The sequence below is a fragment of the Salvelinus namaycush genome, chromosome 37, assembly GCF_016432855.1.
Source record: "Salvelinus namaycush isolate Seneca chromosome 37, SaNama_1.0, whole genome shotgun sequence".
Lineage (NCBI taxonomy): Eukaryota > Metazoa > Chordata > Actinopteri > Salmoniformes > Salmonidae > Salvelinus > Salvelinus namaycush.
The window spans coordinates 8,780,145-9,068,502 of NC_052343.1; the positions used below are offsets into that span (position 1 = coordinate 8,780,145).

The 288,358-nt window shown below is 44.1% G+C and overlaps 2 protein-coding genes across 5 annotated transcripts; both read right to left on the reverse strand.

The window, feature by feature from the left end:
- Positions 1-5,212: 5,212 nt before the first annotated feature.
- On the reverse strand, positions 5,213-210,253 carry LOC120031345 (mannosyl-oligosaccharide 1,2-alpha-mannosidase IC-like). 4 transcript variants are annotated; one of them, XM_038977051.1, is made up of 12 exons: positions 208,915-210,253; positions 112,576-112,672; positions 83,703-83,818; positions 66,171-66,251; positions 26,273-26,367; positions 22,180-22,306; positions 21,552-21,645; positions 20,054-20,169; positions 17,912-18,131; positions 11,395-11,567; positions 8,850-8,965; positions 5,213-7,294 (listed from the first exon to the last, which is right to left on the reverse strand). In XM_038977051.1, the coding sequence occupies exons 1-12, from the start codon at positions 209,482-209,484 to the stop codon at positions 7,150-7,152; spliced, it is 1,950 nt and encodes a 649-aa protein (XP_038832979.1). In that variant the 5' UTR covers positions 209,485-210,253; the 3' UTR covers positions 5,213-7,149. The 4 variants fall into 4 exon arrangements, with proteins under 4 accessions (XP_038832979.1, XP_038832980.1, XP_038832983.1 ...); XM_038977052.1 differs by having other exon boundaries at positions 22,180-22,303; positions 208,915-210,245; XM_038977055.1 differs by lacking the exon at positions 208,915-210,253 and adding an exon at positions 203,879-204,157.
- Positions 210,254-226,681: 16,428 nt separating this feature from the next.
- Positions 226,682-267,939, reverse strand: LOC120031147 (sodium/hydrogen exchanger 1-like). The gene is made up of 12 exons (XM_038976744.1): positions 266,879-267,939; positions 243,573-244,036; positions 241,923-242,173; positions 239,072-239,289; positions 238,128-238,330; positions 235,413-235,502; positions 233,461-233,531; positions 232,362-232,538; positions 231,907-232,030; positions 231,226-231,327; positions 230,051-230,132; positions 226,682-228,861 (listed from the first exon to the last, which is right to left on the reverse strand). The coding sequence occupies exons 1-12, from the start codon at positions 267,198-267,200 to the stop codon at positions 228,542-228,544; spliced, it is 2,424 nt and encodes an 807-aa protein (XP_038832672.1). The 5' UTR covers positions 267,201-267,939; the 3' UTR covers positions 226,682-228,541.
- Positions 267,940-288,358: the final 20,419 nt, after the last annotated feature.

Sequence of the window (288,358 nt, forward strand, 5' to 3'; positions counted from 1 at the left end):
ATGACCACAAAGGAGTTGAATTTTCTAAAACAAAAGGATTTAAATGCATTAAGAACAAGCTGATTGACAAAGTCATAAAGAATTGAAGACACCACCTTTGGGCTATGAGATCTACAATATGCCTCTTGGGTCAAAATGATCCCAGTCGATAGTTTGAGAGTTACAAAGATGCTAAGATTTCTCCAGAGCTCCACTCAGGGCTCAGCATCTGTACATTGATTACTGCTGGTCCTCAGTTGAAGAGGTCCATGTAACTATTTAGAGTCTAGACATAATGCCAGCACACAATTCAAACTAACCCTGCAAATGTTCATGTAAAACCATGGGTGAGTGTTATTCTTCTCAAGTATGTGGTGCTCAATGCTGTTCGACCCTGGTTGAATCATTAGAATTGCAATAAGTGATTGCAACAACCTTTAAATCAAGCATAGCCTGCCTATTATCCTGTAAAACACAACATAATCTTAGAGCAATGAGTTTCATTTCAATCTTCACAAACAAAAACCCATCTCAGTTTAAACAATTATCCTGTAAACATATTTTGTATTCTAGAGCGTCGTCAGTCTACGCGCGTTCCAAAAAGCTTTAGCACATTCCCATCAGAACACACATAATTGAGATGTGTTAAAAGCATAAGGCAGGTTTCCCTTTAACAAAATTGTTATGGCTTGGAATGAACTAGGCAAAACTCATACCCATGTTGATTTTAGTATACTGCTGTTAAAACAAAACAATGGTATGAAGCCCATTCAAAAGCACCTGCAGAATAACAAGACAAAACTATCTCCGATATGAAAATACATAATATCTGAAGAGAGGGAGAGAGAGGTAGAGAGAGCCCTCGAACCATTGTCAGAACAACAACTGCTGAGAAAATAGGGCTCGTTCCAAAGTTTTTAATGCCTTAAATCTCTCCAAACTGCGGTCACTGTAATGTCACAGAGAGGGCGATATGCATAGTATACGGCGCTGTGAGTGACAACTGGATATTATTAATTACAATGAACTTGGTAGAAAAAATTTGCGTTAGATTAATCACGACAGACATTCTGAAATAGGTTCTCTGATTATTCAAAGCCTCAGGAGAAAAAAAATTCAACATTAATTGGCATAAGAGCCTGCTTCACTCTGGCAACTGCTGACAGACCACAAATCACCAGCTCCAAACACAGCATAAACAGTCGTTGACGTTTACTGAGGCAGAATAACTCGACATTGTTATTTCGCCCACATTGTCTTCTCTGTAATTTTAACCCTGAATCGTGTGACCTTGAATTACCATGCAATCCTGCAAACTACAGTACGAATCATACAATAGTTCACTGAATAGACTTTTGAACAGATTCTTTTACTGGATGTCTTCTTCTGTTGAACTCAGTATTCATGAGGGTTGTGTTCACTAGTAATAAAACGGAAGGAAATGTTCCCGAAACGAGGAGGTACTATCTGGAATTGTCCAATAAGAAAGGTTGATTTCTGTTTCCGTTGTAAAATATTTTGCTACACTGTGCTCTAATGAACATGAGGTCCCAGTGCTATGGATGTCTGTGTTAGCAGCTGATGATGCAGCTGTGATTGCTCCCTCTCCCTAACAAGGTGTTGGTAGCTTGGTGACCCAGGACTATTGGACCTTGAGAAGTGCTAGAGGTGCAGTTTTCTGACAGACCAATCAGCACACCGTTGTCTGGGGGAATCTGCTCAACACACACCCACATACACCCAGAGTCACAAGCGTTGGGCCAGTAACTGAAAGGTCGCTGGTTCGAATCCCTGAGCCGGCATGGTGGAAAAACCTGCTGTTCTGCCCTTGACTATGGCAGTTAACCCTCAACAACAACTGCTCCCCTGGTGCCGATGATGTGGATGTCGATTAAGGCAGCCCCCCCACACCTCTCTGATTTAGGTTAAATCCAGAAGACACACTTCAGTTGAATGCATTCAGTTGAGCAACTGATTAGCTATCCCCTTTCACACGCACACAGTTGGGGAAAACACAAATCATTGTCTCCTCTCACAAGCTGGGTGACTTGGAAGAAACCATGGAAAATTCCATTCTATTATGATAATGTTGAACAGTAATGTGAGTATGCCTGTATGCCCTGGAAAAATAGGATGTTTTCCCAACATCATACAATCTTGACATTAAGATTTGATAATCATTAGCAACGTAATCTAATCATGAAACCTTTAAACTGCTATATCTCCAACTGAGGGAAACATAAGAATAGAATTGAGCGAGGATAGAGACTAGTTGAATCTGAAAGGAAAGAGGTTCATTAGAATTTGATAATGCTTGGGGAAATGCTTAATGTTTTTGCTTCCATTGTTTGACCTTTAGTCTGTCATATTCAGGCCTGCTCTGTTTCTTCCATCTTTTTCTATTGAACAATGACCCGGAATTGTCTGCTTTTGGAGTCTGCCTTTGGAAAATTGGCCTTTCACCGCAAAGAGCTGTCAAAAACTTAAACAAACCCATCCTTTCACAAGATTAGATATGGGCAGTTTCTTATTTTTTTGCTGAAGTATTATCCTGAAAATCTTTCAATTGTTTCTCGTTTTTTTACTCTTCAAAACCCTGAGAGAAAATAACCACTTAACAAACCATGAAAGTGCGCACAGACAAGACACAGGGAGAGAGAGGGCGGGGGTAAAAGCCATTGAGCATGAAGTCAAACCTTGATCTTCATTTCATCCCTTGAAGAGGGAGGTTGAATAAGGAAACAGCCTTGAATTACAGTCTGTCTCGCTGCCTCCCTGGTCATCGGAAGAGACTGAGGGAAGTGAGCAGGCATATGCTAGTACAACACATCTCCCTCCCCTCTTCTTTACAGTGCACACAGACGATCATTTAAATCCCCTGCCATTCCCCTTTGTTGTCCACACACACACCAGGTCCACGCCAAGCGTTGTCGGGCCTTCCTCTGCAAGGCGGCCATCTTGATCGCAGTACATGCACATAGGGCCCCAGCACGGGGAGAGCTATGGAGGCCGTAAGTGAGCCGTGTGGGGCCGCCGAGACCAAGCTGTGAGAGGAAGATAACGAGACCAAGCTGTGAGAGGAAGATAACAATGGCCGCTCACTAAGCAGCGGTGACTGGCCCCCACCGTCTCCTCTGCTCTGTTTCACTGGAATTATTACAGGGGGAATTATCTGTATCAGTCCCAGGTGCATTCAAATGTACAGTAATCCCCCCCATCCGTAGCCCCCAACACCGAACAGGGCTGCTCATGGATGCACACCGTGCTCCCTTTCTCTCACCTTCTTTCTTTCTAAGACCTTAAAGCTAAGACATCTCTTAGTACGTCAGCATGTCTTTGTCGCTGTTTGACTCAAAAAACATTGTGTAAAGGGAAGAAAGTGGGAGAATTTCAGGCATTTTTTAGAAAAGACTATTGTCTGTTTGTTTTTGTCTGCTTGACTTATCTAAGCAGGGTACATTTGCTCTGTTGACAAAATATAATACAATTCTAATAACTTGATTTGGATAAGCCTTTCTGGTTACATGTGAAGGTATACTATTTGGAGCAGAATGAAATGAAATTGTCCCTCCTGTGTTCCATTGGTGTGATGACTAAACCCACATTATTCATTTTCGGTTCCTAATTGCTGGAACCTTACCTATCTTGAGACGTCCCCCCATCAATTAAATCTGTAATGAACATCCCCTGTGCCAACAATTAATCAAATTTCATCACTCGGTGAGCACCTCATCTCCTCTCATGAAAATCAATGAGGAAAAATTCCATTAAAACGCAGACTGATATACTAGCAATGAATCCAAGCAGCACAAAACCAGTGTTGGGGAAGCTACTCTGAAAATATAGTTTACCAAGTTACCAATTACTTCACACGGGAATTAAGCTACATTAAAGCTACCCTGAAGAACATGCCGTTTACTCAAAGTTACTTTGAAAGAGTTCATTACATCCAAACTATTTTGTGATAAATTATCATATGTAAATCGGAAATGTCATAGACAACAAATGGCAAGAACCGATCACTTTGGGGTTATATGTTAACAGAAGGTGTAATTTAGCCTATTAAACACAAAAACGATTTTTCACGTGAACATTTTCCAGGTCTAATGCCGAAAAAGAAAGGGAATTATTTCTTACTTCACCCATATTTGTTTTTTTGCCCAAAAAGTAGTGTGTAGTTCCAGTAGTTAGCTACACCGCTACATTGTGAAAAAGTAGTGTGTAGTTCCAGTAGTTAGCTACACCACTAAATGGTAAAAAAGTAGTGTGTAGTTCCAGTAGTTAGCTACACCACTAAATGGTGAAAAAGTAGTGTGTAGTTCCAATAGTTAGCTACACCGCTAAATGGTAAAAAGGTAGTGTGTAGTTCCAATAGTTAGCTACACCGCTACATTGTGAAAAAGTTAACTACTGAAAACACTACCTAGATTTGAAATTTGTTCAACTACCACTAAGCTACTGCAAAATGTAGTCAAATTACTAGTTGAACTGCATGTAGTTCACTACTCCCCAACACTGCGCAAAACTATGCATTTATGATATTGAATAAGTTGTTGAGTCTTTGAGACATAGATGGCATAAAGTATGCCTCGATATTATGCAAAGAACTACCTTCACAAGAGTTGTACTCAATGTACAGACTGTTTGAAGGCTTAGCTGGTGTGCCCTTCTATGTTCTGATCACTCTTTCACACTATACCTTCTGGCTTCCTTTAACCAAACACCCACTGACTTCACTCAACCAAACACCCACTCCCCTGCAGTGTTTTGTGTACCTGGGTCCAGATTCACAAACCACTTCTTACGCAAAAACGTAAAAAGATTCTTAAAAAGGTTTTGTGAATGTGGGCCCTGAACTACAATGTGAACAAGAGCTAAGAGCCATGTAAATATTTCTAATCTTGATGTCATGGAGAATGATCTTGTCTGATATTGATGTTGTTAAGGTATAGGAAACGTTGTATTGGTAGACCTGGAGCACAAAGCTACAGAAAGCAGAGCTTTGCCAATTGCAGCATTGGTGGTACAGATACGTGATGCGGTTTCATATGTGAAGTATGGCGAAGCTCTTAGGTCTTCCATATCAATAGGTGAAGTTGACAGTGTATTCAGGAAATACACTCAGTCAATGTGTTGGAAGGTGAGGTCAAACATAGATTTAACACTCCATACAGTAAAAACCATAAGCAGTAATATTAGGGACAGACAACAACAAAAATCCAGACAAAGCAAATGAAGTTGCTTTAAATGTACAAAGTTGCACAGGTCTTTTATCAGTATTTGAAAATATTCAACAATGAAAGATAAGTAATAACAATAATTCATATCAACCAGAACTATAATTAAAGTCAAAGTTTTTCCTCTTTTACAGAAACACCTGAGGGAAGCAAATGAAAAAGCAATGAAAATAATGATGTAATTAAGTCAAATAAATCACAAAAGAAACTGAAGATAAGCTAATACAGGGGACCCTTACATTCATCCAGGTCTGTACAGCAAATTCTCTCTGCATTGGACAGCAGCGATGATAGGAATAAGGATGAAATAGGAAAGCGCCGTTCACATTCCCCTCTACGGAATACATTTTAGCAAACGCTTAGCCTCAAGCCTAACTTTCCCCACTGTGGATTTGAGAGAGCCGGAGCTCTCGATGAGGGCTGTTAACTTTGGCAGGCATATTTGAGCCCAGTCATACTAAGCGACTGAGACCAGCTGTGGTGATCTTGCCTCTGGGGTGGTTGTGAGTGCTTGTGTTACAGTAGCAGGACTGACACTTGTGTTACAGTAGCAGGACTGACACTTGTGTTGGAGTCACAGAACTGACACTTGTGTCACAGTGTTACAGTAACAGGACTGACACTTGTGTTGGAGTCACAGAACTGACACTTGTGTCACAGTGTTACAGTAACAGGACTGACACTTGTGTTGGAGTCACAGAACTGACACTCGTGTCACAGTGTTACAGTAGCAGGACTGACACTTGTGTCACAGTGTTACAGTAACAGGACTGACACGTGTGTTTTAGTCACAGGACTGACACTTGTTCTACAGTGTTACAGTAACATGACTGACACTTGTGTTACGGTGTCGGTCACAGGACTGACACTCGTTCTATAGTATTACAGTCACAGGACTGACACTCATTCTATAGTGCTACAGTAACAGGACTTACACTTGTGTTACAATAACAGGACTGACAGTTGTGTTAAAGTCACAGGACTGACACAATGTGAAGTTATGCTCTGAAAGGCAGTGTCCAGGAGGATTCAACACAGACTTGGCCTGATGAAAATATGTCACCAGTATTGTACTCGAAACAAATTATAAGGACAAAGAATTTATAAAAATGGGCCCTGGACATGTAAGACACTCCCTCTCTCCAACAACATCTTCAGTTTTCAATTTGTCCCATGCCTGTTATTATTCATTTAACCTGTTTCTGCAAGGAAACTCTGAATAAACAATCCTTTTCAAGGTGGATTTTGAGTATTACATTTCACAATTGTCTATACATTTAATATTCAACACCATTCAACCCTCCCTATTAGTCTGTCATCTTACTCTTAGTCAAATCTCACCACAAAGATGATGTGTTAAGGGAATTATGAGGGGGTGAACAAAAAAACAAACAACTTTGGTCAAAGAGACAGAGAAAAAAGCCAGAAAAAAAAAGCAATGACAAGATCAAGTGAAATCATTAATTGATTGCGGTGAAAAAACGGAATCAAAGCAAAAGCTCAGTGGTTCTCTCTCTCTCTCGCTCACAATATGGCCCATAATACAGCACTCTTCCCATTACATTTGGGTCTGCAAGATACTCTTGGTTTCCTCACAGAGGAAAGAAGGAAAGAAAAAAAGGTGCTCTTTTCATGAAAATCATGTTCGTCCTGATTGTCCACAGAAAGTAACGCCGGCAGGAAGTAGTCCTGACCCGGCTCAAGATTATACAATCACAGCGTATACGACAAGATCCTTTACTGGAAAGGAATTGAGAGTCTGTGACAGGGCCCAAGGGACGTTGGCCCTGCATTTTGTTGCGGTGTTGTTACCTGTGTGTAATGTTGTCTATGTGTGGGTCTATGTGTGTGTTTTGTGTGCATGTGATGTAACAATACGTGTTACTCTGTGTCTGTATCCAGGTGAGTTGTGCAGTGGTTGTACAGTAGGTTGCTACTCCGAGGTTGTCTTGTCGTGTGTCCCTCCCTCCCCCTGTAGGCAGCTCTTGCGGACAACGGGCAAGGGGTGAGCTTCCGTGTTGAACACCCAGTCCTCCAGAGGCAGCAGGTCATCGTCAGAGAAGAGCAGGTATAGATACCTGAGAGGGACAAACAGAGTCAGTGTCTGGGGAAACGAACGGCTACAATAAAGGATTGGCTGGCTAGTTTTCTCCTAGACTACGGGTATCTAAACAAATACATCATGGCTATAATGCTATTGTATGAGCCAATAAAACATGTTTTAGTCATGGTTGGGCAGTGATAGATTTATTACTGATGTAACGACATGACATTCTTTGCTTTTGTAAAACAAGTCTCTTTTGTAATGTCTCACAACTATTGAATGAATTATTGACGAATACAATACATGATGAACAACAGCAAGGTGAAGCGTGTGCTTTATCTAAAGCTTGTCTGGAGATTTCCCCCCCCCCCAAAAAAAATCTAAATTAGAATTCATCTTATCTCTCGTGAAAAGATTTAGTATAAAACACAGCTTTCTCCATTTTCCCACCAATGTTTTCAAGGGTTCTTTCTCTAAGGGGGCCCAGACGACGCTCACACGTTCCTCACGGTCTGAAACAACATCACTATGTGGATTGTCCACATCACTTAACCAGCCCATCACAAACGGAGTCTGAGAGGGGGCTAGATGGAGTCTTTCAGCTGAATCTAAATGGGAATTCCTCAATGTCTATTCCTTTCATGATAAGGTTTGTCTGTAAATGTTGAAATGAAGATACTGTGCTTGAGTGCACTCAATATATTGTGTGAATATCTTAGACTAATGTGAGTGTTCTCATGATAGGCAGACCAGTCAACAGGGTGGAAAGTGTAAACCATAGCTAACGAGAAAACATTTCTTCATGCTTTAGAGTCTAAGCCAGGGAGTCTAAGCCAGGTGGGTGGGGGTTCTAAGCTAACGTATGGAATTGTTTTAAGATGGTCATACCAAGGATCATTTATCTATTTGATATCAAGTTTTAGGACCCTTTAAGGTATAAAAATAAAACTATTATTTGATGAAACATTGAATTTAGCCTTACTGCTATTAGCCCATTGAAATGCATTGAATAACAGCTTCATACATGGATAAACAAACAGATAGTTCCCCCAAAAATCTAAAGGAAGTTTGTTCTGAACTGTCTATCCTATATCTGAGAGATAAGGAAGATCAGGAATGATTTTCTTTTCTTGTGAGGCTTGTGGGCGTCCTAGAGCAGAACAACCAACATGTAGTCTCATCTTCCCATCGAGGGGTCAAACTACTACAGACGTTTTCGTGAGAAGACAGATTTCTCGGGATGTCTCATGGTCTGACAAACCCCGCTCTAGCTCTACCACCTTTCACCGGAGATGCGGAAGGGCGACATCGGTGGATGCAGTGGATTGAGAAGCAGCCGGTGAAAAAAGATATCTCGAGCTTAAACTAACAGATTTTGATGGGGATTCTTGTATTATGCTAATTCGATCGACTCTAGGGGGCTTTAAACTGCAATTGCCATTTACTTCTTACTACTTCTCAGAAACTGTAAATGCCACTTACACTTAGTGGAAGAAGCTCTGTACCCGTTTACAAATCAAAAAAAGCTAAGTGTTTGCTGGTATATTCTCAGTAGCGGGGGGATGTTGACTTTGCCGTGTTAGACTTACTTGAGTGTCTCGGAGAGGAAAAAGCTTTGTTGCATGTTATCGTGGCTGACTGTCTGGGCGTACACGTCTCGGATCCCAGAGAAACCAGCTTCGACTCTGCAGTGTTGCTCCAGAGCCTGGGGAGAAGAATAGAAAGAAGAGAGCAGGAGGGATGTTAATGTCAAAATGGACATGTACTATACCAGTAGTTAGCCAATGGGCACAGACAGTATCTTCCTACCTATCGACGTAATGACTGCAATTCATATCAAATCAAACTTCCAGTAGTAGGACTGCAGCTCTCAAGTACTGGAGTTGCGCAACCCTAATAAGGGAACGTAAGGTTGTTTACGGAGAGCCAGAGACAGATGCGTCAACCTCGTACCGGGGCCTCAAACACCAGCTTTTACCTCACAGCACACTTCACCTCGTACGACACCAAACACAAAGCCTACTTACATTAAGGTCTTGTCTGGGGCACCGTATACAATATTCAACGGCATCCAGTAGCACGAGTGAGAACAAGAGTTTGGGGTTGAGGTGGTGAATGGGGGCAGAGCTAATAACGTGGCTCCCAACCCCCTTAGCCGTTGCCATGGGGGTCGGGATGATAGATTTAGCATTCATGCTGTGTGATCAGACTGACACATGCATTAATTATGGGGCACAAAGGTTGACAAAACTCACACTTTGCTTCTTCTCGTGCAGATGCAACAGTAAGAACAGGGGTCTGTGTTAATTATGGTGCATTAGTCTGCTTTTGTCAAGGGGCAGTAATATGCTAATCAGCCTGGCTAGTTCTGCCCTCACACTGCCTTGACAGATGTAGCATCGAAGGACCTTGACCATGTTCAATTATATGTACTGTACATTAGTTCCTCGAGAGAATACGCATGGACAGAGACCAGTACAGATGTCAGATCTCAATTTGAACCCGTTTGTCGCAGGAGGAAAATCTGATTTAAAAAAAAAATCTATTGTTTTATTATATGTCGAAGGAAAGCAACAGGTATAATAAATGGTTGGTTTTCTCAGTGCCTATGTGGTCCAACGGTTACAGCCACTAACCCCGGCACACATATGCCAGAGTCGGCATGGCTTCGAATCCGGCACACTACCCTTTGACTCATGGATGAATGTCTTTTTTTAACGCATTAATTCCACGTGTTTACAGGATTCATTCCGCAGGGTTACAGCACAGCTGTCAAACTCATTCCACGGAAGGCCGAGTGTCTGTGGGTTTTCGCTTCTCACTTGATTGACGAATTAAGGTCACCAATTAGTAAGGAACTCTTAAATGAAAGGAAAAAATTCAAAACTGCAGACACTAGGCCCTCCATGGAATGAGTTCGACAGCCCTGGGTTACAGGGTTAAAACCGAAACAACTCGAAGGTTAACAGTTTGGGGTAGGCAACCCTATTCCTGGAGAGCCGCAGTGTATGCTGGTTTTTGATTTAACCGACCTGGAAGACCAGGTGTGTTGAATTTAGTCAATCACTGAACTGATCAATTAGCTCAGTTTGTCAGTTCAGAGATTGACTAAATTCAACACACACGGTTGGTATTGTAATCAGAACAACTTAGTCCTTTTTGAACAGAAGGGCGATGTATCTATTTGACAAACATTCCGTGCAATAGAAATAAAGTTTATAACCGTTTACCACGGCAAATCTACTATGGCAATTTACCCTACACTGTATGAATGTAAACTGTTGGTGTAGCCTATTGTTATTATTTTATTTGTTTCCTATTCATCTTATCCAAAAGTGTCTGGTATGGTCATTTCTTATCAAGGTCAGGGGTCAAATATCCCTGGAATAATATTTGAAATGTGTAACTAAATCAAGTCAATCTGGGGATTGAGTTATTTGTGCCAGAAAGACGTGGTAGGCTGACATGGTAGGCCTATATGTGAGCGCTGAAGGCAGCGACCCTAACAGCTAGACCACCTCAGGCCACGACCGAACTCAATTCTGACCTTAGGATACACTTGACACTTGTATGTCGTAACCTAGTGTAGACCAATATTTATCTTGTGTTATTAAGCTATATAAAACGACAGTTGATGTGATTGGCTGCATTTCAGATACATTTTTGTACATTTGAATGTTACAGTAATAGGACCTAGGCATAGAATTTAAGCGAGCGAGAGAGAAAATGATTTCGATAGCAAGCCCTGATCCAAATGACTCGACTGCCCCCACATGCAGAAAAGATAACTGCTGTTTTTCGGGGACTCATTTGAATTTCCTGATGCAGCAGGAAAATTCTCTGCCACAAGAGTGATCAAGTTAAGATCCGACATCTGTACGTGGGATATGTCTCTACTGAGGTTTTGAATCATATTTCAACAACACATTCCAGAATCCCGGTTTTATTGTTCTTTACACATCCTTGTTAAATGCACTTTAAGGATAAGCGCCAGATCTCCACTCAGTTTAAACTGCTAATCAAAGTGTAACAAATAAAACCAGAAGATATTTTGGAGATTAAGCACCAGAGTAATAAGTCATTCGTTTAGTGACATTGTGAAGACTGTGCAACGTTAACGTTTGTGTGACTCACCTCCACTGCCTCCCAGCCCCACTCCCGGTACTTGGGGTCATGGGTCAACCTCCACATGTACATGTAGCTCTCGATGACCTCCGGCCGCAGGATGTAGTATCTGTCACTCAGTCTGGTTGCTGTGGCTTCCGCCCCGCCGTCGAATCGGAATGCCTCGGGCCCTAATTTCGTAGCTAAAGGGAGATTAGAGAGACACAGAGTGAACAGATCACTTTAAAAAAAACCTGGGGGATGATTTATTTCAGTCAATTTATTTTTAAGTTAATAGTTTGTTCAATCAGTCTTCTGAGGTACTGAAACAAATCAAAACTAATCACATAGCTGTGGGTGAATTAGCAACGCACTATAAATACTATAGCCCTCGCACAGAATCGGGATTCCGACATTACGCTCTAAAAAGTCATTGAAAATGAGCTCTACAATAAAGACCTGTTCCCCAGTTGGTCTTGTAACCCAGATGGTCTACACATTCTGTCTCTGTTAGCCGGCTGCCACTCTGGAAGGCCATAGTGACAGCATGTGATCAGGATTCCCATCTACAGTAGCACAATGGTTGCTATTCTGGGTAGAAATGTATTTTACATTTGGAGTTCAGGTTAAGACCATTGGCATGGCAACATTTCACATTCTGAATCTCAATCAGGACGAGTGTGTATTACTACGTATGTCACATGACGCATGTTTAACATATTGTGTTTTTTCCCCCAAACCGTAGTAGGATATTTGCCAGGTGGTTTGCAAAACCCTTACCAAAAAAAACACGTCAAATTTGCATTTTCACATGTGAAATCACACACACGTTGAGCTTAAATTTCACATGTGAAACCATATTTTCACATGTATTACATTTAGAGTTCACATGTTAACGCGTGAAGAGAATAACATGTTTCACCTCACATGTGAATAGTCATTTGGAATATCGGATATGCAGTTATATTTCACATGTGGAATTGCAAGTTCACATGTGGGGTTGAAATAATGTTATTCCCCTCACATGCGAAAAGATGGTGTTACATGTTGCAGTAGCAAAGCTTCCACTGGTGGAATTAGGGTGACCACATGTAAAAAGCCCAAATGTGGGACAAGGGAACGATTTTGCAGGACTATCGCGGAACAGTGGACAGAATTTTAAAAAATCTTACAGGTTAATGGATCACGTTCAAATGGGGACATAGTTCTGCTGTATGAAGGTCACTGCCGGTTAAAGGGGCAATCCTTAGTAAGTACATCCATTTTTGTACTTACTCACTGTAGTCACAACATCCATCTGGCAGGAGAGGAATGAGAGCAGCAATGGCAGCAGTGGCATTTCACTCCTTGACATCATCACCTTTCTATTTCAGTACACACGACCGACTCTAACTTTCTCAACTCTTTTAAGGACAGAGAGCCCATCTGTCTTTTGAACTATTGACTGTTTTATGTTTCTATACATCAACCTTCATCTCCTCCCCAACAGCGAGGCACATTAGCCAATGACGGAAAACTTTCAGACATTTTCTCTCGTGTCTGAATCGATATAGGGATGTAAAGATGGTGCTGGAGGGTAGGGCTGCCGTCTTAACGGCTCTTAACCAACCATGCTATTTAAAAAAAAATGTTTTGCGTTGTTCGTAACTTGTTTTGTACATAATGTTGCTGCTACCTAAAAGTGCTTCTGGACATCAGAACTGGGATTACTAACCTCAAATTGGAGAAGGATTTCTTCTTCAATGAGTCAGACGCGAGGGATATACTACAGACACCCGACCAGGCCCAGATCCCCGTGATTCGCTGGAAAAGGAAACGTAGGTTTCGCGGAAAGAGATCAGGATGCCTTGTGAGGATCAGGCAATAAGTGCCTAATCTGCCCTTGCCTTCTGTTCTGCTAGCTAATGTTCAATCGCTGGAAAATTTATGGGACGAACTTTAAAGCGCGTATATCCTACCAATGGGACATTAAAAACTGTAATATCTTATGTTTCACCGAGTCGTGGCTGAACGACGACATTAAGAACATACAGCTGGCGGGTTATACACTCTATCGGCAGGATAGAACAGCAGCCTCTGGTAAGACACGGGGCAGGGGCCTATGCATATTTGTAAACAATAGCTGGTGCAGTCTCGAGGTTTTGCTCACCTGAGGTAGAGTATCTCATTATAAGCTGTAGACCACACTATCTACCTAGAGAGTATTCATCTGTATTTTTCGTAGCTGTCTACATACCACCACAGACCGAGGCTGGCACAAAACCACACTCAATGAGCTGTATTCCGCCATAAGCAAACAGGAAAATGCGCTCCTAGTGGCCGGGGACTTTAATACAGGGAAACTTAAATCAGCTTTACCTCATTTCTATCAGCATGTTAAATGTGTAACCAGAGGGAAAAAAATTCTAGACCACCTTTACTCCCTCACCCTCCATTTGGCAAATCTGACCATAACTCGATCCTCCTGATTCCTGCTTGCAAGCAAAAATTAAAGCAGGAAGCACCAGTGACTCGGTCTATAAAAAAAGTGGTCAGATGAAGTAGATGCTAAACTACAGGACTGTTTTGCTAGCAAAGACTGGAATATGTTCCAGGATTCTTCAGATGGCATTGAGGAGTACACCACATCAGTCATTGGCTTCATCAATAAGTGCATCGAGGACTTCGTCCCCACAGCGACTGTACGTACATACCCCAAACAGAAGCAATGGATTACAGGCAACATTCACACTGAGCTAAAGGCTAGAGCTGCCACTTTAAAAGGAGCGGGACTCTAACCCGGAAGCTTATAAGAAATCCCGCTATGCCCTCCGAAGAACCATCAAAAGGGCAAAGTGTCAATACAGTACTAAGATCGAATCATACTACACCGGCTCCAACGCTTGTCGGATGTGGCAGGGCTTGCAAACTATTACAGACTACAAAAGGGAAGCACAGTCGAGAGCTGCCCAGTGACACGAGCCTACCCTACGAGCTAAATAACTTCTATGCTCGCTTCGAGGCAAGTAACACTGAAACATGCATGAGAGCATCAGCTGTTCCGGATGACTGTGTGATCATGCTCTCCGCAGCCAATGGGAGTAAGATTTAATTGGATTTGATTTGACCTTTAAACAGGTCAACATTCACAAGGCGGCTGGGCCAGACGGATTACCAGGACGTGTACTCTGAGCATGCGCTGACCAACTGGCAAGTGTCTTCACTGACATTTTCAACCTCTCCCTGTCTGAGTCTGTAATACCAACATGTTTCAAGCAGACCACCATAGTCCCTGTGCCCAAGATCACTAAGGTAACCTGCCTAAATGACTACCGACCTGTAGCACTCACGTCTGTAGCCATGAAATGCTTTGATAGGCTGGTCATGGCTCACATCAACACCATTATCCCAGAAACCATAGACCCACTCCAATTTGCATACCAAACCAACAGATCCACAGATGATGCAATCTCTATTGTACTCCACACTGCCCTTTCCCATCAGGACAAAAGAAACACCTATGTGAGAATGATATTCATTGACTACAGCTCAGCGTTCAACACCATAGTGCCCTCAAAGCTCATCACTAAACTAAGGAACCTGGGACTAAACACTTCCCTCTGGATCCTGAACTTCCTGACGGGCCACCCTCAGGTGATAAGGGCAGGTAACAACACATCTGCCACGCTGATCCTCAACACGGGGGCCCCTCAGGGGTGCGTACTCAGTCCCCTCCTGTACTCCCTGTTCACTCATGACTGCACGGCCAGGCACCACTCCAACACCATCATTAGGTTTGATGATGACACAACAGCGGGACAGTAGGCCTGATCACCGACAACGACGAGACAGTCTATAGGGAGGAGCCCTGACCATGTCGTGCAAGGACAACAACCTCTCCCTCAACGTGATCAAGACAAAGGAGATGATTGTGGACTACAGGAAAAGGAGGACCGAGCACGCCCCCATTCTCATCGACGGGGCTGTAGTGGAGCAGGTTGAGAACTTCAAGTTCCTTGGCGTCCACATCACCATCAAACTAACATGGTCCAAGCACACCAAGACAGTCATGAAGAGGGCACGACAAAACCTATTCCTCCTCAGGAGACTGGAAAGATTTGGCATGCGTCCTCAGATCGTCAAAGGTTCTATAGCTGCACCATCGAGAGCATCCTGACTGGTTGCATCACTGCCTGGTATGGCAACTGCTTGGCCTCCGACCGCAAGGCACTACAGAGTGCGTACGGCCCAGTACATCACTGGGGCCAAGCTTCCTGCCATCCAGGACCTCTATACCAGGCGGTGTCAAAGGAAGGCCCTAAAAATTGTCAGAGACTACAGCCACCCTAGTCATAGACTGTTCTCTCTGCTACCGCACGGCAAGCGGTACCAGAGCTCCAAGTCCAGGTCCAAGAGGCTTCTAAACAGCTTCTATCCCCAAGCCATAAGACTCCTGAACAGCTAATCAAATGGCTACCCAGACTATTTGTATTGCCCCCCCCCCATGCTGCTGCTACTCTCTGTTATTATCTATGCAAAGCCACTTTAATAACTCTACCTACATGTACATAATTACAACAATTACCTCGACTAACCTGTGCCCCCGCACATTGACTCTGTACCAGTACTCCCTATATATAGCCACGCCATTGTTACTGCTGCACTTTAATTATTTGTTATTCTTATCTCTTACTTTTTGGGGGGGATTTTCTTAAAACTGAATTGTTGGTTAAGGGCTTGTAAGTAAGCATTTCACTGTTGTATTCGGTGCATGTGACAATTAAAATTTGATTTGGCTAGAAGACGGGGGCCAGCCGGCCCTGTTGTGTTGATGGCACAGATCCAGACAGCAGAGAGGAGCAGCAGAAGGAGAGACCCTTTTAACCTCCTTTCTCACTCCAAAGGCATATCCAATCCAACAGAAGCTAAGAGGCTCGGAAGTGAAATATTGAGCAGCCCTCTAATGAGAAGGGGAAAAAAATGAAAAGCAGAGGATGGCAATATAAAGGAGGAGGTGCCTTTTGGGTGGGGAGATCAAAAGTCTTCTAAGTATATCGAGAAACCTGTTATGCGATGAGTCGCATCAGCTGTATTTTCAGGATGAAACTGGTCTGCTCACCTTGTGGTGGAAACACCCAAAATTGATTCCCGAATAATATATTTCAGTTAAGTTTCAAGGCCGAAGACGAGAAATCAAGTTCAAGCGAGTTTTTTCCCCCAAAAGTGAACACAACTCATCTTTTTTTCTCTCAGTCTTTTAGATTTCCTCGAGTTCATTCTCCATCCAGACAGTGCACAGTAAATAAAGGATAGTTGAAACATTTTGGGTTGAATTGACTCTACTGGGAGTGTTCTTAACCCTCGGGAGTGATACGCTCCCTGGAGTTAGTGTTGATAACTGGAGTTGATTGGGACACAGTACTTTTACTTCCATTAAGAGTAACCATAATGTGACACAATAAATATTTAAATAAGGCTTTATACCCTTATAACTCAAAGGAAGTAAACTGAAGGAGACATTTACTCTGCTGGAGTTGATTATTATTTTCAATTATTTTTTTATACTGAAAAGAATAAAATGGCAATTAGAGTTAAATTTAAGCAACTCTTTGCGAGTTGGATATTTACTCCATTTAGTGTAATTTTAACTTACAAAATATGAACACCATGACCAGAATAGTTAACAATATAAATAGTTAGAATAATTTTAACTATATATATACCATATAAACCCCAAAATAGTGTAAAATGAACTGTGTGTGTGGAATCTCATCAAGACTGGAGGATCTTGGGCTTGTTTGATCTTTGGCCTGTGGTCTCTGTGAGACTCTCATTCTCTGGTTACTTTTTACAAATGACAGACATCTTGGTCTTTTCTCCATTCTGAATCACCACTGACTGCCTTCAAATTATTACTGCTTTCAAAAGAGGTCTGGTAGGACAGCATGAGTGCACATTGAAGTGTCGAAAGATGATAAAGAATAATTTGGAATAACTTGTGCTCCTCACACCAGAGACATGAGGTTCTGCAGCTACCTGTAGCTGCCAGCTAGGAGTGATTCTCTGGTTTATTCAGGGGGAAATTAAATGTAAATTGTCTGCAGATTGTTTTTATTTGCAATATGACTCAATCTCTCCCTGACGAAGGCCATGCAGCCGAAACGCTTCAGAGTTTTAAATCTCTGTTTCCATTGAACATGCCATACAAATAAAGGCATTTTAATTCATTATATGAAGAGTGACTTGGTCCCCCATTCTTTTTGATGACCAATTTACCTCTTTTACCAAAGAGAACCTTCTATGTACAAAAACCTACTATGATCTTTATATTTTGATATTTTTCTGGGGGTCACCAAATTCCTTCACTTAACAAGATAGTCTAACAGCATTGTAATTTCACTGACTTGATAATGTCCTGCACAATAACAGGAAACGCTATAATTGCTCTGAATACACAGAGCAACATCCAGCCATTGGATATCCAATATCCTTAAATACTCATCTCATACTGTACCTGTCCTTGGTCACACAGATGTCCTATACTCAATGCCTTCCCAGTCCTACTCACCAGATCTACTATAGCTCTCGTGGCAGGTGTGTGTAATCTCTGCAGCCAGGTCCAGGTAGTGCTGTCTCTTCTCTGGAGCTCCGTCGTCTGCTCCGATCACCACCATGCCCCCGGAGAAGCAGGCCAGGTGGCCCATCTTGTGGTCCAGGATGCCCCCCCTCCACTCCGCCATGTAGGTCAGCCCACCAGGGGACTTCTGCACCAGGTTAGCCTCGATAGCCTGGGGGACGATTGACATTTATAAATGGGTGAGACACAGATAAATCTATATTAATTGACTGCAGCATTTTTTCAACTCTGTGTTGCTCTGAATCCTGCTGGAACTGTGATGGGGAAACATGGTTAGCATTTATACTAGCCTGGTGGGGGGGGGGGGGGGGGGGGGGGGGGGGGGGGGACCAAGAAAACATACACAGACAAACCTCCACTCACATACAGTAGAATACAGCTTTCTACCTTAGAAATAGAACCCAGGCGTTTTATTCTAGTCATTCTATATGTATGATTTCAACTCTGTGTGTTCTGAATGCTTCTGTTACTCTGAAACTGAGATGGTGAAACACTGACAATAAAAAAAAAAGACCGCAATTGTTTTTCAATTTAAATCTGATCTAGGAACAAATTCTGGAGAAGCAATTGGAAGGTCTGGAATACAGTTCTATCTACAGCACAGGTGCCATGGCAGTGCTGGGATGTCAGCTGCTTCCATTTGTGTGTACCCAAGTTGTTGTAGGGCTTCTTCTATCAACAATGTTCTGTGGATGCATGTTTTGTAGACCTACTATCTATGCACATTGCCAATGTGAACAACGTGTCCATATTGGTTAGTGTGTCTACATTTATGTATGGAATTATTTATACATCCTATAACACATTCTATTCTGATTCCAGGAGAGAGGTGGAAACAAAGGAGAGATAGAGGGATGGAGAGAGAGGGGGAGTGCGAAACAGAGAGAGAGAAACAGGAGAGAGACTTGAAGTTTCTCCCACCCCTGTTGCAATGTCTCCTGCCAGAGTTTGTCTTTCTTTGGAAAGTCAGGAAACAGAGTAAGCTCTCTCTCTCTCTCTATCTGATATATATATACAATGCATAGCATAAACGTTGATGAAATGGCCAATCCACTGCCTAGATAGCTGAAACAAGTTAATCTTGCTTCTAGCGCATAAGACATTGATCCCCGACATTATCATTTTTATGGGTGGCACCAGCGGGAATCAAACCCGCGATCCTAAAACCTAGCAAGCATTTCTTACTAGCTACGCTTGAGAGCATTATACAAACACAAACAATATGGCTATGGTGTGATACCAGAAAACTATAACTATTTTAAATACCAGGCCACAGGAGAGAGATTGTCTATAATTAATGTATTTGCCTCTGGCTTGACCCTCCAATGAGCAAATAGTCTCATCAGCCTAAAAGACTAGTGTCAATGGTATTTAAGGAGAAGATATTGTGCTAATTAATGGCTGAGGGATTAGGTGTGCGTGTGTGGAGGAGGTTGTGTGTGTCGTGCCATGTTTGTGAGTGTGTATGTGTGGTGTGTGAGTGTGAGTGTGTGTTTGTGTGTGTGTGTGTGTGTGTGTGTGTGTGTGTGTGTGTGTGTGTGTGTGTGTGTGTGTGTGTGTGTGTGTGTGTGTGTGTGTGTGTGTGTGTGTGTGTGTGTGCGTGTGTGCGCGTGTGTGTGTGTGTGCCCGTGTGCGCGCGTGTGTGTGCAGGCTTGCTTGTGTCTGCTTTATGACAGAGCCGTGGGGTAATGGAGCCTTGTCCTTCACTCAGCACTCCACAGTACACAGTTTGCTATGTGCTGATGGTGATTATTACTGTATGCGTGTGTTAGTTCATGTGCATGTTTGCGTGTATGTTTGTGACTTTGTGTGCACACGCACACGTGTGTGCATGTGTCGTGTGTGTGTTTGTGCATCACAGGTTGCTGATACTTGTTATGTAATACTGTAAAAGTATACCGAATTCTAAAGCTACAGCAATAACAGACCCCAGTCCTCCTTTCCGTTGTTCCCTCCATCCATATAGCCTGCCATATTGCATATATCAATTCACAACAGTGCCTGCTGAGATAGAGCGGCCCCCTGACGACAGCAGTAGGTCCCTCTCTGTGCGCTATATGGCATTTCTCCTACCTCCAGAGCACTGTAGTACATCGTCTTAGCCTCCTCATCCGTCTTGTCTGACATCAGATATGATTTGATCAGATACTCGTAGAAGCTATCCCCCAGGCCGCCAATGGAAACGTGATCTGGGAGAGGAAAAGGAGAGACATCTGACATTATCTCCACACGGGGGGGGGTCTTTTTCACAAACATTACTCTGCAGTCTCACAGGCAGGCGACCTTGGGTTTACTAAACCCAATAACCAATGAGTCAAATAGAATCAGAGTATACGTGGGAATCTCTTGTGGGGTATGAAAGACTGACTGATTTGTAGATTCATACTCTGGAGTAGCCTTAGCACAGAAAATAGCATTGTCATTATGGCTAGCTTATCACGTACCCACACAGTTGTGGTTTTAATTGAAATAAAAATGATAATTGGTTAGTACAACTTCAGATATTATTTTTTTCCCCCTCCCACTCAATTTCATGCTAATTTAACAACTCTGGATAAGATACCGGGTTGGAGACGTTTTTGTGCGCTCACACATCCACACACACATCCATGCAGGCACGCACGCACGCACGCCCACCCTCCACACCACACACTCCTACACACTGTGAAAGGTTATCACACAGCGTTCTGTTAGCCCTTGACAACAGAACACCAGAGACTGTGGGAGAGGTCTGTGTGAATCCGTGCTTTCTGCTCTGTGCCCCATGTACCCATGCTGACAAAAACACAGGCCGGACTGAACACCCATCTCCCTCTCCTTCCTCTCCTCCTTATCTACCTGCTTCATTAACCATTCACCCACAACAACAATTATCCCCATAATCAGCCAGATTAGGACTTCCAGGCCCACATCTTCAGATGCCATCTCGGCATCTCCCATTCCTCTGCCCTTCAGATGAACCGGAAAAGATTCAATTTCCCGACGTAATTGGATTCATTATTATTTGAATAACCCAGAGCGAGGCGATATACAGCACTGCTTGAGACTGACATTGCTACTGAAAGAAAGAAAGGCAGAAAAAGGGATGGATGACAAGGAGGCTCCAAAGGATGTAAATAGGAGCGCTCCTGCAAGGTCGGAGGACTGTGTAGAAAGTCAGAAGGTCAGTTCACGGACGACTACAGGGTAATAATATGGAATTGGAAAAAGTATGGAAAAAGTCTACGATTTGCCTTTGACTGGGTTAACCAAGGACGTTCTTTACTGCTGTACTACAATTACAAAGGAGGTGCTTGTATAGTGGCAAAAGCTTTCCTGTGGATACAGTAAGTGAAGTGTGGTGATGGAAATTAAGCTAGCCTGCTAGCCAGATAGCACTTTTTAGACCAGGCTAGTGGAAAATGTGGAGTGAAATCTTGTCTTCCCAAAAATGTTTTACCTTTGGCTAGTAGAATGCCACTCAGGCTGTCTAGTAGACATTCCAGTCTACTAGTGTGGCTGGCCAGTGCCCTTATGTTCCATGATAATACTATAATAATGTGTATCTCCTTCGGTGGAGACCAGTACTCACGTTGGACCCAGTTGCCACTGACGGGACTCAAGAAGTTAGGATAGAGACCGTGAGGCTTCTCAATTTTGTTCAACAGCTTTCGGATATTCATAACCTGCAACACCACACAGTAAAAAACACATTAGCTCTGAACAAAAAATCTTTCTGTAAACTAAAAATAACTGTAGAGAGGATTTCAACTTTGGCATCACATATGCTTCTAATTTATGTAAATTACCTTGTACCCTGAAGTTGACACTTACAGACAAATTAGATAGGAAAAGTTGTCATCCAATGAAAGTTACCATTATGTTCAGTATGCCCATTAAAAACATTCACAAATATACATTAAATGAATGGAAAGTGAAGTTCCTAAGAATAGTAATGACTGCAGCAAGAAAAACACACATTGATAATGGCATAGAGCATGCATTGATAAGCATACAATGTTAACAGTTTAACATATTTTACCTAGTAAAATCTGATATTCTGTCGCAGACAGTCACAGTCATAGGGTTGCAAAATGGCAAAAACGTCCCCAAAGTTCCCAGGTTTTTGAGAAATTCCTGTTGAACGATTCTAACTGGGAAAGTTTCTGGATTTGTGCAACCCAAGTCACTCACAGTATTGTGGGTACTGTAGTCCATACCTTCTCTGTGTAGATGCCATTGTTGGAGAGCTCTGATAGGTGGACAAACTCCAGGTGCAGGGTTCCAAACTCCGCCAGGATACTGCTCCCGGCTGACGCCCAGCCCCAGCTCCAACTGGTGCCACTGCAACAGAAACCATACAGCGACAAGTGAGGACCACAGTCAACACACACTGTTATACACACTGGGAACAGAAACCATACCGTGTCAAGTGAGGACCACAGTCAACACACACTGTTATACACACTGGGAACAGAAACCATACCGTGACAAGTGAGGACCACAGTCAACACACACTGTTATACACACTGGGAACAGAAACCATACCGTGACAAGTGAGGACCACAGTCAACACACACTGTTATACACACTGGGAACAGAAACCATACCGTGACAAGTGAGGACCACACTTAGCACAGTGTTACACACTCTGGACATTACAGGTGTCACAGCACATGCCATGCCAAGTGAGGACCACAGTCAACACACACCATTACACACTGGTTCACACTCGAGACAATCATTACGTTCTGCAAAGTTTTCATTCGATTGTAATAATGGGCAAATAAACAGTACTGCAACTTGATGTGATGCTACAATTACACGTTGTCCTTACAAAATGTAGGCAGATTATACAGATAAACAATCAACACCAGTGTCAGTTATGAAAAACATTCAATTTTCACCAGCAGTTCCCTGGTTTGTCTTTGAGGCCATTTAGTGTCTTGGAGCCAAAGCGTTATACGGTTCTAGTGCACCGACACCTACAATATCTCCAAAATGTGTTTTCTTTTATATCCCAGAGCAACGGCAAATCATTTGTTTCTTTTTTGCTTTTCAGAAGGCACTGAGACGAGGAGACAGATATCCAGTCAGATATTACAATTGTTCATCACTCTCCAGAATTGTGTATTTTGGTGCTGAAGAAAGTACAGAGACTAATGTGTGTCCCAAATGGCACCCTATTGAAAATATAGTTCACTACTATTGACCAAAGCCATGTGGGCGCTGGACAAAAGTAGTACACTATATAGGGAATAGGGTGCCATTTAGGGCGCAGGATAAAGATTAAGCCGGTCTGGATCTGTTTGTCCCTCTTGGGCACCAACCCAGATGCAAGCTGATGCACCGCATCATTTGTCTGGGGATCAGAGTGGGAGGCTTTACCACCCTCTGTAGATCAATAACACCGTCTACCTCTGCAGAGTTGAGCATTAAGTTCATCTTAGAAATTAAAACAAGAGCGTCAACCAGGGTCACCAATAAACCATGGCTGTGTCCAAAATGGCACCCTAGTTCCTACATAGAGCAATAATTTTGACCAGGACCCATAGGGCTAGTAGTACACTACAGTGAGTAGAACACTATATAGAGAATGGGGTGCGGTTTAGGATGCAACCCATATCCTTTTGTCTTATTTCTCTCTGAAAGTAGTGCACTGTGAGGATGATATGCGCAGCCGTCTCAGAATAACAGCGTGTCTGTGTCTACATGACGACTTCAACGACGTGCTAATACACTCTGCCTGACCTAATCAGAGGAGGTGAGATGGAATGTCATTATATTACATTATAGTACATGACCAAATCCTACATTAATAGAAAGTGATAAAGTGATGAACGAAACTGAACGTATTAGCGGAGGATGGAAAGAAAAAAGAGAAACTATAAAGGGATGGAAGCAAAGAGAGATGTAGTCCTGATCAATATGCTTCTTATTAGTTTGGGGCTACACCATTAGCTGCTCAAGCTAAAGTAACATCAGGGCCCGTAGATTAGGAGGGAATGGCTTTAGTGACTTATTGCAAACAGGATACACGTTTTGGAATATTTGTATTCTGTACAGGCTTCCTTCTTTTCACTCTGTCATTTAGGTTAGTATTGTGCAGTAACACTGTTGTTGATCCATCCTCAGTTTACTCCTATCACAGGCATTCAACTCTGTAACTGTTTTAAAGTCACCATTGGCCTCATGGTCAAATCCCTGAGCGGTTTCCTTCCTCTCCGGCAACTGAGTTAGGAAGGACGCCTGTATCTTTGTAGTGACTGGGTGTATTGATACACCATCCGAAGTGTAATTAATAACTTTGCCATGCTCAAAGGGATATTCAATGTCTGCTTTTATTTTTCAAATCTACCAATAGGTGCCCTTCTTTGCGAGGCATTGGAAAACATCCCTGGTCTTTGTGGTTGAATTTGTGTTTGAAATTCACTGCTCAACTGAGGGACCTCACCGATAATTGTATGTGTGTGGTACAGAGATGAGGTAGTCATTAAAAAATCATGTTAAACACTATTATTGCGCCTCCCGGGTGGCGCAGTGGTCTAAGGCACTGCATCGCAGTGCTAGCTGTGCCACCAGAGATTCTGGGTTCGAGCCCAGGCTCTGTCGCAGCCGGCCACGACCGGGAGGCCCATGGGGCGGCGCACAATTGCCCCAGCGTCGTCCGGGTTAGGGAGGGTTTGGCCGGCAGGGATATCCTTGTCTCACCGCACACTAGCGACTCCTGTGACGGGCCGGGCGCAGTGCACGCTGACCAGGTCGCCAGGTGTACAGTATTTCCTCCGACACATTGGTGCGGCTGGCTTCCGGGTTGGATGCGCATTGTGTCAAGAAGCAGTGTGGGTTGGTTGGGTTGTGTTTCGGAGTACGCATGGCTCTCGACCTTCGCCTCTCCTGAGTACGTACGGGAGTTGCAGCGATGAGACAAGACTGTAACTACTACCAATTGGATACCACGAAATTGGGGAGAAAAAAGGGGTTAAAACACTATTATTGCACACAGAGTGAGTCCATGCAACATATTATGTGACATGTTAAGCAAATTTAACTCCTTAAGTTATTTAGGCTTCCACTTTGATATGATGGAGTATTGTGTGTAGGCCAGGAACAAACAATTTCAATTGAATCCTTTTTTAATTCAGGCTGTAACACAACAAAATGTGGAAAAAGCCAAGCGGTGTGAATACTTTCTGAAGGCGCTGTAAATTGGTACATTGCACACTTTAGGAAACTTGCAAAAATAATTATCAGCTTTTGCATTCAGTAACTTGCAAACAAGTGTTCCATGCTTTCTCTATGCATTATTCATTGTGCTCCTTGTATGAATTTGTTCGCATTGCTAACTACAAAGTATTTACCTTGAGGTTCTTCAATGTGTTGAGGCCTTTTGGGAGCACGTGCAGTATTCTATAAGTAGTCCCGATTTACTGTATGAAAGTCCACATGGGACATGCTACATATACAACAGAAGACTTCGAAGACTTTCAAGTCAGCCCATAGGCAGCATATTAATTGTGTTATACTGAATTCCCTTGGTGTTTGTGTTTGTGTGTTTGAGGACATTAAAGATCTAGTACATCAGTGTACTACATTATGGGGCAACATTGTTTCTCTCTGAGCTATAATGAAATCCCTTGCTGTTTGGGTGTAGGTGTGTGTGTGTGTGTGTGTGTGTGTGTGTGTGTGTGTGTGTGTGTGTGTGTGTGTGTGTGTGTGTGTGTGTGTGTGTGTGTGTGTGTGTGTGTGTGTGTGTGCATGTGTGTTCAATATGCGTTGTGTGTGTGTTTGTGTAGTTTCTGTACATGTAAGTTCCTTTACCTATGTCGCTGTAATTTATAATGGGTATCGTTCCTCCCTGCCCATCTGCACTCAGGGTCCATGTTACCCATCTAACTTGAATTAGCTCTGGAATCAGTTAATTAAATTTGCCAGCAACTGTCTGCTTAGACAGGCGGGTTAATTGGAAGCAGGTGGCAGGCAGAGGTGCCAGAGAGATGTATTTTTAGATGATAAGATAGTGAATTTCTTTACAAATTGTACAGTATCTTAACTATGTAGGGTTGGGGGGGTCTTGCATATGGGGATCCCGATAAAATCGCACAGATCAGGGTTGAACACGTTATTTAATTTGTGGCTCCAACACGAGGCCGAAAATGTCAAACATTTCAAATGCAAACAGAAGTATAAAATGGGCACCACCTTCTTATTGCAATGTAATCCAGCTAAATGTGTTGGTAAGGTCTCATACAATATGTGTTTATAATAGGATACTGTAGCTAGGGAGTCATGGGGACTGGTAACTAGGCTCACCTGCCCAGGTTGATGACTCCACGTGGGATACCCGTTGGTGTGTTGAAGGCCGGTAGCAGCTTCTCCCCAAGCACCATAACTTTCCTCTTGAACATCTACAACAACACGGAAGGAGGGAGACTTAGTAAACACTCACAATAACACACAAAGAAAGATGTACACACACCTGTGCAAAAACCAGCCGCAACCCCAGAGGTGCACACCACCCCACGTCACATCAACACAGGCATATTTTCATCTTGGCCCCTGTAAAAAAAAATGTTTTTTTGCTTCCAAGTACAGAACCTTTTCACCCAACAAAGAACCGTCAAAAAACTATTTCTTCAGATGGAAAAGGTTTCATGTAGAACCCTTTCATGTAGTGAACAGTCAAACACAGAGAGTAGAATTAAAGTGTAGCTCCAGCCCCAATACTTTCCAGATGGCTTCCCAGTCTCTCTCAACAAAGCTAATTATGTAGAACATAACAAACCCAGGGACAACGGACAGACGACGCTGCTCTGAGAAGGAGTAAAAGCAATCTTATTGATGTAACCCAAAGCAGTTCAATTAAAACTACACTCTCTTTGCTGCCTGCCTCTTGAAAGCAGGGCCAAGGGAGGGTGAAGCACTGTCTCAAAGTAAGATTAACAGGTCAGATTGATCTGCATAACCTGCGAAGACAGAGTTAGAAGGAGAGAGAAGTAGAGAGATAGAAGAGAGAGGGTTAAATAGTGAGATACTCAGAGTGCTGGTATTAGAATTGAGATGCAAGGCTGCTAACAGAGAGAACTAGAAAGAGGGAGAGGGATATTGTTCAGGGGAGACTGTGTGAATCAGGCTTTTATGGTCAAATTGCTGCAAAGAAATCACTACTAAAGGACACAAATGAGAAGAAGAGACTTGCTTGGGCCAAGAAACACGAGCAATGGACATTAAGCAGGTGGAAATCTGTCCTTTGGTTTGATGAGTCCAAACTTGAGATGTTTGGTTCCAACCGCCTTATCTTTGTGAGAAGCAGTAGAAGGTGAACGGATTATATCTGCATGTGTATTTCCCACCATGAAGCATGGAGGAGGAGGTGTGATGGTGTGGGGGCGCTTAGCTGATGACAATGTCTTTGATTTATTTAGAATTCAAGGCACACTTAACCAGCATGGCTACCACAGCATTCTGCAGCAATACACCATCCCCTCTGCTTTGCATAGTGGGACTATCAATTGTTTTTCAACAGGACAATGACCCAACACACCTCCAGGCTGTGTAAGGGCTATTTGACCAAGAAGGAGAGTGATGGAGTGCTGCATCAGATAACCTGGCCTCCACAATCACCCGACTCAACCCAATTGAGATGGTTTGGGATGAGTTGGACCGCAGAGTGAAGGAAAAGCAGCCAACAAGTGCTCATATGTGGGAACTCCTTCAATACTGTTGTAAAAGCATTCCAGGTGAAGCTGGTTGAGAGAATGCCAAGAGTGTGCAAAGCTGTCATCAAGGCAAAGGGTGGCTACTTTGAAGAATCTCAAATATAAAATATATTTAAAATATATAACACTTTTTTGGTTTTTCATAGTTTTGATGTCGTCACTATTATTCTACAATGTAGAATATAGTAAAAATAAAGAAAAACCCTTGAATGAGTAGGTGTGTCTAAACTTCTGACTGGTACTGTATATATATATATATATATATATAATATATATAATATATAATATATAATATATATATATATATAAACTAAATGCAAGGACAGACAACCCAGCTCATAAAGTTATACAACTATCTCAAAAGGCTACTAACACTTGATCCAGGAGGGGATTGATTTTCTGTGCTGTAACCAAGAAGCTTGGTCTTGCAAACTAGCTACCTATAGCTAGCAAGTTAAACCAAATGCATAGCTGGAGCCCTGAGCTGGAGAAAATGTATTTGGCACTAAGATGGTTAACTTATAGCTAGTAATAAGATATTTATCTGGCATACATTAGTAGTGAATTTCAAGTGTAACAAAACGTCAGTCTGCTCCATTTGCTCTTTATAATCAAACTGGCTAAATAAAATGTTTTACAAAAAAATCAAGATGCCCCGGTATACGGTATAGAGTACCACAGTATGAGTCTTAATACCCATAAAACCTAGCAGTCAAACAGGGAAATGGTTCCAATTGTTTTATTCCACCATTCATTTTCCCCATAGGGGATTTTAGAAACACATAAAATAAGGGTTGTGCTAATTAGCTGCTAATGTAGCAAGCATAAAGTACCACAAATACCACGGTGATCTAGACAGGCTGCCGAATCGAGGCAAAGGGAAATATCTCTGGATTAACTACCTAATGTAATCTAAATTTATTCATTAATAAATTGACAAAATATCTTTAAATTGACAATTCTGTGAACTGTCTTGTGCACGTTTTAAATTGACACAATACCTGTTAGCAAAGGTGTCAGCTAGAGATGACGTACAGAGATTTGTGGTCTTGCATGATGTCTACTTTGATGCTAATTAGCATTTTCGAATCAGAGTAAATAGAGCCGAATATATTGATAAAAGTCACCTTGTCCGAGACAGATTTACATGGTTATCAAAACGTCACCCCAGGGCGAGCCTACATGAAACACAACCCTTATTCTTAGTGTGTCTAAAATTCCCTATGGGAAAAATAAATGGTGGAAAAACGAATGGAACCACTTCCCTGTTTGACCGCTAGGTTTTACGAGTATTATGACACCTCCACTGTGGGGCTCTATACCGCCCAAGCCTAGTGTGTGTGTGTGTGTGTGTGTGTGTGTGTTTACAAAGTGTCACAGTGCTCTTTGGCAGTCTCTCCGTCTCACCGCGTGGTAACTCAGCTAAAAGAAAGAGTGAGTGAGAAGGAGAGGAGGCGGCGGGTAGAGCTGAGTGTTCATATAGGTTGTAAACCAAATGGCACCCTATATCCTATATTAGTGCACTACCTTTGACCAGGGCTCTGGGAAATAGGGTGCCAATTGGAACGCAATAATAAATGCATGTCAGAGTAACTAGCCATTAGAATTATGATCATCAATAATGTCAATATGAGTTGCCCGTGTCCTTGTCCTACAGTAAGTGAATGATACAATGTCTCTCCTGACTGCGGCACTCTATCTGCTAGCTCCCACTGCAGCTGAGAGCCAAGGAAGGCTCGTTATCGCCATCATATGAAGGATGCGCCTGGACACGGTCTGTCTGGGCATTGATTCACACTTTCTGGGTCTTTGTTTTTGTGACCAGGAGGCAGAGTGGGCTACAGACAGATGTACTGGCACATGAGTGATTTGGACACATTATGTGTGTGGATATATATGTTTACACTCACATGCATGTTCTCATGTGTAATGTGCAGATATGCACACGATCTTCATTGTCATCGGCAACATGCGCGCACGCACAAACAAATCCTTCCACCTACTTACCCACCCACATGCAAAGCTCAGGTGCTACCCGTGCCCTTGACAAATGCCCATTTACTGCCAGCTGCTACAATGTCATCTCTACAATCCAATTACCTATAGTTATCTGCATGTTACACTCCGGCACAATCCACACTAGTTCAAATGACTCAGATTCACAGGGCATTGACACCACACAGAGACATAAAAAGCCCCGTGAGGCCACAGTGGCCAGAGTAGTCATCGCTCCATCTAGCAGCTGGGGGCCCAGTCCTTTGCTGGCCCACTAGCCCTCCAGAACTCCCATAATTCCATTCCCTCTCAGCATACTGGGAGGGCCTGGGAGACCCCGGGTGGATTTACACACAGAGGAAGCTCATTAATCCATACTGTAAGATCCACGGCTAAGATGAGTGTGTGTTCGTGTGTGTGTGTGTGTGTGACGGGAGCTGCAGATTGGCCCTCTGGTCCCAGAGCTCCATCTCTTATCAAAGAGATTACTAATGACCCTCTCCCCGTTCTTCCTCAACCAAACTAGCAGTTCATGGGCATCATGTAAACACATGCCCACAGTCATTTTAAAACCTACGTGCACACACACACACACACACACACACACACACACACACACACACACACACACACACACACACACAGACACACACACACACACACACACACACACACACACACACACACACACACACACACACACACACACACACACACACACAAGAGTGCACAAACTCCAATTATATCCCACTGTTATTAAGCCTTGTTTACGCGCTTAGAAATTCCTTATATATTAATTACAGCAAGAGCCCTTTTGAGGGCAGCTGTGGTATGCTTTACCGTTGAGCACATGCAACGTTGCAGGCCCCCTTTCACATCTATCTAAATCTACCTCTCCCTTCTATAGTACAGAGCAAGACTTCAGCACAGCTTCAGCTGATCTGCATCTCACTCACACCCTCCTCTCCTTCTTCTGCCTCGGCTCATTCCCCCCCCCCCCTCTTCTCCCCTGTAACTATTCCCCAGGTTGTTGCTGTAAATGAGAACGTGTTCTCAGTCAACTTACCTGGTAAAATAAGGGTAACAAAAATTTGACAAAATCACAGAAGTGCCTATAGAGATGTGCTGCTGCTTCATATGCAGCGCACGTTATCGTCTACGCATACTTCCCAACCATCCCACGCGCATATCCCGGCGCTCATCCACAATCCTTAACCCAGCCATCGGATCAACGGACAAGGCCACGGCACGGAGGACCATTGATCCGTTGTAACAGGAGACGGCTCGCTTACTTCGCTTTCAGTTTGGAATTATGCCTTGGGTGTTGGACACGACAGTCGCAAACTGAATGGCTTTTCTCTTTTAAGCACAAGAGACGTGTAGCGGTGACGCAGTCACCTCTCCCTGAGTTAACACTGTCAGGGACCAGTGGAGACAGACTGAGGGGTAGAACTCTGTATGTATGGCACTCTCAGTTACCATTCAAACTTCTCAATTGTGAGTCAAAGAAACACTTGAAGTGTGAAAGTGAAAATGAGAGGTTGTTGCTCTTTTGGTGGAGTCAGTTTTCACTTCTGTGCTCCAGCTGTTCTGTGCTCCAGCTTTTTTTTTTACCCAGTACAGTGCCGAGATTCTTGGTTAAGTAGCATACAGGTGTAACAAGAACTGACATTGTCAATAATGTACATACAACTTACTCTACAACAGTTCTGTTTCAGTGGGATATAGACCAACTGGAGGCTATATATCAGGACAACAAGGAAAACTCTCTGCACCTACCTGATGCATGTGTTTCTCAACTCCAGTCCTCCAGTACCCCCCAACAGGATACCTTTTTGTTGTGGTCCCAGACAAACTCACCTAGTTCAACTAATTGAGGGTCTGATGATTAGTTTGACAAGTTGAATCAGGTGTGCTTATCCAGGGCTACAGCAAAAATGTGTGCTGTTGGGGGTACTCAATGAATGGAGTTGGGAAACACTGGTCTAACGATGCAGACCATTTGCGCAAAATATACACATGTATTTCCAATGTCTTGCTGGCACATCTTTTGCATGACAGGACAGAGAACAACTACAAACCCTTATCTGAGGCCTGATAATGCCAAGCTTGCCCTACGGCACTGGTCCATTATCGTTTTTTTTACGACTCAAATTTTGCACCTCCTTGTGAACACTTAAAAAAAGCTGTGCTTTTTACGACCGTGGATGAATGAATTATTCCTGTTCGCCAGCTGTGCGTGATGAAAACCGAGCGCAAAACACCCTCTCTGACCTTCACAATCCACCAATACCCCACCAGGACAAAAACATATCCTTTTTTTAACCACGTTTCCTCTCCTGTCTCATTCCTCCATCTGTGGTAGGCTTTTACTCAGGGTAGCAGCTGACTAAAAGGCTGTAAAAAGGCTGAGGAGACCGAAGCTGTCCGCTTGGATCGCTCACCCAGCCCAAACCAGCATAACCCCCATATGTTGTTTTTCTCTGGCGTGCACCGGGCTGCCGGGCCTCAGTTCCGAAAGGCCTTGACTGAGTTGACCCTTTGCTCTGTCCGCACGTCACTCACAGTGTCACTCGGTGTCACACAGTGTCCTGAAAACGGGGACCTAATCTAGGAGGTCATTGAGGTCAGAGGAGGACCTGTCGACCAGACAAAGCCTGTGAAACACAATGTTCGGAGCCTGGTTGGTTGTTCCTGTGACATCTTTATGTAAGGCGACCGTTCTCCTCTGCCAAGGTTAGAGTTGGCTATGTCATGATGTTCTCTCTGCCGTTATGCAATACCCAGAGGTTGCTCTGCAATCCTATAGGGCCGTTCAGAATCAGACACACTATTTGCGCGTGACCTCTGTGTGGTCCAATGTTTAGAAACTGCCCACGTCACCACAACGTAAAGGTGGCAGGTAGCCTAGCGTTTAAGAGGGTTGGACCAGTAACCGAAAGGTTGCTGGTTCGAATCCCCGAGCCGACTAGGGGGGAAATCTGTTGATGTGCCCTTGAGCAAAGCCCTTAACCCTAATTGCTCTGGATAAGAGATAAGATAAAACATGTTACAGTGGATGATCTGTGCTCTGCTAGTTGGAATTGCACAGCTGAGTAAGACCCTTGAGGCCAGGGTATAAGAAGTGCCAGTACATGGTGAACCACTGAATCGTAGCATGTATACCAGGGCTATTAGACATGTAGCTTGATTAGCTAGAAAGAAAATGGCCAGAGGGAAAGATACTGGCATGTGCTACCCATCTTCGAAACTCAACATTAGTCATCAAACGACATCCTGGGCAGAATTAGCACAGTGCTCTCAGCAGCCTTCTCTCATCTTACAAGGTGTGTGTGTGTGAAAGAGAGAAATGCACAAAGCACAGCACACATGGTTGAAAGCCTGCTGCTGGGTGCCTGCTGCCAGATATCTGGGTTGTAATACTACGGCGCTGCCCTGATAAGAATCTAATTTGCTCAGTAGGATTTAACTGGAACAATCGGTCGATTCTTATAAGCGGCGGTCTGTCCCGGCTGGTTTTTGCCTCTATCCCAGCGGTTTACATCATTATTAGCGTCTGATGGTTTTACCATTAATTCTTATGGACAGTCTGGGAGTCTTGTAAATACTACTAGTCTTTAGAAGAGAAGCACAGACCATGAGCTCGATCTACTAAGTGTTCGCACCAGGTGCAAAGAACACCAAAAACAAAAGCTACGAACATGTAATTATTCTTTATCTCTAGATCTTATTCTTTTTACTAGCTAGTAACTTTTTGTTCTGTCCTCATTGTTTAATTCAATTCAAGTATATTTTTTAAAATAGGTGCCGACTTTGATTCGCACTTAGTAAATCTCCGTCACGTGTCTTTGATTGATACACTACGACAAAGCCAGGGAAACGGAACACGTACTTTTATCCTTGCTTCTTTTCACCACCGTCCAAAGATAAAACAGAGACCCCTTCCGTCTCTGTCAGTTTCATGACAGGAGAGAGACACACATTTCCTGCACATCGATTCCATTCTTCATTTCAACACGGCTGACCGCAGGAGAAGCGGAGGAGTATGCAGGTTAGGGAACTGGATGGTCTCAGAGCAGGAGTGCCACTCTTTTGCCTTATTTGTCATGGTGAATAGGATTACATGGACAGGAGGGACCTGATCCTAGATCAGCACTCCTACTATAGGTCGCTTCATGAATACAGGCCCTGGAATTGCATTGGATCTTCAATGTTAGGAGGTTGAAGTTGCATGCGGTAAGAGATGAAGCTATATACATTTGAGCTAGGTACTTGAGTTGGACCCAATCCATAAATGCCCTACACTATTGATAATACGAACATATACTGGCTGGGTAATTCCAGCGGAATGCTTCTGGGAAAGATTGGATAAGTGAAGCTTGTCTCCAAATCGTGATCATATCACACTTAGCTTTGAAGTGAAGCTAGTTTCTCTAAATGGAATCCTGTATTTCCAAAGCATGTAGTCTACACCAAGGGACTGATTACGGCTTAAGGCTGTGTCATCACTGACTCGATTCCCGTGTGATACTAATACAAAATGAAAAGTGATTTAAAAAGTCCAGTTGTAAACTTCCAAGATATCGACAGTTATTTGCCTGACAGAGCAGAGGTAAAACAACATGTTCTCCACTTTAATGCGTTCTGCAGTAGCATTGATTAACACATGTGCCTTGAGCATGAGTGTCTGAACTGACACAGGTGACACAGTGACACAGATGTACTGTATGTATCTAGAGCGTCTGCTGACTAGCAGCATGAAGCCCCCCATGCGTCTCCATTCGCCGTGACGTCGTCTGAACTAGAACATGATGTGTATAATTTGAGTGGCATCGCCTGAGACCGAGAGGGAGCGTTAAATGAGGTCATCAAGTGAATAAGATATGAAGACTTCTCTGGGGGGAAAACACGGACATGGTTAAGAATTCCACACTGAACTCCATTGGAAAACAAACAAGCGGAAAGCGATCGTCTGTTCTGAAATCCTCGGAACACTTTACATTATAACTAATAGTAAATTACATTCATCTGCCCATGTTATTCTCAGTAATGTTATTCTCAGTGACGGACAGTCTCCCAACGTTATTCTCGGTAACGGAATCGTTGTGCCTGACGAACATGATTGCACGGTTCCACAAAGTTCTATGGTTCCCCCACTCTGAGCCAACATAGTGGAGGTAATTGAAATAACTTCACAGTTTGTTTGCTGGGTATAACGCGGCTGTCATGCCTTGTCTTTGTTGCGCCGCCATGATGCAATTACAGAGGTTTCGGCTCCAGCGTTATCCCGGGGAAGCCGACAGTGAGCTTTTTATGTTCCCTATAGTCGAATTACCTAGCCATGGAAGGCATACTGTGCCTATGAAAAGATGCCTGGCTAAATAACTTAAGTCTCTGAAGGGGGATTGGACGTTTCAGCTGATTGAAGCTCGCGTAGACGATCAATCATCACCTAGAATAGATATAGTATTGTAGATGTAGATTCGGCGAAGTTATAGCCTCAGCCACCAAGTGGCACTGTATACTGCCTTAAGTCTTGTGTCTTGAGAAGGGCGGTTTGAAAGTGAGTGTTAGTTACAATGCTGACTTACATTGCTTGCATTCCCCACCAATATAGACGCGTAACAGTCAAATGTGTTTGAATTCCCATGTAGGAATATATGTAAATTATAGTTTTGGTGGTTGCAGGAATAAAAAATAAATCACTTTTTTACTACACCTCAACTACACCTGAAAGGAATGTGTTATTTCTCCTGAAGTGAGCCAGCAGTCACATTGAATCAACTCCTACCATCCATGTGAAGGTTCCTGGAGAACCCAAACAGAGTGTATTACTCCTACACAGACAGGAGGTTATAGCTATTCAGTTATCACAGTTACCAGTACAACACCATCACAAGCTCTATCACCAGCCACCAACCTTTCTACGAAAGTCGAACAATATTAGGAACCCCGATGTATCCGTATCAGCTGGCACGGCGCCCTCCTTACATCAGACGAACCATCACGCACCACCGCTCGCCCAGACTTTCGATCCATCAATAATACAGCTGTGAGCTCCATCCATCCACCGGCTGGGTCGTCTAGCTCGGCCCCATCGCTGGGGTTACAGTGGCGTTGGCAGGGGAACAGGGGGTGATGGGATGTGGAGCGTCCACAGAGGTTGGAGGATGTCAGGTTCATTTCTCTTTAAGGACGTGACAGTTTCTTCACAGCCCTGGCTGGAAGGAGGGGACACTGGGTACATGTCGACTTGCTCCAGAGGCAGACAGAGATGGAAACTAACAAGTGTCCTCCTCGAGGAGATGAGACACAGAGAGGGAGACGAGGAGATGAGACACAGAGAGACGCTTAAAATCTGGAGAGTCTCGTTAAAAATAAGACTGAACTAAGGCAAAGTGCACTAGACCTGCATAAAACTTTCCAATAATACTTTTCTATTCCAAGGTTAGCAACAGCTCAATGACAAGAACAGAAAAATCTGCAAAAAACAACATGTATTAACAACAGCATTTCTTTGTATTTCTGTAATGTTCAGAGTTTGCAAATAGGCTAACAGTCATAACAGTCTCAGCCAGACAGTCTCTCTTTTAGTATTCAAACACAATACCTGTACACAAACAGTATTTCTCAAGGTTTCTGCATGATTACTTCAGCACACTGTAAACAGGGAAGAAAGAAAACCGAGACCTGTTGATCATGCTGAATGTGTGTAGCCAGGGAGAGACAAAAGAACCAGGGGATTGAGTATGCTCCGTAATGAGATTGAGTAGAGCAGAGTGGTGGTGGTGGTGGTGGGAGGGTAGAGCCTGTTCCTGGACACAAAGCAGAAGAGGAGAGGGGGAACAGAGGCAGCTTGGCCTGTCTAAGAGACCAAGAACAGGCAGATCAAATGCGGGTTCTCTCTGGACTATACACTGGCTGCTACAGAACCAGAGAAATAGGACGGAGCTGATTTACAGTAGTACTGTGTTCAAAGCACTGCCTCATCAAAGCGGCATGAGAGGATACGGTCACACTTATAACGGTGTGTGTGTGTCGGGGGGTGGGGTGGTTTGTTATAATGAGAAGATCTGACGATGCGTGATTGTCCAAGATAAATCACAGTCTTAACTATGACTTTTCTTTGTGTATATAGTATCCTCTATGAGAGTGTGTGACAGGGGGGACAATAAGGCGCTGTAACACCTGGGTATCAAGTCTGTGGCGGTCATCCACTTGATCCTAAGTGATGTATCTCTTGATTTATATATTCATGCAACTGAAGTGTTATATCGTTGCCGTTAGCGCCAGTTTTGACTGACAAATACTGTATGTAATCTACCCGCTAACTGTTGAGTGGAATCACTCACTCCCCATATACATTTGAACAGGCAACTTAACACACTGATGGGGCTGCACGCCTCAGATAACAACCATTCAATCCCCTTAAAAGGCGTTCCTTTCCACCCCAAAAATGGCAAAGTGAAAACTCTCAATAAACACCATTTTCACAGCTCTTCAAAGGGAGTTGCGATCTGTTACCTCCCGTAATGACAGACAATGAGCAGGTTTCATCTGGCTGGTGGTTTATGCTATAACTTTTTAAAAGCTCTTGAAATGGATCCATAAAGACATACACAAAACATAGCTACAGTTTTATTGTCATAGTATACCGTCATAGATGACAAGAGCTGCATTTTGCTATTGCAACAAAAGCATTTAGCTGCACCTGGTTTAACATCTGCTGATCTGTGAACGCGACAAATAAACTTTGATTTGATTTCATAGATGTAAAGAGCCGCAATGCCTTGGTCTGAGTGGGTGGGGACTCAGACAACGGCGCATCCGTCTGCTCGCATGGTGCAGCAAGCCATTAACACTTGTCTTCCCCTAGCTATGAGAGTTGTGTGGACAGGCACAGAGGGGGAGGAGAGAATGAGAACAAGAGGTGACGGAGAGTTTTTAGCACATTGAATGCATGCGCTCCTGTAAACTGCCACAGACGCGGTGGGAGAACATCTGCGCCCAGACCTGTGGACAGCTAATGGCAGGCGTGATTCCACAAAAAGACAAGAAAGGGAAGACACGGGTCATATATGATTCTATTACCCACGGTGTGGAACTGAAGTCTAAAAATACCAGACCTGATGTGAAACATTTACATGCACTGAATGCCTCATAAAAATAAACACAACGGGTTCGCTGCAGGTTGGCGACACGGGCTGCAATCTGCTCCTTTTCCCTATCAGTGCTGCATCAGCACGTTGTATTTGACCGACCTTGTGACCTTGCTGCTTCGAGGGTTACATTAAAGGTGTGTGCTCCATATCTGAATCTGATGACTACGCTATGTAAACCACTACTGGTTTTGTCTAGCCTGATGAAAAGACAACGACCTTTCTTTTCCAATAGCAGTCTGCCGTCTGCAGAGGTTATTTCTGTTTTATCTCCACATTCTATATTACTAATAGAGACACCTAAAGGGCATTTGGGTGACATCTCATTTGCACCTGCTTCAGAGTCATGGTTACATTCATAGCACATTCACAGCTCAAATAATCTCTCTTCTTCACATGAACGTACTGCGAAACAACAGACATGACTGGGCCAACCTGGATCAAATCCACATCCCTTGCAACGCTTCACAATTCAAACGATCAAACAACGGTTTCAGTTTCAGTTTCAGTTGGACGCACAAACACACCTCGAAGCATTTCCTTGAAGCAATTAGTGATAACCTCAACCTTTCTTGTCAGTCAAACTCCATTTAACTAATGGTTGTTGCCAAGGAAGTGTCAGGTTGCCAAGGACCTATAACTACTACAGCTCTCGGTTCTTTCACACTGTATGAAGTCATCACCCTCCAGACACATCATCCTCCCAGCTGGGATCCTCCTTCACTCCATTATTTCCTGTGAGTGCTCCTCAGAGACAAAGTGCCATACGTGAGAAACATGCATCCCTCCTCCGATTGGCCTTACTAGTTTCCTGGTTGCAGAGCACACACTGTTGCTATGGTTTCTGCTCAGGCCGCGCTAACTCCGTCTGTCTTCGATGTCGGCTGGGTAAAACGCAGCGATTCCCCTCCGTTCTTTTCTCAACGGGGAGGCCATCCATCCTGCCACTCTGTCACCCAGGCCGACACAGATCAACATAACTCCCAGCTCTCGAGAGACGATACACAAATCAACAATACATACCGTTTCAATAGGTGAATACCTTCTGTCAATATGCAACGTAGAGAAAGAAGATGACAAAAAAATACAATGAATTTGTTGCCTGAAGAAATAGATAGGTGTAGTAAGCATCAGTTGTTATATGAATAACAAAATAAAGTATACACACACTGAACAACTTGGATAAGGCTCATGTGCTCTACAATTTATACAGTACTGCAGGGTGACTACTGAGGCGACGCTACACTAGTGTCTTGCTTGAGAGCACAGAATTGTAACTTTGACACCTGGGGTTTGAGCTGGCCAACCTGTGGTCAGTAGCCCTTGGCCAATGCCTGGCATTAATTTGAAGTTGCACTACACTATTTAATAAATATCTGACCCCATTTTCCCCTCAGTACACGGTATATCGCCAAGGTTACTACTGGACTGGAGGCCCGAGCAGCTCCACAACCCTATCGTTTCACATGAATGCATAAAACTTGGCCAAAGTAGACAAATACAATTCCAGCTCATTCGCACTGTGTCACTTGGAGATATGTCCTATGAAGGGGAAGGGCTGGAGGGGAATTGAAAAGAGAGGGTTTACTTATTCATTCGCTTCCTCTATTTTTCTGCCTGTGTGTTTTTTTTCACTCAGAGATCTCTGTGGAGTGGCTGTGGGATTGTGGGGTTGAGTAGTGTTAGCATTAACATTAGCGTAAGGTAGCTAACATGGTATGTGGAAGAGTGGTGTTAGCATATGCTAGCTAGCTAACATGCTATTGGACTGGCACATGGTAGCTAATATAGTGTGACGCTAAGCAGCGTTAGCGTGACTAACATGCTGGTGAGCAATGTCGTCTGATACTGCCAGAACCCCACTGGAAAGGCCTGGGTCAACTGAGGGATCCCCGTACAAATGTCACTGCTCATGGATATTGCATCGAGCCTGGCCTTTTGATGCTAATTAAATGTTACTGTTTGCCTAGCGTTTAGATGAAGAGGCACACAGGAGGGGAGAAGGGGGGAGTGCAAGAGAGCAAAGGCACCCACGTCATTTAGGGAGAGGGTGGTCTCTCTGAACTCTCTCTTCCACTCTTATGTGTGAGACCAATATCCTTTTCAAACAGAACACATTTGTCAGCGTTGTCAGATGAAATATACACCATAACAGCGCTTTTCTCCGTTGGTGTGGTTGCTTAATCAGTTGGTCTCCCTCTGGCATTAGCCTGATGCTACAAAGTAGCTAACCAAAGTCAGGTGGGCAGATGCTGGCTCACAACATCAAAGCTAACGTTCCAGGCCTGCGCAGGCTAATAAAAGGAGCGTCTTTGTGATGTGTTCTAAAGAGGTGTTGTATGTCATGTCTGGGTTTAGGGCAGCGAGGGCAGCGGGGGCAGTTTGTTCTCTGAGGCATTCTCTGACCCTGACAGCTAACGCTTCAGCAGAGGCACAGTAGGACTGGACTGACAGCTGTCTGTCGCATCGGAGGCTCTCCAACCGATATGCTCCAAACTGACAGGTCAGACGAAAACATGGGCTACTCTCCAGCAGAGGAACACACTGAAACAACGTCAGGGTGTAACAGGGAGGGGTGTGTACGAACGTATTAGTGTTGTAGTTTGAAGTGTCAAGAGCACACCACGCATTGTGATCTGGCTAAACGTCCGTACAGAATGTACCAAAATGGGTAAGTTGTAGGCCTGTTCAAACAAAATCATTATACCAAGGACAGAAAAGTATAACTTGATTAACTGTCACGCATATAGTGACATACTTTACTCGCACACAAAACAAGGCTAGAACACATGTGCCTTCATGATCACACTGCCCTTTGAAGGTCCCCTACTTTACCTCCATTAACAACAAACATGCAGGTATGACCAGGCTGACAGAGTGGCATTAGCAGTTGTTCTGTCATTCACAGAAAGAAGTCCAGCTTTGTCAGGACAATTCCTGGCGCTGTTGCCTCTGCCTTCCTGAATAAGGCTGCTGTTCCCTGTCCTGCACATGGTGCAGGCTGTGGTCACCTTGCATTAGTTGCATGCCCACGGTGACAACCGCAGAGCCAAGATGCCTCCCACACTGGCAATTGATCAATCCAGCCAAAGCAATGTTTACCCAATATCTGTCAATAAATAAGTCCTGCAGGGGCCAAAGTGTCTGAAAGCATCTGTGAGGGGAGTCCGTCTGCATGTGTGTGTGCGTTTGTCTTGCGTGTGGCTATAGTTTGGCAGCTCCCTTGTGTACCCAGCCTGTGGTGACAGACGTGCCACAATGAGTCTACCTGCCCAGCGTCTGAATGTCACTTTACTATAGTTTGCACTCTCCTATATCTCTTGTCCTTCCTTGCTCTCCCCTCTCCTGTCCTTCCTTACTTCCTTACTCTCCCCTCTCCTGTACTTCCTTACTCTCTCCTCCCTTACTCTCCTCTCATATTCTCTTCTCTTCTCCCTTTCCTCTCTCTATTTCAGCACAGTTCTCTTAGTACTAGGGCAAATCTGCCATTGATCCAAGGATTCCAATTAGCACACACAGATAGAAAACGACTTAGCCGGTGCCTCAAACTAAAAAGTAAAAAAAAAGAAGAAAAAAAAAGAGAGAGAATGATTAGCCGATTGGGCTAAATGGAGTGGAATAAAAAAGCTGTCGCTTTCACAAGAACAATGTTGAGCAGCAATTAGAGTGGCCTTATTGTGTTGCAACCAGACAAGCACTGTACCTGGGTATATAACTTTCCAATTACAACTTCAATACGAACACACGCGCTTGGGAGCACGAACGCACGCCCGCGCACACACACACTCACACTCAATAAGCAACTGCCATCCCTAAATGTGTGGGTGTGCTCGAGCATGACGTCTTTACTTCTGTACATCTCATACTGAAACTAAGCGATAAACCTTGGGAATTACCAGTGTGCTTTTGACCGTTAATTACCCAGGAAGAAAGGGCAAACTACGGGGTCAAAATCAGGCCGCTGTGCAGTGACACGCCTGCAGGAGGGAGACTTGGGCCGACATGAAAGCGCTTTCTCCCCGGGGTGTCTATCACACACTGCATCCCACTCCAACGCCAGAGCACAGAAGACGGACCAGACCGCGAGGCTCCGGCGAGGAGCCAAGCCTGGCTGAGAGGGAAAGGAAGCCCCGTGGACGGTGGTGGCACGGTGCCCAATCACGCTTAGTCGCCGCCACCATGGAGTCTCAGCTAACACTCGGCTTTGATGCAGCAGTCTCTGTCCTCCAGTCCCCCACTGAGCTAACACACGGAGACAGGTTAACTCGATCAGTGCCATCACGCTCAGAACGGTGAGAAGACACGATTACCCTAAAAGGGGTTCATTAAGGCTTCATTATAGCATATGCCTTCAAAACACAAGGCTCTGATTGGCTCTGATTGATATCATTAGGGGCAGAGTGATTTTTCCAGTCAAGAGTACTTATGCTGACAGGAAAACAAAATCAATTTGGGGCGAGAAAGGGGGAGAAAGAGTGACCTGACAGAAGAATGTATCGAAACTGAAGGAAAGGGGCATCATGTCCCTTATTTTAGGTCGTGATGGGGTTCATTCTGGTACACAATTGGCCTCTCTACCTCCCAAAGCTGTTAGGTTGATGGGAGAGGGATCGGAGGAGAGTGAGGAGAATGAGCATGGCGGTTGGTGGAGAAATTGGCCGTAGAGAACTGAGGTGCATTGGATTCGCTTAGTAGAGCTGATGAGCGTGTAAGTGGACTGGGGAGGAAACAACGCTCATTCTCCACCAGAGGCCTCAAATGTAATTACAGGCTAACAAAGCATGGTCCCCGCGGATGTCCCCCAAACCTCCCCTACCTCTTTTACCATGACAGCCTGGCACCGAGCTGGTGTCAGTCCGTGTCTTGTATTTGTGCTTGCCGTATAATCAGACATTTGCACTACACACATACTATACAACACATTCTCCGGGGGTTCGGTACGAATCATTTAACTGTTCCAGGAGCATCTTCTGTTGTTGTGTTAGAGGGGGAGAGTCTGTTCCGGGACTCCCCCCTCAGTTCACCCAGAGTAGAGGAAGTGTGTTTAAATCGCTATTTCTGAATATGCTGAGTGATTAATTGGAACTATGTTGCAATAGTAACTTATATATTTAGACTGATAAAATGTTACTTTGACGATCATTGACAAACCCCTACCTGGTTGGTTTAGTCCGGAGAGGGCAGAATGAGCCACAGTATAAAACAGTCCTCGTTGGCGTGTGGCTCAGTTGGTAGAGTATGGTGCTTGCAACGGCAGGGTTGTGGGTTCGATTCCCACAGGGGACAAAACAAAATAGAAAGGTAGGAAAATGTATGCACTGGAAGTCGCTCCCAGTGAGGCCGTCTGCTAAATGAGAAAAATGGAGATGTCTTGTTCATCTTTGTTTTGTACAAAGTTCTTTGGCACATGTAAATAAACCCACTTCGAAGGTTACTGGTAGTTCTGTCTCCTGCCTCCTCTCTGAACACCTCTACCGCTAAGGTCACTTTAGAGGCAGACTGGGGTATTGGGTTGGGTAGCATGTCCTTCATATGTTTGTGTTAGCGACCTGCGCTAGCCCTGTGAGAAACTTGGAAATCATATAGCCTGCTAGCTTGCTAAATATCAGATGAGTTAATATATCAGCACTTTGTAATTGCTCAAGAATTCCCAGGAGACCCCTGTCTAAATAACTAGCTTTCAAATGTCTAAAATACAGATTATTTCAAGGATATAAAACCAACAAGACCTAACACAAACTGAAAGAGCTGTGGGTAGAATAATCATACTTTGACTTAGTTAAAGGTTCGTTTCTATTTTCTTTTAAATGTCACCGACAGGAGAGAGGAAAGGCGGCCAAAGGCAGAGGTCCCAGTGCATCATGGGTAGACGCGCTCGACAGATGTCGTCTTGTTCAACGCATTGTGGGAAAAATCCAAACAAATATGCCACAGTTCTCTTCCTTCATCTCCAATCCCTCTCTATCTCTCCCTCTCTCTCTTTCCAAGTTGCCATGGACACAGGTAGTCAGACAGTGTGCTTCAGAACAGAGAGCTTGACCACTGGGATCACTTTGGCTTAAAATGTTCACCCTGCCATTAGCATGAACTGAATCATCCATTTCTAGGATGTAAAATACAATGGGGAATAACACAGGCCATTATGGTAATTGGCAGTAAAGATATGCATTTTCTGTAATAATCATGTGGAATGTGGAGTACCATCACAATGACTATTCCCACAATTACCTTGAACACAGCAACCATATAACTAATACGCCTGTTGTAAAAGCCATTCAAATCGCTCGCAAATCCCATCGTGTAAATCAAGGATTATTTTCCAATTTCCACCATCTCAGTGATGGAGTGTTCTTCAGGCTATTCGCTAAAGTAAATGTCACTGCAAGAATGACCATGAACCTATTCACGATCTTCACAAATGACCCATCTCGCAGGTAATAAAGTCTTGCCATTTAAACACTATTTGATTGACATCTGCCAAATCCCTAGCTAGCACACGCCAGACCAAGCCCATGAGGCACTTTGTGATGAGCCTGTAAAGGCACTTTGTGTTTTCGTGTGTAATTGTGTGATTGTCTGTGGGTGAGTGTGATTGTGTGCCTGCCTATGTGTGTGAGGGGTGTGAGTGTGTGCGTCTGTGCTTCCGTCTGTCCATGTGTGTATGTGTGCATCTGTGCTATGCGTGTGCATGTGTGTTGCCTACACGGCTGTGTGTGTCCGCTAGTCAGTACTTCTGCAACTCATCCATCACCTTGGTGAGGGGGAGGGAGGGATGAGGGGTCGTGATGGCAGCGCATCGAGGCTGAGCAGGCCCAATCAGCAGAGCCCTCGGTCTCTAATGGAGTGATAGATCGGCCCGTCTGCCCCATGTTAAACAGCCCCGCTCCAGCTGGAGCCCAAAGTCACGGGCATCATGCCCACCCTGTCCGCCGGGCCACTGTCTGCATCGCAGCAAAGAGGAACCAGAGCGGGTTGAGGGAGGAGGCTAAGAGAGGAGTTGGCTGGCAGTGACAAACAGATAGATGGGACACAAATTATTGATTTCTTACTTTCCTAGAACTCTGCGTGTGGGGAATGTGGGTGCTTTTGAGCTTAAGTGAGTGAGTGAGATATGAGAGAGAGAGAGCAAGAGCGAGAGCGAGAGCGAGAGCGAGAGCGAGAGCGAGAGCGAGAGAGAGAGAGAGAGAGAGCATGCGCACACTCACACCCTCACACATTGCAGTGCCATTCATTTGTACCACATTTGTACACACTAAATATGACATCTACCACTTGGTTTCTGTCATTCTATGATAAAACAGCTTCCTGTTAGGGTGGCAGCTGGCCCAGTTTCTAGAAAACCAACTCCATCCATGCTAGCTTTCTGCAGAGTTTTACTGAACTGTACACTGGTCTCCACCCCGGAACTAGCCCGAAATTACGTGCTTTAGCCTAAGTCTCCACGCATATTAAACAAAATATCAACTTTTTGGGGCTATCATTGTGCAATAATCCTATTTGTAACAAAACTACTAAACGGACTAAACTTTCCGGGCCTCCAGGGGGATCGAAGGAAAACATCCCTTTGTGAAGTCAGCAATTACCTGTCCTTGACCAAGGATGCATCCCAAATGGCAGACTTTCCCCATAGTGCACTACTTTAGACCTACAGTACATAGGGGATAGGTTGCCAGTTGAGACGCACACCCAAGTGATTTTCTGTGGACTGAGGGAGAAGGAGAAACGGCCAGTGAATAAACCCATGCAGTACATGCAATACCGAACACTACGCAGACGATAATATAAATCAATATCAGCCTCTTGGGGACATGCACTCGACAGTGTTGGGAAGAAGCATGTGAATAGCCTAACAATAAGCTGGTATCCATTAGTGCATCACTTACTGTGGTGAAAATCACCTTGGAAATGAATGTATTTTTCCAAGAGAGTAATTTGGTTCCAACACCTCTGCCTCCAGCTGTGCCTGGCTACTTCCCGGGGTGTTAATGTGTTGGCTGCCTTGAGTTTTCACCCAGAATGACAATATTACCCCACAAACTCACATAAAAATGAGGAGGCTTCAAGGAAAAAAACAATCAATAATGGACTGTGATTTAAGCCCGTCAATCACACTGGCTGGGAGCTACATACAATATAATTTAGCAGCCCTCCTAGAGATGGTAATGTCATCAAGTAGATGAATTCACCACAGTACATCTACAAAACCCACTGACAGGTTGTGAGCCATCAATCAACAGAAATCACATTAGAAAATCTTTATTTTGTCATTTAGACCACTTTGCAAGCATGGATGATCAGAGAACTAAAATATGCATCCATATTCATGAAGAGTTAAAACGATGGGGGGGTGGAAACAACTCATCCACGTTTGTGAGTGGGAATGAGGATAATGGAGCGTCAAAGAGTCAAATGGAGCCTTTATTCGACAGCTTCAGAGCCGCGACAGAGCCGATTTCATTGGTTATTTCCTTCTACCACATTGTCCCTACTCCTGCCCCAGGTATCACGTGTGGAGAGGAAAACTAAAGAGTATGTAAGAGATGAGAAGCGAAAGAAGGAAAAGTCTTTAACTTGGGGATTAGAAGACTTCAAGCTGAACCTGGACTTTCATTAGACCGCATACTCTCGAACGCTATCTATGATCTTCAAATGCTTCCAGAGTGAGAGCGAGTGAGAGAGAGAGAAAGGGAGCGAGAGAGAGAGAGAAAGGGAGAGATGGAGAGAATGTGTATAATTTAGTATGAGCTCCTTGACCGTATGAAACATAGATCAGAGAGCGTCCACAGGTCCTAAATGTGCTCTCTCCCCTAACACCGCGAAGCCTTACTGCCCTAAGGAAGAGCGTTTGTGAACGGACTCCTTTATCTCACAGACATCTTGGTGGGATAAGCTTGGTCAGGCTTATAGCAGAACCAGCTGGGAGGCTGAACTCCAGCTGGGAGTGACGGGAGAGCAAGGGAACCCATGCATTTAGCTGGGGAAGACAAGAGCAGAGTAACAAAACCAAGCAGACAGAGAGAGAGAGAGAGACAGAGAGACAGAGACAGAGAGAGAAAGAGATAATAAGCTGAGGAGGAAAAGAACAGAAATGGCAATTTGTGGAAAGAAAAAGGGAAAGAGGAAGTGTGTCATGGTCACCGACTGCTTTAGTCCAGCGCTCCTGTCAGAGTATTTAATAATCACCATCAGCACATAGCAAACTGTGTACTGTGGAGTGCAGAGTGAAGGACAAGGCTCCATTACCCCACGGCTCTGTCGTAAAGCAGACACAAGCAAGCCTGCACGCACACACACATGCACACACACACACACCACACATACACACACGCACACACACACACATACCGCTAAGTAGGGGACACGCCAGCGTTATAATGAGACACGCGTTATAGCGTTATAAAATAGCTGGGGCTATTTTCTATTTCCAAGCTTCCCGCCTCTGCTTTGTGGTCGTTCATCCTTCCGAATCATCAACTCCGGGGGGAACACTTCCAAATCTCTCCTCGTACTGCTTGCCTGCTGCCTGCTAAAAGGCCAGCCCATTAGCTAATTGCGTTACACTAAATAAGAAAAAACAGATCAATTAGAGTCGGCCTGTGCTTGATCGCCTGTATGTGTGTGTGTGTGTGTGTGTGTGTGTGTGTGTGTGTGTGTGTGTGTGTGTGTGTGTGTGTGTGTGTGTGTGTGTGTGTGTGTGTGTGTGTGTGTGTCTGAGTTTGTCTGAGTTTGTCTGTGTGTGTTGAGGGTAGGTTGGTGTGATACACAGAAATGCAGGTGTGGAAGCCCTAGTGGGTAATCCAATAACATACCTGAGCGATTGGACCGATGCGAGATCTCCCGCGAGTTAGGAGTGAGATAATACGTGATTGCTATTCCCCAAGCTGGAAAGCTTCATGCAATATTATTCATTATTCATCTGGTAATTCATTACTGCACTCAGGCCTTCTACCTGTCTGGCAATTCATGTGTTCCTTTTATGGCGCTAAATGAATAGCGCACTCCATCTTCATTACATCCTAAATGAATGTCAGAGAACGGCTTCCGCAGCGTTTCACTATGGTAACCAGCCACTGATGACATCGAAAGATTATTCACGGACAGGGAGATCAGATAAGAAAGATATACCCCCCCTTGACTAAACACACACACACACACACACACACACACACACACACACACACACACACACACACACACACACACACACACACACACACACACACACACACACACACACACACACACACACACACACACACAGCCACCATAACTAATTCCATAACACGTTATTTGGAATTAAAGACAATGTGACCAACCTTGTCTGAATTCACAATGCCTTCTTGACAGCACGAAATGTGATGTCTGACGTGAGGATGAAAACAAGACGCGATCAAACTTACTTCCCCTTTGCCTCCATCTGTCTTCGACTGTGAAACAAAGGGCCAGACCCCTGGCAGCTCTACACCGATCTACTCTTCAAACTTTTCTCAAAATCTGCACGTACAGTATATGTAAGGGATAAACAACAAGGGGTTATGAGTGCTCTGGGAATGATGCATGATGGGGAAGGTGTGCCACGACACACAGCCGAGTTATGACAAGGCAGTTTCCCACCCAGACTGAAAACGAAGCAGACATATCGAGCGGCTGAAGCTCTACATGGGAGAAAGAGTGACTAACTTTAATTCATTCATTCAGCTGTGTTCCACAAGGCTGGCTGGCTGGCTGTCTGTGTCTGTGTGTGCCTGTGTGTGTGTGTATATATGTGTGTTTGTGCGTGTGTGTGTATATATGTGTGTGTGTGTGTGTGTGTGTGTGTGTGTGTGTGTGTGTGTGTGTGTGTGTGTGTGTGTGTGTGTGTGTGTGTGTGTGTGTGTGTGTGTGTGTGTGTGTGTGTGTGTCTGTTACCTAACATCGTAATCTCCTCAGTCACAAATCAACCACACTCTCCCCACTTCGGAGAAAGCCTTTTTCCTGCAAGACATATATCACTAGCCAAAGCAACCAGGATCAATACCGTACACTGTTTAAAGATGTGGCCTTTGACCCACAAAGACTGTTATATACTGTGGCCTATAAAAATACACTTTACAATCCTTTTTCTTAATTATGAAAACTAAGGGGCCGTACTTTGAAAGGGGTTTATTGTTGTAGTAAAACTGTACAGTGCTGTAAATTTGTTTATATTCAGAATATACATGGTAGCCTACAGAATATACATGGTAGCCTACAGAATATACAGGGTAGCCTACAGAATATACAGGGTAGCCTACAGAATATACAGGGTAGCCTACAGAATATACATGGTAGCCTACAGAATATACAGGGTAGTCTACAGAATATACAGGGTAGTCTACAGAATATACAGGGTAGCCTACAGAATATACAGGGTAGCCTACAGAATATACAGGGTAGCCTACAGAATATACAGGGTAGTCTATAGAATATACATGGTAGTCTACAGAATATACAGGGTAGCCTACAGAATATACAGGGTAGCCTACAGAATATACAGGGTAGCCTACAGAATATACAGGGTAGCCTACAGAATATACAGGGTAGCCTACAGAATATACAGGGTAGCCTACAGAATATACAGGGTAGCCTACAGAATACACAGGGTAGCCTACAGAATATACAGGGTAGCCTACAGAATATACAGGGTAGCCTACAGAATATACAGGGTAGCCTACAGAATATACATGGTAGCCTACAGAATATACAGGGTAGCCTACAGAATATACAGGGTAGCCTACAGAATATACAGGGTAGCCTACAGAATATACAGGGTAGCCTACAGAATATACAGGGTAGCCTACAGAACATACAGGGTAGACTACAGAATATACAGGGTAGCCTACAGAATATACAGGGTAGCCTACAGAATATACAGGGTAGCCTACAGAATATACAGGGTAGCCTACAGAATATACAGGGTAGCCTACAGAATATACAGGGTAGCCTACAGAACATACAGGGTAGCCTACAGAATATACAGGGTAGCCTACAGAATATACAGGGTAGCCTACAGAATATACAGGGCAGCCTACAGAATATACAGGGTAGCCTACAGAATATACAGGGTAGCCTACAGAATATACAGGGTAGCCTACAGAATATACAGGGTAGCCTACAGAATATACAGGGTAGCCTACAGAATATACAGGGTAGCCTACATAATATACAGGGTAGCCTACAGAATATACAGGGTAGCCTACAGAATATACAGGGTAGACTACAGGCTACAGAGGCTATATTTTCCATTGCGTGAGTTTTCTTCTTTCTACTCTCACTCAAACACTCAAGTTGCACTGAACATGGAAAATAGATTAACTTTCTATTCCAGCTCCCCATCATTTCTCATCACTCTCCACCCTCTTCATTAAACACCTGCATGTATTTTAATTGGAAGGACTACATGAGCAGCCTGAAGGACAGAGGCTAGGCTAACTGACAAACAGAGTGGATGATTTGTAGTTGGCCCAAAAACTACTGCTCCTCTGGAAAAAGGGGACGTGACTGGTCAGTCCAGGTGTGGACTCACTACTAGCCAGTAGCTCACTTCAGCTTGATGACCTGTGTGCTCAGCTCAAAAAGTGATAGAGATAGTGGCCGTGTCCGAATACCCATACTTGCGTCCTAAATAGTAGTCCGTTTGAGTGTGCGAAAAAAATAAATATTTTGGATTTCTGTTTTCTCATTGAAAAGTGTTTTTTTGTTCTCTTGGCCTTCGTCAGAGCTTTTAAACTCAATACAAAACCATATTTTCATTTCTGAATGTGTCTACACCGGGGACTCAGGATGTATCTGCATTTTTGATTTACATGCTAATCAGGCCTTTTGATTTGAACATAGCCTATGGCTTGTTTTAGGTTTGTAGGCTAGGCTACCTATTTAATTATTTAATTCATGGATCAAACGTTGGCAAACATTCTAATCTCGTTCCCAATGATCAGTGTTTTAGTTTATTATGTTGCTGACCAGCGGTTCTGAATTTGCGATTCACCCGACTGTCCACGTTTTTCTGTGCAATAGCTTTTTGATTTGAACATTTTTTAAGTTTTGGTGTGTATAGTAGGCTATTCGATTGAAATTATACATGCTACAGCACTTTGGTTTCACTAATAAATATGTTCAAAAGGAACCAAATCATCTGTTTCTGTCTTTAGTCCTATTTTATTTAATAGGATAGATGCTATATGGCTACGGTATAGGTGGAAAGTGATAGTCTGCCTGTAACCAGCCTGAGTAGGAATATAACTCCATTCCTAATCTTTTCAGAGTATAGAGAAATTAATCAAATTGGAAATGAGTTATTATCAGGCTGGTTAATGCAATGCAATGCAATGATACCGTGTTGTGGCCGTGGCATACTGCGGCGATGAGAACATAGTATGCAGTTTAAGTATGTAGTACGCTAGTAAGGGTATTCAGACACGGCCACTGTGTGCGTGTGTGTGCGTGTGCGTGTGCGTGTGTGTGTGTGTGTGTGTGTGTGTGTGTGTGTGTGCATGTGCGTGCTGGGACTATTAAACTAATGATGCTTTGAAAATGGGATGCCAGGCTGTTATGTGGGCTAGGCAGAGTCAGAAGAAAAGAACTAGAGGCCTGGATTCCTCAAAGCCCCGCGTCATTAAAGGCAGCCTAATGATCTGAAAGATTCCATTTTGTTTGCTGGCATCAATGCTGTGACTTGTAAAAACAAGGAACCAGGATTCAACAGACTCTCTCCTCAATAGGGGTTGGGTTGGGGTTAATTTGGGCATGGGTCAAAGCCTGGGTTGTATTCAGTAGGACACACTGTAGCAAGAAGCAGCATAACATTTTGCAACGTAAAACGAAAATGTGTTTCTTATTGGACAATGTCAGGAAGTCCCTCCCTGCTCCAGTCAGTTTTCCTCCATTTGGTGCCTAATGAATACACCCCTGCCCCTGCTAAATCCAACTGTCCTTAAACCCCGAGCAGTGCAAAAGCTTTTGAGACCACTAAGAACTGCAAAAATACTAATTGAAAGAGAGAAAAAGGTTGTCCCAAAAATAAAGAGAGTGGAGGCAAATAAATGATAGGGGTTGTGAAATATCAAAAGGGAAATGAGGAAGAGAAAAGGCCCAAGGTTCTTCTTTGTTTGAATTCTCTTTCTTCTCACATCAAATTGACCAATTACATTCTTAGCATCAATGGCAGCTCAACTTCTTTTATGCTCTTCATCAACAATATGTCAGTATTGATGATTGACAGAAGTATTCTGGAATGTAGAAGTGGAACAGAAAGAGGTTTATAGTATAAAGCTGAGCTATTAGTCTACATAAGATTTAGCACACATAAAATGCATGCTGTAATAATACATGGGAACATAAAATACATAATACATTTAGTAGTGATGCTACCACAGTACGTGTCTTGGTCCAATGCTTTCTTACTATATAATGATGTAGCTCGTAAGAAGTCCCACAAATGGGATTAAATGTTTGTACATATACACACAGTAGAAGGAAGGTCTGGAGCAGTGGAATCGAGAGTTTTCTTCTACTACTAAGCCCACAGCCCAGATGCAGAGCACAGCAGGTTACAGTGTGACTATGATGATCCACCTTGATCTGCAGGAGATTAAATGTCTTTTTAGACTTTTAAGCTGCTGAGCGAAAAAGACACACATGCACAGAATTTGTACATGTACACACACACACAAACACAAACGCACACACACGTACACACACGCACGCACACACACGCCATCCTCCACACACACGCCATCCTGTAAGAGTCTTTGTAACCCGAGAATTGTGAATTAGAGGGCTTTGTCTAAATGGATTGGGATTTACAAAGACATATTGCGAGAGGCAGAGCGGCAGGATTCATTGATTACATTGGCAAGAGTCGAAGATCTCTCTCTCTTTTTTTTGGTCAATACCGTAGTAAATATGGGTTGACACAGTAGAGTTTTATTCCCCATAGGATCTGCTAACTCTCTGAATACAACAGGTTGGGGATGTTGAGGCAGGGACAGAGTCAAGGACATTAACATGCCAGCTTAAATTCTGAGGAAAAACATGAACGCTTATAGATACTGTGTCAACGTGTGGATGGAATCAGGTCAGTGCCCATCAAATACACGACAGCTGAGATTAAATGATGATTTATGTCTGACCTCTCAGAAAGCCGCCATTGGAAACACTCCAGACATCTGACACATAAATTATAGTCTAGCAGTTGCTATGTTGCCATGGACACTACTGCTACAATCACCCACAAGTCATGGCTGAGGACTATATCTCTGTACTAGGGGGCGGCAGGTAGCCTAGTGGTTAGAGCGTTGGGCCAGTAACTGAAAGGTTGCTAAATCGAATCCCTGAGCGGACAAGGTAAAAATCTGTCTTTCTGCCCCTGAACAAGGCAGTTAACCCACTGTTCCTTGGCCGTCACTGTAAATAAGAATTTGATCTTAACTGACTTGCCTAGTTCAAAAAAGGTTAAATAATTTAAAAAAAATGTTTAAAAAAAAATAGCCATGATTGTACTATACTGTATGACAGAAACATTATCATACAGTATATAACCCTCCCAACACACTACATTATCCAAACAGTCATGTCACTGCATAATGATATACCTTTCAAGCTAACATACAGTATAAAGCTATATGTATGATTAGAGTTGCACATTTTGGGGAATATTCAGAGGTGGAAACTTTCCGTGGGAATTAACGGAAATATATTGGAATTAACGAGCGTATATGGGAATTAACGGAAATATATGAAAATTAATATTAACACTATATAAATGTAGATGTTTCTTGCATTGGATATATTTACCATATCATATGGAGACAGAAACATAAACCTTTTACCTTATAACTAGACATAATTGCAAATGATTAAATCCTTCCAACAGAAAAATAATAATAATTTCGTTACGAATTGAACTTTAATGAAATGAGTTGACTCTTCGCATGGGATGATTTCATTGAACAACAAAAGAAAGGGAATATTGAATGATCTCAATGATCCATCGCATCTCCCAAAAACATTTTCAACATATTGATAGTCTAGAAACTAAAGCTTTGGTTGTCTTCCTCTCAGGCCAATAAAAGTGAGAAGTCTTCTCCAGGCTTCCATTTCTTCTCTTACATCTGCAAGCAGAGTCTGAACATCAGACAGGATGGCATTGTCTCCCTCAATCCGTGCAATGGCTACTGCTATAGGTTTCAGGAGTTTCAGGATGCTTACCACTCTCTCCCAAAATACATCATCCAGGAGGATCCTCTTGATGGGGCTGTCCATATCGGCAGACTGTGATATGGCCATTTCTTGGAGAGACTCCTTCCCCTCCAGAAGACTGTCAAACATGATGACAACACCACCCCAGCGGGTGTTGCTAGGCAGCTTCAATGTGGTGCTCTTATTCTTCTCACTTTTATTGGTGAGGTAGATTGCTGTTATAACTTAATGACCCTTCACATACCTAACCATTTCCTTGGCTCTCTTGTAGAGTGTATCCATTGTTTTCAGTGCCATGGTGTCCTTGAGGAGCAGATTCAATGCATGAGCAGCACAGCCAATGGGTGTGATGTGAGGGTAGGACTCCTCCATTTTAGACCAAGCAGCCTTCATGTTCGCAGCATTGTCTTTCACCAGCGCAAATACCTTCTGTGGTCCAAGGTCATTAATGACTGCCTTCAGCTCATCTGCAATGTAGGGATAGGTGTGTCTGTTGTCCCGTGTCTGTACTCTTGTAGAATACTGCTTGAGGGGTGGAGATGATGTAGTTAATTGTTCCTTGCCCACAAACATTCAACCACCCATCAGAGATGATCGCAATACAGTCTGCTTTAGCTATGATTTGCTTGACCTTCACTTGAACTCTGTTGAACTCTGCATCCAGCAAATTAGTAGATAAAGCTTGTCTGGTTGGAGGGGTGTATGCTAGGTGAAAAACATTCAGAAATCTCTTCCAATACACATTGCCTGTGAGCATCAGAGGTGAACCAGTTGCATACACAGCTCGAGCAAGACATTCATCAGCATTTCTCTGACTATGTTCCTCTATTGGGTCAAAAAAACTTCTGATTCGAGGAGGACCATGAGCTGTTGCTATTGATAAGGTGTCTGATTCATCATTTTCACCTCGAATAGAAGTAGAGGGACTTTTGTCAGAGGTTGCTTGTTATGAGCACTGATGGAACTTTATGCACTTGGCCAGATGATTCTGCATCTTTGTTTCATTCCTCACATATGATGGCACAGTATTTGCAAATGTACATAGCTTTTCCTTCTACATTAGCTGCAGTGAAATGTCTCCACAATGTCTCCACAAAAAAAATGTAAAAAATCAACAAATACAATTCCATGAACAGATAAATAGTTAAGCAGTTAGATTAAACAACTCCTTTGTAAGATAAATGTTTTAAAATGAAACATGTATGGAAACAGGTGAATTAAAACTCATCCGTTAGCAGGCTCAAGCAAGCTAAACCCCACATGGTAACAAATACTAACGAGCAGAAATTGTTAGAAATGATTCAAACACACTGTGCTGTAGGCTACTATTTACTATTTAACAAAAAATCATACATGTCATATAAAATATATTCACCCCACCCAGTTTTGTAATCAAAACCTACCAGAAAGCATGTAGTCCTTGGCTCAGACAGTGTACTAGCGTGGGCTCAATAGCATCTCATTAGTGTGCAAGATCTTGAAAATCAACTGTACATGTGATGGAAGAGTGCACTGTGCATGTAGAGGGTTGCAATTCCATTGAATTGGGGATAGTTTAACCAAAATATGCCACAAGACCTAGAATTGCCTTATGTGTATCCCACAAAAAAAAGGTTCACTGTTATAAGCTGTTATAACTTTTTTGATGAATTTAAGCCAAATTCGGGCTTAACTTCCCATGGAAAATGTCAAATTCCAGAAATTTTCCGGAAAGTTTATGACCCTTTGCAGCCCTAGATATGATTGAGGTCAAAACTCTCACTCTATCCTCAGCTCACATGAGTGTGTATCCTTCGCTCCCCCCCCCAGGGATCAGTAGACAGATCCCTGTATCCACATTCTGATGGATATAAGGAGCACTCCTTGTACCACAGCGGTTGATATTCATTAAATTCCCTCCACCAACTTTCCCTGAAGAAAAATCACCTGGAGGATATCACACACGCACACACGCAAGCACGAACAGGCACACACAGGTCAGCTCCAGGAAGGTGATATATGTTCTACGGAGTGGATGGGTGAGAGAGAGCAGAGAGAAGACAAATAGCAGTGGGAGTAAGACAGATACAGTGGAGAGGGTAAAACCCGAGGGAGGGAAAACGAGAAAGAGCATTATTGAGAACGAGAGGGAGAGCGAAACAGCAGTCTGTGAGGGGAGAAACCGAATTCAACACGGAGGAATTCTCAGCTCTGTGGTGATGGTGTGTGTCTTCGGCATGGTGCAGCATTGTGTGTTCAGCGTGGAAGCAAAAGTAGGTCACCCAAATAAAAAATATTCTAAATAAGGCTTTAGCTACTGACGAATTGCATCCCCCACACTTTCTGAAATTGTGGGAATTCATTGACACTCACAGGACTGGAGGCTGGGGGACCTATTCTCCTGTGACACCACTGACGTGGAGCCCCGACTAGCACAGGCAGAAACTGACACTAGGTCAGTGAACCAGGAGAGGTGGAGAAGACTCTTAAGCAGCACCTGTCTACTTCAGGGGTATTTGAATGCTCTTTCCCCTCTGTCCTCTCACTCTCTCCTTTTCTACATCTCTCTCTCTGTCTCCCTCTCGCTCTCTCTTTCCATCTCTTTCTCTCTCTATAACATCTCTCTCTCCCACACACTCTATCTCTCCTGAACAAATTAATGTACTTCCCTCCCCACTTCCTCTCATAGCTGCCACTGCCTCTCCTTCTGCCTGCCTGTCTGTCTGTCCTCCACTCTGCCCACTGCAATTTTCACACAAGTTTGACTGAACCCAAAATGGTTCTACCTCGAACCAAAAGGGTTCTACCTGGAACAAAAAAAGGGTTATTCAAAGGTTTCTCCTATGGCGACAGCCGAATAATCTTTTAAGGTTGTAGATTGCACCTTTTTTCTAAGAGTGTACAGCAGTATACTAACAGAACAACCTGAGTGAAACAAGACCTTGAAGAATACAGCATATACCATAAAACAACCATTCAGCATTGCAGTTAGAGCACTGACCAGAGAGAGCCCTTTATGCAAGGTACTTAACCTGGGGGCAGTGGTCTAACTGTAAGCCAAGGACCCCCATAGGTCTCTATCTGCCCCAGCAACAGACCCAATCATACCACCAGCATTATTAATGGGCAGGTAAGCAATTCTCACAAGGAGTCATCATTGTTCTCCAACATCAATTTACCATCACGTGCGGCCGAATGTCCTCCAGTGAAACCGGTTCTGCTGTCCCATAATATGTACACACCTGGGTTTCCGTTAGGAAAATGTGTCAGCGGAGATTTGACCGGCAGCATTTTAATGTACTGGACATTTAAGAAATGTACTGGACCCATATGCATTGGTTGAATAACCTGATTAGGATGTCCACCCACGGTTCTCAGAATGACGGAAATGAAATGTAGATCACGGTAATTCATCTTAACAGAACACGCAACTGGGACGCAACGACGTGCACTATTCTTACCGAATTCCTACGAGCAATTTGAAGACGTTAGAATAAATAGGTGGAACACCAAAATGATATAGCCTAATTAGCATACTCCTGTCTATACAGAAATCAATAAGATCATTCAAAATAGGCTACTACACCAGAAAGCATGATTCGGCCACAGAGGATCATTAGCTTCTGCGGATTGTTTTTAAATCGCATAGCCAACAGTTGTAAGGGCCTGGAATTTGGGAAGAGCGTGCGGCAAACACCAAATAGATGATTGTTGAGTTGAGACTGTCAGTTAAAGGCAGAGAACACAGCCAGGCATATCTCAATATTAAAAAAATACAATTGTGGAAAAAGTTTTAGTTTAAGCCCACTAGCGGAGAACATTGGCCATATCCCCCGGTGAGCGTGCATATTGACTGTCTATATCATTAGGACAGTGACACTTTTTGGGGGGGGGAGACAATTTTCTCCTCCAGGTTAGATGGACGTCATATTGTATTTGTGTCTCCGCTGTTTGTAGGCCTAACTTATGGATATTTTTATTGATCTTTTTGTCAGTGTGAGGAGAGTTGGCTACCGTGTAATTTGTGTCGTATTCAAAAGATTCTACAAATGTCTCCAGTCATAAAAAGTGGAGGAGAATTGAATGAAATGTGTTTATAAAAGGCCAACATTTTCCTGTGCAAAGAAAGGGGAAGAAATGTAGGCGATCTGACATAGACTCGGCCTACTCTGAGCCACTACACGCTGCATTGAGTAGTCTTTTTTGAGAACAGTGATAGAGTTATATTATTAAAAAGCAATAAGGCTCATGCAACAGATCAGAACGTTTAGCATGAGATGTTGATAAACAATTATTTCTTCAAATTATAAGTGCAGCAATGCCGCTGTGCGCGAATGTTCCTTCCATAATGCAATTAGCAGGAAAACGCCATTGTGAGCGGTTTCGTGTGACAGAGATGAAAATATCCGTTAGAAAAAGAGGGAAGATCTAAACATGCAACAACTAGCATGGGATGCTAATATGATTAGGCTACTGCATTTGGCTACTGGACAATGAAAGAAAGTTGATTTGAAAACCAATAGAACACGAGAGACAACGACTACTGGTTTCAATGGTATATGGAAGTCTTGCCTGCACGTTTAGTTGGATTTTGGCAAGGCTACTTTGAAGCAAGGTAAGATATGCCTCATAATATATAGTAAAATGTTCACGTTTCAAACAATGAAGTATATGTTTTGAAAACGCATATTGCTTCCAGCTCATTGCAGAGTGGTGTGTGACGTGCTGAAGCCTGCCTAGTTGCCTATGCACTTAAATGGCGAATGGGAGGCGCGCTTCACTTACCAGTTGATAAATAAAAATAGTAGCTCATTTTAATCGTGGCCATTGTTTGTTATTTTGTTATTTTTTTACACGCCTTTAATTGCCTTTAGAATTGTTGTGCAATGATTGTGGTAATTAAAACACGTGTTTCACTCCAGTAGCAACAAACAGCTGTTTGAGCTGCATCAGCATCTCTCGTGCTACAGTACATCGACTTATTTCAATCAATGAATATGCTAAATACGCCAGCGCGAATTTTACTTATCGGCTTTTCATTTTGGCTATTACCAGCTAACGGAAAGCCTGGTACACACACACACACAGACACACACCTGTATTACCCCCTGTTAACTGTCTAAAGTGATTTACGTTCCCTGCTAACTCGAGAATGGTTCCAGGAAAAGGTGGCTTCTCAATTTGCCTCTCTTATCATGTGTGGAGGGAAAAACAGGAGAAGAGGGGTGGCGGTTGGAGACGGAGACGATAAATCTCGCTCCAGCAGACCCGTTGTCGTGGGCCGGGCAGTGTGGAATGGGATGACACACCGTAACCCAGTAGCACTACACAACCTCAAACGAAGAATAAGAGGGAGAACACACTTCTGTAATTCACTCAACTGTATGATGTGGTAACTGCCAAAATAAAGGAAACATTTGAGTTCACCTGTTGATGATAGGGGGCGCTATTTACACTTTGGGGGAAAATCGTTCACAATTTAAACGGCCTCATACTCAATTCTTGCTCGTACAATATGCATATTATTATTACTATTGGATAGAAAACACTCTCTAGTTTCTAAAACCGTTTGAATTATTTCTCTGAGTGAAACAGAACTCCTTCTGCAGCACTTTTCCTGTCAGGGAGTGAGATTTCAGAAATCCAGGTCCCTGTTCTGAGATCAGTTTATAAGTCCCCATGCAAGCTATGAGGGTACATGCACTGCATACGCCTTCCTCTAGATGTCAGTAAGCGGTGAGACTTTGAATGGAGTCGATTGCGCAATCTGGGACCTTATATTAGACCGTGGAACAGGAAGTACCGTTCTTTTCAACAGTGCGCTTGACGCATGAAGACATCAGAATGGCGTCCTGCAAACGCTTTCGTTTTAGTATTTCTATATCTCCGGTCATGTTTTTATTCATTATAGGTGTTAAAGACATCATAAGGTAGTTAATTTAAACCGACTTATAGCAGTTTATAGCAGTTTATTGCGATTTTCTGGGATTTCAATGCCATGCGCTTCCATTTGTTGGGCACCTCTCCAGTGGGTGGCTAACGTTTAGCGGCTAATTCGACTGGACAAGAGGACATCTTTCAGCCAAAAGACGATTGTTTTGAAGAAAGGACACCTTGACCAAGATTCTGATTGAAGCTCAGCTAATAGTAAGCAGTCTTTATGCTTTTAATTAATTGTTCTGTTGTTAAAAGTAAAATGCATGAGACGCCATTTCTTGCAGTATAGCATTGCGTTATCGCAGCCTGTATTGCGCAGTAACGATAATTTTAAAAATGTAATTCAGCGATTGCATTAAGAACTAATTTGTCTTTCAATTGCTGTCCAACCTGTATTTTTTAGTCAAGTTTTGGAATAGTTACTGATTAGATTAGGCGCCTCTTCAAAGATTTCTCCTGCCATTTTCCTGGCAGCTTTGCTACTTTTCTCATTGTATAACACGATTTGTGCCGCTAAATATGCACATTTTCGAACAAACTCTATATGCATTGTGTAATATGATGTTATAGGACTGTCATCTGAAGAATTCTGAGAAGGTTAGTGAAAAAATTAATGTCTTTTGGTGGTTTATACGTAATGGCTATGTTTGGCTTGAATCAATGCTATTGTGAGCTATTGTGATGTTTGCTATTGTGCTAAGCTAATATAACCCTATATTGTGTTTTCGCTGTAAAACACTTAGAACATCTGAAATATTGTCTGGATTCACAAGATCTGTGTCTTTCAATTGCTGTACGCTGTGTATTTTTAAGAAATGTTTTATGATGAGTAACTAGGTAATACACGTTGGTCTCTATAATTGCTCTGGCTGCTTCGGTGCTATTTTTGACGGTAGCTCTGATGGTAGCTGCAATGTAAAACTGATTTATACCTCAAATATGCACATTTTTCGAACAAAACATAGATTTATTGTGTAACATGTTATAAGACTGTCATCTGATGAAGTTGTTTCTTGGTTAGTTTGGTTGGTTCTTGGTTAGTTAGGTTGGCTTTGTGCATGCTACCTGTGCTGTGAAAAATGTCTGTCCTTCTTTGTATTTGGTGGTGAGCTAACATAAATATACGTGCTGTTTTCGCTGTAAAACATTTTAAAAATCGGACATGTTGACTGGATTCACAAGATGTGTATCTTTCATTTGCTGTATTGTACTTGTTAATGTGTGAAAGTTAAATATTTCTAAAAAATATTTTTTGAATTTCGCGCTCTGCCTTTTCAGTGGAATGTGGGAGGAGTTCCGCTAGCGGAACGCCTGGGCTAGACAGGTTAATGAGGGATACAAAGTAAATTGAACGCAGGTGCTTACACACAGGTGTGGTTCCTGAGTTAATACGTGTCATCATGTATAAAAATGCTGGGCAGGCCATTATTTTGCCCATTATTTTGGCTACCATGGCTATTGATGACAATGTCCCCCTCCACAGGCACGAGTGGCCACTGAATGGTTTGATGAGCATGAAAACGATGTAAACCATTTGCCATGGACGTCTCAGTCATCAGATCTCAACACAATTGAATACTTATGAGAGATTGAAGCGGCGCCTGAGAGACAGTGCTTTGCACCACCATCAACAAAACACCAAATTATAGAATTTCTTGTGGAAGAACGGTGTCGCATCCCTCCAATAAAGTTCCGGACACCTGTACAAGCTACGCCGAGGTGCACTGAGAAGCTGTTCTGGCTCATGGTGGACCAAAACCCTATATGTTGGTGTTTCCTTTATATTGGCAGCAGTTGTGGTAAGTGCAGTTTATGATGAGGGTGGACAATTATTATTATTATTATTATTATATTTTTTATGAGCATGGCCTTATTTATATTACGCCAGGTAACCTGGTGGTTAGAGCGTTGGACTAGTAACCGAAAGGTTGCAAGACCGAATCCCCGAGCTGACAAGGTAAAAATCTGTAGTTCTGCCCCTGGACAAGGCAGTTAACCCACTGTTCCTAGGCTGTTATTGAAAATAAGAATTTGTTCTTAACTGACTTGCCTAGTTAAATAGGTAAAAGAAAAGAAAAAAAGAAAACATGACAGCATATTAGATGACAGTCATTCATATTCCATTCACCCAGTTCAACGTAACAGCGATAGGTTTAGGATATTACATGATACTCGGATTTTCCCTATACCCATCATGACGTTGCTACAACCTGGCATATGAACGAAAGTTTACAACGTAGGTACACAAAAGGCAGAGAGAAAACTTTGAAGTGACAGACAGTGACAAATGGACAGACAGTGACACATTCAATACCAACTTGCTCCCTCTTGCCTGCATCTAGCTGATATAGGGTGTGATCATTAGTCCAACAATTGCAAACGAGAGTTTCTATTGGGAAAATGCAGATATGTTTATCCCCGTTTTGTTACGTTTAAGATTTTTTTTCAACAGAATCGGCGGAATGAATACACCCCTGATCACACGTAAACACAGTTCACTTTCATAAAAGCCAGGTTGTATTCCGTCTCGCATCTATGGGCTCTCCAAATCTCATATTTTCCCTTTGTCACTTGTGGACATCAATGCAAAACACATCAGCTGTATGTGACCAGGCAAAAAAAACTTTCCAAACCAAACCATATCATAACTGCTACATGCAGCCTACATCGTTGTCACCATATTAGCTAAAGTAATGTCATAGTCAACATAGCTAATATAACTAATGTGTTAATAAACCCACCACAATCATGCAGTAATGTTACAGTGTATAGTCAGTAAGCAGTTACACCAGCGGGCCCCGGTGGCAATAAATTAATAAAACCAAAAGCTTACCTTGACTTGGAAGAGTTCCAGTGTTGTGTTGGATAATCATAGCCATCTAGCTAACATATCATCCTTCTGTTTGAGCTGGGTGTTTGAGTAGGCTAAACTAGCTAGCTGCATTTGCTAGCTAAGTAAGTGAAACTGAAAAAAATTGATGACTCTCTCTCGCTTCTCCTTCATTTTGGAAGAAATTAATTTGTTGAAAACTGTTCAACTATTGTCTTTCTCTCTTTTTGAGTCAACTACTCACCACATTTTATGCACTGCAGTGCTAGCTAGCTGTGTCCTATGCTTTCAGTACTAGATTCATTCTCTGATCCTTTGATTGGGTGGACAACATGTATATTCCTGCTGCAAGAGCTCTGATAGGTTGGAGGACGTCCTCTGTAAGTTATCATAATTACTGTGTAAGTCTATGGCAGAGGGTGAGGACCATGAGCCTCCTATGATTTGTATTGAAGTTAATGTACCGAGAGGAGGATGGACACTAGCATCCTCCGGTTACACCATTGTGCTATCCTAGGCTACTGTAGACCTTAATTTCAAAATAGTATGTTTTAATCAATTATTTGGTGATGTGATTATATTTAGCATAGTTATCTAAAAAGGATAACTTTTTAATTGTACATTTTTTTTATCTGAAAATCACTGAGGATGGTCCTCCCCTTCCTCCTCAGAGGAGCCTCCACTGATTGTCAGTTACCTTGTACAGTATGTTCTAATATGTACTTACAGCACAGAGAAATGGCATGGAAAACAAACACAAATGCCAGTGTGAACCCCAATGCAGCTTCAGGAGTGACAGACTATGAGAAGGGATGTAAGGGTGCTGGATGTATGGGCTGTCTATAGCAATTTTACTCATCTGATCGCATTTGCATTTCACAAGGTGAATTTAAAGTGCATTTCACAATGTCTAATCAGATTCTATCCTCCTCATCTCCAAACATGAGAGAGAAATGAGGGAAGATATGAGGAAAGCTTCCTAGGCAAACAATTTGTTTACCAACTTCTGATTAATATGAACATTTCTACTGTATGCTCTTTGAAAGAGCAATTTACTATAAGAAGTATAACCATTAATAATTGCAATGGGTATAAACAATGATAACGGTTGTGTGTGAATGAATTGAAGCTCAAGCAACAGGCATCCACACCAAAAATCTAAACTGAGCTTAGTGCTATGTGGGCAATGTGACAATATTGATTTTACACACTGTTCTTTTCCACATCCACTACTGGTTAAACGTTTCAGAACACCTACTCATTCAAGGGTTTATTTTTATTTTTACTATTTTCTACGTTGTAGAATAATAGTGAAGACATCAAAACTATGAAATAGCACATATGGAATCATGTAGCAACCAAAAAATCGGTAAAGAAATCTAAATATATTTGAGATTTTTCAAATAGCCACCCTTTGCCTTGATGACAGCTTCGCACACTCTTGGCATTCTCTCAACCAGCATCACCTGACATGTTTTTCCAACAGTCTTGAAGGAGTTTCCACATGTGCTGAGCACTTGTTGGCTGCTTTTCCTGTACTCTGCGGTCCGACTCATCCCAAACTTTCTCAATTTGGTTGAGATCGGGGGATTGTGGAGGCCAGGTCATCTGATGCAGCACTCCATCACTCTCCTTCTTGGTCAAATAGCCCTTACACAGCCTGGAGGTGCGTTGGGTCATTATCCAGTTGAAAAACAAATGATAGTCCCATTAAGCCCAAACCAAATGGGATGGCGTCTCGCTGCAGAATGCTGTGGTAGACATGCTGGTTAAGTGTGCCATGAATTCTAAATAAATCACAGACAATGTCACCAGCAAAGCACACCCACACCATAACACCTCCTCCTCCATGCTTTACGTTGGGAAATACACCGCGTCTCACAAAGACATGGCAGTTGGAACCAACAATCTCCAATTTGGACTCCAGACCAAAGGACAAATTTCCAGCGGTCTAATGTCCATTGCTCGTGTTTCTTGGGCCAAGCAAGTCTCTTTTTCTTATTAGATTCCTTTAGTAGTGGTTTCTTTGCAGCAATTCGACCATGAAGGCCTGATTCACACAGTCTTCTCTGAACATTTGATGTTGAGAAGTGTCTGTTACTTGAACTCTGTGAAGCATTTATTTGGACTGCAATTTCTGAGGTGCCGTTAACTCTAATGAACTTATCTTCTGCAGCAGAGGTAACTCTGGTTCTTCCTTTCCTGTGGCTGTCCTCATGAGAGCCAGTTTCATCATAGCCCTTGATGGTTTTTGCGACTGCACTTGAAGAAATCTTCAAAGTTCTTGAAATGTTCCATATTGACTGACCTTCATGTCTTAAAGTAATGATGGACTGTCGTTTCTCTTTGCTTATTTGAGCTGTTCTTGCCATAATATGGACTTGGTCTTCTACCAAATAGGGCTATCTTCTGTATACCCCCCTACCTTGTCACAACACAACTGATTGGCTCAAACGCATTAAGAAAGAAAGAAATTCCACAAACAAACGTTTAACAAGGTACACCTATTAATTGAAATGCATTCCAGGTAACTACCTCATGAAGCTGGTTGAGAGAATGCCAAGAGTGTTTAAAGCTGTCATCAAGGCAAAGGGTGGCTATTTGAAGAATCTCAAATATAAAATATATTTTGATTTGTTTAACACTTTTTTGGTTACTACATGATTCCATATGTGTTATTTCATAGTGTTGATGACTTCACCATTATTCTACAATGTAGAAAATAGTAAAAAAATAAAGAAAAACGCTTGAATGAGTAGGTGTTCTAAAACTTTTGACCGGTAGTGTATATTCATATTTCACGAACATTCCGCTGTAGAGAAATGTTGTGCTTTCTCTCCCTGACTCACTCAGCCTCCAAATCAATGTCCATTAAGCCGACTCAAGCGCTCATATGTCATTGGACTTGTTTTCCATTAATTTGGCGTCAGCATGGATTGTCCCCACTTCATCTGAACAGCCTAGAGCATCATGTCATGTACCATGCTTGGGCAGATGTTATTTTATATAGCATGCTTGACCTCCACTCTGTTCATAGTACATTGGTAATAGATTGGTAATGCAGAGGGTCACATGTGGGTCAGTGTAGATGTGTGCCTGCGCTGTATGTCTGTGACAGTAATGTGGTCATGCCGGGAAAAGGGCATGTGGGAGTTATGTGAGATGAGAAATGTTTTACACACTGACTATGTGATGAGATATCCTGTTTCTGTGTGTGTGTGCGTGTGCGTGTGCGTGTGTGTGTGTGTTTTATGACTTTGCAACACTATTCCACACAACTCCTTCATCATTCAAACTGCAGGGCCAAATCTCAATAAAGGAAGAGACCGGTTCTTCCTGAATCGAGGGGTATAATAGACATTAATGAATCTTACCTCCTCTCCCGTCAGGTAGTACGCAGAGAGCAGCCCACCGACGTAACGGATATTCACCTCGAAGAGAGAAGCCTCGCCGTTCTGTAAGAGAGAGATCACACTGCATCAGAGGTGGAATGCTCCATTCAGGACACAGCCCAATCTCATAAATGATTAGTCAAAATAAGTCATATTTCTATCAACAGTCGCATGGCAACACCAACCAATCAGTCGTGTGATGATATAGAGGTTAAAAACATCATAAATAATGAATAATTAATAAACCTACATTTTTAATTGATCAATAATAATGAATGAGAAGTTGATGTTTGCGCTCCTGAGCCATAGAAGTACGTCAGAAATCCATATGTGAAGATCTCTTCACAGTGATAAAAGTGATACACATGAATGGCCAACGTGTTGCCCATTGAAACAGTGGAGTTATGCATACTGTTAAACAGTAGCAGTTAGCTAGAGAGTAGGCTTGTTCCATCTTAGAACTAGTATTGCTTCCCACCCACGGCCCTATAAGATTCCATTTATATACGTTAAATAAAGACTCTAGAAGGGAACATTTCAATAAAGCCAGGGAAGAGAGTCAAAGGCTTGCGATAATGTTAGCTGCACTTTTACTCAATCTTATGTCTAATGTTTAGAACCACGGCAGACTATCGATTCTCCTCTGGCAGCCTTAGAAAATATACACCGTCTAGTTCACTGATGACTTTCCACTCCTAACTCTTTTTCGAGTTCTCTCATCACGTTTGCGGCCTTTCCAATTCTCTTTGTTGTGAGTTCCAGGATTTGAAAGTGGCAAAACGGTGCTAGGCTTTACTTTTCCATCTCCCGTTATGTCTGCTTTGACACATCTATCAGGATGGTGCAACTGGGTTAAGATGAAGCTGTTAGAATACACCATCTCAGAGTGCAATTAGTGCTCTGTCAAATCTATTAATATACCTCCTGGAGCGATTTGCTGTTCGCCAACGTCAGACAGAGTTTATCAGTGCACTGCTCCATATGTTACGGGAATGAAGTTAAGAGGTGTTAAGGACTAACACGTGTCAGTGAATGAGATGGCGGTATGTCACCATAATTACAGACACTCACTCTCACCCAAGGTTGAGGTGACGATGGTGCTTATTGACTTGGAGACCTCTCAAGAAGGAAATTGCTATCTCAAGAAGCCACGATAAGGAAACTGTAATTGGGTGGTGCTGGAGAGGGTAATTACATCCAATCTAGAACCAGAGTAAAGATGTGGAGCGACTTTCTCTGGCATCATCCCAACTCTCGTTTTCCACCATACATTTGTACACACTGAGAAACTCACAAAGTAAAGTCATGTACTTTTAAAAAAGTTTTCAAGAGATGAGTGCTACAGTTTGACATTCTTCACAGCTGTTAAATTCCAGCCTTGCACTATGTCATTATTAGGTAATGACTGCCGGGTTAATGTGCGACTGAGAAGTTGGCCACGTCTCTTTCAAGACAGTTTAACCACTGACATTCTGTAAGACAAACTGCCAATCCTCTGCCATGGTGACCCAGCGGAGACGTCTTGCCAACCCGTAGATGAGTGGCCGTTCTATAATGGACCTAAGATGGTGGTGATTAGGGACAGACTTTTAGTTTGTCACCAGTGATGTTGGCACTTTGGCAAGGACAGCCATAAGGTACAACGAGGGGACCGTAATGGTGACTACGGGTTCAACTGATCTGACTCATGCTACCAAACACAAGCCTTGTAAATCACTCTTCAAACGTCTCATAACAGTTCATTTAGTATGAGTGGTTTATTCCAGAGGCTTCGATGCTGATTGGGTCCATTGATAACGAATTTATATTATATAAGCGTTTCAAAAACATTTCATTAAAATACATTGTTATGCTTAATTTGCTGTTTGTTCTGTCAGATGTTTTCCAGTCATTTATTTCCGAATATAACATTGTTAATTTGCATCACAGGGAAATATTAGGTCTTGCATTTATGTCCAAGACCACACACTTTGAGTCTCCACTGCAAACAAAGCAGATCGCCTTGGGAAAGCTCAACGCTAAATCCACTGTAACCACTTCAGCTGGGGGAAAAAATGTGATTAAATCTCAGCATCACACCCATACAGTATTGTCACGGGTGAAACAATAAACAACTAATACATCCAAAGTCTCCCCAGAAGGCTTTTCACGAATAAATAAAAAGCAATGTGTGCACATTTAATTGCTCCACTTTTCCAGTGCTATGCAGAGTGGAAAATAAAATCAGGTGAAGGAAGGAATAAAGGCCTGTTGTTTTTCTTTCTCGCCTCCCTCTGCTCAGCAGTGCGTCTAATTAGAAGACAACACAGGGCTGTCAGAGTTAACACGCCAGCTCTAACTGCCCCAGAAGAACACCTTTCTGCTTATGATCCTCTCTCTGTTGTAAGAGCACCACCACCTCCAGTACTATTCATACTGTATAGAAGGAGTTGCACTATTCAAATAAATGATTAGTCTGGGATAGGGCTGTATCATTACATTTTGTCAGCCGGTCATTGTCATGCAAAAGCCTACCGGTTTCACCGTAATTGAGCGTTAATTAACATAAACACCTTCAGCATCGCCAGTCTAATAGTTTAACTTTAGTCCGTCCCCTCGCCCCGACCCGGGCGCGAACCAGGGACCCTCTGCACACATCAACAACGGTCGCCCACGAAGCATCGTTACCCATCGCTTTGCATCGTTACCCATCGCTTTGCTCCACAAAGGCCGCGGCCCTTGCAGAGCAAGGGGAACCACTACTTCAAGGTCTCAAAGCGAGTGATGTAACCGATTGAAACACTATTAGCTCGCACCACCGCTAACTAGCTAGCCATTTCACATCCGTTACACTCACCCCCCTTTCGACCTCCTCCTTTTCCGCAGCAACCAGTGATCCGGGTCAACAGCATCAATGTTACAGTTTAACTTTACGGCGTCCCCTCGCCCGGGCGCGAACCAGGGACCCTCTGCACACATCAACAACAGTCACCCACGAAGCATCGTTACCCATCGCTCCACAAAGGCCGCAGCCCTTGCAGAGCAAGGGGAACCACTACTTCAAGGTTTCAGAGCAAGTGACGTCACCAACTGAAAGGCTGCTAGCGCGCACCACCGCTACCTAGTTAACCATTTCACATCGGTTACATTCACCCCCCTTTCGACCTCCTCCTTTTCCGCAGCAACCAGTGATCCGGGTCAACAGCATCATTGTAACAGTTTTAACTTTACGTCCATCCCCTCGCCCCGACCCGGGCGCGAACCAGGGACCTTCTGCACACATCAACAACAGTCACCCATGAAGCATCATTACCCATCGCTCCACAAAAGCCGTGGCCCTTGCAGAGCAAGGGGAACCACTACTTCAAGGTCTCAAAGCGAGTGACTTAACCGATTGAAACGCTATTAGCGCGCACCACCGCTAACTAGCTAGCCATTTCACATCCGTTACACCAGGCCCCCCCACACACAAGCCGCATACAAGCCTCCTTTATAATATCTACATTTTAAAAAGTCTAATAAATCAATTGAAGATACACCCTCACAATAAATCCATTATTTATTTTAGTCAGGTCTAAAGAAACATTATGATATGAAGAAAATGTATTTCAGAAGAACAGAATATTAATTGGTCTACTGTACGTTATTATGTGCCATGCCATAGGCTGTAGACTTGTTCATTTAGTAGACAAGATATGCTTATAAGTCCAGGGCCATTATTTTATATTATATGATTAGGTTGCATGATTTCATAGTAAGAAGAATATAATTGAACTTAGCTGAATGAAACAGAAATGATATTTTCCCCATTCCGGAGCGAGAGCGCGCATATGAAGTGGCTACTTGTATGTTGAGCATAAAAGTGATTATTTGAAACAGGACCTACAGTATACGCTAGATTTAGAGTTATTTGTCAACTTTGCTTGTGAATGATACAAACCTTAAAATGCCTTAGAAATCAAAAGATATATGGGAAGCATGATGCGACTATAGGCTATTGACGATTTGAGAAACTTCCTTGCCTCAGGCTGCACACACTGTTTTCTCATGAAGTGATCATATTTTCACCCATCGGACTATTCTCAATTTAACATTGTCTTTGCTAATATGTATAATTAGTTTCGATGTAGAATGACCCATTATCAAACAGGCAGGAACAGGAGCAAGAAAAAAAATGCATGTCATCCGTATTCACTCGAATAGCGAATGGAGGCCACTTTCCTGCCGTTCGTTTCACTCACGTTGGGTAGGCTACTCTGGTTACTTCTCGGCGTGACAGGTGATATTCAGCACAAACTCTGTATGCCATGAGCTCCCCAACCTTGTTGCTGCAGCTACCCAGTGCTTAATTTGAGAAACCAAGTGAAACCGGTTCGGGAACATTGATAGTAACATGCTTCACGATGAAACATATTTCATGAAACTGTTGACAACCACTCTCTGCACCTGGAGAAAGGAATGAAGGAGAGAGGAGATGGAAACGCACAGTGGTGAGATATTCTGTAGTTAACGGTAATGTGTCAGCCTATTAATATAAAAAATGCCCTATTACGTGGCTATTCAAAATCAAATACACATGTGTAGGCTAACTCTGGATTTGCTTAATCTAGGTTAGACCAATTATATACTAAAGATATCGTTTTTTTTTACGTTTATCTTCCAAGCGTAATATGGGGTAGGCTAAATATTGTATAACCGCAAAATAATTATTTTTAAATTAATTTTTTGTTTGGGTTTGGGCTCATAATAGGCCTATGTGTATGCATAATCTATAATATGCATAATTGTGTTTTGAATGAATCATCACCTTAGAAAGCGCTGTCCACTTCGTGGTGTTAGGCTTTGAAACAACATCCACAACGACCATGTTTTCCACTCAGTTTCAACCTGCTGTTGGACTTCTTTCTTCACATTGATCATCACAGTGAGGGGAGTTTTAAAAGCACGATACTGTTTTGATGATGTGATTTTCGATTGCATTTACGGTTAGAGGGACAATAGAGCCCTGAATACCAGGCCATTAGGACCTGATGGTCGTTAGCGACTTGGGTACTACCAAAGCATGTCCAGTGTGCATAAAAGGAGATTACCATGCCTTTGCGGACACATAGGATTTTACTGTGGTCATGACTGCCGGTGTGGCAGTAAAACGCTCACTGCAACAGCCCTAGTCTTGGGAATGGTCTTATATGGTCATGTACAGGTCTGACTCTTTGTCCCTCACTGCACAGGGCAATTTGAGTATTTCATAAAGCAGCTGACCAATAATGAAGCTACACAACAGAACATGTAATCCAATGTGGATTTAGGGGCTGTGTGTGTGTGATGTAAATACTACCAGATTGGCATCCAAAAATGGTGCTATATATATGCCACAGCTGTGCCAACGTGCCTGAAAGGAGGTTATGAAAAAAGTTAGTCTAGTGAATTAAATTATCTATGGGAGAAAAAAAAAAATACATTGCTGTTGTGCCTTGTTGCTGTTCTGCTTCAGTGTACAGTGTACAATGTTGTTGTCATTGTTTGATTCTTGCTTTTCGGTTGGTGAGCATTCAACAAAGCATGGCACTGGTTTTGATCACTCTCTCTGCCAAGATTAGACTGGGACATAAGCCTGATTGGCACTTCCCGCTGTGCTTTCGGTGTGCAAGAGGGGCAAATGAGACTGTTATTGAGGCCTGCAATGGACTGCTCAGGCACAAATATAACATTAATGGTATGATTTAATCCTAATCCGGGGCTATCAGAGCCATTGGGTACACATCACACTGCACGTCCAGACTCAAAGATTCAAATAGATTCAGAGTTTCGTGGGAAGCTGAACAGACAAGCCAGTATATAAAAATAGGAGTAGATCACGCCTAAATCAAAGTTGGTGTTAAACCAACAGAGCTGTGATTTAACTCAACTTCACTAATTAGCACGGATTGATTATGAAAGGGACCAATTAGGTGGTGTCACTCAGGTACTCGTTCGTCCACAACCTGGGAGCTGTAACTCTGCTAATACCGTTGCTGTGAACAGAAGTTCCTCAGAACTCCTTCCTTTCCTGTCACCAACAGGATGTAAATCCAGGGCTGTTTTTGAAAATGTACAGTAATTATGGGCTTGATTAGCATCAAGTCCATAATTAGGCTGTCCTAGACACCGGAGCTTTAATGACTGCTAACCTCTGGAGCATGCTAAACAGCACGACCTGGGGAAGGAGAGCTCGCGCTCATTTCTCACTACTAAAAGGGACACTTACAGTAAGTAATGTTGGGCCTTTACATGTTGTGACAGTGGTGACATCGTCATACATTCAAAGATCGGTGCTCTCATAATGCAGTTTTTCCTAGCCAGCGTGCTTCTACACCTGCATTGCTTGCTGTTTGGGGTTTTAGGCTGGGTTTCTGTGCAGCACTTGACATCAGCTGATGTAAGAAGGGCTTTATCAATACATTTGATTAGCAGATTACATTGCTGATTAGCTGATTAGTTAGTTGACATTGAGATAGATTTTGGTTTAAAGACAGAGTCTGAGCAAAGCATGAGGTAACTTCATTTAATTTAAGCACATTTGCACATTTACTGTGTTATCATAAACAATGTTATATAACGGCTGCTAAGAGAGGCTTCTCCAACGGAGTTAATGGAGATCAAAATAGAGTATGTGGTCCATTATTATTAGTAGACCATGTTCCTAATAGTGCATTATTCTAATAGGCATCAGTGGAGGGCAGCTTTTTGAACTGGAGCTGAGACACAACAAAAACACAACATATCAAAAAGGTCTTGGGTTGTTATGGGTGGGAGGACACTTTTAACTTTTCTTTAGTCATCAAAACAACACGGGTCAAGAGTTCACGACCTTCCTGTTTAGTCTAGATGTGTTTTATCTTTTATGTAAATACTGCCAGCCATTTTTACTGCCAGCCATAAGACTGTTAGCGGTAGGAGTAGATGTGATAGACCAGGTACTTTGATTTCAATGCAACACAATCACTCTGCCACCAGAGTCCCATTCTCTCCATGATGCATTTTTAAGAGGGGGCAATATAGAAGGCGCCACCACAAATCACTAAAGTCTTATAGGCCAATATATTCTCGAAATACACAGGCGAAATGGTTGGCTGCATACTTTATGAAAGTTCAGATTTCTGAACTCATCAGGGAAGGTACAGAAAACAATCTATCCCATAGTGATAGGCAATTCCATATCTTATCCAAAATGCATCCATCCATCCATCCATCTCTCTCTCCCTAACACATACACCCCCTTGACACTGTATTGTACCACATCTTCACTGAATACATTATGGCAAAATAAGAGACTGACTAATAATAAATGAATGTCACTAGGGTGATAACTTTGAATTACAGCCCCTCGTCCTCCTCTATCACTCACAATCCCTCCATCTCTCCCATTGTCTGGGGAGTAGAAGGCATTGAAGAGGGGGGAGTTATTGAGGAAAAGAAGGTTTGGTGAATGCACCTCAAAGCTGTTCTCTTTGAGTGTACACACAAAGGCACTCAGACACAAATACACACACCAACAAGAACACGACAGCAGACTTGTGTCTCCTGGAGTTCACAGGCAAGGAGAACGCTCTCATAATGCAGGTCTCTCATTGATTTATTTTTTATTTAACTCATGGAACACTCCTCCACTCTCTCTCTGTCTCTCATTCCATCTCTCCCTCCTTGTTCAGTCCATTTTTCCTCCACGTCCTGGTTCCTGTGTGTGTGCCTGTGTGTGTGCCAATGGTACATCAGATCAATGTTTTCATCCAGATCTCAAAATGGATTCCCGAGTACTGTCACTATACTGGCTGAAAGGCCCAAATACCATTATGTCTTATCATTCCTCTAATCTGATGTTCATCTGAAAATCATATAAACACACCTGTGCAGAGCATACAAGGAAAACATTGTTTGCCATCCATCACAATTAATCTCTGATCATCAACCTAATGGCATTGAGCCAGTGCCAACCTCTGCCGACCTACGTCAAGACCTAAGGCTAGAGACGGAATTGAAACGTCACTGGTGTTGCAGTAAATAACAGTATATAGTATCTGTAATAAACCACCCACACATTGTTCTCCTCCAGCAGAGATAGGATGTCAGCAGGATGCCTTGACTTCATGGCTGGGGCATGGCATCTTCAGTCAAGCAGCCCCTCATATGATACATGCCCTCTGGTTTCAGCAGCCCTAATGACTGGAGCCCTGTGGAGCCACGTTTACTGTGGACATGAGGCCAGATCAGGTCAGCCAACAGGCCTACTGAGGTAAACAACAAGAGCCTGATCCAGATCTGGCTGCAAGGTCTACTAAGTTTGCACAGTGAGCTTCCAGAAATCAGATAGCAAACGCCAACCTACTTAAACCAACTGATAAACAAGGAAGGGAAAACAAGTTTGTACCCAAGGGTGGTCTTCCAGTTTAGAACAGCCGGGAGTCGCAGATGAACGAACACAACCTACTTGTCTTTGGAGCAACAACTCATGTTCTGGCAGAGTAAGGGTAGGGTACAGTAGGCGGTTGCTCGGGGAGATGACAAAGAGACAAGAAACATTTTGATCTGTTACCCAGCATTGTTAAGAATAAAAAGCTCAAAAATGTTTATCAAAGCATACCATGATCACATCTTTCTTTATAAGCAACACATTATTAAATCTGCATATGAGCTGTTTATCATATCTAGGCACTTACTGATTGCCAGAAACGCATTATGCAAATGTGCACTGGTAAACTGAGTCATCTCATACTGAAGCAATTCTAATTGAAGTAGCATGTCATTTCTCACAATTAAAGCATTGTTTTTTTTGTGAATAGGGGTTCAATAAGGGCACGACAATATATCAATCAGTATGTGATCAATCAGGCCAATCTCTGGGGGGTTGATAAAGTGAATCCCTGCTTTCTCGGCTGACGGTCACTCTATTGTCAGATTAAAGTTCCAGGCCAATTATACAACTTTACAGCACAGTTTTGGCCTGAGGTACCAATATTCCTCTGAGGGCGAATAGAACAGCAAAGCTCTTCGTCCATCATCTGCATTTGCTAACAAAAGTCAAAATATTTGTGAACTACATTTGAAGAAATGAATGTCTGCTTTTCTGGTCAGATAATCAACGTGTTCTTTTGATCTTTTCTGCAGGACTGGATTTTATTAACCCTCTCTTAACCGTAAACTGACCTCTGGGGACATTACGGATCTATCGTAGGATATAGAGCAAGTAAGAATGCTGCACTGTGGGTGGGTTTCAATTCATAATAGATATCCTCTTTCCATCTTAATAGAGACACATGTACAGTACCAGTCAAAAGTTTGGACACACCTACTCATTCAAGGGTTTCTTTATTTTTTTAAACTATTTTCTACATTGTAGAATGATAGTGAAGACATCCAAACTATGAAATAACACATATGGAATCATGTAGTAACCAAAAAAGTGTTAAACAAATCAAAATATATTTTATATTTGAGATTCTTTAAAGTAGCCAACCTTTGCCTTGATGACAGCTTTGCACACTCTTGGCGTTCTCTCAACCAGCTTCATAAAGTAGTCACCTAGAATGCATTTCGAATAACAGGTGTGCAGTGTTAAAAGTTAATTTGTGGAATTTCTTTCCTTCTTAATGAATGCCTTTGAGCCAATCAGTTGTGGTGTGACAAGGTAGGGGTGGTATACAGAAGATAGCCCTATTTGGTAAAAGACCAAGTCCATATTATGGCAAGAACAGCTCAAATAAGCAAAGAGAAATGACAGTGCATTATTACTTTAAGACATGAAGGTCAGTCAATACGGAAAATTTCAAGAACTTTAAAGGTTTCTTTAAGTACAGTCGCAAAAACTACCAAGCGTTATGATGAAACTGGCTCTCATGAGGACCGCCACAGGAATGGAATACCCAGAGTGTCACGTTCTGACCATAGTTCTTTTGTATTTTCTTTGTTTTAGTGTGGTCAGGGCGTGAGTTGGGTGGGTTATCTATGTTTTGTGTTTCTATGTTGGGTTTGTCGTTTGGCCTGATATGGTTCTCAATCAGAGGCAGGTGTTTGTCATTGTCTCTGATTGGGAACCATATTTAGGTAGCCTGTTTTGCCTTTTGGTTTGTGGGTGTTTGTCTTCAGTCTTTGTGTGTCTGCACCAGATAGAACTGTTTCGGTTTTCACGTTTGTTGTTTTTGTATTTGTAGTGTTCAGTTTTGGATTTATTAAAATAAGATGAACACTAACCACGCTGCGCTTTGGTCCTCTCCTTCTTCCACCGAAGAAAACCGTTACACAGAGTTACCTCTGCTGCAGAGGATAAGTTCATTAGAGTTACCAGCCTCAGAAATTGCAGCCCAAATAAATTCTTCACAGAGTTCAAAAAACAGGCACATCTCAACATCAACTGTTCAGAGGAGACTGTGTGAATCAGGCCTTCATGGTCAAATTGCTGCAAAGAAACCATTACTAAAGGACACCAATAACAAGAAAATACTTTCTTGGGCCAAGAAACACGAGCAATGGACATTAGACCGCTGGAAATCTGTCCTTTGTTCTGATGAGTCCAAATTTTAGATTTTTGGTTCCAACAGAATAGGTGAGTGGATGATCTCCACATGTGTACTGTAGTTCCCACTGTGAAGCATGGAGGAGGAGTTGTGATGGCGTGGGGATGCTTTGCTGGTGACACTGTGAGTGATCTATTTAGAATTGAAGGCACACTTAACCAGCATTGCTATCACAGCATTCTGCAGTGATACGACATCCAGCGCTTAGTGGGACTATCATTTGTTTTTCTACAGGACAATGACCCAACACACCTCCAGGCTGTGTAAGGGCTATTTGACCAAGAAAGAGAGTGATGGAGTACTGCATCAGATGACCTGGCCTCCACAATCACCCGACCTCAACCAAATTGAGATGGTTTGAGATGAGTTGGACCACAGAGTGAAGGAATAGCAGCCAACAAGTGCTCAGCATTTGTGGGAAATCCTTCAAGACTGTTGGAAACGCATCACAGGTGAAGCTGGTTGAGAGAATGCAAAGAGTGTGCAAAGCTGTCATCAATGCAAAGGGTGGCTATTTTGATTTGTTTAACACTTTTTTGATTACTACATGATTCCATGTGTTATTTTATAGTTTTGATGTTTTCACTATTATTCTACAATGTAGAAAATAGTAAAAATAAAGAAGAACCCTTGAATGAGTAGGTGTGTCCAAAATTACACTGGTACTGTAGAAGAACCATTAGCAAAAACACAGTAACACATCTAACCTGGTGTGTTTGGGGCAACCAACCAAGCAGGATGGGTCCCTGAAGTGCTTTGCCTGGTCCATTTACACATTCATCTCTTGGCCAAATCAGGGAACACATTAAGTGTTCTCTCACATCACACGTCACTCGCTTGACCTTTCAGTGTGACAACAGCCTGCGGGAACATTGCAAGGCTCCCCTCTCTTGCCTCTCAGTTTTTCCCCTGTGCTTCTGGCCTGTTTACAGACACTTTGCTTTGATATGCAAGCATCTGCGCTCCCTCCAGGCAGGGAAAAGCGACACACTACACAAGAGATAAACAAAGCTACTTCCCCTCAGCCCTCTCCAAAACGACACCCATGAGAGACTCTCTAACACTGAAGTCTCAATTCAGACATCTTGCTGGAATTGCAGGGCCTGGATGTGCTAATTATCCAGTCAGATGATTGTCTTTGTTAAGAGCACTGGTGTTTTCTAGTGCAACTTGAATTACCGTGCTAATAATGGTTAGGTTGTAGGTGGTTGGGAACCTTTCCTATTTTAGGTAGACTTTGAGGGAGAGACTCATCTGTCATTGGCCTAGAAATATTAGTGTAGATTATAGGCCTATTCCATTGACGTACGAAGGAATACGCATACTGAAATGTCACAAAGAGGATAAGGATATAGCTTGTTTGTGATCACTTGCACAGTTACCCAGTTTGCCCTGAGAATATCTAAGAGAGTGAAAAACCGATGTGCTGAAGCCACAAGAGCCAGCTGCTCTGTCTGGATAGATCACAGTGGCCTGTTCTCTTTGAAACACAATCACAAACCTCACTGCGACTTTTCCTCTGAGAGACGAAATCCGAGAGATGTTAGAATGACTACGATGGAGAAACGGCGAGCTGAGAAAGGCAATAGAGAAGAATTGAAGGCGAGAGCCTCGAAGGAGGGGTAATAGGGGATGGATCTGTCAATAGGGGATAAAAGCCAACCGGTAAGAGTTCATTAATCACTTTCTATTAGCCACCCTGATGAGAGACTGAGACTTGAGACCTGCAAGAGGAAAATACAATTTATCCCAACTTTTTACCCACAGCATTCGCTAGACTAACCAGGGGACTCGAAACCCGAAGAAAACGACCCCTTGAAAACTAATATGGGGCTATAAGAGAAGGATCGAAATCCCTATCGCGGGCAGCCAGGGACCACCAAACCCCAAAACACTAATCAACACTGACATCTCCAACTATTAATTTCATGTTCGAAAAGGATAAACAGCCTGTGGAATTTTGCAAAGTTAACATTAGATGGAGGCATTCCGAAGTTGCTCTCCTCTTTATAATTGGTTGAGTCACTGGAGGAAAGTGTATGATCAGAGTATTCCGTCTCCATAGGAACTCGTCAGGATTTGCAGCAGGATTTTGGGGAGTTTGTTTTAGTTTCGGCAGCAGAGGAGAGAGACATTCTACTGACTTAATTAATTCACTCAGCAGCACAAAGACAAATTACACTTGACTTTGAGTCTGCCCTCATACATCTCTATTTCCCACAGCGTTAAGTGTAGCCTTGTATTCTTCACTCGACTTTGTGGAGAAAATCAACAAGGCTTCTGGGTCACTCACAAAGCTCTTTAGTGGAAAAAGCTCTGTCACTCACAAAGCTCTTTAGTGGATCAATCTGAAAACCGAGGAACCATCTACACTGAACAAAAATACAAAAGCAACATGCAGCAATTTCAAAGATTTTACTGAGTTACAGTTCATATGAGGAAATCAGTCAATTGAAATAAATTCAGTAGGCTCTAATCTATGGATTTCACATGACTGGGAATACAGATATGCATCTGTTGGTCACAGATACCTTAAAAAAAAGGTAGGGACATGTATCAGAAAACCAGTCAGTATCTGGAGTGACCACCAATTTGCCTCATGTAGCACAACACAATAGAGTTGATCAGGCTGTTGATTGTGACCTGTGGAATGTTGTCCCACTCCTCTTCTACGGCTGTGCGAAGTTGCTGGATATTAGTGGGACTTGTGCAAGAATTGAAAAAATATATTCAATAATACAAATAATAATAATTAAAACATATTGAAAGGTAAGCGCCACACTGAAACTTTTATTTTGAATGGATACCGTCGCATCGCTTATTGCTGCTGACTTTACACAACGTTACGGCTACACACAGGCGTGCGTACACTGCACTTCTTATTGCTGCTGACTTTACACATGCAGAGCGTCCGCAGAGGTGAAATTTCGCGCTGCACACACTCACTGACCACTACAATAACGTTCTCGCCCCCCCACATACACACACACTGATCCAATGAAATTACAGATATCTTGACACACACACTAATCCAATAACATTTTTATTCTGCAACACGGTTTTATTTTAAATGTGAGACGACCAATCAGATAATACCGATCATCCTCTGACAGCTAGCTTGATTGACAGCTAACTACGCAGTTGTGTTCTGCAGGCGTTGCACATGTGGATAGTTAGCTGTCATTTAACTCACGTAGGCTAGCTGTCAGAGTAAAATCATGAACAAGTTTTTAAAACGTGCAGCTCCCTCTTCATCTACTGCTGCTTCCAATGTCAACAACAAGTCAGACAACCCGGTCCCTGTCGAGAGGAGAAAATTCGACCCCTACTTGGTCAAATATGGTTTTACATATAAGACAGTGTTGATAATTGGATATGGAGAAGGGCGAGCCGGTCAAGGATCGATTCAGACAAGGTGATAAATTGTATGACAAGCGACAGTTTAATTACGAGTAAAGATATCTGGTACAAGCGTATACGGTCTCGTTCCTTCGGCTCATAGAGAACCTCCAGAAAAAGCCCAGATAACAGAATGCATAGACATTTTATACAACACAGAAAGTAGGTTGAGTCTGGAAGTTCTGGTCCTTTGGTTGGTTCTGGACAGGTTGTTGTCTTCTCAGATTGGTCCTGATGAGCTGGGCGTCATCCTTCTGAGTCTTATAGCAAAAGTTCTTTGTTATCAAATGTTCAGCTAAAACAGGAGATTTTGTGTGTGCGTAGTCAGCCCTCTGTCCTTGAGTATGTGTGTGTGTCTCATTATCTCGTGAAATGCGGACCCAAGCACTCTTTTGATCAAGGCCTTTCCTTATCAGTGTTTATAAAAGGTCTGTGCCAGCCATCTGTCTTTGGGTGTGTGAGAAACCCTGCTTAGAAAGAAGTTAGTTATAACAATGTAATAGCAATATGCTTGTGTTATTTTAAATGGTATTTATTACAACAGTGAGTGTGGACCGCAGTGCGTCCTATGCAACGAGCTGTTAGCTAATGAGAGCATGAAACCCCTCCAAAATCAAAGGGATCTGGATACCAAGCACCCAAGACACAAAGATAAGACAGCTGACTTAAAAACAGTAAAATGTCAATATCTGGAGGCCTCACAAGATTCATTGAAGAAAAGGCACTTCGCATCATACCTTGTGGCCCAGCGCATTGCTAAGTGCAAAAAGCCCACACCAGCGCAGAGGATCTCATACTCCCTGCTTCGATTGATATGAAATCTTGGGAGAGTCAGCCGCCAACAAACTTAAAACTATACCCCTATCTAATGACACCATGAAGAGAATCCAGGACATGTCTGAGGACATAACGTGCCAGACATCAGAGCGCATCAGTGAAAATGGCCATTACGCACAGCAGCTTGATGAATCCACAGATGTGGCTAACCATAATTCTAATGGGATGGGATAATAACTTTGAGGAGCAGTTCCTTTTTACTGCGGATTTGCCCACCACCACCACTTAACAGCATCTTGTCAAGCTGCAGGGACATTTTTGCGACTATTTCCCGGAGGAGAACAGGAGACAAGACGACGGGACGGAACCCCTTTCGAGTGGAGATGGGAAGCGTCACGTTGCCAAGCAACAAAGAGGATCAGCTGGTGGAGCTGTCATTTGATCACGGACTGAGCATGCGCTTCCCGGAAATGACACTGCCACAGTTCTGGTGCAGCATAGTGGGAGAATATCCTGCTCTCGCCTGTCATGCAATCAGAATCATGCTGCCGTTCAGCACTACCTATCTGTGTGAAAGTGGCTTCTCTGCTATGGCCGTGCTGAAAACTAAAAGCAGAAACAAACTGGACAGCCAGCATGACCTCCGAGTTGCCCTGTCAACCATCACCCCAGACTTCAATAAACTTATCAAACTGAAGAAACACCCCCAGCTTTCCACTGATAGGCCACACACACACACAACACAACACAACACAACACACACACACACACAAAATAAATAAGTCAATATGTTAATTATTGTTGTTAATTAATTCTGACATTCATTTGACATTGTATTGAACTGGTTAAAAACGTACACCTTAACAAACTTTAAGGTTGTGAAGCTATTCACATGGTAATTGCTGATTAAGAATTCCTAAGGATGTGTTTTTTGTGTTACTGTTCGTTTAACATTATTAGACTGGCTTTGATGTCATGTTCTGAGTGATAATGTATTACACCCTACTCCTGAACTGGTCTCCTAATTAAAATGGCTCATTCTCTTCCATTGGTACATGTTTTATCAGTTAATATGGCTGTAATGACTTTCTTTAATACCACAACTGAGACGGAGCCTATTTTGCAAGTGAAGCCTGCCCAAGAAGGAAGCTGCAATACAACATTACTCAATTGTCATTGTCAAATTTGGGTCCCCAGCCAAAACCTCAATCCCTATATGTCAATTAGATCCCTGAACCAGTTCCCAAAGTATGGTGACTTTGACCTAAAGTGGCCTGGCGTCCATCACAGGACAGATATCCGTCCACTCAGACGAGGAGACTCTCTGGGACAACTGATCAGAGGAGTTGGAGAAGTGAATGGTGACAGATTGACCTCGCTAGCCCAGTGACAAAGTGCGGCCGGGAGTGTAAATCCTCCCTGGGTGTCTTTATGATGCTGACGAGGTTGCTGTTTGTGATGGGCTGCCATTACTGAGTGTCTCTTGCCCTGGCTCTCTCTGCCAAGACCAGGAGCTACTCATCTTCATACTGCCCAACTGCTGCGAGGGAGAGACTGAAAAACTGGGTGTGTGAGTGAGAGGGAGAGGGAGGGAGAAGAAAGAAAAACAGAGGAAGATACGGCTTGCTTTGTGTGTCTAAAATGGTATCAATGTTCTTTACAAAAATTGTACACATGATAATGCATGTGTACCGTCTTTTTGCATGTCAACATCTATCCAAGCCTAGCCCATCTAAGTTCACAGCAACTATTAAGAGCACATCAAACACGTCACTCAGGAGGTTTGAGTAGATTTCAGTATAATTCCCGAAGAGGGACAAAGCCGAAGTGCTATAGGGAATAGCCAGATCAATGAATAATAGAAAACAATAGAAAACAATAGAAAATGCTGACCTCGGACAATGTATCACCTTAACACATTAAAGACATCTCTTAGCCAGTAGATGTCAGAGAGACGATATTTGATTAGTGACTAAAACAAATAGCCTTTGGACAAAATTAACTCTCATCAATGGGGGACTTACACAAAGTGTGGGAACAGAGTGGAACGGAGGGCCTATAACTAGTCCGTAAGCAACAGGGCACACGAAGCCTGGCGGTGCTCACCTTGCTGGCTGGCACCATCACTCTCACTCACTCAGTTTCCACATAATGTCCAAACTGGCAGACCTCTCTGTTCCCGACCCCGAGAAGAAGTCTATTATCATGGAATTACACAATGGGGAGGCCATGACCTCCTCTCTCTCTCGCTCCTCTCTCTCTCCATGCTTCCACATACATTTCCTCTTAGTCTGTCCCTCTTTTATTCATCCAATCCCACAGCACACAGAGTTCTGGGAGAGTTCAAATCATCCCATGGCACAGTAACAAATCGTGGTTAGAATGGATCAGTTGTTCAGGGTTGGCCACACAAGACATCCTTTATTCCATCTGGAATGCCCTATATAGCTCTGGCAAACTGTCCCACCCCCTGGACAGGACTTTGTGTCCGTCAGTGGACAACCGGCTTAAAATCAAGCTGGCACACTAAGACTACTGGTGATAACTTTATTAAGTGTATGTCAACCTAACAAGGGCCAAGTCAGACAGCCTACTTCTAGTGTTGGGGTAGTTGATTGGTACTCCAACATAAATGGCAGAGTAACTATCCAATAAAATTGAGGGATTGAAAACTTGGTCAATCAGGGGACACCAGATGGCCTAAAATCAACCGCAGCACTAAGACCACTACTAAGAGTGTTTGTGGTAGACGATTGGTCCTCCAACATGAATGGCAGAGATAATATCAAATGAGTGAGTTTGATCTTACCGAGTTCAGGTCCAGGCTGGTCTCCACCCACTCCTTTGCGTCATTGTATTCGTCCATTAATCCCATTATATACAGCGTGTCCAGAGAATCCACGATGGAGGCTCCCCTCAAACCACCTGCAAAACACACAGGACACAGAACAGTCAGAACCATGGGGTATAGGGACTTGCAGTGCCAGACATCACACTGCATTCTCGTTCTGGGTGAATTTAGAATGACTAGAGTTGAGGCTCAGAGACATAAAGCAGACAGAAGTACCAAGACTGCACAGGTAAAGTTAAACAAAGCCCTGAAATGCCAAACTACAGTGGCACAAACTACAGCTATCACGTCTGCATTTTTAATCTCAAATTCTGGTATGACATTGTGTAGGCTGGATGAAAAGCGTTTACCTCCAAGATGAACAGTAACAGTCTAGCCTGCTGCATTCCTAATTGTATTCAGTACAGGAACTGTGATCCCTATGCTCCAATGGCTGGTTTTAGATGCACTTCATTTGAGGTTATTAAATTCCCTTCACAACCTTAATAAGAAATGTTCAGAGGCTTTTATTCAATCCCACAAGATTGGATGGTCTTTTTCTTCTCATATGAAGAAATATGCGGTTCGTGGCTGGCTGAAATGGAAAGAGCTGTGAACAGAGGAATATGTGTCCTTATTGTGTTATTGAGCAAAATAGTTGCAGGAGAGACACACCAACTGAAAGCCTGAGAATGGAGTAATAACAACTAGTAGAAACTAGGCCAACATATACCACAGGACTGGCCATTACATGCACTGTAGGGCTTAAAAACAGAACTATAGGTATAGTAACCGATTCTGCTGAAAAATATGATGTGCACCTTCATGTTCACCCCTAAACAAAGCTCAACACAGAGACTGTGTCTATCTGACGCAACAACACAGCAACACAGCAACCTGGCACATGAAAGTGGTGCGATTCTTATAAGCAGTTATTGTGTAGCTCGGCAGATATGCAAATGAAAAATCGTATCTTGAGGCGACAAAATATTCATGAAGCAGAGGCAACAGAACACTGGAGGCGAGAAGGGGAGCGATTCTAGCTGATAGTTTCTCTAACCCGAGTCATTTGAATTTGGCCAGACTGTGCAACGCAGTGGGCGGCTAAGACGGCAATGGTTTGGCTTGTCTGATGTGGTTTGGGTGGCGGAGACAGACGTCAAACTCTCTTATCGTCACGCTAGCCTCCTCCCTGCAACCCCCAACTCAGCTTTCCTCTGCCCTCGATTACAATGGCTTGCTAAAGTATTCACCCCCCTTGGAATTTTTCCTATTTTGTTGCCTTACAACCTGGAATTAAAATGTATTTTTTGGGAGGTTGTATCATTTGATTTACACATCATGCCTACCACTTTGTAGATGCAAAATACAAACAAGAAATAAGACCAAAAAAAACAGAAAACTTGAGCATGCATAACTATTCACCCCCCCAAAGTCAATACTTTGTACAGCCATCTTTGGCAGCAATTACAGCTGCAAGTCTCTTGGGGTATGTCTCTATAAGCTTGGCACATCTAGCAACTAGGATCTTTGCCCATCCTTCAAAGCAAAACTTATCCAGTACCATCAAGTTGCATGGGTTCCGCTGGTGTACAGCAATCTTTAAATCATGCCACAGATTCTCAATTGGATTGAGGTCTGGGCTTTGACTAGGCCATTCAAAGACATTTAAATGTTTCCCCTTAAACCACTCCAGTGTTGCTTTAGCAGTATGCTTAGGGTCATTTCCTGGTGGAAGATTAACCTCCGTCCCAGTCTCAAATCTCTGGAAGACTGAAACAGGTTTCCCTCAAGAATTTCCCTGTATTTAGCGCCATCCTTCATTCCTTCAATTCTGACCAGTTTCCCAGTCCCTGCCGATGAAAAACATCCCCACAGCATGATGGTGCCACCACCATGCTTCACTCTGGGGATGGTGTTCTCGGGGTGATGAGAGGTGTTGGGTTTGCGCCAGACATAGTGTTTTCCTTGATGGCCAAAAAGCTCAATTTTGGTCTCATCTGACCAGAGTACCTTCTTCCATATGTTTGGGGAGTCTCCCAAATGCCTTTTGGCGAACACCAAACGTGTTTGCTAATTTCTTTCTTTAAGCAATGGCTTTTTCTGTCCACTCTTCTGTAAAGCCCAGCTCTGTGGAGTGTACGGCTTAAAGTGGTCCTATGGACAGATACTCCAATCTCCACTGTGGAACTTTGCAGCTCCTTCAGGGTTATCTTTGGTCTCTTTGTTGCCTCTCTGATTAATGCCCTCCTTGCCTGGTCCATGAGTTCTGGTGGGCGGCCCTCTCTTGGCAGGTTTGTTGTGGTGCCATATTCTTTCCATTTTTTAATAATGGATTTAATGGTGCTCCGAGGGATGTTCAAAGTTTCTGTTTTTATTTTTATAACCCAACCCTGATCTGTACTTCTCCACAACTTTGTCCCTGACCTGTTCGGAGAGCTCCTTGGTCTTCATGGCGCTGCTTGCTTTGTGGTGCCCCTTGCTTAGTGGTGTTGTAGACTCTGGGGCCTTTCAGAACAGGTGTATATATACTGAGATCATGTGACAGATCATGTGACACTTAGATTGCACACAGGTGGACTTTATTTAACTAATTATGTGACTTCTGAAGGTAATTGGTAGCACCAGATCTTATTTAGGGACTTCATAGCAAATGGGGTGAAAACATACTCACGCGCCGCTTTTCTGTTTTTTTTTTCCATTTCACTTCACCATTTTGGACTATTTTGTGTATGTCCATTACATGAAATCCAAATAAAAATCTATTTAAATTACAGGTTGTAATGCAACAAAATAGGAAAATGGCCAAGGGGGATGAATACTTCTGCAAGGCACTGTATATCTGCCTCAGATTTATTTCTAATCTAAATAATCATAGCATACATGTAATATTAGCCTACAGTATGTGCTTTTCAGATTACCCAGAAAGCCTCTCACATTGTTGACCTTTCACTCTACCACATTGCCAACTGAGGTCAGCTGATAAGGTCAGTGGAGAGGGCGGAGGGTGCAGGGATGAGGGTTCGTAGGTGACATGGCTGAGTGATTAGCGTCATATGCCCATGGCCTCGCCGGCTGATACAGTACAGTCAAGTTACACACTACCAGCCAGCCCTATGTCATATACAGTTGAAGTCGGAAGTTTACATACACTTAGGTTGGAGTCATTAAAACTAGTTTTTCAACCACTTCACAAATGTCTTGTTAACAAACTATAGTTTTGGCAAGTCGGTTAGGACATCTACTTCGTGCATGACACAAGTAATTTTTCCAACAATTGTTTACAGACAGATTATTTTACTTATAATTCTCTGTATCACAATTCAAGTGGGTCAGAAGTTTGCATAAACTAAGTTGACTGTGCCTTTAAACAGCTTGGAAAATTCCAGAAAATTATGTAATGGCTTTAGAAGATTCTGATGAGGCTAATTGACATAATTTGAGTCAATTGGAGGTGTACCTGTGGATGTATTTCAGTATGTATTTCAATGCCTACCTTCAAACTCAGTGCCTCTTTGCCTGACATCATGGGAAAATCAAAAGAAATCAGCCATGACCTCAGAAAAAAATTGTGGACCTGCACAAGTCTGGTTCATCCTTGGAAGCAATTTCCAAATGCCTGAAGGTACCACGTTCATCTGTACAAAGAATAGTACGCAAATATAAACACCATGGGACCACGCAGCCGTCATACTGCTCAGGAAGGAGATGCGTTCTGTCTCCTAGAGATGATGACTTTGGTGCAAAAAGTGCAAATCAATCCCAGAACAACAGCAAAGGACCTTGTGAAGATCCTAGAGGAAACGGGTACAAAAGTATCTATATCCACAGTAAAAACAAGTACTATATCGACATAGTACATATCGACAACCTGAAAGGCCGCTCAGCAAGGAAGAAGCCACTGCCAGACTACGGTTTGCAACTGCACATGAGGACAAAGATCATACTCTTTGGAGAAATGGCCTGTTTGTCCAAATGGAACTGTTTGGCCATAATGACCATTGTTATGTTTAGAGGAAAAAGGGGGATGCTTGCAAGCCGAGGGGGTGCTTTGCTGCAGAAGGGACTGGTGCACTTCACAAAATAGATGGCATCATGAGGCAGGAAAATTATGTGGCTATATTGAAGCAACATCTCAAGACATCAGTCAGGAAGTTAAAGCTTGGTCGCAAATGGGTCTTCCAAATGGACAATAACACCAAGCATACTTCCAAAGTTGTGGCAAAATGGCCTCAGGACAACAAAGTCAAGGTATTGGAGTGGCCATCACAAAGCCCTGACCTCAATCCTGTAGAAAATTTGTGGGCAGAACTGAAAAAGCGTGTGCGAGCAAGGAGGCCTACAAACCTGACTCAGTTACGCTAGCTCTGTCAGAAGGAATGGGCCAAAATTCACCCAACTTACTGTGGGAAGCTTGTGGAAGGCTACCCGAAACGTTTGACCCAAGTTAAACAATTTAAAGGCAATGCTACCAAATACTAATTGATTGTATGTAAACTTCTGACTCACTGAGAATGTGATGAAAGAAAAGAAAGCTGAAATAAATTATTCTCTCTACTATTATTCTGACATTTCACATTCTTAAAATAAAGTGGTGATCCTAACTGACCTAAAACAGGGAATTTTTACTAGGATTAAATGTCAGGAATTGTGAAAAACTGAGTTTAAATGTATTTGGCAATGTAAACTTCCGACTTCAACTGTATTAGGGCTGTTGGTCCCACTTTATTTGGATAGTCCAGATTTTCCATCTGTAGATGGTCTTCGGATGGTCATACTATCAACAAACTATACGTTGCTAAGCAATTACTTTCTAAGGTTACGGTTAAGGTTAGGGCTAGGGTTAAGTTTAGGGTTGGAGCTAGGGTCAGGGTTAGTAGATAGATAGTGTTACCAGGCTATTTACTCGATTTTATCCCTTGGAGGACTGCAGTGCTTTTCTCAGTCATAATTCTTCACACGGCCACTTTGCTCCAAACCTTTAATTCTGATGAGTGGTTGCAGGGCTCAGTGACAGGGATCTCAGTGTGTTGTCTCTCCCCTGCCACGGCCAGTCGCCTCCTATCTAATACATGCAGCCACCCACCAACCACGCAGCTAGTCACCTCCCATCAGCCACACACCCCTACCCACCAACCACGCAGCTAGTCAACTCCCATCTACCACCACCCCTACCCACCAACCACGCAGCTAGTCAACTTCCATCTACCACCACCCCTACCCACCAACCACGCAGCTAGTCAACTCCCATCTACCACCACCCCTACCCACCAACCACGCAGCTAGTCAACTCCCATCTACCACCACCCCTACCCACCAACCACGCAGCTAGTCACCCCCTATCAGCCACACACCCCTACCCACCAACCACGCAGCTAGTCACCCCCTATCAGCCACACACCCCTACCCACCAACCATGCAGCTAGTCACCTCCCATCTACCACACACCCCTACCCACCAACCACGCAGCTAGTCACCCCCTATCAGCCACACACCCCTACCCACAACCACGTAGCTAGTCACCCCCTATCAGCCACACACCCCTACCCACCAACCACGCAGCTAGTCACCCCCTATCAGCCACACACCCCTACCCACCAACCACGTAGCTAGTCACCCCCTATCAGCCACACACCCCTACCCACCAACCACGCAGCTAGTCACCTCCCATCAGCCACACACCCCTACCCACCAATCACGCAGCTAGTCACCTCCCATCAGCCACACACCCCTACCCACCAACCACGCAGCTAGTCACCTCCCATCAGCCACACACCCCTACCCACCAACCACGCAGCTAGTCACCTCCTCCCATCTAACACACATCTCAGCCCACCTCAGCTGGGTTTACCCTGACAGGGATTCATCTTACATTGACACTGAGAGGGCACTGCTACCGTCCAGCTATACCTAGGCCGATTCAGAGTTGAGATGAGCATGCATAACTTGGGCACTGCTACCCTCCAGCTAGAGACACTGCCCAGTCACTGCCCAGTCATGGGAAATCCATAGATTAGGGCCTAATGAATTTATTTAAATTGACTGATTTCCTTATATACTGTAACTCTTATATTTTTGTTCAGTAGTTTCACATACGCTATGGAGGTAATGTACATCACTGACATCTTGCCGACACTGTGAAAACTCTGTGAAACAAAGTGAACTTTTTCCTGTCTCGAGCAGATCTCGTTGCTAAGTCCATTGCCAGCAAACGAAGACTCTCAAAAGCATATTCTCCATTTCCGTTTGTGAAGGACTCTCACTATGCTTAGTGAGCACTTGACTGTACTGTTGCAATTTGATGACAAATCATGTTTCAGAGCACACAGAGAAAAAAAAGCGAAAGCTAATACCCCTCATTACCAATCCCGGCGGAGGCGAACGTCAGGGAGCAGTGGAGTGTGGAAAATTCCTATTGAAAACAGCAGCAACAAAGCACAGATGATTGATGGACTCAGATGAGAGAGGTAACAGATACATCCATCACACATTACTCTCAGGGTTTCATGGCGTGGCCCAAACATAGACCTTAATTATTTCAGAGGCCCTTCACCTGGAAGGGTCCTACCCCAAGGTGCCTTGGTGGGGGTATGAGCACTTGGTGCAGGTAGGGTTACTGGGGTATTTATCAATCCATTTTACACATGGGAGTGGCTTTGTTCATCACATTCAGGTAGTACCGACCATTAACCATCAAAGCTTAAGTGAGGTATCTATAATCTAACCTTGTTATAGTCAAGCACAAAAACAACACCATCCATCCATCTATAGATTCTCGGTGTTGTGTTTGCCACACGTGAGTGCTTGGAGACACAAACGAGACAGTAGAAATGATTTTGTAATAACAGTTGTTCGCCAAACTGAAACGTAATCACATATCATGTGTTTAAATTCATACCAATTAATTATAAGATAACCATTTGAAATGCTGTAATAAACTGATCCTGTTATGAACTGGTTTGCTATGCTCCCACATTCCAAATTGATACGAAAACAAAAGAGTAAACATTGCAATTGCTATGCAACTGTAATTACTTTAACATTCATTTAAGCAAATATTATTTGGATCTAATTCCTTCCCCCTAGCAACTCAGGAGCTCATCACAGTAGAGTCATTCATATCATTGATTTTGTGTGTGTGTGTGTGTGTGTGTGTGTGTGTGTGTGTGTGTGTGTGTGTGTGTGTGTGTGTGTGTGTGTGTGTGTGTGTGTGTGTGTGTGTGTGTGTGTGTGCGTGCGTGCGTGCGTGCGTGCGTGCGTGCGTGCGTGCGTGCGTGCGTGCGTGCGTGCGTGCGTGAGAGAGAAAGTGTGTGTATTTGTGTGTGTGTATGCGTGTTTTCCATAATGTGTGTATGTACAAGCATGTGCGTGTGTGTTCATCGGCATGTATTCTAGGTTGGAAATGAGTGGGAGAGATTGTATGTGTGTTACTGTGTATTGTGTGTACAGAGTGCATAGGAACCTATTGGTGAAACATTGGCTGGTGGATGTTCAATTATCAAAGCTGTCACTGGCAAGGCAACAGGGTCAGGTTGGTTATACTAGAGAGCCTATATACACATGGTCAATCAATCAACTCACTCACTCACGTCCACGTCCACAGACACACACACAACCACACACGGACACACACAGGCCTGCACGCACACAGAAACACACTCACGCACATGCAAGCACATGCCCGTACACACACCCAACACACATACAGCACACATGGCAACAAATTCTCGTGTTAACCATTGAGACAAGCAGCATGCCATTGAGACAAGCAGCATGCCATTGAGACAAGCAGCAAGCAGCATGCTGGAACAACATTCCCTCTGAGCAACCTCTTACCCTATAGGGCTAATCAATAAATAAACTGTTCTGTTCATACAGAAACAAATGGATGATTTGATCACCTCTTTGCATTGACAACGATGAAATTGCATTCAATAGGCTATAACTTCATTAACCCTCTCATGGACAACGTTGAAGGCATTGTTGGAGAACCCATACGTACTGTATATACTGTATGGAACATTGGCCACCATTCAGTGAGGACCTTCAGTAGTTACCATTGACGACAGAAGAAGAACCAGAGACCAAAAAAAATGGATCTACACTGCTAATTTGTTCTGCAGTCTCGTTCAATTAAGCTCTCAAACGTACACCATAGACCGTGAGAGAAATAGCCCGGTAACATATCAAGGTGACTTTAATAGATAGAGACTCTGGTAATATCACATTAATTACACCAGTCTTTTATTACTGAGTGTGGCTGTCACCAGGGTAACGCTGGCCTCGTTGACGTCAGCGCACGTGTCCTCGTAGCTTACCGTTCAGGTCCCAGTGAGTGGTATCTGGGGTTCAGATTTAGCCGTGACATGTCAGTGTTCAGGAATCTAATTTGTTGAATGTACTTAAGAGGTGTCTGTGTAGCATGGAACTGCACTGAGGGTGAAGGGGTTGGTGAAGTTGAGAAGAGAAGGATGAGAGCATATTGGGGAAAAGCCAGGGAGGGTAAAATGTGTTGTGAACGTGTTCCAAGAAAGAGAGAGGGAGGGGGGGGGTCTTAACAGCAAAGAGAAAGGTGAGGAGGAGGGATGTAAGAAATACCAAGGCTATCAATCAGAGTGGAGTTTTCAGCAGTATTTTATTACATTTTTATTTCGCCTTTATTTAACTATCGGTATGGAATATCAATATCACGGTTTAGCCTCAGACAAACACCTGACGGTAGTGTCAATTACATTCAAATAGAGACGAGTTGCCAAAATTCATTTGACCTATTCGAGCTGACGATAGTTAAACCACGAATATACTTTTTCCTCTCGGGATTGAGGTCACGGGGTAATTGTTGCAATGTTATATCCTTAGTTGGTCTTTCAAGATTTTCTGTCAAAAATGTTTTCTTTCCTTTCATGTCATGTGGTGTCTGTCGCAAGTGTGACATTCTTCTGGATCGTCAGACCTTTGTGTTCTTGGTGGTTTGCCAGCTCACCCTGGATATTTTTAACACAACAATTATTTTTTGTCTACAGTTCCCAGTCAGAGTAGCCGTCTGGAGCCCAGTGAGTTTGGCCCTCTCAGGAGAAACATCCTCCTCCAACTACTGCTGAAACCACCTGATGTGGCCAAACCAACCACAGGCTGTAAGGGAAATGTCTGGCTCACCACGCTTTGTTTCAGTCTACTAGGAATAAGTCAGAGAGATTGGTGACAATGTAAAAACAAAAGTGCTACTTTTGACAAAACACACTATTACTTGAAATGGATATTGGTACTTTCGAAATAGTTTCCTACCCACTTCAATCTCACGGAACCTCCCCAAGAGAGCATTCAAACCCACACAAACCTAGATCACTTGGACACACTGAATCCAATGAACTCTCAAACCTCCCTAATGGTAAACATCATACATTCTCTGGTCCCTGTAAGTAAACTGGGAGATGATCAGCAGTATATAGGCAAGAGCAATAGAGCCTCTGTTTGAATCAAACATAACAACTACATGATTGCCATGGAGACATAGCTGTTGTTATAGGAGCTGTTTACTGATGCACATGATCGAATCCTCAGCCTGAGGGGAGCTGTGTGTCTGTGCATGTGTGCGTGTGTGTTTGTGTCTATGTGGTTGTTTGTGTGTGTGTGTGTCTGACAGTGATGTAGCACCGATGTCCAGTCGAGTCCCAACCGGTTGTAGCAGAGGGCTGGGAGAGGATGAGGCAGGGAGAGAGTGGGAGACAGTGTGTGTAAAGTCTGCCTCTCGGTGTAGGGCCACACAGAGCAGACACACACCGGCTGGTGACCTGCTCTAACGTCCAGCTGCATGCTGATTCAAACCATTTATCAGCATAGAAAAATGTCAGAAGTCGGAATGTACTTCGGAAAGCTTCAAGGCAATAATGCCTGTTGACAATCTACAAAAATGAATTACCTCTCATAATACAGAGTAAACCTCTGGTCTGACAAGGTCCATTACACTATATCACCCCTAAACAAACGTACTGACTGCAGTGTCTGCCTGTGTGGCTGTTGTTACAGTGGGTATCTATTCGTCATCATCTGAGCACCAGAGTGGCCACCAAGGAAGCAGAACCCAGACCACAACACAGAGAACCAATAATGTGATTCCCTCTCTCTTCATTTCGTCTTTATAATGTTCCTGGGGGGGGGGATGAACAACTAGACAAATCCTAATGACATAAAGTAGACTATCCCTGTAACGGATTGGCCTCGTCTATTTGGTGTTATGTTTTTCAGACACCGCAGCCAAAATACAAGACCCAGCCAATGAGCTTAACAGGCCTAGTTCCTCAAGTTGTCAGTCTTCCTCAAGTTGTCAATTAGATGATGTCAGTTAATTTGCCACTATGGGACCGCGAGACAAGCACAGAGTATCTCAGCCCCACCCAGTCCTGTCAGATGTTACAATATCTCCAACGAGATTACAGACGGCATACTGTGCTATCGAACCCCTCTGTCCATCCATCCACCCCCTCCCACTCTCACCACGATGGATTGACACACAGCCACTGTGAGGTAGAAGATTATATCTGATGCTATATTAACTGAAAACCCACCACATCTGATTGGAGGTGACAAATGTGCCATGATTGGTCAATTATTTCAGACCAGGATGGGCCTATGGTGCGAACAATTCAACGACATTGATACCAATAGTAAATAGCTATAGCAGAAAGAGCCTACAACACAAATTGGAGGCACTCAGAGTCTGCAGCTCAGTAAACTGGGGTGGCAGCGTAGCCTAGTGGTTAGAGCGTTGGACTAGTAACTGAAAGGTTGCAAGTTCAAATCCCTGAGCTGACAAATCTGTCGTTCTGCCCCTGAACCCACTGTTCCTAGGCTGTCATTGAAAATAAGAATTTGTTCTTAACTGACTTGTCTTGTTAAAAAAATAAAAAATAATTGCCAGGTCTTCCTGTTTCCAGATGGAGATGCAGAGTGACGTTAGCATTGGTTCTCGCGCCCGCAGGCTGCGGCTCCAGCAGTTAGTAGCTGAAGTAGAAGTCTCCCCCGGTCTCCCCATCTCTCCTGGAGATTAAACAGAGCAGCCTTGCCTGTCAGCTGTGCTATACACAGACAGGCACGCCGCACACTGATGCACACCGACAGACACACACACAGCCACCTGAGTAATGTTTGCCTGGGCCAATTAAAATGGGTTAGAATAACCTGGCCAACCTGCTGATGGAGAGGACCCGTCCGCTAGAGAAATGAAAGCAGCATCGTTAGTGCACACAAGTGTAGGCGAGGAGGTTACCCAGAGGGAGGAAGTGTGTGTGTGTGTGTGTGTGTGTGTGTGTTGATCCATCCTACTTTATAAACAAACTGCCCCAAAGTATAGACTGTATATAGACTGGCTGTGGATTTGGAAATCCCATTAAATAATCATCTAGTGTGATTGTATGTTGTCATATGGGATATTACAAACGGTGGGAAATCATTTACATCTGTAGAATATTAAGTTATAGAGCATTTTCCAACAAACCAAACATTTTGTAAAGAGAGAAAAGTATTTACACACTGTGTGCATAGCAATGAATTAACAATCCACCAATAATTGGTTCATTTAAAAACTCAGCAGGTGCACTCACCTATAATTTCATGCAGTCACCTGTAATTTCACAGCAAATTGCAAAGGTCAAAAAGCTGTCATCTCTTTCTAACATTTGTTGAAATTCAAATCCTTAACTCATCCAACAACCTTTAAACACCAGAACAAAACTTTGTCCCTCCACCTTTCCAAACTCTCCTTTACTCACTCTGAGAACTCAATTAATTTCTTAAACTCCAACATTGCTCTCTCTGTCTCTGTTCTCTCTTCTCTCTGTTTGTAGTTTCAGGGATGCCATGGGCTCTTGGCACAGTTATCCTGTTCCCCCCTCTCTCTGAAGTGTGGCCCAGACTGTAACAGTGGTTTGAAAAGTTTCTCTGACCCCTCCGGCAGGATACACCAACACAAAGCATTCATTTCACACCTTTTATTTATTCATTCCCCCTTTCCTCTCCACACAGGGGGACGGAGAGACAAACCACTATGCAGTATCCACTCTCTAATCATGCTCTGTCTGGGGCACCGAGTCACACCTTTACCGCCCAATTACCAATGGATCCCTTGGATACCTGAGCAGGTCGACCAATGAATAACCTGTATGCACAGACACACTAGTGGTGGAGTGTGAAGAAGAATGATTATAATTGGTTCAAGGAGAGAGAATGTGTGCTGGGCCTATTAGTCAGTGCGAGCCCTTATCTGTTGAAACTGTGTGGTGGTCACCACAGTAACAAAAAACACTTCTGCTGTGTTAATGGGTAGGGAGGGATCGAAAATGCTGTGAATGCTAGCTGTGAATGGGAACTGTGAGCTGCATTGTCAGTGTTGTTTCAATGGGCAAAAACCTATATGGTATATCAGGGGATTTAACAGAACATAAATTAATTAAGGAGACATACATACATACAAAGTTTTCCAGTCAAAACTCCACATAGAAAGTAGGTCTACACTGAGAACAAGGAGAGATACTATATACAGTATACCATGGTTGTGGATATAAATGGATTATATAGTAGACTAAGTAGAGGCAAGAACAGACTGATTGGTGGATGTATGATGGGGAAAACGCAAACACTTTGTGAGTATTCCATTGCACTCTGCATGGCTACGGGGACACGCAGTGGCCTAGAGTGAGCCAAGGATGGGATATAAATAGAACAAAAAGAGAAAGAACCAAAAAGCTGCTCCTTAATGCGACCGTGAGCTTAGAGGCTTGAGGGAGTGACGGCTGGTGATTAAAGTGCCAAGCTGATTACCTACACCCCACGGCCCATGTCACGGACCATGTCATCGACTCAAATAGCCATGAGGACGTCATCATCTGGGTCACTGTGTCTTCGACGCGACACGTACAGCACGTCGGGCGACTTGGACAAGACTGACCGGTTTACATAAACTCTGGGTCGGGAGCCAGTAGACGGGATGAGTCGTTTAAGGGAATAACAGACATAAGAATGAGATATAAAGTTGTAGGTCCAGGTAAGTCAACCCCTGATCTTTGACCCTAACTATTTCTCTCTACGATAGAGTACAGTACAATCCCTTTTAATCCCCCTGCTTTGTTGTACATGTTGCTACCAGTTTTCCATTATATTGACTGTGTAATCCCTATGGCGAGGGGCTTGTTGATACGCTCATGTTCAGTACAGTGGGGTTTTATTTGTTTGTTTTAATCAAAGGATGGGGAAAGGGGTAGTCTGTGGTGGTGAGGTTTAATAGAAATGAATCCTTCCCCCTCCGTCCTATCAACTACTGTATGTCCTCACAGTGGAGCTAGAAGATATATTTGCATGGCTCAGAGCAGTGTAGTTGTCACAGTAGAGACTGGCAACAAAGCGAGACCATGACGAGCATCGTCAGCTGAAGACGAGCTTCCACTGGATCGCTGTCAATCCTTGAAGTGATGACGCAACATACTCCCTGCAATCTCAATGAGCTAGCGCACCCTCTCTAGCACCAGGGTCAGCGCACTCTCAAATGTTGTTTTTTGCCATCATTGTAAGCCTGCCACACACACACTATACGATACATTTATTAAACATAAGAATGAGTGTGAGTTTTTGTCACAACCCGGCTTGTGGGAAGTGACAAAGAGCTCTTACAGGACCAGGGCACAAATAATAATATAATAATAATCAATAATTTTGCTCTTTATTTAGCCATCTTACATATAAAACCTTATTTGTTCATCAAAAATGGTGAATAACTCACCACAGGTTATTGAGAAGGGTGTGCTTGAAAGGATGCACATAACTCTGCAATGTTGGGTTGTATTGGAGAGCGTTTCAGTCTTTTTCCACACACAGTCTGTGCCTGTATTTAGTTTTCATGCTAGTGGGGGCCAAGAATCCACTCTCACATAGGTACGTGGTTGCAAAGGGCATCAGTGTCTTAACAGCGCAATTTGCCAAGGCAGGATACTCTGAGCGCAGCCCAATCCAGAAATCTGGCATAAATTCAATTTTCACAGAACCGCTTGTTTCAATTTCGATGAGGCTCTCTTGTTCAGATATCGGTAAGTGGACTGGAGGCAGGGCATGAAAGGGATAACGCCTTCCAGTTATTTGTGTCATGCGTTTCGGGAAAGTACCTGCGTAATTGCGCACCCAACTCACTCAGGTGCTTCTCTATGTCACTATTTGACATTGCCCGTAAGCTTGAGTTCATTTGCACACAACAAATCATACAATGATGGAAAGACCTGTGTGTTGTCCTTGTTAATGCAGACAGAGAAGAGCTCCAACTTCTCAATCATAGCCTCAACATGTGAAAATGATGGTCAGTAAAGAGAACTTTAAGCTCGTCTCTCAAATTTTTATTTTCTGGCAATATATGGTTGATGCCCATATCATGGTTGATGCCCATATCATTGAATAGTGCAGAAAATACACGATAGTTCAGGGGCCTTGCTTTAACAAAGTTAACCATTTTCACCGTAGTGTCGAAAACGTCTTTCAAGCTGTCAGGCATTCCCTTGGCAGCAAGAGCCTCTCGGTGGATGCTGCAATGTACCCAAGTGGCGTCGGGGGCAACTGCTTGCATGCACATTACCACTCCACTATGTCTCCCTGTCATGACATTTGTGCCATCAGTACAGATACCAACACATCTTGACCACCAATGTCCATTTGATGTCACAAAGCTGTACAGTACTTTAAAAAACATCCTCTCCTGTTGTCCTGGTTTCCAGAAGAGGATGTCTTCCTTAATTGACCCCCCATAAACGAACCGGACATATACCAGGAGCTGTGCCAGGCCCGCCACATCTGTTGACTCATCCAGCTGTAACGCATAAAATTAATTGGCTTGTATGCGAAGCAGTAATTGTTTCAAAACATCTCCTGCCATGTCACTGATGCGTTGTGAAATAGTGTTGTTTGATGAAGGCATCGTCTGTATAGTTTTTTTGGCCTTTTCCCCCAGAATTGTCTCAGCCATATCCGCAACAGCAGGAATAATTAAGTCCTCCACACTAGTATGGGGCTTGCCTGTCCTAGCCACTCGGTAGCTCACCATATAAGACGCTTCTAGCCCCTTGTTATTAATGGTATCTGTTGCTTTTATACATGTCTTACTACTCGAAAGTTGTCTTAATTCTCGCTCAAAAAACTCCTGTGGCTTATTTTTCAAATTGGCATGTTTTGTTTTTAAATGTCTGTGCTAGAGTGAAGGTTTCATTAAGTTGTGTGAGAGTACTTTTGCACATATAACACACTGTGGCTGAGGAAAGGCACTACTCCCAATATAAGTGAACCCCAAATCAATGTAGTTCTCATCATATTTGCACCTCTTTGACGGTCCAACGTCCCGGTCTGTTGTTCGGTGCTTTCCCATGTAAGGGGGCAGTAGCTCTTCGGCTGCATCAGATTCACAACTGTTAGTGTTCATGCTAGCTGGGCTAACGACAAATGTAGAATTACTGATGCTAACATTGGATGTGCTCATGGAAGCAGAACAACTTGTGTCGTCGACAGGTGCAGGTGTAGTACTGCTGGTAGCAGCAGTACTACCAGTGAAGCTGGTATGTCTCTATATGGCCTTACTTTTTCTAACCATTTATCTATTTTCGAGCAAACAGAATGATCAGCAGCTACGTTTGGCTACATACGGATGGTTAGTGCAATTCGCGCGAGAGAGTAACCGTTAATGTGATTGGATGTTAATTATTTGACTAGGCTACCTGTATTTAACATTGTGTTGTTATTTCGCTGAACACTAGATGGTTTAATAACATTTTTGGCAGTGAAACGAGGCTGATCAGCCAAGAAAAAAAACTCACCCAAATGTATAGCCCCATTGGAAAAGATAAATGGACTGTTTGAAAATGCAAAGAAATGTTTATTTTTTATAAATAATTATTATATATGTATTTTTAAATGTGAATCAAATTTTTATTTGGCGTACCCTTGACGGCATTGCACATACCCCAGTTTGGGAATACCTGAGCTGGCGCAATCTGCTAACACACTTGGCTGATTTACATCTCTACTGTGAAGCAGTTCATGTTGGGATTTTTTTTTTACTTGGTTCGCTCGCTATTTCTACTGGCTCTCGGCTAGCTCACTTGGTACCCCTTTCTGCTAGCTCTAGGCTGCCTCACTGGCTGGCTCTTTCTGCTAGCTCTAGGCTGGCTCCCTGGCTGGCTCTTTCTGCTAGCTCTAGGCTGCCTCACTGGCTGGCTCTTTCTGCTAGCTCTAGGCTGGCTCACTGGATGGCTCTTTCTGCTAGCTCTAGGCTGGCTCACTGGCTGGCTCTTTCTGCTAGCTCTAGGCTGGCACACTGGATGGATCTTTCTGCTAGCTCTAGGCTGGCTCACTGGATGGCTCTTTCTGCTAGCTCTAGGCTGCCTCATCTGCTGGCTCTTTCTACTTGCTCTAGACTGGCTCACTGGTTGGCTCTTTCTGTAATCGGTACCTATTCCTACCAGCTCTCGGCTAGCTCACTAGGTACTTTTCGGCTAGCTCACTCAGCTAGCTACTTTTTCTAGCACACCCCACTAGCTAGTTTCCTCCGCTCCCTCTGATGTCCATGCAGGTCTGTGGACCCCAGCTGAGTCTCCAGAAAGGATCCCTGTGAAGCTGTACTAGAGGCTGGAGCAGTGCATAGGAACCTGTAAGGGCCTGTAGGCTCCAGGCTGTTGTATTTGCTCCAGTGCCAGCAGCAGCAGAGCAGTGCAGCCAGGTCTGCCATCATCCAGCGCAAGGAGAAACCTGTTCTGACAGGCGGTCTTCTCCCACAGCGCACAGTCAGAGACTAGCTGTGGAGCTAATCTCTCCTTACTGTACATACTATCACTGTACACTACTGTACCTCTTACATACTGTTATCACCTACAGTACAGTAGAGACAATGCTTACCTGTTGCACCCCTGCACCTAATATAGGAAGCAGTAAAAATATCAATGTATAAGACTTGGGTAATGTTTTGATAAACATCCTGATCTACTATATATGTGTCATTTTTACAAAACGTGGAACGCCCCGTCTGTATTATCTCACACATGGAGAAACAGTAAGCTTTTAAAACATACATGTTTCCTGACACAGATTTTCCTCCTAGAAAGTGTGCAAGATTTGCTAATGAGACGAGAGAAGCAGGTGGTGTAACGGATGTGAAATGGCTAGCTAGTTAGCGGGTACGCGCTACTAGCATTTCAATCAGTTACGTCGCTTGCTCTGAGACTTAAGTAGGGTTTCCCCTTGCTCTGCAAGGGCCGCGGCTTTTGTGGAGCGATGGGTAACGACGCTTCGTGGGTGTCAGTTGTTGATGTGTGCAGAGGGTCCCTGGTTCGCGCCCGTGTCGGGGCGAGGGGACGGTTTAAAGTTATACTGTTACAGTGGCAACTCCCATTCAATAGATGGTCCCTTGACAATAACACATTAAATAATAAGAAGCTGTACTCCAAACTGTGAAATCTGAATTCATGCATTAATTGCTGTATATACGGTGCATTCGGGAAGTTTTCAGACCCCTTGACTTTTTCCACATTTTGGTACGTTACAGCCTTATTCTAAAATGGATTAAAAAAAGGACAAAATTCTCATCAATCTACACACAATACACCATAATGACAAAGCGAAAACAGGTATTTAGAAATGTTCTTCCTGGAGCTTGGTGGTTCCAAACGTCTTCCATTTAAGAATGATGGAGGCCACTGTGTTCTTGGGGACCTTCAATGCTGTAGGCCTTATTTGTTACCCTTCCCCAGATCTGTGCCTTGACACAATCCTGTCTCTGAGCTTTACGGACAATTTTCTCTGACATACACTGTCAACTATGGAACCTTATATAGACAGGTGTGTCTTGTCCTAATATTTATATATTTCTCGTCCTAATATTTACAGATTTCTTTATTCTTGTCCTAATATTTAAATGTATATATTTCTTTATTCCATTCTTTGACTTTTAGATTTGTGTATTGTTGTGAATTGTTAGACACTACTGCGCTGTTGGAGCTGGGAACGCAAGACTTTCGCTACGCCCATAAGAACATCTGCTAAATATGTGTATGTGACCAATACAATTTGATTTGATTTTGGTTAAAAAATAAACGTAATCCATTTTAGAATAAGGCTATAAAGTAACAAAATGTGGAAAAAGTCAAGGGGTCTGAATACTTTCCAAACGCACCATATATAATAAAAACACTTTGTCCATGACAGCCAATAGAAGCTCATCATAACACAACCCTTCTTACATGTGTCTCTTGGGGAAAATCTTCTCCATATGCTAGAATAGACATCTCAAACTAAGTCTTCCTATTCCCTGAGACCTAGCAAAGAAAAGATTGAAAACATTGTGTAGAATGTCTGCCTCTAAGAAGACAACTACTGTACGTTCCATTAGAAAATGCAGTAGGTAGAATAATGAGAGCTATACACATCTACTGCATCTCATAACTGGTGTTTGTTTAATCCTCTACAGGATCGGTGTCCCGCCCGCGAGATGGTTGAGCTAACATAGGCTAATGTGATTAGCATGAGGTTGTAAGTAACAAGAACATTTCCCAGGACATAGACATATCCTATATGTGCAGAAAGCTTCAATTCTGCACTGTCCAATTTACAGTAGCTATTACAGGGAAATAATTCCATGCTATTGTTAGCGGAGAGTGCACATTTATGAACTTGAAAATGTATTAATAAACCAATTAGGCACATTTGGGCAGTCTTGATACAACATTTTGAACAGAAATGCAATGGTTCATTGGATCAGTCTAAAACTTTGCACATACACTGCTGCCATCTATTGGCCACAATCTAGATTCCTAAGTCATATATTGGCCCTTCTCTTGCATTTCTTTATATTATCTTTTACCAGATCTAATGTGTTATATTCTCCTACATTAATTTCACATTTCCACAAACTTCAAAGTGTTTCCTTTCAAATGGTATCAAGAATATGCATATCCTTGCTTTAGGTCCTGAGCTACAGGCAGTTAGATTTGGGTCATTTTGTCATTTTAGGCGAAAGTTGAAAAAAAGGGTCCGATCCTTAATAGGTTTTAACGGTGGGAAAAGCATCACCTTTTAATGATTCTGTATGTGTGAAAGATACAGTATGCCCATCCCCCAGCACACACAAGACAGTGCATGAAAAAGATGCTTCACAGTCTATAATTATGATGATTTGTGTCTTGCTGGAGAGAACGATGGAAACCTTATTGGTTAAACATCAGATCCGTGAGATTGAAAGGAGGGTTGGGACTGGGTGAAGGGTCTCCAGGGTGAGAGAAGTGACAGGGGAAGGGGGTTGGGAAAGTGACTTGTCACCTGGGGCTTTGTCGCTATGGCGATATACCGTAGATTATATCTTCCACACTGTATGTCACCCATAACAGTGCCTGTGGGATGAGGGTAAGTAAGCGGGATGAACGGGTGGGGTTGTATGTATTATTTGACTGTCAGAGTAGAGGCGTCATTCACCTAGCCCTTCATTTAACCTTGACGAAAAGGTTCTCCCACCTCATTTACCACTCCCTACTGTCACCTTCACCGAATGCACACTCCCCTTGAGACCAGATGCACTCTGGGACATAATTGCAGAGTGGGAAAGAACGGTGTGCTCTCTGTACACGTGGGAGAGCGGTGGATAGAATGGCAATAGCGTTCGGGTGCTTCCCAGTTCAACGCCTTTAATAAAAAAATTCTCCGGATAACAGAAAAGGGAGAACCGCGACTGAAGGGGCTTCAAGGTCGACTTGGCGCCAGTGTGTCTGTACTCCTGTATGGTTTTATTCACTGTGACAGTATCTATACAGACTGGCACTCTCTAAAAGATGCCTTCAGAATCTTAGGCCTCTCTATGTCTCATAGTTTTTTCTCCTACTCACATCATAATAATTCACCATGACTAGCTAAATTCTTATCCATCAGATGGAAGGGATCGATCGGCTTCCATTGAGCTTCCACATGGCCTTCTCCGTGCTCCATGCTGCTTTTACGACGATTGAAGTGCTTGTGGGTTTTTTCAATAAACGCCTCTGGTTTAAATGGTACCTGGGTGTGCTGTGCGCAAAAGGTCAAGGGGTATTTGGTATTTATTAGGATCCCCATTAGCCACTGCAAAAGCATCAGCTACTCTTCTTGGGGTCCACGTAGGGGCCGAGGGGTAGGCCCATGTCTCATTCTGGGAAGGCTGGTGCTCTTTAATTACATCTCATGAGGGGAGAGAAAATAAGAAAAGAGGAGAAGGGGAGGGGAGGCAGAGGTGTAGAGACTACCGAGGGGGGATGAAACGAGGGAAATAAAAATATATTTTGAGAAAGGACACAACAGCGATAAGATAAAGGGCAAGAGGAAATTGCAAAGCATCCTGCAGAAGGGAGCGAGGAGAGAGTGGGGCGTTCCGTCTCTTTGTGTTGGGGAGAGAGATTTTCCAAAACACTGCCTGTGGACAATCCCATTACTAGCCATAAGACATCCATTGTTTAAGGATAGAACAACTATTGGAGGACAATATTGTGCTCCACAGGGAAAATAGATGCTGTGACTGCTAATGTTATGTCCTTTTCTCCAGTACTGTCATGACCATTATGTCCTCCTCAGCATCTGGCTGCGATGGGTTTGCTCTGTATGATACAGTGTGTGCTTAAGTTAGTGACCCACATATTCTAAAGCTGTGGTAATGACATCGCTCACAGTGGATGAACATCCCTTTAAGCCCCTATTAAGGCTTGGGGGTGGTTCGCCTCGCATTAGAGAGCGTGATACTGTCACTATTTGTTTTAATGAGATACAGGAGTGACTTGCATCATTTTCTGATCGATCCACAACAATGAAGCTCAGGGTTGGAAGGGGACAAAATAGGCAGAGGCTAAAGATAAGAAGATAAATGAGAGTCATGGTGCAGAAAACAAAAAAGTACATCATCAAAACTCATCGAGTGGACACCTATTGGTATGAAAGACGTCGTCAAGTTACTGTACACATTAGGGCTATGTGTGACGATCTTGAAAACTGGGACTTAATCTTGGTTAGCGTTTCCATCACCGTTTTTTGTCTCAGTAAGCAAGAGACACAAGGGAAGGATTTACTCATGGGTTTATGTGGCAGTGTTGGCCTGAAGCAACGGTCTGTTTATGAGCAGTTTACAGAGAGCTTTCAGCCGACCGTTCCTGGAGCTTGCCGCCTAATCCTATTCCTTACAGCAGCCGGAGATCTCGAAGGCTGTTTGAAAGTCAGCCCATGTTTTCTTTCTTCCATTTATTCTTCTCTCTTTGGTGATGATGAGGGGGGGGGGGAGAGGTGAAGGCCAAGGTTTCCAAGGACACATAATGGGCAGACGGGGTTGACATGAAACATATTCTCTCCTCTTTAGCTGCTCCTCTTTAGCTGTTGCTTCCCAGTCAAGGACAAAGGCAAGGAAACAGCTCTGGAGTCGAAGAGCCCAAAGCCTTGATTGTAGTTCACAATGGAGTGGTACTGAATTGTTACCTTTCTTTTGAAATTGGAGGGTTTGTAGCCTTGTTTGTTTGCCGCAGCCGTAGAGGTTGAACAAAATGAACAATCAACTTGTCCTCTGGAATTTGGTTTGAGTGATTTGGACGCTGAATGATAAGGTATTAGGAGTCTGGGGGAGCTAGAGGGAGAACAGTAACGACAACAACAAGATTAGGCTATAAACGACTTCCGTCTTTAAAAATCCAAACGCCTTCTGTCTTAGGCAATCACTGCCTGGGTGAATTCAAGTGAACGCTAAAGGCTGTGTTCAATAAGCTTCAAGGAGTGAACTCGTTCTTACACCTTAACGTGATAATAGGTACATGGAGCTAAAAGTAAACTATTATAAAGAAGAAAAACTCCAGCACACCGGGAATCTTGATGCTTCCCCCAAAAATATGGATCTGTTTGTCTTCTTTTTAACTGTATTCAATAAACTAGAAGGAAAAATAATAATACTGCCTGACCCAGAGTTTCCCAAACTCAGGGTCCCCTTTGCTAGTGTTTGTTTGCACTGTTCTATGCTATGTTTCCTCCGGTGCTAATCTTTGCTTTGCTATATCATTAGACGTACAGTATGTGTGTGGGATTGAGAGTTGATCCAGTACATCACTTTCACCTCCTGTTCTTCCTTTTACATCCTACTCTAGCTCAAGTTCTAGCTCTGTTCAAAGACAGGGAACACCTGCTGTTTGATGCTTGCTTCGAATCAGCCTCACAGATAATACGCACGTTTGAAGAAGAATGTCACAAGATTCTTTTTTAGTTTAAACACTCTCTATTATAAAACTAGGGCACCAGCGAGAGCTCCCGAGCCAAACTCTCAAAATTATTCAATGTGCTTAAGTGTTTTCTCTGGCAATTCTCTAAATATTAACAAGTGTCCCTGCATGACTTTATGTTACCCTCTCAGAAAGTTTCTCTCCATATCTATACATATACAAGTCTTTTTCCTAGCCGCAAGCCTTGGATGTATTGATACACCTGAAGACTTCCAATCAACCCTTACTCCAGGAGATCTACTTCTTCTCTTAGAAGGTAGTGACAGTTGCTGCACATGTCCTTGCCGACTCTCCTGTCCATCAGTTATCCCCCTGTAATGATGCGTGTTGGCTGAGGCACAACTCTCAAGCACCGATTCAGACTGCAGAAATCTTCTGTCTGCCAGCCAGGGAAGTCTTAACTACCTGTCCAGTTAAATGAGCACTTCAAGCTGACCTATGATAATCACTGAACTCTGTGTGTGTGTGTGTGTGTGTGTGTGTGTGTGTGTGTGTGTGTGTGTGTGTGTGTGTGTGTGTGTGTGTGTGTGTGTGTGTGAGTGAGTGAGTGAGTGAGTGAGTGAGTGAGTGAGTGAGTGAGTGTGAGTGAGTGAGTGAGTGAGTGAGTGAGTGAGTGAGTGAGTGAGTGAGTGAGTGAGTGAGTGAGTGAGTGAGTGAGTGAGTGAGTGAGTGAGTGAGTGAGTGAGTGAGTGAGAGCTCTCTGGAGTGTCCGTGTGCAAGCTCATACACAACAAGACCCAATACTGTGTTCTGAACTTCCAAGTGACCCTCAATCTATTCAGTCTGTCTTTCCAAGCCACTAGAACAAAAGCACAATTTCACATGCTGGTAATATATTATTAGAATGTAACTTCTCCTAAGAAATGTCAAACTACATAGGTGGGTGATTGTGGCTGCGATGAATACATTACACACACACGTTTTGTAACGCTGCTCTGGTTCCTCCTCCTCCTCGGACGAGGAGAGGAGAGAGGGATCGGAAGACCAATTTGCAGCGAGGTATGTAGACATAATGAACTTTATTTACAAGACGAAACTAAACACACGAAGAACACTTGATAATATTACAAAACAACAAAACGACGTAGACAGACCTGAACGAGAGAACTTACATAAAACATGAAGAACGCACGAACAGGAACAGACTACATATACTAACGACAACGAAACAGTCCCGTGTGGTGCGAACATACACTGACACGGAAGACAACCACCCACGACAAACAATGTGAAACAACCTCCCTATGTATGTCTCTCAATCAGAGGAAAACGAAAACACCTGCCTCTGATTGAGAGCCATACAAGGTCAATTAAACCTGACACTTAACATAGAACAAACACAGAGAATGCCCACCCAGCTCACGTCCTGACCAACAAAACAAAGGATTAACACAATAACTAGGGTCAGAACGTGACACGTTTGTTTTATTACCCTTGTGGGGACAAACAATTGATTCCCATTCACAATCTTATTTTCGCAATCCCCTAACCCTTAATAACATATTACTGCATTGGGCTAAATCAGGGTCACACATTGTGTTTCTTGGTAGTCTTAAACAAATTTACTTTGAAACAAAAGTATACACCTCACACACGTGGTTATGGGCTTAAAAAAAGAAGACACCTGTACCATGTCAGATGTACTGTAGAGTTCAAATGTATTACATTTGAAGTTTGCATCCCGATATTACACTTTATATATATCACAGAGGACTAAAATATAACAAAACAGTTTAACATAGAAACACCGTATTTTCTGCATATTTATTTATTTATTTATTATTAATTATGAAATTATGAAAAATATTAATAACATTCCACCAATTAGGCGACTAGAGTGCACTTTGGTCATTCGACTGCAGGAACGGGCTACCCTAACCCTAATTGTAACCCTAACCCTAATTGTAACCCTAACCCTAATTGTAACCCTAATTGTAACCCTAACCCTAATTGTAACCCTAACCCTAATTGTAACCCTAATTGTAACCCTAACCCTAATTGTAACCCTACACCCTAATTGTAACCCTAACCCTAATTGTAACCCTAACCCTAATTGTAACCCTAACCCTAATTGTAACCCTAACCCTAATTGTAACCCTAACCCCTAAACCTAAAACAGCCTTTTTCCTTGTGGCGACCAGCAAAATGCCCGCACTTGTCTGAATGCTCCATCTTTGTGAGGACTTCTGGTCTCCACAAGGACAGTAAAACCAAAAAAAACACACACAAGCTAATCTGCCCGTGTGACACATTATGTCTCTCCTTTACCAGTCAAAGGCATTACATGAAGAGCAACATTTCTCATACCACATTAAAGATTAAACCAACCTTCCATACTATCATAGGGATTTCAATTCCATAACACATCCAGTTTCAATGTGTCATGTTTCAGTATGTTAACATCAGTCCTCGATTGTACTCGGCATATCAACAGCACTCATTTCATTTCTCGAAGCATCCGGCCATGACACATTTAGAAGACTTGTTGTCCAATTAGCCTTGTCTGTGTAAATAGAAAGCTGAGTAAATAGATGTCTGTCAAATATAACAATACTAACAAAGAACCATCTGAGGCTCAGAGACCAAATGAAACGTGACTTGAAAGTGATACCCAATTAAGATGGCCGGCTGTTGATCTAGAATAAGATCTGATAGCATTTTGTGTTTTACTATGCTAAGCACAATTTGTCGTTTAACCTCTAAAAGTCTAAGCCGTTGGGGGGGTGGGGGGGGGGTTGCACTTAGCTAACATAAGAAAATGTTTTTAGATGGCCATACCACGGATAACACCATCGTATTGGTGAGGGTCTTATCTTTCCATAGAGTGGTCATATTAGTTTTGTAGGCCACACCGTTCGGCCACTACAGACGTTTTCGTGAGAAGACCTGGTCTAACAAATAGAGCTGTAGCTCTTCCACTTTCCACCGCAGGTGCGGAAGGACAACATAGGCAGATGTGGTGATGTAGCTGCAGCCCATGCAAAACAGATACACTATACATACAAAAGACTGTGGACAGCCCTTCAAATGTGTGGTTTTGTATATTTCAGCCACACCCATTGCTGACAGGAGTATAACATATTTTGTCGGGAGCTTCATGAAATGGGTTTCCATGGCCGCACACAAGCCTAAGATCACCATGCACAATGCCAAGCGTCGGCTGGAGGGGTGTAAAGCTTGCCGCCATTGGACTTTGGAGCAGTGGAAACGCGTTCTCTGGACCGATGAATCCTGCTTCACCATCTGGCAGCCCAACAGACAAATCTGAGTTTGGCAGGTGCCAGGAGAACGCTACCTGCGTCAATGCATAGTGCCAACTGTGAAGTTTGGTGGAGAAGGAATAATGGTTTGGGGCTGTTATTCATGGTCGGGCTAGGCCCGTTAGTTCCAGTGAAGGGAAATCTTAACGCTACAGCATACAATGACATTCTAGACGATTCTGTGCTACTTTGTGGCAACAGTTTGGGGAAGGCCCTTTCCTGTTTCAGCATGACAATGCCCCTGTACACAAATATAGATCCATACAGAAATAGTTTGTCGAGATAGGTGTGGAAGAACTTGACTGGCCTGCACAGAGCCCTATCCTCAACCCCATCGAACACCTTTGAGATTAATTGGAACGCCGGCTGCGAGCCAGGTCTAATCACCCAACACCAGTGCCCTACACCACTAATGCTCTTGTGGCTGAATGGAAGCAAGTCCCCGCAACAATGTTCCAACATCTAGTGGCAAGCCTTACCAGAAGAGCCAATAGGCTCTCAAGGATTAATCAGCAGGTCTAAGTAAACAGTGCTTTAAGCTCGTCCACCTACGACAACTGCTTCAGCATTCAACAATGTGATATATCACATTCATGATTCAACTTTACTTTTTTTATACATCAGAGCAACCTATGATACAACTAGGAGTTAGAGATTATGCTGCCACTTATCCTTCCCTATATTTCAAAATGAGCATTGGAACAACATAAAATTGTACCTACAAGTGTATAATGATCATAATAAATGTGAGTGGTATGAATTGTTCTCACCTTGTTCCTGTCATAGGCCACTTTGTGTAAAGTGTTACCTACTTATAATTCTGAAAGTTATAGCAAATATGTGTGGGTCTTGGAAAGAATGTTAATGTGGAATTATAATGATTAAATGCTTTTAAAAAGTTTCAAATTAGGTGTAGTTGGTCAGAACAAATCAATGTTCTGTAAACTCCCACGTGAAGTTCACTCCCACACATAAACACAAGAGCCTTCAGCACTTACTCTAGAGTTCTACTGTGCCATTACTCGTGAAAAAATGTGAGAATGAACTTGCATTTCATATTTTTAAGTAAATGCCTCAGTAGTCTCTCTGTGTAGTTGTCCAGCAGCACTACAACCTTTCCGTGGGCAAAGAGGGGAAAGCGTGACGTCTTAAACCATGACTCACAAAGAGAGAAGGAAAAGAGAGAAAGAAATAGGAGGATGCAGAGAAAGAGGATGGCGAGAGAAGAGAGGCAGCGGCAGATGTCTTCTAAATCTCGTTCAGGGGCTTTGACTGAGTCTGGAGTGAGAGAGAGCAGAAGGGATGTTCCAGTGACTTTCAGCATATTTATAACATGCTTGCGACAAGTAGGCTAACCGAGGATCCAATCTCACCCCATCTCTGTTTACTCATGGGATTAAATTAAAGAACACAGCATCCAATTTCACACCTGGCTTCCTTCAACATAGCACTCCTCCAGCACAGTGTGACAGTCACCCACAGCACAACCTCTCGGCTCTCTTCCCTTCCCACATGTTCCTCAGTATTAGCAAACGGAGCGTGGAGAGAGAAAACCATGTCAGATTTCCAACGGAATGGAAGTTCATTTGCTTAGTGGGATTAGCGATATTGGGTTGAAGTAGTAAGCCGATCTCTTTTCCCAGAGATTTGAAAGAATAGAGACAATTTTGAGAGACGAATTGACTGATTACTGATTTCCACAGCTATCTTCTCTGCGAATATCTGGCTGATCCATATAGGGGGATAGTTATTTCACAGAGGCTAATTACGTTACTCAGATAAAGGGAGCAATTAAAAGATAAACACCAGTAGGAGTTTGGTGACCTCTAACCTCTAATAGCAGCTGTCTGTGTTATTTCTACATTTCACTGCATAATGGTACCTTAGTGGTACTGTGTAATTAGGTAGAGCAAAAATGTCAATACTATTTAGAAGATGTACGATCTTCCCATGTGTTACAGTAGGTTTACACAGCTGCTGTAAAATCATATGTACAGATGTTTCTTTAAAGGATCTTTCAGGCAGCTACCATAAGGGTTCCTTACCAGAATGATCATAATGCTAACCCATACACAGATGGATACTTACAGACGGAAGATCTTAAGTTGAGCCAGTTTGCTACTGGAGGAAAATAATCGTGCAGCAAAAAGAAATGGGAATGATTATGTGGATTATGATTAATGAACATTTTGGCAGGGGTTGATACATTTCTCGTAAGGGAAAATCAAGTCTAAACTTTCTAAACGGAAATGTCAAACTTTAGAAGCCTTTCTAAAACCTCCAATACACTACACGTTTTAAATGTCCTGCATTGCAGGAAAGTTCTCCAGACTGATCAAATTAAAATCTGACATCTGTAGGGCTATGAAATTACAACCAGACATCATGCAGAGGTTGGATAAGGTCTCTTTTGTGGGTCTTAATTCCAACACATGGGGAAGAGAGAAGGCTGAGTTATCACCCTACTTGCATAATGCATGACATTTACATGAATACTACAGTACAATTCACATTTACATGTATTTTCTATTCGGGAAGAGACATTATCGTATTACTACTACATGATGATAGACAGAGAAGAGATGCCATCAAACCTCTGAGAGAAAGGTGAGCATTGTCTCACATAATGGCCTCAATACTCCACAATCCCAGTAGACAGGATGTGGAGGAAGTCAGGCGTGTCAGACGGACAAAGGCCCACCAATCCAATCCTCATTAAAAGATGATCCCACTTTTATTTAAGAGCTTTATCACCGGATATCCTGTGGCTCAGATGTGTGTGTGTGTTTGTGCGTATGCGTGTCATTAGGGACTTGAGGAATCTTCTGGTACCATGTCCGATTAATGCCCACACAATGACAACGTGGTGTAGAGGCTGCCGGGGCAGGTCACAGTCCGATGGACCCGGAAAGAACCATTCTGACAGGTGGGTTCATATACACCGACAGGTGGGAAATGCACATAACATGCACTGCTTGTCAGGAAGCCTATAGCAAGACTTTCCCAACTCAAGTACAACCATATGCAACACAACAAAGATGTTTAAATAATGGTAGCCAGGGGATCCTCAACTTGCATGCCTCTAAAATGTTCACGAGCGAACGATACCTTCCACAATGAGAGCATTCTCTTCTATGAGCGATTAGCATGAATGAAAACTCTTTGACCTAGAGGTCGACTAAGACCCACAGACAATTGTGTGTACATGACTGTTTTTGACAAAGACTGTAAGTCCTTCGCGAGCAGCTCCCCAGTAACCTGTGGGGGCCTATGGGGCCTTTTAGCCTGGGGCCACAAAACACCACTCACCAAACATGTTCCCAATGTGGCCATTCCTGGTCAGGGGCCGTAGCTCGTTCTTGCCCCAGGCGAAGCTCTTGTAGTTGTCCCAGGCAAACTTCATCATCTGAAACACAAAAACAGGTGACGGGGTTAAGAACACAGGTCAGTCACTAAACTGATGGCAAACCACCTGATTCACAACAACAGCCTTAATTAAACTGGAATGGTGGCCTGCAGCAATGTCAATGATGGATTATTATTTTGCTGTGGATTTAAGACAGGCATGCAATTATCACACATAAACCACACAGGTAAACAATGCATTTAACAATACCCCCAACTAACCCTGTTAAATCAAATTAAAAACAAGGTGGATCGCCATTCTCCTTCCAAAAACCTTCCAAGATCTCCTCAATTAAAAATAATCATGTTTTTTCCCACTGACTGATATGGTCAAAGTGATTTAATTGTGTTAAGCCAACAACAAAAGTAACCAAGTTTTCTGCATTTTAGGCAGTGTAAAATGAAGGGGTTTAGGGTAGAATGGTATCTACAGAACAAAAAATGTGGAGTTGTTTATTTATTTAACTAGGCAAGCCCGTTAAGAACAAATTCTTATTTACAATGACGGCCTACCCAGGCCGAACCCGGACGACGCTGGGCCAATTGTGCGCCACCCTACGGGACTCCCAATCACAGCCGGATGTGATTCAGCCTGGATTCGAACCAGGGACTAAAATGCTGCCTCTTGCACTGAGATGCAGTGACTTAGACCGCTGCGCCACTCAGGAGCACAATTGAATGATGATGGCTGGAAGAGCCCATGCATCAAATAAATGCATAACTTCATGACTAGGCAGACACTGACAGCAGCCGAGGCAGTGTCTCAGGCGATGTTCTTGTTTGTTTTCTCTTCTCGAGGAGGCGATGAACTTAAGAGAGTTGATTCGTTAATATGTACATTTTGTTTCGATGTTGAGTAAAGGCTATGCAAGTTCGCGCTCTGTGTGGCTGAGCTTGTAACTTTGCAGGACATTCTGGAAACTATGTTGCAGACCTCCAGTACAATCACCTGGACGTCTGTCATAGGTTTTTTTTCTGCAGTGAAACATATTGTACTATCAATGAGGATAAGAATATTAGTAGCGTATGATCTTGTGAATATGAATCAATCATAAAAACACAAAAGGAACACTTGAGCCCACTGCTATAAATGTAAATATTGAAACAAAAGCAGAATTCCTACTTCCTGTAAATCTCCCACCGAGGAAATTAGCTAACCACCACACCACCCCAGCATGTCAGAATTTGATTTGGTTGACTGACACACCAGGAATAGTCTTTTTTCAGAGGCGGAGTGGTAATATGATGTGATTTATATCGTGAACACTGAATGAGTCTGTGGTAGTCTCCAGAGGTTAATTGAGAACAGGCTAGCAGCATCCATCTAAGCCCAAGACACACATGCAACATATACTGAACCAAAATATAAACCGCAACATGTAAAGCCTTGGTGCCATGTTTCATGAGCTGAAATAAAAGATCTCAGAAATGTTTCATGTGCACAAAAAGCTTATTTCTCTCAAATTCGGTGCGCAAATTAGTCTATGAGAGAGTGTTCTCACGTATAACAGCTAAAGCCTCCGTAACAGAGAGGGAAGACATTCTTCAGATCTAAAAGCACTAGCAACTGGTGACAAAAGGGGTCAAGGTTCAAGAAAGGCTGAGAGCCGAGCTGGTGCTACCTGGGCTGGTGAGTTCGAGCAGTAATGGAGTCAGCTCGGCTAACATCAGTGCAGGTCGGGCAGAAACAACAACATCCTGCTTGGTGGCCTAATGCAGGTTTACACACACACGTACACAAACGCTTGCTCACCCATCCACACACACAGGGATGCGACAGTCACCACAGGTGCACACTCAGTGTCATTGTTGAGCCTTTGCAGAGTAGTCGTCCAAGCCAATTTGAGCGGGCATCGTTTCAAAAGAAGCTTTCTCGCCTAGAGATATGCCAATATTAACGCCAATAATTTATGCAGGACCGCATCCAGTGAAAGTAAAGAACTAGCTTGAGACATGATTTGGGGATTAGCATCAAGGATATTGATGGTGCAAATTTGTTTGCTCGGCAATAACTCTTCAGGCAGGGCCAGAAAGACTAGCATAGGTGTTGGGTCCAAGAGAGGACACTAAAGTTTACAAAACCAGACAAAATACTTTTCCTTCGAGCAAAGGATTCAGGTTTCAGTTGAAATACACGTTTTCTAAACGCTAGTTTTGCTCTACTCCCCAGGGATAGAAAGTTGAATGGAAAAAATGACCTTGACATAAATGCTGGGGTTTTGTAAACGTTTGAACTCTGTGTTCACCTTATCTGGACTGGGGAAGCTCTGCAGTTAAAGCACAAATTAACTGAGTGTGTAGAGATCGCAGAATGCAATCTGTACAGAATGAGAAACGGCAGCAAGAAATATCCCAGAATAATACAAACTTGCCAGATGCTGTGTTTTCTGATATAATTTCCATTTTAATATTCAGGTCCAGTGGCATAGTAATCTACGCAGAAATTGTCTAATATACAGAATAATAGATAACGTGTTCACTCAGATAATTCCTCAAAAGTAGTAGGGTGCTGAATCCTCGTATAAAATATATTTCTAGTTAACGCAGCAAGATTAGAGAGCGTTCTGCTTGTTTACTGGAACGTACAGGCATCACTCAAAGCCTCCTACCTAACTCCTACTCCGCACTATTCCCCCAGTGGCTCTAGCAGCCAGCTGGATGTGATGTTCCACACAGACTGTAGATACAACATAGAGATAATTACTGATGGTTCCACACCAGCGGGGAGGAGGAGGACACCGGCCTGTATAATTATATCCCCTGACATTGTTGTGATCAGTAGGGCGGCGTGAGATGACCAGGGTCAGAGACCGCCAGGATCACAGCAGCAGCGCACACACACACACACACACGCACGCACACGCACACGCACACGCACACACAATCAGAGACCACACCAATCGATAGCACCCACTACAGCCCTAGTACGCTTCCACCCAGGCAACCTTTCTAGAAGAGCAAATGGATGGGGGCAAACTGTTGCCAGGGGTAAATACGCTAGACATATGGCGCCTGTCGTAACTGCTCTTTGGCTCATTAATTGGCTGGTTGTTGGGCGAAGCAGTTCAATAGCAGCCAGTGATTAAAATGAATCACACATTTATCAGGATGCATTTGCCAATTCCATTCCCTGAGGTCGGAAGTCAATGCTTTCCAACCTGACTCTCGAGGATTTTCGCACGACAACACTCCGACATGAAAAACAAGATGGCTTAGAGCGCTTCAGTGAATATGCTACCACCAAACAGATTTATCAAAATCTCCTGGGAAAGATGCAGTATCACCGGTTTTGATGATGAGCAAAGAAAATCATTACAGAGACATTTGTTTTCCTTACATTAATGAGAAAACTCACTGTCTGATCATTTGACGAAAGGCGCTGAAAGACTTTAGGTTTTCTAATCAAAATCAGCTGTACATAAGCAGCTAGCTGTAGATAAGCAGCAAACGCCACATATACACCATGGACATGCCAAGCCTGGTATGGGGTCCATTTTAGGACACCATCAGCCTCAAAGGGGGGTTGACGATTGACACAAAAAGGGTGAGGCTTGAGGCTGAGGGTGGCCTAAAATGGATACCATACTCTAGGTCACAACTACCCTCTCCTCTGTAAAGGGTTAAAAGCGCAGAATATTGGCCAGCAGGAAATACAACAAGCCCCTAGTGTGTAAACCACTACCCCTGGACCAGATGAAAATAAAGGGCAGCCATTAATAACTGGCTGCTGGTTCTCTTCAGCCTATCAGCTCAGCACGGTTTCTCAGCTGGGGACACACTGGCCTGTCTTTACTCAGCTCTGGACAGACAGCATGGCATGCTGGGAAGAAAAAGGGCTTCTGTAATGGAGCAGGGCACATGAAGAGAAGGTGACAACAGGACCTTTAACCCTATAGTTTTTCCTGAACTAAGGCTGGGCAACGGATAGAACTGGCACTGAATGTCCTTAAGGCAAAAAGATATGGTGTCCATATTAGGACAGCCTCAGTCCCAAAGACTATATACACCTTCTCTTCAGTTTGTTCCAGTACGCACCAATCAACAGTTTGCTGTGCTGTTGCGGCTGCAGAGACACCATTTCGAGAGCTTGTGACTACAAGGTTCCATCTGCAAAAGGAAGATTCTGAGATAATTGGCTTTAAAGTTCCGAACCCTCATTAGTTTGAATGGTGTATTGTTTTAGACTTAACAACATGAATTGGGGGTATTTAGAGTATTATATAGGTAGAGAACATTGGCCAGAACAAGGTTACGTCAGTAACTCAATTGTAGATAGAAACGTATAGTCCCAAGCTCTCGATTTGCCACCTTTTTAATAATCACCTATTTGCACAAACAAAAACTGTGAAGGTATGGACACCCACACATTATTGGTAAAAGTGGAGCATATGTGTTTGTGCACTCTCCAAGGTGATTCATACCTTATCCTTATTATGAATTATTAATCATCACGGCACAAAATAATGCGAGCAGAAAAACAAGCTTGAACGTTTGTATTGAGAGAGCCTGTAATGTCATGCACTATATGGAGTGGATTGGGAACCTGGTGGTCATTAATATAGACCAGGTCTGTTGTGTTAGAATGGACACGCAACAGCAGCTCTGAACATAGCCTGTGTACCCCTGTAGCAAGGTTTTAACACACAGCTTAGCAGCAAACTTTTTTTACTGGATCCAATATAGAATGTTGCTATATAAAGTCATCCATATATTATCCGATTTTGGATAATGTATCCAAATGTATTCATTCCTAATGCTTTACTCAAAATACTCACATCAACTGAGCAAAAAAAGAAACGTCCTCTCATTGTCAACCGCGTTCATTTTCAGATAAACTTAACATGTGTAAATATTTGTATGAACATAACAAGATTCAACAACTGAGACATAAACTGAACAAGTTCCACAGACATGTGACTAACAGAAATGGAATAATGTGTCCCTGAACAAAGGGGAGGGTCGAAATCAAAAGTAACAGTCAGTATCTGGTGTGGCCACCAGCTGTATTAAGTACTGCAGTGCATCTCCTCATGGACTGCACCAGATTTGCCAGTTCTTGCTGTGAGATGTTACCCCACTCTTCCACCAAGGCACCTGCAAGTTCCCTGACATTTCTGGGGGGAATGGTCCTAGCACTCGTCCTCCGATCCAACAGGTACCAGACGTGCTCAATGGGATTGAGATCCGGGCTCTTTGCTGGCCATGGCAGAACACTGATATTCCTGTCTTGCAGGAAATCACGCACAGAACGAGCAGTATGGCATTGTCATGCTGGAGGGTCATGTCAGGATGAGCCTGCAGGAAGGGTACCACATGAGGGAGGAGGATGTCTTCCCTGTAACGCACAGTGTTGAGATTGCATGCAATGACAACAAGCTCAGTCCGATGATGCTGTGACACACCGCCCCAGACCATGACGGACCTGCTACCTCCAAATCGATCCCGCTCCAGAGTACAAGCCCCGGTGTAACGCTTATTCCTTCGACGATAAACGCGAATCCAACAATCACCCCTGGTGAGACATAACCACAACTCGTCAGTGAAGAGCACTTTTTGCCAGTCCTGTCTGGTCCAGCAACGGTGGGTTTGTGCCCATATGCGACGTTGTTGCCGGTGATGTCTGGTGAGGACCTGCCTTACAACAGGCCTACAAGCCCTCAGTCCAGCCTCTCTCAGCCTATTGCGGACAGTCTGAGCACTGATAGAGGGATTGTGCGTTCCTGGGGTAACTCGGGCAGTTGTTGTTGCCATCCTGTACCTGTCCCCGCAGGTGTGATGTTCGGATGTACCAATCCTGTGCAGGTGTTAGTGTCCTAAGTTTTCATAACTGTGACCTTAATTGCCTACCGTCTGTAAGCTGTTAGCGTCTAAACGACCGGTCCACAGGTGCATGTTCATTAATTGTTTATGGGTCATTGAACAAGCATGGGAAACAGTGTTTAAAACCTTTACAATGAAGATCTGTGAAGTTATTTGGATTTTTACGAATGATCTTTTAAAGATAGGGTCCTGAAAAAGGGACATTTATTTTTGTTGCCGAGGTTACATCCCATTACATACAAAGAGATTAGGACAACTGTATCAAGCAAATTTGGGCTAAAGAGAGCTTTTATTTTTGATTGGAGAAGCAGTGCATCAGATTGGAAATGTATCAACTGCATTGAATGTAATTCTTAGAAACCCAAATGGTGCTTCCAGCGTGGATTGGATCACTGAGCTGGTGCGTAACAAACACGTTATCGAACACATGGCATCGCAAGCTGTGCAGGGACCAACATGTGTGCAGTCTGCCACCCAAAAGAGGTAGAGAGAGAAAGCCCGGGCTTAGACTGGCAAGCCACAACGCTTTGTAGCCTTTTCCGGATGCCTAACTATGGCAGATCTCCCGCTTAGCCAGCACAGTGAGGGCCCTCGTCACAATGATATTTAATCGATACCTCCCCTGGTTATGTGAGACCCTTCAAAGTGCCTGCTCTTAAATTATAAATCCCTCCGCATCGCAAAGACTGAATGAGGGAGAACATTTGACAGGCATTCAGTACCCAACTACAGAGAGTTAGCATGTATGGAACGATGGAGATGGAGGGTGGGCTAAATCAATTAGCAGGATAGCTAAGTAAAACTACTTCTTTGGCAGAGGGTAAGATTGTAGGAAAGGAAGGACAACATACAGTATGGTAGATCCGTCAGTATTTCGTCGGGGTGAAAGCTGTAAGGTGAGAGAAAGAAGATGGAAGGCGGGAGTGAGGGACGACGCATAGACTGATTAAAGAGGGAAATACTGAACTAACAGCCATCCAGGAGTCAGTGAGGGAAGAGGAGCCTTTTTTAGAGAGCAGAAGGTACTGTACACTCGTGTAAACACCCTTGCTATTGCTGACAGAAAGACAGGAATCGGGAATATTATTCATATAGCATAGGAAACTGACAGAAAGCTTTCCAGATCACACTTTTGAAGGTTATCAACCCTTTAATGGCACTGCATTCCATAAAAATCATGTTCCTGGAAATCCAAGGTATATGCATGCTGATTGCCGAATAAGGACACAGTGACACCATTTTTCACATCCCTGATAACAGAGAATAGAGAGTGAACAAGACATTTTTCATATGGAAGAGAATAAGGGTACTGTGGGTTAACCACTTCCACCGTGCTGGCTAAAATAGCTCCCACCTCACCTCCACGCAGTTACAATTGTCTATTGCTTCAAGAGGGGTTTTGCCTTCACTATTAAGCCCAATATCTGAGGTGAAAATTATAGTGAAGCGTAATGCCAACCTGCACTGCCAACCTGCACTGCTCTCCTGTCTACCCCATACCTTCCTCAAACCATTCTGCCCAGCAACAGGGTAGACTTGTTTGATATGGAAAGCAATGGTCTGTGAATGGCCAAGGTCTGAGAGCTTGAGCCTGTGCAGTCCATGTACAAGTACATACGGTCCAGAATGCTCAGTCGGTTGGAGCATGTTGCTGGAGGAGACACCAAGGTTGTCAGTTATAAATTTCCACCTCACATATGTCATAATAACACCTGCTATGTGATAAGTCATTTTAGATACATGTACGTTCGATGAACACATCATAGTACATGAGAAGTAACAAGTGGGTTCTCAGGGGACGAATAAAGGAATGAATAAGTGCTAGCCTGTTCTACACTGATACACACACGACAGCGTCAGTCAGGCAATCATCTTAATCTTAACGTCTTAATCCTCCATCTCCTACGAAGCTGTCAATCAAACCATCTTCCGCTCTCCCTCCCGGGAAGAATGGTACAGTTCTCATCCCATCTCATTTGGACACCCACTGCTCCCAGCGGGAATGCTGCATTATTCCAAAAAAAAAAGAGATGAGAAAAATCCCCAGACGTATCAATCCCCACTCTGACATGTTTCCATCTTCTATGTCGGGCTTCTAGCCATACATCCTCGTTTGGAGGAAAAATGCGAGAATGGGGGAAAAATAGATAAACAAAAGAGTGTGGAATATGGAGATTCATTGTGTTTCTTCACACACACACACACACACACACACACACACAAACAGCAACCCATCACAACTCAGTGTGCAAGGCAGCCATTTAGAAGTCACTTGCTTAAATCACACTCAAGTGCTGAACAGACAGTATTCAAATCCCGACAAGGCCGTGCACAATGAGAGGGACTCTGATCTCTGAAGACTCCAATGCCAAGCTACCCTGACTTCAGCAGTATCAGTCTCTCTCTGTCTGTCTGTGTATCTTTCTTTCTTTTTATCCGGTTGATACTGGTTCTACCATGGTTTTATCTCTCTCTCTCTATCTCTCATACACTATTTGTCCCTCTCTCTCTTTGGTTCTCTCTCACCAATAACTTACTTTGAAGGAGTAAGAGCTGGAAAATCTATTCCTCCAAACCCCTACAACACATTGTGAGTGACAAGGAAACTGCATTCAAGATGATGTATATAAACATTACACTTCTACTAAGAGAGGGATTGTATTTTAACTGAACGAGGTGTAAGCCAGGGGCCTCCTCTGGCTCCCAGCACAGATGGCGTGTTAACCTCTATCTCCACGGGGCCCTCGGGAGCCTAACTGTCCCACTGGGTCTAAAGAGTACCATTAAGAATTATAGAGCTGGCCCTACAGTGTAGAAGACTGAGCACACGTACACATACTGAACACACACAGGGCAATACGCCCTCCAGTGGATTAGACAGACAGACAGAGATACAGAGACACAGAAACAGAGAGACAGAGAGACAGAGAGAGAAAACTATACGTCACCAAAAATGTATTAAAACTTATATAGACTTACACAGTTATTATGACACCTTCCTGAGGACGTCCTCCAACCTATCAGAGCTCTTGCAGCATGAACTGACATGTTGTCCACCCAATCAAAGGATCAGATAATTAATATAGTACTGAGAGCATAAGCTACAGCTAGCTAGCACTGTAGTGCTAGCAAATGCAGCTAGCGAGTTTACCCTACTCAAACACCCTGCTCAAACAGAGGGATGCAATGTTAGCTAGCTGGCTATGACTAGCCAACACAACACTGGAACTTTTCCAAGTCAAGGTAAGCGTTTGGTTTTATTAATTTATTGCCACCGGGGCCTGCCGGTGTAACTCCTTACTGACTGTACACTGTAACGTCACTGCATGATTGTAGTGGGTTTATTAACACATTAGTTATATTAGCTATGTTGACTATGACATTACTTTAGCTCATATGGGGACAAAGATGTAGGCTGTGTTTAGCGGTTATGACATGGTTTGGATTAGAAAGGTTTTTTCGTCTGGTCACATACAGCTGATGTGTTGTGCATTGAAGTCCACAAACGAAGGGAAAAGGTGAGCGGGGGAGAGTGCATAGAGGAGAGAAGGAATACAACGTGGCTGCTATAAAAGTGAACTGCGTTTACGCGTGATCAGGGTTGTATTAATTACGCCGATTCTGTTGAAAAAAAAATCTTAAACAGAAGCAAACGAAACAGGGATGAAAAAAATACCTAAATTTGTCCATAGAAACTCTTGTTTTTCTGTCACCTACATATAGTGAGAGCAGAAGGGACACAGTACACTGCGGTTTCTTGCCGCTAGCAATGTGTGTGTGTGTGTGTGTGTGTGTGTGTGTGTGTGTGTGTGTGTGTGTGTGTGTGTGTGTGTGTGTGTGTGTGTGTGTGTGTGTGTGTGTGTGTGTGTGTGTGTGTGTGTGTGTGTGTGTGTGTGCGCATTGTTTATGTGTCTTACCACACTATTACTGACAAATGCAAGCACACACATACAGTATATACAAATACACACACACACACACACACACACACACACACACACACACACACACACACACACACACACACACACACACACACACACACACACACACACACACACACACACACACACACACACACATTGCTAGCGGCAAGAAACCGCACACCTCAATAAACACTGAAGCAGAATAACTCTGAAAAACCTTTTGTTCAAATACAATACTAGGTATGCAGTTATAATACTAGCCTAAATACAGTAGGGGTGTGTACGTAGGTGTTTATGCAAATCCCTTCCCTCCCATGTGTCTGTGTGTGTGTCTCTATGGCTGCGTTTACACAGGCTAATTGATCTTTTGACTAATAAGATCAGCTCTGAAAAAGATCTGATGTGAAACGATCTGATGTGATTGGTCAAAGGCCAATTAGTGGAAAAAAGATCAGAATTGGGATGCCTGTGTGAATGCAGCCAATGTGCATTTGTGCAAGTTTTTTCAGAGCCAGCAACAATACTTCAACTTTAAACAGTCCCCAACCAAATAGTATTATACCGTTCAATGTTGACCACAAAACCTCAGAAAAAATATATAATTTCACACCACATACAGTAAGAAGGTGGCTCCATAAATATTCATATAGCCTCCAAGACCTCGTTGCTGTCCGCCTTCCCTCCAGACACGCTGTGTAATGCAATTGTTATGTTTGTGCCACGAGCGGGGAAGTGTCTCTTTAATCTGAGAAGGGCAGGGAGGATCATTGGTAATAAATCACCCCTCCACCCTGGCGTGGCAGCTCCAGACAGGAGGCCTTAACGAGGTGCTGTGTCATCACCTGGAGGGGGAGGAAGAGGGGGAGGAAAAGGGGGAGGAAGAGGGGGAGCCGATGGGGACCTCTGGCAGAGAATGCACCGCATCAGCTCCACCCCTCTTCACACCGTACCTCTCCCCTCCTTCTCCCCACACCAACTACCACTGGCTCCTACATCAGTGAGGAGCCATTTCCTCCCATTTCCTTCGAGTAGCCTACCTTAGCAGGACCCTGAAGGCCAGTGGAGGGGTCTAACTCAGCCACCCAACTCAGCACAATCCTGTGGACGGTTATCATGAGCCGAAAATAAAGGAGGCACCACGACAAGGGACAGCAGCATATACTGGGAGCTGTACAGCAGCTAGTTCACATAGAAATAATGGCTGTCTGCTAGCTCCACTTGGCTTGACTACTGAACAACTGAACACAGCCCTAATGGCAATTAGAGGGAGCGATTTGTTTGAGTCATACAGGTATATATTCAATGGAATAAAAACAGTGGGACGGAAGGTTTGTTTGGGTAAATTTATTGAAATTCTAATGGTTCAGATGGCTCTGCATCTGACAAAAGGGATGCTGGGAAATGCACAGCGTGCTTGGAAATAATTTACCTTGTCAAATGGTGTCAATAGAGAACATGTATTCAATACAGAATGTTGAACACCCTGTCTCCTTCGGCCGTAATGCTATGTTTACAGTAATTGTTTACTTGGAACATAATAGATGTTTTTTGCCATGGAAACATTTTGCCATCTCTTACAAGCACAACTAATTAAAAGTACATGGTCCTTGGTTTTCACCGTCCAATTCCGTCTAACTAGAGTACTTACTTTGAAATATTATTATTCACCTTATTAATGAAAAACAGGGTGGAACATTTCTGCAAATATTTAAAAAAAAAAATGAAATCACTTTGAAACACCATTAAATCAGTCCCTCCACTGAGTATTCTGTCTCTCTCTCTCTCTCTCTCTCTCTCTCTCTCTCTCTCTCTCTCTCTCTCTCTCTCTCTCTCTCTCTCTGTCTCTGACTGTCTCTCTCTCTCTCTCTCTCACTCTCTCAAACACACACATACAAGCATAAACACTACCTATCGTAGAGAATCTATTAGTTTATATCAAATTACTGCATCTTGTATTCCTATCCATGTAAAGGATAAAACAGCCTAATGAGCAATTTGAGGATTCAAGATCGACTATGAGGTGACTCTCCTCTGTGTACCTGTGTGTGTGTGTGTGTGTGTGTGTGCGTGCGTGCGTGCGTGCGTGCGTGCGTGCGTGCGTGCGTGCGTGCGTGCGTGTTCGCCAGACTCTGTGTGCGTGCATGTGTTTGCTCCTGCCTGCCTGCGTCTGCTCGTCTCTCCAGCAGAGAACTTTACCCACTTTGCTTCCAATCGGATCATTAGGAGAGTGTGCATGGCCTGTGCCTAGAGGCCTCCAGAGTCTACAGACGTGAAGATTCACGCCGGGAGAGTAAAATAGCCACAAACAGCCTATTTAAATGGCTGGTTTGGGGTCCTGGGCCCTAGTGATGGTGCTGACCCGAGTTTCGGTCTGCTTAAATGCCCCCATTAGACCTCATAGGGGAGCAATGAGGAGAGAAAGAGAGAGGCACAATGGAGCTCCGCTATATACAACAGCCATGCTTATGAACAATAGTCGCTCAGTAATACGTCCTTGTATTAAAGACAATGACTAGGCGTAATGATATTTAGTCCAATTGGTAATTGAGGCGTTTGTTATATCTTCCCTTTGATGTGATTGGCGTATATTTGCCCTCTGGCATGCTTTAGTTATCTCTGTGGAGTTCTGTGTGGGCCGTGCCCGCCACTTTCTGCCCGCAGGAGCACGCCTCGCAGTGCCAGTCAGAGTGGGCAAAGAGCAGGCACAGGGTAGGCTGGGGAGATGGCAGGACAGGGGCCTAGGATCCCTGGCCTGTTTGTTCATCAGTGTACCCTTAACATGGTCAACTTGCCCAATGGGCACCAGGCTGGTGGACAGAGTGGGCAGACCACCAGCCACTAATGGGCATGGGGATGGAGAGAAGGGGGCAAGGCTAGGGAGGGAGGTCCAGAGCCCTGAAGGCACAGCAAAGCTGCAAGAGGGCTTGGTGGTCATGGACAGCGATAAGGGACACAGAGAGCAGCAGTATGTGTACGGGTGAGTGGGGACCCCTAAGGAAGGGGCTGTTGACCAGTGAGGCTAAATTCTATATGTGAGGGTAGAATTTCTGTACATTCCCTGAAATGACTGTATTTGCATAAACAAATGCTTCTGGAATCTCAAAATCCACATACGGATTTATAGGATTTAATATGCAGAGGCATCAACACAACATATTTCCTTTCGATTCTGTCTAAGCCGAGGGAGTAGGACAGTGCGGTAGTAGTCGGTAAGGTAAGACACTTCAGAATACAGTATATCATGGTTCAAGTGAGTCATTTATTTCTCCCACAACTTCAGTGGAGTTACATACTGGGGACTGTAAGGTTGCAGGTTGACAAATGCACAAAGCTAAAGTGAACTAGTCCGACTTTCGCTTCTCTTTTCCTTTTCTCCGGATCACCGGGCTGGCCCAATCGATAAGTGCTGTAAGAGAAGTTGATGAACTTTGAAGCGGTGGATGTCGGGTGGAAGTCAAGTGCTAGCTCTCTGAAGTTCTCGGGGGGAAACAAGCACTGTTCACAAAAAGGCCACCGCCACCCTCTCTTCTCCCCTCCCCTCCCCGCCCCTCACCTCAACCATCTTCCTGACTACAGCTCTGAGACCTCCCTCCCTTACGGCAACGTAATTATAAAGCATACATCAAGGGGACGAGGTCCAAAATGGTGTGCTCGTGAAAATAAATACAAACCAATACCAAACTTGTATTATTTGAGCGAGGGAAGAGGAGGAGGGGATGGAAAAAGTGGTGATAGAAGGACACGCACGGGGGAGCGGAAAGTAATTTGTGAGCAAGAAATTGCCAATTTGAGTGTGCTGCCTGGGGATATGGTTCCTCTTTACGTTCCCATGGCATGTGTTCTGTGGATAATGACAGTGAGAGGCCACGCTTATTAGAGCTCAATCCACCAACAACCCATAACTTCAAAAGGAGTGTTTTTCATGGGGATCCACAGGTGTTTCTGTCCGCTTACGCTAAACATTTGCAGAAAATGCTGGAATGCAGAGGTCTTGTTTTAAGAGAGAGAGAGAAGTGCAAGGAGAGCAGTTTTATGTCTGGGAGGGTGGAGGTTGAGGAAACGGGACGCTGTTAATTGCCTTCCCAAATCAAGGTAATGCAAGGTGAACTGATTCTAAAATTAGGAAGTCATCAAAATGGAACGTCTGTCTGTCTGCCAGTATGCCTGCCTGTCTGTCAGTATGCCTGCCTGTCTGTCTCTCCTTCTCTCGGTCTGTTTGCCTGAGCAACTAGCTTTCCACCCTCCCTTACCTGTCTGAATATCACATAGCACATCACTACCCCAAACTGCCTCAACAGTTCCACACCATCCATTCCACTTACCAAATGACAGAATTAATCCTTTCATCATGTTGACCAGCTGTCACAGTCTGACAGAAAGTCAAGTGACTGAGATCGTCAAGGGTATGACAAAACACCGCTTTTCCATTTTAGAGCAACCCACACAGGTCCTTCTATCAAAATCCAGTCAAATCGGCTGACAGATCTGAATTGGTTCAGCAATCTGTCAATCACCAGACCAGCCCATGGTGAGGTGAAAGTGTGTCCATCAGGACTTCTACCAGACACAGTTGGCATCAGTCGGTGGGCTGTTTATACCCTGCTCTGTGCCAGTCTAGCTCCTCAACCAACACGGTATGTGTCCACCATTACTGACATCCCTAAATCAATATGAATATGGACAGCCTTGGTACCAGGCTTTGGTGTGCTTTCCCCAGACATTTAGACTATAATCAATGTGCTCTGAAAGGCATATTTGCCTAATGGTTTATTACTCTATTAACAGTGCCATCCTCTGAACAGGCTCTCATATTCTACCAGTCGGGTATAGAGCCCTTTGGGGCTGCTAGCTTCAAAACACCTCCCTCCCTCACACAGTACATCAAACCCTAAGACAGCCCCTTTGAACTCTGTGGTGTTACCAGCCAAACCACTGCTATCCCCCGAGAGAGAGAGAGACAGAGAGAGAGAGAGACAGAGAGACAGAGACCCTGGAGTGTCCGTGTGCAAGCTCATACACAACAAGACCCAATACTGTGTTCTGAACTTCCAAGTGACCCTCAATCTATTGAGTCTGTCTTTCCAAGCCACTAGAGCAAAAACACAATTTCACATGCTGGTAATATATTATTAGATATATATATTATTAGAATGTAACTTCTCCTAAGAAATGTCAAACTACATAGGTGAGTGCGCACGTGTGTGGGTGCGTCTGCGTGCGTGACTTATCCTGGGAAATGACAGAAAGTCGTGAGCACTGCCATCACCTCTCAGTTCTACCTTATTATTACTGATGGCCCTTGATGGCATTTCCAAGGGAAACAGTGTCCTAGCTTCATCTCACGTAAGAAAAGCTAGCTCGGTAAAAACACAATTTATTTTCCTGATTTCCTTGGTCAAATTTGTCTTGAAAACATTACATTTGCATATCAGAAAGGTTCCTACAATAAATAATTATAAGGAACGGAGGGAATATATTCAGTCTACTGTATATAAACATAGTTTTTTCTCAGCGTGCACTGCGCTCGGCCCACCACAGGAGTTGCTAGTGCGCAATGGGACAAGGACATCCCTGTCGGCCAAACCCTCCCCTAACCCAGACGACGCTGGGCCAATTGTGCGCCGCCCCTTGGCGGCGGGCTGTGACAGAGCCTGGACTCGAACCCAGAATCTCTAGTGGCCCAGCTAGCACTGTGAAGCAGTACCTTAGACCACTGTGCCACTCGGGAGGCCTGGGCTGCTAATCTAAGCCTCAATCCAGGAGGAGCTTTAATAATAGATGATGTCTTTGCTCAGTCAAGGTCTCTATCAAGGAAACGCAGAGCCAGGTTAGTCATATTAATCATCTGTGCTAAAAATATCTTTATGTGAATATGTAGCCACACACTACAACAGTCACTACAATATACAATCACATTCTGCACGTATTCCTATGACATCTACAAATAGCAAAATGCCAAAAATAAAATGGACTCATGATGCATACCGTGGTTTTTAATGTACGACCCAAAAAATGATTTTGAATGTTTGCTGTGGAGATATTGATTGTTGAATTCTACAGGAGTTCGAAACACGAAGAGAGGAAAATAGCTTTCTCGGCCTGTTCTGACATTTATTAAAATCTAGAGACTGATGGATACTGTTCACTCTCCATTCCACAGACCTAAATGGAGGAAATCCATGTGGTTCAATATTCCAGGGACTCTTAAACCCCAAGCTGAAAGACATGTTATTGGCTGATGAAACTGACCATATGCTGGCATATTGATTCAGTTCTAGGGATTTTGTTTTTGTTCCACGGTTAAGGAGCGCTAGCTGATTTAGCTCTGCTGCTACATTTACGAATGTGTGTGTGTGTGTGTGTGTGTGTGTGTCTGTGTGTGTGTGTGTGTGTGTGTGTGTGTGTGTGTGTGTGTGTGTGTGTGTGTGTGTGTGTGTGTGTGTGTGTGTGTGTGTGTGTGTGTGTGTGTCTGTGTGTCTGTGTCTGTGTGTCTGTGTGTGTGTCTGTGTGTGTGTCTGTGTGTGTGTCTGTGGGTCTGTGTCTGTGTCTGTGTGTCTGTGTGTCTGTGTGTCTGTGTGTGTGTGTGTGTGTGTGTGTGTGTGTGTGTGTGTGTCTGTGTCTGTGTGTGTGTCTGTGTGTCTGTGTGTGTGTGTGTGTGTGTCTGTGTGTCTGTGTGTGTGTGTCTGTGGGTCTGTGTCTGTGTCTGTGTGTCTGTGTGTCTGTGTGTCTGTGTGTCTGTGTGTGTGTGTCTGTGTCTGTGTCCTGTGCTGATAGCATTGCTCTGCGCGGTGGCTGCAGGTCATTTCTGGAGAGCAGTTCAATCACATACTCTTTATAAAAAAGATAGTAAACAACAATTAACCAAGGTGACCTGGCTGCTACATCATAACCACAGTGTTGATTTGCAGCTTTAGAAACTACGCCGCACACACACGCACACACACACACACAAAATGTGGCTTTCGTGGCCGATACATACAGTCGATCTGTAGAAATATAGATCTGACATCAACGTTTAGACCCTAAACAGATAGTTGTCATCGGTTGGTTCACCGCTGGGGTTTCGTCGCACCACTGGTTGGTGTTCCTGTAAGTTTGTCTAGCGAGCCAACTGGGGCAATTGGTTATGGAGAAGATGGCAGAGACAGACGCCACTCTAATGACCTGTTTAATATCTCTATGACCTGAAGGCTCCTCCTCCGCACGGTCGCCTTGGGAAGAATGCCACCTCCCACTCACTCTGCGGTTGTTGCCATGGCATTAGATTGGAGGTTGGACAAACACTATTACAACCTTGGATAAACAGTCAAAAGAACCTCAGCAGGTGTGTGAGGATAATCTTTGTCAATCTGAAAAGGAAAAGTGGCGGCTCTATCCTTCCAACACATTTAATTCCATAGCGACAGTCTCTGACTCCCACACACTGGAAGGCAACAGGGAAGCAGTGAGCCACCAAACATAACAGAGTAGTCAGGGCCGCCAGGCTGAACCGCCGCACACTAAATGCGGCGAGAAAGTAGTTATCTGACGATAAATAGTTCCTTGGGAAGCCTATGGGCTGTTTTTGGATATGTCCACTTCTGGACTCCTAAATTGTGATGTGATGGGGGAGTTGGAGAGAGCGGCAGAGTTACAGTTTGTATAAATCCTCTCAGAGTATGTCCATTACGGCCAATCTGGAGAGACACAGAAAATAAAATAAAAGTGGGGAATAACATGCACGATCCACCATGGCAGTTTTGTAACATCACAATATTTTAGTCCCTCATGCCCGTCTCTCAACTTGAATAGACTGTTCTCTCTCCTCCCCTTTTCGCTCCTCTCCAACCCTGTCCTTACCTCTCTGCTCTCCTCTCCCCTCCTGTCCTCTCCTCTCAACTTGATGTATTTTTTTAGCAGACAGACTGTTACAGACCGGTTACAGTGCATTTAGCCAAAGAGAGGTATTAAGGCCCTGGCCAGCCCATAACTCTCCATCTGTTGTCTATGGGCTCTACAGGTGGCCAATGGTTCTGGCACAGGGTGAACCAAGCTCAGACCAGGGCCCGTATTCACAAAGAGTCTCAGAGTAGGAGGGCTGATCTAGGATCAGTTTTGCCTTGTTGATCATAATGACTAATATTATATAGACAGGAAGGACATGGTCTTAGATAAGAACTCCTACTTCTACTCTTATTAAGAGAGTTTTTACAGTGACGAGAGTTGAAGGAGATTCGCGAGAGGTATAAAAATATAAATAATGAGATTAGACCTTTTACTGTAACGAGACAATTCTGTTTACACTGCCCTGCTTGGAGGGGGGCAACTGTTTCACACGCACTTGCCCGACAGTTGCCCCCCTCCAAGCAGGGCCGTGTAAACAGAATTGTCTTGTTGAGGCCAACGCGCCTACAGTAAAAATCGTAATAGCATAGCAATACTTTTAAACAGCTGAAATGTGTAGGCATTTTACTTATCTTAAAGACTTGTTTAACTGAGTTTTTATCTGAAATAGCAGTAAAATCTACGCCGTAGCTAAGGTAATCTCAGAACAAAAGTGAGCAGGAATGTAAGCATCAACTGCCCAGTGAATTAACAACAATTTGCTTTTTTTTTCATGTAATGAAAGCCCGATGGTCAGCGGGAACACGCCTGCTCCCGCTCTCCCTCTGCCTATCATTACGCACACCTGTCACCATCGTTACGCGCACCTACGCTTCATTGGACCCACCTGGACTCCATCACTATGTTGACTGCCCCTCCTTGATCTGTCTGTTTCTTTGGTTAGATCCCTGCGTCAGCATCAACGTCGTTGTGTGTTCCTGTCCAGACGCCGTCCTGTGCTGTTACATGGCCGTTGGTCATTAAATGTTCACTCCCTGTACCTGCTTCTCGTCCCCAGCGTTGTTCCTTACATCAATGATAATAAGCTCCTATTATTGTACCATATCCAAACCAGAGGGGGGATGGGATGCCCCTGTTTTGTTATTAATCTACCTGGCAACAGTTGGTGTTTTTGCTTCTGCCTGTGTTCTTTATTTGACTTCGCAAGCGGAAAGGGGGAATCCGCAGGTATTCCCAGGCAACATACTGTATTTTATCACAGAGAGTAAACAGGCTTGGCAAACAGGCTTGGCCCTGATAAATATGTTCTGTCTCCTTGTGTTACCCTGGATGACTCTGGATGTCGCTCATCTCTAGGAAATAGCAGCGTTTGTGTTAGTGACGACAAACGGATATCTGACTGCTGTAGATGCAGGATCTCCGTGGTGGTAAAAAGATATGGATGTTTGCGTGGTACCCGAGTTCAAAGGTGATGACATTAGGGAAGCTTACATGCCTCCTAACCATTCACCCATTTCCATTACTCCAGGTCATTTCTCCCATTACGGTATGTTACCTCCTGTCAAATCGCCCAATGTTGATCTATGAGAATTATGGCTGTAGCCAATAACATCAATCAGATTGATCCTGAGGGACAGGACTGACTGACAGGACGTTGATTGGAAGTGAAACAACAGGAGACAGAAGCTCTGCTTTGTGGCCTGAAAGTCACTATGGGATTTTTCTCTCTAATTTCTTTCTTTTTCCTCTTTCTCTGTTTCTGTCTGTTTCTGTTCATCTAAGTGCAGGGCAATATTGCATCAAGGCGCATCAGTATTCACATCAGGCCCTCATTGGCTGGGCTCGTGGATTGAGTTCGCATTGATTTGATCCGGTGAAAACCACATTGACAAGCGTAGAAAAGACAGAGCAGGTCCTCTTCAGTCGCCTCGCCCTCACGCCTTCAGCCAAAGACATCCCCTTATCCCTCTCTCTGCTGGCAAACTGAAGAGGGAAGATGATTTCGATTCATAATTCATTTTTCCCATTAGCATCACCCCTGTTCTGTGCACACAAGCGTTTTCGAGCGAGGAGATAGAGAGAGAAAGAGAGAGGAAAATAGGGAGAGGAGAGAGATCTCTCTCTCGCTCTAGTGTCCGCTAGCTTTTCATTTGGATCTTCCATGAATCCAGACCTCTCAATGTTAATCACGGTCCACATGTTTTCATCAACCTGTGACTCTGACACTAAAATGATTTTCTTTGATTCCTGGGCAGGATAAAGAGAAAATGTGTGTGTGTGTGTGTGTGTGTGTGTGATTGGATTAGATTGGAGGTTGGACAAACACTATTACAACCTTGGATAAACAGTCAAAAGAACCTCAGCAGGTGTGTGAGGATAATCTTTGTCAATCTGAAAAGGAAAAGTGGCGGCTCTATCCTTCCAACACATTTAATTCCATAGCGACAGTCTCTGACTCCCACACACTGGAAGGCAACAGGGAAGCAGTGAGCCACCAAACATAACAGAGTAGTCAGGGCCGCCAGGCTGAACCGCCGCACACTAAATGCGGCGAGAAAGTAGTTATCTGACGATAAATAGTTCCTTGGGAAGCCTATGGGCTGTTTTTGGATATGTCCACTTCTGGACTCCTAAATTGTGATGTGATGGGGGAGTTGGAGAGAGCGGCAGAGTTACAGTTTGTATAAATCCTCTCAGAGTATGTCCATTACGGCCAATCTGGAGAGACACAGAAAATAAAATAAAAGTGGGGAATAACATGCACGATCCACCATGGCAGTTTTGTAACATCACAATATTTTAGTCCCTCATGCCCGTCTCTCAACTTGAATAGACTGTTCTCTCTCCTCCCCTTTTCGCTCCTCTCCAACCCTGTCCTTACCTCTCTGCTCTCCTCTCCCCTCCTGTCCTCTCCTCTCAACTTGATGTATTTTTTTAGCAGACAGACTGTTACAGACCGGTTACAGTGCATTTAGCCAAAGAGAGGTATTAAGGCCCTGGCCAGCCCATAACTCTCCATCTGTTGTCTATGGGCTCTACAGGTGGCCAATGGTTCTGGCACAGGGTGAACCAAGCTCAGACCAGGGCCCGTATTCACAAAGAGTCTCAGAGTAGGAGGGCTGATCTAGGATCAGTTTTGCCTTGTTGATCATAATGACTAATATTATATAGACAGGAAGGACATGGTCTTAGATAAGAACTCCTACTTCTACTCTTATTAAGAGAGTTTTTACAGTGACGAGAGTTGAAGGAGATTCGCGAGAGGTATAAAAATATAAATAATGAGATTAGACCTTTTACTGTAACGAGACAATTCTGTTTACACTGCCCTGCTTGGAGGGGGGCAACTGTTTCACACGCACTTGCCCGACAGTTGCCCCCCTCCAAGCAGGGCCGTGTAAACAGAATTGTCTTGTTGAGGCCAACGCGCCTACAGTAAAAATCGTAATAGCATAGCAATACTTTTAAACAGCTGAATCTACCTGGCAACAGTTGGTGTTTTTGCTTCTGCCTGTGTTCTTTATTTGACTTCGCAAGCGGAAAGGGGGAATCCGCAGGTATTCCCAGGCAACATACTGTATTTTATCACAGAGAGTAAACAGGCTTGGCAAACAGGCTTGGCCCTGATAAATATGTTCTGTCTCCTTGTGTTACCCTGGATGACTCTGGATGTCGCTCATCTCTAGGAAATAGCAGCGTTTGTGTTAGTGACGACAAACGGATATCTGACTGCTGTAGATGCAGGATCTCCGTGGTGGTAAAAAGATATGGATGTTTGCGTGGTACCCGAGTTCAAAGGTGATGACATTAGGGAAGCTTACATGCCTCCTAACCATTCACCCATTTCCATTACTCCAGGTCATTTCTCCCATTACGGTATGTTACCTCCTGTCAAATCGCCCAATGTTGATCTATGAGAATTATGGCTGTAGCCAATAACATCAATCAGATTGATCCTGAGGGACAGGACTGACTGACAGGACGTTGATTGGAAGTGAAACAACAGGAGACAGAAGCTCTGCTTTGTGGCCTGAAAGTCACTATGGGATTTTTCTCTCTAATTTCTTTCTTTTTCCTCTTTCTCTGTTTCTGTCTGTTTCTGTTCATCTAAGTGCAGGGCAATATTGCATCAAGGCGCATCAGTATTCACATCAGGCCCTCATTGGCTGGGCTCGTGGATTGAGTTCGCATTGATTTGATCCGGTGAAAACCACATTGACAAGCGTAGAAAAGACAGAGCAGGTCCTCTTCAGTCGCCTCGCCCTCACGCCTTCAGCCAAAGACATCCCCTTATCCCTCTCTCTGCTGGCAAACTGAAGAGGGAAGATGATTTCGATTCATAATTCATTTTTCCCATTAGCATCACCCCTGTTCTGTGCACACAAGCGTTTTCGAGCGAGGAGATAGAGAGAGAAAGAGAGAGGAAAATAGGGAGAGGAGAGAGATCTCTCTCTCGCTCTAGTGTCCGCTAGCTTTTCATTTGGATCTTCCATGAATCCAGACCTCTCAATGTTAATCACGGTCCACATGTTTTCATCAACCTGTGACTCTGACACTAAAATGATTTTCTTTGATTCCTGGGCAGGATAAAGAGAAAATGTGTGTGTGTGTGTGTGTGTGTGTGTGTGTGTGTGTGTGTGTGTGTGTGTGTGTGTGTGTGTGTGTGTGTGTGTGTGTGTGTGTGTGTGTGTGTGTGTGTGTGTGTGTGTGTGACAATTGGAAAGAGCACACTGAAGGACGCTGTCGGGATGACCCACACAAATCATTTCTATCAGGCACGTCAGAGTAGGCTTCGACGCCAAGGCCCTCTTCAGGAGGCAGGCAGAGGGGTCCTTGGAAATGAAGAACAAAGACTAGCCTGGCGTCATCAGCCTTTTCATTTCACCTCAAGACACATATAAAGAAAGTGCTTCAAAAATGTTCCAAGAACGGTGGGAAAGAGAGAAAGTCACAGGAGAAAAAGAAAAAAAATCCTTCACAGAAAAGAATGGATGGGAGGAGGGTAAGATGAGTAGAGCTCATGTAAGTGAAAGGCATAAAGAAAGAGAGAGAAGAGAATATAGATGGCTAGATCATTTTTTTTACTGTAACAAATGGGTTGGTAATGAGTTAGAGAAAGTCAGGATGAAACATCTCAATCTAATAGATATTAGTTGATTTGAAGCAGCCAGTGCGCCGGAATCTTCTAGAACAACCCATGTCTCACACATGCTGACTTATACCAGCACATCGACAGAGAGAGAAACACACACACACACACACACACACACACACACACACACACACACACACACACACACACACACACACACACACACACACACACACACACACACACACACACACACACACACACTTAAATCAGACACCAACACCCACACACACACAGACACAGCCACACTAGCAGACACACATACACACAGATGCACACAGACACCAACTGAAATCACATCACCACATGAATGCACTGCGCCATTTAACGACTACAGCCCCAATTTCCCTACAGTTGTGGATATGACGGTCGCCTCAGCACCAGTGGGAATCAAACCCAATTGAGTTACAGCCACATTTAATGCTGGATAGTCAGGAGGGAAAAAGAGAAAATAAGAGGAAAGAAGGGGAGAGGAGAGACTGTACAGGGGGAAAAGAGAGCAGGATAGGAGAGAGGAGAGAGGTATCGTCCCTGGTAAAGTTGTCTGGTAAACATCGCCATGGAGGAATCGATAAATTCCAAATAAAAGATGGCCTGCCTGAGCAGATGGGTATAACAGGGTCCGTAAATAATAAAAAAGATGGCTCCCAAGATGGCGGAATATGATTTAACTCCTCTTTAATGGGAGGGAGATAAAGATGTCTGAGGAATTATATGGCGGGACGTTGGGACTGCTTTTTTGGCAAGGGGGTGTGGCGGGAGGGGAGGTGCAGGGCTAACTGTCACATGCTGAGGCACTATGGGTAATTTAGGAGCGGGTGAGTGATGCTGTGACACTGACTCTGCCTAAGGCACTTTAAGTCACAGAGAACTGTCGCAAAAGCCAATGAGAGAAATATTGTATAGAGGCAAGTCCCTTCACTAACCATGGAGTAGGGCTGTGGATCTATAGGGCTGTGGATATGTAGGGCTGTGGGTCTATAGTGCTGTGGGTCTGTAGGGCTGTTGATCTGTAGGGCTGTGGCTCTGTAGGGCTGTGGATTTATAGGGCTGTGGATTTATAGGGCTGTGGCTCTGTAGGGCTGTGGATCTGTAGGGCTGTGGATCTGTAGGGCTGTGGATCTGTAGGGATGTGGATCTGTAGGGCTGTGGGTCTGTAGGGCTGTGGGTCTGTAGGGCTGTGGATTTATAGGGCTGTGGATTTATAGGGCTGTGGGTCTATAGGGCTGTGGCTCTGTAGGGCTGTGGCTCTGTAGGGCTGTGGATCAATAGGGCTGTGGATTTATAGGGCTCTGGATCTGTAGGGCTGCGGCTCTGTAGGGCTGTGGCCCTGTAGGGCTGTGTATTTATAGGGCTGTGGATTTATAGGGCTGTGGTTCTATAGGGCTGTGGATCTGTAGGGCAGTGGATCTGTAGACCCCATATTCCTGGGAGGTGGGGATACACGGCACAAAGGAATACAAAAATACAAGGCAAAAATAGATGGCTAGCACCACACAGAATGACTGCAGGGCGAACACACATATGCACCTTACACACAAACATCTTCATCATGGGTATTTGCTATGACTTCTATAGCCAAGGCAAGAGGTGGTTCCGAATGCACACAAGGGGCCACACAAACACACACAGAGCCCTGCGCTTGAATACAAACCGTATTTCCAGTCTCTGCAGACCCATATATGAGTTAGAGCAGATGCCCAGTCAGTCACCACAATTCATCTTTACTGAGTTAGAGGTGGTCAGGGGCCCTGGGCTCTAGACTGCCTGCCCCCTGACCCTGGTCCTCCTTGGCCCTCCAGTATGACTTACAGTGCTTTAAATGACTGTCTGGGGAGGAGGAAGAGTGAAGGAGTGTAGACATCATTGCAGCATTCCAAAAGGCTCCCTATTCCCTATATATATCAGTGCCCTACTTTTGACCAGGACCCTATCAGGCCCTGTCAAAAGTAGTGCATTATAATGGGAATAGGGTTCCATTTGAGACACAGACCATCAGCCATTAAACAGATCCCTATCACAGGAGGGTCAGCAAGGCACTTTACATAGCCAGAGGGGGGACATGACGTGATAAGCAAGGGAAACACGAGTGATTTTACTGATCGTAAAAAAACAACAATAAACGGAAGGGAGGGTTAGTTGTGCTTGATCAGGTGGAAGGGTGTTTGTGTGTGTTGGGGGGGGGGGGGGGGGGGCTGTGTGCATGCATGTGGGGTGGGGGGGACTGTACTGTGTATGTACAGACCCCACACATGTATGACTGTTTACGTTCATGTGAGCGTGCATACACACCTCCCTCTGATAACAGTGTGAGTCACCACAGTCCATATAACGACTGACTGCTCTCACCCATGAAGGTAACCCTACCTTCTCCTCCTCCCCTCCTGTTCCACCTCTACCTCTCCTCCACCTCTCCTCTGTCCCCAACGCCTCGTTGACTCCCTATGAATAATACAGGAGCTCCAGGACCAAGTGCCCACCGCCGGCTCCCCTGGAAACCCAGCCCAGCGCCTCACCTCCTCGGCCTGGGTCGGCCCAGCCGAAGGAGGCCAAATCAATAAGCACTATGGTTGTCTAGGCAATGTGCCCACGCATGCCTGATTCTGCCCGTTACACGCCTAGCACTTTGTGAAGGACACATGCCCCCGGTGGGCAACACAGATCTAACATGCCAAGGTATTAGGTTCATACACACACACATACACGTGCAGGCAGACACACAATTTGCAGGACACGTGCCCACAGTGACACGGATCTAACACACAACTAGCACGCAGACACAGACTTCTCCTCTGTTTCTTCTGGTCACTAGCTGTCACTCATATCTATCACACCATGGAGGCCAGAGGGGAAATAAAGGCTATCGTGAAAATTATAGACCACTCAAAGGATTCAAAAACGTCTTGAGATTCTTGACTTGACTAGGTCCTGCTAGCATTGTAGGCTCCTATCCAGGCCACTTGCTTTATAAAAAGAATGCGTCCCAAATGGCAACCTATTCCATATAGTGCACTACTTTTGACAGGGCTCTGGTCAACCGTAGTACACTACATAGGGTGCCATTTGGGATCCAGTCAAAGCTAATAGATCCTATTGCTTTTGCAGCGTCCATGTCTTTGTAATATACACCAGCTCCATCTATCATGTGACTCAGGCCCTACGTGACAGTGCTCTATGAATAAACAGGCAGTAATGGATGTAAATGTGAATTGACTTTCTGTGGGTTTAGCGACCGTGGTGCAGTGTATATCGCAGCCTACGTCACAGACACAATCTGGTCTCTCTCAAGCCAGAGTGGCTTCATGTAATCCAATGTCAGTGGGTATCTCTGTGTGTGTGTGTGTGTGTGTGTGTGTGTGTGTGTGTGTGTGTGTGTGTGTGTGTGTGTGTGTGTGTGTGTGTGTGTGTGTGTGTGTGTGTGTGTGTGTTTGGGGGTTGGTTCTTCTATCCTTGTAGGGACCTAAAATCCACAAAAGTCCCTACAAGTATAGTAAAACAAGGTAAATGCTCCCTTGCAGGGACATATCCCACGTCCCCATAAGGACATTTTAAGCTTAGTGGTTAGGTTTAGGGTTACAATTAGGGCTAGGGTTATGTGTTAGTGGTTAGGTTTAGGGTTATGAGTTGGGTTTAGGGTTACAGGTTTGGGTTACGGGTTAAGGTTAGCGTTATGGTAATCGTAAGGGAAAATAGGATTCTGAATGGAAATACATTTTAGGTCCCCATGAGGATAGAAGAACATAACATGTGTGTTTGTGTGTGTGTGCACGTGTGTTTCTGGCTGTTATGAAATGAGGAGCATCGCTTTTCCTTTGTGAATTATTTTTTGTATTCATCCGTTATTAAAGATATTTTCATCTTCACAGTGCTCTGGGGTAAAGTTCCCCCTAGTAAAGATCTAGGAACAGCATCCCCTGCCCCAATCCTAACCTTACCCATTAGTGGGGGAAATTAAAAACTGACCCAAGATCAGTGTCTAGGCCCTGTTGCTAGGTACAACTTCACCCTAATCCGTTGAGTGGTGCAATACTGATTCCAAATCTGTGTTTGATAGGCTTTGTCCTCCTATGATGATCACAATCAAGATCAAAATGATTGTGAGGGTCATTGATCTCTTCCTGTGCTGACTGTACTACACACGGTGAATATGAAGATCATAGAGCTATCAGAGAGACAGAATAGAGGAGGCTGGGTGACACATCATGCACACAGAGGCACAAAGGCACACACACACAAAAGTAAGATAATATTATGCATACAGTGTCATACACAAGCACACAAACTCTCTATCGCTCTCTCTCCCCCTCTCTCTCCCACTTTCTCTTTCGATCTCACACATTTTCTCACACATCACCACACCCTCCCCCAGCTGTTGACGCTGTTCCTTTCTCCATGCTAAGCTCTGGCAACCTGTGTGACATCCCTCCCAAACTCTCCCCAGCAGCAACAGAACACTGTTCACACAGAACAGAGACATGCGGTAGTCAGGCTGGAAAATCCGAGCAGCCAATCTCGCAGCTGGCAACTCATTTGTTTGCACATATACGGTTACTGTATGGGTCATTGTCCTGCTGGAAGGTGAACCTCTGTCCCAGTCTTAAATCTCTGGAAGACTGAAACAGGTTTCCCTCGAGAATTTCCCTGTATTTAGCGGTATCCATCATTTCCTTCAATTCTGACCAGTTTCCCAGTCCCTGCCGACGAAAAACATCCCCACAGCATGATGCTGCCACCACCATGGGATGGTATTCTCGGGGTGATGAGGGGTGTTGGGTTTGTGCCAGACATAGCGTTTTCCTTGATGCCAATTTTAGCCTCATCTGACCAGAGTACCTTCTTCCATATGTTTGGGGAGTCTCCCACATGCCTTTTGGCGAACACCAAACGTGTTTGCTTATTTTTTTTCTTTAAGCAATGGCTTTTTTCTGGCCACTCTTCCGTAAAGCCCAGCTCTGTGGAATGTACAGCTTAAAGTGGTCCTATGGACAGATACTCCAATCTCCGCTGTGGAGCTTCGCAGCTCCTTCAGGGTTATCTTTGGTCTCTTTGCTGCCTCTCTGATTAATGCCCTCTTTGCCTGGTCCATGAGTTTTGGTGGGCGGCCCTCTCTTGGCAGGTTTGTTGTGGTGCCATATTCTTTCCATTTTTTAATAATGGATTTAATGGTGCTCTGTGGGATATTCAAAGTTTCAGATATTTTTTTATAACCCAACCCTGATCTGTACTTCTCCACAACTTTGTCCCTGACCTGTTTGGAGAGCTCCTTGGTCTTCATGGTGCTGCTTGCTTGGTGGTGCCCCTTGCTTAGTGGTGTTGCAGACTCTGGGGCCTTTCAGAACAGGTGTATATGTACTGAGATCATGTGACAGATCGTGTGACACTTAGATTGCACACAGGTGGACTTTATTTAACTAATTATGTGACTTCTGAAGGTAATTAGTTGCACCAGATCTTATTTAAGGGACTTCATAGCAAAGGGGGTGAAAACATACGCATGCGCCACTTTTCAGTTTTAATTTAAATTTTAAATTTTTTGAAACAAGTACTTTTTTTAATTCACTTCACCAATTTAGACTATTTTGTGTATGTCCATTACATGAAATCCAAATAAAAATCCATTTAAATTACAGGTTGTAATTCAACAAAATAGGAAATACGCCAAGGGGGTGAATACTTTTGCAAGGCACCATGCATGTACATAAACCATGCAACAGTAGGAGACGAATGGACAGACACACACACACACACACACACACACACACACACACACACACACACACACACACACACACACACACACACACACACACACACACACACACACACACACACACACACACACAGCTCCTCTGGCTGCTAAGAAAGTCACGAGAGCCCTAAGGAGAAGATGTCAGCTCTGTGACAGAAGCACTGGCAGTGTGAAAAACATGATCTCCTAGTGAACATCATAGGAGCATGAAGAGGGTTAGGTGTGATACACATGTCCTGCCAAAGAGGTTTGCTGTGACTGATGACGTGCCAATCAGCAATAACAAACAGACACCTGCACAGACAGACAGACAGACAGACAGACAGACAGACAGACAGACAGACAGACAGACAGACAGACAGACAGACAGACAGACAGACAGACAGACAGACAGACAGACAGACAGACAGACAGACAGACAGACAGACAGACAGACAGACAGACAGACAGACAGACAGACAGACAGACAGACAGACAGACATTGCATAAAAAGGGGCGGCAGGTAGCCTAGTGGTTGGGCCAGTAACTGAAAGGTTGCTGGATCGAATCCCCGATCTGACAAGGTAAAAATCTGTCGTTCAGCCCTGAACAAGGCAGTCAACCCAGTGTTCCCCGGTAGGCCATCATTGTAAGTAAGAATATGTTATTAACTGACTTGGTTAAATAAAGGTACAATAAATAAAAAAGATATGTAAATAAACAACACAGACTCACACACATGCTGTGCTCTCAAAGACCCACACTGTCAACCAGACTCTCACAAACAGGCCAAAGCTGTTTGTTTCTCCTAGCTACCTTAAGTAGAAGGCTTCTCAATAATGACTCACACGTTCATGTGAGGTTATCTGTTATGATTAGGGCAGGGATGGTGTATGGGGGAAGAGAGAGAGACCACTGCCTCTATAGTGGCAGGTGTGTGCCTCAGCCAGTCAGCCACCACACATTCCTGCCCCAGCAGACACACTCTGCTGGCCCGTTCCCTGTCACTCCCATAGGGGAATGGGATATATGATCTGGAAGGATGGCCTATTCCACCCAGGTAATTACTGGGCTCAGGAACAGCACTGACAGATGACGGACCAGTCATTCAATCATCACATCGATTCTTCCCCCCCAGCTCATACAAACTTGTCACTCCCCTTCTTTTCGATCATCCCCCATGACACACATAGGAGCATACACACACACAGGAACCCACACATACACACTCTCACACACCTTCATACACGCACCCACCACACACACACACTCATGAACATACACAGTCACACAGTCACACCATTAATGCACACACAGATCTCTCCCATTACCGAGTGCCACTCCTTGGTTCTTAACCCCTGCGACCTCCAGACACCTCAGTCTTCAGCATGATTTCCCCCTCTGTCAGTCAACCGTAAAGCAACAGGGAAGGAGGAACACCAAGGACAACAAGCCATTTCCTGCTCTCCTCAAGCAGAGATACAGAACACCTCTCTCTCCCTCTCTTGTGTTTTGTGGTATATACCTCCCTCCCTCCCTCCCTCCCTCCCTTCCTCCTGTTATCATTCCCATGTGCACTCCTCTGGGGTATTGTAGTCTACGCCCTCCCTGATAACCGAGGCTGGCTGGGAGAGACCGATTACACCGCTGGTTCATTAAACCCTGTTCACCCCCATCTTCTCCCCACTCTCCGAACCGCACACAGTCGACAAGAGCAGGTGCAAAGTTTCACACCCCCAGGTACAGTACAAACTCCCATGGAAGATGAAAAGCGTTTGGGGAGGAGAGGAGAGGATCAAAGGTAGAGGCGTGCGGATCAGAGCCGCAGATGCCAATAGCTAAGGCCCATTGGAGAAAGAGAATGATAAGGTCTTATCTGAGGAAGAGAGAGGGAGAAGGGGAGAAGAGAAGAGAGAGGGAGAAGAGGAGAGAAGGCAGAGAGAAAGAGATGATCCTGTTAAATAGTCCCATTGTTGTTGTAGATGATATTGGGACTCATTAACGAGATTCTTTGAAATTATTCCACATTGGGAGGAAGATAATGAGAGCAATTAAAAAGGGTATTTTAAAGAGGTCGGGATTATGAGTGTGTGTGTGTGCATTGTGGGTACTTTGTGTATGTGTGCATGTATGTGTCTGTGGGTAGGAAAGTATATTTCCCTGATGGAAAACCAGTGTATTCGGGAGCCAGAATTTGGAGTAATCAATTTGAATAATCACTATTATCAATATATTTGAGTCTTTTCAGCACTGTTACCTAACTGAATAAATATTTTCCTTCATGTTTGAGTCTAACAGAAGCCAATGTGATGAACACATGCATAAAAACTATGTAGGAGTGTGAAATACGGCATATTTAGCTCTTGTTCTATTGATTAGTGTCTTTGACAGAACAGGTATAACTAGGTAATGATGAGGAAACTGTCCTCAGCATGTCCCACACCAGATGGTGCTGACAGCTTCACAACTGGGTAACACTGCAGACCCAAACACATTCACTCTCACATGCACGCACGTGCACACACACACACACACAGGAATGCTCACACACACACACACTGTAGCTTTCCATCCCCAGAAGAGTGACAGTTTGCTGATATAATTGGGTGATTTGGGTAAAAGTTTGAACAGATTCAATTAAAGACATCTACATGCGCTGCATGACTTTCAGACTAAATGCATCTAAAGCCACACACACAGAGACAAAAAATAGTGAGAACAGCACCAATTGGGACCTATGGCTGGTTGTGTTTACTGAGAAGTCAGCCAGCAGCCTGTCTGACACTACTACACCAGAAAATCCTTCTGCTCTCTCTCATCTCTCTCTCTCTCGCTCTCTCTCATCTCTCTCTCGCTCTCTCACTCTCTCGCTCTCTCACTCTCTCGCTCTCTCTCATCTCTCTCATCTCTCTGTCACTCTCTCGCTCTCTCTCGCAGTGCATGCTGGGAGTTTTTTGGGAGTTTTGAGTGTTTGGTCCTAACTTTTTTTCTTGATTCTGTTCTTGGTCTTTTCTTTCAAATATTTTCTATGGTGGAGGGTTAATGCACTATTTGTTTTAGCGGTATCCACAGGTTTTTCAAAGAAAGAGTGAAAGAGGACAGAGTTCATTTCCTGGGGTTTGGAAGGTGTGGCGTGCGCGATGGCTTCTGAGCCGAGCGCGGAGGAGACGCTGTCGATACGGCATGGATTCAGGTGTGTTCCTGAGAATGGAGTTAAAGTGGAGGAGGTTGTGCTCGCAGGCGGTGAACAGGTAGGAGCTGAATTTATACATTCCGCTTCAAGAAAGCTGTGGTTGTGTTCATGAAAAGAGCAAATTTGGTTGGTAGGCCAATTGCTAGTGGAATATTTGTAAGGGGTGTGTTGGTGTCAATTTTGCCTCTTTCTACCCCTTCGACAAGGTCAGGAAAGAGCTGAGTTGTTTTGGTAAGTTTGCTAGCGGTTTTCGTGTACTGTCAGCAGGTTTTCAGGCAGATTCCGTTAAGAATGTTGTTTCATTCCGGAGGCAAGTGTTTATGTTTCTGAATAACAATGAGCAACAGCTAAATGTGCATTTTAAAGTGAGGCATGGGGAGAAGCTCTACGCAGGATTTGCCAGCACAGATAGTCTACAGTGTTTTGAGTGTGGGGATTTAAGAGCTTTGCGTGCCCACAAAGGCCGTAGACAAGGTGAGGGCACAAGCGCCAGTGGGGGAAATCAAGGTCAATGTGCAGGGGGCAATGAGATGACAGCAGAGGCTTGGCCTAGTCATGCCAGGGATGGTGGTGTAGATGAGGCTGGGCCTAGTCATGCCAGGGATGGTGGTGTAGATTAGGCTGGGTCTAGTCAGGCTAGAGATGGTGGTGTAGATGAGGCTGGGCCTAGTCATGCTATGGATGGTGGTGTAGATGAGGCTGGGTCTAGTCATGTTATAGATGGTGGTGTAGATGAGGCTGGGTCTAGTCATGCTATGGATGGTGGTGTAGATGAGGCTGGGTCTAGTCAGGCTAGAGATGGTGGTGTAGATGAGGCTGGGCCTAGTCATGCTATGGATGGTGGTGAGGATGAGGCTGGGTCTAGTCATGCTATGGAGGGTGGTGAGGATGAGGCTGGGCCTAGTCATGCTATGGAGGGTGGTGTAGATGAGGCTGGGCCTAGTCATGCTATGGATGGTGGTGTAGATGAGGCTGGGTCTAGTCAGGGTCTAGTCAGGCTAGAGATGGCGGTGTAGATGAGGCTGGGCCTAGTCATGCTATGGAGGGTGGTGAGGATGAGGATGAGGCTGGGTCTAGTCATGCTATGGAGGGTGGTGAGGATGAGGCTGGGCCTAGTCATGCTATGGAGGGTGGTGAGGATGAGGCTGGGCCTAGTCATGCTATGGAGGGTGGTGAGGATGAGGCTGGGCCTAGTCATGCTATGGAGGGTGGTGAGGATGAGGCTGGGCCTAGTCATGCTATGGAGGGTGGTGTAGATGAGGCTGGGTCTAGTCATGCTATGGAGGGTGGTGTAGATGAAGGCTGGGTCTAGTCTGGTTATGCTAGTGGATGAGGAGAGTATAGTGGGGAAGTGTAAGAGACTGGGGGGGGGGGGGGGGGGGTGTCAAGCGGAAAAGGAAAAAGGGGGAGAAGAAAGGAGGTGGGAGGGATAGGCTGGGGTGATCAAAGGCACCATGGAACCTTTGCCTGGTGCTGGGGGGGAGGCCCTGACCAGAGAAGACAGGCAGGTGGGCAGGATGGGAGATGGAGATGAGGAGGAAAGTGAGTCTGAGGAAGAGGATGATGAGAAGTTTTTTTTTTAGACTCCTCTTCAATGGGTCCGGAGCTGACAGCCAGTCAAGCAGAGGGGTCAAAGTACACGTTGAGGGAACTGACAAGTTTCCTGAATGAAACCAAGGGGAAAAAAGTTAATCTTGAGGCATTTTTTTCTGATCTGAGAAAGTTTGTAAGATCAGTGCAACATGCTATGAAAAAGGAAGGGCATGGTGTCCTTTCACCCAAGAAACGGTTTAGGTTGAGGAAGTGGGTCACAACATTGCGTAAGGGTCGACCTTCAGACACTGTTTAGATGTATCGTTTCTTTCTGGCACTGGGGCTTTTTGAGCTTTGCTATTGGTCTCTTTCTTTGCTGGCTTTTCTCCCACTTCTTATGGAGACTCTTCAGGTAGGATCGCTTAATATAAATGGAGCCAGAGATGCGGGAAAGAGGAGTGTGTTGGGTGAATATGTAAAACAACAAAGTACAGGTGTTGTTTCTGCAGGAGACGCATAGTGATGTGGTGAATGAAGTCGACTGCCGTCGGGCGGCTCTGACTCTCCTGCCCAGGAATACATGGTGGGGGTGGATCATTAATGCAGGGGAGAATGCGGGGAAGAGAGGAGGGGAGGAATAAAACAATAACAACACTAACAGTGCTGGGGGGGAGAGAGAGAGAGAGAGAGAGAGAGAGAGAGAGAGAGAGAGAGAGAGAGAGAGAGAGAGAGAGAGAGAGAGAGAGAGAGAGAGAGAGAGAGAGACGACCAGGGGATTTAAACATCAGCAGTTGCGAATGAGGGCAGTGTGACATCTACTCATATCCCACACACCCTCCCCCTCTACACACACACACCGTGTACACTCTCACACACATACATACAGTACACACACACACCAGATGGGCTTTTAGGGATTAAGGCGACGCTTCTCCATCTTCTCTGAGCCGCACACAGACTAGCAGAGTCCACCAGAGCAGCTCTCCAGGCTAAAATGAGCATGTGAAAGCTGGAGAAGAGCTTTTTTTTTAGGCCGGTGACTCCAAAAAAACAATGCCTCGATAATGCCCCATAATTCCCCGCTTGGGTTTACAGCCGCCGTGTGTCAAGTGTCAAGGTTTTACTCCGGCACAACATGTAGTCTGGATTTGTGCCTGCAAAAACTGAGGGAGGCAGTAAGCATACTGTAGCTCCCTGTAAACCCCTGGGATTATGAAGAAAGAATTATCTGTATGGGTTGAGTTGTTCAGCTGTTGCTTCCTACTGTACAGCTGATATTCAAAAGAGGTATCTTTGTGTTGGGTTTTGGCAGGATTGAGAGAATGAATGAGTGAGGGAATGACATGTGTACACCTGTCTACTACTCTCACTGAGAGGCCACAATCCTTTCATAGTACACATGACTGCTCTGTATGGGGCCTTGTTGTGGTGCAGAGTTTGGCGAAATGGTTTAAACCAATTCTCCCCAAACCCTGGAGGCAACAGCCTTATCAGAACCCATGAACTGCACTGAAACACACATGTGGATGGTTAATGTGTTGTACTGAAACATACTGATAAAACACACTGATGTGGCTGGTTAATGTGTTGATGTATCTTTCATGAACACAACATTGATTAGTCAGCAACAGAGTCAGGGCCTTGTCATTACCTAGCGGTCATGTGACCGATAGTGGTGTGGAATCATATCAAAGTGGATTAATCAGAAAGCACAAGCTTGATTAGGTCAGGCGATTGGAAATAAAACTCTTACGCACTCATGTGTGTTTAAAGTACGATCCTGTGCCTTGCTTAGCGCACTGGTTCCATGCAGACCTGGGTTCAAATACTATTTGAAATTCTTTCAAATACTTTAGCTTGGCTTGATTGAGCTTGCCTGATGCAATGGAACCAATAGAATAGTGTCAAAACTGCAAACCACCCCCTCTGACAGGCTAAAGCAAATGCAAATAGTATTTGAACACGGGTCTGGTTCCATTTGATACCAGGGTTTGTGTTTATGGTAATGTCCAGAGCCTTAAAAGGACACCAGGCAAATACGGGAGAGACAACCCACAGTGTTGTAGTGTCAACACTGACCTGCACAGCACATTGTCAATACCAAAGCCTGAGCTTATTCAGTTTCACACATGGGTTTTCTGTATGTGCCTGCACTAGAGCAGAAACACACACACACACACACACACACACACACACACACACACACACACACACACACACACACACACACACACACACACACACACACACACACACACACACACACACACACACACACACACACACACACACACACACACACACAAATATACATTAACATACAGAGAACCTACACACACAAATAGACATGAACGTACAGAGAACCTACACACACACACACAAACACATAACCCACGCCACACCTCTCACCCACACAAACACACAGAACCCTGCCACATGACACACACATACAGACACCCCCCCTACCCACCTACCTACACACACACATCCAACATATGCAGACTAAACTCTCTGCCATAGCCTCTCCTTTGGCCTGTCTGTTGATGTTTGTTTGCACTCCTCCATTCTACCCCATTGCCTCTCCTCATTTAGTGGAAAAAGTCAGAGCTCTGTAGGGGGGGGGGGGGGGGGGGGGTCTTTTAGTGCCGCATCACAGGGCCCAATCAGTGCCAGGCTGGGCCACAGGACCCCCTTAACCGAAACACACACACAGCCTCATTTGACTGGAGGAAAAGGCAGAAAGATAGGGTTGACACATGAGAGAGAGAGAAAGAGTCAAAGAGACCCACAGACAGACAGACACACATGGCGAAAGATCTAGGAAAGATAGAAGTGTCTGACTGAGATCACCAGGTACTGTGGGCCTAGCTACCCTCTGCGGTTTGGTGGATCATAACCAACTAGTTACGTCATAGAGATTCTCCCACCACTCAGATTGAAATTCGACGGACATAATAGGACCAAAAGGCACTGATCGGAATGTTTAAAAGCAACGGAACAACTGAACACAGATTAAGGACATGCTTGGGCTTGTACTCATTAGTAGAATCTATACCATTTCTCTGGCAGGCTCCTTAATGCATCGAAAGGAGAAGGAACCCACTATGGGCTATCACAATTCTTCAACCCACTTCCCTGTGAAAACGTATTTCAATCAGAAAGCCCTATTTGCTATTCAGAGAGGACTCTTAAATGCAAATGATTAAGATGACGAGAGAGAGAGCGGGGGAGTGGGTACAATAAGCCAGCTCTCCCCGAGAATTGGCTTAATCTCATTTGGCTCACTTTCGTGGCAGAGTGTACACCCACAGACGCACACACATTTGAACGCACACACACACCAAAGCACTAAAACCAGCCCAAACACACAGCACAACAGTAGATGATTTACCTAAATGACGTCTAGGTTGTACATACAGGACCGCTGCACCACTAGAGCCCTCCATACCTCAGCTACAAAGAGCTATTGACGCAAGACCAACATTAGCTAATGCATTGATGATGAAAACGTTCTCCTGATAAAGACTCCATACTTGAGAAAAAAAAGATCTATTTTCATGTCGAGTGTTGAGTCTTCTCATGTTACGATAGTGCTAATCCATTTGATGACGTCTGACGATGGCTTTTTGATAGAGGCTCGTGATGAAAGGCATTTGTAACAGAAAGGAGGATGTGATTCAGGGGCGGGTTTAGCGGTTGTCAAGACGGGCGCGTGAAGGTGGTGGTGAAAGCCTGTCCAAACACGACGACAAAGTGTTTCGCTTTTGAAGAGTGGGAACTAGTAGAGGGAAAGACAGATAAGGGTGCTGCCAGTCAAGCTCTGGTGAATTACATTTAAAATGTTCCATGCCTCAAGGCTACTAAAGTTATATCTGAAATAATAGCTATTTCTTCTCGTGTGTACTTTCGCTATGGTGTTTGAATAACACTGGTTGGAGTGGATTTGTGTGTTTGATAATCCCGTATCAAACACAGACACTACTTGGACTGGATGTAGTAGTGGACGCCGGTAAAAGACTCTATAAACCTCACATTCTGGAGCGCCCAGTCAGTCACACTAACAGTCCACCATGTATAGAGAGGACAGGAGTGAACAATTCCCTCTGTCTTTCTTTCTGCTGAAACACCTCTCCCAGCAGTCAGAGCATGTTCCTCCAGACAGCCATGCCACAAGGTGACATCATGCTTTGCAATAACATGTAATAGTCCTCTGTTCTCTGAGATTGGATGGTTACTTTAAAACCAGTCAGCCAATAAGAAAAGCCTGTCCCGCATCATTTCCCCCGTGCCTCCCCTCTCTGAAACCAAGGTGACACAACCTTTGCACTTTCAGCAAATAGGACTTTCAGCAAATAGGAGAAGAAGATGGTCCCAACAAACCCAATACAGTCTGGGAGGGCACAGAGGAGACTGCTTCACGCTCTTTCTCCTACAAGATAGTGTGTGTGTGTGTGTGTGTGTGTGTGTGTGTGTGTGTGTGTGTGTGTGTGTGTGTGTGTGCGTGCGTGCGTGCGTGCGTGCGTGCGTGCGTGCGTGCGTGCGTGCGTGCGTGCGTGCGTGCGTGCGTGCGTGCGTGCGTGCGTGCGTGCGTGCGTGCGTGTACTGTCTCTCAGCTGTGGACTACAGGGAGCAGCATGCTTTATTAGGTTCAGAAGCGGGAGAGGCGTCACGCTCATCCACAGGCCTTTCATGTTCGCCAGTGACACTGCCACAGGACCTGCCCTCCAGGCTTGCAGCCTCGTCCTCACAGAGCCCACTGTGCACTCCCAGCCAGAGCCGCAATCCCATCACACTAGACTACATGTACTCGATGGTAGAAGACAAACTGTACTGTACTCTATAGAGTAGCATAACTCAAGAGCTACTGCACTGTCGTCCTATGTCTGCTATTCAAAAGCGCTGTAGCATGAGGCCTGGTCCCAGATCAGTTTGTGCTGTACAGTCAACTAGTGATGTCGTTGTCATTACAGGATACTCAATTGTATTCTATACAGTAGCTTGACACAAGCACTACTGTACTCCTACGTCTGCTATAAGTGCTGTAGCACTAGCCTGGTCCCAGATCTGTTTGTGCTGTATAGCCAACTCCTATGGTCATTTTCACTATAGCACAAACTGATCTGGGATCAGGCTACACAACCCCTGCCCCTCTCTGCCTACATAAATAAGGCTGTGTTAAATCTGGGCTAAATCATCAGTTACTGACCACTTTTAACGAAGGCCTAACTGATCCAATAAACCCATTAAGGGTTTAGATGAAATGGGAAAACAAAGGCCCAAAGCCCAACGCACCAGGGACTGAGCTCCTTACCCTGCCTTCATCAATAACCTGGCTGAAGAGAGTCAAGGGACACCATGGGATTCAGATAAATGCATAGTTAGGGCCCATGCCTCTCAGTAGGAGTCCTGATCTAGGATGGGTTTTGCATTTTAGATTTAGATTTTATAATGAATGGACAGCGGGGAGGCCTGATCCCATTCTAAGACTGGTTGTGAATACAGGCCCAGGCTATTACAGGAGCCTATTACAACAGACTTCCACCAGCACTGAAGCAGTTTAAAGAACCACATAGGAAAGGGCTTTGTGCAGCTAAAACGACAAGTTGACAAAAAACAAAACTAACTATTTTTAGCCCAGACAGACAGACAGACAGTTTAAGGCAATCAAACATTGTGGTCAGAAGGAAACGGTCTATTTCTCGAAGGGATGTCCATCTAAGAACCATACAACTCAGATGAAGTCTCTCTCTGTCCGCGCTGGAAACAAATCTGTTTTGCAGCCAGTAGACTGAGACGTTACAACACGTTGTTGAAAACAATGGCGTCATCCTCATTTCATTTCATATGAGCGTGTTTGTTGGGCTTAGCTCCACGACAAGCTGAAACAGTCCAAATCAGATGCCATTAAGGATTTGTACATTGTTGCCACTGAGCTAAAAAGCCAAGGCATTGCCTAATAGAATGTACCGGCATGATATGTGTGTCACCATCTGTATAAGAGAGACGGGGTTAGGGTGTGACCTTTTCCCCCTCTATCCTCCATCCCAACCCTCTCGGGAGGGATAAACCATGGGCAGAGGGACAGTCAAGACAGGAATTGGAGAGAACATTATCGATACGCCGGTCAAACCATCTACATCCACAGCCCAGCCATCCATGCCAGGCCCGTCATCGGAGCCATTAAGCCAATACGGTCTCCATCAGCCAAATGGACAACCAGCTACTACCAGGGTCAAGATGGTTTATTGAGGAAGATGGTGGGGGTGGGTCATAGAAATAGAATGACTAGAATAGACAAAGCCGCTCAGACCACAGCCATTTGTCAGTACCGTACACTCATGGGCACACTCAAAATATTATATTTCTATGGGGTGGAAGAGGGAGGGTAGTCAATCTTTGGATTGAAGATCTCTGATATGAATGAATGAGAATTCCCAAGCAGCTGTGTATTATTCGGATGCCTATGATAATGTGCCTCAGAGACAAGGCTTACTTTGAGGAGGGGATGATAGTGAAGGATGGAACTCAAAGTTATAAAAACAGAGAGAGGCACACCAATGGGTGATAGGGTGAAGGCTTTCTGGTGATACTGCTTCTGAGTGACACTGTCATATACCTGTATATTCCAACTAGCTCTCACAGTCTCACGTCAGAATCAGACGTTCATCCATGTTTCTCAAATGTCACATTTCGAAAGTTGTTCCAAATGTCAAATTCAAAGTGTTTAAGGTTAACTTTAGCCATTAACTCCACATTTTTAAGGTTAGGGTTCGGTTGAGGCATTAACTCCGAATACCTTAAGGTTAGGCATTAACTCTGAATGGTTAAGGTAAGGGTTAAGGTTTGGGAGGGGCTTAAATTTGTTTTTCAAAAACAACTTTCTATCGCTGGATTCAAACACGTAACATTCTGAACCAGAGGCAGATGCTTACGCTCATCCGCCATCCCGGTCCACAATGCCCTGGCAAAAACTAAACCCATTTGAAGGTAACAGCTCTGACTGTTGTCCTGACGTCCTCAGACATGGATGGACGTCGCACACTGACTTGTAGCATGGCTGACCTGCCTGGTATATTCATAGATAAAATCTAGCAATAAATGAAGTATGCTTCATGCAGTCAGCGCCATGATATGGGGGGAACTACAATGAACGAAGCTCCCTCAGATAATGCTCCCTCTTAAGAAAGTACAATCTGGGATCTTGGACATTACATTTTCACAGCCCCACCCATCAGCTGCATACTTTACTTACTTTACTATCCATCAGCTGCATACTTTACTTACTTTACTATCCATCAGCTGCATACTTTACTTACTTTACTATCCATCAGCTGCATACTTTACTTACTTTACTATCCATCAGCTGCATACTTTACTTACTTTACTATCCATCAGATGCATACTTTACTTCCTTTACTACCCATCAGCTACATACTTTACTTACTTTACTATCCATCAGCTGCATACTTTACTTACTTTACTATCCATCAGATGCATACTTTACTTCCTTTACTACCCATCAGATGCATACTTTACTTACTTTAATATCCATCAGCTGTATACTTTACTTACTTTACTATCCATCAGCTACATACTTTACTATCCATCAGCTGCATACTTTACTTACTTTACTACCCATCAGCTGCATACTTTACTTACTTTACTACCCATCAGCTGTATACTTTACTTACTTTACTATCCATCAGCTGTATACTTTACTTACTTTACTACCCATCAGCTGCATATTTTACTTACTTTACTATCCATCAGCTGTATACTTTACTTACTTTACTATCCATCAGCTGCATACTTTACTTACTTTACTATCCATCAGCTGCATACTTTACTTACTTTACTATCCATCAGCTGTATACTTTACTTACTTTACTATCCATCAGCTGCATACTTTACTTACTTTACTATCCATCAGCTGCATACTTTACTTACTTTACTACCCATCAGCTGCAAACTTTACATACTTTACTACCCATCAGCTGCATACTTTACATACTTTACTACCCATCAGCTACATACTTTACTTACTTTACTATCCATCAGCTGCATACTTTACTTACTTTACTATCCATCAGCTGCATACTTTACTTACTTTACTACCCATCAGATGCATACTTTACTTACTTTAATATCCATCAGCTGCATACTTTACTATCCATCAGCTGCATACTTTACTTACTTTACTACCCATCAGCTGCATACTTTACTTACTTTACTACCCATCAGCTGTATACTTTACTTACTTTACTATCCATCAGCTGTATACTTTACTTACTTTACTATCCATCAGCTGCATACTTTACTTACTTTACTATCCATCAGCTGCATACTTTACTTACTTTACTATCCATCAGCTGCATACTTTACTTACTTTACTATCCATCAGCTGCATACTTTACTTACTTTACTATCCATCAGCTGTATACTTTACTTACTTTACTATCCATCAGCTGTATACCAAAACAAATGGCGGGGCTACCGATTTGCTGCGAGACGAATCCCAGATGGAAGCTTTAACGTGACAGTCAGGAGACTATCACTAACTCAGCCTGTGAGAGTCATGTGGGATTAGCTCACACCTCAGTCTGCACTCCATATCACAGTCAATATGTTCAACACCCACCAACACACACGCAGGCGCACGCACACGCACACACACACACACACACACACACACACACACACACACACACACACACACACACACACACACACACACACAGCTCCTCTGGCTGCTAAGAAAGTCACGAGAGCCCTAAGGAGAAGATGTCAGCTCTGTGACAGAAGCACTGGCAGTGTGAAAAACATGATCTCCTAGTGAACATCATAGGAGCATGAAGAGGGTTAGGTGTGATACACATGTCCTGCCAAAGAGGTTTGCTGTGACTGATGACGTGCCAATCAGCAATAACAAACAGACACCTGCACTACACAGACAGACAGACAGACAGACAGACAGACAGACAGACAGACAGACAGACAGACAGACAGACAGACAGACAGACAGACAGACAGACAGACAGACAGACAGACAGACAGACAGACAGACAGACAGACAGACAGACAGACAGACAGACAGACAGACAGACAGACTCAAAAGCCTTCAAATGGATCCAATAACCCTACCAGCCATTCTACAGACCAGACAGTACAAACTAACAGTATTGTAATGTAATGACCAATAGAAAAAACAAGAAGAGAAGTTATCATTGAGACTGTAATGTAATCTAGTCTCTAATCAGCCGCACAGCAGACTCCATCCATGCTGCGACGTCTGGTCCTCTTCCTGTAGGCAGACTCCATTACCCACAAGCCCCGCCATCAGGCCCTGCAGATGTCAGGTGACCCCTCACGCAACCCAATTATGCAGTTAAGACTGCGGGCTGAATGAGATCTCTGTTCCTTCCTGTCCCTGAGCTAGTGGATGATGAGGAGTATAGTACAGCACACACACACACACACACACACACACACACACACACACACACACACACACACACACACACACACACACACACACACACACACACACACACACACACACACACACACACACACACACACACACACACACACACACACACACACACACAGAGCGGTACAGCCCCAGGACTTGACTCAGGCAGTCAGAAACTATCTGACTCACGCATGGGAATCACATTACCAGCCTCGGCTCGCTGGTCTCCGATTCCACAGCAAACGGGATGACTCAAGAAGTCCTGACTTCTATCCCTGAGGGATGGGGAGGATGGGGGGGGGGGGCAAAGGCCCACACATACGCATATAAACACACACACACAAACAAACAAATAAAAGCACATATATAAATGCATGCACACACATACACAGGCACACACATACACAGGCACACACACACACACACACACACACACACACACACACACACACACACACACACACACACACACACACACACACACACACACACACACACACACACACACACACACACACACACACACAGTACATTACACACACACAGTCTCTGTGGTCTGTTGCCTGCTCTCTCTCATCCTGCTCTCTTTCATTCAACGCACCGTGGTTAGACAGAGAGGGCAAGATGTCGTAGGTTATGGGTACAAGGCTCTCCTGTATCCCTGGAGGGAGAGCATTAACTGGGGTGTGGTTACCACTACTGACAGAGCCATTTCTCTTCCCCCTACTGCACTAATATCAGTCCTTCACCATTTGTTTAGTGTCTGAGCCTTTGGCCCCCAGGCTACCGGAGCCCTCACTTACTAGTGACCCTCGTCCACAAAGACAAACTTGCTGGAATGGAAGAAGGAATGGAAGGAGAACCATGTATCCTCGTTATGAAGTGTTTATCTCATCCATGCAGTGTACTGTATTTCACCGCAGTTGAAATGTGGTGTGGTAATGTAATGGGGAGTTACGACAGCCCTTTTCAGTTGTGATTGACTTTTGACCTAAGTTATGGCCCTGGGTTAAGAGGCTAGCAGGACTAACAGGCTAATGATGCCTTTTTGGTGTGATGATTAATGGATCTCTAAAAGTGGACAGAGGCAGGACCCACAATGACACAGCACACAGGAAGGAAAAACGATGAGAGTTGTCTAGCAACTGCCTGACACTAAAAACATTGATTACTTCAAGAAAAGGGCACGGTATGAGCGTTAGCGCTATTCTAGCTTTCCCCATCTGAAGCCAAAAGGCTGCAAAGTAATTGGAACCAGTGAAAGGAGGACACGGGCCATTTACACAGCATCATCTACCGTGCAGTTAGCATTTGCGTGTTTGCTTTTACAGAGAGACTTCGATGAACACTCTTTACCAAAGCCGGTGGGAGGTTTGCTTCAACCCACTGGACCACTAGGTCATCTTCGAGACTAGTTGGATAAGAGCGGGAGAGAGGGGGAGGAGGGATGGTGGGTGGCTAATGTTTGTCAGCTGCAGCCAGTCTTAATTGATGACCTGCCGTTCTGTGTGATTGGAGACATGAGGCGGGTGCAAAATGCTGATTAACACTGTTTGGTCGGCCCAGCGTAGTCAGTGCAGTCTGTTTCCTCGATACCACTCCCAGAGTTCCTGTTTGTTTGTTTTAGCGAGATGGTGGGAAGTTTATCTTCTATAGGCTCCACTTTGTCATGCTCTGTCTCTGTCTCTCTCTCTCTATCATATTTCATCCCTCAGACATCTGAGTGACAGCCTTACCAACAAACAGTCCGTTGAGATGATTCAGGCCGGGGAACAGTGAGGTTGAGCGCCCTGCTTGGTGCCCACATCCATCTACCTGGAAGGACGTTAGCCAAATGCTAAACAGCTGATAACACAGATGAGCTAGCAGCTGGGAAACATATTCCAGCGATAAATTGAGTCAAATAAAAGACAAATTTGCAAGGATTTTTCCATATCAATGCAAATGGGCCTTCCTCGAGGGCAAATTAAATATTCAAGAAACGAACAGAAACATCGTTCAAAATAAATGTAGGCTTTTCATGCAAAGGCCCTTGTTCAATTTTATAGAATAGAATCACATCTGGGATTTTGGAACACATTGGCAAGGTTAAGGTTCTAGCCAATGAAACGAAAGCACACTGGCTTAATCATTAAAAAGAATGACAGTTATTTTAAAAACAGAGAATATCCAACAATACAACCTATTGAATCAAATACAGTATAACAGAGTTAGGTGTGGCAGGTAATATGCACCTGTAATGGATGAAATGCATCACCCAAGTTCAAATTTTTATTACACTCACATAGCAGTCAATACAAACTGAAATCCATGAGCAATAAAAAAATAGAATGAATTAATCATTAATTAGAGAACAGGAATTTGGTATGGGTGCGAGTTAGTTTTGGCTGCGGGTGTTCCTGCCCGTCACCATGTTTCGGTCACGCACGACTCAATGTAGACCAACACAAAGATTTGACAAAGTCTGTATATTACCGCAAACACACACACAAACCGGTGACTTGTGTCTCCTCTCTACCAAACAGCATTTAATGGGCTATTGACATTCCCCTTGCTCTGGCTTTCACTCCTGTCATTCACAATCAACTCCAGATCAGGGAGTGAAGGATACGCTGCGTTTAAAAGCCATAAAGAGGGAGAGAGCGAGAGGAGGAGGGAGGACGTGAAAGATAAGAGGTTTTTGCTAAATACAAATTCCAGATTTTTGCGGTCACGGCGACTTGAAAATTTAAGCCATCTTTTCATTTTTCACAGTGAACAGTGATAATGCATCTTCATCTGAAGGAGAGGGAGAGGGAGAGGGAGAGGGAGAGGGAGAGGGAGAGGGAGAGAGGGAGAGGGGGAGAGGGGGAGGGGGAGGGGGAGAGGGAGAGGGAGAGGGAGAGAGAGAGAGAGGAAGAGGGGGAGAGGGAGAGGGAGAGGGAGAGGGAGAGGGAGAGGGAGAGAGAACTCCAAGAAGTGTCTCAACAACTTAGGAAACTCCAGGAATTATTCCAGCTCTCCTAACCGTCAGACAAACCTCCCATCTGAGATTGGAAATCCATTTTTTTTAAGCAGCAGAGCTGATGGGAACAGAGCAGGAGAAAATGAAGCACTGGGGATTTTAGAGAGTAAAAGCTTCCAGATCAGTGCCCTGCACACACACAAACACACACACACACGCACCAACACGCATACACACATGCACGCTTTACATCTGGGACAAATTATGCAACCCACCAACCAACCTCATCTGCCTGTATAACTAATCAGTGTGACAAGCCGAGCCTCCAACCGAGACGTCTGAATACCGAAATCCCCAAACCCGCCACCGTCCCCTCAGAACACACACACACACACACACACTCAACGTCACACACTCTCCCCTCAGGACAACGACTGACGATCTACACACACACAGACACACAAAAACCTCTGTGGAAACCTTCGTAGTTCCATAGCTTAAAGAGGCAGGTTTGAACTAATACTATTGTTGATGGTTTGTCTGTGACGCTCAGAGATTTCTGACACTGTCCGTTTGTGAAAAGCCTGAATGGGGCAAAGCAGCAGTCCATTAACCAGGCTATTGTGCCGTAAGAGTTTGTCAAGAAATCCTGCATAAGACTGATGGTGTGAGCTAAATGCCCCTCAGTTCACCCCAGAGTTGCTCCATTCACCATGGTGTTGACTCAGTGCTCTGTAATGGGGCTGCTCCGTTTCTGACATGCTCAGTCATGCCAAAGTTAGCTCTGTCATTGAAGCTACACAAACAGGCCTGCGGGGGGAGCATGGAGGACAAGGCAGCAGCAGCGGTAGCCAAGCCCAGAACAGTGCTCCTCAGTGGGGCTCTTATCTCACTTTATCATGGGGCTGCCCTTGGGAGCTGGGGCTGAGCACAAACCCCATGATGCATGAGTATTTCTGGCCCAGCCAACACGGCAACCTTCACAACAACCCCGGTGTCGGGAAATCTTGATGTACGACTGCATCCACGAGAGAGAGTGTTTGTGTGTGCGTGCGTACGTGCGTGTAGTGAAATTGAAAGTGGCACGAGAGTGCAATCGAAACAAGCAAGAGGTCAATAGTTGACCCATTACATTCAAATCAAATCCAATTGTATTTATCACATGCTTCGTAAACAACGGGTGTGGACTAACAGTGAAATACCCTTCCCAACAATACAGAGAGAAAAAAAGAGAAATAATTTAAAAAATAACACGAAGAAGAAATTAGTAACGATAACTTGGCTATATACAGTTGAAGTCGGAAGTTTACATACACCTTAGCCAAATACATTTAAACTCAGTTTTTCACAATTCCTGACATTTAATTCTAGTAAAAATGTCCTGTCTTAGGTCAGTTAGTTAGTTAGGATCACCACTTTATTTTAAGAACGTGAAATGTCAGAATAATAGTAGAGAGAATGATTTAGATCAGCTTTTATTTCTTTCATCACATTCCCAGTGGGCCAGAAGTTTACATACACTCAATTAGTATTTCGTAGCATTTAAATTGTTTAACTTGGGTCAAACGTTTCGGGTAGCCTTCCACAAGCTTCCCACAATAAGTTGGGTGAATTTTGGCCCATTCCTCCTGACAAGAGCTGGTGTAACTGAGTCAGGTTTGTAGGCCTCTTGTAGACCGCTTTTTCACTTTTTTCTATAGGATTGAGGCCAGGGCTTTGTGATGGCCACTCCAATACCTTGACTTTGTTGTCCTTAAGCCATTTTGCCACAACTTTGGAAGTATGCTTGGGGTCGTTGTCCATTTGGAAGACCCATTTGCGACCAAGTTTTAACTTCCTGACTGATGTCTTGAGATGTTTCTTCAATATAACCACACAATTTTACTGCCTCATGATGCCATCTATTTTGTGAAGTGCACCAGTCCCTCCTGCAGCAAAGCCCCCCCACAACATGATGCTGCTTCACGGTTGGGATAGTGTTCTTCGGCTTGCAAGCCTTCCACTTTTTCCTCCAAACATAACGATGGTCATTACGGCCAAACGGATGCCGCCTGTAATCCATGGATTCCGGTTGGGATATGTACGATACTGTGGGGACGAAGTCGTCGATGCACTTATTAATGAACCCGGTGACTGGTAAACTCCTCAATTTTATTGGTTGAATCCCGGTACATAGTCCAGTCTCTGCTAGCGAAATAATTCTGTAGCTTAACATCAGCTTCATCAGACCACTTCCGTATTGAGTGAGTCACAAGTACTTCCTGTTTGAGTTTTTGCTTGTAAGAAGGAATCAGATAGAGTTATGATCAGATTTGCCAAATGGAGGAGGGCAAGGGAGAGCTTTGTGCGTGTTTCTGTGTGTGGAATAAAGGGGATCTGGAGGTTTTTTCACCTCTAGTTGCACAGGTGACATGCTGGTACAAATGAAGTACAACCGTTTCCCTGCATTACAATCACCTGCCACTAAGAGCGCTGCTTCTGGATGAGCGTTTTCTTGTTTGCTTACGGCCCTATACAGCTCTCGATGAGTGAGGTGTTAGTGCCAGTAGCGGTTTGTGGTGGTAAATAGACAGCTACGAAAATATTTGGTGAAAATGGATGAAAACTGTCTTGGTAAATAGTATGGTCTGCAGTTTATCACGAGTAGATCTTTAATATTGCAGATTGTAGGTTATATCAGTTCAATTGTTTGCATCATTTTCTAATACTTCTTATATACATTTATCCCCTACCCTACCATCCCTACCCTAATTGGAGTAAACTCATTGACAACAATACTTCTGCTGCTACTGACAGCTATTTCACTCACATCTACGGTACCTGTAGTTAAATAATTATACATATATTCCTTATTTCCTTCAAGTGCTGGATTTTCACCCACAGCGGCCAATCCACCATTCATTCTGATCTTAACTCAACCCCTTCGATGTCCACAGATTAATCCATCTTTCTCAGTATAATGGTATTTTGCTATTTACTTCTGCAATAGATCCTTCCATTTTACTATGATGTCTTATGAGGGTTCTGAACATTTTTACTGATATTTCTGTAAAAAGAAATACTTTACCCAAGTATAATGACATTTCCCACACCAGCCTTAACATTACTCGAAGCTGCCGTTCGGTCTTGACGTTGATTAGAAAAACCAGCTAGATATACAGTATATTATCTATGTCCTTGTTCAGCCAAGACACAGAGAAACATAGGATATTACAGTTCTTCAGGTCCCATTGATGGTCTCGAACGGAGCTTGTCCAGTTTGTTCTCTAGTGATTGTACGTTCGCCAATAGAACGGAGGGTAGAAGCGGTCTATTTAGTCGTCGGCGTAGTCTCATCAGGGAGTCCGCTTGTTTGCCTCTCTTGCTCTTCCGAGTCCCGGGCATCAGGGCCTGGTGCGGGGTGAGCAGTACATCGTTAAAGTAGACATTGTCATTCAAATCGAAGCTGTCCAGAAACTGTTGTCGGTCATAGGAAATAATGGCGTAAATATTATGTACAAAGAAAGTTGAGATCAGTGTAAAAATAAACACACAAAATAGCAGCATTGGTCAAGAGCCCGTAAGACAGAAGATACCCATCTCTGCGGAACATTCAGCTCCACAGGATGGAAGAACTTGCATGTAGAGTGACTGGCGTGACATAAATGATGTCAACAACAGTCCAGAGCTGCTGTTCTCTTGTCAGCTGCACAGTGATTACCGTACAGGTAATGAGAGAGAGGCCGTCCTCATTTGTCATGCTTTGTGGTGGGGGGCGTCCATGCAAAACCGATAGAGCCATCTCACTGTCTGAAGATACAATGCTAGAGGGGCTCCTGGGTCCACAGAGAAAGGGAGAGAGTGTGTGTAGGGGGGGGGGGGGGGGGGGGTTACTGGTATAGTTGTTCATATTTCTACAATTAAGCAAAAATACAATATGTTGTGATATGCAATTGGCCACTCATCTGGCTTACTCTGCCAGTGTTAGTGAGTTCAATGTAAAACTGACTTTACATGATACACATCACATCCATTCATTTCACTAGATTTCATTGTCATGGCAATTCTAAATCATTAAAGCACAACATCAACCAAAGTTGATATATATTGTTTGAATTTAGAATGTGATGGTTTCATTGTGATGGTGATTCTATTGATAAGAATAAAATACCATTTGAATATGATGACGTCACAATCTAAAAGAGCAACTTTAGTGGAATTTAGAGTGTTATAACATTTGGATGTTTGGCACCAATGTTGATTTGTAATTCAGTTTTGGTGGCAAAAACCCCAAGGCTAGACTAGACTTGCTTCTGCTATCCAAGACTATACATTTTTGAAAAAGGAGCTTCAATACCCAGCGATTTCACCAGTCCGGACCATTGATGTCACAGGGACATCCGTATTTTTTTGCAAGTCTATCAAATATCATCATCAATGGTAAGAATCAGATTGAAGATTCTCACCTAAACGTGGTGCTTACTTTTGTTTATTTGTCAACATTCCATGTTTAGAACATACTGTAGGTATGTATAGAACTGGTTCTATTTTTCAGCAATCAAAATAAATCGTATTTTAAATATCAATATCAAAATTGCGTTGTGTCTTTTGTGTGTGTGTATATGTGTATATGTGCCTGTTCGTGTTTGCGTTCGTGTGTGTGTACACTGCCATGAAAGTTAACCAAATAAGATTGTCAATTTTAGGGGAGAGCTGGTTCATTCCCAGCTAGGACATTTGGTTCCTTGGATGTTGTGCGAACTTACGTTTTTGGTTTACTATTGGTTCTGGGAACGAAGCCTGACAAGTAAAACTGAACGTTTTTTAAACGTTCGGAGAACGGAAGAGAAAATTTAGCCTGTTCTGGGAACGTTAATCATTTATATTTAGGTTGCAGGGAGGTTCTGACAACCTTTTACTATGATTCCCTGAAAGCTTTCCTGGGAGGTTTCCAAAGAACAGAAATGATAGGTTATGAGTCATTCTATTGATAACAATACACTAACATTTTAATATTATGATATCACAATTGAAAATAGCAACTTTAGTAGAATATAGAGTATTATAATACCCAGCAATTTCGCCAGTCCGGACCACGGATGGCACAGGGACATCTGTATTTTCATGCAAGCTATCAAATATCATCATCAATGGTAAGAATCAGATAGAGGATTCTTACCAAAATTGTATTCCTTGCTTACTTTTGTGTATTTCTCAACATTCCACGTTTAGAATGTACTGTATTTAGGTATGCATAGGTTCCAACTGGTTCCATGTGTGAAATTAGGCCTCGGTAACTGAATCGCATGACTGGATGTATTTCACACATATTGAAACACAGACATTCAGAGATTAAACCAGGGGTGGAATTTTCTCTAGGGGCCGGACACCCCGACATTCTGTAATTTAGTTTTTGTTTGAGTTTTATAATTTCACTGTGATACAAGAATCAGCGCCTGTGTCACGTTCCTGACCTGTTTTCTGTTAATTTTGTATGTGTTTAGTTGGTCAGGGCGTGAGTTGGGGTGGGCATTCTATGTTTTGTGTTTCTATGTTTAGGTTAGTGGTAATTAGCCTTATATGGTTCTCAATCAGGGACAGGTGTTTGACGTTTCCTCTGATTGAGAACCATATAAAGGTAGGCTGTTCACACTGTTTGTTTGTGGGTGTTTGTCTCCTGTGTCCGTATATGTTACCACACGGGACTGTATCGTTTGTTTGTAGTCTGTTCCTGTTCGTGAGTTCTTCGTGTATTTATGTAAGTTCCATGTTCAGGTCTGTCTACGTCGTTTTGTTATTTTGTAGTTTGTTGAAGTGTTTTCGGTTTTCGTCTTTACTTTAATAAACTTCGTTATGTCAAATTATCACGCTGCGCTTTGGTCCAATCCCTACTCCTCCTCTTCTTCCGAAGAGGAGGAGGACAGCCGTTACAGAATCACCCACCAACCATGGATCAAGCAGCGTGAGAGGAACCAGCAACAGCGGCCAAAGAACCAGGACTCGTGGACTTGGGAGGAAATATTGGACGGAAAGGGACCCTGGGCTCAACCAGGAGAATATCGCCGCCCCAAAGCTGAGCTGGAGGCAGCGAAAGCAGAGAGGCGGCGTTTCGAGGAGCTAGCTCGGAAGCAGGAGAAGGATCTGGGCTACACTACGTGGGAGGAGATCGACAGGTGGGCGATCAACCCAGGGCGAGTGCCGGAGCCCGCCTGGGATTCTCTGGCGCAGTGCGAGGAGGGATACCGGCGAATGGAGGCAGCACGACGATGCGGTAGGAAGCCTGTGAGTAAACCCCAAAAATTTCTTGGGGGGGGGCTAAGAGGGAGAGTGGCGAAGTCAGGTAGGAGACATGCGCCTACTCCCTGTACTTACCGTGGAGAGCGAGAGTACGGGCAGACACCGTGTTACGCAGTAGAGCACATGGTGTCTCCTGTACGTGTGCATAGCCCGGTGCGGGTTATTCCACCTCCCCGCACTGGCAGGGCTAGATTGAGTATTGAGCCGGATGTCATGAAGCCGGCCCTACATATCTAGCCACCAGTACGTCTCCTCGGGCCGGCTTACATGGCACCAGCCTTACGCATGGTGTCCCCGGTTCGCCTACATAGCCCGGTGCGGGTTATTCCACCTCCCCGCACTGGTCGGGCGACGGGGAGCATACAACCAGGTAAGGTTGGGCAGGCTCAGTGCTCAAGGGAGCCAGTACGCCTGCACGGTCCGGTATTTCCGGCGCCACCTCCTGGCTCCAGTCCAGTACCACCAGTGCCTACACCACGCACCAGGCTTCCAGTGCGTCTCCAGAGCCCTGTTCCTCCTCCACGCACTAGCCCTATGGTGCGTGTCTCCAGCCCAGTACCACCAGTGCCTACACCACGCACCAAGCCTCCTGTGTGTCTCCAGAGCCCTGTACGCACTGTTCCTTCTCCCCGTACTCGCCCTGATGTGCGTGCCCTCAGCCCGGTAACACCAGTTCCGGTACCACGCACCAGGCCTATAGTACGCCTTGAGAGTCCAGTGTGCCCTGTTGTTGTTCCCCGCACTAGCCTGATGGTGCGTGTCCTTAGCCCGGTACCTCCAGTTCCGGTACCACGCACCAGGCCTACAGTGCGTCTCAGCCGGCCAGAGTCTGCCGTCTGCCAAGCGGCGCCTGAACTGCCCGTCTGCCAAGCGGCGCCTGAACTGCCCGTCTGCCCAACGGCGCCTGAACTGCCCGTCTGCCCAACGGCGCCTGAACTGCCCGTCTGCCCAACGGCGCCTGAACTGCCCGTCTGCCCAACGCCGTCTGAACTGTCCGTCTGCCAAGCGCCGCATGAACTGCCCGTCGGTACTGAGCCTTCAAAGCCGCCCGTCTGCCATGAGCCTGCAAAGCCGCCCGTCTGCCATGAGCCTGCAAAGCCGCCCGTCTGCCATGAGCCTTCAGAGCCTTCCGCCAGACAGGAGCCGCTAGAGCCTTCCGCCAGACAGGAGCCGCTAGAGCCTTCCGCCAGACAGGAGCAGCCAAAGCCTTCCGCCAGACAGGATCAGCCAGAGCCTTCTGCCAGACAGGATCAGCCAGAGCCTTTCCGCCAGACAGGATCAGCCAGAGCCTTCTGCCAGACAGGATCAGCCAGAGCCGTCAGCGAGCCATGACCAGCCAGAGCCGTCAGCGAGCCATGACCAGCCAGAGCCGTCAGCGAGCCATGACCAGCCAGAGCCGTCAGCGAGCCATGACCAGCCAGAGCCGTCATCCAGCCATGACCAGCCAGAGCCGTCATCCAGCCATGACCAGCCAGAGCCGTCATCCAGCCATGACCAGCCAGAGCCGTCATCCAGCCATGACCAGCCAGAGCCGTCATCCAGCCAGAGCCGTCATCCAGCCATGACCAGCCAGAGCCGTCATCCAGCCATGACCAGCCAGAGCCGTCATCCAGCCATGACCAGCCAGAGCCGTCATCCAGCCATGACCAGCCAGAGCCGTCATCCAGCCAGGACCAGCCAGAGCCGTCATCCAGCCAGGACCAGCCAGAGCCGTCATCCAGCCAGGACCAGCCAGAGCCGTCATCCAGCCAGGACCAGCCAGAGCCGTCATCCAGCCAGGATCCGCCAGAGCCGTCATCCAGCCAGGATCCGCCAGAGCCGTCATCCAGCCAGGATCCGCCAGAGCCAGCCAGCCAGGATCCGCCATCCAGTCCGGAGCTGCCCCTCAGTCCGGAGCTGCCCCTCAGTCCGGAGCTGCCGTCCCTCAGTCCGGTGATGCCCCTTAGTCCGGTGATGCCCCTTAGTCCGGTGATGCCCCTTAGTCCGGTGATGCCCCTTAGTCCGGTGATGCCCCTTAGTCCGGTGATGCCCCTTAGTCCGGTGATGCCCCTTATCCCGGTGATGCCCCTTATCCCGGTGCTGCCCCTTAATTTAGGTGGGTTTATTTGGAGGGTGGTCATTGAGAGGGGGATACGAAAGCGGGGATTGACTATGGTGGGATGGGGACCACGCCCAGAGCCTGAGCCGCCACCGTGGACAGATGCCCACCCAGACCCTCCCCTAGACTTTTGGTGGTGCGTCCGGAGTTCGCACCTTGAGGGGGGGGTTCTGTCACGTTCCTGACCTGTTTTCTGTTAATTTTGTATGTGTTTAGTTGGTCAGGGCGTGAGTTGGGGTGGGCATTCTATGTTTTGTGTTTCTATGTTTAGGTTAGTGGTAATTAGCCTTATATGGTTCTCAATCAGGGACAGGTGTTTGACGTTTCCTCTGATTGAGAACCATATAAAGGTAGGCTGTTCACACTGTTTGTTTGTGGGTGTTTGTCTCCTGTGTCCGTATATGTTACCACACGGGACTGTATCGTTTGTTTGTAGTCTGTTCCTGTTCGTGAGTTCTTCGTGTATTTATGTAAGTTCCATGTTCAAGTCTGTCTACGTCGTTTTGTTATTTTGTAGTTTGTTGAAGTGTTTTCGGTTTTCGTCTTTACTTTAATAAACTTCGTTATGTCAAATTATCACGCTGCGCTTTGGTCCAATCCCTACTCCTCCTCTTCTTCCGAAGAGGAGGAGGACAGCCGTTACAGAATCACCCACCAACCATGGATCAAGCAGCGTGAGAGGAACCAGCAACAGCGGCCAAAGAACCAGGACTCGTGGACTTGGGAGGAAATATTGGACGGAAAGGGACCCTGGGCTCAACCAGGAGAATATCGCCGCCCCAAAGCTGAGCTGGAGGCAGCGAAAGCAGAGAGGCGGCGTTTCGAGGAGCTAGCTCGGAAGCAGGAGAAGGATCTGGGCTACACTACGTGGGAGGAGATCGACAGGTGGGCGATCAACCCAGGGCGAGTGCCGGAGCCCGCCTGGGATTCTCTGGCGCAGTGCGAGGAGGGATACCGGCGAATGGAGGCAGCACGACGATGCGGTAGGAAGCCTGTGAGTAAACCCCAAAAATTTCTTGGGGGGGGGCTAAGAGGGAGAGTGGCGAAGTCAGGTAGGAGACATGCGCCTACTCCCTGTACTTACCGTGGAGAGCGAGAGTACGGGCAGACACCGTGTTACGCAGTAGAGCGCATGGTGTCTCCTGTACGTGTGCATAGCCCGGTGCGGGTTATTCCACCTCCCCGCACTGGCAGGGCTAGATTGAGTATTGAGCCGGATGTCATGAAGCCGGCCCTACATATCTAGCCACCAGTACGTCTCCTCGGGCCGGCTTACATGGCACCAGCCTTACGCATGGTGTCCCCGGTTCGCCTACATAGCCCGGTGCGGGTTATTCCACCTCCCCGCACTGGTCGGGCGACGGGGAGCATACAACCAGGTAAGGTTGGGCAGGCTCAGTGCTCAAGGGAGCCAGTACGCCTGCACGGTCCGGTATTTCCGGCGCCACCTCCTGGCTCCAGTCCAGTACCACCAGTGCCTACACCACGCACCAGGCTTCCAGTGCGTCTCCAGAGCCCTGTTCCTCCTCCACGCACTAGCCCTATGGTGCGTGTCTCCAGCCCAGTACCACCAGTGCCTACACCACGCACCAAGCCTCCTGTGTGTCTCCAGAGCCCTGTACGCACTGTTCCTTCTCCCCGTACTCGCCCTGATGTGCGTGCCCTCAGCCCGGTAACACCAGTTCCGGTACCACGCACCAGGCCTATAGTACGCCTTGAGAGTCCAGTGTGCCCTGTTGTTGTTCCCCGCACTAGCCTGATGGTGCGTGTCCTTAGCCCGGTACCTCCAGTTCCGGTACCACGCACCAGGCCTACAGTGCGTCTCAGCCGGCCAGAGTCTGCCGTCTGCCAAGCGGCGCCTGAACTGCCCGTCTGCCAAGCGGCGCCTGAACTGCCCGTCTGCCCAACGGCGCCTGAACTGCCCGTCTGCCCAACGGCGCCTGAACTGCCCGTCTGCCCAACGGCGCCTGAACTGCCCGTCTGCCCAACGCCGTCTGAACTGTCCGTCTGCCAAGCGCCGCATGAACTGCCCGTCGGTACTGAGCCTTCAAAGCCGCCCGTCTGCCATGAGCCTGCAAAGCCGCCCGTCTGCCATGAGCCTGCAAAGCCGCCCGTCTGCCATGAGCCTTCAGAGCCTTCCGCCAGACAGGAGCCGCTAGAGCCTTCCGCCAGACAGGAGCCGCTAGAGCCTTCCGCCAGACAGGAGCAGCCAAAGCCTTCCGCCAGACAGGATCAGCCAGAGCCTTCTGCCAGACAGGATCAGCCAGAGCCTTTCCGCCAGACAGGATCAGCCAGAGCCTTCTGCCAGACAGGATCAGCCAGAGCCGTCAGCGAGCCATGACCAGCCAGAGCCGTCAGCGAGCCATGACCAGCCAGAGCCGTCAGCGAGCCATGACCAGCCAGAGCCGTCAGCGAGCCATGACCAGCCAGAGCCGTCATCCAGCCATGACCAGCCAGAGCCGTCATCCAGCCATGACCAGCCAGAGCCGTCATCCAGCCATGACCAGCCAGAGCCGTCATCCAGCCATGACCAGCCAGAGCCGTCATCCAGCCATGACCAGCCAGAGCCGTCATCCAGCCAGAGCCGTCATCCAGCCATGACCAGCCAGAGCCGTCATCCAGCCATGACCAGCCAGAGCCGTCATCCAGCCATGACCAGCCAGAGCCGTCATCCAGCCATGACCAGCCAGAGCCGTCATCCAGCCAGGACCAGCCAGAGCCGTCATCCAGCCAGGACCAGCCAGAGCCGTCATCCAGCCAGGACCAGCCAGAGCCGTCATCCAGCCAGGACCAGCCAGAGCCGTCATCCAGCCAGGATCCGCCAGAGCCGTCATCCAGCCAGGATCCGCCAGAGCCGTCATCCAGCCAGGATCCGCCAGAGCCAGCCAGCCAGGATCCGCCATCCAGTCCGGAGCTGCCCCTCAGTCCGGAGCTGCCCCTCAGTCCGGAGCTGCCGTCCCTCAGTCCGGTGATGCCCCTTAGTCCGGTGATGCCCCTTAGTCCGGTGATGCCCCTTAGTCCGGTGATGCCCCTTAGTCCGGTGATGCCCCTTAGTCCGGTGATGCCCCTTAGTCCGGTGATGCCCCTTAGTCCGGTGATGCCCCTTATCCCGGTGATGCCCCTTATCCCGGTGCTGCCCCTTAATTTAGGTGGGTTTATTTGGAGGGTGGTCATTGAGAGGGGGATACGAAAGCGGGGATTGACTATGGTGGGATGGGGACCACGCCCAGAGCCTGAGCCGCCACCGTGGACAGATGCCCACCCAGACCCTCCCCTAGACTTTTGGTGGTGCGTCCGGAGTTCGCACCTTGAGGGGGGGGTTCTGTCACGTTCCTGACCTGTTTTCTGTTAATTTTGTATGTGTTTAGTTGGTCAGGGCGTGAGTTGGGGTGGGCATTCTATGTTTTGTGTTTCTATGTTTAGGTTAGTGGTAATTAGCCTTATATGGTTCTCAATCAGGGACAGGTGTTTGACGTTTCCTCTGATTGAGAACCATATAAAGGTAGGCTGTTCACACTGTTTGTTTGTGGGTGTTTGTCTCCTGTGTCCGTATATGTTACCACACGGGACTGTATCGTTTGTTTGTAGTCTGTTCCTGTTCGTGAGTTCTTCGTGTATTTATGTAAGTTCCATGTTCAGGTCTGTCTACGTCGTTTTGTTATTTTGTAGTTTGTTGAAGTGTTTTCGGTTTTCGTCTTTACTTTAATAAACTTCGTTATGTCAAATTATCACGCTGCGCTTTGGTCCAATCCCTACTCCTCCTCTTCTTCCGAAGAGGAGGAGGACAGCCGTTACAGAATCACCCACCAACCATGGATCAAGCAGCGTGAGAGGAACCAGCAACAGCGGCCAAAGAACCAGGACTCGTGGACTTGGGAGGAAATATTGGACGGAAAGGGACCCTGGGCTCAACCAGGAGAATATCGCCGCCCCAAAGCTGAGCTGGAGGCAGCGAAAGCAGAGAGGCGGCGTTTCGAGGAGCTAGCTCGGAAGCAGGAGAAGGATCTGGGCTACACTACGTGGGAGGAGATCGACAGGTGGGCGATCAACCCAGGGCGAGTGCCGGAGCCCGCCTGGGATTCTCTGGCGCAGTGCGAGGAGGGATACCGGCGAATGGAGGCAGCACGACGATGCGGTAGGAAGCCTGTGAGTAAACCCCAAAAATTTCTTGGGGGGGGGCTAAGAGGGAGAGTGGCGAAGTCAGGTAGGAGACATGCGCCTACTCCCTGTACTTACCGTGGAGAGCGAGAGTACGGGCAGACACCGTGTTACGCAGTAGAGCGCATGGTGTCTCCTGTACGTGTGCATAGCCCGGTGCGGGTTATTCCACCTCCCCGCACTGGCAGGGCTAGATTGAGTATTGAGCCGGATGTCATGAAGCCGGCCCTACATATCTAGCCACCAGTACGTCTCCTCGGGCCGGCTTACATGGCACCAGCCTTACGCATGGTGTCCCCGGTTCGCCTACATAGCCCGGTGCGGGTTATTCCACCTCCCCGCACTGGTCGGGCGACGGGGAGCATACAACCAGGTAAGGTTGGGCAGGCTCAGTGCTCAAGGGAGCCAGTACGCCTGCACGGTCCGGTATTTCCGGCGCCACCTCCTGGCTCCAGTCCAGTACCACCAGTGCCTACACCACGCACCAGGCTTCCAGTGCGTCTCCAGAGCCCTGTTCCTCCTCCACGCACTAGCCCTATGGTGCGTGTCTCCAGCCCAGTACCACCAGTGCCTACACCACGCACCAAGCCTCCTGTGTGTCTCCAGAGCCCTGTACGCACTGTTCCTTCTCCCCGTACTCGCCCTGATGTGCGTGCCCTCAGCCCGGTAACACCAGTTCCGGTACCACGCACCAGGCCTATAGTACGCCTTGAGAGTCCAGTGTGCCCTGTTGTTGTTCCCCGCACTAGCCTGATGGTGCGTGTCCTTAGCCCGGTACCTCCAGTTCCGGTACCACGCACCAGGCCTACAGTGCGTCTCAGCCGGCCAGAGTCTGCCGTCTGCCAAGCGGCGCCTGAACTGCCCGTCTGCCAAGCGGCGCCTGAACTGCCCGTCTGCCCAACGGCGCCTGAACTGCCCGTCTGCCCAACGGCGCCTGAACTGCCCATCTGCCCAACGGCGCCTGAACTGCCCGTCTGCCCAACGCCGTCTGAACTGTCCGTCTGCCAAGCGCCGCATGAACTGCCCGTCGGTACTGAGCCTTCAAAGCCGCCCGTCTGCCATGAGCCTGCAAAGCCGCCCGTCTGCCATGAGCCTGCAAAGCCGCCCGTCTGCCATGAGCCTTCAGAGCCTTCCGCCAGACAGGAGCCGCTAGAGCCTTCCGCCAGACAGGAGCCGCTAGAGCCTTCCGCCAGACAGGAGCAGCCAAAGCCTTCCGCCAGACAGGATCAGCCAGAGCCTTCTGCCAGACAGGATCAGCCAGAGCCTTTCCGCCAGACAGGATCAGCCAGAGCCTTCTGCCAGACAGGATCAGCCAGAGCCGTCAGCGAGCCATGACCAGCCAGAGCCGTCAGCGAGCCATGACCAGCCAGAGCCGTCAGCGAGCCATGACCAGCCAGAGCCGTCAGCGAGCCATGACCAGCCAGAGCCGTCATCCAGCCATGACCAGCCAGAGCCGTCATCCAGCCATGACCAGCCAGAGCCGTCATCCAGCCATGACCAGCCAGAGCCGTCATCCAGCCATGACCAGCCAGAGCCGTCATCCAGCCAGAGCCGTCATCCAGCCATGACCAGCCAGAGCCGTCATCCAGCCATGACCAGCCAGAGCCGTCATCCAGCCATGACCAGCCAGAGCCGTCATCCAGCCATGACCAGCCAGAGCCGTCATCCAGCCATGACCAGCCAGAGCCGTCATCCAGCCATGACCAGCCAGAGCCGTCATCCAGCCAGGACCAGCCAGAGCCGTCATCCAGCCAGGACCAGCCAGAGCCGTCATCCAGCCAGGACCAGCCAGAGCCGTCATCCAGCCAGGATCCGCCAGAGCCGTCATCCAGCCAGGATCCGCCAGAGCCGTCATCCAGCCAGGATCCGCCAGAGCCAGCCAGCCAGGATCCGCCATCCAGTCCGGAGCTGCCCCTCAGTCCGGAGCTGCCCCTCAGTCCGGAGCTGCCGTCCCTCAGTCCGGTGATGCCCCTTAGTCCGGTGATGCCCCTTAGTCCGGTGATGCCCCTTAGTCCGGTGATGCCCCTTAGTCCGGTGATGCCCCTTAGTCCGGTGATGCCCCTTAGTCCGGTGATGCCCCTTAGTCCGGTGATGCCCCTTATCCCGGTGATGCCCCTTATCCCGGTGCTGCCCCTTAATTTAGGTGGGTTTATTTGGAGGGTGGTCATTGAGAGGGGGATACGAAAGCGGGGATTGACTATGGTGGGATGGGGACCACGCCCAGAGCCTGAGCCGCCACCGTGGACAGATGCCCACCCAGACCCTCCCCTAGACTTTTGGTGGTGCGTCCGGAGTTCGCACCTTGAGGGGGGGGTTCTGTCACGTTCCTGACCTGTTTTCTGTTAATTTTGTATGTGTTTAGTTGGTCAGGGCGTGAGTTGGGGTGGGCATTCTATGTTTTGTGTTTCTATGTTTAGGTTAGTGGTAATTAGCCTTATATGGTTCTCAATCAGGGACAGGTGTTTGACGTTTCCTCTGATTGAGAACCATATAAAGGTAGGCTGTTCACACTGTTTGTTTGTGGGTGTTTGTCTCCTGTGTCCGTATATGTTACCACACGGGACTGTATCGTTTGTTTGTAGTCTGTTCCTGTTCGTGAGTTCTTCGTGTATTTATGTAAGTTCCATGTTCAGGTCTGTCTACGTCGTTTTGTTATTTTGTAGTTTGTTGAAGTGTTTTCGGTTTTCGTCTTTACTTTAATAAACTTCGTTATGTCAAATTATCACGCTGCGCTTTGGTCCAATCCCTACTCCTCCTCTTCTTCCGAAGAGGAGGAGGACAGCCGTTACAGCCTGGCGTGCTTTAGGATCATGCGGACGCCTCAGCAGGCTGTTTAGCGGTTTTAGAGGGCTGGATTGAGAACCACGCGAAAGGACGGCCGGGTTGTGTCCCTCCCACTTCTAAAACCAAAGTTCCGCACCTGGATTACACATCTGGTTTAGTAGTCCAGAGATCGCTCTATTTGTAAAATAAAGACAGAGATGCACCTCAAATACTCTCACACAGACATACACATGCACACCCGCAAGGAAAACATCTGCTTCATAATATGGGCCCGGAGTCGGAGTGGGTGAGACGTACAGAGAAACTAAAAGAAACAGAGTGATACAGATTGAAATGGTGGGGATGGGTTTCAATGAACGATGGGTTTCGTGACTCTTTAACCTTTCATGTTCCATGTTGATCCTCTGTATCTTTATGTTATTTGAAGAGGAGATAGATAATATCCCTAAGATCGAATCTTTCCCTGAGTACTGATCACGGGTGATGTTTAGCTTTTTCTTCTCTGAAATGATTAGGGTTAGAATGGAGGGTTAGAAAAACTGGTCCTAGACCTAGGCCCACTATAGGCAACTTCTATCTCGAAGCCATTTAAGATAAGGTGAGAAGTATGAAGGAGTGTTACTTGGGTCACATACAGAGTGTTTTGGGCAGCTATTTTCTCTTATCATCCTCTTTGTGGAATACGAGACCTGTCCGAATTAAATATGTTCCCATAATAAGATGTCAGTCAACCATCCACCTCCTAAACTAAGGGAACTAACAGACACTTTCTGGGGACCGTCTCTGACAATGACAAGGCCCTCCTTCATTCTGCACGACACCAAGTTGTAATGGCAAGCTAAGCACTGGTGTAACAAAGGTTACTTGAGGTCAAGAAGTTTAGCCAAGGAAGAGTTTGGAGAGATGCAGGTGTCAAGGTCTAGTGACGAGTGTGAATTAGTGATCCCCACAGAGTATAGTAGCTTTGGTCATTATTAGTTGAATAACATTATCTCATAGGAACAGAAATAGACGTGAATGTATTAGATTGCTTCTTATCCTCGGTAACAGAAGCAAAAGTTGATATAGTATTTTCTGATTGGCTCCGATAACTCCAAAAACGGCACAACACTGTGGTTACTTCCTCATTCTCCGCTGCTGGATAGTCCAATGTGATATCAGGAGTTAACAAGAAAGGGGAAGCTGCAGTTGGACTGAGCGCTAGGGAAAAAACGTTCCGCTTTGCTAAGAGGAGATAAAACAGACATCTAAACTATTACTTAAAAAATGCCTGATGCTTCAGAAAACCCACCAAAATGTGATATTTATATTAGCCTAAAGCAAAGAATAGGGAGGGAGCCGCAAGTATATTCTAACACCCTTGTAACACCAATGTTTAGGCGACGGGTGTCAAACGTGCCTGTGTCCATTTGCAGTCCAACAATTGATTCCATATGGCACCCAACACTAGCCTCTTTGATCGTTCTAAAATATGTTTCTTAGTTGCTGTCGACTTTATTGCCAACGTCCCTCTTGACATTTCCAGAGATAACCCCTCAGGCAAGATGATTGCTTTAGACCATGGCCAACGTCATCTAATCTCAAAGAGACTAGTCTGGTACCGGCTTACTGGATATCCTCATGACCTGATGTCTCAGTCAGCGTGTCAAAAATCACATCGCAACTTCATTGAACTCTGAACAGTACTACAGACTCCATTGGGTTTACTGTAAACTCGAAGTCAATGTTCCACTGGTCCCCACAAGGACATTGAGGCTCTATGAGGCTCCATTGAGGCTCCATTTCACTCCAGTTACCAAGGACACAGAGAGAGAGGGAGAGGCAATCAGAGAAAATTGCCTTCTCTTTGTTGAAGATTCAGGGAAGTGCTTTCTATGGTAATGGAATCAAGGTTAGAAGAAACGGTCGCTACAGACGACGGTCTCCTTGAAATTGGAGACGAACGACAAGCGACATCAACACCGCCCACCAATCAGAGAGGCCGATCAATCTCATCGGGGTTGGGAACGAGATGGTCTGATAGTGACGCGTGAGAGCGAACTCAGATACTCAGACACTGTGATGAATCCACGGCATACAGTTGACCTCTTTCAGATGTGTACTCACACACAAGGGTTCTTCATAACCCAGGCGAGACCGGCAATCGTAAGTGTCCTTTAAAATAATCTCCATCAATCCCTAGATTAGACAAAGAGAGATGTGACTGGAAGTCATGATGAGTGGATGATTCAGACAGACAGGACATGGGAAACAGTGCTACATGACAGCCTGTGCCATGGAGAGATAATTGGTGGGTGTACATAATGGCAAACAACATGCCTTATCATCGGCCACACAACATCCTGTTTTTCAATAGGCTGTATCTAGAGTGGGCCCCATGTCAACAAATCAAATCCAAATCCAAATCAAATCAAACTTTATTTGCCCCCTGCACCGAATAAAACAAGTGTAGACTCTCTACAGCAGAGTCTCACAACTCAATCGCTGGTTGAAAACTGTTTTCTGCCCCTCACAAAAGATAGAATTTGTAGATAATTGGCCCTCTTTCTGGGATTCACCCACAAACAGGACCAAGCCTGGCCAGTTGAGGAATTACGTACTCCATCCTAGCTGGAGGGGTGCTCTCATCTTATCTACCAACATAGACAGGGCTCTAACTCCTCTAGCTCCACAATGAAATAGGGTGCAGGCCAGGCAGCAGGCTGTTAGCCAGCCTGCCAGCTTAGTGGAGTCTGCCACTAGCACAGTCAGTGTAGTCAGCTCAGCTATCCCCATTGAGACCGTGTCTGTGCCTCGACCTAGGTTGGGCAAAACTAAACATGGCGGTGTTCGCCTTAGCAATCTCACTAGAATAAATACCTCCTCCATTCCTGCCATTATTGAAAGAGATCATGATACCTCACATCTCAAAATAGGGCTACTTAATGTTAGATCCCTCACTTCAAAGGCAGTTATAGTCAATGAACTAATCACTGATCATAATCTTGATGTGATTGGCCTGACTGAAACATGGCCTCTTTAGGCTAGGGGGCAGAATTTTGATGTTTGGATGAAAAACGTGCCCAAAGTAAACTGCCTATTTCTCAGGCCCATAAGCTAGAATATGCATATAATTGGCGGATTAGGATAGAAAACACTCTAAAGTTTCCAAAACTGTCAAAATATTGTCTGTGAGTATAACAGAACTGATATGGCAGGCGAAAACCTGAGGAAAATCCATCCAGGAAGTGCTGTTTTTCTGAAACGACTCTTTTCCATTGCAAGCCTATCCTCCATTTAAAGGGATATCAACCATATTCCTTTCCCTATGGCTTCCACAAGGTGTGAACAGTCTTTAGACATAGTTTTAGGCTTTTATTCTGAAAAATTAGCAAGAATGATCACATCGAGTCAGTGGACAGCCAGATGTCCTCAGATTTGTGCATCCGCACGCGCCGGGAGCGAGACCTTTTCTTTCTCTCTTCTATTGAAAAGGCTACCGTCCGGTTGAAATATTATCGATTAATTATTGTAAAACCAACCTGAGGATTGATTAGAAAAAACGTTTGACATGTTTTTACGAACTTTACGGATACTATTTGGAATTTTCATCGGATGGGGCCACAGTGTCTCCTGACCCCTCCTGTCTCAGCCTCCAGTATTTATGCTGCAGTAGTTTATGTGTCGGGGGGCTAGGGTCAGTCTGTTATATCTGGAGTACTTCTCCTGTCTTATCCGGTGTCCTGTGTGAATATAAGTATGCTCTCTCTAATTCTTTCTCTCTTTCTTTCTTTCTCTCTCTCGGAGGACCTGAGCCCTAGGACCATGCCTCAGGACTACCTGGCATGATGACTCCTTGCTGTCCCCAGTCCACCTGGCCGTGCTGCTGCTCCAGTTTCAACTGTTCTGCCTGCGGCTATGGAACCCTGACCTGTTCACCGGACGTGCTACCTGTCCCAGACCTGCTGTTTTCAACTCTCTAGAGACAGCAGGAGCGGTAGAGATACTCTTAATGATCGGCTATGAAAAGCCAACTGACATTTACTCCTGAGGTGCTGACTTGTTGCACCCTCGACAACTACTGTGATTATTATTATTTGACCATGCTGGTCATTTATGAACATTTGAACATCTTGGCCATGTTCTGTTATAATCTCCACCCGGCACAGCCAGAAGAGGACTGGCCACCCCTCATAGCCTGGTTCCTATCTAGGTTTCTTCCTAGGTTTTGGTCTTTCTATGGAGTTTTTCCTAGCCACTGTGCTTCTACACCTGCATTGCTTGCTGTTTGGGGTTTTAGGCTGGGTTTCTGTACAGCACTTTGAGATATCAGCTGATGTAAGAAGGGCTATATAAATAAATTTGATTTGATTTGATGTAGACTTTACCGTGAATTGCTTACTTACAAATCCTTAACCAACAGTGCCGTTCAAGAAGAAGAAAATATTTACCAAGTAGGCTAAAATAAAAAGTGATAATAAAAAGTAACAAAATAAGAATAACAATAACGAGGCTATATACAGGGGGCACCTGTACCGAGTCAGTGTGCGTGGGGTATAGGCTAGTTGAGGTAATCTGTACATGTAGGTGGGGGCGAAGTGACTATGCATAGCTAACAAACAAACAGCGAGTAGCAGCAGTGTACAAGGGGGGGGGGGTCAATGTAAATTGTGCGGTGGCGATTTTTATGAATAGTTCAGCAGTCTAATGTCTTGGGGGTAGAAGCTGTTGAGGAGCCTTTTGGTCCTAGACTTGGTGCTCCGGTACCGCTTGCCGTGTGGTAGCAGAGAAAACAGTCTATAACTTGGGTGACTGGAGTCTCTGACAATTTTATGGGTTTTCCTCTGACACCACCTATTATATAGGTCCTGGATGGCAGGAAGCTTGGTCCCAGTGATATATTGGGCTGTTCACACTACCCTCTGTAGTGCCTTACGGTCAGATGCCGAGCAGTTGCCATACCAGGTGGTGATGCAACCGGTCAGGATGCTCTCGATGGTGCAGCTGTAGAACCTTTTGAGGATCTGGGGACCCATGCCAAATCTTTTCAGTCTCCTGAGGGGGAAAAGGTTTTGTTGTGCCCTCTTCACAACTGTCTTGGTATGTTTGGACCATCGTTGGTGATGTGGACACCGAGGAACTTAAAACTCTCGACCCGCTCCACTACAGCCCCGTCGATGTTAATGGGGGCCTGTTCAGCCCGCCTTTTCCTGTAGTCCACGATCACCTCCTTTGTCTTGCTCACATTGAGGGAGAGGTTGTTGTCCTGGCACCACACTGCCAGTTCTCTGACCTCCTCCCTATAGGCCGTCTCATTGTTGTAGGTGATCAGGCCTACCACTGTTGTGTCGTCAGCAAACTTAATGATGATGTTGGAGTTGTGTTTGGCAACGCAGTTGTGGGAACAGGGAATAGAGGAGGGGACTAAGTACACACCCCTGAGGAGCCCCAGTGTTAAGGATCAGCATGGCAGACGTATTGTTGCCTACTCTTACCACCTGGGGGCGGCCCGTCAGGAAGTCCAGGATCCAGTTGCAGAGGGAAGTGTTTAGTCACAGAGTCCTTAGCTTAGTGATGAGCTTCGTGGGCACTATTTTGTTAAATGCTGAGCTGTAGTCGATGAACAGCATTTTCACATACAGTTGAAGTCGGAAGTTTACATACACTTAGATTGGAGTCATTAAAACTCGTTTTTCAACCACTCCACAAATGTCTTGTTAACAAACTATAGTTTTGGCAAGTCGGTTAGGACATCTACTTTGTGCATGAAACAAGTCATTTTTCCAACAATTGTTTACAGACAGATTATTTCACTTATATTTACTGTTTCACAATTCCAGTGGGTCAGAAGTTTACATACAATAACTTGACTGTGCCTTTAAACAGCTTGGAAAATTCCAGAAAATTATGTCATGGCTTTAGAAGCTTCTGATAGGCTAATTGAGATCATTTGAGTCAATTGGAGGTGTACCTGTGGATGTATTTCAAGGCCTACCTTCAAACTCAGTGCCTCTCTGCTTGACATCATGGGAAAATAAAATAAAAATCAGCCAAGACCAAAAAATTGTAGACCTCCACAAGTCTGGTTCATCCTTGGGAGCAATTTCCAAACACCTGAAGGTACCACATTCATCTGTACAAACAATAGTACGCAAGTATAAACACCATGGGACCACGCAGCCATCATACCGCTCAGGAAGGAGACACATTCTGTTTCCTAGAGATTAACGTACTTCGCTGCGAAAAGTGCAAATCAATCCCAGAACAACAGCAAAGGACCTTGTGAACATGCTGGAGGAAACAGGTACAAAAGTATCTATATCCACAGTAAAACGAGTCCTAATTGACATAACCTGAAAGGCCACTCAGAAAGGAAGAATCCACTGCCCCTAAAACCGCCATAAAAAAGCCAGACTACGGTTTGCAACTGCACATAGGGACAAAGATCTTACTTTTTGGAGAAATGTCCTCTGGTCATTTAACAAAAATTAAACAAAAATAGAACTCATGTTGTGGGGGTGCTTTGCTGCAGGAGGGACTGGTACACTTCACAAAATAGATGGCATCATGAGGGAGGAAAAGTATGTGGATATTTTGAAAAAACATCTCAAGACATCAGTCAGGAAGTTAAAGCTTGGTCGCAAATGGGTCTTCCAAATGGACAATGACCCCAAGCATACTTCCAAAGTTGTGGCAAAATGGCTTAAGGACAACAAAGTCAAGGTATTTGAGTGGCCATTACAAAGTCCTGAGCTCAATCCTACAGAAAATGTGTGGGGTGAACTGAAAAAGTGTGTGCGAACAAGGAGGCCTACAAACCTGACTCAGTTACACCAGCTCTGCCAGGAGGAATGGGCCAAAATTCACCCAACTTATTGTGGGAAGCTTGTGGAAGGCTACCCGAAACGTTTGACCCAAGTTAAACAATTTAAAGGCAATGCTACCAAATACTAATTGAGTATGTAAACTTCTGACCCACTGGGAATATGATGAAAGAAATAAAAGCTGAAATAAATCATTCTCTCTACCATTATTCTGACATTTCATATTCTTAAAATAAAGTGACCTAAGACAGGCAATTTTTACTGTAATTAAATGTCAGGAATTGTGAAAACTGAGTTTAAAAGTATTTGGCTAAGGTGTATGTAAACTTCCGACTTCAACTGTAGGTGTTCTTTTTGTCCAGGTGAGAAAGGGCGGTGTGGAGTGCGATTGAGATTGCGTCATCTGTGGATCTGTTGGGCAGTACGCGAATTGGAGTGGGTCTAGGGTGTCCGGGAGGATGCTGTTGATGTGAGCCATGACCAGCCTTTCAAAGCACTTCATGGCTACCGACGTGTGTGCCACGGGGTGGTAATCATTTAGGCAGGTTACCTTCGCTTCCTTGGGTACAGGGAATATGGTGGTCTGCTTGAAACACGTAGGTATTACAGACTCGGTCAGGGAGAGGTTGAAAATGTCAGTGAAGACATTTGACAGTTGGTCCGCGCATGCTTTGAGTACACGTCCTGGTAATCCGTCTGGACCAGCCTCTTTGTGAATGTTGACCTGTTTAAAGGTTTTGTTCACATCGGGTACAGAGAGCGTTGTCACACAGTCATCCAGAACAGCTGGTGCACTCGTGCATGCGTCAGTGTTACTTGCCTCGAAGCGAGCATAAAAGGCATTTAGCTCGTCTGGTAGGCTCGCGTCACTGGGCAGCTCGCGTCTGGGTTTCCCTTTGTAGTCCGTAATAGTTTTCAAGCCCTGCCACATCCGACGAGCGTCAGAGCCGGTGTAGTAGAATTCAATCTTAATCCTATATTGACACTTTGCTTGTTTGATGGTTCGTCTGAGCGCATAGCGGGATTTCTTATAAGCGTCCAGATTCGTCTCCCGCTCCTTGAAAGCGGCAGCTCTAGCCTTTAGCTTGATGCGGATGTTGCCTGTAATCGATGGCTTCTGGTTGGGATATGTACTGTGGGGACGACGTCATCGATGCACTTATTGATGAAGCAGATGACTGATGTGGTGTATTCCTCAATGCCATTGGATGAATCCCGGGAACATATTCCAGTCTGTGCTAGCAAAACAGTCCTGTAGTGTAGCATCTGCGTTATCTGACCATCAACAGACTATACTCTGATACCTTTCTATGAGGCACAGATATAGCACACCATAGCAAAAGGTTTTGCAAATGACAACAGAAGTAAGCCTTTGTTATTGGACGAGTCCAGGTAGTCCCTCCCTGTTTCAGTCCGTTTGGTGCCTAATGAATACTACCCTGGAGACTGGTAGAGGGAGGGGCTGTTTAACTGACACTCAGCAGGGTAGGGAACAAGGAAGCAGTAATGTCACCCAGGCATGTCTGTCACAGTGAGACCATGGGGACAGCTCTAAGCCCTCCCTGCCTGTCACTAGCCTGTCCCCAGCCCCTCAGTGGTGGTGATGGTGCCCTCCATCCCCCCGCCCCCCCCGCCCCCTCTGCCCAATACAATGGTCCTCATCCACAGTGTGCATCTGTGACCCCCAACAATAACAAAGAGTGACACTGTTCGCTCCAATGAAAAGACTCTGTCCATGTCTGTCTGTAAGTGTGTAACCCCCTCCCTTCTCCATCCCAGAATCCTTTGCTCTAATAACTAGGTTGTCATTCACCCTATTGGGTGTCAGCTCTGCTTTGAGACTTTGAGGCCTCCCCTATTGCTATTTTGCTTTTTTTGAGGGGTACGCTATCATTCCCCCAAGCTGCCCAAAAACAATGGCTCTCTTTGTTTTTCTTTGGGGTTCTTCATCTATGGGGCGCTGGGCAGGGAGGGGGGGGGGGGGGGGGGGGGGGGGGTTAGGATTCTGTCTCAGACTTGGACAAAACAAAAGGCAGACTTATTCATTCATACCCCATACCACCCAGTAATGTCTTTATAGCGAAGCACAAAGAATGCGATAGTGCTTTGCAGAAGACAGACTCAGGCTCGCGGTGCTATTACCTTCTCTTCTCTCTCAGAACACAGATCACTAGAGTCTCATGTTTACTCTTTTCTCCCAAATATTATTTCAACCGCCCCCACCTCCTTCATCATCCCCTCCTCTCCCTCGCTCTGTTTATCTCTCTAGGTGGGAGACATTGTCTTATACCATTGCAACGATTCCCATACTACAGTATCTCTCTCTCTGCTATGTGGATGCCTCTTTCTGAGATAGATATAGACTGTCAACTTTATTATGCATTTACACATGTAGTTAATGCATAATTTGCGCTACGGGTGGAAAGGGGAATGACAGAGAGCGCATACACACACACACATGCATGCACGCCGCATACACACACACACAAACCCATCCATCATACTAACGAGATACATTTGTATACAGGTACAAAGTCCTAACCTACACCGGGTGCACTGCACCCACTGACACACCTTAACCAAAGGATATACACACGCACACTCTTATGCGCTCACACAAAGACACTCTAACAAATGACTCAAGTGATTCCATTTGACAGACACACACAATTACATTTGCAACGAGATATGATCCTCTAAGAAAAACAAGGCCCCAGAAAAAGGCCACAAGACGGACAGCCTGCATTATAAGAGATGAAACAAGAAATCAGCGCTAATCATCAGACATCCTAATTACACTTGAAGTGCGTCCCAAATGGCACCCTATTCCCTACCTGGTGCACTGGTTTCAACTAGAACCCTATGGGACCTGGTCAACCGTAGCAAAATATGTAGAGAATAGGGTGCCATTTGGGACAGACCCTTGGAAATGTAGCATTACTGAGTACCTAGCCTGGCTAAGACTAAGACCCATCCAGCCACAGAGACAAAGCGAATCAGCATTCGTTCCCTGCTCTTCCTACACAAGGCTTCTTCGCCTCGCCGGCGTCCTCGTCTAGCGGAGCGTGATATCCCCGTGCGCCTCAACAAGCAAATAGGCCACCAGCCTACTGTGGTAATTGGGGAAAGAGATGGGTCAGATTGTGGGGAGGACACCCGGCCCGAGTGGCACCACAATGTAATCAGATGGAGTCTCCATATTGTCCTATGTCTCCATTGTAGATGCATAGACAGTCGTTAGACTCGTCACTCATGTCTACTTTCCACATGCCTGGTGTTTCTCTTCACTATAGCTTAAGGGGTGAGCTTACATACCTGAGCCACATTAAAGACTCCGTATTCCCCTACGGGTGTCAGTCAAGCTTTCTGGGTTTCTGGTGGAAATAGCATAACTGACATCTGGCAGCCAGACCACTTAACGTGAGTGTTATGACGATTGCTGAACAATCCCATCACCAGTCGGAGTACATGGGTAGAATTAGTAGCAAAAATGCTGTAGCCCTCTATGCATAGTCCAGGACATGGCACGCATTAGTTCCATTCAAAATATATCATCACAGTTACGGTTTTGTGGTCTGAAAGGTCATTCAAAACCGCACCGATGTTCGTAATTTGCATTGTAGATGCGCTCGGGCAAACTTGGATCTTCAGGAGTTACAACGAGCGATGTGATGGGGTGGGAAATTAGAGACACCTAATATTTCTTACAACCGTTACTATCTAAGAACTAATTCACAGCTGTAGTAATTCATGAGCTGCACATAAATCTCCTGCTGAACTCAAGTGTCCTCGGAGGATTCCAATATCCCCACAGAAACAGGAGCGGGTCTATATCCCGGCGTAGTAATCCATCGTGGGGCGCTACCTCATTAAAATAAATCTCGAGAATGAGAAACACAGCATGCTCGCTCACTCCACTCTCACTCCTGCATGCCTTGATTAATCCATTAGGAATTTGTCATTGTTGCTCTCTGTGGCATTTCCAGCTCGCGACCAGTCAGCCACAGCGTACCAGAATGTCTTTCCAAGACCAGACAATCCAACTGAATTAGGGCTGAACCCATTTAGTTGACTGGTCGATTGTTTGGTTGATAGGCTGTTGGTCGACCGAGATTTCTTTAGTCATTATAATAATAATAAGTAATGTAATTATCACTAGTAGGCTTAGTATAGGAGCCTGGTATAACTACCATCGAGCTGTAGGCCTAAGAGCACATCCTGTTTAGTCTTATTACCGAGTGGCGCAGCAGTCTAAGGCACTGCATCTTAGTGCTAGAGGTGCCACTACAGACCCTGGTTCAATACCGGCCGTGATCAGGAGTCCCACAGGGCGGCACACAATTGGCCCAGCGCCATCCGGGTTAGGGGAGGGTTTGGCCGGGGTAGACCGTCATTGTAAAATGAGAATTTGTTCTTAACTGACTTGCCTAGTTAAATAAAGTTTAAATAAAATAAATACCGGAACTTACTTAGGCCTGTATTTCAATACACAGGCTACTGTATCAATCTATCATTCATTCGTTCATGTCATCACACAGCATACAAGTCATTCATGATTTGAAATGCAATCAAGCATTTGAGTTTTTAAATAAAATAACATAGAGGCCCCTGAATAATCAGCTTAAACAATAAATAAACCGTTCCATTTCGGAAATTGCCTTCACGAATGAATGAAAATGTTTTTAGTCATTGCTGTAAAAAAGGCTTTACAAAAACAAAAAACAAAAAAAACATTACAACAGACTCACTGGTACGCCTATAATTTATTTAGCGTTGTTTACATTGTTCCAAATGGTAAGAAAAATGATATTGTCATCAAACAGCACCTGTTTGGCGCACATAATATGTACGCAGCACTTGCTCCTTCTTTTTCTTGATCTCCAGTCAAATTTATTCCACACATCTGATTTTCCCTTTACCTCCTGAGCAACCAGTTTCTATTTTTTTTGTCACATCCTCTGCATCTATTTTACTGTCACATGTGTTACGGTGTTCCGAGTTTGTTATAACTAATTTATTCATGTGATTATGATATGCTATAGGTCAGGCCCAATTAGTCACGTGCAGGCAATGCATACGTGTGTCATGTAAGGAGAGCAAGGGTTAAGGGAATAGGGAATGTTTTTCCGAAATAAATGAGGGATTTAGGTAACAGAACTTTTCAGTCAGAAATGGCTGTAATTGTGTTCCAGATTCAGCAACACGGCCAGCGCCATAACCACTGTTGATGTTGATGCTGCAGCAGGGAGGAGAGAGAGAGACAACGGGTGCTAGTCACACAGTCGCTCGCTGTCATTTGGTTTACACAGCGCAGCAAGTCTGAGCCTGGCCCGGCACAATCAAACCAATTGCTGTGGGACTCCCTCTAGTCATTTATGTGTCTTAACTATTTCATCAAACAGTGCTCTTAAAGCATCAGACAAGCGCAGTGCATATAGTTGAATTGATTAAAACACATAGGATGTGTCTATACATGGAAAAATACATGTTTTAACATTTCGACCAATCAATTGGTTGAAAGAACAGACGACTCTCGGTCGACCAAGATTGTTTTGGGGTCGGGGACAGCCCTAAATGTAATAGATGTGCCTGCTAGCCCTGTTAGCGTCCCGCCCTGAAGCTAAGATAACTGAGTTTGTGCTTCATCCTCAATACAGTCCTAATCTAGCTGTACCTCCTTCCCTAAGACTATAGGCTAGTCCTATCCCCCCTCTAAAACTAGGCTAGCCTGTTAGCTTACCACCCTGAAGCTAGGCTAACTCTGAATACAGTTGTAACCTTTACTCCACACACAGAGATGCGTACAAAGCTTTAGGATAACTCTATCCTCCTGACTCCTGCTTACAAGCAAAAACTCAAACAGGAAGTACAAGTGACACGCTCGATATGGAAGTGGTCCGATGAAGCAGATCATAAGCTACAGGAATGTTTCACTAGCACAGACTGGAATATATTTCGTGATTCATCCGATAGCATTAAGGAGTTTACCACATCAGTCACCGGCATCATTAATAAGTGCATCGACGATGTCGTCCCCATAGTGACCATACGTACATTTCCCAACCAGAAGCGATGGATTACAGGCAACATTCGCATTGAACTAAAAACTGGAGCTGCCGCTTTCAAGGAGCGGGACACTAATCTGGACGCTTATAAGAAATCCCGCTAAACCTTCCGACGAACCACCAAGCAGGCAAAGCGTCAATACAGGATGAAGTTCTAATCCTAATACACCATCTCTGACACTCGTCAGATGTGGCAGGGCTTGCAAACTATCACGGATTACAAAGGGAAACCCAGCCGCGGGCTCCCCAGTGACATGAGCCTACCAGACGACCTAAATTCCTTCTATGCTCGCTTCGACGCAAACAACACTATGCATGAGAGCACCAGCTGTTCTGGACGACTGTGTGATCACGCTCTCCATAGCCGACGCGAGTAAGACCTTTAAAGAGGTTAACATTCAGAAGGATTACCAGGATGTGTACTCAAGAGCATGCCCTGACCAGCTGGCAAGTGTCTTCACTGACATGTTCAAACTCTCTCTGACCCAGTCTGTAATACCTACATGTTTCAAGCAGACCACCATAGTCCCTGCCTAAATCTCCGTAGCACTCCCATCTGTAGCCATGAAATTCTTTGAAAAGCTGGTCATGGCTCACATCAACACCATCATCCCAGAAACCCTCGGCCCACTCCAATTCGTATACCGCCCCAAAAGATCCACAAATGATGCAATCTCTATTTTACTCCACTCTGCCCTTTCTCACTTGGACAAAAGGAACACCTACGTGAGAATGCTGTTCATTGACTACAGCTCAGCATTCAACATCATAGATATCCGAAGATGGTGGCCAGCAGAGATAGGTGGGATGGGATGAGGGAAACTGAGGGTTGGAATATGGAACTGGAGATGAGTGGGAGTGAAGTTGCTGAGTGAGGGGTAAAATGATGGTTTGCCTGAGGCTGATGCCACGCAAGTGCTCACACGTACACAAGCACACGTAGAGAGTGCCACACATACTGGCCTTGCTGTTTTTTTAATTGTCCTTGATGTCTTTTGTTTTACATGGTTGTTTTGTTGTTGTTTTCCTTTGTTCTTGTCTGTTTTTCATAGTTGTTTGGTTGGATTGGATGGGGTTGGTGGCTTGGATGGGGTGGAGACAGGGGGGGGGGGGGGGGGGGGGGGGAGGTTTTCAGGGGGGACTGTAGGGGGTCTTGGATGGTTGGGGGCGGCAGGTAGCCTGGCAGTTGGAAGCATTGTGACAGTGGCCGAGATGTTGCTGGTTCGGGTCACTGAGTCGACTGGGTGGGAGATCTGTCGATGCACCCTTGAGCGGGATACTTGACCCTGATTGCTCCCGTGGGTCATTCTGGATGGGAGCTATCATGGTCCAAACACAAACCATCACAGTCATGAAGTCCTCAGGAGGCTGAAAAGATTTGGCATGGGCCCTCAGATCCTCAAAAATGTCTACAGCTGAACCATTGAGAGCATCTTGACTGGCTGCATCACCGCTTGGTATGGCAAATGATTGGCAACCGACCGTAAGGTGCTACAGAGGGTAGTGCATACTAGAGGTAGACCGATTAATCGGAATGGCCGATAACAATCGGTAATCAAGATTTTTGGACACCGATTATGGCCGATTACATTGCACTCCACGAGGAGACTGCGTGGCAGGCTGACTACCTATTATGCGAGTGCAGCAAGGAGCCAAGGTAAGGTGCTAGCTAGCATTAAACTTATCTCATAAAAAACAATCAATCTTATCATAATCACTAGTTAACTACACATGGTTGATGATATTACTAGTTTATCTAGCTTGTCCTGTGTTGCATATAATCGATTAGTTAATATTGCCTGCTAACATGATTTTCTTTTAACTAGGGCAATTGTGTCACTTCTCTTGTGTTCTGTGCAACAGAGTCAGGGTATATGCAGCAGTTTGGGCTGCCTGGCTCGTTGCGAACTGTGTGAAGACCATTTCTTCCTAACAAAGACCGTAATTAATTTGCCAGAATTTTACATAATTATGACATAACATTGAAGGTTTGCAATGTAACAGCAATATTTAGACTTAGGGATGCCACAGAACGGTTCCGTACTTCACTGAATAAACGTTTTGTTTTCGAAATGATAGTTTCCGGATTTGACCATATTAATGACCTAAGGCTCGTATTTCTGTGTGTTATTATAATATAATTAAGTCTATGATTTGATAGAGTAGTGTGATTGAGCGGTGGTAGGCAGCAGCAGGCTCGTAAGCATTCATTCAAACAGCACTTTCCTGCATTTGCCAGCAGCTCTTCGCTGTGCTTCAAGCATTGCGCTGTTTATGACTTCAAGCCTATCAAATCCCGAGATTAGGCTGGCAATACTAAAGTACATATTAGAACATCCAATACTCAAAGGTATATGAAATACAAATCGTATAGAGAGAAATAATCCTATAATTCCTATAATAACTACAACCTAAAACTTCTTACCTGGGAATATTGAAGACTCATGTTAAAAGGACCCCCAGCTTTCATATGTTCTGAGCAAGGAACTTAAACGTTAGCTTTTTTACATGGCACATATTGCACTTTTACTTTCTTCTCCAACACTATGTTTTTGCATTATTGAAACCAAATTCAACATGTTTCATTATTTATTTGAGACTAAATACATTTTATTGATGTATTATATTAAGTTAAAATAAGTGTTCATTCAATATTGTTGTAATTGTCATTATTACAAATATATATATAAAAAAAAATAAAAAACGGCCGATTAGTCGGTATCGGCTTTTTTTGGTCCTCCAATAATCGGTATCGGCATTGAAAAATCATAATCGGTCGACCTCTAGTGCATACGGTCCAGTACATCACTGGGGCCGAGTTCCCTGCCATCCAGGACTTCTATAGCAGGCGGTGTCAAAGTAAAGCCCTAAAAATTCTCAAAGACTCCAGCCACCCAAGACATAGACTGTTCTCTCTGCTACCTCACGGCAAGCAAACAGCTTCTACCCCCCAAGCCATAAGACTGCTAAACAGTTCATCAAATGGCTACTGGACTATCTGCATTGGCACCCTTTTTTTTTACACTGAGTCTCTTGCACTGGCTCCATACTGGAATCTACACACTCACATATACTACACTGACACTCCAACACACACATACACACACATACGCTCACACACACATACTACATACGCTCACACACACACACACACACACACACACACACACACACACACACACACACACACACACACACACACACACACACACACACACACACACACACACACACACACACACACACACACACACACACACACACTTTCACAGTCTTCACATACGCTACTGCTACTCTGTCAATTATCCATCCTAATTGCCTTGTCACTTTTACCCCTACCTGCATGTACATAGTTACATATTATTACCTCAATTACTGTACCTAAACTACCTCGTACCCCTGCACATTGACTCGGTACCTGTCGCTGTTTATAGCCTCGCTGTTGTTATTTTATTGTGTTACCAGTTACATTTTTTATTTTGTACATTTTTCTTACTTTTTAACTCTGTATTGTTGGTTAAGGGCTCGTAAGTAAACATTTCACGGTAAAGTCTACATCTGTTGTACTCGGCGCATTATTTAATTTAGTCGAGCTGACTGTATCTCCTTCCCTCAGGCTTACATATATAGCCATGTTCTCTAAAGCTAGGCTAGCCCTGTTAGTGTCCCACCTTCAACCTAGGTTAACTCTTTTTCAGAGCCTCATTCTCAAACGAGCAAAGCTATAGGCTTCCCTACTGTAGCTATCGCCTTCCCTCGGCCTATAGGCTAGTCTTGTTGTTAGAGTCCTGCTCTCTAAAGCTAGGCTAGCCCTGTTAGCATCCCTCCTTAGTTCCAGTGGGAAGCTGAGCTCAAGGCAGGGATCAGAGGGATTAGCTCAGCCCCGAGACAGCTGTCCCACACACGTCCCGCTTCCCTGGGTGAATCCTTGCCATGCGTGACCCCCCGCCGCCTGCCTGCAGGCCATATCTGCTCCCATGCCTGCCTCCGGGGAACCATGACATGAGCAACATTATCTTTCTGAGGGTTTTACTTCTGCCACAGCATTGGTGGCACAGTCAGCTAGAATGACACTCAGAGGGTCTAATGTTTACAGCGATGTAGGAGGAGAATAAGGTGTGAAATGCTACCAATAGGTAACCCAAAATCTCAAGATGTTCCTCTGTTGTAGGCTATTCCTGTTTTGTTGTTTCGGCACATCCACGACCTTGCACACATAAGTAGACCTACATGTTACAACAACACCAAATACTAACATTCCCCACCACACGCAACACACAAACATTCTGTCCAGCCTGCAGGCAAAGAAAATGCTATTTGGCGGCCCAGTGCAGGTCAGAGGCAGGGGACTGGGCTGGGGGCATGTCTGCATGTGGTTGGACACCACAGGGGCTGTTCGTCATGTTTAAAAGGTACTGAGGGAGCTAGGTAAGCAGGGTAATATGTCTACCCCCCCACCCCCACCACCTCCAGAGTAAATAACCAGAGTGTCAGCAGCTGACCCGCACCAAAATTGCCTTATTGATCCCAGGGCGCTTTTGCTGCTTGTTGTTTGTGCATCCTCAGGTCTTGCTAGAGCTACACATTTGAACACTCCGAGGTCCAATATAAAGGAGAGTAAATGTGAGGCAAAACAGAGGTGTGCTATAGTGATGAAGAGTTTAAAAAAAACATTGGGGGTGGAAAGGTTAGACGTCAGACAGACCTGCTTTATCATTTGGTGGGGATGTTCAGGAAACAGCTTTTTCCTGCAATATTCAACTGAAGTGGTGTACATTTTGGGGGAAATTAAGGCTACAGAGCAAAGAAGGAAAGCAGAGTACAAATTCCTCTATTGGACAAAGACTAAAACAAATATACACACACAAACACACATACCCGCAGACACACACATACACATGAACACACACACATGTGTGTACACACACACACAATGTGTGTGCTGTATTGAGCTGTAATCTAAAGGGGGATACCGGGGGGAGACTGTGTCTCAGACACAAGAGGCAGAGCGAGGCAGAGAGAATAAGGCCTGTCAGCCTCCCAGCATGCTCAGCCCCAGAGAATGACTCCTACTACCTCTGAAGGGGGGCGGCATCAAACAGACACACACCTCCTGCTGGTTGCATTTGTTTGCCCCCCTCTTTCCCCCCGCCCCATGTGCTTCACTTAAAAATGCTTCACTTGATCTGGCATTCAGAATACCAAGACTCTTGTTTACACTCTATCTGACAGCTCTGCTGTAAGAGGGAAGGAAAAAAGGTTGGCTGCTCTGAAATACACCCTTTCAATAAACCCCCAAACGTTCCCCTTTTAGCTCTAAATGTTTCGGGGAAAGTCAGAACGGTGTACATTTCATGCCTTTCAACTCGCGGCAGCTAGTGAGCAAAGGTGCTCATTGGAATGTCGGGGATAATGGACCTGGAGTTTTGTGTGTTTCGCAGCTCTCCGAGAGTACAGAGCAAGAGTGTTGATTGTAACTACAGCACCATGGAGGAGGTTGGAAGAAAGGAGAGGAGGAGGAGAGGGGAAGGGAGCTTCGTACTGGAGGATTGTGGAAAATGCGAGGGAGGAAGTGAGGGGACAGCATGGTGAGAGAGCAGCAGCAGGGAAAGAGCAGTGACTTACACCTCGCCCCTGGCAAAGGAAACAAGAATGCGAGCTGAGCAGGGCCACGAGTCATACATCTCTATTGTTTTCCTTCCCAGCTTCGAGAGGCGTCCCAATAAAAGAGCCTGGTTGCCTCGGTCGAAGGGGTGGGAGTCAAGAGAGGAGCTGAGAGCGCATTTTCCAAGGGCCAAGAGGGGCCAATCGGGAGCCCTCCCCAGGAGGCGTCAATAACAAGGCAGTCGGGTCAGGCCACAGGTTGCCAGGATGTTATGGCTCTGGTTCCTGTGGCTCTGGTTCTCGCTTATATGTTTGCGTGGCTGGGCGCCATATGAACTTTCACCCTGATGTGCCTGAGCCGGGGCCTGCAGATGGATGACAGTGAGAAACCACAGGGCTGAGGCCTGCTAATGATAACCTCTTTGCTCTATAGAAACACAGCTGAGCCAGCTTCCTGTTTCCTATTTGAGGCACAGGAAATAGAGAGTGACACCACATCAAAACAGACAACCCTGAAAAACAAGGGTTGGCTCTTTTTGGGTCTTTTGAAAAACCCTCCTTTCAGCAATTTGCTGAAGAGTAGTTAATACTCTTATCTGTCACACAGGGCTAGTTTGAGTCGTCATAGCCTCGCCCAGCTCATTGATGTCTCTATAGCTTATGGAAATTAGCTAGCGACACCTATTGAAAATTACAGTAGGAGATGAGATCTGAGAGAGGACACAGCGGGATGTAAATCCGCTCTCGCCACACTACTAATTACACATCTTCCACAGCAGTGCCTGGAGGTGAGGCGAAAGGAGCGAAATACTGGGAAAACTGCTTCCCCTTAATCAGGAGCCATGCACTGCTTAATGTATTCCAAAAGCTTTGGGATGAGGTGTGTGGAGTGGTGTGTGTGTGTGTGTGTGTGTGTGTGTGTGTGTGTGTGTGTGTGTGTGTGTGTGTGTGTGTGTGTGTGTGTGTGTGTGTGTGTGTGTGTGTGTGTGTGTGTGTGTGTGTGTGTGTGTGTGTGTGTGTGTGTGTGTGTAGTAGCCCTATATAAAATGTGCATGTGTGTGCTTGCTTGCCTATGAGTACTTTTATATGTATGCACCAGGTAGTATATGTATATAAACTGAGTGTGGTGCACAATAAATCACCCTGTAACCACATGAGAGTTGAGCACCCCTCACCCCGTTAAAGACGATTCAAAAGGCTGCCTGTTCTGGCTGTTTAGAGCATTTACTGTAGAAGAACCCCCCCCCCCCCCCCCCCCCCGTTTATGCTAATGCAGTCAGTAGAGGGGATGGCGCATTAAGGACCGTGTTCAAATGTTAAGTGGAATAAAAAGGGCTGATTCTGCTGCATCCACTAACCCGGAGGGGGAGTCAGGGGAAGGGTGTGAGGGAGGGAAGTGTGAGAGAGAAGGGGTGAGGGAGAGAGGGGGTTGAAAGTTAGGGGACAGACTGACACGGCCAGGGTTTAAGGCACTCTAGGGACACTGGGAACTCAATAACGGTGGGAAACGGGGAACGGTTTCATCGTAACACAGTCATGTTCATAGACGTAATGGTACCAGCTGGAACTTAGAGACAGCACACGTTGGCACAGCCAGGAAAAATATGCGTCCGATGATCTCTTGTTCGAACCCTTCGGAGTTACCGCCGTGCCATTGGCTGCTGGGCGCTGGTGCGTGACCCTTATAGGACGTGCTCGACCCCCTCCAAAGTAACAGGGCTTTACGACAGCCGGTCCCGCCGACTGGACCCTCCTGCCTCTCTACTAATGAAGACGTTCTCTCCAATTCAAACAATCTCCGTAGGGAACTACTACTACTGTTTCAATAACCATTCATCAAAGCCAAAGGCAAAGTCCACAGAATACTATTGTGTCAGGACAGGGCACATTCCTCAAGCGCAAAGTCCCTTCAAAAATATCAGGGCCTCAAATGCACTGAACATGCACGCATTGAACTTTACAAGACCTTCCAGGGACAAAAAAGTGAGTTAAACAAACAGTCGATCTACACGCAGATGGTAAATACAGAGAGGTTAGGCCCTGAGGCATACACCAAGCTAGGCTATCCCGTCATCTCCTGTAAATGTGAAACATCAAAACAGCCTGCTACAGCCATCATTATGCCATGAGAATAATCATAGCCCGTGTCATCATCAGCAGCAGCAGCAGGAATTGACTTGGTAGAAAGACCAGTTATGAGAGAGGGCACTGCACTGATTATCACAACGATTATAGTGAGTCCCTCTAGGTGTGTGCGTGTGGGTTTGCTTGCGTGTGTTTCATCGGGTAGTGCTGTGAGAAGGCAGAAGTGCAAGAAGAGAGAATCTCATCCCTCTCTCATTCCTTCAAAGGCAAAGTAGTGACCCTGTCAGTGCTCTGGGGAAACTGGTACATCCACTACACTGAACAGCAAGCTGTCCCAGCGGCAGTGGTGTAAAGTACTTAAGGAAAAATACTTTAAAGTACTACTTAAGTCGTTTTTTGGGGTATCTATACTTTACAATTTATATGTTTGACTACTTTTACTTTTACTTCACTACATTCCTTAAGAAAATGTTGGACTTTTTACTCCATACAGCTTCCTTGACACCCAAAAGTACTTGTTACTTTTTGAATGCTTAGCAGGACAGGAAAACAGTCCAATTCATGCACTTATCAACCGAACATCCCTGTTCATCCCTACTGCCTCTGATCTGGCGGACTCACTAAACACACCTGCTTCGTTTGTAAATGATGTCTGAATGACGGAGTGTGCCAGTAGCTTTTCGTAAATAAAAATAAATATTAAAAATGGTGCCATCTGGTTTGCTTAATATAAGGAATTTGTAAGTATTATACTTTTACTTTTGATACTTAAGTTTTAAACCAAAATACTTTTACTCAAGTCGAATTTTACTGGGTGACTTTTACTTGAGTCATTTTCTATTAAGGTATCTTTACTTTAACTCAAGTATGGTAGTTGGGCACTTTTCCCACCACTTCCCAGGAGGTAGGGAGAGAGGAAGGGGAAATGACAATTTAGCAGTAAAGGGACAAAAGGAGAGATGTACAAGGATGGGAGAGATGCATAAGGATGGGAGAGATGCACAAGGATGGGAGAGATGCACAAGGATGGAGGGGTGGAGGAGGAGAGGAAGACGTGGCCTAAAGCCAGACCTCTCCGCTTTACTCACACTCACTATGAATTATTCATGAGTTCACAGAGCAAATGAAGTCAGAGGAGCCGCTGGCACAGGGAGGGGAAGATGAATCTCTTAACCTCCAGAGAGAATGAGACCCCGTCTGACTGTACACACAGTACTGTACATTCTGGGTGAACATACTGTGTAGACATTTGACGCACGCACGCACGCACGCACGCACGCACGCACGCACGCACGCACGCACGCACGCACACACACACACACACACACACACACACACACACACACCGTATGAAGTGTGCATTCTCAGTATACATCCTCTTATTCTATGGTAATAGACGCTATAGCCAAGTACAAGCTACCAAAACATTGTTGGATGACGTTTTTCAAAGTTGCTGCAAGTTATTCCCTACAGAAGTTTCTGAGAAGAGGTTCACTTAGTTGGACAGCTCTGTAAAATTGGCCAATTACAAACGGTGCACATTCTGTCAGGTAGAAGCAGAGAGGCTGATGGGATTGAGCCAGCTGATGAGATAACCTAGGGGATAATGACACTCCTTAAAGACACCATTTCACACAGACATGACAGAGCCATCCTTCACCATGGCAACAACTACACTGATAATCTTGTCATCGTGACATCTTCGTGGCACCCTATGCTTAACGATGGCAATGGGTTTGTCTTGGTTGAGGGTTTTATGCTCCGTTAGTGTTTGCATTTTCCCTCCAAAAAAGAAATAAGGCCTTCAGTCACAACCCCTGCAGTGTGTGATGACCGTGCTATTTCTGGTTTAGACGTTTACTCGGAAACCCAACGGTGCTCAGGTTATTAGAGAGACAGAGTTGCAAAATAATGCAGCACCACACACAAACACACACATACACTCCCCCCACCTGCAGGCCTCTGTAAATACCATGCGTTGCGCAAATATGTTTCCCCATCCCAGGCTCCCTTAAGATGGAACTCTTTTTGGAAATGGACCAGCGCAACGAGACAATGCATTACAGTAAATGCACGGCTGCGGCCAAGAATGTGACATGATAACATTGTTAACCATAATTATTGAAACCTAGCCATGCAATACGCCGCTAGCCGGGACAATAAATAGTACTAATCTCGACAGCGAAGAAAATAGAAAGCTTTCAATTTAAATGGACTCAATTTATTTTCTCTCCGTATCACACTTCCACAACAAATCCCCCCCGTCGCCAACTTTCTGTACCAATCCATACTTTTTTTACTCAAATACTTCAAATGCTAATAGACAAACGCTCCCACACAGAGACTCAAGCACAAACAGGAGCCCACACACTGAGAGAGGAGGGAAGAAGAGAAAGAGGGAGATAAAACTCATTAAAATGACCATTGATCTTACTCTGGTCTGGCTCAGTCTCTGGTGTGTCTTTGGAACTTTTAAATAATACTCTCAGTTTAGTTTAGTTTGGAACACCAGCCTGGCCTCAGAGCCATACGCAATATACTTGACGTATTTCTTAGCACCTCCAAGACGTATGATACCTAATTATGGTATAATTACTTGAGACAGGAACTATAGTACGGAGGTTGGTCAGAGAGGATTGGTGGGCGTAATCCAAGACAGTCTAGCAATCCAAAGGTTGTATGTTTGAGTCCCGTCGGGGACAACTGTAGCATTTTAGCTAAAACGTATTCTAAACTTAACCCAATTCACCTAACCTGCTACGTAAATTCAACTAACCTTCATCAACTAACCTTCAAGTTCTCCCCATAATTCTCTTTTATTGGTACGGCGCAACAAGCAACCTGGTCTCAGATAAAGACGTGCAATACTATCATTTCTCCAAGAAGCATGATAAGTTATGTCAGCCTAATATTTATTCTAATGTTCGACCACTATCCCATTCAGAATGTAACCTAACGTAACGTAGCATATCATACTAAATGGAGTGCCACAGGTTTACCTACAGAATCATATGAACTGCCCTGAGACCGCGTTGGGAACACAGAGTAGAGCACAGAAACAGAAACACCAATAGCAAATCAAAAAAGTGGAGGGAAAGTTATAGGCGGCGGGCAGCTCTGTGTACCCATTGGGAGCTGGCGTCACACACTAACATACACATATACACACACGCACACAAACACAATCTCTTAGGAGCGAGAAACTTAGGGCTGAGCCCTTGCTGTTATTAACTGACAGTATGTTGGAAGGGTGCGTTAGTTATGGTATGGAGAGGCCATAGGGTTAGAAGAAATACACGCTGTAGTTCCCATTCTACTGACACAAAGAACGTTCCTGCCACACACATTCAAACTCCATCTGTCACGATACTGTTCATTTCTAACACCTGGATATGTTCAGAGTGACCAGAATGTCCATTTCCTAATCTAACTCTGACTCTAATCGAACACGGATTATTTTAGCATCATTCTCCTTTGTCCTTTTCCCTGTCTTCCGTTCCTTTGAAAAGATCTCCTCGTCTGATTTAATTACATCTGCAAGAGGGAGAGTCTGACAGTGAGATTCTGGGGTCTAATGGAATATGAAAGACATAATTTACAGCTTGTGTCTTATGTGAGAGCAGCATGCCATTTCAACTGTATCAGAGAATATTAAGACTATGAAGATTTACTGCACAAACGGGCAATACTTTTTATGTATCTGGAAAGCAGCTGTTTCAGTATTGTCCGTAAGTCTAGCTCAGTCATGCCAGACTTTCCTATACACAGTGCAATCTTCCTCAACCACTTACAGTCAGAAAGGTCGAGGGCAGTGTGGATGTCAGAATCACCACTAAGTGACCTGGCGTGACAATGGTTGAAAATACCAATGCTTTGGATCTAGTACCTGGAATCTCATTGCTTCAACAGCCAGCCGACCCCCTGCGAAGGAAGCATTCCTCAGACTCCCCCAGGGTAAACAGCCTTTAACGGCTCCAGACTGGGCCACTGCTGACCCCAACTGAGACGGACAGAATCACTGTGATTGAAGCCAATGCCTTCTGATATATTCCCAGCCTCCAAGAGTCCCAGACTCGATCCAGAGAGAGAGGGAGAGTGTGCATGTGGAAATTCTCTCCTTCGTCTCTCTCTTTACTCACTCCCTGTTCTTCTCTTCCTCTTCCCCCTCTCTCAAGTGCCAGCTCTCTACTCTCTCTCCCTCTCTTCATCATTATCTCTCCCTCTTTCTCGCTCTCTCTCTCTCTCTCTCTACTCCCTCCCTCCCTGGCACTTTAAGCTTGATTGTGCTGTGCTCGGCTCGTTGGCTAATGGTCACCACCGAATTAATTGCGACCATCCATCTCGTTTAACTGGGGGAAAACAAGGTCAAAGTTCCTGCCACAGTATCACTCCACCCCCCCCCCCCCCCCCCCCCCTCACTTTTTCTCTTTATTTTCTGCCAAAAAACAAGCAGACTCTATAGTATTACAGTACAATGTGTGCTTCTCACTTGCCTGTAGCCTACACTTCAAATTGTTCCATCTGTCAAAGCTAGACGGGCCCAAGGACCATATAAGACTTGAATGTAAGACAGTCCGCAGGCGATTGGTTTTCATACTTAGCATATTCTCTGAGCCGGCAGACCCTCGAGGCTCTGCAGGCTTGTAAACTATGGATTGGCATCAAGCCTAATACCTCAGACCAGCAGTTTGCGAAACATTTTGGCACTGTGACCCACTTAAAGCCTTTCAGATGTTCCTCAGCTCTAACAAAATGAACCAAACTATGTCTACAGCCACAACCCAGTCTTTAGATGTGACGCAAGACAAACTGGCAAACCATTGAACCGCCAACGTGTCACGACCAACTATTTGGAAATCTGCATTAAACTACTTAGAGGCAATGTTAGCCATAATAGTATGCAGGCCGAGATACTGACCTACAGACATGACACCAAATCAATACTCAGTCAAATGACAGGTGGTGAAAGTGGATCCGGGTTGTAGTTACAGATGGAGAAAAGCTTTGACTGTGAAGTCCGTTATAGATAGATCATTGAAAGTCAAATCTGCACCGTCATCATGAGACTAGCAGTGAATCAGCTGTGTGGGCCTGGGCCTGAGTCAGTACAGAACCAGTTATGACGACCACCTACTGTACTTCCTGGTACACAACATACGTTTAACTCGAATGGGGATTCCTATTCTAGTCATTCTATTTCTATGGATGAGCCATCCTGCAGTCTGATCTGGAGTCAGATCTTCAGGGAGAGCTTTGCTGTAGGTCAGCAGAGTTCCACTCAAACAGCGGGCCAGAAGAGCTCCCGAAGATAGACGCAGTTTTCATAATGGGGAGAGAAGCAACTCTAACTAGATCATTTGCACGGCTCAATCAGGTGTTTGGTCTGGTTCTGAATACGAGAGCTCAAAAGTTGGGATGGGTTTTGCAAGAGAGAAAGGGGTAGGGCCATGAGTTGTAACTGTTTCACACACGACCACAATATGTACATACACACCCTTTCCTGTCTTCAAGACTGTTCCTTCACAATCACCCATATTAGCAAACGTATTTCATTTAAAACGTCACATTCCTCTAGTACAGTCTTGTCAGTGACATACACTGCAAGGCAAAGGCCTTTCAGCAGGGCTCTTCTTTTAACACAGCAGCAGAAACAGGCAACGGGTGATGAAACCACAAGGACACAACAGCCACCATCAAACCGTGCATAATCATTTACATCATGACGTGTCATGCTGAAGTACGGAAGGGGATTGAGCAACACGGATTGGAGCGGTACGACAGAGAGTGTGTGGAATTGTTTTGTCGAGAGTGGTTCTTTGCTAAACTGGACACTATGGCGTAATAATTTCCATGCAATCAGTTTAATAATCTCCTCATTGCTCCACAACAAGCGGTCTTCCAACCACATACTTTGCCTCTTCTGCCGAAACTGCATAAACACTTGAGGCCTTGTGGTTTGGGGTTCTTTCCGAAAACCGTTAACCAACTCCAGCACTGAACATACAAGCTACACACAGAGTCCTACTACGCCCCTGTAGTCGTTCTCTGTTACTCACAGATATCACTGCTCTGCTCAGCTGACTCCACTGAGCCTCCAAGGCATCAGAAGACTTTGTTTTTTCATGAGAAGTGATTCACTGCTGCATTTCTCACCCAGTTTGTTCACGGCAGAACAGTCGTGAACAAACTCTCCTCTCTCCAGTCAAGATAAACAAGCCAGAAGACACCGCCATTGCCAAGGGGGGTTGTAGTTGTAGGAGTATCATTTTTAACCTTTATTTAACGAGGCAAGTCAGTTAAGAACAAATTCTTATTTACAATGACGGCCTACACCAGCCAAACCCGGATGACTCTGGGCCAATTGTGCACTGTGCTATGGGACACCCAATCACGGCCGGTTGTGATACAGCCTGGATTTGAACCAGGGTGTCTGTAGTGACGCCTCTAGCACTGACACGGATTTGAACCAGGGTGTCTGTAGTGACGCCTCTAGCACTGACACGGAGTGCCTTAGACCGCTGCGCCACTCGGGAGCACAAACCTGGACAGATGCAAACCTCACTGTGAATAACCCCAGCTAATAAAATGTTAGTTTCTCATACTCCTTCCCTTCCATTGATGTTAGAGAACCGAGGTTCAGCCCCTTGTCACATACACTTAGAGTGTAATTAATGATCCACAATCTGGCTCGAACACACACACACGCATAAACAATTGTTAGTCGCTTATCGAGGGTGTTTATTTCTTGTTTGTTTTCTTTTTCGACGGACACAGCAGGCAGAGAATTGGAAATTGCCTTTCCAGAGCCAATCATGCAAACTCAATGGAAGAAAGGAGAATCTGTGCTACGGTCCCTAATGAGTAGAGTAACATTACCTCTGTTTGATTAAGAGCTTAATTGTGATTATAATTAACAAATATAACCTCATCTGGCCACAACGGCCTTCTAAGTGGCCAGTAAATTAAAGGGCTAATTTCCAACAAATGTTGACAGAGGTGAAAATCGCTCCGGAAACGCTCGGGTGGACTGGCGTTATCCATTTCCTTGTTCCTCGTTAACGGAACTGTGTCACACAATGTAGAATTGGAGATCGAGACAGAAGACAGTGTAGCTTTAAGAAGCTAGTATTGTCCCCACAGCACTGCATACTGCATTTAGAGGCCCTATAACCTGATTCCCTCAAAGACCCGGTTTCTCAGAGAATAGGCTTATTCAATAGGAATACAGCTTCCACTCTGACGTGAAAGCATCTTTGTGTGTCCTTGGGCAAGATGCTTGAGCTGTATGGATTAATGATTTTTGGGGAATATGAGTTACTACGGTAACAACGTATGGTACAGATGGCAGACCCGTTGCAAATATCAGAGAACAGAAGTTTAGCCTTGTCCATTGTAGTAGCAGAACTGTCGCTGCGCCACTGGGCTCCCGAGTGGCACAGCGGTGTAAGGCACTGCATCTCAGTGCAAGAGGCACCACTACAGTCCCTGGTTCAAATCTAGGCTGTATCATGTCTGGCCGTGATTGGGAGTCCCATAGGGCGGTGTACAATTGGCCCAGCGTCGTCCGGGTTTGGCTGGTGTAGGCCGTCATTGTAAATACGAATTTGTTCTTAACCGACTTGCTTAGTTAAATAAAGGTTAAATATAAAAACTGTAGAGAGCTGCCAAGGCTGTGCCTGTAAATATATCTGGGGCAGCACAGAGCTAAAGACCCAAAGAGAGAGACATGGTAAGAGGACAAGCAGGAAGTGGGAGAGAGTTATGGGGACCGGCGACCCTGGCCCTCTCTAGTGTCTCCTCTTTGACCTGCACTGTTCAGAGACGTGCCAGATTTACACACATCTTGTTTCTGACCAATTAGACAGGAATAAAAGCTGGGGGTGGGGCCGCAGGTTAAAACTGGACCACTTTACACTCATTCTCTCTCTCTCTTCATTTCTCTTTCTGGCATTTACAGGGAAAGGGAGGAGAAGATGAAGACAAAAAGAAAGCAGTCTCATTTGGCACCTAGTAGAGATGTCAAACAGGGCCTGGGTATTGTTCACACACACTCATGCATGCACGTGGGCACCTGTGTGAGAACTGACCGGTCAGAAAGCATGTGCAGTGTGGCATGACAGTTGAACTGTACGAGCACACACAGAGGCAGAATCCCATGTATTGTATGACTCCGTCTGTCTCCATCTTTCCTCTCACACAGTAACCTGTCCTTGACAACACAGAGGGAAACGTCAATTTTCTCTCTCTCCCTTTTGCTCTGTCTCGTTGCTTTGTCTCACTTCCTCCCCATCTCTCTCTCTCTCTCGTCTATGGTAATAATGTCAGCGATAGCAGCAACAGGGTGCAGCTAATGACACAGAGGGGAGGGAGATGTGCTCTTTAGTCTTTTCTGCGTTAGTGGACAACATGGACGAGTCTCTGCCTGAAAAGGGAAGAGAGCTAAGCCATAGGCCTGGGAGAGACAGATATGAGAGAGGGAGAGAGATTACAATGTTGTTTTATGGGAATAAGGAATAGTCTAATAAGTCAAATAGAGGTCTAAATGGCTAAAAACGCAAAAAACATAATTTACCCCGACTTCAACGCAATTTAAAATCCCAAATCCGTGTACCCCTCTGTGCTCCTGTGGCCCCAAAAACAAGGCCAACACTGTGAGCGAACTGTAAGACCAGGTTGCTTCCACTGGAAAGTGACACAACACACAGTCTACGGTAAACAAGTAGGGGTGCATGTGAAAAGTACAACAAACAAACTGTTTCTGTGTAATTTGGCGACACATCTGTGGAAAGTCAAATGGTCAAGTCAGCCACGTCAGCAAATCCCTTTTTTCTACCACTACATGTGACTTCAGGCCTTTTCATTCCAAAGTGAGCTAAATGACTCTCTCTTACACATACGCGCACACACACACGCACACCACAACACACACACTCAAAGCTCACAAACCTCTCCCTGAATTGAGAGAAAATAAGTTGCGTAATGAATACGTCCTCCTTCACTGGTGTTTATGAAGTAGTGGGCTACTCTCTCCCTTAAACAGTGAGGCACCAATGACAGCCTCAAAGTGCCTTCCCTGGAAGAGAGGCCAGGCAGAAACCTGTGACTAGGGTCTGGTTTCAATTGCAGACTCTTTTGGCAACTTCGATACGGGGGAAAAAATTGTTCCGAGTTGGGTCCTCTTCAAACAAACAACTCTCCCAACAAATCACAAGACAGACATGCCAGAACGTCGCGATTCCAAATCAAACTTTGCCGTCAAAGCCTTTGCAGTGGTTTTAGTGAAGGTAGTTGATGCAAGCTAGCCCCTTGCGAAATGCACTCATTAAAAAGAACCTCAATGATCTCCATCTTGCTACTATGTAGTATTATACTCAAGCAGATAAAGTAGTGACCTGGGCAGTGACGTAGTTCCTCTATGTCAACAGAGTCCATCGTTGAAACCAGACCCTAGTCACTGTTCCCTAGGGTCTGCTTTACCAGACTAAAGCATACAAGATGTGCTGTAACGTAATATTTTACTTCCAGAGAGGAAGCTTCCCTCCTGGCTCCCAACACACACACACACACACACACACACACACACACACACACACACACACACACACACACACACACACACACACACACACACACACACACACACACACACACACACACACACACACACACACACACACACACACACACACAAAGGCAAGGTAATCTAGGCCTTGTGATTTAAGAGGGAAACACACTCACATACCTCTTGAAAAGCACGCCTCTACAGAGACATTCCCTGGAGCTAGTGCCCTCTGTACAGAGGGGGGTGGGGGGACTGCCTTGATTGCAAGAAGGATGCAAGCGAACAGCTCCTCTCCAGTGCTATCCTTCCTTTCCCCTCTCCTGTTCTCTCGCCTCACTCGTTTTCTCCGGGCTCTTTCCTGTGGGGACGCGCATTCACCTGACATTGTTCGACTTACATCTCATCAAACCCCCATGCCTGTACTCTGCTTCAGGCACAGAAAGGTTGCTTTGTCTGTGCATAGGCCTACACAAACAGAGTAGGTATTGCATTGACATGTCTGTAATATCACACTCAGCTGCTATCGACTTGCGCAATATTCCAATACCCAAAGGGCTCAGCTGCAAACTCCTCCACATGCGCGGGCCAGAGAAAACAACGGGCTCACATAACAAACACCAGCGTCTGACATTTGCACTTCTTCCACGGAGCCAGCGACGAAACACAAACGTTTCCCGCTCCTCCACCCCCCACAGAGACCCGCAGGGAGGGAGGGAAAAACGCAACCTTCCTTTCCAACCTTCCTTGAAGTCATCTCAAATCTGATTGGTTGGATTGGTGAAAGCAACATAGGATGGTAACATTGCTTAGGCTATACCTATCCAATCAATTATAGACCTGTGCTTACCTCAGGGAAAGAAGAAAGGAAACCAAGAAGGAAACAAGGAAGGTAACAACAAAGGATGGATTTCTAAAGTATTCCAACAGGGGCATGGCCCCGCTCGGTAAGCGGTAATTTCCCAGCCCAGGGTGAAGTCCCCTCGTGCACCTGGCCCTTAGCTGGAGACAGGAACAGGAGGTTGAGGGACCCAGCTGGTTGGAGGACAGCAGCAGAACACAGTGTCTATTTTTAACAGGAGCTTCTAACTCAGCCGGTCGCCCATTTCCTTTTCACAACTCATGGGGGTTTTCAGAAGATAGACAGTCAACATATTTTCAGAAGTTGGCTGGCGGTGTTTCTTTGGGGGGAAGTGGGGGGGTGGGTGACTGATGTTGGAAGTGAGTGACAACAAAACCATATGTTTTATGGTGTACAATTTTCCTGTGGTTCACCATGATGTTCCACTGGTTTCTCTGGTAGAGAACAAACTGTTGTGGGAATATTTCAAGAATGCCCTCAAAAGTACTCACTCAGAGTTTTCGTTCTGAAAAGGAGAACTGATTTGGCCTTAAATGATCTGCCATCTCCGGAAAGTCTGTTCTAAGCAGATGAAGCTTATATGCTGGACTGGTGTTTGGATTTTCAGTTTGTTACGACAGTTGTGGCAACCCTTCAGAACGCAATTACCGAACATCTTATTCAAATGACAACCAACATGGTCAAAACACATGCAAGCGGAGAGACACACCCACATGCACGAGTATGGGCACGCACGCACGCACGCACACGCACACGCACACACACACACACACACACACACACACACACACACACACACACACACACACACACACACACACACACACACACACACACACAGAGCCCTGGGGGAACTGTAGCCTTATCGCCACATTGGGAGGCTCTCTCTGCCACAGAAAGCCTGCAATGTGTCTGTCCCTTCGCTGCAGTACTCTGAACAGCAAGCAGTGAAGCTGATCCCCGTCACCGTGTTACAGTGTCCCCATACAAATATCCCTTACCGAGGCAAACCACACACACATATACACACATACACTGTGTCCTCACGTTGCAGTCGTACGTTCAGCATACGCACATTCCCTGCCTGTATTTGCCTGTGCCGACACATCCAGCTCTAGAAAAATACACAGAGAGCAGAGAGTAAATCTTTGGGAGGGAGATTTTTTTAAAGGAGCTGCTTGATGTTTGGTGTGTGTGTTGTGCAGACATTATGTGTCTGTGTGTGTGTGTGTGTGTGTGTGTGTGTGTGTGTGTGTGTGTGTGTGTGTGTGTGTGTGTGTGTGTGTGTGTGTGTGTGTGTGTGTGTGTGTGTGTGTGTGTGTTGTGCAGACATTACGATAAGACATATAAAGAGGCTTCTGTCTGTGTGTGTGTGTGTGTGTGTGTGTGTGTGTGTGTGTGTGTGTGTGTGTGTGTGTGTGTGTGTGTGTGTGTGTGTGTGTGTGTGTGTGTGTGTGTGTGTGTGTGTGTGTGTGTGTGTGTGTGTGTGTGTGTGTGTCAGCCCCGCGAATGGGAGAAAAAGACGGGTGTTCCTCGATTCATGTCACACGTTCTGTTTGCTCTGACGATTGTGTTTGTTCTGATGTACCGCTGTAGCAGCCCCCGCCACCGTAGCTACACTGTGCGTCTCCACACCGACTAATAACCCTGTCTGAAGGTAAAGTAAGGAAGATATTAACAATTTAAAAGAGAAGAGAGGTCAACTTCCCGTCGATTCAGCAATGACTAGAACAGACTTGGTGTAATCTGCCAATAGCTCCCTCCCTGATATCAGCTCTTCAAGAGCCAATGAGGCAGCAGTAAACCATGCAGGAACCCAATGAGGCAGCACCAAAACCATACAGGAACCCAATGAGGCAGAATATCAGATAGTTAGAAGAATACAGAGGGAGGAATTTCCAAATGGAGGCCATTTCCACCTGATGAGGACTAGCAAAGGAGGGTAGACTTGCTGGGCTGTCCAAACAGAAACATGCACGCAAGCACACACACACCTGAACAATTGGCTTTGTTTAGAGGCATCATGTCCGTTTTGGCCAGGAAAGAGCCCTCGAACATTTACCTGCCATTGTCTCCTGTGCCGTCCTGTGCCACCTTGTCTTGGCGGTTGGCAGACACAGGGGGGGTGCCACTTATCGCCTCGGCAGTTTGTTGAGAAACTGAAGCCCATTCACATTTGGAACGACATGAGCTCAGCGGGGACATCGGAGCCATTGCTTTGGGCTGATCATTAGATCGCAAGGCAACCCTCTCGCTGCCTTCGCAAGTTATTTTCCCCTCGAATATCAAGTGTTTGCAGCCCTGCTGTTGCAATGTCCGGCACAGCACAGTCAGACAGCAACACAATATAGCTGGTGGGGATAATTTGCTACAGCTCATTCTTCATCATACCGGAATAAGAAGGGTTTGGATGCATGTTGTTTTTTGTGTTTATTCTTAAATCTCCATGACTATGAAGTCAGAGAAACCACAGGCACAGGCTGCGTCTGGAATGGCACCCTATTCCCTACACAGCGCACTACGGGGCCAATAGGTTTCTGGTCAAAAGTAGTGCACTGTGTAGGGAATAGGGTGCCATTTTGGGACACACCCGTGGGATTGGCATTGGGAATGTGAAGCACCAATAGAGACGATGGTTCTGGAACTCTGCCAAATGGGCTGAAACTGTGGAATCTCACGTAACAATTGGGAACAGCAAGAGCAGATACCACTCCAGGGTACCCCAATAGGCGGCCCGCTGTCAGACATAAAATAACGTAAAATCACCAGAAGCTCAAAGTGATTTTGATTTAGGACATCTGTTCCCAAGTATTCCCACGCAGAAATAGAGAGGCGTATGTGATCGTATCCCAACGTAATCAAGGTTTTGTCAAACACTATATCTGTTTGGGATTCTTGTGGTCAATTTGCAGTGTACAAATTATTTATAACTATGTTCCGGCCCAGCGACCACCAGCTCAAGGAAAAATTGGCCCACGGCTGAATGTAATTGGGGATACCTGCACTATGCTATACTGTAGATAGCCAGCCACTAGAGCCAGTCAGATAGTTGTTAACCTCTATGCTTTTCTAAAACACAGTTTTTTTTGGGGGGGGGGTTGATTCATTCAGTGCTTCTTTCAAGGTTACACACTAGACTAGAGTGGACTTTCCCGCTGATTCAATACTAGGACAAAATGTTAGTGACAATGGTGTGGGACTGTTGATTATCACTTAACAACATGACCACCAGATAGAAGGGAGGCATGTGAGGACATTGAGAGGGTGACAACAGAGTAAGTGGAAATGACAGCATGCCACATCCCTGTCACATGCAATGTCCCAAAGCCATCCATGCATACTGGACACTGCCTGTTTGTCCCAACACTATCCCCTGCCTCCTCTGCTCTCTCCCCTGCTCTCTCCCCTGCCTCCTCTGCTCTCTCCCCTGTCTCCTCTGCTCTCTCCCCTGTCTCCTCTGCTCTCTCCCCTGTCTCCTCTGCTCTCTCCCCTGTCTCCTCTGCTCTCTCCCCTGTCTCCTCTGCTCTCTCCCCTGTCTCCTCTGCTCTCTCCCCTGTCTCCTCTGCTCTCTCCCCTGCCTCCTCTGCTCTCTCCCCTGCCTCCTCTGCTCTCTCCCCTGCCTCCTCTGCTCTCTCCCCTGTCTCCTCTGCTCTCTCCCCTGTCTCCTCTGCCCTGAGTCGGTGAGGATGTGTGATACAGTATAGACATATGCTCTCACTCTCAGTCATTACTGAACTTCACAGAGCTGAACAGCAGGCTGCTGCCATACCCCTGGAGGTAGTCCTGTAGCAGTCTGCCCAGAACAAGTTGGTTAGGCAAACATAATAGTAGTTGGTGTGTGTGTGTGTGTGTGTGTGTGTGTGTGTGTGTGTGTGTGTGTGTGTGTGTGTGTGTGTGTGTGTGTGTGTGTGTGTGTGTGTGTGTGTGTGTGTGTGTGTGTGTGTGTGTGTGTGTGTGATAGCCCATAAAATCACCTTCATTACCCTCAACGCCTCATATCTATAACCATTGTTATCCACTAACAATGACACATTCCATTTTGCATAGTCACTAACAATCTGTGTGACTGTAAGATGTCTAGCCTAAAACCTCATCAGAGATCACAGAGAGCATGTTCGGACCATCTTTTCCATATTATTGGGAAGTGAACCCTCCTTCTGGCCAGTGGCCACATTAAAAAAACAATTCTCATAGGCAGCTTGATGCATAATTACTGCACATGTTGATTACTTGTATTACATTGCAGTGGCATTTCATATTGTGACAATTGGTCTGCAATGATTTGACAGCTTAGGACAGGGATCCCCCAGCTGTTGTGTAGATAACTGTATTACACTGTGACTGCTTATCATCTTACCTCCTTGACTTTCTCTCGACGCTGAAGGGTCTGAGGGTCGCTCGGCTTGCCATGTTCGATCCCCAAGGGCGGCTTTAGCAGACATTTTTTAAACTTGTTGTAATCGAAAGAAGTATCCGTGTTGGCACCCTGGTTAGAAGACGAGGTCACTTTCTCATCCTTAGAAGCCGACTCCGTTTTAGACCTCGACAGCATCATGTCCTCCAACGCTTCCCCGCCAGCGACTTTCTTATCCGTTTTAGCCTCATTGGTGACAGAGGGCTTGCGGCTCAAGGCTTTGAGTTTTGTGCTTGTCTCCCCTTTGGCCGAGGTGATGCCCCGGAGATGTTCTGGGTCCTTTGCTCCCTTCTTAAGATGCTCCCTTACATCATTCTCAGACCCTACCGTTACTGGTTGGCTCTCCGTCTTTGAGAGAAAAATACGTTTCAAACGGACAGAGTCAGGTAAGAAGAATAAGGCTCCGAAACACAGAGTTACCAAGCCCGAGAGAAAAAGTAGAAAGACGAATTTCTGGGATAGGCGAAGACCCATGCCCGATGCTGACACACCGGGCAACTTTCGGAAAACCATTGAAATTGTTTTTCTTTATGATTGCCTTAACTTATTCAGCAGTAGGCTATAGGCTACAATGGTTGTACAACACTCCACTCTCACACTATCTCTGCTGGGAAGTTTCCCTATGTGTCTGGTTTCATGTGTAAAAGTTGATATGAGGGGCTGAAAAACACACCCCTGTGACAAACTGATCGCCACAACTCTCCTTATCGTGCAATCGATTGGACCTGCATAGGTAAAGTTTACCTTTCAATTTTAGCAATCACGTTTGGCAATGTGATCAATAATGTGTGCCTTACATTAGCAGGTATTGGTCATGACAGTCATAGCATAGGCATTTTAAGTTTTCTATTTTTTTTTTTCAATATCTCACATTCACAAAGAAAAAGACAGGTTTATAATAAATGCCACTTGTGTTTGCGTAATCCGCACTAAATCGATGAATGTAAAATAACGGAATATGAGGAAATCTACGCTAAAATGACACAAGATGTTTCGTTACTTTACGTAGCCTATTGATCTTAAAATGCACCCATCACAAAGCCAAAGTAAAGTTGATCTTATCTTCATTATTCCAAGGCGTGCCAATCATTGAAAAATACATCACCGGATGGTAAAAGCAAGAGTAGAGCGTCTTTGTCGGCAGGTTCGTTCATAGCGGTCCCCGTTGCAGGTCACAGAATGATGTGTATAACCGAAGAAACCCAAGCATCTGGTTTTGTATCCTGTAAGGTAGGCGGATGCTGCTGCTGTATGAACACGTATATTTATTCATGCCGCCACCGTCCGTTAGAAATCGGCACGTTCTTCAGTCTCTCATCATATCTGAATACGCAGCACACAACCCACACAGCGAAGGTGAACGAATACGGTGTCACATACGCGCACGAATGTATTTTAGCTTCCAAAAATCCGTAGAAGGGAGACTAAAAGACAACCATCCAAGAGAAATAGTGCCGCTTGCAGTTCAATCCCATCAACACATCGTGTCTTCCACCCGCCGTCTAGGGTTTGTCTTCTCGTGCGCACCCTTTTTGTACAGTGTTCGCCCGCTTGCTCGCCATCAGCGCAGAGCGGGAGAAAGAATACATAAAATATAGGCTAGAGTGAAACGAATACTGTTGCTAAACCGAGTGGGTTGTTCGGGCTCTCTTGATGGAGACACGGTAAAGGCATACGAACCCACAGTCGAAGGGAGGACCAGCAGCAGGGGGTTTATCGGGCTCTCTGGGCGGTCAATTATGAACCAAAAGGGCTGTGGTCCTATTCCCAAAAATGCAGTATTGGATAATCTAATTTTAGCCTACCGTTTGGGTGGGGCATATATATCAATACGATTATAGATATTAACCTATTTTTTGCCATTTAGGTGTTTTTTATTTTATTTTTATTTAGGGACATAATCATCCATGGCACCGGTCACCACTCCATGCATTAATAACTCAAAGTAGCCAAAATAGTCTTTATGATGAATAGACTGCCAAAATGATGTTTAAGTCCATAGATATTATAAGACAACATCTAATATGAAAGGTAGTAACATTGACCAGATTCAACATAGGATGTGTAATGAAGAATTGTGCTTCTGTTGCATAGAAACAGTATGCTAATCACATGCCAAAAGTTTGGAAAGTTCTACCTCTGCATATAAGAAGAGAGGGGAGGGCAGATGATAAATTGCAGACATTTTGTCTCTGGACAACAGCATAAGATAAATGGTCCCAATTAACATGGTGGTAGCTTTAACTAAAGAGCTATGCACAGCACTCTCAAACCAACTGGAAGATGGGGAGGGTGTGGTGAGCACCATCAGAGAGTTTACAGGACACCTATAATGCATGGAGAACAAAAATACATATTATAGTCTCTCTCTCTCTCTCTCTCTCTGGGCCTAATAATGCTTGGTTTGGGGAATCTTGGGTACATCTGCTTAAGTGGCATTGGGCTCAGGATAATGTGCAAATGTGTGTTGAGCAGTTGTTTATGTAATTCTCACACTCTATTTGACCCCAGAGTCTGACTGTCAACACATCCCACTGTAGATGTAATTCAATCAGACTAGCTGCTTGTAATTTACAGCGAGGAAAGCAAAAGAGGAGAATGAACTGTTAAATCACCCCATGTATTTCTTTGCAACCTGGTCTCAGAGCATTTCTTATAATTCTATAGGCAAATCCGAGACACTCCATTTAGTATGATATATTACATTTTGTATGGTATATATTACATTTTGTATGGTATATATTAATTTGTGAATCTCATCATCCATTCCTTAAGATATGTTACAAATTACAATTTGTATGATATTGTAATGAAACAGCAGGGAGCAGGTCTCGAACCCTCGACCTTCTAGCCCGAGGTCCGGCGCGCTATCGACTGTGCCGCAAAAGCATGCTCATGCAGCAGAGTCGATTTCCGCGCTTATAAACCCAGGGTCGTTACACTATGTTACAAATTTCAATTCATACAATATTTTACAAATTGCAATTCGTACATGTTACGAAGTGGGTTGTGGTACAATATGGTACAACATAACGTATGATATGTTAGAAATTCCAATTTGTTGTTGCTCATGTTAGCTAGGTGGCTAACGCTAATGATAGCTAGCTCTAAGTGTTAGGGTTAGGAGTTAAGTTAAAGGGTTAGGGTTAGGGGAAGGGTTAGCTAACACGCGAAATAGTTGCAAAGTTGCTAATGAACCAAAATGCTAAAGTTGTCCGTGATGAGATTCGAACACACAACCTTTGGGTTGCCAGACGTTCATAAGGTGTCATAACCAGCCATAAATTAACACAATATGTCACAACAGGTGTAAATATAATGGTCATGACAGTGTTATGACCATATTATGACAGGTTATGACAAGTTATGTCCGCTGTTATGACAATATGACATGGTTATTACCGTGTCATAAAATGTTATGACACTGGGAGTCAAGTCTAATGTTACTAATCAATGTGTCTCAATGGTACGAGTTGCAGTTGAGTTGGCACGGAGATCTGTAGGTCAGCGACAGGCTAGTTTATCATGAGGATAAACGAGATACATAACACACTCCCAGCTCTCTCATTGCAAGCAGATGTATCATTCAGTGTATCCTTGAAAGTACATCTCTTTGTGCTTTGCTTTCTCTCGTTGTTGAAACAGTACAGTTCTGAGTGGATGGGTTCGCTGCATGCATATCATGTCATACATAGTGAATTGTGGGGATCCACAAAACAGCCTTGACACATATGGGAAACAGTGTTATTGGCTGAATAAGGAACACATTGGATCACTAGTGCGTAGAAAATCCCTACTGGACATCCATTCCTCACTTTAGAGGGGAGTCATAATGTCCTCTATAATCATTACCCACTGGGCACACAATGGTTGAATCAACGTCGTGTCCACGTCTTTTCAATGAAATGACGTTGAGCCAACATGGAATAGACGTTGAATTGACGTCTGTGCCCAGTGGGTAAACAATTATATAAACTTCATCAGGAAAGAAACCTCTTTATGATATAGAAAGAATTGAGTCTTCTGCTTGTTAGCCATCCTTTTCCTGTTCCTCTACATTTAGATCTATGATTTGGCATGCGGACATCACTTTGTAATTGAGGCTTATTTAATGATCCATCAATACGTCTATCCTCCAGAGTCGGGCTGTTCTTCTGTTTGACTAGAAGACGTACGCCTTGTTCTCGTATTCAAACATTCATCATTTCTTTACCAATGATGCAAGGTTTTAGTCATTGTTCAAAGCGAGGCACAAATGAAAAAGTCCATCTCGGTGTCGTGTTCATTCTAATACATCAAACAGTTTTGTTGTGGAGACGTATTGGCCTGTGCCAGCGTTGTCTGGATTAATAATATCACAGCCGCTGCTATTTCTTTTTTTAAGCACCCGGGCAAAATGAACCCTGACACTGGAACTAATGGATATAGAGCAGGTCTGAGGTTTGCAGCTCAACTACGCCAATCAATCCTGTGGGGAGAAAAGAGGCCATTTTGACTTACTTGTTGCACAGGGGACAGACAGAGATAGTAGTGCTGACTGCACAGTCTTAACGTGTGAGAGAAGCCAGCAAGGGCTGCACGTCAGGACAACTATAGAGGGTGAACTAAAGGAGACGGTCGGTGTAGGACAAACTGACCTCCTCATGCAGATGTTGTGAGAGAGTCGGAAAGTCCTTAATATCTCCAACATTGTGCGATTCATAACATGACTGTGGCTGCGCAGACATCTATCCGTTATGTGTTCAGATCTTCCAAGGACAGGTCTTAAGTTAGGGGGTTTGTAGGCCTACTGTACAGTATATGTTGATAATTCTTGACCATGTGCAAATCCCAACACGCTGATATAAAATGATCTGTGAGTCAGGATTTTCCTAAGTGGACCACGAATTGCAAATCGATGTTAGTCTACAGGCCTATTCATCCAGGTTACTACACGCTGGACTATTAGATAACTGAGAAGCTGGGAACTCAGCTGAAGTCCAGTGCATGTTTAGCTTGCTCAAATGAATTTCAAAACATTATTTTGAGGAGAATGGTTTACTGTTTTTAGTACCTAAACAACCATTAGCCAGCCATACATTACAGCAGGTATATGGACCATGGAAATTAGAAATGCACAAATGCAATTGCAAACCACTAATGCTATTGCCAACAGACCATTAAGCAAACGGAATGAACCTTATTACTACTTAACTGCAGTGGTTATATATCCTTGTGTGCTAGCCAGTCAGTTCTCAGTCAAACAAGCCCGTGGAATACAATGGAATATCATTTTAAAAGGTCTGCTCTGTGGTACTAGGATAGGGCACAGCACCATCTTCTGGCTGCTCTTGCCTATGTATTTTGGAAATGTGGTCTCTTGCTGCCATGGCATTGAGCCTGCCTGGATGAATGCTATCTCATTGGACATCACTTTGTTGGCCTGGCTTCCTCTAGACTCACTGACCTTGCAACCTCACTGCACATCAATGTGTATTATTCAGAGAATGTGCTTGCTCTGCCCCCGACTGCCCTACAAAAAAGTTTATTTGTTTTTATATCCAAAAGTACAATAAAATTGAACTGGTTCCAAAGTAGCAGCCAGAGGGGTATTCCAGGAATGACAAATAAAACCCTCAAAATTATTTTTACTCCATCCCTTCGGCCATGTTTGGAAATGATGGGAAATAAAAATGACTTCAACAGCCTACGGTTTTATTCCACATGAAGGACACCTACTCCCAACATTAAAAGGTGATCAAGAGGAAATAAACAGAAGTATTCATGCAAATAGTGCACATTTATCTTGTCCCACTATATTAGAGAGCATTGTGGGTCCTCACGGCAAGCCGTTTGACAGGCAAATGAGTCACAGCGATTTAACTGCGGCATTATGAATAAACAGATTGATGGAGCCTAAATGTGTCGCTGCTTTCGGTCTAGGCCCCTTATGCATATTTTGGTCATTCCGCGAAATGAGTGCCTTTTGCGTCCCTTTGATATTTTAAGTAGAAATTGTGCACCAATATTTAATTTTAAAAGCCTGTTATATGGTCTATATGTTTAAAATAGACCACAAGGATAATTCAATACATCTGATTTTCAATATGAATAATGACTTGCTAAAGTTTAAAAAAATGTCCCTCCATGCACCCTCTGTGAATTCTAGGAACATTTGAACCCACTTATTCCCAAAATGTCTCCAAGTTTTCACCATAATTGTAGAGCCCTGGTTATTTCGTTGCTTTCACAAAGTAATTTCTGGAGATTATTATTCCTTTGTGATTAGTGATTCATTTACAGCTGTCCCTCATTTTAAAGTCAACCCTGTTATGTGAACTGAACTCCCGTTTTAATATGGTGAAACTATTCCTTTTAAAATATATATTCTTTTAAAGAAACATTGAACATCTAATAGTCAGATCATAGTGTAAAAGCAGGTGAGCTGGATCTACTCTTTTTGGCTATTTCCTGTTGGAAAACTGAGCGGGACGAGCAGAACACGTCAACCCTGTCACCCATAGACATGCAAGAAATGGCTTAACAATTTAAACTTTCGGCTTGCATTCAATTGCCCCTCCCTGTTGCACACAACACATCAAATCACATTTTATTTGTCACATGCGCAGAATACAACAGGTGTAAACCTTATCGTCAAATGCTTACTTACAAGCCCTTAACCAACAATGCAGTTCAAGAAATAGAATTAAGAAAATATTTACTAAATAAACTAAAGTAAAAAAGAAAAGAAAAGAAAAAGGCCAAAAAGATCATCAAGGACAACAACCACCTGAGCCACTGCCTGTTCACCCCGCTATCATCCAGAAGGCGAGGTCAGTACAGGTGCATCAAAGCTGGGGCCGAAACTGAAAAACAGCTTCTATCTCAAGGTCATCAGACTGTTAAAAATCCATCACTAACACATTAGAGGTTGCTGCCCTATATATGTAACAGCCTGGGTGTAGCTGGTGCAGAGGAGTCAGGCGCAGGTCAGCAGAGATGAGTAATAACAGTAACTTTACTCAAAATTACCAAATACATGTAGTAATACCAAGCCCACACAAAAGGACCAAAATACATAAAACAAACACGCACAAAAACCATGGGGAAAACAGAGGGTTAAATAATGAACATGTAATTGGGGAATTGAAACCAGGTGCGTAAAACAAAGACAAAACAAATGTAAAATGAAAAATGGATCGGCAATGGCTAGAAGGCCAGTGACGTCGACCACCGAATGCCGCCCAACAAGGAGAGGGACCGACTTCGGAGGAAGTCGTGACAATATACATAGACTTGAAATCACTGGCTACTTTAATAATAGAACACTAGTCACTTTAATGTTTACATATTTTGCATTAGCCATCTCATATGTATATACTGTATTCTATTCTATCTTACTCTGTGCCGCGCTGACATTGCTTGTCCAAATATTTATATATTCTTAATTCCATTCCTTTACTTAGATGTGTGTGTATTGAGTGTATTGTTGTGAAATTGTTAGGTATTACTTGTTAGATATTACTGCAGTTGGAGCTAGAAACTCAAGTAGTTCGCAATAACCGCAATAACATCTGCTAAATATGTGACCAATGAAATTTGATTTGATTTTGATTCCCTCTGTCATAAGGGAATTTTGGGCTGATTTAAGATGGAATCGTCAACCCTGTTATTGGAGTTTATTTATTTTGGAGTTTATTTATTTTATTTTTACAGGGACAGTGCACATTAATCAATGTTTCAGTAAAAGTGACGGTTTTAGCCAGCCGGCTAATTTTCAACCGCAGTCCCTGGGCAGGTTATTAAAAACAATTACAATATAGACAATCATTGAGCACACGCAGAGCAACATAGGACAAGCAAGACATAGCATAGGACAAGCAAGACGTAGCATACAGACAGAGCAACATAGAACAAAAAGCAGCAAGACAAAATTCATAAAAGCAACAAAGTGTTTCCACACCTCACAAGCTACAGACAACAGACAACATGGAAAGCGGCAATACACAGCTAGGGATTATGTTCACAAATCTGATTGACCTTTAGCCATGTCTTCATGCATTTTGTGAAAGTGTGATATGTGGTGCAGTTATGTGTGTCTGATGGCAGTGTATTCCAGACATGGGAAGCTCTCACAGAGAAAGCGGATTTACTAAAGGTGCTTTTCCTTAAGGGAACTATACCGTCACCTCTCATGGCAGACCTTGTGGATCTGCTGCCATATGTTTGGGTTTTCTGTTTAACAAAAATACTGAGTGGATTTTATTCGGCACTTACTATAGTCCTTTTTTATTTAACCTCTTGAGATGGGAAAAAAATAATTATGAAGTTGAACATGAGCTCTTTATCACAGAATGTTAAATATGAAATACAAATCTTTTTTTTTCTTTCTTCAAGTTACACTTCTCAAAAAAGCACAGAATCGGTGGAATGACCCATCTCACACTCCAAATGTGAATTGGCAGCGCTATGCCAGGATGCCAGTTAAATTTTAGCAAGGCAGCCAACACAATCTGGGTTTAATTCTGAGTGTCAAAAACAAATATAGGGCACATCAAATTAGACTAAGTCAAACATCCACAGTTTGTTTAAAATGTTTCCAAAACTCAAAAAGTTCACAAAAGTCACTATGAGTGACTGGGCTACATCCCATCATATTCACCCCTCTCTCTTTTTGACCGCTCCCTCTACATTCTCAAATATGCAGGGTTAAAAACAACAGAACTTGGTTTATAGCCACAATCTCTATTGTGTAATTCCGTAAGAAATACACTCATTGACATTGCATCCCAGAAACACAAAAGCAAGTGCAGGCAACGCCATAGGTTGAACGTTCTCCATCATGATAGGTAGGCCCAGATAGTTCCTCCCAGCATGTTGAGCTGCCGTCTGTCCTGAGCTGTGTAGCGGCAGGCCTGTCTGTGTGGCAGGCATGTCTGGTTGATAGGCTGAAGTGGACAAGCAGCCAGTTGTTAATGGCTGTCCGTTATTTTAATCTGGTCCAGGGGTAGTGGTTTACACACTAGGGGCTGGTTGTATTTCTTGCTGGTCAATATTCTGCTCTTTTAAACCTTTACAGCGGAGAGGCCTGTTGTGACCCAGGGGTTGATGTGTCGATGTTATAGTTGCTGTATTGGACGCTTCAGGAAGAGTTATCTTCAGCTAGTTTGATGTGGAGTAGCTAATGTCTCTGAGAGCCTTTCAACAGAAGATCCGACGGTTGCGAGGTCTCATTAACGGAAGAAAACAAAATGCCTGGAATGATTTTCTTTGCTCATCATGTTGTATTTGGTAAGATCAAAAGGAAGGCTGTTGTGTTTTTCCCTGGAGATTTCAATAGACTCATATGTTGCTATAACTTGTAAATAGTCACTAAAATACTCACTGTCAATTGTTGTTTGTTTTTCATCCTGGCAGTTGTCGTGCCTTGATCCTCGAGAGCCAGATTAGCAGCTTTGACTTCTGACTTCGTGGGATGGAACTTCCAAGTTGCATCATGATCGATCCCTGATTTGTTTTAACCGCTGGTAATTACTATGATATTGACCAATTTTTTCCCCACGAACAGCCAATTAGATACAAAGAACATCCAATGGCATCCTGTTTAATTATATCTTATTTACCCCATCCTGTTTTATTTAGATCTTATTTACCCCATCCTGTTTTATTTAGATCTTATTTACCCCATCCTGTTTTATTTCGATCTTATTTACCTCATCCTGTTTATTTAGATCTTATTTACCTCATCCTGTTTATTTAGATCTTATTTACCCCATCCTGTTTTATTTAGATCTTATTTACCCCATCCTGTTTTATTTAGATCTTATTTACCCCATCCTGTTTTATTTAGATCTTATTTACCTCATCCTGTTTATTTAGATCTTATTTACCCCATCCTGTTTTATTTAGATCTTATTTACCCCATCCTGTTTTATTTAGATCTTATTTACCCCCATCCTGTTTTATTTAGATCTTATTTACCCCCATCCTGTTTATTTAGATGTTATTTACCTCAGTGAGCATCCCCCCCCATCTATTTCCACCCAAAGGTTGCCTCGGGGGTGACGTGCTAGGGCTGTTGTGGCTGTACACGTATGGTGCCGTCTGTGCGTTGGTGATGACTGAAGGGGTATTACTCCTGTGATCCTTGAACTCTCATGGTTTCTAATGATCATCACTAACTTCTTAAGGACCAGACCTGGTAAAGCATGTGTCTGTTGCCCCCTCTCTTTGTCATGGTCCTTCGAGACGGATATGAAAAACTAGCCCAGAACAACGACCGACTAACATGAGTCTCAGTCCATTTTCCCATTAGCAGATTATCCAACTCTTCTGTTTCAATGGAATCCATTTCTATTTCAATTAAGAACATTGAGTTTTCCAAAGGGATGGTGACCCTTCTGGCAAGAAATCTATTTAGCAGGGGCAGTTGGGGGATTCTGAATCCCATTGTTTAGATGTGTGGCTTGTGTGTGACAATTGCATGTTTGTAAATGTAATCCACAGCAAATCAATAAACCATCATTGACATTGGTGTCTACCCCAGTCCAATTTAATTACGGTTATTGTTGGAACCAGAGGGGCATTAAAGCAGGATCAATTAGTTAGTCAGCTAACTTTGATAAACAACCAGGAATAACAGTTGATTTTCTGGTTAATTTAAAAAGCTAAACATAGATATTTGTTTTTAGTTGATGAATAAATTAGACCATACCCATTTCAGCTTATGATTCTGAAAACAAAGAAGTTATTATTTCAGAATATTCAGGCAAATTAGATGGCCAACTGCTTTGTTGCAGGGCGTCAGTTTAGTGCCCTGTTCCTTTGCTTCTGGTCTTCATTTCGGATGCACAACTGACCAAGGCGATCATTTTGTCTGAGTGATGGTTATCGACCAGGGGCTAACAGCCCCCCACAGGTTTCTCTCAGCCTTCTCTAATGTTTAGTCCTCATGCGTTGGAATAAGATAACTGCGGAAATAATCCTCTCATAGTGGAGAAGAGACATTTTCCACCCACACTCCTTTAGTAGACCTCTAGAGGCTGTTTGGTTCGCTCAATTCAATTCCAAAACACTCTTGATAGGAACATTCAAGCAATGGCTTTTTAATGGCTAAAACAACAATTAGCCATACTTTACAGCAGGTATGTGGACCATAGAAATTAGAATAGAATGCAATAAACAGACCATTACCCCGATGGAATTGGAACACTGTAAACCTTTTTCCATATCAACTGCAGTGATTAAATGTGCGTGTTTGCTAGGTAGTTATAAAATATCAATGGGATACAATCTAAAATGGTAAACGCCTGCTCTGTGATACTTGGATAGTGCTCACCCATCAGCAAGACCCAAGTCCATTTTTGGTTGCACAGCACCATCTTCTGGCTGTTCCTGCCTATGTCTCTCAGGCTGGACAGATAAACCCTGCCTTTAAAACTATTTTCCCTGGCTCTTCTGAATGTAAAAATAATCAAATATGACAAACAGTCACATGTATTATTCCAGCTAATCCAACATTAAAATGTGATCAAGAGAAAATAAACAGGGTGTATTCATGGTAATAGAGCACATTTATCTTGTCCCACCATATTCGGGAGAGTATTGTGGGTCCTCCCGCAAGGCGTTTGGCAAGCAAAAGAGGACTAAATAGGACTAAATAGACAGGATAAATCGACAGTGTCAAATGTGTTGCTAGTATTGCATATTTAGCAGTCTCGATGACTGCGAATTCGCTGCAACGCCAGAGAATGTAGGCTAATTTAAATCTTGTCAGAGGCAGCCAATTCATTCTAGGAGGGTCAAAAACAAATGGAGCACATCCAATTAGAGTAGGCCAAGCATCCACAGTGCTGTATTGTGTTCCAAAAGTAAGAAATGACTCACAAAATTGTCAAAACCCTTGAGAGAAAATGCATCAAAGTGCTGTGTTTACTTTGTCTAAAGTTATTGTACAGGTTTGCTGTAATATGATGGTACATCACTCCCCCTTCTGCAAAGATTAAGAATGACATGTTAATAATGTACTGGGAAAGTATACAGAAGTGAAGTGGGAAGAAAAAGTATGTGAACCCTTTGGAATTACCTGGATTTCTGCATAAATTGGTCATAAAATTTTATCTCTTCGTCTGTCACAACAATAGACAAACAGTGTGCTTAAACTAATAACACACAATTTGTATTTTTCTTGTCTATATTGAATACATCATTTAAACATTCACAGTGTAGGTTGGAAAAAGTATGTGAACCCCTAGGCTAATGACTTTTCCAAAAGCTAATTGGAGTCAGCTAATCTGGAGTACAATCAATGAGACGAGATTGGAGATGTTGGTTAGAGCTGCCTTGCCTTATAAAAAAACTCACAAAATTTGAGTTTGCAATTCACAAGAAGCATTGCGTAATGTGAACCATGCCTCAAACAAAAGAGATATCAGAAGACCTAAGATTAAGAATTGTTGACTTCCATAAAGCTGGAAAGGGTTACAAAAGTATCTCTAAAAGCCTTGATGTTCATCAGTCCATGGTAAGACAAATTGTCTACAAATGGAGAAAGTTCAGCACTGTTGCTACTCTCCCTATTATTTAAAAATAAGGAAAAAACATTGAATGAGTAGGTGTGTCCAAACTTTTGACTGGTACTGTAGTTGTAGAGTACGTTGGCCGGGACTCAATGCAAGGCGCGTCATGGCGCTGCACACTACAACAACTTTAGTCCGCAATTTACGCTTGAGAGGAAATGGGCCGCGTTTACCATAAATGTGATCTCCGCAAATGTTATGGAAAGGACTTTAAAAAGTCATTGTTGGCTGTATATTGCTGCACGCTTTAACACCTCTTGCATTGAAGCCCAGCCTTTTTCTTTATAGCTGACCTTTGAAGCAAATTAGGCCTACTTTTACTGGAGAATCAGTAGTAATTGTGTTGCAGAAAGAAACATTGTATCAGAGAAACATTTATTTTGATAAATTACAACTTTAATTTGGTATATTGTTTCATTTCAACATTACTGCATTAGTTTGTTTTCGTAATCCAAGGTTTGGAATGCTTAAGCTAGGCTAACCAACAATACAGTGCACAGTTGTCACTAGTGTCATTTTTCATACAGTTTGATGTTTTACAGTAACATTATATATTTATATAACATATTGACTTATAGATTTGAATTCACTTGTATAGAAAATAAAATATTTGTATTATTGCGAAGTACACATTGCAAATCACTGGAGATCAATTAGCCGACATTAACACAGAAAAAAAGAGATCTAGGTAAAAAAAAAAAAAAAAACAGATGAGTGGCTGGTGGGCAATACAATCGCCATGCTGTGGACGCATCTGTAGCAGAGCAAGGGAATTCATGAAGAAAAGCATTCATCCTAGTCGGATTTAAGTCAAACTTAGACTGCTTCCCTGCTTCTCTGTCTTGCATGTGGCATAGACGGATCCAAATTCGCACCTGACCTTACCGTAAACTAGTATACCACACATACATCCCCTGTGTTACACTAGCCATGCAAAGCCTGTGTGACCAAAATACCCGTACTTATTGCTCTTGCTTTAACGTGAGTGTTTTGAGTTAAAGGTATCGGTTAAAGTGCTTTTATCAATATGGTGTGGCAAATTGTTACAGACTCAGAGGTAAGGAAAGGAAGTCTACATACATTGTTCATCACTTATAAATGTACCAGGCTGCAGTATGTTTAATCAAGATGTTATATCCACATGTCCACTTCAGGAGTGAGATCACTCTGAGAATTTTTTTTTTTTTTTTGACAATCAAATCCCTTTGGACATATGCAAATGATGACTGTGGAATAATTATTCAAATCCAACCACCTGTCGACTCTCAGCAGGAGAAAAGAAAACAAGAAAGCTCTTTTACACTACGGCCAGTAACGGGTCAGGCCATAATAAACATGACCCTCTGACAGATTGTCAACCATCATAGTCCTATCAAGGTTGATTTTATACCCATGATCTAGTGCTCCAACCTATCAATGTAAGGAGAACAATCATTTTGTAACGACACTCGTTTGGATGAAAGAAGCGTTTGGTCTCTAAATGTCAGTCTGGTTCGGTTCCAGTAAGGCAGCCAACCATAAGATGGAGTGACTTTAAAAAGCACATAGACCCATGTCAAGCACATGAAGCAATATAAAGCACATGGAGCCAATGTAAAAAGTGTATGAAACCAAATAAAGCATGTGAACCGAATATAAAGTACTCGAAGCAATATAAAGCATATGAACCCAAATGAAGCACATTAACACATCGTAGAACACATGAAGAAATACAATGCAAAGGAACCCAAATAAAGCATGTGAACCGAATGGTAAAATCACATGTAGCAGCAATTATACAAATGCAAATAAACACATGTAAAGCACGCATAACGCAGACAGAACCACAAGCATGGCCAAACTTAGTCCTGGGTAACAAATACCCTCCTCCTTGCGATTCCATGAACCCACTTCCAAACGAGGCCAGAGAATTTATACAGACATAGCTTCAACAATCCATTAAATGCGAAAAATTATTCAGCGTGGAGCTGAGAAAGGAAACAAAAACCATTTGCATTTGAACAATTAAGGAAATGAGTGAAGCAAGACATTGAAGCCACTTCACCTTCCTTCCCTACAGGAAGTATTGAACAAAAGGCTGCTGCAACGTGACAGACATAGCATTGTCATACACAAATTAATATTAAAGTCCCTAGACAGGTTGTATGGCTTGAGATTTAGTTGTCTGCAAGGAACGAAAACACAACGATGCCGAGAGTGTTACAAACACACTGCATGATTTTCAGACACCAACCAGGGCTTGCTTCGATACAAAAACGATTTGGATGGAAAAATCTGTGTTTAAACCATTGGTGCACAATATGGTTGGTGAGAAACACCCTGAATTTGATTTTAAGATAGCCTACATGTACCGGGCAACTACACTGAACAAAAATATAAACACATGTAAAGTGTTGGTTTAACGTCTTATGAGCTGAAATAAAAGATCCCAGAAATGTTATATACGCACAAAACATGTTATTTTGCCAAAGATTTTGTGCACAAATTAGTTTACATCCCTGTTAGTGAGCACTTCTCCTTTGCCAAGATAATCCATCCACCTGACAGGTGTGGCATATCAAGAAGGTGATTAAACAGCATGATCATTACACAAGTGCACCTTGTGCTGGGGACAATAAAAGGCCACTCTAAAATGTGTTGTGTGACAAAACTGCACAATGCCACAGATGTCTCAAGTTGAGGGAGTGTGCAATTGTCATGCTGACTTGCAGGAATGTCCACCAGAGCTTTTGCCAGTGAATTGAATGTTCATTTCTCTACCATAACCCACCTCCAATGTCGTTTTAGAGAATTTCTCACAGTACGTCCAACCAGCCTCACAACCACACATCATATGTAGGGTGTTGTGTGGGCGAGTGGTTTGCTGACGTCAATGTTGTGAACAGTGTCCCATGGTGTTGGTGGGGTTATGATATGGGCAGGCATAAGCTACGGACAACGAACACAATTGCATTTTATCAATGGCAATTTGAATGCTCAAAAATACGGTGACAAATTCCTGAGGCCCATCGTGAGGACCATTTTTTTAATTTTTTTTAAAGTTATCTGTGACCAACAGATGCATATCTGTATTCCCAGTCATTTGAAATCCATAGATTAGGGCCTAATGAATTGATTTCAATTGACTGATTTCCTCACGTGAACTGTAACTCTGTAAAATCTTTGAAATTGTTGCAAGTGGCATTTATATTTTTGTTCAGTATAAATTTAAAGATCGGTCTTCTGAACACTAACGATAACAGTAGTTCCTCCTTTCCAGCAGGAAACCATTGACGGTCTTTAAGTGGTGGCCAAATAAAAGTGCGATGGGAAAGCTTCGAAGTAAACTGCTCTTCCACTAGCACTAAGGCAAATTTTTAGAAACAGTTTCCAGGGCTAGTTTCCAAGCTAAAGTTGACTTTCTATGGCTGCCCTTACATAACCTGTTTCGAAAACCTTGTAAATGTCATGTTCATACTATACTAGATTTCTGGTGTCGTTTAAATAACAATACAATGGAGAGAAAAATCTGCCAGGGAAGTATCAAATGTCAATCATTCCGTAAAGCTTCATTTTAAACCCCTCTCTGATCAATAAGACCTTGTCCTCGTCTACTCTCACAGCCGAAGCAGCCTGTCCTTTACAACAAGCTCTGACATTTCAACACATCATTCAATTTGGTTTCAGTGAAGAAAGTGAAACGCTTGATATATTTTACTTTCCTGGACTCAACCTACAAGTACCCGCCACTGCAATGCCCATGTGAGGGAATGGGGACATGAAAGGAGAACACCACCCACACACACACACGATGTAGTACTTTATGTGCGCGAGTGGCCACGGTTTCTTAGAAGCACGCCATTACGTCGTCACACCGTCCTCATGTTCCCCTCTCTACTGTAACCTCAGTAACCACCGTGCACCTCTTCCTCACCTCCCGCTCTCCCTCCCTCTCCCTCTCCTCCCCTAAGCTGTAACGAGACCCCTCTCTCTCCTCCCTTCTCTCCTCAGCTGTAACGAGACTCTCTCTCTTTCTGGGCGTAAAGTGACAGCACACGGAGGTCGGAGAGGAAGGTGACAATCAGCAAACTAGGCCACGGTCTTGGACATCTTAGGCTTCTCTAGTTGAGACAGACTCCAGCTAAAGTTGTCACTCATGCTACAAATCTAAGATGGTTATACAGTAGGTGGGTTGAGGGGCAACAGTAATCACATTGACCATATAGCTAACGGTCTTTTGAAATCAAAATCAAATCAATTACTCAATTGTTCCTATTGATCGTATGGCTTTGTGTAGAAAAGAGAAGCAATGTACTGTATACATAATACAAGCATATACTGTACATGTCAAGGTTTTCATTGTCTTACACAAACCCTAGATTAGCTTTACACTGTTGTGCGAGCAGAATAGGTGTTGGCTCTTGCATTCGGATGTGAATTTGCTTACAACTAGCTAGCGCACTGCCCGTGATGGTTATAGACCTCAATGTTAGCAGAGGAGCGATGACCTCTTCGTTTGCGTCGACATTACAGCATGGCATTTGCTTTAAAGGGCATCGTTCAATTAAAATGGTTATAATCAATATAATCGCTATGCACATTTTACACCAATATACTGCATTGAATAGCTAGTTTTGCCCATGTCCTCATGCCTGTATCTCCAGGCCATCATGATAAATAACATGGAAACCTCACCGGCCATATGGTGCTCACTCGTATGACGAAGGGTCTGCGTAGCCAAGTGCTAAAATACAACTTTGTTCTATTAGAGTTGCGCTGCAAGTCCCCTCCTTATTGGATATCAGGAAGATACAAACCCACACGAAAGCTTGAGACACAAAACGAGGAGAGATTCACTAAAGATAACAAACTAGGTTTCCCTTTTTAAATCGATGGATTAAACGTCGGAGTAGAGAAACACACCGGGTCAGAAATTATACAAAGAACCAGCTAATAAAAGGACAATATGCATGTCAGGTACAATTACAACCCAATGTCCATCTCCTAGGACAAACTACTTAGCAAGAGCTAGCTGGCTAAATGTTCCATGTGTGTTTCGACTTGCCCCAAATGAACATAGTTGGTTTTGATATTTTAACCCGCGTGTCATGATCACGTCTGGTGTGGATCGACAAACATACGCGCGATGGTGGACGCATGCACAGACGGTGTAGTCAGAGTGTAAGAATTAGTTTTTAATTGACTCACCTGGATAAATAAAAGGTTAAATGAATTATATATTCTTGGCCATTGAGGTGGTTAGACGATAAAGATCCATAGTCCCCTCACACCTCATATCCTTTACAGTGATGCCTAAAACCCAAAATGTCACTAGATTTTCAAAAGGGGAGTGCTAAAAACCAATGGGGAACGTTAAACTGGCAACAAGGTCTTTTAAAAATGTCAAAACAGTTGATGTAAATAAGGTGCAAGAGAGTAAAGAACAGATCAAACCCATAAGATGTAAGATGAATTGTAAGATGCGACTACCGGCAAGAGAATATGGAGAAAACACCACAAAATGGTTCTGAAATGGCCCATACTAGAGCATTTTCTTAAAGGGAACATATCATCCTGAGACCCACCAATTCATTTTTGTACACTCTCTTTGACATGCCACTGTATTAAGTCCCGTTGTACCTGAGAGGACATTCTGGGTTTTTCAGTGATATCACATGAGTGGGGGTGTGACCTAGATAACTTTCTCTTCCTGGATTTTCAAAATGGCTGCCAACACAATTAGCATATGTTGTGGTAAGAAGATAAGTGTGTGTATTGGTGTAATAACATTTTTGTGAGTTTGATAATCAAATTTCTTCTAGTAAATAACTTAGAAATAATTTGGTGAGTTATCAGAGCAGTGTAATCCTTTTTTCACATTTATAAATGTCCTTTGTAGAGGACATCAGGATGTGACAACTATGTTTACCTACTGTGATATAAATTTTTAATATTTACTATCAACCGTTTCTTTATGTCCACTACAGCGCAAAACAAATTTGTCTTTGTAAATTATTTTAACTCAAAACACAAAATGAAGACATTCCAAAATCTTTTTTGGCTGGGTGTCAGGAGGATAACAGTATTTGGTGTGATTTTAGGGATTGGCTTATATAGGGGAGTTAAGTCCATTCAAGATCAACACATCTCTTGGTGTTGCATCACAATCCTTCTTTTATGTAAATAGAGCTTATACTGCACAGCATACACGTCTCAGCGACGCTGCCGATGTTGTACGTTCGATTCAAATAGAGAGGCGATGCTTGAAGCGGCGATGCCAGGGTTTGCATCTCAACATTTCCAAGTCTGCGCTTGGCACATTCCTTAGTTTTAGGGTCTCCATAGGCGAGACCTTGAAGAAAGAGGTCCATCGAGTTTAGCACAGTGAAAACATTACATCCAGCGTGGAGTACATCCTGTGTACAGCACCAAGTAAAACCCTGACCAGCTGAATGACAAACGATGACAAAAGACAACCACATAAACAACAGTCTCATATTAACCCTGAAATTCAAAAGAAGCAGTTAAGTGGTTAATTGTGTGATAAAAATGCACCTAGTGAAAAGGGGTTTACTCTAAGTGTCTGACTTTTCTTAAAAGTAGAAGAACGATCGTAAAGGTTATGAAAACAAATGTGGAACTTTGTCACCAGTCCAAACCTTTGGTAACGCATAATTATGTTCCCCCGTCTCTCGGGCTAATTCCCACCAAACCCAAGATCACCCAAGGCGGCGACTGCCTTCCTATCACTTAAAAAATGAAAAAAGAGCAATGACAACTATTGAAAAAAGATGGCTATAGATGGCTATAGTCTCCTTTTCTCTTTTGGTTCATAAAACAAGTTATGTCCTAAGTCCTTTCTTAACAGTTTTGGCTTCATTGGTTCCTCAACCAATGGGATAGCAAACTCAAATGAGGTGGTGGTGGAGTGAGAGGAGGTGGACCTTTCCCCTGTAGTGCCCCGCTCAGGGGGAGGAGCTGCTGCAACCACACCGCTCCCTATTCCTCACAATGGGAGGAGCTAGTTGTTTTTTTTAGGGAAGGAATGGTTCATCCTCCTCATCCTCATTACTAGGGCCCGGGTCACTCAGACACCTCATCAGCCCTGGGTTCTTGTTGCCCCCCTCTTCCTCTCCCTTCTCCTCTTTCCCGGCCGAGGACGGCTTCATCATCAGGCCTTGGTCCTCATCCCGGTCGGCCCCCTCCCTCTGACCCAGGTCCTGGTCCGTGGCACCCCGCTTGGAGAACTCGTTCAGCATGTTGACAGAGTCCGGGGACTGGGGGGAGGCTAGGTCCACCTGGATGGTGGGGACGCCGTCTGAAGAGGCCTTGATGTTGTAGAAGGCGTTGGGGTCTGCGCGGGGCAGGCAAGGAAAGGGTTAGCGTACTGTACATTACTCCAAAACAGGGGAGGCCAACCAAAGGGCACGTTGAGTAGGCAAACGCTGTGTAACGTCGCAGATAGAAATGTCATGAATAGAGCTTACCTGATTCCTATTCTACACGTCAGGTGTATGTTTGTTCCATATATCTGTATTTCTGAACATTCCACAGTGTCATGGCATGGCTTGTTTAGTAAAAGCAGGTGTGCTAGTGCTGAGCTGGCCTAGAACAGCAGCTCCCACACTGTGCCTCTCTACGACTAGGATTGGCCAACCCTGACTAGAGCAAATACTTAAACTGTTTCCCGAACAAAAATAGATATACAATACATATTCAAAGTCACAAGAACACTCACATTACTCTTTTTTTATTTTTATATATACACAATCAAACACTAACAATTACACCACAGCTGTGGTGCTGGATCATTCCGTAACCTGATCATGTCAACCACATGAAAAATGCACGCTAGAATCATGCATATTGCATTTACAAATGGAAGCAAGCAACAGTTACATGTGTATACAGTAAGTTTGTAGCCGAGGCTATTGGCCGCCACAGCCCATCACCTTCTACACTCACTAGAACTGTACTACATAACTGGAATGACTTTGGCCCCTCCCTTCTCAGCTTTGAAATCACTGTCTAAAATAAAACCAAGCTGCTTTACATGCCAACTTACACATGTAAACATATTTCCAGTAGAAATACAATAAAAGGTGGAGCAGCCTACTGTATAACAGAGTAATGTAATTACATTCTGTAGATAGAATCACTGGCAGCCATTTAAACGTTATAAACTGTAGCAATCTGGCCAAACTAAGTATACTACATCCATTCCTGTATGGGCCAAATGCATTCCTTTCGACTCCAAAAATATATTTAAGTGATAAAGTGCAAAGGTGCCCAAAAGGTCTGCGATGGAACAAGTCTGTTTCCATCATCTTTCCTGTTGCTTCAAAAGCAACCTTACAGCAAGTGTTGATTCACACTACCGAGCCAAGCCAGCCTGGTTACACAACCACCATAGTTCCTGGAACCATGCTGGAAAGGACCATTTGAAAAGAAATATCAGCGCCAGAGCAGTAATGGGATGGGTTGGCACGATAGTGTAAAAAAAGGGAGCGTCAGGGTGTGATGTGGGTGTAGGATGGACTCACCTGAGGCCAGTCTGGCTCTGCACATGGTGGGGGAGTCGGGAGGTGCGGCAGGGACTGTGAGGTAGTTACTCATCTCTGTCATCTGTTCACAGGCACACACAAGCAACCCTTTCAATATACAAGGGTTGTGGGTTCGATTCCCGCATCAGACACACGTAGTGAATACTGTATATGAATTGTCGGCGACTGCCAGTCACTTTAGATTAAAGCATAGTGCCATACAGCCATATTATTTACGATACAATAGGATACTTTATTGTCCATTTTAATGGAAATTCTTTTAGTGAGGTCAGCAATACAGAAATCAATGCATTACAGCAATACTTCCAAACACTAGATAGGCCAATATCATAAAGCCCAACCAAAACACATCTTGAATACAAAAGTGCGATTAAAGTTTGACAGGTCAGTAAATTGTGTTTACTGGTCTGTTGGGATCAGCATTTTCCTCCACTCTACAGTGTCCTTTCAAAAAGTTCTATTCAGTTAAAATGTTACTTCATTTCCAAATAAACAATTCTGCTAGGATCTGCAGAGTCCTCAGTCTACAGTGTCCTTTTAAATCAAACAGTTCTATTTAATCAAGATGTTGCTTCCATTTTCATTACATAATTAAAGACTGATTAAATGCAAGTTGGCCTTCGGGCCACAAAGCTGCATAAATTAATCAGGAACTGATTGTGTCAGGCAAATTAATTGAGTGGAAGGGGGGCAATTTATGGAACACTTTGACTAAATCCATAATAGTTAGGCTAAATTAATGCGATTGTTTAAAAAAAAGTTTACAACTGTGAGTAATGAGAGAACTTTGTGTCTGGTTGTCTGTTGAAGTTCTCTCTGTCTGGGGGAGTCTTAGCATGGCTTCCAAAACTTATTTTGCTACATTTCATTGTTTCATCCAGTAGAATAAATGTTTTGACCAAATCCAAAGAGCAGAGTTTGGCCCACGTGGGCTTCCATCCTTAATCCACCCTCTTTCAGAGAATAGGCTGTTTGGACCGGTTACTTTTGGGAGGATCCCATGTATCCGTCTATTTATGTATCTTTTGCCCTTGAGGGGATAAATATAGTTCTATTGAACTGAATTAGTGGAATTCCAGACTAAGTGAGCACAACAATGGTGAACGCAGCATTCAATCTGGTTTAACCAGGCTAGGAGAGTCTGCTAGTCTTACCTTCTTCTCTAGCTCGATCATCCTCTGCTTCTTCAGGAGGAAGTCATTCCATCCATCCTCGAAAGGATCGGCCATGAGAGTGTGTCGGTTGTAGGAGCGCAGCTGGAGGGAGAGACGACACACACAACACACACTATGGGACAGGAATAAGATAGAGCTAGGATCACACAATAATAATAATAATAATAATAATACACTTTTCAGGCACCAGAGTGGATCTGTTGTAGGAGCGCAGCTGGGAGGAAGGAGAGACAAAACACATTCATTCAACTCACACCACGGGACAGGGAGGTCTAAGCTAGGACCACACAGCAACAATGCACACTTGTATTCATGATGATGCAGGCTTATGACTACTTTAGTACTATAATCTTAAGAGATTTAACGTTTGACAATACTAATGAGGAAATGGCAAACAAAGCAATGTGATGTATGTAAAATGTATGCAAGCATGACTGAGACGCTATGGATAAAAATCGTCTGCTAAATGGCATATATTATATTATGTAAAATTGTCTTCTCTCTTTACAAACAGAGTGAGCATCTGAATTCCTACATAGCTGAGAGCAAACCCCAAATCGCAAAAAAACAAAACAGATCTGGGATCAGCTTTGCAGTTGCCCTCCTAATGTTACCCCTCAGATTAGCAGAGGGGAAATCTGATCCTATATCAGCGCTCACCCTCTGGCGGGTCTTCTGCAGGTTACTCCTGAGGATCTTCCTGATCTCCTCCTCACGGCCCTTGGTGAACTGAGGCAGGGCCCGCTCTGCTACAGCGGGCGGCAGCTTCTTGGGCTGGATGTTCCTGGGAGAGAGGACGGAGAAAATCAAGAGACATGTCGACTGCGGCTCTACGGATAACTATGCTTGTTTCTGGCCATTACCAAGCTCTAACTCACTTAGAAATTACTTCCTGTAACACCCACGAGAAAGATTTCAGGCACTTTCTCCCATACCAGTTATTTACAGGAAATAATTGCTAGTTCAGCCTCTTGACTTTCAAACCTCTCTGGCGCTCGACACACACACACAGGCTTGCGCGGATGTAGGCTAACGCAACAATGTGGAAATGGCTATCAAGTGTGGAGCTGGTGAGCTAAAAGGAGCTGGAGAGGGAGAGAGGGTGGAGCACTCACTGCATGGAGACCTGCGAGGGCATGGCGGAGGGCAGCTTGACGCCCCCGCCGCTCTCCACCAGCTCGATAGCCTGCTTGAACTCCATCTTGTGGTAGAAGGCGATGAGCTGCGGCTCCTTGTAGCGCTCGCCCGCTATCAGGCACTTCTTTATGTACTTCTTGTTGAAGCGGTTTAGCCTGCGGGGAGAGAGGGAGAGATCGAGAGAGACAAGAAAACAAGTCAACCTTGGAGCACTTTTATCCCATTGCCTCCATGTCTTGCCCCTCTATATTACACAGCCATTACCAGCCTCATTAAAACCTTACAAAGGTGAATTGATGAAAAGCTCTTGAATATGAGTAGAGCACACACACACACACACACACACACACACACAACATTGGAGACAGTGTTGTCACTGGCAGGAACACACAGTGTGAAAACAGACCATTGTAGGATGAGCCCAGTGTTTTCATCATAATGCTCTAAACCGAGGAGGGACTCTACACCAGAGATCGATCCAGTTAGACATTGTGTTATCTCAAAGCTCTAAAGTCTGTTTGGAAACTGGATCTGAAGGTGAAATATGACAACTGTCGGGTGATAAAAAAAATCGGCTTACAGAGATGTCTGAACAAATCTTACACGTGGTTCTCTTGAGAGAGTAACTGCCACATAAAATGCCCAAGGCTGTTCAAACGTAATACTGTTGTGGGTAAATACTGCACAGGGAAGGAAAACGCACAAAACGACTGAGGTTCACTCGGTTAGGTATGGCGATGCTTTATAATCCCCATCACATTATTGGGTTCAGGACGGTTTCATTGAAGGACAACCATCTGTTCTGAAAGATAATCCACTTAAGGTGCTAGCTGCTACCAGGCCTGGTGGATCGCAGCTTCACCGCCACGTTACGGAGATAGCCTTGGGATCTTTGTTCAAGTCAAACAGAAGGGAAATAGACTACAAACTGAGATGACTGAACTGTGTAATAGAAAGTTGTCACGTTAAGGATCTTCAACCTAAGAATAAGAGGTCATCAAATGTTTTTAATACAGTGAAAAAAATATATACAGCGCTTGTCACCGTGACCCTTTAAGTCCATCCTTTGCTACGTACTTGTCTTTCCAGTGGTGATGGCCGTAGTGTCCACAGATGTCCTCAATGCCAGTCAGCAGATGGTCCAGGAACTAGGGGGGAGAAAACAACGTTTACGTCCAAATCTTGTTTCTACGCTAACCAACAAGCTTAACAGACAGTTGAAAAGCTTTGAAAATGGGAAGTGAAAAGTGTAACCAAGCCTAATCTGTTACTACTTTTTGTGTTTCTATTACAGGTAAATAGTCCAGAAAAGTATATTTTCCACATCACACAGGCCACCATTTTGTCATTTTGGATTATCCCTTAAGTAGCCTTTTCCCCACGGAGATTCTCCCACTTGCAACAGGAATTAGCCACAATCTGGCCAATAGAGAGCGCATTAGGCCTAGATGATGTCCATCACATTCACAGATTGAAGCAGAGACGTTCAGTCGGTGGTCATTTTTGTTCCTGTATTTTGATTATGGCCACTGCTGTGACAGTTCTGCACAGGGACAGTTTGACATGCAGAGTTGCTATGGGAACACGCAGTTTGGCCGTGCCACTGAATTTACTTCAATTCGCATCGAAATCGACATGCATAGCAATATGCATGCGAAGGGACTTTCCCGACAGTCGTTTCTGCATCAGTTCTACCTCTGGTAGAAGAAAACTTCACAATTTCTCACAATAGATGAATGAAAGCCTCAGGCGAGGTGACACACAGTACGTCAGGGTCAGCCCCAGGTGCCAACTAGGCAAGAGATAGACTTTCTAGAGCAAAACAACTGCAACCACAAATATCCATTCAACAAACAACCTACTGACCAATTTGTGAGACCACAAACACAATGGTTCTGACATTAAAACCCTGAGGGACTCCACCTGGCTCTTAAGACACCCTCATCCACTTCCGGTGTACTCCAGGAGTCCTAGAACCGCTCTGTTCATTTTCATCACTGCCATTTACACTGGAGAAGAAGCTATAAGCTGGTAACCGGGGCATCTAGCCTAGAGCGCCGGTGACTCATCGCTCCTCTGTGCACCAGAGAACCAACAGAGCCCCGTAGAGACACACTGTGTGTGTGTGTGTGTGTGTGTGTGTGTGTGTGTGTGTGTGTGTGTGTGTGTGTGTTTATGTGTAAAGTACGTGCCGTGCCGTTATTCTGTGGCTATTATTAGCAACAGGAGCTACCGAGTGACGGTGTGCCGTGCTGCTCAGTGGCCACTCGAGGGCAGAGAGCGAATGATCAGTAGCATCAGAGGAAGCCAGGCCTACGCAGGGGGATTTCACTTGCCAATCTGGCAACCATGGTGGATGAGTCAGTGGAGACAGTGGAGAATGAGAGGATGGTCCATTGGGAGCCATGGAGCAATGCAGGAAGTTTAATTAGTCTGAGTTAAGAGGAAACAGGGGAATGCTGTGTTCCATTATTAAAACCACCCAGCAAGGCAAAATACATTAGAAGAAGTTCATTCCATTAATGGCAGATAGGGGGGGGAAGTGCAGAGCAATATTTGGCACGCAACATATAATGACAGTACTGTAGTCTGGACAGATACTTCATTTCAAAGTTAAATGGACATCCCTCGGATTGAAATAACCAAATCGTTCATTTAACCACAGCCATTAATGCAATAGCCCATTTTACAGGACAAGCTGGTTAGACAATTAAGGTGAACAAGACCAGCCTTGCAGTGTAGCTTCAGTGAGTTTCTTGCTCTTGTACTGAAAATGTCATAACCTGACCAGGGCCTGTGGGCCTGTATTTATAAAGTGTCTCAGAGTAGCAGTGCAGATCTAGGATCAGTTTAGCCATGTAGATCCTAAAATATCAGCACTCTTACTAAGAGACGCTTTATGAATACGGGCCCAGAGCTCGTATATCCCAGGAGGAAATGAACTTGTCTGATGGGTGGTCCGGCTACAGAGGAGCGGTTAGAGAAGGACAGGCCAGGATGGGAGGCTGTTGACGGGGGTTAAAGGTCACCTGGGTGTGGATCTCCTCATTGATGGAGCGCTTGGCCTCCTGCTTCTTCTTCACGGCCAACAGGTCCACCAGGGGTTTGATAGTCATGCCCTGAGAGGGTGAGGAGGAGAAGAGAGAGGGAGAGAGAGAGAGAGAAGGGAGAGGTTACTACGGTAACATTTGTGATCCTGACGAACAAATGATAAATGTCCATCTTTAAAATCTACGAGACACCAGCGACCCAACAGAAGCCTGTAATGTCCATTTCAACACCTTCCACTCGTGTGCATGGTGTTTACTCTGTTCCTTTCAAAGTCACTGCACAGAGAAGCACTGGCTGAGGGGAGACTTTCATGTCATTTATTTCCAGAGCTACTGTATTCTGCATCCATTTTGTGTATTTAGACAGTCAAGCAACATTTGCATGTAAATGAAGTTATGCGCAGGGGGTTGGTGGATTGTGCACAAGGCCGTTCCATCTACGACTGAGGCGTGCTGGGAAAAGGATTTATCAGTGCTGGTTAATATACCATTTGGCATACTGGTTCTATCAATCTCTTTGATCCTATTCCACTGTGTGTGTGTGTGTGTGTTGGCTTTAGCGTATCATTCTCTCTCATAAGGAGATTAAGTCTATCTGGTTAACTATTATACCCTAAGTGGATGACAACAGACTCTGGCCCTTAAAAAATACCCCTGCCAGCACGCACGCACCCAATCCATCCCAGACTGCCAGCACGCACGCACCCAATCCATCCCAGACTGCCAGCACGCACGCACACACCCAATCCATCCCAGACTGCCAGCACGCACGCACACACCCAATCCATCCCAGACTGCCAGCACGCACGCACACACCCAATCCATCCCAGACTGCCAGCACGCACGCACACACCCAATCCATCCCAGACTGCCAGCACGCACGCACACACCCAATCCATCCCTGACTGCCAGCACGCACACACACACCCAATCCATCCCAGACTGCCAGCACGCACACACACACCCAATCCATCCCAGACTGCCAGCACGCACACACCCAATCCATCCCAGACTGCCAGCACGCACGCACACACCCAATCCATCCCAGACTGCCAGCACGCACGCACACACCCAATCCATCCCAGACTGCCAGCACGCACGCACACACCCAATCCATCCCAGACTGCCAGCACGCACGCACACACCCAATCCATCCCAGACTGCCAGCACTGAGTGAAACATTTACTGAAGACATTTGTTTCACAAAAGGCTTATAGAAGGCTTTATTTTAGTAGCTGCCACTTTGGGGATACTCTTCCAGATGACGAGTGTCCTAGAACTTCAGCATGCATCAACAGCTTCACTGTAAGATGAGTTTGCTCAGCAGGACTGGGGAATATCTGACGCACGGAGCTTCAAATGGATCGCGAGCGTGTGTGTGTGCTTCAAAGTAGTAGCTGCAGTGACCTTTTGTCACACTAGCATACAGTAGCAATGGGTGCAAACAAACCATGAAAATCATTGAACACTTTAGGCCTTAAAATATACTAGGGACAAGAGAGCAACTGCACAATGTAGCAGCAAAGCAACCCATTTTGACCCAAAAGCACTCTAATATAGTCAACTTCCTATTAGGGCTGGGCGATATATATCGTGCGACGGTAGAAAAATGTCTGTCGTTTAATATTATGCTCTGTCGTTTTTTTCGTTGTGTCGGAAATCACACTCTTCACGGCAATATTTTTCGTCAATTGGACGTCGCTTTGCGTGTGGAAGGAAATTTGCAACACAAACAAACATGGAGGAGAGTGAACGTGACGCAGAGCACGGAGACACGGAGCTCGTACCTAAATGAGGGGCTACTTCGGTCGCATGGACATGGTTTGGGTATGAAAAGTCTGACACGGACCAGAAAACCGTCCTCTGCATAATATGCCACATGCCGGTACCGACAACAGGCTCAAACACCACTAACCTCTTATACCACGTACGTAAGAATCATGTGAAACAGTACGGAGAGAATCTACCGATGAGACCCAAAAAAGTACAGTCAAGTGCTCAAACAAACCCCCGACTCAGACGTTGCAAGAGGCTTTTGCCCGCGGCTCACCATATGGAAAAGAATCACGACGATGGAAGGAGATAACAGCTGCCGTTACTTACATCTGCAAAGACAATGGCCCCAATTTACACGGTCGAGAAACGGGGGTTTCGTGAGTTGGTGCTAACACTCGACCCAAATACCTTTTATTTGTTGAGTATAATTCTAAATGTAATAAGTAATAGGCCTTTACATGTGGTCATTTTATATAAACTATTTATTCATCGAAATGTATCGTCATATGTATCGTTATCGGGATTTGAAATGACCTATATCAGGATATGAGATTTTGGCCATATCGCCCAGCCCTACTTCCTATATTTAGTGTTCACTCAGTGACACATTTTATCTGATAGTCTTTTTAACTTGCCATAATTTAAAGAGTGCCTTCGATTTCATTATAAATCTGAAGACATAAGCAGAATTAGAGGGTTGCTAGCCAGGTACCAGCTCTTTTTGTGCCGTCTTGCCAACTCCTATGGTCATTGGCGTGGCAACCATGGCTGGCATGACAACTGTGGTCGTGACAACTGTGGTCACTGGCGTGACAACTGTGGTTATTGGCGTGACAACTGTGGTCATTGGCGTGACGAGGTGCTTAGACAGCACAAATCAGATCTGGGACCAGGTTAAAGGACTGGCCCAGTACCCACCTGTACAAACACGGTGAAGAAGATTTCGGTGATGATGGCAGTGAGGAACATGGTCTTCGTGGGGAAGAGGTCCTTGTCTAGCAGGTAGCCCAGGGAGAAGGCGATGGCCCCTCGCAGGCCACCGTAGGCCACAATGAACTGGTCCTTGGTGGTCAGCTTGACGATGCGGAACTTGTTGATGATGAAGGTAAGGCCCACCACGCCTGGGGGAGAGAGAGAGGAAGAGAGAGGGAGGGGGAGAGAGAGGGAGAGCAGAAGCGAGTCAACCTTCAAGGCCTTTTATCTGACTGAGTCCATGTTTGCTCCCTCCTTACACACAGCCAATACCAGCCTCATTTGAACCTAAGAAAGTTGATCAAAAGCTTCTGAGAAAGAGGAGTAGAGGCCACACACTACATTGGAAACATTGGAACACACATTGTGAAACTAGCAGATTATAAGAACCAGAAACTATAGGATGTTTGGTGAGAATAGAGAATGGTCAATGGGGTTAGTGCAATGTCAAGTCACCAGGTTTCAAACTAGCAAGTAAAGTCAGATGGAGGTCTGCTTTGGGTCTATCTATAACTGCAGAAATGACATAATACTTGCAGAAATATTTACGCTTCCTTTTTTTAGGGACGTGTATCTGACGGGTTTTGAAATCTGGGGTTCCTCGATGTGAGGACCATGCGGAAAAAACAAAGGGCACTTCCTCTAATAGTTGTCTCATTACCTAACTGAAATGTAGTGACTGGTATTTCAGTCTGGCTCCAAGAATAACTAGCCCTTGTCAAATTGAGGATGTTAAAAATCTGTATCGCATCCTCTACTGAAACAACTTGATCAAATTATAACAAACTATGAGAAAGTTGGGCCTGTCACGTCATTTCTCTCACTATCTTTCGGAATCTGATGTAGAGACTTTTACAGTACCGTGGAGAAGGTATCCGTGTCCGACTCACCAATGACACGTGACACCAGACAGAGGATGACGGTGACGGAGACAAAGGTCCAGTTCCAGGAGTGCGGCCCGGCCACCGTGGCCACGCCCAGGAAGATGAAGATGAGGGTCTCGCTCACGCTGCTCCACATCTTCAGGAAGTACTTGACGGTGGTGTGGGACTTGTGGGATATGTTGGCCTCCACGTAGGGTCGCATCACAGCGCCGCACGCAATCAGCCTGGGGAGGGGAGAGAGAGACAGAGAGACAGAGAGGATGATTATAAATGAGTTCTCTGAGAAAGAAACCTTTTCTTGTCTAAACAACTTCCAGTCATTTAATCTCTATTCTGAATTGTAGCATCTTAGAATGAAAACTCCAGACACATAAGTACGTTTTAGTATTTCATTGTATTTCAAACTATTCATTTACTGGCTGCACCTGGCGTAAGCTACCCGAGGTTCCCTGAGCAAGGAAATATGGCAGTTATTTATAGGGCTGAGGATATCAGAAAGCAAACTCTATATAGTAACATACGCATTTTGCTACACCTGCTATAAGACGTGCTAAAGTGTCTACGTGACCAATACATTTTGATTGGATTTGATATTGATGCAATATAGTGATTGTGTTACAGTTAGACGTCGCAAAATAATTTTTGGACGATATTATATCAATATTTGACTCTAAGTATCGATTTTTGCTACTGTAGGTAGCGTTAGATGGCGCTAGTCAGTTGTACTTGCACCAAATAGTGAGCCAACATGTTTTTTGAACTTTTATGTCCCTGACTGTTCGAAACTAGTTCTCATGCCCTCACTTGTCTCTCTGCAGCAGACATATAGTGAGCAATATGTTTGGGAACATCCAATTGCCGTACCGAAATGCAATACATATAGAATCGTGAGAATCGCAAGACATATCCTATCAATACGTGATTGTGTTTCTATCTCCTGCCTTTGTATTGGCTCAGATTATATAGGCTATATCGTCGTACTCCTATCGCACAGCACTGTAGCCTACACATACTGTCAAATAGGCTACCGGTCCATTTACTTTCGAACATTCCTTGCTATTGAATTAGCAGTTGGTAAATGGTAGTATACTATTTGTTGTGTAGCAGGAATAAACCAGATGTCAGAAAAGGAGAGACATGTCCTGCCATAGGATTATGACTTAGGCCTATATAACAAATGTAAAATAAATAAGTTAAGACTACACGATGCTATGTGATCGCCTTAGCAACAGCAAATGAATCTGCTTTATCATTAGGCCTACGTTTTACTGATTTCTACTAGCCTACCAGTATAATAATTCCTGTGCATCAAACACTTCCATTTCCTCCAAACAAAAAAACAACATTTGCTTGCAATACAATTAATCAACCACGAGAAGTTGTGCATAAGCATGGTCTGAGCTGTACGTGGAGAAACGCACACTTTCCCGTCAACCTTTCTGGGAAAACTCTGCGCACACTTTTGATAAATGAGGCCCCATGTTACTACATGAATCCAACTACCTACATTGTAAATATAGGCTACATTACATTCAAGTTAATGCTAATGACAAAGTTAAAGTCTCGTACTTCATTGACATGGCATAGAAAGTAGTCACATCAATTAAACTGGTTTAAAAAAAACAATAAAGTATATATATTTTGAAAGTATTTACATGCTAAGAGAACAAGTATTTCACGTACAATAGAACCATTGCAACAAGGATACCGTTTGTTTTGGAAACTGTGGTGTAAGAGCTTATGAAACAAGGGCTCCATTTCCTCAGCTTGTTCTACGAGTGAACCAATGACTCACTGTGATTGGACATATGGAACCCGAGTAAAGATGTCTACATCCACTCCCCTGTATAGCATTGCAACCACTTCTCTATTCCTAGTGTCTAGCGTGAGGCAACCCTCCTCAGTGACTTTAAGGGCAGCTAGCTACCTCATTCCCTTACATAACACACTGCAGCTGTCCATCATTCCGCTCAATTTCACTCCGGGGCGAGATCTCATATACAAGCACTGGACAAAAAGCACCACATACTAATCCAAATCCTATTTACGATGGAAGGCACAGACAGAGTGCCAACAGGCCTGGGAACAGACTTTCCTACCGTTCTACCATTGCACCTGTAAAACCCACCGATAGGAAACTCAATTCATCAGCAGCACCTATGTTTATGATCCATATTCCATAACTCACCACCTTTTAGAAAAAAGCAGGAGACGAAAGCGGAAGAGAGGAGAGGAAGGGAGGTGAGAATGATATGCATCACAGGAGGTGTTAGGGCCAGAGGGGGCTGTAAATTGAGCGTTGTATCCCTGCTCTGGGCTTCACATCCGTTGGCCTGTCACGACATGTAAGTGAGTTACTGCCGTTTTGATAGAACTCGTATGGACGTCCTTGGCCGGGACAGACCCGGTGACATTTTATTTATTTGACCATTTAGTCAGGAATATTGCTAAGAAGATAAGAATCTAATTCAGTGTACACTTATGAGTGAGATCTTTTCCCAAGGAAACGTAGAAGATAATGCAGGAATTAAACATGGTCATACTTTTCCTTTAGCTAAACACAGAATCAATGGTGTTGCTGGACCAGCCGGACAGGTTCGAAAGGTCACGTATCACAGCCACTCTGTCAATGCATTATAAACACTAAACCTCCACTTAGCCTCAGCCTAACCATAAATCTCACGGAAACCTTTTTTTATTATCAACAATATCTATGATTCATGACAGACAGAAACTCAAAAAACCTTGGCCACTAGAAAGATTGTGTGTATGTGTGAGTGTGTGTCTGTCTGTGAGCGTATGCCTGTCTGTGAGCGTGTGTCTGTGAACGTGTGTGTACCCCACACCCCCTACTTACGCCATAATTCCAGACAGGTGGAACATCTCAGCCGAGAGGTAGGCCATGTAGCTGTAAACGAACACGAAGAGGGGCTCGATGACGCGGGTGTGCGAGGTGAACCGGGAGGTGAAGGCCGCCAGGATACCGTAGATGGCGCCCACGGCGATGCCGCCCAGCGACACAATCAGGAAGCAGATGACCCCGAGGACCACGTCCATTGGCGTTACCTCGCCTGCCCCAGAGTACTCCTCAAACAGGTGGTATAAGACCTAGAGTGGAAGGGATGGCGAGAGAGAGAGAGAGAGACCTTCGAGACATGGCTCAAGTGTACAGAGAATAACAGAGCCCACGCCCGAGTGCTCCTCAAACAGGTGGTATAAGACCTAGAGTGGAAGGGATGGCGAGAGAGAGAGAGAGAGACCTTCGAGACATGGCTCAAGTGTACAGAGAATAACAGAGCCCACGCCCGAGTGCTCCTCAAACAGGTGGTATAAGACCTAGAGAGAATGGAGGGGGGTTTGAAAATAATCGAAAATAAACAACTGGTTTGGATTCTGTTGGTAAAAGCATGGTGCTAGCACGCCAGGGTCATGGGTTTGATACCACTGGGGCCCCAATAAAATGCATACACTCCCTATACTGTGGATAAAAGTGTCTGCTGAGTGGCATATAAACCAGTGATATTATATGGTCTAACGTGTCGGTATAGTCACTACAGAAAAAATACATGTTCTCAATCTCTCGTGGACAGACGCACTTAACATAAATGGTATCATAGCAACAGACTGTGGGATGCGACAACTAACAAGGAACTTTATTCAGGGGGCCCTGATTTTTCTTCACTGATCATTTGGACAAATCACAATTTCACAGGTGCTTGCATATTTTTTTTGGGGGGGGGGGGGGGGGGGGGGGGGGGGGGGGCATATGGCACAGACTTTTCCAACACATCTGCCCTCAGAACTTAATCAAGTATATGATGCAAAAAGGTGAGGTTTTTGTTCTGGGTTTCCGAGATGAATGTTTTTACAACATGTTGTCCTGGTATTGCATATAAACTGAACATAGCAGAACAATTCTGCACACTTGCGCCCGTCTGCCCCACAATATTAAAATGGTTCGGCTGAACTACCGTTAATTTAAGTCTCATGACTCCAAGGCTATTTTAAGTGAACTGGTCCTCTCAAAACAGCCAGTGTGTGAGGACAGTGTAATCAGTAAATATAGCAACAGGAACCACTGTGCCTCACAATATATTCAGAATATACGCCACACTTAGCACACGACTTTAACCAAAGCAACTTACAGAACATTAGTGTATTTTTAGTAGGCCTATGCAATGCCTGCTTCATGCAAGGACGCAAACAGTAAAAGAAAAAAACTCCAAATGTTTTTTCTACTTTATATTTTCAATGACCAACCCATAAGAGAGAGATGGTCCATCTCACAACTGTTTCAGCAGAGGAAAGAGAAGGAAGTCATGAGAGAAAATAATTGAAAATAGATTTGGCCTCCTTCTGAAAATATAGTTTGGTTATATTATATTGTACTGCATGGCATTATCTATTTTGGGGGGAAACCCTGACTAATTCATTAATTGATTGTCTAGAATTGCATTGTACTGTATTGCTCTGCATAACACTGCATACCACCCCATCCACCACTCACCACAGTGACGGCATCATTGAGCAGCGACTCTCCGAACACCAGAATGTGCAGCAGCTCGTTGATGTGGATCTCCTCAAACACAGCCAGCACGGCCACCGGGTCCACGGCCGAGATGATGCTCCCGAACAGCAGGCAGGGCAGCAGCTCCACCTGGCTCAGGTACGTGCCCTCGATCTGGCACACGGCGTAGAGGAGACCCCCTACGAAAAAGGCGTTCCACAGGGTGCCGACCACGGCGAACATCAGGATGGTGCCGATGTTCTCCATGAAGGGCCGGATGGGCAGGAAGTAGCCCGCATCCAGGATGATCGGGGGGAGGAGGCACAGGAAGAAGAGCTTGGAGTCCAGCACGGGGGGTACCTCCTCGCCCACCAGCTTGATGAGTCCGCCGACCAGGAGGCCCACCACAATGAGCAGACAGGACTCGGGCACGATGCTGGACAGCCGGGGGATCAGGTGGAACCCTGAGGGAGGGAGAAGGTGATTAGATGCATTGTTCTCGTTCATTGTTCTCAAGGTTTACACTTTCTAGGCGGGATCTGGAATGTACCAGTCACCTGAAACTTCAAACTCATTGAAGATAAGGACCATAAAAACAATCACCAGTGACTCACTGAACCTGTTGAGTTGCAAGCCCCACCAAACGCATATTCAGAATAGACTTAAGTGGAACAGAATCACATTATTTGTTCTCTTTTTCAGAGCTAATTTAACATGCCAGTGCTTGCCTGCACAAGTGCCATTTCAAAAGACTAGAACATATCTAGGCCTCGTAGATGAGCAAATTCCTCATAATATGAATCACGTGACTCCTTTCAGAGAGAAACCACACACAGACCATTCTCATAGTGATCATATGACATTGTCACTGAGGAAAACTTGACTGAAAAAGGTTAACTTCAACAAGACGTTAACTAGGCTTAGTATGGGGCCTCCCAAGTGGCGCAGTGGCCTAAGGCTGTGCCACTAGAGATTCTGGGTTCGAGTCCAGGCTCTGTCGCAGCCGGCCTGCGACCGGGAGACCCATGGGGCGGCGCACAATTGGCCCAGCGTTGTCCGGGTTAGGGGAGGGTTTGGCCGGCAGGGATGTCCTTGTCCCATCGTGCACGCTGACACGGTCGCCAGGTGTACGGTGGACGCACACCTCTCCTGAGTCCGTACGGGAGTTGTAGCAATGAGACAAGACTAACTACCAATTGAATACCACGAAAAAAGGGGTAATATTTTTAAAGTTATTTTTAACTAGTAACAGTATAACAGAAAAAGATGGTCATTTTTTCTGATAGTTTATTTCCTAATCCAATTTTATTTTTTCAAGTAAGCTATTACAATTAGCTGCCATGGCAACACAGTTTGATTGTCTCAACATTGACTAATGCAGGCTCAGACAGGCTAGCCTAGTCCCATGGCCCAGTTTTTCAAAACGCTTAATCTGGATCAGAACGATCCGGATTCTGTAATCCTATTTTCTTGCTATCCAGGATCAGATTGATCTGGCTGTTTTTGAAATAGTTTGAGACAATAAATCGGATAGGATCTTTCTGATCCGGATACCACAGAATCAGGATTTTCAGTGCTTTGAACAGGCCTATACCTTGCCATCTACTAGACAGGTTGTGGTCCTACCTCTAAACCAGGGGTGTCAAACTCATTCCACGGAGGGCCTAGTGTCTGCAGGTTTTTGGTTTTTCCTTTCAATAAAGCCCTAGACAACCAGGTGTGGGGAGTTCCTAACTAATTAGTGATGTTAATTCATCAATCAAGTACAAGGGAGGAGCGAAAACCTGCAGACACTCGGCCCCCCGTGGAATGAGTTTGACACCTGTGCTCTAAACTGTCATAAGGAAACAGATGAGTAAACCACATTAATAATAAAAGGGATCTTGATTAAAAAGAAGAGCCTGAATATCACTTATAAAGTAAGTAGATGCATTTATTTGACACTTCTCAATAACAAAATGACCACTTAGGCCACATATGTCAGAGTCAAGGCCCGCGGGCCACATCCGGCCCGCGAGAAGGTTTTTTACGGCCCCTGGGATGATCTTGATTTATTATTAGAACCGGCCCGCAGACCGCAGCAAGCCGGCAGCCCGCAGATCTTTTACACGCACCAATACTACATTTCCCACAATGCAACGGTGACGCACCGAGCAGTAGGCTGCTTCATTTCAATATTTATTGGCACAGCAGTCGTCAGCATCACAGTAAAATTAACTTTCAGATACCCATCAAAAATGGCAAAACGGAAGGTGGACACTGAGAACCGGGGGTTTCAAACAAGGTGGGAGTCGGAGTATATGTTCACGGAGGTAGCTGGAAAACCTGTGTGTCTTCTGTGTGGAGAAAGTGTGGCGGTACTGAAAGAGTATAATCTGAGACGACATTATGAAACGAAACACGCGGACAAAAACAAGAATATGGACATGGAACAAAGGCTACAAAAGGCTAGATTTTTGCACTTTATTTTATTGTATTTCAATCCAATTATATTTTAAAAATATTTCAGTTGAGTGGATGATAGAAAATTGCTATTATTGTTTTTTTCTTTGAAGTAAATTTAGCCCACTTTTGCTAAAATAGAAAATATAGGCTACTGATGGTGCCTTGAATACCGGTTTCTTTCATTTAATGTTCATGTTATGGGGATTTTTATATAAAGGAAATTTGTCTTTTGTGTCTGTTGAAAATTAAAGATTACTGACAGAGCCATAAGAAAATATTGCTTTATTTATCTGATCATATTGGAATATATTTGTTAGGTTTTCAGTAGGTTCAATTAGGTTCACTAGACTATATGCGTCATTTAAAAATTTTTCAATGAACATTCGAACAGTCCGGCCCTCGGCTTGTAGCTAAATTTTTTATTTGGCCCTCCGTCCATTTGACTTTGACACCCCTGACTTAGGCCAACCCAAACTGTGGTCAATTTAACACAATGAAACTTTGGTTTTCAGATATAAGAATGTTTTTTTAAACATCCTTACTTTAGTTACATTGAAATGTCTTGGTTGTAGTGCATTTCACCTTTCTAGACCCAAAGTGAATCCACCTTTCCAGTGGGATCAAGATAATTCCAGATTTTCGGCATCAAAACAATCCTAATCACTATCTTTGAGTGCAAAAACGACATTCAAACCTGATTCAAGGTCAGATTGGACTACCAAATCCTTATCCCTATACAGAGGATCAGAACCACTTGTTTTTATAGTTTTGAAAAACCCAATTCTAACATTTAATCCTATCTGATTGCAGAAATCAGATCAGATAACTTTTGAAAAACTGGGCCTGGGAAACTGCTAAACGAATGCCTTTTCAAGCCTTAAGTGGAAACTACCTGACAAATGTTTTCAAGGGGGGGAAATAGTTAAAATGTCTCGTTCTGACAGGCTAGCCCATCAATGGAGGGCATCTGAATCTGTGACCCATCAAATCCCATTACTCCTAAAGCCTTTCTGTAGTCTGACACGAAACCCTGACACAGAATCAACACAGTGTATATTTACATTGCTGCCGCATGAGGGTAGGGGTGGCACTTTGGCAGCACCATCTGGGCTGGCTAGCACAGGGTAGGGGACATAGAGGACATAGAGGAGATGAGGCAGGCAGGCAAGTAAGTAAACTGCCCTTCAACGCTCACACCTCACGCGCTGAGCATAGCTAATTAGCATGTCATCATTCGCAGACTGTACTGTTAGTCACGTAACGGTCCGTGTTCTTTATCATCGTCAGAGGTTTTCAAGGATAAGGGGTCAGGAGAGGAATGTGTAAACAGCAGGAGTCTAGCGCTTATGGTGGAAAACAGTAAGAGCCTGCAAATTATAAAAACAACAAACTTTGTCTTAACTTCTTATGACTGAGATTCCGTTAACGGGATCGATATGACAACAGCCAGTGAAAGTGCAGGGCCCCAAATTCAAAACAACAGAAATCTCATAATTAAAATTCCTCAGACATACAAGTATTTTACACCATTTTAAAAATAAACTTGTTGTTAATCCCACCACAGTGTCCGATTTCAAAAAGACTTTACGACGAAAGCACACCAAACGATTATGTTAGGTCTGCACCTAGTCACAGAAAAACCCAGACATTTTTCCAGCCAAAGAGAGGAGTCACAAAAACCATAAATAGAAGTAAAATGAATCACTAACCTTTGATGATCATCAGATGACACTTATAGGACTTCATGTTACACAATACATGTATGTTTTGTTCGATAAAGTTCATATTTATATCCAAAAATCTTAGTTTTACATTGGAGCGTTATGTTCAGTAATGTTTTGCCTCAAAAACATCCAGTGATTTTGCAGACAGCCACATCAATTTACAGAAATACTCATAATAAACATTAATAAAAGATACAAGTATTAAACATGGAACTTTAGATAAACTTCTCCTTAATGCAACCGCTGTGTCAGATTTTTTTTTTTTTTTTTTTTTTTACTTTACAGAAAAAGCACACCATGCTATAATCTAAGTACAGCGCTCAGAGCCCAAATAAGCCATAAAGATATCCGCCATGTTTTGGAGTCAACAGAAGTCAGAAATAGGATTATAAATATTCACTTACCTTTGATGATCTTCATCAGAATGCACTCCCAGGAATCCCAGTTCCACAATAAATGTTTGTTTTGTTCGATATAGTACCTCATTTATGTCCAAATACCTTCATTTTGTTCGCGCGTTCAGTCCAGTAATCCACATTCATGACGCGCAGGTCAGACGAAAAGTCAAACAATTCCATTACAGTTCGTAGAAACATGTCAACCGATGTATAGAATCAATCTTTAGGATGTTTTTAACATAAATCTTCAATAATGTTTCAACCGGAGAATTCCTTTGTCTTCAGAAATGCAATGGAAAGCAGGTCGCTCTCACGTGAGCGTGCATGTTCAGCTCGTGCCAGACACCTGACTCAAAGAGCTCTCCTTCCCTCATTCTCACAGTAGAAGCATCAAACAAGGTTCTAAAGACTGTTGACATCTAGTGGAAGCCGTAGGAAGTGCAAAATGACCAATATCCCACTGTATATTGGATAGGCAAACCTACAAACCTCAGATTTCCCAGATGATGCCTTCTTGAACATACAAAAAAAAAACTGCAATCTCCCGGGTATACAGGGCATCTGATGTTTTTCATCAACTCAGTCAGCTGGAAGGCAACACTTTCAGTGTTGGACACACTCTTTCACGGGCTAAACAAAGCCATTTATAGAGTCCAGAACACTTCCACGCACTGCTGCTGTTTTAAAGCACTACCGCTCTAGCGCAGAGGAAGGTCCAGTGAGAAACGGCCCAAAGAGGCCTAATCTTCCCAGAAAGAGATGTGTGGTGCTAGGGGCACTTTTCTCCTTTCAACCGGCCTCGTCAGGAAACTGGCACCGTTCCACAATTCACAGGAAGCATCTTCTCCATGTGGGAAAACAAAAGAGTTAAGATAACTGACTAATTGGAGGGCACTTACAAAAGGCTCAGGCCACCTGGCTCAGCCTTTTCTGTGGAGATATGAGCATCACTCTTGCGAAGAGGGGTTTGTGAGCTTGATGTGTAGCCTACCGTGTTCACTCAGACTTGTGTTCATGCACAATATGCAGAGAAGATAATTAACCCCTAAGTGATTTGATAGAGTGCGGGCTGTTTTAATTAAACAGACAGAAGCTTACATCTCAGCCCCAACCAACGACATTACAGAGTTAGGCTTAAGTAAGTGGTGACTGAATATAAGCTTGAGAAACGACTTGTGCCAAACTACTTCTGGAGGAGCTGTCGGAATGCCTAAGTCAACTGACTATTATTATTTCCTCACAGCAGATAACTGCGATGCAAGAGTTTACGAAATCCTTGTCAAAATCCATTAAAAGCACACCCTTCAACATGTGAGCAACCATGACCAGTGGAAAATGCTGGTACTAGTACACAAGACAGTGTGGTATTCAAACTTTTTCAGCCAGGATCCCATTTTGTCACGGCAGAATTTCTGGGGACCCCATTTTTTTTTTACCCAAGAATTTCCCATGACTAAAAGATACATTTCGATTTTCACATCAACAAATAACCTTGCATTCATTGCACTGTCATTCATTTTCAATACAATCAATAATTTTTATATTAATCTTTCTCAAACTTTTGTATATTGCCCCATACAATAATTTGTACTCAACATCTTTTGTTCCCAATATTTTTTTTAAATGAAAGATAAATAAATAGTTGACCTCATTGCAGTTCCCCCGTCGCGACCCCGACATAAGAGCTTGTTGGATGTGTTGCCGGCTGAAAGAAAACAGTGGGACACAGCGTTTCCTCTGGACATTTCCTAAAAAGCAATAACGAGAATTGGAATCTGTGTCCTTCCAGAATTGACTAAAATTGAAGTGGAATTGACCCCAACCCTGATGCATATCCTGCAAAACATAGTTTCGGTCCCTAAGGGACGTGTGCCTTCTATTTCCTTTGAGTAGTGAATCTGATCCAGAGGGACCTAGGGTTCCCAGACTTCTGAATCACAACCCATAAATAACCTGGCTGCAGCAAGTTGTCAAATCCCAGAGCGTCGACAGGGAACAGGACACCAAAGTTGTATGCGTGTCAGTGACTGCACGTGTTTGGAAAGGTTTGAGCTGTCAGCACGAGGTCTGATGCATCTCCTCAATGCATTTTCTGCTATCTAAAGTTGTCACTATATCATGACATTTCTCAATGCAATGTTTTTTTCAGTCTATGGTGTCAGTCAAAAGACTGTTTGAGAATACAAGTCTGTTCTTTGACAGCAAGGTTTCCCACTTAAGGTCACACATCTTGCTTTCGGGTAGTTGTGATCTAATTAGTGTTTTAAACAAATTGTTCAAATATAGGCAGAGTTGGAGAGTAATTGATTACATGTAATGGATTACTGTAATCCGTTACCAGCTAAAAAATATTGTACTCAGATTAGAGATACTTTTGAAAAACAACATTATTACTTCTCGGATTACTTCTAAATTCAGACCGGATGTTTGTGAAAGAAATCCTTGACACCTTTCTGTTTTCTCAATGACATTCCAATCAGCATTGAAAAATGGCGCAAGTTTAAGTTTGTTCCGCCTGAGCGAGCCTGACTAAAAGTCAGACCACTATGATGACACACCAAATGCATTTGATGGATCACTGGAAAAGAACAGAAATAGGCTTTTGTAGGCTACAGTCCAAGCTATGTCTTCCAATGTTGCGACTGCTGTCGGCATCCAAAGCTTGTCCAACTTCAATAAACGCTTGGAGGTAAAGACGACAGCAGTGATATCTACACGATGTGACTCACATTGCCGCTCTCTCATTTAGCTATTTGCGCCTTACGGATTGTGGTTGATGCGGATGGCTGTTCACAAATGTGTGTGTATTTTAACTTAATGGTTGAAGAAGTTTAAGCTGCCTATCAAACCATTGTTCTTGCAACAGCTGCATAGTGCAGATCCCAGCCTATGAAGTTCATCCCTTTTAAACACCTCAGGAGCATTGTGCTCCATACTGTCAAAAACAAGTTTCATTTAAGAAGACCACGAGTGGGGATTTCAATGCGCATTCTAATGCCTGCTGATATATAAAAAAGAAAAGACCATAGGCTTAACACTCAAACTCGCCTACTTTGAATAGACTTAAAATGGGAAATCTGTAGTTGCTACATCCATATTTGGACTTACAAATTAGAGAGAGAGAAAGAGATATAAGCCTCATGAGCCTAGTTCAACTGTCACACCCAATGAGAACCTCAAATATACGCTTGTTTTTCTCCAATGTTTGCAAACATTGTAGATGTAAACAAACACTGTACAGCCTCAAAACATGGTTAAAACAATCATTTGGATGGTCATCCATAGCTCTGTCTATTCATCTGAGAGTGGTTACATTTCTAAGCCCATTCCTCAGCTTTTTACTAAAATAGAGGCGGGGTGCCTACTTTGTTATTGTTTCAACTGTGGATTCACCCTTTAAACAGCTTCAAATGATCGCAATATCAGTGTCACCAACAAAAGGTAAATAATAGGCCTATAGCAAATGCAGCATATGATATTCATTTTTCACATGCAAATAGCACTTTTCAGTAGTGCTCAAAGCACGCCATTCCATAACAACTTGAATCAATGAGCCCAATCAGTCCTCCAAAACAACAATATCATAAACAAAAGAGTAGGCTAATAAGTCCTTCGTTTTTGGGTTATGCTCATGTAAAACAATTTGGCTAATCTATTCTTCCATAATTTCAAATCATGTTCTTGAAGATCAAGGGGTATTACATTATTTTTAAATGACTGGAAATCTGACAGACTGGTTTTTAATAGAAAGATATAACCTAATCATATTATATGTAGTAGAAAGCAATGGACTAGTAGAAGCCTACATAACTAACCCATAAAGTAAAATGCAACATTCATTTATGGCCAGCTATATAAAATCTTACATTGATTTATCCTGAAATAGATGTCGTTCAATTGGTAATACTCATTTTTGTCTTCTTCTAATGCCTCTTAAGGGGAAACTAATCTGAAAGTAACCTGATTACAATTATGGACAGGTAACTAAGGTAGCAGATTACATTTATAAAAAGTAACCTACCCAACCCTGAATATAGGCATACAGTATATACATTACTAAAAGAGCAGCAGGTTCATGTTGCCAGGCTATTCCAACCTCTTGCAATGACATCGCAAAGAATTTATCTCAAGGAAAAATGCCAAAGTCTTGAGAGACATTAATTACAGATACTTTCATGGAAATAAAAGCTCAAACACACCGGTAGGATTGTCAAATGTTTACTTGGGTGTCGGCCATCAGTCTCTTTGTGTTCACACAGCAAAGACCTTGGAAGTAGTCAGCCACTCAGCCTTGCTAAAATAGACCAAACCAGAAGGTGGCCGTAGCGTTGTTTGGTAATGTATACAGTTGAAGTCAGAAGTTTACATACACCTTAGCCAAATACATTTAAACTCAATTGTTCACAATTCCTGACATTTAATCCTAGTAAAAATTCCCTGTCTTGGGTCAGTTAGGATCACCACTTTATTTTAAGAATGTGAAATGTCAGAATAATAGGAGAGAGAATTATTTATTTCAGCTTTTATTTCTTTCATCACATTCCCAGTGGGTCAGAAGTTTCCATACACTCAATTAGTATTTGGTAGCATTGCCTTTAAAAATTGTTTAACTTGGGTCAAACATTTCGGGTAGTCTTCCACAAGCTTCACACAATAAGTTGGGTGAATTTTGGCCCATTCCTCCTGATAGAGCTGGTGTAACTGAGTCAGGTTTGTAGGCCTTCTTGCTCGCACACACTTTTTGAGGTCTACCCACAAATTTTCCATAGGCTGGAGGTCAGGGCTTTGTGATGGCCACTCCAATACCTTGACTTTGTTGTCCTTAAGCCATTTTGCCACAACTTTGGAAGTATGCTTGGGGTCATTGTCCATTTAGAAGACCCATTTGCGACCAAGCTTTAACTTCCTGACTGTCTTGAGATGTTGCTTCAATATATCCACATAATTTCCCTTCTTCATGATGCCATCTATTTTGTGAAGTGCACCAGTCCCTCCTGCAGCAAAGCACCCCCACAACATGATGCTGTTACCCCCATGCTTCATGGTTGGGATGGTGTTCTTCAGCTTGCAAGCGTCCCCCTTTTTCCTCCAAACATAACAATGGCCAAACAGATCTATTTTTATTTCATCAGACCAAAGGACATTTCTCCAAAAAGTACTATCTTTGTCACCATGTGCAGTTGTAACCCATAGTCTGGCTTTTCTATGGCGGTTTTGGAGCAGTGGCTTCTTCCTTGCTGAGCGGCCTTTCAGGTCATGTTGATATAGGACTCGTCTTCCTGTGGATATAGATACTTTTGTACCTGTTTCTTCTAGCATCTTCACAAGGTCCTTTGCTGTTGTTCTGGGATTGATTTGCACTTTTAGCACCAAAGTACGTTTATCTCTAGGAGACAGAACACGTCTCCTTCCTGAGCGGTATGACGGCTGCGTGGTCCCATGGTGTTTATACTTCCGTGCTTTCGTTTGTGCAGATGAACGAGGTACCTACAGGCATTTGGAAATTGCTCCTAAGGATGAACCAGACTTGTGAAGGTCTACAATTATTTATCTGAGGTCTTGGCTGATTTCTTTTGATTTTCCCATGATGTCAAGCAAAGAGGCACTGAGTTTGAAGGTAGGCCTTGAAATACATCCACAGGTATGTCAATCCACAATTGTCAATTAGCCTATCAGAAGCTTCTAAAGCTATGACATAATTTTCGGGAATTTTCCAAGCTGTTTAAAGGCACAGTCAACTTAGTGTATGTAAATTTCTGACCCATTGGAATTGTGATACAGTGAATTGTAAGTGAACTAATCTGTCTAAACTATTGTTGGAAAAATTACTTGTGTCATGCACAAAGTAGATGTCCTAACCGACTTGCCAAAACTATAGTTTGTTAACAAGAAAATTGTTGAGTGGTTGAAAAACGAGTTTTAATGACTCCAACCTAAGTGTATGTTAACTTCCGACTTCAACTGTACGTGCGTATTGCTTATGGTCTAGATGCCAAGCCATCTGCGCTAATGTTCCTATTTAGTAGAAACCCCTTGTTGGTACTAGCCAGATGGCCACAGCTAGATAACTACCTAGCAAGACAATGAAGAAACAATTTAATTCACTCTCCATAATCCCATACTGCCAGTGCCAGCCCAAAGCCAAATGTTTAGCTAGCTAGCTAACGTTAGCATATTCGCTGGCTAGCACAACATAGCAGCTGTTTCATGGAAACTAGCTATTCCATTGTGATTTAAGTATAATGTCAAAACTAGCTAGAGGTTAGCTAGCTTGGAGGAAGCATTTACTGTTGTGTGCATTGCGTCTGTGCACTTAGCTATCTAGCTAGCTACCAACCCATAGCCTACATTGCATATGAAGAGTGACTGGCTCATCTGTGGATGAATGGAGAAAATGCCCTCTTTTAAAAATACATTTGTTGGCTCCCCCATGTGAAGGTCTGTGCTCTCTGACTGGCTCAAAGTCAAGTTCTTGGCCACTGACGAATGTTGCGGTAGGTTTGTCTCTACCGGGTCAGAACGCAGCAGGTTCAACTTGTTCTAGCAAGAGAAGGAACGGCCTCCCACTGTGATAAGTACCTATCGGAAATCTATCGGCAGTGAGATTCTCTGTGCGTTTCATGCTTAAGACGTAGCCTGCAGGAAAAGGGCAGACCGGTCATAGTTGGATGGACTAAAGTGATTACGACTGCAACCGCTAAACCGCCAGATATCAAACTGTCAATTCAGGACTGGAATGCTAAATTACCCATTATCCCTCATGTGTGACTGTGGGGGACAAGGGTTTGTGTGAAGACTGGCTGACGAGGAAGGGAATGACTCATCGCCCCTGGACAAGGAGCTCTTTCACCTCGAATGGTCTGTGTTAGTCCTCCTAGCTAGGTCACACCCAAAGGATTAAGACAATACAAACACAAGAGGGCAGGTAGCAAGCAGAGCTGAAAAACAAAGGTATACTGTATTACATATTGTTGAGCTTCTTTCATAAAATGGTTAGGCCTAAACACTGGAGGCACTTTTGATGTGCCTGAAGCTCCTAGCCAGATGGATGGCAGCTCACACGTTCTCTAGCGTGGGGGGGGGCAACACACAGCCCACGTGGTATGAGAAAAAAAAATGTATTTAACATTTTTGATTACCGAAATGAAAGCTAGACAATAAGGGAGGATCGGACATTCCAAAAACGATAGAGGACAATTTACAAATTGAGCGGAAAAAAACATTTTCAGTGTGGCTCTCTGGACCTTGAAGAGCGAATGCAGTCCATGTGGAAAAACGTGTTTGACCACTCCTCTGCTCTAGCAGCTCACTCCAGTCATGGCCTCCAGTAGTATTCACCCTCTTCAGTGGCAAGTACATATCACATCTGGAGATAAGGTGGTACATGGGGGAAGACCGATTGCTGGTATCCCACCGCCGACACCTATGACACAGGCTCGCCATATGTATGGATGTTATGGATAAGTGCACTTCAGTGAGCAGCATGGTACTAATAAGCCATGGTGGAGTCAATGGAATGTCCCTTCTAAACCTTATTTCCTTTCTGGTGTTTATCACATTTGGTCTCTATCATTACTGTGCCTCAAACTGACACCATGTTGGATATATTTTATTTAATTTAAATAGGTCAGGGCTGCAATGACAGATTTTTTGACCCCGCTCCTCTGGAAACTTCTTTCTCAAAGCTACGGATCTGGATCTGTGTTATTTTACTCACACAGATTTCTCTACGTAGCTGCTACTCACACTCCACCTCCCTTCATGTTTCTCCCTTTACTCACCCTGTTTTGAACCGTGATGATGTAGGCCGTCTCTGTCCATATTTCTGAACTGAAATAAAAACCTGCGGCGATATTAATTCAGTCCATATTTGATCAAAGTACCAAGAATAACGTCTGACTACTTTATTAAAATAAGACATTTCCAAGCCATCGTGCCAAAACATCATCCTGTCAGGGTCAGTGACCAAATCCACAATGCTACCCCGATGCACAGGCTGAAATAAACAGACGAAAAGAGGCAGAGAGAAAGAAGTGTCTGGAGTGCTCTTTGTGAAAGTGGGTATTATTATTATTATATTTTTTTTAAACAACCTTGTCATTAAACAAAGATCTCATCCTGGAGTAATTGGCAATGGTGGTATTTCGAAGCCAGACATTCTTGATTAGAGGTCGACAGATTAAATCGGCATGGCCGATTAATTAGGGGCGATTTCAAGTTTTCATAACAATCGGTAATCTGCCTTTTAGGACGTTGATTATGGCCGATTACATTGCAATCCACGAGGTGACTGCGTGGCAGGCTGACCACCTGTTACAAGAGTGCAGCATCAAAATGACCTTGTGGCTGCAAGGAGCCAAGGTAAGTTGCTAACTAGCATTAAACTTATCTTATAAAAAAACTATCAATCTTCACATAATCACTAGTTAACTACACATGGTTGATGATATTACTAGGTTAACTAGCTTGTCCTGCATTGCATATAATCAATGTGGTGTCTGTTAATTTTTCTTTAACTGGCAACAGCCTACTTCAAATTCACCAAACGGGTGATGATTTAACAAAAGCGCATTCGCGAAAAAAGCACAATCGTTGCACAAATGTACCTAACCATAAACATCAATGCCTTTCTTAAAATCAATACACAGAAGTATATATTTTTTTACCTGCATATTTAGTTAAAAGAAATTCATGTTAGCAGGCAAAATTAACTAGGAAAATTGTGTCACTTCTCTTGCATTCAATGCAAGCAGAGTCAGGGTATATGCAACAGTTTAGGCTGCCTGACTCATTGCGAACTCTGAAAACCGTAATTAATTTGCCATAATTTTACATAATTATGACATAACATTGAAGGTTGTGCAATGTAACAGCAATATTTAGACTTAGGTTTGCCACCTGTTCGATAAAGAACAAACGTTTTGTTTCGAAATGATAGTTTCCGGATTTGGCCATATTAATGACCAAAGGCTCGTATTTCTGTGTTTATTATATTAAAATGAAGTATGATTTGATATAGCAGTCTGACTGAGCGGTGGTAGGCAGCAGCAGGCTCGTAAGCATTCATTCAAACAACACTTTACTGCGTTTGCCAGCAGCTCTTAGCAATGCTTGAAGCACAGCGCTGTTATTGACTTCAAGCCTATCAACTCAAGAGATTAGGCTGGCAACACTAAAGTCCCTATAAGAACATCCAATAATCAAAAGGTATATGAAATACAAATGGTATAGAGAGAAATAGTCGATGCATCATAATTCCTATAATAAATAACAACAACCTAAAACTTCTTAACTGGGAATATTGAACCACAACTTTCATATGTTCTCATGTTCTGAGCAAGGAACTTAAACTTTAGCTTTTTTACATGGCACATATTGCACTTTTACTTTCTTCTCCAACACTGTGTTTTTGCATTATTTAAACCAAATTGAACACGTTTCATTATTTATTTGTTATTATTATTTATATTAAGTTAAAATAAAAGTGTTCATTGTTCATTCAGTATTGTTGTAATTGTCATTATTACAAATTATATATCAAAAATATAAAAAAAATTGGCCGATTAATCTTTTTTGGGTCGTCAAAAAAAAAAATCATAATCGGTCGACCTCTGAAAATTCAGATGGACAATTCATTATTATTTTTCTTGCCAATGAGGTGCATGCCTTTTAGACTGATGTAAAATCAAGATCTTCTGTGGCAGAAGTCTATTGAGACAGTCTTTAGTGTTGTCACAATACAGAAATTTGACTTCGATACTCAATGCCATCACGATTCCAAAATTATACCACGGCAAAAAAAGAAGCCGTATTAGCCATTCACAGAATGACTCTTAATCAAGAAAGATAAAATGTAGCTACTGCTCTGTACAATTGTCGGGCATCTTTTGAGTTAAATATCAATAAATTTGACAGCCATGTATGCATTAATGCAAGTATTCTCTGCCGTCAGGGGTACACCAAATAAAAATGTGATTCGCATTTTTTTTAAAGATATGTTTTTTAAAACAATAAAATAAAATGTTTCACATTTTCAAACAGTCCATTTAGTAAGGCTCGCATCCATAGATACACATACCAGCTCTACTGGTAGTACTGCTACTACCAGCAGTACTACACCTGCACCTGTCGATGACACAAGTTGTTCTGCTTCCACGAGCACATCCAATGCTAGCATCAGTAATTCTACATTTGTTGTTAGCCCAGCTAGCATGGACACTGACAGTTGTGAATCTGATGCAGCCGAAGAGCTACTGCCCCTTACATGGGAAAGCACCGAACAGACCGGGACGTTGGACCATCGAAGTGGCGCAAATATGATGAGAACTACATTTATTTGGGGTTCACTTATACTGGGAGTAGTGCCTTTCCTCAGTCACAGTGTGTTATATGTGCAAAAGTACTCTCACACAGCTCGATGAAACCTTCACTCTTACACAGACATTTAGAAACAAAACATGCCAATTTGAAAAATAAGCCTAACATTACCGTTATCTTCTTGCATTGTAAAGTGCTGTATAGAGGTTGTTTTGCGAACAGTAATTAACATTTTCAACATTTCATGTTGCATTATTCAAGTGTCTTAACTTGTGCAGCATGAGTTGGGAGTGAACATGTTGCAGGCTAGACTCAGTGGTTCCTCAGGACAGGCTGGCTAGCAATTTCTGTATACCGTGCAACACTGGTGGGATCTTATGCAACACACATCTTACTGGAAGTCAATTCTGAAGGAACTGGTTCAGAAATAGTTTGTGTCCTTTACACTTCTTATACTCATTCCACATATTTCTGCACCAGAGGTTTGTTTTCATAATGATTTTTGGCAGGACTCCGATACTCTGCAATGTCAACCATCAGTGAGAAAAATAATTGTTGCCCTGTCGACACATTCCAACTTCGACTGTCACATACATCCACCCGATGCTGCAACCAATTGATGAGATCTGTCCGAGAAGATTCAAATCATATAGAATTCTAATCAAAGCTCAACGGCAAACTAATTGATGTTTACAGATCTCCATCGATGTTTAAGATACCGGAGCATTAGCCTATTGCCCTCTGAAGATTGTCACTGAGGCATGGCTAAACTGTGAAGATACATTTTAAATGTTGACATGTGAAGCCATCAGCGTGTCCCCCACAAGGGTTCCATTGTATTCATGGTAAGGAGTGGCTATATGGCCTAATCCATCAGATTAAGGTGGATCACTTTCGTCCCCTATGCTATCGGTGACAGATTACAGTGAGCCGCAGGGATGAGAAGAATGCAAAAGATAATGTCAAGCCCAAGTCTGAGACAAAGACTAAAGCGTAGGCTATCCAACACTATTCACTGCAATAATTGTAGGTCTGTATCCCCAAGACAACAATGATGAACCCTATTCAATTAGGATATTTGTTCATATGGACAATCAACCTGTGAATACCCTGGTAACACATAGACTAGTCAAGTTTTTTATCTATGTCGATGGGATGTAAAAAGTTAAAGAACCATATAAGCAAATAATGGGAAAAGCTTTAAAGTCGTAACACTTTGGCAGGATAGGGGAGTAGTGTTTTAGTTAATGATATAGGCCTACTTGTTATCTCTCTCAGACTTCCACACAGTCATTAAATATTAGGTCTGAAGGCCACTGTTTCAAATAAGGCAACGGTTGCATCTTCTGAATCCACTGTCACATTACTCAGCTATGGGCTAAAGACCAACTAAACGTTTCAGTGCTGGGCTTGCAGAGCCGAATGTGCAATCTTTTATACTTCGTACACTGGAGTCGTGTCCGGTAATTAAGCTTTTAAATACTCGCGCCAGAAGAAGTGCTTAGATAAACGGATTACGTAGGCCAGGTTTCTCATTACAGCCTACTCATTTGGAAGGCATAAATTTCCTCATGTTTACGCAGAAAACCAACCGAGATCAAACTCAGATAAAATGACAAACCTGGTATTTGAGCCCACTGGAGCCATTTATCCTATTAGCTCTACTTTCAGACCACTCCTTGTTCCTGACAACTCTAGGTGATTGTAACAAGGTGACTGGGTTTGATGTTGTAAAATTAGGCCTAATCTAATTATGGTTTCCATAGGCAGGCCACGGTGCCAGTAGTAATAGATTATACTGCTTTGTGACGTACAACATCTCCGTATTGTTACAGTATGCCCAGCAGTTGTGCCGACCGCCTTTCAGGTTTATCATCCATCTCAGTTGTATGTTTACTGTAGATAACGGCCTCTTAAACCTTCTGAAAGAGCGCCTTGATCTTTCAGTGAACCATTTGTGGTAGAAACAATTTAACGAGAGATGCAGGCTCCAAGTGTAAACTCTTGAAAAGAAACAAATTGGGCTGGACTTACAGGGCTGCCCGCTGGCCCGGGGACGTTTTGGAAATCATCCATGCCAGTCAATCTACGTCAATAGGCCAGTGAAAAATAGATATAGTGCTAGGTCAAGGGGTCTGAATAATTTCCGAATGCACTGTATTTATGAATGTACGTACACACACACGTCAAAAGTTTGGACACACCTCGTCATTGAAGGTTTTTTTTTCTTTAGTTTTTACTATTTTCTACATTGTAGAATAATAGTGAAGACATCAAAACTATGAAATCATGTACAGTAGTAACCAAAAGTTTTGAGATTCTTTCAAGTAGCCACCCTTTGCCTTGATGACAGATTTGCACACTCCTGGCACTCTCAGCCAGCTTCATGAGGTAGTCACCTGTAATGCATTTCTATTTACAGGTGTGCTTTGTTAAAAATGTATTTGTGGAATTTCCTTCTTAGTGTGTTTGAGCCAATAAGATGTGTTGTGACATGGTAGGGGTGATATACAGAAGATAGCCCTATTTGGTAAAATATCAAGTCCATATTATGGCAAGAACAGCTCAAATAAGCAAAGAGAAACGACAGTCCATTAATACTTTAAGACATTAAGGTCAGTCAAACTCTGGTTTTTGTTTTTATAACTGAACGTTTCTTCAAGTGAAATCGTAAAAACCATTAAGCGCTATGATGAAACTGGCTCTCATGAGGACCACCACAGGAATGGAAAACCCAGAGTTACCTCTACTGCAGAGGATAAGTTCTTTAGAGTTACCAGACTCAGATTGCAGCCCAAATCAATGCTTGAATTCAAGTAACAGACACATCATCAACTGTTCAGAGACTGTGTCAAATCAGGCCTTCATGGTGGAATTGCTGCAAAGAAACCACTACTAAAGTACACCAATAATAATAAGAAGAGACTTGCTTGGGCCAAGAAACACTAGCAATGGACCTTAGACCGATGGAAATCTGTCCTTCTGTCTGATTTTTGGTTCCAACAGGCGTGTCTTTGTGAGATGCAGAGCAGGTGAACGGATGATCTCAGCATGTGTGGTTCCCACCATGAAGCATGGAGTAGGTGTGATGGTGCTTCGCTGGTGACACTGTCTGTGATTTATTTAGAATTCAAAAAAGGCACACTTAACCAGCATGGCTACCACAACATTCTGCAGCGATACACCATTTCATCTGGTTTGCACTTAGTGGGACAATCATTTGTTTTTTTACAGGACAATGACCCAACATTCCTCCAGGCTGTGTAATGGCTATTTGACCAAGGCGAGTGATGGAGTGATGCATCAGATGACCTGGCCTCCACAATCACCTGACCTCAACCCAATTGAGCCGATTTGGGATGAGTTGGACCGCAGAGTGAAGGAAAAGCAGGCAACAAGTGCTCAGCATACATGGGAACTCCTTCAAGACTGTTGGGAAAGCATTCCTCATGAAGCTGGTTGAGAGAATGCCAAGAGTCTGCAAAGCTGTCAAGGCAAAAGGTGGCTACTTTGAAGAATCTAAAATATATTTTGATTTGTTTCACAATTTTTTGGTGACATGATTCCGTGTGTCATTTCATAGTCTTGATGTCTTCACTATTACTCTAACTAAGCTGTTAGTTTGTTATGTAGATTATTTATCACAAACACACCACACAAATAGCCTAGCTTGAGCAGAATAGCATCTGTCGGGCAGAAACAACGTGCAGCTCTCAAACAACTGGTGATCACATGGAGTAGCCAACCGTGCCTTCAGAAAGTATTCCTTTTCCCACAATTTGTTGTGTTATAGTCAAAATTTTAAATGGATTCAATTAAGATGTCACTTTCCTAAACACAATACCCCATGATGTCAAAGTGGAATAATGTACAAACTAATTAAAAATGAAAAGCCTAAATGTCTTCAGTTAATAAGTATTCAACCCCTTTGTTATGGCGAGCCTAAATAAGTTCAGGAGTAAAAATGTACTTAACAAGTCACATAATAGGTTGCATGGACTTACTCTGTGTGCAACAATAGTCTTTAACATGATTCCTGAATGACTATGTCATCTCTGTAGCCCACATGTACAGTTGTCTGTAAGGTCCCTCAGTTGAGCACTGAATTTCAAACAAATTCAACCACAAAGACCAGGGAGGTTTTCCAATGCCTTGCAAAGAAGGGCATCAATTTGTAGATGGTAAAAAAATATATTAAAAAAATAAAAGTAAAACTGCAAGAAATGTAGTAAAGAAATTAACTTCATGTTCTGAATACAAAGCATTATGGGAAAATCCAAGACAACATCACTGTTCATATTTTCGCAGCCGGCCGCGACAGGGAGACCCATGGGGCGGTGCACAATTGGCCCAGCGTCATCCGGGTTAGGGGAGGGTTTGGCCGGCAGGGATGTTCTTGACCCATCGCTCACTAGCGACTCCTATGGCGGGCCAGGCGCCATGCACGCTGACACAGTCACCAGGTGTACGGTGTTTCCTCCGACACATTGGTGCGGCTGGCTTCCAGGTTAAGCGGGCATTGTGTCAAGAAGAAGCTTGGCTGGGTTGTGTTTTGGAGGAGGCACGGTGTCGACCTTCACCTCTCCCGAGTCCGTACAAGAGTTGCAGCGATGGGACAAGACTGATACCACGAAATTGGGGAGAAAAAGGGGTAAAATAATAAAAAATATATATATATGAAACGGCTTAAATCCATCAACATGAAAATGGCTGTCTAGCAATGATAAACAACCAACTAGACAAGAGTTTGAAGAACTTAAAAAATAATATTGTACAATCCAGGTGTGCAAACCTCTTAGAGACTTACCTGGAAAGACTGAAAGCTGCCAAAGCTGATTCTAACACGTATTGACTCAGGGGTGTGAATACTTATGAAAAGGAGATATATTCCATTTTCAATAACTTTGCAGATTTCAAAAAACATGTTTTCACTTATGTGGTATTGTGTGCAGATGGGTGTCCAATCCATTTTGAATTCAGGCTGTAACACAACAAAATGTGGAATAAGTCAAGGGGTGTGAATATTTTCTAAAGGCATAGATTAGACAAATTTTTTGAAAGACCTTGAAAGTGGTCTCCCGGTGTACTTTAAGCATTGTTGTGGACTTACATCCAATAATAGCTTTGGGAAACTCTCACTCTATGTACGTGCCCTCAATGTGAGCTTAGTATGGCCTGTGTATCAATAATGAATACAGCCCGAAACAGCCCTCTGCTACTCGTGCTGCGGTTGTTCCTCTGTTTGACAGTCGGTGCAGAGCCACAGTAGAAGCTGAACAATGTATAATAGGACAATACAAAACAACTCTGTGCCATGACTTGCATTAGATGGGGAAAGGATAGATATTTTTGGCTTGTATATTGGGTCATTCAAGGTGAGCATGGTTGCCACCAATCAATTGAATATTTGACTAGGGCCAATTCTTTTTCCAAATTAATTGTCTATCAACAACAGTGTCCTTGGCTTTATTTATTGCAGTACAATTGTCTATGCAAATGCATTTACACAGTAGCATCAGCATGTCATTGTGTGACGTGAATGGATATGTTGAGTCAAAAGGTGCATTGAAGGGCCAACTACGCAATCTTATGCATTGTGAGTGTTGTAAGAGTGAGCCGAGTGGAAAAGAACTTAGCACAGATGCTCTCCATCTATTTTTCTTCCATTTCCATTCAAAGCACCTCTGTTCCAGGTGGCAGTTGGTTTACCCCAGACAAATATTGACCACAGATTAGACCAACGGCCCAGAAGGTGGGTGAGTAGGACTCGGGCTCTCAGGAGAACAGAACAGGACACTGCCGCATGCCATTTTAGTTTGATCTGCCATGTTTGCATTACAAATGGAAGTGTGACAAACTTGAGTCGCCAGGCATATATCAGAGGTTAGTTATTGTACCTACCTGGTCACCTGTTGCCTAAACATACTGTCGGAGTAGACCTAACCGAGCTGCAAAGCCATGTAGGCCTACCAATGTATAGTCTTCTAGTCTTCAGCCTAACTCTTCAGATATAGGCCTTATCATATCAACCCTACAGCCTATCCTATCTTTATTAGTGTTGTATAGTACTACCGCCATGACCCTTCGGAGACGCAGGGTTCTACCTAGCATATAAATCGTCTACTAGTTGACCTGAACGCCAAACTACATGTGCTTTGATGCATTACGCATTCAAATGTGGAACAGGGTCATTTACAGCAGTGTGTTAAATAGCTTGTTAACACACAATCCCTCTGTTAATGGTTAGACATTAACCGGTGCTAACCGGTGCTCCCGCACATTGACTCTGTACCAGTACCCCCTGTATATAGACTCGCTATTGTTATTTTACTGCTGCTCTTAATTATTACTTTAATTTATTTTCTTCTTTTTTTTTTTGTATTTTTTCTTAAAATGGCATTGTTGGTTAAGGGCTTGTAAGTAAGTATTTCACTATAAAAGGTCTACGCCGGTTGTATTCGGCGCATGTGACAAACTAAATTTGATTTGACAGACTTTACGAGAAACAAAAGATCTACAGTACAGATTGTTGAGGTAAAACCATAGGCTAGTCCTGAATGTGGGCCACAACTCATGTGAACAATGTTTGTATTGAGGACTTCAATGTTAAGTGTAGCTAGGCCAATACATTGTTATCAGTAAATATGGTCTGTACTCTTTAGACCTATATCAGTGTTGGCACACTTGCTAGAACATTTAATAATCTGAGGATCTCTCTATCACCACACTCTCTGCAACAATAAATCATATTTATCCCAAAGCTATATTGACACATAGGAAGAACTATTGCTTAGGGGAATAAGGGACATTGATTGTAGGTCCTTATCAAATGAAGGAAGTTTAGTCTTGGAGAAAAAGACCAGAGCAAGCAAAGCCAGTCTGACAGGGCAGCAAAAGAACATTTAAATAGACAATTGATGCAGCTTTAGGCTTAAAAAAAGAGAATGAGATCTCTGAGCAGGACACAGGCAGGAACCTGGGGCTGAGCATTGCAGCTGCCACAGCAGATTAAACACAGGGGTTTCAGCATAATCAGAAGCTGAAGGTCACCACTGCTGTTCCCGTTTGTTTCGCTCACGCTCACTCAATCTTTCACATCTGCCTCTCTCCTCCTTTCCCTGCTATCCTGCATTCTCCTTTCTACCTATTTCCCTGTCTTTCTTTCGCTCACCTCTACAATTTCCTCCCTGTTCCTCTCCATCTAGACTGTCACCTTGCCTCATCCTCTCTCCCTCCCTCCAAACCACTGCACCCAGCTGGGCGCTCTCCCCATCTTCCCCCAGGACAGTGCGCTTCCCCCCCTGGGTAAGTGGGACAGTCCCTCTCTGGCCTGGCCACAGGCTGGCACTCACCCAGACTCAATATTATGTTGCGGAGAAAATGGCAGGCTGCTGGCTCTTAGCAAATGGCAGCAGGGGACACAGCAGGGAACACTGCAGGGGCATGAGAGCACACCGCATACAGGAAGAGGAGAAACAGAGAGAGGGAGTGAGTGGGAGATGAGGGCGCGAGAGAGAGGAGAGAGAAGGGGAGGAGTGTCATGATGAGAATGAGGGAGTGGAGATGGGACGACCACTGCATGAAGAGCAATAAACAAGTAAAGGAGGTGAGAAGTAGCAGTGCGAGATGAAATGATTGCAGTAAGGAGAAAGACAGGGAGCGGCGAGGGGACCACAACCAGTGACAAGGAAAAGGGAAGAGGATAGAAGTTAGGCTACACATGAGTGTGTTTCCCATTGCCAAACATCCTGTGTCAACAAAACAGCTTTCAACAGGAACAGTGGGCAAAGATGTCCCCTTGATGAGAACTTGCAATGATTTCAGTCTAGCCTATGCCTAAAAGTGCAACAAAAATGTGCTTAGTCACGCATCACATTGTGTCAAGGAGCACTGACTGCGCCTTCCCACTTCAAAACCTGACCTAAGCGTATGGTCATCATTCCCAGGAAGATCACTTACTATGCAGAATACAGGAAAACAAGTCCAACCAATACAAGAGTCACCTAAGACTAACAATGAGTATATCCTAGCTTGTTGAGTCAGTTTATCTGTGACATCTTTATACAGAGTACAATGGAATGTCACATTATGGACTACCACTCCATAATCACCTATTGACTTCAATATGTAGTATTTTCCCATCTCACATGGCATAATTCCCTGCTAGGGAACAAACCACATATTTTTCAAACGTTAACATTTGATTGGGGTTCAAAAGGTATATACTCAGAGTATCAGGAAAGACATCATTCCTCTTGATAATGCTGAAATTAAATGGCAATCAATGGCATTCTTCAAACACCTAGATTGCCTGCTCACCTCAATGAACTGGTAAGAGAAACATGGGTGCTTTACTTTTTCTCTGTATAGGCTATGAGAATAAAACTCAAACCAAATGAACCAGCCTGACAGTGCAACTCACCTAATTTCATTAATGAGGCCAGCAACACCCACAACGAGATCTCGAAAGGCACCTGTATGTGATGGTAATCTAGAGACAGGACTGGAAAGGCCTTTTTTGTGTACGTGTAGTTAGTATTGCCGCGACTGCCTTCTATCCCTCTGTGGTCGTCCCGGTGGTCGTGTCCTCCAGTGTTGTCCTGAGCGCCGATGTCCGGTGAGCTGGCAGCTCCAAGCGTCAGTACGGTGCCCTCCAGTAAGATCAATATCACCAGAAGTAGGAGTCCCCGCTCCAGAAAACTTCTGGAGCCACTGGGTGAGTGTAAGGCTACGCGAACAGACATGTTGAAATTCGTTTTTATAACTTAAAGAATTTAGGGGGGAAAGTGAGCTGGAAATCGTGTAGTTAGCGTGTCATGAACACACTTTCCTCACTAGCAACTGGTTTTCTAAAGGACCGACAAAATATCCATGTTCGACAATTGGCTGGCTAGCTAGCCAACTTTAGTTAGCTATTTGAGATGGATGCAGCAGTTCCAGGTACTGTCGCAAGCTGGCTAACAACATTCGTGAAAGCAGGAAACGTAGAAGGTGCCTGAGCTAGCTATCCTTCCAGGCACCGAGAGCTCAAGACACGGCTACAGTGTTAGTTAGCAAGTTACATACCCACTCCTAAATACCACAACTTTGAATTGAAAACTTGGTCCGAAATCTTGTTTCAGATACTGACAGCGTAGGTTAATCTCTTCGGTGAAAGATGTCATTGCTCACCGCCGACCGGTAAAAAGATGCTGCTCATACAATTCCTGTTCCACAAGAAGATAAATATCATCGATAATGTCTGCGGTTACAGCTGACCGAAGTCCAATGTTGACCTTGAATGAAACGTGTAGAACTGTCACGTTGCAATTGTGGGGGATCATAGATATTTGAACTGCATTCCATGCTTTCGCATCCGTGTATGCGCCGTACCCTGTCCCGACAAGACCTTACTTGAACTCAGTCAGTATGAGGATCTGTGGCTCCATCACACCTTTTCTAGCTCCAACAGTGACTTCTAATGTTATCCCTCCGCAAATGTACTCCTTGTAATGTGATGTTAGCGAGATAAATACAACCTTCAAAACGCACAGCCTTTCGCGGAGGGAGGAGAATGGGGAGGGAGCCCTTTTTATTTTCGACCACAGTGACATCTATTGGAGAGGATGTCTTAGATATCTTATATCTTATATTCACGTATGGAAAAACCATACATTTCCTGTTCAATAGTCTGACTAGGCCCAGTGGGTAGTTGCGCCCATCACATTCTGTCACAGGAGGCTTCGAGGGCGTGAACTGCTATGGCTGATCTACCTGGATTGCTGGGCAGAACAAAGCCATGGCTATCCTAGTATCTGGCATCTGTTGGAGCTGATTACACCATAAACTCCATGTTATTTAAGTCTTCAGTGTAGGCTAACTCAAATTGTACCTCTAGGATGAGAATATCTTGTTGTAAATACATTGTTTGAAAAGATTTTTTATGATTTTCAATTCCATATCAACATTTTGTTATGGAAATGGTGTGTGTTTTTGTGTGAGTCCAGCCAAAAACATTTCACCATCCCTTCAATATCAAATGGGTGTTATATGGAGATGGGTGTGTTTTCTTGCGAGTACACCCAAAACATTTTGTCATCCATTTCGTAATTACAGTAGGGCGATGCCTTGGGTGGTGACAACATGTCACGAATAGCATACTGTACACAACCTATTTTTGTTTGTTTACTTTGACCTTTAGGGTAGTCTGTCATTGTGTTTAGTGTCTCCCTGTAGCGCTTTAACCCCCACAGCTTGCCAAATACAGTTGTACCATACCACTGAAGGTGTCTGGCTTGTAATTACTGTGGTGGGAAATGGTATGGTCATTGAGAGCTGTTTGCACCTAAAAAAATGAACTGCTCACAACAATTAGTGTAATAACACATATGAGGATGTGTAGATCGGATGCTGCTGCTGATGATCATTTTGGGTGTCATAAAGTATTTAAAGGAGGTGACGGTAGTTGAAAAAGTGCTTTTTATAGGAAGCATTTTGAAGCACACACTGATCATTGGGAACATTCTTATTCATTTACAGTATTGTATAGTGTACTGTAAAAGTTGTAATTATTCAAAGGGGATTAAGTAGTGTAGCCTCTGTCTGACCTGCCAGCACCTGTATGCAGTCACAAAGATAATAGCTGCATTAATAAGTTATGATGAATACCAATCAAATGCCTGTGTTGCTTGGTTCCCCATCCACATTGGCATGGGGAACCAAGTGTCCCTGCATGCACCCTTGCACTCTGTTCCTGCAATGCCATAAAATATTGAAGTGCAGCACGATAGTGAGACACACACACACACAGAGGTTTGATGTGCCTATTTTTTTTAAATACTTCTTCAAGTAATGTAAAGTTTATTTTTAAATCTATTTTCTTTCAATTGTTTATCCTTAAATGTCAATTATCTAGACACAGCATGCTCTTGAATACAGTGTGTCATGTTTTGGCTTATAAATGTATTAAAATGGGAATATATTTGAAAATGTAACTTTCAAATGGTAGCACAAAGATGGTTGGAGGTCCACACATCAGAGAGTGTTGTTGACTTGAATGTGAATAACATGCATTTCCATTTAAGTCAAAATTCGAAGGTGGGTGGACCGGCGGCCATCTTTGAGGTAGTAATTGGCAGTTAAAAATTGTATTTAAATGTCAATGGTGTACCAGCTAAATGACATTGGTCCGAAGGGATATTTCCATTCTATTAATTGTATTTCTATGATTGAAATGACACCCACCCTGTATTCAAGAGTAAGCTGTGTCTCAACCGATGGCGGGCACAACACAAACACCTCAGATTATGTAAAATAGGGTATAAAATACAACATATGTGAGAGAAAAAAATCTGAGTTGATGTGTTTTTAGATCATTTACGTTAAATGTAAAGAAAGAAATTATAAAATAGTTTGACAATCCTGTTTGTAAGCTTGATATTAAACTCCAGTGATGAAGACATTGATGTCTCATGGTAGGGTGGGGTATGTAAAATGGGTCAACTTTGAAAAAGGTAATTGAAATCAAATGGAACGACCTTTATGCAAGGCGCTTCAGTCATGGCATGATGCTCTCATTTGCATAGTTTGGAAAGTTCATTAAGGTTTGCTCTCATTTCAATCATGGATAGCGAAGCCAACATTTTGGCAAGTTTGGTCTATATCTGTACACATAAATGTGTACATTTATTCTCTCCTCTCTATTGTGGCTAAGGTCATGGTTTCCAGTGTTTGCTTCAAGGACTCAAATTGCTACAACATGACTCCAAACTAGATCAAACACTTTGAGGAAATAAAAAGAGACATGTCGTTTTGGTCCGTGGATATGAACCAAATTACCCAGGACGCTTAAGTTAAACACATGTTTGGTTTGTCTTGTGTATTCTTTCAGCTTGGTTAGTGCAGATATGTACATTGTGTGTTTCAAAAGGCACATTAACCCAAAGGCCTCAGGGCTCAATTCTGAAATCTAATGTGCATTGGAACCAAGACAACCCCAAGACAAATATGATTGTTTGATGTCTTTTTGGATGACATTTTGTACCTTTTGAGCCTTGTTTTACAACCCTAACTCAATAAACTACATTTTGTCACAAACATCACATGATTATTTTAGAAACCAAATGACTCCAAAATTGCAAAGAACTTCACTAAAAGAAAGCATTCAGGTTACCGAAACCAAAGACAGTATAGCATGAAGCCTGTTTGGGGTCACATGATAGCTTTAAAGTGTTTATTTTTTGCCTGTCTCTTCATGGAGTTAACAGGTCACCATGTCTTCTCCTCCAGCCACATCATGTGGAACAAAACAAGCCGATTACACCCAGGCAGCATTTCAACCTGCAGATGGCAACTGGGTGTGATTTCTAACATGTTCCAATGGAAGAAAAACAGGTGGGACAGACCGTGTGATTCAGACCCGTAGACATAGATAGACATCATTGTATCTGACCCATTATGGCGTCTGTGAGAGGATGGGCAGCGCCATTGAGGCCATCTCCATTTTGAAGTAGTCAATTTTCTTCTACTACTACTTCTATGAGTTAGCAAACAAACTGAAAGGGTGCATACTGCCACCTGGAGTGTGTTGTTTGAACAGGTATAAATCCCAGGTTGGCGATTAACTTCTCACAAGTATAATTCATTGGCTGATTCCTCCTGGTGACCTAGATGGAATTGTGTGATCCTTCCTTAACCTATAGGAAAACCCACGCAGTTGACTACTTCAAAATGGTGAAATTCCTCAATGGCGCTGCCGCAGATTGATATAAAGTATAGAAGTCAACTTTGTTCTAAGGGAAGAAAGAATCTGATTGGTTTAGGGGACAGAACAATTTGTTTGGTTTCTATATAGTGGTCAGAGCCTGGTAATATCAGAACGTATGATGGGACATAAACCTTCCAACTTTAATGACTGATTTCTCTGAATGGAAAAAAAACCCACCAAATTCACTGGGAATACATTACATAGGATGAGGAAACAATACTCCAAGCGCAGCTCCATACTACTTGTCAGACAGAGAACTGATACTATATACTCGTTGGGGTGAAATTGGCGTGGGGTGTGGGGGGCTTATTCAACTAAATATTTTAAGTGACGAGCTGACTTACTGGTATATTTGAGACCTAGCTAGCTATGAGGCAACATTAGTATAGCTATCTGCTAGCGAATCAGCTCTGTTTAGCTTAGCATTTTACATTGCTTCCCCCGGGACAGTATAACTGTCCATCCCATTTTCTTTTTCATATAGCTTATTCAACTTAACATTTCAATAAAGCAAACGTTAGCTGACTTACTTGTATATTTGACACCTAGCTAGCTAGCTAGTGTCATGACGTGGCCCTTTCTGGGTATAGATCATGTCTTCCCACTCTCAGGTCGTAAATTCCTGGAGGAGACTATCTCCCCCTGGCCATGCAGAAAGAGAGACACAGAGAGAACAAAGGATTTCACGTGGCGAACTCCTAAATCCCCAAAATGAGGTTATGAAACAAAATGTCGACTTGTGAGAAGGTGGGAATGGTCCTTGGACACTAAAGGGACGGGTATGACAAGGGTGTTTCATTTGGTGACCTCAGAGAGGACAGGAAACACACATAATTGTGTACATTGCGTAATTTCTCAATTATGGAGTTTGCATCTAATTCTTGTATAAAGTGAATGGGTAAAGATGAAACTATTTGTGAAATGATGTAATGTGATGTTAAACCCTTAATGTGAGAGAATTGTATTCCCTTTTAAAGTTTAACTAAGTCATTGGCCCGCCCCCATGAGCTCAGACATGATCAGGCATCATTTTCTATTGTTATGAATGAAACCCTCTCCTGAGGATATCCTTTTCAGACCACGAATACCTCGGTGGAAACTGAGGTGGCACAGGTTTGAGTTTAGACTAAGCAAACCCACAGCCTGAGCTGTGGTTGCGAATAGTTATTGAATTCCTAACCATACTACGTGGAGCATTGGCTACACGGCTGGAAATGGTTACACTCTGAGACTATCGATCCCTACAGAATAAGAGCAAATCTTAGATACTAATTACTAGTCTGCGGCTAGAAATTATGTAAACCTGGGATGCGATTACCGACAACCGCCGAAACAACAAATTTATGAGAACATTTCTAAATGGTACTCTGAAGTACCCATTCTAACCACGAAAGACTTTAATCTTCAGGGAAACAGAAAGAAACTCGGATGAACTCTCCAGCAGACGGACTGACGATTCCAACAGAGATCACGACACATGGGCGTAAATATATATATTGATTGCAATTATTCCCGAATGAGTGAGCGTTCATGTGCAAAGGATTAGCATTTCAATTAATATAATTATAGTAGTATAGTGTGTAGTGATCTTTTTTGTCTTTCCCGCTCTTGCTCAGTCCGCACCCTCTTCCCTTTGTCCACCAAGCCATCATATCGGCTTAGCCCACTAGGGAATCTTCCCTATCATTTGTTAGTAAAATATCTACTGTTTGTTTGTTTATGCATTTCTGTGATTATTTAGTATGTTAGTAAATAAATGATTAAGCCAATTGGTGCATGGATGATTTATAGTAAAGGTTGGGTTCGTGTAGATAACCAACAATTTATGAAGTTTGGAATGAGACTGACGTGAGGTAAATAATAATTCATTAATAAGAAGACTAATTGATCAGATATTAAAATATCTGAAGAGTTATATTAGGAAAATTATAACTTTGTAATCTGAAGATTTTCCTTGGTGCACCGACTTCCTAGTTAATCACATTTACATGATTAGTTTAATCGCATAATAATAATTACAGAGAATCGATTTGACAATATAGCAGTCTTCACTTTTATTGATGCCAAAGACATGACACTAGGTAGCTCTATTAATTCAACATGAGTAGCTAAGAGGTTGCTAAATGTTTTGCTAGCTTTCTCTGTTTAGCTTAGTATGTTGCTGCTAGCTTGCTACCGGAGACCAGTTGTATCTTAGAGATACTGTCAAATTTGTCTGACTACTGTAACATAATAATGATTTCAAAATGTTACAACTTTTAACTCAAAGTTTTTACAAGATTTTCAGTTCAAACCTCCACCATGTTTTTAAAAGTTGTGCATCTGTTAAACTCCGCCCTTTGACCTTTTAGAAACCAATCGGATTTGTTTGCACTAAAACAATCTGATTCTTTCTGCCCTTGGAACAAAGCTGACGAAACTTTATGTCAACCTGCAGCACTGCCCATGCTTAAACAGGCTTTTGGGCACTAGAGTCCTCTATCTATCTCTATGTTCAGACCATTTTTTTTGTAGCTACCAAAGCCACTGTTTCTATACCCCCCACGGTGTATGTGGCGTCGATATGGAAAACATTCATTCTAAACAGCACTGTAGGACCATGCTCACACACTCGTGAAAAAATGAACAACTCACACACTTCGACACAAACAAATAAATGCACACTGTACTCATACAAATAGCCTATGCCCTAAGCCTACGTCATTGAAAATAGGTCAGCAACTAAAAAAATGATAATAATCGTAACCTTGAGTAGACAGCGTGCTGTTTTGTAAAGCCTGATGAAATAATGACAACAATACTGTATTCATTGTGTTGCCTGCTTTATTTACTCCACTTGGCCGGGCTGTTGTGAGATCATGCTTAGATACCATCTACCGTCTAAGCACTAATGTGAATTTGACTGGGCTACGTCAACAGACCTTTTCATTAGTGGCAAACCACAAGATCCCTGGCAAACTGCTAGCCTGGTAAAACCGGACTGAAAACTGTGCTCAAGTTAAACAATGGTGAGCGTAGTATTCAAATTGGTTTAACCAGGCTAGCAGACTGGTACCGTCTCATCCTATCCACAACATGCAGCCTAGTAATCATAACCCCTCAGACTGTGTTCAATTTGAAAACAAATGCTGTCATGTCATGCCACGTTGTCATTGTCTCCTGATGTAAGCACTGTGCTCACTGACAAGTCCTGACAACATGTCTAAAAGAATGTCAGTCACCATAATATTGTGACAGCATGAAACGAAAATAGATTGTGGAGATAACAATGTTGGTTTGTCGAGATGCTCAAACAACAGTCTACACTTCAGTGCATTTCAGAGTAATGTAGCCTAAGTTCCATTTAAGTTGCATTTTCACTTAGTCTCCCATTGACATCAATGCCTGACTAAGGGAACATTTTGGAAGTTCGAATTGTCTCTTAATTAAGAGTCAGAGTTGGTCTTCCAATGTAGAATACATTTCCTCATGAACCTATTATATCTGTTCAGGAATATAACCATTAATACCAATTCATATAATTTCCCATGAAGATTCACAGGGATTGTTCTTAGGGAGTAATAGATGCCTCCTGGTATTTTTCCCATGACCACCGAGCATAGTTAATGTATACTGAACAGACATATAAACACAACATGTAAAGTGTTGGTCCCATGTTTTCATGAGATTAAATAAAATATCCCAGACATTTTTCATATGCACAAAAAGCTTATTTCCCTCAAATTTTGTGCACAAATTTGGTTAAATCCCTGTTAGTGAGCATTTCTCCTTTGCCAAGATAACGCATCCACTTGATAGGTGTGGCATATCAAGAAGCTGATTAAACAGCATGAAGTCTTCCGACTAGCTTGGAAAGACAGTACTGTGCAGTATCAAAGAGCCCTCATTGCTGCTCGATCATCCTATTTTTCCAACTTAATTGAGGAGAATTGAGGAGATTTTTAATACGGTCGTAAAGCTAACTAAAAAGCAGCATTCCCCAAGAGAGGATGGCTTTCACTTCAGCAGTGATAAATTCTTCTTCTTTGACGAAAAGATCATGATCATTAGAAAGAAAATTACGGACTCCTCTTTAAATCTGCATATTTCTCCAAAGCTCAGTTGTCCTGAGTCTGCACAACACTGCCAGGACCTAGGATCAAGGTAGACACTCAAGTTTTTTTATCCTATATCTCTTGACACATTCATGAAAATAGTAATGGCCTCTAAACCCTCAAGCTGCATACTGGACCCTATTCCAACTAAACTACTGAAAGAGCTGCTTCCTGTGCTTGGCCCTCCTATGTTGAACATAATAAACGGCTCCCTATCCACCGGATGTGTACCAAACTCACTAAAAGTGGCAGTAATAAAGCCTCTCTTGAAAAAGCCAAACCTTGACCCAGAAAAGATGAAAAACGATTGGCCTATATCGAATCTCCCATTCCTCTCTAAATGTTTTGAAAAAGCTGTTGCGCAGCAACTCACTGCCTGCCTGAAGACAAACAATGTATACGAAACGCTTCAGTCTGGTTTTAGACCCCATCTTAGCACTGAGACTGCACTCGTGATGGTGGTAAATTACCTTTTAATGGCGTCAGACCAAGGCTCTGCATCTGTCCTCGTGCTCCTAGACCTTAGTGCTGCTTTTGACACCATCGATCACCACATTCTTTTGGAGAGATTGGAAACCAAAATTGGTCTACACGGACAAGTTCTGGCCTGGTTTAGATCTTATCTGCCAGAAAGATATCAGTTTGTCTCTGTGGATGGTTTGTCCTCTGACAAATCAACTGTAAGTTTCGGTGTTCTTCAAGGTTCCATTTTAGGACCACTATTGTTTTCACTATATATTTTACCTCTTGGTGATGTCATTCGGAAACATAATGTTAACTTTCACTGCTACTGTATGCAGACGACACACAGCTGTACATTTCGATGAAACATGGTGTTTCATAAGGAAGTGGATGGCGGCACATTTTTTACTTTTACTTTTTTCGGACAAAACATAGATGTTAGTTCTGGTCCCAAGAAACAAAGAGATCTTCTGTTGGATCTGACAATTAATCTTGGTGGTTGTACAGTTGTCTCAAGTAAAACTGTGAAGGACTTCTACGTTACTCTGGACCCTGATCTCTCTTTTGACGAACATATCAAGACTATTTCAAGGACAGCTTTTTTCCATCTTCGTAACATTGCAAAAATCTGAAACTTTCTGTGCAAAAATGATGCAGGAAGTTAATCCATGCTTTTGTCACTTCTAGATTAGACTACTGCAATGGTCTACTTTCCGGCTACCCGGATAAAGCACTAAATAAACTTCAGTTAGTGCTAAACACGGCTGTCAGAATCTTGACTAGAACCCAAAAATGTGATCATATTACTCCAGTGCTAGCCTCTCTACACTGGCTTCCTGTTAAGGCTAGGGCTGTTTTCAAGGTTCTACTGCTAACCTACAAAGCATTACATGGGCTTGCTTCTACCTGTCTCTCCGATTTGGTCCTGCCGTACATACCTACACGTACGCTACGGTCACAAGACGCAGGCCTCCTTATTGTCCCTAGAATTTCTAAGCAAACAGCTGGAGGCAGGGCTTTCTCCTATAGAGCTTTATTATTATGGAATGGTCTGCCTATCTATGTGAAAGATGTGGACTCAGTCTCAACCTTTAAGTCTTTATTGAAAACTCATCTCTTCAGTAGGTCCTATGATTGAATGTAGTCTGGCCCAGGGGTGTGAAGGTGAACGGAAAGGCACTGGAGCGACGAACCACCCTTGCTGTCTCTGCTTGGCCGGTTCCCCTCTCTCCACCGGGATTCTCTGCCTGTAACCCTATTACGGGGGCTGAGTCACTGGCTTACTGGTGCTCTTCCATGCCGTCCCTAGGTGGGGTGCGTCACTTGAGTGGGTTGAGTCACTGACGTGATCTTCCTGCCCAGGTTTGGCGCCCCCCTCGGGTTCGTGCCGTGGTGGAGATCTTTCTGGGCTATACTCGGCCTTGTCTCAGGGTAGTAAGTTGGTGGTTGAAGATATCCTTCTCGTGGTGTGGGGGCTGTGCTTTGGCAAAGTGGGTGGGGTTATATCCTGCCTGGTTGGCCCTGTCCGGGGGTATCGTCGAAAGGGGCCACAGTGTCTCCCGACCCCTCCTGTCTCAGCCTCCAGTATTTATGCTGCAATAGTTTATGTGTTGGGGGCTAGGGTCAGTCTGTTATATCTGGAGTATTTATCCTGTCTTATCCAGTGTCCTGTGTGAATTTCTCTCTCTCTTCTCTTCTCTCAGAGGACCTGAGCCCTAGGACCATGCCTCGGGACTACCTGGCCTGATGATTCCTTGCTGTCCCCAGTCCACCTGGTCGTGCTGCTGCTCCAGTTTCAACTGTTCTGCCTGCGGCTATGGAACCCTGACCTGTTCACCGGACGTGCTACCTTGTCCCAGACCTGCTGTTTTCGACTCTCTCTTTCTACCGCACCTGCTGTCTCGATCTCTGAATGATCACCTATAAAAAGCCAACTGACATTTACTCCTGAGGTGCTGACCTGTTGCACCCTCTACAAACACTGTGATTTTTATTATTTGACCCTGCTGGTCATCTATGAACGTTTGAACATCTTGGCCATGTACTGTTATAATCTCCACCCGGCACAGCCAGAATGATCATTGTCTGTCAATAAAGCACAAATTTGGACAGCTTGGGGAAATTTCTGTATGTTGTTTTACCCACCTTTTTCCTTTCACTGAAACCAATTAATGTAAATTATTATCTCCTTGTTCTTCATATCAAGAGCTATCTCAATACTGCACTGCACTGACTGGGTAACTGGAAATGCAGGTTATACAAGACAATGGCAACAGATCGAAAGACAATGAAATTTGCATAAGCCCCTAACTGAATGAGCCAGATTCTGATGCTTTCTGGCATTAATTTGTTTGAGAGGTGTGTCACACGCCCACTGGCTCTGCTCTCCACTGCAGCATGTAATACAGCTGTTAGAGACTCGATTCAACACCCCATTTCTAATCTCATACACATCTATTCACTCACTCACTCACTCACTCACTCTCTCTCTCTCTCTCTCTCTCTCTCTCTCTCTCTCTCTCTCTCTCTCTCTCTCTCTCTCTCTCTCTCTCTCTCTCTCTCTCTCTCTCTCTCTCTCTCTCTCTCTCTCTCACACACACAGACACACAAAAAAATGCATGACCACACATCATGCACACAATTTAACAAGAAGTACTATGGTGTGGATTCTCAAATTCTCAAGGCCCAAAAAGGGCATTTTCTAATCCAATACAGTTCAAATGCCAATGGTTGTTCCTGGTGTATTAACAATGCCTCCCTAAATCCAATAAATGTCAATGTGAATATGTACACTTGCATATTTCTACCTGAAGATGGCACTACCTGCCCAAGCAGGCTACACTTCTCATCTGTGACTTCAGAACTGTCTTTTTACTACCGTTTACATCTCTTCACATCTCTGCATGAACTCAAGGAAAAGCAAAGACTGAAAGCTTTCTAGTTAAGTTATATTTATATTGTTATATTGTGTGTAGTAATTTTTTTAATTATCATCATATCTGTCCCCTGCAAGAGATCAAGTGAAGTATACACTACAGGTCAAAAGTTTTAGAACTTTTACTATGTTCTACATTGTAGAATAATAGTGAAGACATCAAAACTATGAAATAACACATATGGAATCAAGTAGTAACCAAAAAAGTGTTAAACAAATCAAAATATATTTTATATTTGAGATTCTTCAAATAGCCACCCCTTGCCTTGATGACAGCTTTGCACACTCTTGGCATTCTCTCAACCAGCTTCATGAGGTAGTCACCTGGAATGCATTTCAATTAACAGGTGTTCCTTCTTAATAGTTCATTTGTGGAATTTCTTTCCTTCTTAATGCGTTTGAGCCAATCAGTTGTGTGGTGACAAGGTAGGGATGGTACACAGAAGATAGCCCTAATTTGGTAAAAGACCAAGTCCATATTATGGCAAGAACAGCTCAAATAAGCAAAGAGAGACGGTAGTTCATCATTACTTTAAGACATGAAGGTCAGTCAATACGGAACATTTCAAGAACTTTGAACGTTTCGTCAAGTGCAATCGCAAAAACCATCAAGCGCTATGATGAAACTGGCTCTCGTGAGGACTGCCACAGGAATGGAAGACCTAGAGTTACCTCTGCTGCAGAGGATAAGTTCATTAGAGTTACCAGCCTCAGAAATTGCAGCCCAAATAAATGCTTCACAGAGTTCAAGTAACAGACACATCTCAACATCTACTGTTCAGAGGAGACTGCGTGAATCAGGCCTTCATGGTCGAATTGCTGCAAAGAAACCATTACTAAAGGACACCAATAAGAAGAAGAGACTTGCTTGGGCCAAGAAACACGAGCAACGGACATTAGACCTGAGGAAATTGGTCCTTTGGTCTGGAGTCCCTATAATTCTACAATGTAGAACATAGTAAAAATAAAGAAAAACCCTTGAATGAGTAGGTGTTCTAAAACGTTTGACCTGTAGTGTACATTTACAGCTAATTTTCAAAAACTCAAACCGAGGATGTAACAGTGGGGGACTCAATTTGCTGAGAAAGACCATTTAAGCGTGCTGTATATCTTAATTGTGCAAACAAGTTTCAGATGTGTGGCCCAACTGAAAATGAAATATTGCAAGGCCTTTTTGTGGCACTTTTCTCACGTTTGAATAAAATCCATTGTGATTGCTGAACCAAGGCTATGTTTTGTCAGTCAGACCTGTACGGCATCCATATTAGGAAGGACATTTAGTCTGAAAACTGATGGAGTTCGGCCTGAAATTTGAGGAAGTTCCTAATATGGATACCGTAAAGCAGCGGTTCCCAGTGTGTTCCTCTGTTCAGTTTATGCTCCAGGCAGACCTCTGCCTACGGGGGTGACCCATAACTCTTTCCTCAGTACCGTGAGAGGTGTGCTCGCTCAGCGATTCTGCTATAAGGCCACATCTGGTATCCCTACAGAGATGAGGGAGGGAGCTTAGGCTTTGAAGTTTAAAACGGGAGGTAGGCTAAGAAGTGCTGAGAGCCATTGTAGCCCTGTATGCATCACATTCTATTCCATGTAAGTTGGCACTTGAAAGTATTGGACTCTCACTCTAAATCTTGGGATATATAGGTGTGTATTCTTTCTGCCCCCAAGGATATAGAGAATAAAATAGAGATTATTTCTCAGTGATCTCTATGCGGAAAGTTTTCCAGCCAACTTGACGTTGAGACGTTGAATTTTACTAATATCCACTAGAGGGCCTCGTTGACCCCCTTGTTGTCATGATGGGCTCGCTTAGGAACATCTCCTGGAGTTCTGACTTCATCCTCTAGGCCAAGGATGAGGAGGAGACAGCTTACCTCAGTCGCCCTGCTCCCAGGTCAGTTTTGATATGAGCTGTATATCACCACTCCTCTGGACATTTTCTTCAGAAAACATGAGCTTCTGACATCACCAATTAGAAAGTTGTACCCCCTTTCACCCTCAGAACAGCCTCAATTTGTCGAGGCATGGACTCTACAAGGTGTTGAAAGCGTTCCACAGGGATGCTGGCCCATGTGGACTCCAATGCTTCCCACAGTTGTGTCAAGTTGGCTAGATGTCCTTTTTGGTGGTGGACCATTCTTGATACACATGGGAAACTGTGAAAAACCCAGAGGGCTGCAGTTCTTGACACACTCAAACTGGTTGCGCCTGGCACCTACTACCATACCCCGTTCAAAGGCACTTAAATATTTTGTCTTGTCCATTCACCGTCTGAATGGCACACATACACAATCCATGTCTCAATTGTCTCAAGGCTTGAACATTTTTCTTTAACCTCTCTCCTCCCCTTCATCTACACTTATTGAAGTGACTTTAACAGGTGACATCAATAAGGGATCATAGCTTTCACCTGGATTCACCTGGTTTTGTACACTCAGTGTGTATTTGTACACACCACACACATCTCCATATTTGCATGTGTCATAGTTCTTTCCACAACGCCCCGAGCAGAGCTGAGAATGTGTGAGTCAATATGGATGGATATGAGAGCGGACAGGTTTACGACAGCCAGCAGGGCACTGCAGCATCAGACCAAGGCAACATTTGAATATTGCATTAGAACATCCAGGACCCTGCAGGCTCTGCAGCAGAGCTCCTGCCCTTCCCTGCCCAATCCCTCTCTCTCTCACTGGGGGAAGACACCGTGTGGTGCAGCCTGAGCCTGGAACCTGTGGAGGTCAGGGAGAGAATATACACCATCTGGGTTATGACTAGTCTCAATTTCCAGTCTTTCACATAGTTGTAGGTTGTATTTCAGAAACAATTGTCTGACTTGTTGAGACTAGGTTATGGCCATTCTCTTGTTGCCCTCGTCTCCAGCCTACCAGAACCAGAATGTTTATTTTGAATCAATGTAACCATAAAATCATGTTCTGTAAAATGTGTTTGGTGAAACGATATACCGGTATTAAAAATGTGTAACATGTAACGTAATAATAATAATAATAATACATGGGACTTATATAGAGCTTTTCAAGGACCCAAAGTTGCTTTACAATTGTAGAAATTAAACATGAAACAGGAATCCAAACAAAACAACATCAGATAAACAAAAACATGAACAAAGAGAGGGCTGGGCTCAAGGAAAGGAAAGAGTGTGATGTATCAGTGTATGGGGAGGGTAAGGTTGGGGTTTGGAAAGAGTGTGATGTATCAGTGTATGGGGAGGGTAAGGTTGGGGTTTGGAAAGAGTGTGATGTATCAGTGTATGGGGAGGGGAGGGTTGGGGTTTGGAAAGAGTGTGATGTATCAGTGTATGGGGAGGGGAGGGTTGGGGTTTGGAAAGAGTGTGATGTATCAGTGTATGGGGAGGGGAGGGTTGGGGTTTGGAAAGAGTGTGATGTATCAGTGTATGGGGAGGGGAGGGTTGGGGTTTGGAAAGAGTGTGATGTATCAGTGTATGGGGAGGGGAGGGTTGGGGTTTGGAAAGAGTGTGATGTATCAGTGTATGGGGAGGGGAGGGTTGGGGTTTGGAAAGAGTGTGATGTATCAGTGTATGGGGAGGGGAGGGTTGGGGTTTGGAAAGAGTGTGATGTATCAGTGTATGGGGAGGGGAGGGTTGGGGTTTGGAAAGAGTGTGATGTATCAGTGTATGGGGAGGGGAGGGTTGGGGTTTGGAAAGAGTGTGATGTATCAGTGTATGGGGAGGGGAGGGTTGGGGTTTGGAAAGAGTGTGATGTATCAGTGTATGGGGAGGGTAAGGTTGGGGTTTGGAAAGAGTGTGATGTATCAGTGTATGGGGAGGGGAGGGTTGGGGTTTGGAAAGAGTGTGATGTATCAGTGTATGGGGAGGGTAAGGTTGGGGTTTGGAAAGAGTGTGATGTATCAGTGTATGGGGAGGGGAGGGTTGGGGTTTGGAAAGAGTGTGATGTATCAGTGTATGGGGAGGGGAGGGTTGGGGTTTGGATACGAACCCGGTTTAGGGTAAGGGCGGGATTGGGGTTTGGATACGAACTCGGTTTAGGGTAAGGGGTAGGGTAAGGGTTAGGATACGAACCCAGTTTAGGGTAAGGGCGGGAATGGGGTTAGGATACGAACCCGGTTTAGGGTAAGGGCGGGAATGGGGTTTGGATACGAACCCGGTTTAGGGTAAGGGCGGGAATGGGGTTTGGATACGAACCCGGTTTAGGGTAAGGGCGGGATTGGGGTTAGGATACGAACCCGGTTTAGGGTAAGGGCGGGATTGGGGTTAGGATACGAACCCGGTTTAGGGTAAGGGCGGGAATGGGGTTTGGATACGAACCCGGTTTAGGGTAAGGGCGGGAATGGGGTTTGGATACGAACCCGGTTTAGGGTAAGGGCGGGAATGGGGTTAGGTTACGAACCCGGTTTAGGGTAAGGGCGGGATTGGGGTTAGGATACGAACCCGGTTTAGGGTAAGGGTGGGATTGGGGTTAGGATACGAACCCGGTTTAGGGTAAGGGCGGGAATGGGGTTAGGAAGGAACCCGGTTTAGGGTAAGGGCGGGAATGGGGTTTGGATACGAACCCGGTTTAGGGTAAGGGCGGGAATGGGGTTTGGATACGAACCCGGTTTAGGGTAAGGGCGGGAATGGGGTTTGGATACGAACCCGGTTTAGGGTAAGGGCGGGAATGGGGTTAGGATACGAACCTGGTTTAGGGTAAGGGCGGGATTGGGGTTAGGATACGAACCCGGTTTAGGGTAAGGGCGGGATTGGGGTTAGGATACGAACCCGGTTTAGGGTAAGGGCGGGAATGGGGTTTGGATACGAACCCGGTTTAGGGTAAGGGCGGGAATGGGGTTTGGATACGAACCCGGTTTAGGGTAAGGGCGGGAATGGGGTTAGGTTACGAACCCGGTTTAGGGTAAGGGCGGGATTGGGGTTAGGATACGAACCCGGTTTAGGGTAAGGGCGGGAATGGGGTTAGGAAGGAACCCGGTTTAGGGTAAGGGCGGGAATGGGGTTTGGATACGAACCCGGTTTAGGGTAAGGGCGGGAATGGGGTTTGGATACGAACCCGGTTTAGGGTAAGGGCGGGAATGGGGTTTGGATACGAACCCGGTTTAGGGTAAGGGCGGGAATGGGGTTAGGATACGAACCTGGTTTAGGGTAAGGGCGGGATTGGGGTTAGGATACGAACCCGGTTTAGGGTAAGGGCGGGATTGGGGTTAGGATACGAACCCGGTTTAGGGTAAGGGCAGGATTGGGGTTAGGATACGAACCCGGTTTAGGGTAAGGGGTAGGGTAAGGGTTTGTGTTAGGTGGTGCTCAGTATGGTGGAGAGGAGTGTCTTTGTAGTGTTCACGCTTAGAAAAAAGGGTTCCAAAAGGGTTCTGCGGCTGTCCCCATAGGAGAACCCTTTGATGAACCCCTTTTGGTTCCAGGTAGAGCTCTTTTGGGTTCCATGTAGAACCCTCTGTTCTACCTGGAACCAAAAGGGTTCGAATAAACTTTTTTGGTTCAAGTGAGCACCTTTTTTTTTAGAATAGTTTATTGCTTTGCTTGTATGTGGGGGTGGGAGTAAGGGTAAGGGTAGACTGAAAGATGGTGATGACTGGAGGGCGTTACAGAGACTTGGAGCAACCCTGGAGAAGCCCCTGTCACATAAGCTCTGGAGCTTGGACCTGGGGATGACAAGGTGTCCTGCTGTGGTGGAATGTAGTGATAGGGGAGAAGAAGGCCTGAGAGGTAAGGGAGACAAGTTGGTCAAAATGAGGACCTTGTAATCAATGCGCTGGGAGACCGGGAGCCAATGGAGTTCCCTGAGGGCAGGGGTGATGTGCTGCCAGGACTTAGAGTGGGTGAGTCAGGCTGCAGTGCTTTGAACCATTTGGAGCTTGTGGAGGGAGCTTGAGTTGATTCTAACAATTCTAACACGCCGTTTATTATTATAACGATCAAATGATTCATCTTTTCCCATGACTAAGGGCTGCTAACCCCAGGCAACGGATGTGTGTCGGTGTAAACGTGATGACAGGATTAACTAGCTGCTACCGCAGGGTTGAGGAAACTGGACTCCTGCTGTTCTATGGCTGACTGAGGTGAGCCTGACCACAAACACTCATTCTGGACCCAAACCACAGGGCCGGTGTAGGGAGGTTGGGGCAAGCACAAGCAGGAGATAAATATAGACTACCAAAGGAGTTGGGGAAAATTGAATTAGCACCAAGGAGAAAGTGCAAGTGAATGGGAGTTTAGAAGGACTGTCAAAGAAGAAAATAAACTGAGCCTTTAACTGAGTCAATTGTAAATATAAACCGTATTACAGAGAGAAAGGGAAAACGCACAGGCCAAAAGAGAGATAGTAGGAAAATGGTTTTAGAAAGTGCATAATGAGCCATTGAGAAAGTACAGTAGAAATGCATGTAAATGTATAACAGAGAAAAAGGACGAGAGAGAGAGAGAGTTAGGCTTAACATGTGGTTTTGTGCAGGCCTGACCGACTCTGAAAAGGTAAACGAGAAGTGAACTGAAATGAATTTATAAGGCACATCTGGCTTCCTGGTTGAGTTGCGGCCGCACTTAATCTGACTGGACACAAAGGGCATGAGTCACTGGCCCTGTTTACACCAGAGCAGAGCTCTAACCAGACTATCAGTGAACTGTGTTAGAACAACAGTGGGCTGAGTAAGAGATCTGGCTACACACCCATACAGACAGGCTAAGCAGGACTCGTGTGAAACAATACCAAGCTGTGTACTCATCGGACACGTACAGTAGATTGGCCCGCACTGATAATACACCGACCCCAGTGTGTTATCAGTAGCTAAACCAAGACACATTCTGTTTAACTACCAAAGGAACGATGCAAGAAGGGATAGGTTCACCGCTATCAGCCTCTCCAGTGCAAAACATGCAAATCTCTGTGGTAGACTGCAATCGTCGTAGAATCTAGAGATATTAATGTTTGAAATCGTCTGTTTCAAGATTACTATTGAGTTCTACTATAAGAGAGACTATTGAGTGAATTATTAGGAGGTTATGGTATGGATGGATATAGAAGTGGACCCAAAGGGTAGTTTAGGGTCAAGGTCCGCACCAGACTGACTCTCTGCTGGGAGTGCACACAGCATAGACCCTTCCTCCTCTATGGGGGGTTGTGGACATTGGCATTTGTAACAGACATCTTCTAAGATAGTACACGAGAATGCACTCATAAGGCCTCCTCTCAATAAGCCTTTGTCTGACTGAACTGCACAATAAAATAACATCACCAGGAAAGATGAGCGAAACAAATAACAATTGTACTCGTTTTTTGGGATGGAAGGAAGAAGTGGGCGATTGTGAAGTTTCTCCACGTCAGCGATCATAAGGAGAGGAGGGGGAGAAACAAAGACACTAGTGATAATGCCGCCTCCCCTCATCTCTGAGAGAGGAGTGGGCCGGTGCATGTGTACATGTGTGTGTGTGTGTGTGTGTGTGTGTGTGTGTGTGTGTGCGTGTGCGTGTGCGTGTGCGTGTGTGTGTGCGTGTGCGTGTGTGTGTGTGTGTGTGTGTGTGTGTGTGTGTGTGTGTGTGTGTGTGTGTGTGTGTGTGTGTGTGTGTGTGCGTGTATGAAGTGTATGTGTCTGTGTGCGTTTGTGTAGCTCTAAATACACAGGCATCCCTTTGAAGTGACGCTCCATAACAATTCCAGTTTCTAATTAATCTCAGTTTGCGTTATGTATCTACTTGGACAGTGATATCAACATTTAGACAACTAAAGCTATCCTAATACAGTGTGTTTCTTCTAATGATTGTATTCCATGACCTTTTTACCCATTGTGGTAATGTTGGAATCTGATGGTCTCAGCGCAGTGGCTAGCTGCTCAGGACCTCTGTGCACCGGTTTGTCTGAAGTCATCAGAAAGAGAGAGAAGGAGTAGGTAGAGACAGAGAGAGAGAGAGAGAGAGAGAGAGAGAGAGAGAGAGAGAGAGAGAGAGAGAGAGACGGGAAAGAGAGAGAGAGACGGGAAAGAGAGAGAAAGAAGAAAGAAAGGAGAAGAGAGAGAGATTAGGCTTAGCCAGCAGACTACATCATGGGAACATTGCATGTTAGTGTGGAGTAGGCCAGCCAAGATTAGAGCTCTCTCTTCATGATGATGTATTTAAATGAACCACATTTAGGGTCCTTTGGCAACCAGAAGTCTGTATATACTCAGACATTAGCCTACACTACAGAATACATTAAAAGCTGGAAAGGTTGTACAGTAGCTGAATATCACATGTACTGAACCATTCATGTACAGTATAGTATTAAACATATGGTAGAACGTTTAGCTGTGCACTAGTCTGTATCTGTGTAGTATTCTACATGTCCTTGGCATAAGGCAAACATATTCTTATTTTATTTCACCTTTATCTAACTAGGAAAGTAAGTTAAGAACAAATTCTTATTTACAATGACATACCGTTGATAGTTGTTATCATGCTATCAACTATCATGACTCGTTGTATATTTTTATGGATATTGTTACTAATAATAACCATAACATATCTAATGTGAGGCTAACACAGTCTACTGTGCTAAACAGCAACTTTCCTAGCCTGTTCACAGATTTGTTTGTGCTATATAGCCAACTCCTATGATCATTGTCATGCATAACGACCATTGGAGTTGGCAATACAACACACACAGATTTGGGACCAGGCTATAAAGTGTTAGACAAAGTTCTGGGTAGTTTCCATGGTGACAGATCAAAATGATTGACAAGCCTGTCTACATGTAGAACTGCTAAAGAACTTGTCTTCGTGCCAGCTCTGTCTCTTATTAGTGACTGATGGAATTCCAACCTGCCATTCGATATTAACTTATTCGTCCACCATGGCTTTTGAAACATTCAGTGCAGTTTAATCTAGAGTGGGTAATACTTTTACTTTGACATGAATTAAGTATTGCATGATTTTGGGATTAGATTCCACACGAGACTGTCAATTACTGTTGTGAGTTGATAGGCATATACAAACATACTTACGACTGGTTTAAATTATTAGAATAATAATAAGTTATTAAACAAGTCTGGGAACCAGCCTGAGTTATATCCACTAGACTTCTCCTCTTCCACTCTCTGTAGCTCCCACTTGGGTGATGCCTCAGCAGCTCTGGAAGCCAAAAAAACACAAATTAGCGTTCGATTTGAGCAGTACACGACTCCCTCACCGGCTTCGCCCAGTCACTTGACATACCATTACCCCGGTTCAACCTGGGGCAGCCTAATCGAATCGCCTCATTGGTTACAGTATGTACCTGTTTTGCTGACAGAATATCACTTTGCCAGTCTTGCTTCTGTTGCTCTCATATTGACATCTTATTTCCTTGAACTTTTAAATTGTAATTTCATTTGAGATCTAAGCTGATTGTCAAACTGGCTACTGCTGTAGTGTTCTTCTGAGGTGTAAGTAAGGTTAACAAATAGGAACACACACACACATATTCATGCCAGCTCAGGTCCAGCTTTAGAGTGAGGTTGTGAGCTGTCTTGGTTTCATGTGCCAGACCTGCTGACTTTTTATAATCATTCCAGATAGACTATCTGTCCGGCTTTATTTCACATTGACTCCATGCCAAAGCTTCTCCTCCTCCCATAGTGTAAACTAACCCTACTGGTGTGCCTGTGCCAGTCATTCACAGCGGAGGAGTTTGTGGAGTGACGCAACAGGCTTAA

Bases quoted from the DNA above. Each gene is read 5' to 3' on its own strand.
- LOC120031345 (XM_038977051.1), bottom strand. From the start codon at position 209,484: ATGGTTTTCCGAAAGTTGCCCGGTGTGTCAGCATCGGGCATGGGTCTT. The intron at 83,819-112,575 runs GTGAGTGGTGTT...TGTGTTTTGCAG, and splicing joins CCACATTGGGAACATGTTTG to GTGGTTTGAGGGGAGCCTCC. The intron at 18,132-20,053 runs GTAGGAGAAATG...ATCGTCCCCCAG, and splicing joins TGTACTACAGTGCTCTGGAG to GCTATCGAGGCTAACCTGGT.
- LOC120031147 (XM_038976744.1), bottom strand. From the start codon at position 267,200: ATGTCTGTTCGCGTAGCCTTACACTCACCCAGTGGCTCCAGAAGTTTT. The intron at 232,539-233,460 runs GTACGTAGCAAA...CTCTCCCCGCAG, and splicing joins CATCACCACTGGAAAGACAA to GCTAAACCGCTTCAACAAGA. The intron at 231,328-231,906 runs GTGAGCGCTGAT...CTCTCCCTCCAG, and splicing joins TGCAGAAGACCCGCCAGAGG to CTGCGCTCCTACAACCGACA.